General features: G+C 44.3%; 4 protein-coding genes across 11 annotated transcripts; all 4 read right to left on the bottom strand.

Annotated features, from left to right (window-relative positions):
* Positions 1-13238: 13238 nt before the first annotated feature.
* On the bottom strand, positions 13239-17722 carry LOC141961771 (acyl-coenzyme A thioesterase 1-like). Its single transcript, XM_074909087.1, has 3 exons — positions 17182-17722; positions 15750-15952; positions 13239-14431 (listed from the first exon to the last, which is right to left on the bottom strand). The coding sequence occupies exons 1-3, from the start codon at positions 17633-17635 to the stop codon at positions 13829-13831; spliced, it is 1260 nt and encodes a 419-aa protein (XP_074765188.1). The 5' UTR covers positions 17636-17722; the 3' UTR covers positions 13239-13828.
* Positions 17723-18857: 1135 nt separating this feature from the next.
* On the bottom strand, positions 18858-27788 carry JMJD7 (jumonji domain containing 7). The gene is made up of 8 exons (XM_074909574.1): positions 27711-27788; positions 26834-26987; positions 25635-25888; positions 24761-24817; positions 24254-24349; positions 22384-22460; positions 21126-21285; positions 18858-19452 (listed from the first exon to the last, which is right to left on the bottom strand). Exons 1-8 carry the CDS (start codon positions 27775-27777, stop codon positions 19364-19366), a joined length of 954 nt encoding a protein of 317 aa, XP_074765675.1. The 5' UTR covers positions 27778-27788; the 3' UTR covers positions 18858-19363.
* Positions 27789-27885: 97 nt separating this feature from the next.
* On the bottom strand, positions 27886-131255 carry MAPKBP1 (mitogen-activated protein kinase binding protein 1). 5 transcript variants are annotated; one of them, XR_012633855.1, is made up of 33 exons: positions 131141-131255; positions 129961-130304; positions 101373-101464; positions 77600-77662; positions 76942-76999; positions 73765-73935; positions 70859-70996; positions 69853-70035; positions 69222-69239; positions 68526-68686; positions 66062-66251; positions 64920-65066; positions 63818-64002; positions 63615-63706; positions 63106-63231; positions 61306-61376; positions 60734-60855; positions 59602-59677; positions 56927-57038; positions 56280-56343; positions 53208-53333; positions 46852-47000; positions 46097-46146; positions 45340-45576; positions 44325-44494; positions 42546-42691; positions 41898-42065; positions 40942-41020; positions 39082-39392; positions 37405-38316; positions 37255-37313; positions 33905-33990; positions 32865-32905 (listed from the first exon to the last, which is right to left on the bottom strand). XR_012633855.1 is itself a non-coding variant. In XM_074909569.1 (32 exons), exons 2-32 carry the CDS (start codon positions 130075-130077, stop codon positions 32612-32614), a joined length of 5064 nt encoding a protein of 1687 aa, XP_074765670.1. In that variant the 5' UTR covers positions 130078-130304; positions 131141-131255; the 3' UTR covers positions 27886-32611. The 5 variants fall into 5 exon arrangements, 4 of the variants coding, with proteins under 4 accessions (XP_074765670.1, XP_074765673.1, XP_074765671.1 ...); XM_074909569.1 differs by having other exon boundaries at positions 27886-32905; positions 37255-38316; XM_074909572.1 differs by lacking the exon at positions 37255-37313 and having other exon boundaries at positions 27886-32905.
* An 18440-nt stretch (positions 131256-149695) lies between these two features.
* On the bottom strand, positions 149696-212112 carry MGA (MAX dimerization protein MGA). Of its 4 annotated transcripts, none has more exons than XM_074909565.1 (25): positions 211936-212105; positions 198162-199303; positions 191924-192854; positions 191469-191556; positions 191248-191343; positions 186490-186618; positions 184989-185087; positions 183571-184220; positions 182574-182925; positions 181388-181611; positions 180309-180455; positions 179803-179875; positions 177862-178382; positions 176053-176350; positions 173708-174337; positions 172821-173120; positions 169661-171363; positions 161157-161281; positions 159716-159767; positions 157846-158031; positions 157024-157135; positions 155219-155449; positions 153978-154154; positions 153429-153581; positions 149696-152388 (listed from the first exon to the last, which is right to left on the bottom strand). In XM_074909565.1, the coding sequence occupies exons 2-25, from the start codon at positions 199223-199225 to the stop codon at positions 151085-151087; spliced, it is 9645 nt and encodes a 3214-aa protein (XP_074765666.1). In that variant the 5' UTR covers positions 199226-199303; positions 211936-212105; the 3' UTR covers positions 149696-151084. The 4 variants fall into 4 exon arrangements, 3 of the variants coding, with proteins under 3 accessions (XP_074765666.1, XP_074765667.1, XP_074765668.1); XM_074909566.1 differs by having other exon boundaries at positions 179803-179872; XM_074909567.1 differs by lacking the exons at positions 176053-176350; positions 177862-178382.
* Between the last annotated feature and the right edge of the window lie 9259 nt (positions 212113-221371).

The raw sequence follows: 221371 nt of genomic DNA, 5'->3' as shown, positions 1-221371 counted from the left end.
TCAGGTCAAATTAAATTAAACAGCTGTATGTCAAAGTGGTTATGCTGTTCCCTTGAAACAATACAGACTTCAGATGCAGTGACTGCTTAATAGTATTTTGGAATACCTGGAAAAAGCTTAGTATGGCTGCAATCAGATTGGAAATCAAGACAGGAACCCCTTTGCTAGTGACCCCATCCCTTCCTTATACCTCTACTATATGTGCTTCCACCAGCATTCACTCCCAAGACACTTCAGAAGTGAAAACCTAGAACCCCATCCCTGTAGGTGTTTAAGAGTCAGGTTGACATAGCACTTAAGGATCTGGTGTAGTTGAGAACTGTCAATGTTAGGTTGATGGTTGGACTAGGTGATCTTCAAGGTCTTTTCCAACCTTGATGATGCTGTGATACTGTGAACCAAACCTTGAAATGCTGACAACCTGAAATACATGTGCAAGGAAGGAACCCAGACATACCAGCTACAAGGAGGCTTGAGAGCTCTGAGCTCCAAGATAGCTGCTCTGAGCTCAGACACGTGCTTGGGAGAGCCCACACAAGGCACGCACAACTAGGAGGTTCCCACAACACATCTGACTGGAGACAAATCATCGGACCTTCTGTTTCCCCACCAAAGCCTCAACCACCATTATACACCCAAATCACTGAAGTATTTTCTCTCTAATTCTTGTATGCCAAAGTAAACAAAGCATCTTGCATTTAGACTCAGATTAGAGTTTCCAGGACATGCTGTATTTTTTTCAGAGTATGACATAGCAGAATGAAGGTTTCCAGCCAGCAAGTGAAGGTTAGGTTTGCCTGTCCCCTGTTTTTGAGGAGGCTAATTGCATTGCAATGATTGTCCAAGTGGAACCTCAAACCTTGTGACAATAGGGACTTTATACTTTCTTATAATAATAAAATATTCAGTCAACTACACAGCCAGCTGAATCATTTCTGTGACAGCAGTATATTTCAACAATCATAATAATAACTGTTACTGCTGTGGCAGTGCAAAGCTCTGGGCAGACTTACAGCTAATCCCTTTGCAAAGTCATGTGGTTAGAGTCCTTCAGTGAGTCCGTGATGACAGGCATAGACCTTCCTTAACATCAACATTTGTTCCTTAAGAGAACAAGGTGTATGTCTCAAGTTTCTTTCTCTCCAGCATTCTGGACAGCAAAGCAATTTGTCAGGGCAGACATTTGGTACAGTCACATCAGGAGGAGAGTCCTCGACACTGTTCTTCAAGTTAGCAGCGACCCATCTGACACGGCACAGCATGGGGCAGGATCGACGCTGCAGCTTGCACAGCTGATGTGCCCGAGATCCAGGAGAATGTTAGGGAAAGGGCCAGTCGCAGAAGTCTAAACCTGCCACGTGAGATCCAACTGGGATAGCTGAGCCTTCTGGAAAGGCTTAGAAAGGATGTGTATGCTATTGTTTCTGCAACTGTAAATGCTTTTTACTCTGGAGAGCCACTTTCCAATCCCCTCCTCAGCGCTGGAAGCAAATTCCGGTTCTCATGACTAACTGCTACACCTCCTTTGCAAAACCACAATGTACTGTTTAAGCAAGTGGTAGAAGAACTCAATTGTTTCACATCAAAGATTATCTTTAATATGCTGTATCCAAGTGAGAGAATGGAGTTCATTCTTTCCCCTTCCTTTCCAGCAAGCACTAACTGATATAATGAAATATGCAGCATCAACCGGACATTATTTCAAGTCTGCTGGAGCTAAAAGCAGATCTTGATGACTATCTGGGGAACAAATATTCCTTTCAGCAGCACATACCCAGGGTTGATATACTCCTATAAATATAAATACTCTTCCACTGATCTTTGCCTGAGCCCTTATCTTTCATTACTGTCTCTTTCCACAGCCAAGAAAGTATTTAATCTTTCTGCTGGGTTCAGATGAAGTGTGTGAAAATGCAGAGCAGCCTTCAGACTACAATTGGAATGGGGTTTCAATGGCAAACAATTATTACACCTAATCTCTGCAGAGAGAAATGCTCTAGCACCAGTCCATAAGTCCCCACTGCTCCATTACTGACTTCATACTTATCCAGTAAATCGTGATTCTAGAATATGGAAAGAGGAAAAATGAATCTCTACACTCACTCAGCATTCATTTCTGCAAGATGCTGATCACTCTGGCACCGATATAATACTTGTGGATGTGTAAAATCCCATTGATTTCAATTGGAAGCCTTGCAGGATGTGTGACATCTGGTCTCATAGTAGTCTCATAGTCAAAAATCCTGGAGACAGTGTTCAGGACTCCACCTGGTGAGCTGAAACATGAAGTCTTTAGAGCAGACAGATACTGCTAAAAAGACCCTTCCCTTCCTCTGAAAGGGGTAGAAAGACCCACTTATGAAAGCAGAATATATTCTGTTGTCAGAAAACCTCTACGAATCTGACTGATGTTCAGGGATTGCTGGTGTTCTTTGTGGGATGGTAGTAAACCAAGGATACATTGGGCATACACAACTGGCAAGGACACATCCTCTCTCTCAGGCCAACGATACACATAAGGAAATAGATAGTCATGTGTTAATGATAAAGGTAAGAAAGGGTCTTACTTCCCTGCAGGAAATCCTTGCCATGGCAGCATTTGCATCTCCATATTCTTAAAGCCCAGTTCCAGATATACAGATACTTTATTTTCAGATAAAATCCACCTCTGCAACAAGATTTTGTGCTGGGCCTGCCATTTCTATCTCATTTTACAAGGAGGGCTTAAGAGGTACCATAAGCACTGAGTGACCCCCTCTGCCCTGGAGCAAGTATCATCTTTGTATCTTTCTAATACATACAATTTCTAATAATACAATTTCCTCTCTGTTACAGGCTCATCCTTCTCTGATACTGTCTGCTCCCAGAATGGATACAGGTTGTAGGAGCAGTTCAGACAGCCAGTGGACTCACACGGATATAAGTCCATACCAGTGTTAATGGAAGTATGCACTAGTTTGAGAGCCTGCTAACTGAACTAAAGCCTGAAACCCAATAATACCGTCCTTTCAACCTAGTTCACCACAATAATCTGATCATCTGTACTATGAGATACAGAACTCATTTTACAAACTTTGTCAACAATGAGAGCTCAGAATAAAGCTTGGCATTCTTCTGATGAACGACATGAGGAAAGAAATAAAAGCAGAATTCGGAAAACCTAGCAGAGTGAAACAGGCTAAAATAGGAGGAGAATAAAACAAAGGACCAAGGACAAAGGAGGGATAAACAGCAGAAGCTTCAGCCTCCTGCTGCCTTGGGGGCAACAGCAGAAGACAATGGTGGTCTGGTCCGTGGCTCTCTCCTGAAAGTGGAGGTAGGTGCACGCTGTGCCTGCTGTTTCTGCTGTGCCTGCAGGAAGTCAGAGCTGAGGGTGCTGCAGAAATGCCAGCCAAGCAAACAGTGTCATGAGAGCTAAGCTCATCAAAGCATCTCTTGTTTCAGGGAAGCATTATTTAGATGATGAATGGCTTTTGAGAAAACAGAGCTTTTTCTTTTTTCTCTTTTTGTGCTGAAAAGTCAGTTTGGAGGCACATGACCCGATACCATCAGACGCATGCAAAGATTGAAAACACGCTTAAACATGCTTTCAGTTTTTATGCTTCTTTAATGAAAACCTAAAACACATGAAAAAAATCTCACAGAGATAAAAGCATTCTGGATTGTCTCCACATGGAACCTTGCACTAGAGAACTGGGGACTCCAGCAAGGAGGAACCATTCCTTACAGGCCACAGACACTCATCTACTCCCAGAAGAACTAAATTTCTTACACTAAATCACCCTCCAACCCGAGTCTCCTTGACTCTGTGATCATCTGTGCACGCAGTGACCCACAGAAAAATTATTTTTTATGTGTAGCAGGAGGCTCTGTCTTCCAGGAACACCACCTCATAAGGACAATTTTGCACCACTCTACAGACAGAACAGGAAAGCAGCTGAGACATGCACAGGCATTAGTCAAGTCGTGACTGTATGTACAATGATTTAGCCTGAACAGCTGGCTTGGAGGTCATAAAAGAAATGTGTTTTACTACATGAGTGCTAGGTGAAATGACCCTGTTGCCAGACTTGACTAAGAGCTGGAACAGCCACAGAGCATACATGGGATTTATGAGATTAACCTCTGGATCCCTTCCTGAGCCCAGGAAATTGCATTCCTTTGAGGTCTGGACTGATGTTCATTGATAATGCAAAATTATGCCTTCTGCAAGGAGAAGAAAAGCAAAGCAGAAGCACTGGAGAGCCAAATAGCCTTATGTGGAGAACTGAAAAGGATGAAGGAGGATAATAAATCACTCTCAAAAAATTCTACTCTCCTCTCAAGCCAGAAGGGAGAACTTGCACATGTAAAGGACAGGGAGCAAATGACTCCTCCGTGTTCTTAAAAATTCAAGTTATTTTTCTAAAATTTGTGAATGGAAAGATAGAGTGGTATTACCCACCTCAGCCCATTATCATTCTGTGTGTGGTGTCTGTTACACGGCTAACCAGGCAAACACAAATTCTGAAAATAACCAGAAAACAAGTGGAACCAGCAGAAAACAAAGTGGAGAGAGAAGACTGCCCTGGCCTGAGTATGACTGAACTCTCTCTAATGAAGAGCTACTAGGCACTAGCACCTTCCATGACCAAAGCCTTCTCTCAGGCCTCAGAAGATGAAGAGTCCAAGTAGGGAGGTGAACGGGGTTGGCTTTTTCCAAGCAGTTCTTTTGCTAGTGAACAGTAGTTCTTGGACTATGCAAAATACACTTAGTAGCCAGAGACAACTAAAACAAAAAGAAAAAAGTTACTGTTTATGTCTAGTCTTCCTTCCCCCTCTTCTGAGCCTAATATTTCAGATGAATCAAGGGAAACAGGAAGGGCACAGCATGAGCCATATCTCCTAAGGAAGCTAAATTACCAAAAGACTAACTTCTCTTTACATGAGGTGTAAGGTAATGGTAGATAAAAGAAAGCTTTCACCTCATGAGAAAATACCAAGATTTCAAAACTTATTGGTCTCATGTGGAATAAAAATCAAAGGCTTTCTTCTGAACCCACCAAAACCACCCATGTACCAATAATCCACAACCTGCTGATCAGAACGCTAGTCTGGGAAGAGGGAGAACCTAATCAAGCACAGCCAAAGCATGAGTCTCAGTCTCCTAATCCCCATGGAGAGCCTCAACTTTAACAGCTATTTCAAGGAGACTTTTACCACCTTTCCTTAAGAGGATAAAACAGAGTTATGCAACTAAGTGCTAATCTTTTTCCCAGTGGGAGAAAAAATAATTTTTTTAGAAAAACCTTTCTTACCTCAGGACTCTCTAGCAGTTAGAGAACAAAGGACAATGTTATTTTCACATCTCATTAGTGACTGAAAAATCTGAGTGGAATCAACAAGAAATGAAGTAAGCAGAATTTGTTCCTTGGTTTCTACATTGACCTCAAAGTGAGAGATCTTGAGAAAATTTCTCTAGCCTGTCACTAGAGCTTCAGTGATGGAAAGCAGTTATTACCTCTTCATAAAAGCATTTAGTTGTCAGCATCCCAAGACTGTACTAATAATAACTGATTGCAAAACCACTTAGTTATGAAAGCACACAAAATACAGATTTCAGTGACTTGTTTCTACGTAGATATTGTGTCCTGTGGTAGCTGGTGATACTGTCATTCATTGTCTTACAGAGAAAAACGGATTCACCTTGTGGCTGAGCAATTGGCATCTTGTAACCATGCTTACTCTACTAGTCCAGGAGCAGGCAGTGGTTACCGGACACTCACCTCTGGCACCGCGCAGTGAAACCGACCGTCTGGTTGGGACCTGAGCCATCTTGCTTTCACTTCCATATGCATCATCTGACAGGAGGAGATTTCTGCTGGGGATCCTGCATTCGACAAAAACCATGCAAGTATCTATAAAACGGATTTTTTTAATCTTCTGTTTTTCTTTTTCTCTCCACTCTCCATTCCTCCCCTCCTTTCCAACACACGTTTATATACACACATACCACCCCCCCCACACACACACTCTCATAGTTCCTTTTATGAAGGGGGGAAATTTGAGAATTTTTACTCCTTGAATGCACTTCTTTTCTTTCTTTTTCTTAGAAATGTGCAATTTATACCTCCATTTTAGCTGATTTTTGATTTTGCTTGGCTGGGCTATGATTTTGATTTTGTGTATTGCACATACTGAAATTCCACTGCATGTACTGGACTAGAGTGAAATATCCCTACATATTTTCCAATCATAAAGTAGAAAGTAGTAAAAAAACCACTTGTGAGACAGTAGCAGGCAACAGGGCTTGTAATAGATCACTTCTAAAAAGTCACCATGTTTGAGCTGCACAGTATTTTGCTCCACAGAACTGAAGGATGATGATGAAATGTTGATGATAAATATTGGAAATCATTTTCAAGAGTGTAAGACACAATAAATCAGTGATGCTGAAGGCATCAGCCTTTCACTGATCACAAGAACTATGAACAAACCTCTGAAGTAACTGACATTGAGGAGGACAATAAGTCTTACAGGAGCTGTGACAGGAATATTATAGTGGCAATCATAATCAAATTTTTTATGGTCACATTTTAACAAAATGGCTTTCATGGTGAGTTTGGATTTAAAAAGCAAAACCCCCATCCCAAATAAAACATAAGCATGTTTGAAACAACTACTTCCCTTTTTCTCTGGGGATGTCCCTGACATGCTCCTGACAAATCAAATGCACAGATTCTTCTGCAGGATACTCTCTTGCCCTTTCTCCTTCCATTTTTTGTATGAGGCAATGGGAGTCATTTATAGGGAGCCCTGGACTGTAATATCTAGTCTGATGAGAAGGGCAGAAATAAGCTGGTACACAAAATGAAGCATCAGTCAGAAATCAGCCTCATATCCACTTTTCTCAAGCATCACCTTTTTGCACTGTCCCTGTACAAGCCAAGTAAAACTGCCCTATGACAGGGTTTCATGCAGCTGTTAAAAATCTCTCATCACTTCAAAGCAAGGGTTGGGTTTTGTGCTGTAGCAATATACCTGCGCTCTGCTAGTGTGCAATCTTTTATTCCTCCTCAGTCACAACAGTTGGTCTGTTTAGCCAGTACTTGGCTCTGTACTCAGTCTTGCTGTTCTCTGACCTACCAGCTCCCTTACCAGTCAAAGCACCACGGTTCCTCACTGCCAGTGTTATCATATGGCCTTCTGGCTTTGGCCTTGCATATTGCTGAGAGTGCTCCCCCTCCACCAGCAGATTGACCCGGAATTGGAATGGCCTGGGTCATGGCCAGTGGGACAGGAGCAAGACTGTACAAAAGTTAGAGAAAAAAGAGAAAGCAGACCTTCAGGTGAGGGCACAGGTGGCCATAGAGAGAACAAGATTTCTAGGACGCATGCAAGAGAAGAGTTGCCCCTGCACATTGCTGATGTAAATGGAGTCTAGGAGATCTCAGCTTTACGGGGAGTGGGGTGCAGGCTGATAGGAAAGCAGTAAGTGCTGGGCTGTTCCAGCAACTGGACGTGATATTTCTACTGAAAAGTACAGACCACTGACCTCTTCTCCTTCCACTAACGACAGCAGTGATGTCAGGTATCAAAGCAGTCTTCCTGCATCAAGAAGACAAGTATCTCTGATCCAAAATGATCCAAAGATGAGAGGATGGCTGGAGCCAAAGCACTGTGCAGCCAAAGCCTAGGCTAGAAAAACTAACCCATTTTGAGTTAGTGCTTGATGTTTGAAAACATCACACACACACTGACACTATTCAGGGACAGACTCCTGCAGATGGCACAGTCTTATTGATTCAAAACTGTCTTACTGAATTCATAGCATATGAAAATGATGTTGGTGCATTTGAACTTTCTCTTCTAGCTGAAGGCAAAGATATGCACATGCTCTGTTCCTGTGCAGGACATCTCCTTTGAACCATCTATCCAGCTTGTCTCCTATCTGATACTCCTATTTCACAGTTTTCTCTCCACTACTGAAAACCTTAGAAAGAAAACTCTTTCAGAACCAGATCCACTGTAAACAGGGGCAGCACACAGTAGGACATCAAGCATTCACTTCACTGTATACAGAAACAGATCATAATTTAGAATCAGCTAGACTAGTTATTCCAATATAATCAAAACTCTGCTAGAGTTGCTCAGTTATCTTGGTTTGGCATGAGGCCACGCTGACCCTGACAGGCACAGTATCCCTCACCCCTGCTTCTCCTGATAACCCCATGCATGTTCCTGCTACTTCCTTCTCTGATCCAGCTGAATATTTTAATCTTTTGGGTTGTTTTTTTTTTTTTCCCACAGGTTTACCTCTCAGATAAATCAGCAAGCAGGAAAAAGGCATGACCGTCCCTTTGGGCAGCAAGGTACTCTTAGAAAAGTTAAAACTACACCTTTCACTGAAGTGACTAAGGCAGACATAAATTTACACTCTAAATGCAAGATGTTAATGTTTAGTGGCTTAGGTCACTGAAAAGATACAAGCCTAAATTAGTAGAATGTAACTCATTTAATTATTTTTTCTAGCTGTTATCTAGAGTCAGGGCCTAGGCATTTTTAGGTTTAATGTAATTTTTGCACGGACAATTTTTTAAGACTGAAAACCAGTGACTTTTAGCATTTCTGGGTTTTGTCATGGACAATGACAAATGGCAGTGATATTTTGCAGTAAATGCTGCAAGGAGCATTAGTTCATCGGAAACATTAATTTTCCTTCTAGCCAAACTTCAAACAAAGTGTCACTTTCTCTGCACTTAATACTACATTTGGCTCATATTCCATTTCTGAATGAGATGTATGGAGCATTAAGAAGTGCAGGATAGTAATTTTTTCTGAAATGTTAGAATTATAAATTTCTTAGCAAAATACAAATATAGCAAAATTTTTTTCCTATTTTTGTTTTCTCAATTGTTGGTCTTATCCCATAGCTTAATAACAAATGATCTGGTAATGTTGTCAAGAGCAGTGTGGCCAGCAGGTCAAGGGAGGTGGCTCTCCCCCTCTACCCTGCTCTTGTGAGACCCCCCCCTGCAGTGCTGTGTCCAGCTCTGAGGGCACCAACATCACAAAGACACGGATCTGCTTGAGCAGGTCCAGAGGAGGCCACGAAGATGCTCAGGGGGCTGGAGCACCTCCCCTGTGAGGACAGGCTGAGAGAGTTGGGGGGGTTCAGCCTGGAGAAGAGAAGGCTCCGGGGAGACCTTACAGCAGCCTCCCAGTGCTGAAAGGGGCTACAGGAAAGGTGGGGAGGGACTCCTGATCAGGGGGTGTAGGGATAGGACAAAGGGTAGTGGTTTTAAGCTGAAAGAGGGCAGCTTTAGATTAGATCTAAGGAAGAAATTCTTCCTGTGAGGGTGGTGAGACACTGGCACAGGTTGCCCAGAGCAGCTGTGGCTGCCCCCTCCCTGGCAGTGTTCAAGGCCAGGTTGGACGGGGCTTTGGGCAACCTGGGCTAGTGGAAGGTGTCCCTGCCTGTGGCAGGGGGCTGGAACTAGATGATCTCTAAGATCTCTTCCAACCCAAACCATTTTATGATTCTATGATAATGTATTAGAGAACTCTGCAAGTTTTGAATTTTTTTTTAAAGAAAAATGTCCCTGATCATCTTTAGATTTCCAAATACACACAGGAAACAGAAACAGGGAATGGAGAAAGGTCATGTCTAAATTACACCACACAACATATATTCTCATCTTTCACTTCATTCTTTCTGTCTGGTGGCCGTGTAACAACCTTGCTTGCAGAAACCATCCAGAGACACTGCTTCTCCTGGGTAAGAAGCTACTAGTGTTACAGGAGCACATTTGCACTGAAATCTCCTTGTTCAGCACAGTCCCTAGAAAAATTCCACTGAAGCCTCAAATACCCATGACCTCTGCAGAGGCATAATGCTCGAAGCATAGCTACTTTCTCAAAGATGCTTCACCTCTTCTATACCTGTGGTTCACTTATTTCTAATAAAGGCATTTTGACTACTTTCATTCTGTAGTTTCCTCCAAGTTACACTGTACTTGTACCAAAATGCTTCAGGATCAGCTTTAGCTTGTGTTCAAATACCTGAATGGACCTGGTACATTTACCTCTCCAGTAAAGAACAGCAAGAACTTCTTTCTTCCTGAGCTATACACAGCCTAACAACACATATGGCAAAGTATTGGGGAAAAACCCCGTAAAGTTTTTGAAGAAGCCTTGACAAGTACAGAGGACATTGCTTCATGCAGTGCCCAAATGTTTCCACACTGTCAGGAGTCCCTGGAGCTTTTTATGAAGGGTTACTGAGTAGATAAGACAGCAGAGCGGAGCTATGTAAAGAAAATATCTGCATAGTAACACAGAAAGCCCACAATGAAAAGGACAAGCTGTGTCCCAAGGTCTCACAGCGTGCAAACAGCCTGTGGCCTGCTGCAGGGACACTTAATTTAAAATAAGCAGCTATATGCTTCATAAGATTCAGATTGCATTCACCCAGATTATTTTAGATCCATGGGATCTGGGCAGTAAGGCTAAAGTAGAGTTTAGAGATGTTTAACTTAAGGACATACTTTTTCACACCAGCTCTCTTCTTTTTGGGGTAGTCTCCTTTCTATGTAGAGTGAGCCCAAGTTGAACCAGAGAAAGAAGGATAATTTTAAGAATGCATTGGCAAATCAGCAATCTCTACTGTTGCCTGATTCCAAATTAGCTATGGAGATCATCCTGCACCGAAAGAGCCCTGCAACACGTACTGTTCCCTTTTAATAAAATTGCTCATAGCAGCTTACATGTGAGGAGATTTCTTCTCAGTTTCTTATGAGACTTGTCACAAGCCTTCCTCATTCTCATTATAGATATGTAGTGCAAAGTGCTAAACAAAGGGATGATTGATGTAAGCATCAAGCCAAGATCTTTCGGTTCAAGCTAGTCCTTTGATGCTCTATTTTATCTGAAGCACTTTTCAATTACAAGTGGATTACAAGAATAGCTTTCCCCATCCAATTTTTATTAGTTTTATCACTTGTACTTGGCGTAGGCTCTCTTTTGCAGCTAAAGGTCATTATCTTTAATTAAATAATAACTTTCACATTGTTCTTGAGTAATGTTGTCTGTACTTTGTAAGCCTGGAGAAATTATATAAATTATATAAAGCACCCTGACTCTACAGGCTGCAATTAGTAGAATTTTTGCCACTAACTTGAAATCTTAGTGATTTCTTGAAACTTGTGATCTTAGCCCCGTTTGTCTAAATCATCTCTTCAGCAGAAGAGTAGTTAAGTAGTCTTCAGCAAAACACCAAAGAACATGCTCAAGAACAAGCATAAGCATTTTACTGAAGTTAGGCCATTTTCAGTTATTTGATATTAGTTTCCCTTCAGTTTCCAGTTTTTATTTCCTGAAGATGTTTCAAACTTGAGTTTAATTTTAAAAGGCCAGCTGATTTAAAAAGAATTCCCAGTGCGACTGGGTTGGCTGGCATATTTTCCTGTTTGTATGTGGCACAGAGCTGCTCAGTTAAATCAGCTTTTTCAGTCTTTCTTGCCAGCTGCCATTGACGTGATAGGTAAAGGGCTTTTAAGTGGGTAGTGAAGTTTTCATTAAAGAGCAAAAAACCAAAGAGGTCCTATGTGCTATTGTCATTGATGGAGTCACCAGTCAGCTCCCTTCCTCCTCTAGTTTCAACGTGTTTTCCTTGAACCTGATCGCTGAATGTGACAACAGACTGTATGAAAGCATCACTGACCACATTGCTGATTCACTGATGGGAAGGATTTTTCTTTTAATGGTAGTTTCCTATAAATAAAGAAAATGTATTTTCTCAGAATCTCACAATTTTGTAGTTCAAAGTATAGATCTGTAAACTGCTCACTGAAGGCTGAGAAAGTTTGTCTTCCTCTCAGAAGGGATTAAAACAGATCTGAGTTATCCCACAGGCTGGAGAACAAAGTGTACTGCATAAGTCTCACTGTGTTCAGTAAAAAAAGAACAAAATTACTCATACCACAGCCTTGTGCCCTGGGTCTGAAGCAAATGTTGATGGACAATCCAGGGTTTTTTTGACTGCTTCAATAAAATGAGAGAAAATAAAATATCCCTTATTCAGATTGAACTGTTTAAATGTGTTTGATTTCCCTTGTTGCTACACGTTGCTCTTCTGCCAGGTCCTACCCACTCACTAAACATCTGGAAGAACCACAGTCACTACAGGTCATAGACACACAGGGGAAAAACAAAAATGAAGAGGTAGTAGCAGAAGACTTGATGGATGACCAGTACAGGTGAGCAGGAGTGAGATCTCCCCACTCTAACTGCTCACACCTTGAGCTAAGTGGTACCTACCTACCATTCTGAGGAAGGGCTGGGGCGGGAAAATCAGAATTAACTGAAGGGGCACACTCTGCATTGGAAGTATTGCATAAGAGTCTACAGCCCTGAGGACCAACACGCTCATTTTCAGTAGCCACTGATCCCTGAAGCAAGAAAACCAAGGGCATGGTTCTGCCTCCAGCAGGGTCCAGGTCCTGCAGGGCTCATGTCTCAGCAGGAATTGGAAACAAGGGCAAGGTTTTGCTGCCTCAGCAAAGACAGAGAACCCCTGCCAGCTCCTGCCGGCTTCTGTGGTCAGAACAGAAGCCTTGACTGCTCCAGGAAGCAAACTTTGCTCAGTTGCTATCTAGAAAATGCCAGCAAGCTGCTGCATGCCACTGTCCCACAGATAGTAGATCAAGGTCGTCCTTGGCAGGTTTGGACCTGTAAAAGCAAAAGGGCAAGAAAATGCACATTCTCCCCAAAAGGCAAGCTCAGTCCTCTCTGAAGAGTGGCACTTCCTTGCTGTCCCCAAGCCCACAGCTGTCTGTTACAGCAGCAAGAGCGCAGGGACATCCCACTCCACAGGGCTCTGGGGAATCCGCCACCAGCAGCGGCTTTATTCTTCCTCCCCAAAATGGGGATAAACTGACTTCCTACATTCCAAAACAGCTACTTAGCACATCTATATCACCCCCATCTTGAGCACTGTGCAGACCCCTACGACAAACTCCACAACTCCTCTTACTGACAGTGGGTGAGGACTCCTGTATATAAACTCTTCAGCAAGGCGAAGCGAAGCAGCGTCTTGTGACTACACCAGGACTGCTGCCTATGTATTTATAGGCATAGAGACAGTCAAAGGCTTCATTCAGATAATTTCAAGTAAACTGTGCATACACACATACACATTGTATTTATTGAATAGTGCAGGGGAAACTTTACCCTGATATGTAACTTATCTGGAGGAGATACAGCCAGTGTAACCTGGGTAAGATTAATTTCTGTCTTTTGAGGTACCAGAAAAAAAAAAAATGTTATCACTGCACTTCAGAGTAAATCAGAAGAGTGCCTCTTTACTCAGTCGAGATCAGAACTGTCGCAACATTTTTACTGAGAAAATTATACAGCAAGAGGAAAGATGAATGTACTGGTGTGCTGTCTCAAGAAACTGCTGTTTACATGTAGGTTAGTTAAAGATGCAAGACTAAACAATTCAGTGGAAAACTCCACCTATGAGAGTATTCCCTGTTACCAAAGGAGATGTTTGGAAATTAAGGGCAAAGACAGGTCAGTACAAATGCAATCTGCACGATGGGATGCTGGGCTTTTCTCAGATGACTGCAGCACACAGGTAGATCAGATGGTGCCAAAGTACAGGGCAGCTGGGGCCAGAAGACAACTAAAATTAAATTTTAAAATGGAAAATTATTTGGGGAATTAAAATAAACCACTATGCAACAGTGGACTTTAGAGGAAGGCAGACCAGGAAACTTTCAGTGAGTTTCCAAGACTCACTGAGAGCTGAAATACCAACCCTGGTCAGCATTTTTGACAGCTTCCACTACAGTTTGCTCTTAGGGATGTCCGAGTCCACCAAGTGTTGCCAGAAAAAGGCCTGTATCCTGTGCCATGCATCTTCTTGGGCTTTGGCATGCTCCCTCCATTGCCCTCCCCAAAGTACAAACGCCCCAATCGCCCTGTGGATCGAAGCCTGGCACAAAGGCAAGTATGGTGGCTCCAAGAGGTGCCCTGCTCCAGGATAGGAACAAAACTCCACTTCCTGCCCGTGCTGCTGAAGGCGCTGAACAGCATCCTGGCAATAGAGGTCACTTTTCCAGTTCTTGTCATCCAGTCCCGAGAGGAAGAGGAACTTGGCCAAGGACCTCTCCACGGGAATGCGACAACCCCAAGTTGCTGGGTCCCTGTGATCATCCAGGACATCTGAAAAATCTATTAGGCCAGACTCTTCACTGGTCTTCATCCTCCCCAAATCATATGGGTGGGCAGGAAGAGTGAAGCCATCCCCCTGCAGGGGAATGAAAGAATTAAAACTACTTCCAGATATGCTGACTGCTGCCTTGATGCCAGGTAGAAACGTGGCCATGGAAAGGGCTAGATCAGCTCCTTTAGACAAGCCCAAAACGCCAATCCCAGTGTCTCTCACCTGAAACACAGTTATGAAAACAACCATTACCAACAACTCCTCATTTCCTGGGCTAACATAACGTCTCCAGTTCTGCTTCCTCACTGCTCATCCAACTAAGACTACCCATTTTTTAGCCCTTCCCTCTCTCTGTTCAGGTTATATCACTCCCTTATCTATACCTTTGCTGAGCCTCCACAAGAGTGACTTTGAATTCTATAGCTCCTCAACACTTCTCCTCCTGTAACACTTTTTCTTCCCGGTGACCTCTGTAGACAAAGCCTCTTTGCTCCCTCCACATCCTGGTTAGACACTTGCTCTCAGTATTGTATCTTTTACTGTTCCAGTCTTCAAACCCCCACAATATTCTCTCCTCAGGTTCCCTTTGGAAACCCACTTTTTCATGGGTTTACTTGCATTGATTTTCTTTGAAGCCATTGGTTTTTGATACTCCCCTACAGCTGACCGGTTATCTTCTGTTTTGTCTCAGGATACATAAGGTTCATTACACCTGAGGCTGAGTAAGCTCAATAACTGTTTAAATCAACTAACCTATAGTGAAGGCTCTTCACACCAAATTAATTTTGTAATGAGTCTTGTAAGATACTCTGGAAGTTTCAGAGTTCTATGAGGAGCAAGACAAACTAGCAAGGCTGAATTCTGCTCTCACACTGGCTACATGTCCACGTGCTAGAAAAAAAAAAACTTTGTGAAATGAATACCACATTAAGTAGCATTCCATTCAAAGTTTAAATGCTGCTTGACTTCTTTTGGTCTCTTTTGGTTTAAGTATGATGATATATTGCTATAAAGTGTCTTTCCCATCCCACACACTTGTGCAAATACAGTCCCAGCTTCTTAAGACATGGCACACTCTCCAGTCCTACAACTGTAAGGGATTCTGTTAGTGTTTTATTACCGTTTTGTGAAACTTACTCAGAATCAAAAGCCCGTAACATCTCAAAAATTTAAAAAGTCATTGGATTTTTTCCCTTCTAAAATCTTGCAAGATGCAAAAGTAGGGAAAAAAAAAATTATATTTCTTGCTTAAGCAGTTTTGTGCTTCTAGTCCAGGAACTGCTTTGATTTAATCTTACACAAGTACTGGTTTGCAAAACAGTCTATGGACTGTTGTAAGATACTGTACAAAACCAGCTATCCAACTACTTGCAAAATTCAAGTTGAGGCACATGCTCTTCCATCTCTCAGATCATGTTGTCTTTCAGACAATGCTGTCTAACATCTCAGAAACTTAGTTGCATTCAGTGACATATAGAATTCCAATTAGAAAACAGGAAAATAGTTTCCAACAGAAAGAGCACCATCATTTGTCTCTTACCTGCTGCTGCTTCCGCAAAAAGTTCACAGCTTCCTCAAAATAGCCCAGTTCAAGAATCTCTGGCATAGTAGGGAGATCTTCAAAGGCCATGTAAGCAAGAGCCAGAGTCACGAAGCCTCTGCTAGCCAGGAGACTTGCTCTGTATTCAATAAGACCTCCTCCAGATCCATACAAATCGATAAGTCCAGGAAAGGGACCAGGTCCTGCAATGAAATATATATGTATATATATACTCAAGAAGAAAAGTTTCTACAGTTGTCCTTTCAGTAGTGCCCCTTCAGCACACATCAGGACAAGTAGATATCAGAAGAAAATCATCCTCTGAAGCTTTCCACAGAGGCTGTCATTCTCAGGCACACACACAGTCACTGTAAGGACACCAATTTGGATATTTCCTCTCTGTCTTAGGAAACCATTATAGGAAGTTTACATGTCAGGCATCCTTCTCCCACCATGAATTTCAACTGACATTGGCCTAGATGTTCTCAGGCCGTTGGGGATTGATGAACAAACAACATCTCTGCATGAGCTGTGCTTCTTTAGGAACTGTGCTAGCAGGTGCTAGCAGGTTTTCCAGGAAGCTGGGTTGTGAAATGCACCCACAAAGGCCAGCACTGACCTATGCCAATTCAGGCTTCAGTATGATCTGTGTAACTACCCCTGGGCTTCTCGGCTCTCCTCAGAACAGCACCTGCAAGGGACTTTTTATTCATTACAGAGCAAGATTTTAAGTACTGCTCAAGGAACATGAACAGTTCAGGGCTCAGAGCAGCTTTACACAGGATCCGGTCTCAGCACTGTCTCTGTGCAGGGCTGAGGAATATGACACCTGTTTAATTAAAGACCTTGCTCTTCTCATTTGTCTGTCATCTTCCTAAGTACACTGTGCAGTTGAGCTGCTTAACCAGGTAGGGACTTTCCTTAGCCAACGAGAGACACAGAGAAAGTCCAGAGCCTGTAGGAAGACGTGTGGCACCTGCTGGAACTGCCTAAGCTGGCTGCAGCCCACATCCAGCGGTCCCACCGCGCCTCCTCACTCCGCACTCCACGAACAGAGCCGTCACGCCTCACAGCTCCGCCAAAGACCAGGGGCCTCGTTGTCCTGTCAGACAGAGCTAAGAAATAAACACAGTTTTCCCCAGAGCTCTCACTGCAGGAGAGGTCCTGGCCCCCTTCAGCTACGAGACACCTCGTGTTACCTACCGCTGCTGCCCTCCCGCACCCCCCGGCCTTGCCACTTGACCCGCCCGGGCAAAGCCTGCTCCTCCCTGCTCTGGTGTGGGGACCCAAGTAGCTGGGCCAAGCACAGGCCGAGGGAACCATGAGCTGAGCCTGAGGCTCTGGACTGGCTTGCCGAGTGCATTCAGGGGCCAGGGGGCACAACACGTGGTGTAAGTCACACCTGGCAAGCCAGAAGGGAATTAAAACTCACCAGGAGGGAGGAAGAGGGTTGCTTTCAGACGACCTTCTCTGACTGAAATCCTCTTCACTCCCTCTCCTAAAAACCATCGTTCATTGGTGCATTTTCCCAGCAAGCGGCTCATGTCCCCATGGCCCTCGTACACTTCAAAGTCCACAGAGAAAGGGGTCAGGACGTTCCTCTTTGCCAGCCGCTTATAGGGCGCCTTAGACTGCAGAGACCAGAGCAGCCCCATCGGCTCCACGCCCGAATAGCTGCCGCCCAGCGCCGGGCAGCGGCTCAGGTCCAGCTCCCCGCTGCTCCCCGCTCTGTACCGAGCGTGGGCTTGGAAAAGCTCCCCGCTCTCGTCCAGCAGGCTGGCTCGGAGGGTGACCGCCTGCCGCGGCAGGAGACCGGCCACACGGATCTGCACGGGGTCGTCGAACAGACAGCGGGGCGAAGGCAGAACCGCCACCTGCACCGCCATCCCGGCTCTGCCGGCGGGGACACGACCTGCCCTTTTTGGGGTGAGACACGGGCTAAGTGCGACAGGACCGCCAGCAGCCCGCCTCTTCCCCAGCTTAAAATCTCAGCCCAAAGTCCGGGAGGAACCACCGTGACTGTTTCCTTTACTGGGCAAGCACGGGCTGCTGGGAGACGTAGTTCAGAGCATGCCTCCAGCCAGAGGCTCCGGCCCGCGGGTGGGACAGACACACGTCCGCTGGCACTGACACAAGCTGCCATGGGGCCCTGGCCTGCGGTCCTGCTCTGGGTTATAGAGAGAGACTAAATCAAAAACCCCAGAGTCACAAAAAGAGACGTCCCAATCGTCTTTCCCCCCGACTGTGGGAAAGTCCTGATTCGACTGCAGAACTGGCTGGGGTGCCTTCGCCAAGGCACACTGAACACAAACAAGCTGGAAAGCCTGAAGGAATGTGACATCTTAATCAAGCCATGAAACAAAGCCTGCCCTTGAGTTTTCAGCAATTTTTAGACAAGCGTCACACGTAAGATGATGCTTTAACTATGTTTCTTTAAAAACCAAAAGAAACAAAGTAAAAGCATTATCTTTTTCTTCAACGATAATCAACCTCGTTTAAAGGGTATCTGCATTTTTCTAATACAGAGAAAATAAATTTCACGCCATAACGCTAATTTTCTAAGGAGCTATTTGAAGATTTGACAATAAATACCAACTTTTGGGTTTCATAAACAATACTACATGTTTGCAGAATTCAAGGATTTAATAGCCTTCTAATCCTACCCTGCAGGTCTCAGACATGTGAGTAGTCTCATCCCATTCTCTGGAAATACACATGGAAATTCAGGCTGCAGAAAGAGGCTCCTGGTTCACACAACTCACCTGACCATGTGTTAGGCAACAATTAATGGCAAAGGAATGAAAAATTCAATGAGCCTGCAAGCTGTATAATCACCCATCATGCCACGAGACCACAGGTGATTTGCAGATTGACCGTGGATCTGTCAAAGCAACCCTAAAATCCCAGCCCAAGAAGTAAGGGAATGCAGCTACATTTAAATACAATAGTGGAAAGAAATAAAAACCATCAATAAAAACATGTAGCTTAAGATGAAAAATAGCCATCATTGACTTTTGCATGTCCTCCTAGATGTCCTCCACCCATCACATCATTTGAAAAAAATTTAAGAAATCAGTACAGAAATAAGCTTTTAAACTGACCATTTATTGCAGAAGTTGTAATTTCTCACCATTAAACACCACAGCCACTGAACTTAGTGAATTACACCCGGACAGGACTTCTGCCTGAAGCAGAACGCAGGTGTCGGACTGACGCAGCCTGATGCACAGCTGGGTGGCACAGCAGATTCTTCCTTGACCGCTTGGATTGTTATGAAAACAATCTGTAGATCTGAACAATCGTGGCTTCTGGTTTGGGATTTCCAAAACCTGGATTGCCTCTCTTCCAATTTTATTTTGCTCACCGTCACTGAGGCAACATGCAAAGACCTAAAAATGGTATTATCGAACCTTCTGATTACAAGCCAAAAAATCTGGCTGGTTGATCTAGACTCCAAAATCAAGCAAAATAGCCACGATCTGTTGACAGACATTGTTGAGGATAATTTAACGTTCAGTTCTTTTCACTTGCATCATGTTTGTACTCCAGTCACAGATGCTGATGACTGTATCCCGTCAGAGAGAGGGATCACAAGCTTGAGTCTTCCACCTCTGCTATAACACTTTCATGGCCTTTGTGAGACAATCTAGGAGCTGGTAATAGCTGTACTTAAGGTCATATTCCATGTCATACCAATAATTCACTGAGGAGACAAGAAAAAGGAAGAACATTTCTAAGGCTAGCATGTAATGATTTACAAACGTGTTCACAGACTGGTTTACACAGTTCAGCTAGTACAAGCTTTTCCTTACTAAAGAGTGAACTTTGGAATGAGCAAATTTTTGTCTACAGTCAAAAAAATCATAAGTAAACATTAGAGTTCTTTAATAGCGCTGCCAATGCAACTCTGTCTTAACCTAAACCAACTCCTCTTCAGACTCTACACTGGGGATTCCCTGAAGCAGAAGCTGGCAAAATGTTTAGAAACAGAAAATGTATGCTTCTATTTAGACCAAAAATACCAAATACACTACAAAGTAAGTTTAATATCTGGATAGGAACCTTTCTTCCTCTGAGTGTGTAAAGGATGGCAAATTCACCACTACTTCACAATGGTCATCAATTAGACAGTGCTTTAATTCTGCGTGTCATTTTAATTTTGGTGTAAATCTCCTGGAAAAAATAAACCAAGCAGTATAATATTGTACCAATGGTCCCTGGAGGAGGATATACCCTAGCTTCAGACATCCACTGGACCAGACCCAGAGAAAGTTGATTTTTCAAGTGTATACAGACTGTAGGGCAGTTAGCAGACTAAACGCGAAATAAACTCATTGACTCTTTAGCACTCCTGATAGAGGAAAAGGAGAGTGGCTGGGGCCTTGCAACAGGAAACAGCTCTACTTCTTCTAAAAAATCTTTAAGGACTGATGCAGCAGTACTGGGAAAAGAGAATCAGAAATACTGCTTTACTGCTAGCTTGTCTTGTTATCACAGTATCATAAGTACTAAAAAAAAAAGGGCTTGCAATATTTGCAGTGTTACACAAATACTAATGTTATGTTGTTCAAAATACTGTATTTACTCTTCCTGGGCAGACAGGAATAATTCCAGGTAAAGTCAGCAAAAAGCTCTTCCTCAAACCTTACAAAACTTACACAACATAAAAATAATACTTTGCACCATCCCCACCCCTCCACCTCCACCAAATGAGCAATGCTTGACATTCTGGAACTCTCATGGGGAAGGGAAAAAAAGAGATAGAGATGGTAAATCCTACAAAGAATGAGATGACAAGACTTGATAAGTGCAGGGGAACAGTAACACAAGCATAGGCTTATCAGCAAGGTAGGAGACTGGGTTGGAGGAGATCCTAGCTCACACGACAACAGAGTGACTTCCACGTTTTGTGTACATCCATGCCTAAAACTCATATACTTTCTGGTTTCCTTTTCTTCCCTCAGATCCTTTTTTGCTGATGTGATAATGGCACACACAACATGCAGATTCTTTGTGAAAGGTATGTAGGTGACCAATTTGCAGTTAGCAGGTTAGGCAGACAAACTGCTTAGGCTCCATGTCATGAACAGCAGCTGGATCATGATCACTGAATTAGCTATCCTCCTCCAGACTTGACAACTAGACAGACTTTTCCTTCAACTACATCCCTAGCACTTGTCAATAATGCTATCAATTATAAGCAAAACAGACTGCAAGAAGGCAGCCCCATGGCATCTGCCAAGATTATTATTTCCTCCTGAGGAGAGGTAGATGATCTTGAAGGGACCTTTGGTCCCAGTTATGCTTTGCTGTGAGATATCTAGCTGCACACCCACCACAGTTCAAAAACACATCTGGAAATACTGTGTATTTTACCTGCTATACAGCCATGTGATTGCTGAACATGGTGGAACCAGAGAGAAGGCAGGTATAACATCTCACCAGCTCTCACTGTACACTGCAAAGGTTTTGCCTGAGCATACTCTGGATACTGTTCCAGATTTGGGTTCAAGGGGTCCAGGGGGATCCAGGGCACCTAAAAGCAAAAGAGTGTATATATATGGTACTGACTCTAGCAAAAAATTACAGCAAGCTTCCAGAAAAACAACTGATAACCAAACTTAATAGGTTACAAAACACATATTTTTCCTAGCAAAACAAGTACAGGTACACAGCTTTCCACACTCAACTGGGAATAGGTCAAGGATGCAAAAATTTGCCTCCTTCAGTGAAGCATCTCTAATTAGGGAAAAGATGTTAAATGTCAGCCATGAAATTTCAGTCTCGTGGCATACTTTCACAACACCTCTGGCCTCTTAAAGTCACTTGTTCCTCCTACATTCAGTACTTGAGTATTTTATCTACACCACTCTTTTTAGAAACTCCTTTCTTCTTCTAAAGCTCTCTCGTCTATTTTTATTCCCAGCAGCTAAAACCTCACTTCCTACTGGGAAATCCCTCTTGACTGCATTCAATTCTTCTACGCCCTACAGAGTTACAAACTTCAGCACTCCACCTCACTGTGTTACAGGAATGCTTCTGTGAGATTCCATGAGCACTACTCTGGAAACAGAGAAAAAGCCCCAGCTCAAGTTCAAGTGTAGCATTAGTCACACATTGCAGAGGCAAACTGAGGAGAGATTAGGTACAAAAGGCTGCTGAGATTTTGTAAAGTGCCTCCAGATCTATACCTTTTAATCAAATAAATATTGCTACTATGAAGAAAACACAATTTATTCATTGAGACAGATATGTTTAATTGCACTGGGTGATACTGCTGCAGAGCAAAATGTAGCCTGAGGCGTGGAAAGAAAATGAATGCAGAGGAGTCTATTTCAGCCTTAATGAAATCAATGCCTTTATAGTTGATTCATTTAAAAGCCCTTTACTGGATCTATTTAAGTTTGGTGCAAGGAAGACCATTTATGATATCAATGGTTTCAGGTGAGCTGTAAAAATCTTTTCTGGAAGCTGGGTATCCTTGATGAATAGTAAAATACAAGTGAAATATCTGGGCATTCTCTTTACAGTAACAAAGGATTTCTAAATATCAAAAAATATGCTGAGTTTGAGGGCTCAGCAATGCCCAACACTATCTTTATTGTATTGATTGTGTTCTTCATACACTTTTTACCTTATCAGTACTCTTCTCATCCACAATTTTAAATGAGCCATCTTCTGATACCTGGTAGGTTGCTGGCTGATAGAGCTCTGGAACCACAGAAAGAATTAAATGACACAACTGCAAGTAGTACTCAGAGAAACTAATGGCAGAGCATGTCACACTTTCACCAAGTAAAAGAAAAATTAAGACAAAACCATTTTCAACTTACTGTCCTCACTCTCCTTCCCTTTGGTCTTTTCATATTTTATCCAGTTTCTTAAGTTTATTTTAATTTTTAAGTCAGTCTAAATATTGAACTGCCATCCTATTTGGAATTCCAACCTTCTTTCTTCACAGGAATTATTTATGTTCAAACCCCATTTTACTCCTGGTTCTATTTTGTTCCAGTAACTGTCTTGTTTCCCTTTTGCAAGACATTCATGCATCCCTGACTTACACACCATCCTATATTCTGGCATTTCTTCTTAGGTCAGTCTAGCAAGATAGGACTCACAAGAGTTATGAGTGACTTGTGGCCAGCGTTTCACTTCTAATTTTATCTGATGGAGCTCATCAACTGTTTCAGATACTACGGGTTGCTTTTCTTTCACTGCTTCACCACTCAAGCCCTCCCTTGAGAGAGTTTCTCTCCATTAACCTGATGTTCAAAAAGAAGGAGTCGTCTTTTTACTACACACTACAAAATGTAAGCATCATTTCTGTTCAATGCTTTAACAGCAGCTTGTTTTACAAAGTGTGACTCCTATGACATACATGTCTTTCATACATTCACATACATATGACATCACCTCTCTGTGAAGAAAAGCTGAGATAGATAGGGGTGTTCAACCTGGATAAGAGAAGGCTCTGGGGAAATCTTACTGTGGCCTTTCAATATATAAAGGGGGCTGATAAGAAAGACAAAGACGTTTTACCAAGGCCTGTAATGACAGGACAAGGGGCAACAGTTTAAATAGAGGGTAGATTTAGATTGAATATAAGGAAGAAATTTTTTATGATGAGGGTCATGAGACACTGGAACAGGTTCTCCGGAGAGGCTGTGGATGCCCCATCACTGGAAGTGTTCAAGTTACGGAGCTTTGAGCGACCTGATCTAGTGACTGGCACGGAGGATGGACTAGATGATCTTAGAGGTCCCCTCCAACCCAAATCATTCTATGATTCTATTCAAGGTTGTAAACAAAATAAAACCAGTATAAATAAAATATTGTATCAACGCACATATCGAGGCAAAATTATATTAGTGTCCTATAGCACTCAGCATTCACTTAATCTGAAGGTTTGAAAGTTAGAGAATGGGAAAATAAAGTCTTATTTTAGGAGGCATAAAGTTAAGCTGTCCATCTTCTAGATGACACTGCAATATAACAATCTATTACTGTGCACATAGGAAAGCAACATAAACAGAAAAAGGGGCAATGCAAAATAATGCTGCCATAAGAATCTCTTTTTTCATTTCTCGAGTTTTCAGAGATTCAGTTTGTAACTTGAATATTTCATTAAATTACAACTTATTTTTCAGCTTCCTGGCTTTTTTTCTAGAGAAAAGAACAAGCAGGCAGAATCCAAACCTGTTAAACATCAAAGAAGACATGCTGCAATACTGACAAGATACTTAAATAATTCAAATATTTTAAAGCTGAAGAAACTTCTGTGAGTATCAGTGAACCTATTCAGAGGACTGGAAAACCTGACCTCAGAATAATGTTTGTATCACAAACTACCTGCAGCACAAAATAGAAGAGATTTCCGTTCACACTGGAAAGCATAACACTGCATAAACATCAAAATGTTATCTCTGCTTCCTTTTCTGTATCTTTCAATATTTTGGTCTCTCCTCCTTCCAACCTCCGGACATACTGCGTAGTAAATTATGTACCATATGGGATGAAGGGACGGTCACTCGGTGGATGCAGTAGGAAATGTTTCTCTCCTGATATCACACAGTACAAGTTCTCATAATGATCTTTATGTACTAGGATTGAGGAAAAAAATGTGAAGAAAGAGAGAAAATCAGTGTTATTTCCTTCTCTACATCAGAAACTATAGTAAGCTAAAAGTGTCAGCTTTGTCCTCTTATTATCAGGCTGCTTCCTCCTCTCGCAGCCCGTGGGAGTGGAAAGTAACAATATAATGTTGGAGCAAACATATTCAAGGAAGGAAAAGCCATCAGTGCCTTGCCTGACACAATGCCAGGTAGATGCACCCAGAGACACAGCAGCAAGAGACTGCAGAAGTGCAGGAGAAAGAACGCAAAAAGTACGTTCGAGTAGAACTGCCTTGTCGGAGAAAATACACCATTCTACTGAGCCACTAACTCACAATGTGCCCGCCTAAACCTCTGCTGAAAGCACACAGAAAGCAAATGGGGCCATTTGATACATACAGGATGTCACAGCAGCTGCTTCCCCGAGCCAGAAATTCACAGCATCAGGCTTCTTCCCTGTATGGTTAGGGAACAGAGAAACGTTGTCAACAAAAAACAGAACCCGAAATGCCATGTTTAAAAGCATTTCGAATAATTTTCTGCCAACTTCTGCCCTAACTTCCTTCATAACTATGACAGGTTTCATTGCAAATAGCACTCTCTCAGCAACAGCAACCTCCTCCTACATTGCAGTGCCCATCAGACTTCATGACGTAGCCTTATTCATCCCCAAATCGATGATTACAACCCTTTGTTTCCACATTCCTAATCCCTAAGAGTTAACTCACAGAGAAACCGCAGCACATCTACATATGACTGCAAAAAGAAGGGGAGATCACAGGAAGTAATTTTCATTGACATTTTAAGGAAAGACATGCTGTAAAAATAGAAAATAACTAAAACAGAACAGCGTTTAACAAGAAACATCTGTAATTTTACCAAAGGGGCTGTGGGCTCTGTGTTGTTTCACTTGTTTGTTATGCTAGCTTTGCTAGCAACAGCATGAATCCCAGTCAAAACATGACTCTAAATCAGAGAAAAGCCACCATATGGAAAGCAGTGCTAGATGGCACTGTCACCATATTGCTTCAGTTGTGATGGTCCCAATACACACCTGAGATACTGATTCTGGAGTAATCCAAACCCGAAACTTGGACTACTGTATTATTAAGTATTTTACCACTCCTACTTTCTAAGAGGATGAAGCCAAACTGAGCTGTGTCATCCAGAAACAGAACAAACATTCACTATGTACTTACTATATACATACTATGCATGATCATTTTAAAGCTCCTTACAAAATATTTACTAAATATAGGAGAAATAGGTTTACCAAGTGCCTCACTCATCCATGGTATGTCAGGCTGCACATCACAGACAAGTTCAGGGAACTCCTCAGTGAGGTTTGAACACTGCTTCTGCACATAGAATACGTTGGGAGAGGTCACTTTCTTCTCCACAATGTCCAAAAAGTCCATGAAAGCCATTTGGCGCTCCTCTGGCATGACAAAACGGTCCTGAAACACCGCATCTGCATAACCATTTGGTGTTACTGCCACACTCACTACCTTGGGACCCACTACCTCCCTGCAAAATAAATCAAAGGTTTATAGCCAGACCTGCAACTGGCCCACATACTGGACACTGGTTACTTCAAAAACAACATGTTTCACGGGCAGGAAAAACAATAAGCCTGGCTTTCCATGGATGGGTGTCTCTGGACTAGATTTTCTACTGTCTGGTAAGCACTCTTGCTCTGATTGCTCCCTGCTGTCAAGGCAACCGCAGTATCTTTTGCCTCTCTCACTTCTGTCCAACACGCAAGCTCACACAGGAGCTCCTTCCTCCCCCATGCAGGCAGAGAGTCCTCTTCAGCCACTTCTTTTCACAAAACATGGCAGAGCTTGATATTCTCATGGCCACTCAACCCAGGCCCATTCGGGTGGCCACACGTTCAAAAGCAATAGAGGAGGGAGAAGGAGTGGACAGAGACTGACAGATACACCCACCACGAGGCTCTTTGTTCCCTAAGAAATTTGGCTTTAAACCCACAGATTTAGGTCTAATCCACAGATTTTAGGTCTAACCATAAATCCCTTCTTAAAGCACTTTTCTTTAAAAATCCAGTCATTAACATGCTCATTAAAAAACCAACAAACAAACAAACAAAACAAACCCAAGGTGTACTCAGTCACAAACAAGTCAGTCTGTTTTTACAGCCCTACAGCCCCACTCCAACTGGGAGGCTACAGGGTGGAGCAGTGGCCAGAGCACTCGGACTGGGTTTTGATAGCCTGAGCTTGCTGGCTGCACCCAGCCAGAACACGCACCCCTCCGACTGCATCACAACCAGACTGGACAGTATGTTTGCAGGAAAAAAAATCTACATACGTGTTTTAGACATGGTGGCAGGACTGAACACCTACATACAGAAGCATGGAGGAATAATTTTATGGATAAAAGCAAAGATTAATAAAGGCCTTTGACTCAACTGAAACTGGCCACCCGCCCTGCTCCAAAGCTCGTTCATACCTGAGGTACGCTGAAGTCCATTTCTTCAGAGCCGGCCAGTGGGTGATGGCATTCTGAATTATACAAGGTTTGTTCGGACTCACCCATTCTCGATAAAACTCCAGCGGGGACGGAGGCCTGTCAAGATAGGGTACGGACTCCGTCCACCCCAGCTCTGTCCGGGCAAAGGAGAAACAGCTTTATTCCGTGTCCTGAGAGAAGGGCCCTCTGCTCCCGCAACAACTGGCTCCCGACCCCACACACCGGCGCTGCACTGACAGCGAGGGGCGTCACCGCGGCTCCACAAATTGTCCTGTCAGAACCCGAAGGCTGTCAGGGAGGTTTTCCGTGCCTGAGGGCACCTCGGCCCTCGCTCTGCTACTCTGTGCTGTGAGCCGCCTCTCCCACGGGTGGCCACGCTGTGGGCCCGCAGGAGAGCCGGCACAAAGGCCACACCTTGCCGGAGATGTACCTCCGATGCGGAGGTGATACCACAGGAAGATTTTTTGGAAGCTGGAGCAGTGCTTTGTTTTGCTGGTTTATACCAAGGAAAATAACCGGAAAGGGCTGTTTACTCCAGCTTCGTTTTCTTTTCGCAGCAGCCTTTCTGCTGCCGCTTCGCCAGGGAACCATTTGGCTGAAAACAAGAGCAGGAGCGTGGCTGCTCCGCTTCAACCCCCGCGGCCGCCATTTGCGGCCCAGCCGGGGCGCCGAGGCAGCCGGACACGCGCGTTTCCTTCCCGTACGGGGCCTCTGGAGAACGCCGGGCCCGGGCCCAGGCCGCGGCGCCCGCCGCCGCCCCACGGCCGTCAGCGGCGGGGCCGTCCCCGCGGCTCCCCCCCGCTCCCCGCCGGGCCGCGTTTGCCCCCTCCCCGGCCGCCCCGTGCCCGGCGCTCACCGCGGGCCTCCCGCGGGAAGGCGGCCAGGCAGCCCCTGAGGGCCCGCAGCGCCGCGCCCTCCGCCATGCCCCGCCGCCGCCGCCTCCCCTTCCGCCCCACGCACCCCGACACCCCACGCACCCCCCGGGCGCTGGCCGCGAGTGGGGCGCGCAGCTCAGCCGCGGCTCGGTAACAAATGGTCACATTTTTATTGAAACGGTTTAAGACACGGAGTACAAATGAATACAGAGTTAAAAACAGCTCCCGGGGGAGGGTGGGGGAGCCTCACAGTGCAAAAAAACCCAACAAACGCGCTTTTTTTTTTTTTTTTCAAATAATTAAAAAAAAAAAAGACATTTTAAAGGATTACTTTACCTAAAGCCAAAAGTATAAAAACACACATTTATAAATAAAGGAGGAGGGATATTTTTTTTTTTTTTTAAACAGCTGAAGGAAAAGGGTAGTGTTGGAGAAGAGGGGTGAAGAGGTGCCTGCCTGGTGCCTAGGGCGCACAAAGACACGCGGAGTGGACATGGCTTATTCCTAACGCTGCTGCTGCCCCTCCGTGCTCCACAGCGGGTGACCCAGGCAAATACAGCCCCAGCTGCCCCCGTGTTACACACACCCAGGGTCTGCAATCTGGGACATGCCGGGTTTACCTGCAGAAGGAAGCACCTGCTCGCTCAGGGGCTGCTAATCTAGTGTTTTAATGAGGTTTTTGTCATTCAGTATCCAACGGGGTGGGGTGGGGGGAGACACCGTATACATGCATGAAATTACCAATGGTGTTTAAATACCTGTAGTTCATTTCTTCTTATATATAACTATGTACATATTCTTTCTCTTTAAAAAATTAAGTTTGTATGTTTCTACTCCCCGCAAACGTCCCAATTCCTCTGAGTCACAACGAAGTCTGCAAAAACAGGGGACTGGGGAGGGGGCTGCTGTAAGGCCTGCCCCAACCATCGCCTGGGAGGTCCCATGGAAAGGAGAGGACAACCTGAGAGAGGAGGTGGGAGAAACACGGACTCCTATACGCACAACTGCTCCCTGCTACTGAGGGATGGGGAGGAGGAAAGGGTTACCTGCCTGCAGCAGGAAATAAAACAGAAAGAGTTTGCAGCCCTCTGAGGTTGCAGCCCTTCCTACCTCACCAGTTCAAGAGAGCCCAAGAATGAACCTGGGGGTCCCACAGGCAAAGTAATACTATTTACAAGATGAGGGATGGGGAGGGGGGGGGGAACAAACAAAAAAACCCCTAAAAGAAACAAAACAAAAAAACCCACACAACAAAACCAACAACTATTCTCATTTTGACCAGGAATGTTGGGTTGGAGGGGACAAAATGTATGTAAAGAGAATAGGTAGGTCCAAATTATTTTTTCAGGCTTTATCTTAAACAAATAACTTGTCTTAATCTGGTTGTGCCTATGCTAACACCCACACAAACCAGTAAGAGGGAAAGACCCAAGTTTTATTACCTCCTCCCACAAGCCTCTTCACTTCCCAGGCAGTTACCATTCCGTACATCTCTACATGGCCCAATGGACAGCCTGTGGTAAAACATATTCACAAGGTGCAACAAAACGTAACACATTTACGCTCTCTTTGTTCTGTAAACTAGAATTTTTAGGAATATTTCCTACTGCCAGCAATAGGAAGTTAGCAGGGAAGAATCAGTTGGATCAGTCTCAAATTATAAGGAGCAACACTATCTCCTCACCCTTCTCAGCAACAAACTTGTAGAACCAGCACCTCCTCTACTGCGCTTCTACTACTCAGTTCGCAACATTCAAGCCTTGGGCAAACAGCTCACAACTTTGCTGTTTAAGAAATAGCTACTTAGAGGACAGCAAGCAAAGAAACAAGAGGCCCTACAGGACATTTTTTTTTTTTTTTTTCAGAAAAAACCCTTCCAATTCATTCTTCAATTACAGACCACCACCTCAGTCCTAAATCTACTTTCCTGAAGCCTTTCTGTACTTACCTTTCACAGGTATTGGCCCAACAGTGTTCCTCAGGCCAAGACCACATCTACCTCTACTCTGTTTTCCTAAGTGTCCTACATAAACTATTCTAATTTATTTGAAACTACACAACCATCCTCCAGCTGATCTACTTTCCCGACACTTCTCTTACCATCATTCTGATCAGATTTTACCTCTGGTTTCCCCTATGCAGCCCTGACCCAAAGCAAAATTCATTCCAGGAAGCAAAACCCACTCTGATCAGCTTAAAAATCAGATTTGCTTCACATGACTCGTTTCCGAGGAGCTCTGTTTCATATCTCTATGCCAGCTTCACTGGTTGTTGCTCTTTACCTTAATGGATATTTCATTCTTGCCACTGGCTCTTCTGTATCATCTCTGACCCTTTTTGTCACTACCTCAAAGTTTAAATAATAAAATGGAATAAAATTGCACAGGGAAGTAATATAAAGGACCCTCAAACCCTTATCAACAGTACCAAAAGATACCTGGGTTGAAGGGACTGCTATTTTACCTGAGTGTCTTGTGGTCCCAGTACAGCAAGAAATTTCCTGTATACTAGGACATATGTTCACAGTCTGAAAGTGGAGGAACTAATCACCTCAAAAGCAAGCTTGACTGACACCAACTCCATCAAAGACCCAACACGACTGCCATCATACGTTCCACCCGCAGCATCTCCGGCACACCTTTTCACTCAAGAAAACTGTCAGAAATTTCCTTTCTGGTTTTCAACTTGCCTTCCTTTGCAAACCCTGCCTGTGCAAGAGAAGCTGCCCATGGGACCGAGCTGATTCAGCACAGTGCAATGCCAAGACAGGACTACAAAATAACACTTTTAAAGTTTCAGTACAAGCCCCGGGAAGGAAAGGTTAGCAAGGACACCTGAAATGTGACTGGGCAGACTTAAATTACAGGCAGAAGCAGCTGGAAAGCTCCTGAAGTGCTCCCCATACTGCCAAGCCCTGAAGCACTCGGCAGTGGTGATCGGCCAGCTGACCTCTTAAGGGGAGAGCGAGAACTGCAGATTACTCAGCCCCGGAGTTATCTGGAAGAAATAGGTCATCCTACACCAGTCTAGTCAGCCCAGTAGAAAAAAGGCTGCACTGCAGATCTCCAGTCACAGAAAGACAGAGAAGTCAACAGACCACACTTCGGAGTGCCACAGGGTTTCAGAGAGATGACAGCCAGGACAGTAAAATGAAAGAAAATTGCTTCAAGCCTGTAACCTACGAAACCAAGTGATGTAGTATGGCTGCTTCTGAGTGACTTCCACAGATGCTAGCAGTCTCTCTCCCGCCAAAAGCTTGTTGCTTGCATTAGTTTCATAAACTGGGATTATACTGCTCTGCCTTAAAATAAATACAAGACAGACTGGAGATGGAGGAAGCAACAAAGCATTTTGTGTATCTGTCCCTGTTGTGGATAGGAGTGGGGGTACAGGGGAAGGTGCTAAAGAATGTCATTGGTTTGAAATTTTTTTTTTCTTAGCTTATCATTGACCAAAAAAACATCACTGGACAGTTTTAAGCCACAACAAACACAAGTTAGCATGGGCTTAGAGAAGCTCCACAGGGCGAGAAGAGTATTGCACACACAAATGCAAGAAGGGAAGATTTTCTGTTTCTCAGACCGGGAACTCATGAAAAGCAAAGAGTCTGGGGAAAAGGGAAATGGTCGTAATTGTATCCCAAAATATCTTGTCCAAAATTCTTGGGAAACCATTTTCTGTGGGTAGCTGAAACAGCTTTACAAAAGGTAAGAGAATCCCAGCTTTCTTGGGATGTAAATATTCTGTTTTTTCTGAAAAAGCAAGAAGAAAACATTTTCCTATCACAGTGAAATGAACAAATGACATGGATGAGCCATTGCACCAGAAGACCTCCCAAACCCAGAGTTACACTGTAAGAGATGGAAAACAGCTTTTCCATGTTCACTTCTCAACAAACAAGTCATCATCCCAAGTTCCCCAGTTATAACATCAAAGACAATCCAACTCCTAATCATGAAAGGTGGCTGAAACAAACTTTCAGATTTGTATCTAAATCCCATTTATAAAATGTCTGCAGAAAACCCAGTCTGAATATCAGTATAACGTCAAATTTCAGATTAAAAATACCACTGCTTAATTCATTAAGTGACCTCCAAAACATGGTCCAAGGGTTGCAGAGCCTTCCCTTGGAGGTCAATGCAGATAAAATACAGTGTGGGACTGTCTTGAAACAAGAGAAAAGCAGACAGGGTCGTCATGACAACAGTAGAATTACTCCAGGTAACAAAACTAAGGCAGGAAAAGAAAGAACAGCAAGACAAGATTTAAGCAGAAAACAGTTCATTAATTGCACAGATACTCCAGCCTGTCTCCCTGTTGGGGGTTTATAATACAGAGATTGTTTCTCGCTGGGATATGGCAAAGGGATTAACAGTTTTTGTTAAAGGACAAAGATAATAGCCACAAATGTGACATAGAGCAACAGTCAGAAAAATAAATTAATAAATAAACCCATAAAAAGTCTGCTTCTTGATTCCCATGAAGCCTTGGAGAAGAAGGGATAGGTTTCACTTGAACATTGTTTTTAGTCAGCAGTTCAGAATTTCTTGGATAAACCGGATTTTCGTTGTTTCTTTAGGTGCCAAACACTCTGACCTCCTTGGCTATGAAGAAATTTCAAGGCAATTTCTCCAAACTCCTCTTTCCAGACTTTGTCTAGAGACAGGAAGTTGAAGACCACTGGGGAAAAAATATTAAAACTGTGGCCAGCACATTGCTAAGAATTAGAGCAAGTCAGTTGTAGGGGCCTGAGGAAATAAATTTATAAAGGTCTCCCCACCAGCCCTAGACCAGTGCGATGATAGCATCAGTCTGAAGCTCTCTGTGGTCCTCTTCTTGGGATTATTTCCGTGTATTCACAAACACCTGAAAGCCACCCCTCTTAGAGTTTTTTGTCCATGCGTCGTTCCACAGCTTGTAGCAACAGCTCTGAGTACTGTTCCAGCAAAGCTAGTGTCTGCTCATCTCCCAGACTCTTGGGACTCGGTAGATTGGCACCACATCCCTCATTCAGTGGGCTAGTGGTATCTTGTGGCTTTGCCAGTTCCTCTTTAACCGCTGGAAGCTCTTCCTCATCCTTCAGCGAGTCCAATTCTTTCTTCATTGAGGAGAAAGTTTCTGTCAAGAGGCCTGCTATTTTATCTTTGTCAGTAGAAGACTCTCTATCATTTAACACCTGAAAATAGAGAGGGAAAAATAAAAAGAATGCATTGGGGTTTAGGTAGAGCACCAATTAAGCCGTTTCAGCCCTTCGGGGAAGTGAAGCCATGAAGACATGCAGACCATTCAAGTGTTCTTTTCTTCAACATTCAAGACTGCCAATTTAATCCTATAGCAGGGCATGCATCCAATACTGCCAGTCACACAAAATCCAGAGGCACTGCTCCAATAGGATAGAGATGAGAAGCACATTTTTGGGTAGTGTTCCCCTTACACTGAGCCTAAGGAGGGGCTGTTTCCAAGCTGCAAGCACAGGGTCACAGTTTCCTTTTCTTCCTGTCTGCCCCATGCAGCTGGTCCCAGGAACAGAGCACAATCAGCGAGCTAATGCAAGCGCTAAGGCCAGAGCTGCAGAGGACCACATGGCAGCAGCTCACTGTGGAAGCTTCACGCTCATTGCAGGAGGCTGACAGATCAGTGCTAAGCAAAGCAGCAAAGAGCTGTTATACTGCTCTGCATGGAACTCTGGTCTGGCAGAGAGAGGGACAGGTGAGTGGTTGCATGTTCCCTCTCACAGCCAGATTCCTCTGGTATCTCACATTTGATAATCCTTTTCCCCAGCATCAAAGACAGAGAACAGATGGGGATAATAAAACTAAAGCTCCTATAATATTTCTGATCTCTGAAGCACTGTATAAATATTAACGAATTCCCTAATACCCCTTTGAAAGAGAGCACACTGTTATCTTCAGTTTACAGATAAGCTAAACAGACTGAAAAGCGAACTGATTTGCTCAGAGAGCCGGAGAAAGCCACTGGAAAATGAAAAAGTTTGAAATCAGGAGCTCTTGCCTCCCCAGTTCAAGCTTAAGGTGCAGTCAAGTGGTCAACAGGCAGCTTATGTCAGTGAACACCCAGTCAAGAGACCAGCCTGAGCCAGTAAGCACATACACTGGACGCTCGCGGGCTGCCAAGCCAACCTGCTGTGGCAGAGCCCGTGTCTGAGGTCACTCACCATGCGGTAAAGATGAATGGCTTTGCGCATGCTGTCCTGGAGCTCGGATACCACGTGCTCACACTGCTCTACACTGATGCACGATTCTGAAGGGGAGGAAAAAATAAAAACAAAAACTAAGGCACAGACACACTCCAATATTCACGATCTCACAGTTGGGTAAGAGAACATAAATTTTTTTTAAATATATATATGAAAGACCACGTGCACACCCTTCTCATTCAATTTTTAGGGCTCGTTTGAGCCACTCATTAAACCAGCAAGTTCTACATGAGCTTTCCTTCATACTACCTAGAGATGCTGCTTGCTTCAAACATTCCTATTTCTCCAGTCTGTAGCCTCTCCAAAGTCAGCAATGGTTTTTCTCAGATCACTCATTTTTGTTACAGTCAAGAATAGCCACAGATTACCCACGCCATTCACAATCAGAATTAAAGACAAGTTCAAATGAAGGCTTCCAGTAGCATAAGGGACTGATCTGAAAAGCCTCTAATTTAGCCTCCACCTAGTCAGAAATCTACACGCTCCCCCTCATGTATCCTTCTGCATAGTGTACAACTAAGCGCTGAGGATGAAGGATTATACTGAATTATTACAGCGTTCTCTAGTCAGGACTGAGGCCCAGAGAAGTGCTGACAAACAAATTCAATCAAAACAGAATCACATTTCTGAGCAATCCAGGATATGCACTGCTGATACACCGTAATTTGAAAATGAAAAATAAAAGCAACTGAAGGACACCATTTGCTGCCTACTCCCACCAGATATTATCTCCAAAGCATCGATGCGAGTTGAAAGCCTGCAATGTTTTAATAAAATAAACACTTTCATGAGTTAGACATAAACCATGAACAAAGACATAGATGCACACACAATCTGCAGTTATCTTCAATTTGCAAAGGCCTGGACAAAGGCCATTTGATTTCCTTTAATTACCTGAAAACAAAACTTGGTCACATTAATGCTATTATTTCTTGCAATTCTAAGGACATCATCTCTGAACAGGCTGGAGGGAACCTTAGCTAATTTTATGAATACATCTAGATGATGTATAAGCAAATACTGCTATAAAAACATCTATTTATACATAAACAAACACATCTACAAGAACAAAGGGGCATGAGCAAATACTTCCATCTGCATTCTTTGTTCCCAAAACACCCAGCCTTGTGGAGTTTGAACAGAGTGGGCTTCAGTGCAGTCCAAGATTCTTGTCTTTTTTTTTTTTTTTTTTCCTCCCCCCCTCCTCCCCTCTTTTTGTTTTAAACCCAGCTGTTTCTTCTCATGGTCATTTCTGGATTTCTCATCTGATCATGCTTCTTACGCTGGTCTCCAGCTCTGTGAGCTGCCAGTCTGGATAAAGGTCACAAACATAACATAAATGCTTGAGTAACAGGCATTTTCTGCCTCTCGGGTGTGCAGAGCAGAGCTCTTCAGAAACCAGCAGAGAATATTAAACACAGCAACAGTATTAAGCGCATCTACAGCATTTTAGCTGTAGATGTCAAAATGCTTTAAACAAAACAATTAAGTCTCTTCTTCTGCAGCTGTTATACAGGCAGGAAAATGGAAGGACAGAAAAATTCAGTGGAAACCCAAAGTCACAGTGCAAGGCAGAAGCAGAACAGGTCCCTGTCAGCCCTTCTAATCTAGACTGCCACACTATGATCTACAGAAGCCACAGTAAATTGTTCATAGCAATATCCAGCTTGGATCTAAACAGCTTTTCCAACATCTACCACTAAAAATCTGAGGAACATGGTCTGCGGGAGGCTGATGGCTGACAGCTGTCTGTTGAGAAAAAAAAAAAAAAGAAACTGGGGATCCACTGTTCTAAATCATTCTAACTCACTAAAGGGTGCTGCTAAATATTCTGTCAGGGTGTGCTGTTCTGTGTTGGGAGGTGCTTTAAAAAAACCCAAACCAAAATAAAACAAAAACCACTGCTGCAAAAAACCTGCTCTTTTCTGCAAACAGAATCCTAGCAACTGGCCAAAAGTCATGTGACATGGAGCTTGATTCCCAAGTCTGGAAGAGGAAACTCAGCCTAAAGAGTCCAGACAGCTGGACTGTTACTTCTCTGCTGTAGAATGTAATTCCACAGCTCCAGGCAGCATCTGCTGTTGGAAGAAACCTCACCCCTGTGGGGGTAGGGTCTGAAAGCTTCAGACACACTTGCTGTTCTACAGAGAGTTACCCCATGCTGTAAGAACAGCAGGTCCCTCAGACAAACCACCACATTTCCTGAGTGGTTTAGTCTTAAAGCGATACACTTAGCAGTGTATCAAAACCAGATTATCCCTCTGCAGTGCTTCAGTGCAGAAATATTGCACTCAACCATTGTGGCGAATGGTGGAGCAGCCTGGCGCCACAGAAGGGAACTGATCAGAGCATTACAGAGGTGTCCCTTCTCAGATAAGAACAATGTTGCAACAGGGATTAAAAACCATTCACTGTGTAGCCCCCTGAAGGTACAAGGTATCAGTGCAGTGGTTTACATCCAGCTTCCTACTGCAAGACTCAGCTAAGTACTTCAGAAAGACGTATTTCCTTCCAGGTTGTGACACAGAAGAAAAACCTCAGGACATTTTAAATTGTGTCTTCTCTGCCACGGGAGGTTTTCCTGCCTTGGAGGGCAGGATTTTTGCTTCAGTTGTAGATTACCTCCTAGTTTTCATCTGATTGAAGTACCTTAAACCAGGGCCTGTAACACATTCAAGAGCTGTTTTCAGCAGGTAAAGTAGTTTCCCACCTCACACCTTTTTCTCTGGACTGGAGATAACTCAAAAATGAATCCATGTTCTTTATGCTCAAACCCAAAGGCTAGGCCTGCATGTGCATTGCATACCCAGTTGGCAGACATGTCCTCAAAGCAAAGCGATAGCGGCACAGAGACTTCCTCCCTCTCACAGTTGGCTACTGCAAGGAACTCACCCTGGTCAAGTCTTATCTCATGTAAGAAAACTGTATGCAAACCGTTCTGGACCCTGCACACCTGCACACTAACAAAATGCTAGGCAGCTCAGGCTTTATAACTTCACCATCACTATTATTTGTGCTTGCTAGGTTCAGCTAGCACATGCTGGCCTGCACCTTCATCTGCTGGTCAGACATGCTCCAAGATGGGCACTGGGAAAGTAACCTACACCCTCATGGGGGATTCCCAGCACGTCAGCTTTTAGCATTGACCAGAGAGAGGTTTGAGCCCCTGCAGGTAACTGTACAACTGAAAACACAGGAGCGCGGAGCTCTACAAAACATTCAACTAAAAGGGACCTTCAGACATAAGACCCATAGGAAATGGAAATTAAAGACTGAGAAAAAGATGTCAGGTTGGAGAAGTGTCTCACCATTGAGGGGATGGCTTATGGAACGAGACAGGTGCAGACAGGACGAGACAGGCCAGAAGCTGGACGTAAAGAAATGTGATGGAATCGTGAGGCGGTTCACAAAGACAGGAGACAGAAGGGGGAAGATAAGAGATGGGTATCCATGCACACCTGAGACCTGTGCCGAGGCAGTTATGGATGTAGGAGACCTTGGCCTGATGGGCTCTAGTGGGCAAAGTCCGGGTGGGTTGTCTAGCACACAGGCGATGCCGGTGATCTTCTCCCTGCTCCTGGGCAGTGTCCCCTCAGGAGACCTTAGCTGCCGGCCCTCTGACCACTCCCTCGGCTTCGGATTAGTGACCCCTGGCTCACCCTGGCAACCTGTCCTTGAGACTGGACTCTCCACTGGGCTCTCCTTAGCAAGTCCTGTTGGGATCTCTCTACCAGGAACCAGAGACCCAGCAGTTTGATTCTCCCTCTTGGAGGCTCGGGCCTCAGGAAAGGAGGGTTTCTTTTTACAGGCCACAGCAGGTGACTGTGGAGACTGTGGCTCAAGCAGGGTTTTTGTTTTGGTAGTGGGTGAGAAGGAGGCCAGTGTGGGTCTATCAGGCAATGGCTTGGGAATGTCAAGAATCAGATGTGCTCGGTTTGATGATGCCAACTTGCTGTGGAAGGACTTGGGAGATGAGCAGTTTACAACTGGCTGAAGTGCTGGCTTCACTGGAACATTTTCTTTCACTGGTAGCTTAATCTTCTCAGCATCTGCTGTGGAACTAAACTGTGTCTTCTCTGCCACTGGAGGGCTAGTCCTCCCATCAGTCAACATTTCAGTGGAGTAACCAAGGTACAGATTTTCCCCCACAGATATGCTTCTTGACATTTTAGCCCGGAAGCTGGTTGTGGGGTTCATGTAGGACTTTGGTTTTGCAGCCCTGACATCTTTGGCCAGCAGAGCACCAGATCCATCCATCTTCAATGTACTGGCTGATAACACCCTGCAATTGTTAGGTCTGGGATCCTTCTCAACCACCAAAAGAGTCTGAGGACGCTGCTTGGCAGAGGATATCACTCCGGGACCCTTATCTGTGAAAATTAAACAGACAAACATACCAAAAATAGACAAGAGCCTGCAGTGAATTCCAAAACTGGAAAGTAATAGAGCTGCTCCAGCCTATGTGCCTCAGCTCAACCCCTGGGAGAGGTGTTGAGAACCACTAGGTCCAGTTAATATCACCAAGCCTCAGCAGCTTTCATTTTTGCCCATCCCTCACCCTGCTCACACACTGCTGCTTACCTGAGAGACTTGTTCTTAAAGTGTACGGCCAGAAGACCTCAGACCACTGTTAACTGAGAGGCCAGATGAAGCAGGCAAAAACTTACATATGCTGTTGCGGTGATAAGGGTTATTTTTTTTTTAAACAAACTGACACTTATTGATGGTTCACGAGCTGATTGTTTCAAAGACAGAGTTCTCTCACACAGAAGGCATGGACACAGTAAGCTCCCTCTTACTGTCTCCACCTTCCCTCTTTCTCTCTTCCCTACCCTGGGGACCCTTCAGTCTTGGCCTGGAGCAACCACCCACAGCAACAGATCACTTCTTTGCAAATAGTTCATTTCACCCTTGGCACTGCTTCTCTCACAGCTGCCAGACAAATATCAGGGACTGATAATTAGGAGACCAGCATCTGCATTACAAATTAAAAATACTTTCCCTTGGCAGGCTAAGAGTTAGAAGACACACAAAGCCTGCAGCTCAGCCATAAGCTTAATTTAAATCTCTACTCAAGTTCAAATCTCCCCATTTCATTCTTGGGTTTATACCACCATTCCAACCTGTGTCCTTACCCTCATGAACAAGGTCGTGAACTGACTGTGCCTTTCTCATCGCTGCATTGACAGGGCCTTCTGGAAAGGATGCAATAACCCGTCCAGGAGCCATACCGACTTTGCTGGCCTCCAAAGCTGATCTGTGTTTTTTCAGGGCATAAACGGCCCGATTTGAATTTACACTCTCCAGGACCTGGCTGTTCTCCAATACATCACCAGGATGGCTGCTGTCATTCTTCAACAGGTCTGGTGTAAACCCATTGGTCTGGGCGAGTGGCTCGATGGGCTTTGAATCCAGTATCAGATTTGAAGAAGAGAGTGACAATCGTCTAGAGAACACGATAAAGAAATCCTAGTTAAAACAAGTATGTTGCCCTGGACAAACAGGCACATGAATTAAGCCAGTTTCTCTGGGAAAAAGAGCCCTTCCCTGTCCGGAGGTTTTTAAGCCAAAAATGTCCTAGGATGTTACCACTTCATTCTACTCATCCTTGAAAGCACTCGTCTTCGGGCATTTGACCTCAGGCTGCACAATCACAAAAAGCATTGGGTCACTGTTTCCAGGAAGGATGATGTGAAAGGTGAAGGGAAAAGAGAAGGAAAAATTCCAGGCAGAGGGAAGACTGGGCAAAGTCAGGTCAGGTCTCTTAGCATATTACTAACAATGAAATCTTTTCAATTCTAAGATACCCTAACAGAAAGTAATTATACTTTCCTAACACTATGTAAGCATAATTATTAGAAAACATGGTCAGTATCTTCAAGAGCAAAGCCTAATTTCCTCTTCTTCTCCACTTCAGACAAGCACAGTGGGCTTACTTCAGAAAGGATGCAACTTCTGCCAACATCTGGCATGTTTAAACAGCTGAACAGATTAAAAGCCCAGAGGTATTCATAACCTAAAACCACCTCTCTTGTTACATCTCTAGAGCACCAGTAACTTCCTTCACTCACCATTGCAGCTCTCCAGAAGTTTAAACAATAGCTAACCACTGGCTTTCTTCCCAAACATACAGTCCCAACGTGAGACAGACTAAGAGGCTCTCCTGACAGCAGCAGCTGAATACAGCAATGACAAAAAAAAAATTCCCTAACATGGTGAATCTAGAGGCAGCTGGTGAACTATAGAAGATGTACCCAGATCTGCTCAATCCTATACAATTAAATTAATAAGCTGTGATTTCAGGTTGTCATTTTAGAGGCATACAGGAGTATTCATTTGTTTTAAACATTTATAAACCCAAATCAACAAAAGTATTTATCCCGTTTTTTGTTTGGGTTTTTTTGTGTCTTTGTTTTGTTGGAATTTTTTAAACAACAGGGAAACAGCTTGGAGAGGCCTTTTGGGGTGCTTCAGGGTTGAGGGTTTTTTTTGGAAGGATAATATCCCCATGGGGCTTTGTATGAGACACCAGAGCACCCTGTGAAGGCATAGGACTGAGGAACAAAGCTGAGTAAGAAAGGACTGTAAAACAAAGGAAAAGTTGACAAGCCTACTTTCATTGTCCAAGCTGAATGAAATGCAAAAGAATAAACAGAGCATAAACAGCGAAGAGTAAATTAGATGTTTAGCGATTCCTCAATCAAGGCATTAATTGTGAAACAAATAAGCACATTGCTGAAAGAGAAAAAAGAACAAACCAACAGTGTTGCTTTAGGGAGAAATAGAACAGCTAGTGTGACACAGGACAGCCTGTCCGAATCATAAGGGTCTGCAAGCAGCAGCAGCCTGCCAGGTGCTACGCTAACACTTTGCTGTGCCTAGGCACACCAAGGCCACAAGTTTGCTCAACTATTTTGACCTGGGGCCTAGCACAAAACCTACTCACACTAGTAAAAATAGACAAACAGAAACACTCAAAACAAGTAGAGCCATACCTGAGAGCCGGGGACTGGGAAAGAAAGCGAGAGGAAATGCTGAGGTTTTCAGTTCTTTCCAGATTCCTACATGAGCCACCTAAAAATTTTGGTTAAAGGAGAGAGAAAAAGGGAGCAGTTTAGTTACAGAACAAACATTCTGACACATGCATTTTCTTATCACAGACACTATCAAATGTTCCACTATATCCGAGGGGATTTTTTAAGCTAAAACCACACAGAATGAAATTATTTCATTGCCTCTGCCTTTTCTGTTCTACTTAGATTACTCTGCCTTAAACTGCTACTCTCCCTAAGGGTATGCCTCCTCCTTTTTTGCTTCCCTTTGTGTCCTATCCTGCCTGTAGGACTGTGAAACACTGGCATCAAGAAGAAAACAAACCCATCAAAGGAGAAAAAAAACCCAAAACCAAACAAAAAACAGACAACTCACATAGATATTTCTGCCTGCAACCATTATCAATTCTAAAAAGATATGTTCTGTTCTGGAGTTTGTCGATAAAGGCTAACCAGCTCCTTTGCCACTCTGATGTCTTCTCTTATTCTCTCCCTCCACCCAGCATTTCAGTCTTTTCTTTTGTGGCATTTGTTATGCCTTAATATACCACTAGAGGCCACTACACGTCACCAACGGGGGGGTGAACATACAGCTAGTACCTTCATATACAACAGGAAAAACTAGTCTGGGAACAAGAGAACGGGCTCTTCAGGATTCCAGAGACAATACTTAACGCAAACTGACACAGAACCTGATCTAATCCACACAAATTTACACACAGACCAATGGAGTTAACAGATGTTGCTCTTTAGGCCTCTCTACACTGGTTCCCCATTCTTGCCCCCTTGTACTCACACACCCATGAAAGCCTAGGAGAACTTGTAGCCTGGTTTGAGTTATACAGGGGACAAATCTGGAGTAACCTTACAAAGTCCCCCCACCAAGCAGAGAACTTTACCTTTTCCATCAGTGCTGCCCAGGGTCCCAAAATGCTGCTTGAGGAACTTTTCCCGATCAGGTGTCTGGGGGATTTCTCCCTCTGGCATGCTAGTACCCACATCCTCCTCTCCCTCTCCCTCCAGGTCTGAGATGCCATCCACACTTAGGGGCTCAGTGCTTTCAGAATCTGAGAAGAGGCGAAAAACCCCACTGTTGTAATAGCATAATCACAATAATGTTAATGAGGTTAAAAACCAATATTCAGCAAATTGAACCTAGAAATGTGAAAGCAAAAGTCAGACAGCATTAAGTGTAATTCTCTAATCTTCCATACCCCACAAACAGCATGGCCTATGGGATATTCAGTACTAAACCTGCCTCCTTAGCTAGCAAGGTAAAAGAAAGCCAAAGGTGCACAAGGAAAGTGCACTTTAACCAACTCCTGCTTCTACAGCGCTTTCACTGAAGTGCCTGTTCAAATGCACCTGCACCTTTATAGCAATACTAGCGAGACCAATAGGAGTGTGACCTCAGTTCAGCTCATGAAGAGGATCAAGTATTAGAGATCAGGATAGCAACGGATAAACACAGCAAAGAACCACACCAGCAAGTTTTTGCCATGTTCCACAGCACATGTAGACACATTTATAAGGCCTTCATATCTTACCTTCATTTGGATGGTCTGGGCTGGACAGGCGACTGCTGCTGTAATCTACAGAGCAGGCGCTGTCGGGACTGTGTTTGTCTGGGCATCCATTACTGTGGTAGCCTCTACTTAGCTTCCCATGGGGCAATGCTTTTACCTGGAACTCACTACAAGAGAGACAGGAAAGATACAGCACTAGAAGAGATATTTGTTTTACACATAAAGAAGCGCATTCTAACTTTAATAAGGCCTTACCTGTGTTAGTAACACCTTTGATTACAAAAGTAAAGCTTTAAAGAGAAAAAGAAGTTGATTTCTCTCATCATTATACAGTATATTTTTTGCATTTCATTAAGCTTGGACAGTGAAGTCTCAAGGGGACTGTCTGACTTTCTGGGTGTTGTCGGTTTCCCGTGATTACCAGGCACCAGCACAGCACTGCCCTGGCTTGATTTCCAGCACAGCTGAGGAACAAGTGTAGAGGTCTACAAAACGAAAAAGGGACTAAAACAAGGCCTATACCTGCATGGTAGAAAAACTCCAGTTTGCCATAGATTTGAGCCCTAATATACTATTTTTCCAGGTTTATGACCTCCTACTTTGGGCAACTTACGTTGCAAAATAGAGAAGATTCTGGGTTTGAGCAAGACTAATTTACTGAAGAATGTCATACAACATTGGAGGACGGGGTTCCTGATTTCTGTTGTGATTTCACAGGTCTTAGTTTGTCAAACGACACCAACACCATTCCTCTGCCTGACGCCTGAGGACTTAGGTTTTCCACCTTATGGAATACTTTAGTTTCAGATGTACTCCAATGGAAGGTAGGATGCAGAAGTCACTCAATGGAACCGAATGGCAATTACCCCTGGCAGCTTGCAAACTTTGCAAACTTTTTGCAATACTTTGAGATGTATCCACACTGTATCCACATCACCAGGGGGCCTCCCATTCTTACATGATGGAGCAGCACATCGGTCTGCTCGGTCCAAATGTTATCACAATAAAATTAAAAATATAAATAAAGAGAAACTAGAAGAAACCTAGCAGCTTCAACTGCAAAATCTTGGCGTGCACTCTTGCATAAAAGCCCGTCTAAAGCTATCAGTCCACTCTTTGTGGCAGAGCAAGAAGAGGCAGACGAAATCAAACAGCTATTAGTATCAGGTTAAGAGAAGAAGGAAGAATAAAATTCAGGGAAGGAAAAAAAATGGAGCATAAAATGAAACAGAAAATTAAGTGAGGTAAAACAGAAGAAACAGCAGAGGAAGAAAAAAGGTCTCCACTGTCTCCAGTGTCCTTTTCAATTCCATCTATCTCATGCAAGCTATTGTATTGCCCACAAAAGGGTCATCACATACTACACTTGTTAAATTCTTGCCCAATTAGGTTTGAAATTGTCATAAATAATAGCATCCTGTCATTTCTTCTGGGCAGCCATTTCACTGCCACATATACATCATTGTTGGGTGGTTTTCCAGCTTCCAAGTTTTCTCTTGCTTATTTCAAACCAGATAAGGGAGAAAGCAAAAAGGCTGCTCCCAAGTTGTTTATACAAAAAAAAAAAACCCAAACCCTTGGAGGAGACTGCTAATGTGCAGTTTCCTCAGAGGAAAGATTATTTTAATGGTGCCTTCTTAGTTTCAGATTCCTTTAGCATCAAGCTGGCATAAAACTCTCAACTAAACATGCCTGGCATCAATCAGGCACTAAGTCAACTCACCCAAGTTACCACACAAGCTGCAAGCAAACTAAACCAGAAACATCTAAGCCATGCAGAGCAGAGAGCTTATTTTTAACCTGCTAGGGTCTGTGGGATGGATTTCATCTTGCTCAGGGTAGATTACACACTCCTCACTCTCAGAAGGTTCCAGTTCCTGAGAGAAAATCCCCTCTTCGCAAGACACAAGCCGAATCACTTGAGGTCGCACACAGGACCGGTTATCTTGGGGAGGTATTGAGCTGCCAACCTGGTTTAAAAATAGAGAAAACTAGGTATTACCAATGTTTTTCCTCAAGTCAGCAAGTGCTGTGCAGAGCTAGAAAGTATGCATTACAGCACAGAATATGATCAGAAATCTGAGATCAGAAAACACAGCATTCCTATGTCTTTACTGTTCCTAACTTACTAAACTTGACAGACTACTGCTGTGGTTTCTTATTTTGTTTCCTGTTTACAATCCCCTAAAATTCTCTGGTAAAGTACTGGACCCCATATCCCTCTTTGACCACACATCAGGAGTGTAAGCCATGTGGCAGCAAGTTCTTCCATTACCTTTTATAGACTGATCAGACATAGTTCAGAGAAGTCTGTGAGCCACAGCTGAAAAACACTGACTTACTGCATGCAACCACTTCTCAGTCATGCAGTTATAAAAGAAGGAAAAACTCTAAGGAAGTTAGGCAACATGACAGACTGCTACTGGAAAACAAGCATTAGCTTTCTGAGGTGTGAGCACACATTACTTGCTGTGACCCATCAATATAAAGATTAAGAGAACTTAACAATCTAGCACAGTCCAACTAAGGGCATCATATGAGCCACATTTCAGTGGAAGGAAACATTTTTTCCCTGTCATTGGAAAGAAACCTTGATCCCACATGGGCTCTGCTATAAGATGGCAGTCACATGTTGCAGGAATACTAAGTCTTATACAAAAGAGTCATCTAAACAAGTTTCTCAGAAGGCGTTTAGAGCCACCTCTAAAGATATAAGGAATGGCATCGCATAGTAATAAATGTAGGTAATAATAAACAGAGGCAGGACAGATGCACTCAGAATAGATTCACCTCCTTGGAGTAGTACTGCCCTTACTTTGTTGATGTGCACAGGAAGATCTGCCTGCTCTTCTCTGTCATCCCCATTGCTGTTTTGAGACAGAGAGTCTCGACTTGGAGAACGGGAAACAGAGAAAGACTCCAACTGTCGCAAGTCAAGCATGGATTTCACAGTCATCTCTATGTTGCTGGTTGGCTGGGACCATCGCCCACGTTGCCGGGGCATCTTGCTCATTGGTGCCTCCGAGCGCTGGATTGCTGCTATCTCTTTGGCCTGAGGGAAATTGGAAGAAAAACACTTTTAGAGACTGAGTTCTGCTGATGGAAAAACAGGAAAGAGTACACAAGACCCACAGAAAAACTCAATTATGTCCATTTCCATAAAAGCCCCAAAGCTGTCTGTGAGACAGCTTGAAATTCCTCCCTTAATCATAAAGCATCAAGTAAAGACGATACTTTTGTCGCTGCTTCTTGCATAACTGAACATTTAAATGCCTCACTTGAATCCAAGTATATGGTCAGCTTCAGCACCACATGAGATTTAGGCCAGATATGAAGGGGCAAAAGCATAACATCTGATGGAAAGATACTGATATAAAAATCCCAAGCGAAACTGTGTCTTAAACTAGGCTCTATTTTGCCATCCCCACATTGTTCTTCACAGTGAGGCTTCTCAATGGTTTCCCCCCACAGTTACACCTTTCCCACTAGTGCAAATGAAGTTTGTAATCTCCATGGGAATTTCTTTTCCAGTTTCCCTACAACAAATACAATTTGAAGGTTTAGCAACTCACCCTCCTCATTTCCCAATGGGAAAGGCTTCTTGAAAGGGTAAGGTCTGGATCTGAAAAGGGAAATAGATACCAAATTGACATCCTTGGCCAGCAGTCCAGAGTTTTAAACACCTTTTATCTCACCTTTCCTCAAAGGCAGCATTCCTACACCTGTTGAACCAGCAAACCACTGCCAACACGTTTTCCCATTAGACTACTGAATCATTATATCAAAATTTTAATGGAGATGTACTATTTTATAGAAGATTTTCACTGACTCAGCAGACACATTGCAGAACACTTGCCACAGTGTAGTGGCCCACCAAAGGCCTGGAAAACCCCCTCCTCCAATACACTGTAGCATCTGTGGTAAAAATACCTCAAATTAGTAAGGGTAATCTCTACTGTAAGTTTTATCAGATATCTCTAGAATCCTCTGTGAGATCTCTTTTGGCTTCTGTGGACTTCTAATAGCTTGTAGACCCAAGCCCAGGACACTAATTCAAAATTTGTTTGGCCAGCTGGAACTAGCAACAAAGTTGGCAATTAAAAACCTGAATTTCTTATCGGAGAACTCTGAAATGTAGCCCCCTCTTCAGATGCAGGAATGCGCAACTCCGCATTACCCATTGGTGTCAATCCATCTGTTTCTGTCTTGGTTCTTTCTCTTTCTGCCCGTACTTTGCTATCCCTAAGCCAGTGTCTCACATCTTCTCCCCACTTCACATTCATGACATTTTTCTCCATCTCTGCCCGTGGCCCTCTCCCATTTATACCTGAGTCTCTCTCAGTGTTGCAGTTGGACTGAATATGGAAAGACTGCAGCCCACGTAACTCATCTTCCTCATTCCCTTCATCTTCACCATCCTTGTCGCTGTCTGATGAGAGTGCAGGCACAGAGGACAGGGCAGAGATGGATTCACGCCTGGGAGGCAGGAATTGGAAGGAGTATTATGATCTGTCTCAAGAACTTCCCAGCACCATTTCAATCCTTACACTAGGCAGTTCTCCACCTTATCTCCATCCACACTCAGCAGGCTGCCTCAACTCGCCCGAACAGCCCTCACTCTAGCAAAACCCATCTCTGAGAAACACAGCAAGTTAAACCCTGCACAAAGGTGTGGAGAGTCTGCCACAGCAATCGTCTCGTATGTGTGGAAGGATGACAGAAATCAGAACAGAACTAAATGAGTCTGAGAAAGTCAAGTGGAATGGAACTTGGCCTTCCATTTCAGACCTCATTAATTGATAAGGTCAGGATGGTAGAGCATATATAAAAGGCAAATATTTTTCCCACCCTTAAACATTTCCTCTCTGGAACTATTTTACACATCAAAAATGTCACAGATACTCCCTGTATGACAGCAATTGGGTATATGGCAAATTATCACATAAGAGATGGGTTCACATCAAGGACTGCACCATGTAGAACCTGAAGGCACAGCCCACACACCATAAGAGCACCATGCTGTCTTTCTTAGCCTTCAGGCACAAGGAATAATGTAAAACATATTCTGGGCAGATCTTTAATCAAAGTGGATCAGACAAGTGTTCCCACACAGACCTCAGAGGCACTCCCAGAACAGAATTCCCCAATACCAATCAAGGACACTTACCAACACCAAACTATCTTCTATTTTTCTTCTTCTCTTCCCCTCCCTCCCCTTCCCCCTGCTTCAGCCAACAGAACCAAATGAACTAAACCACTCTGGACAATAATTAAACAAATTAAGAATCTCTAAAAAATAAATTTGACTAGCACCCACCCCATGGCCCCGAGTTAGAGTGCCAAACTCATCATTAGTGACATTTATAGGATATCACTGGTGGGTGTTGAGTGCCAAAGATTATTCATGAAATAAAAATAGCTCATCCACCAAGTACAGAGCAGACTGGCGAGGGACCAACTTTGCCTGCAGCTGACAGATAACAGGCAATATTGAAACATGATAAGAAGTAGTTAAGGTATTTTAATCTTTTCTCTTCCCATGTAGTGGCAGAACATTAATTTCCTTTTTATTAGGAGTGGCTGAGCAAGAATTACCCAACCCTTTCAGATGAGGTTTGAGGTGTTCTGGCAAAAAGAAGAGTGAAACTGACTGTAGTTTGCAGAGTCCTCCAGTGAAACAGCTTCATGTCAGCTGTCTTCAACTACTTTTGACATTTGAGTCTGTCAGTCTCTTCATCTTTTCTACTGTCTCCTTGTCTGTCTATCTTGTCATTCTCAGGTTCTTGTGTCTAAGCAGGGGAATCCCAACAAAGTTCAAGCACCACAGTACGTTTGAGGTTACGCCATGTTTCATCCTATGAGGTATATTACATTTATATATGGAGGGAATATTAACTTTGGATCAGTAACTTTGATAGCATCCTTCTGCTTGTATTCATTATGGCTGAGGAGTGAATTGTGGAAGAAGGGTTGGATTATTAAGTATTTTAACATCTAACTGGTTGAATATCTCACTATGATGAGGTGATATGGCAAGGCAAGGTTATGTGTTTGCTAAACTCCTGCATGTACTGTCATCGGTGCAAACGGAGAAGGGAGGATTGTTATCAATGTGTTTTATGTTATAAATAGAAAGATGGCCTCTATCCATCAGAAGGTGACAGACAAAATTAGTCAGGGGGGAAAAAGTATGTTCCGATATCCTCGGAAGCATTTGAGTAAGAGAATGAAAAACATATTCTGGAAGTCGGATGAGCATTTTTTCATACCTCACAGGAAGTGCCAACCAAATTATGAAGTCACATGTGTTTGATACAAATGCAAGGTTACCTTGTATTATCCCAGCAAAAATTCATGCCCCCCCTTCCACATACTTCTTTTTACAGCTCAAAGATGCTTTTCAAACTCAGTCCTGTGACTTGAAGGGAGATAAATGAATGAGGTTTTCAAAAGGATCTTAGGCCCACTGACTTGAAACTGAGATACTGCTGAAAATGAAACCTAGGTTCACAAGGTCTTGAGTATTTTAACTATTGTGATTGTCCAAGTCAGTCCTTCAGTTCGGATTTCATTACCTTTTCCTGCCTTCTTCTATGTACTTTGGATTTTCATCTAAGACCCTCTTTGCAGACATCTCCTCAACACTCTTCCTCTGTTCTTGCTCATGCTTAGATGAAAGTCAGAGTAATGCAGGATGAGGTTTCAAGCACGGGAGCTGCTTCCAAGTAAGCATCACATGAGAGCATTTTGAAAGTGAAGGAGTAAGACTTCTGGGTTTTGCTGAATTCCTGCAGAAAGCAGGTTCGGCCAAACTCCAACAAAGCGTCATTATACCAGAATAAATGTTTCATAGTAGCTATCCCAGAATAGCATCTACAGACATGTCTAATTCTCATGATACATGGGACTCACTTAGAGCAAGGATTTTAATTGTCTTTGCTCTTGTCTTCTTCCTTTGCTGAGGAACTATCCCATTCTCGTACCATGCCTGGATCTTGTTCCGTACACATGGGCAGGGTCAACTGCACTTCAGCTCCTAGTTCTGATGGGTCTGCCAGTACGGGGTCAATGGTAGGGAAGGCCCTTCAGTTAGAAAGTATTCAGGACACATATATAGACTTAGAAGTGCCACATGTCTTTATGGAGTTCTAGTATTAAGACATCTGATATTAGGTACTCTCTATTCTTTTGCATGTCCTGAATTCAACCCTTCTTTCTTTTCTTAAAACAAAACAGACAAGATTGACAACTATCCATTTAAAGAGGTATGTCATCAGCATTCCTACTCTGATCTTGTGCTACTTAAATCCTCAGCTTTAGGGGCATATTTATGAAACTCTAACATCCTATGTGGTAGGGATCACTAGCAGATTGCCCCCACCCAAGTGCCTAAGGGTTTTTACAAGAAAGTTACCCTGCTTCTCCCCACAAAAAGATCACAGTGCTGCTGACTTTAGAGTTTCCCTGATGTTGTAATTGCAGTAGTTCAGCAGAGACTCAGGCACCACTTCTGATCTGGCATCAAAAGCCTGCCCCATTCTGAGCCCTGGAAACTGCACAGCTTTCCTGGACTGGACCAAAGCCTCACTGAGAATTTGATAAGGAGCACTTCTTTCCAAATATATCTGGCAGCACACAGTACTTCTTCAGCATACATATATAAGCTTTAGACAATTTGATTTGGATAACATTTCTATCTCCTGCTATTTATACTAGAGCTTCAATGAAAGTCACAGGAAAAGTGACTTTTAAAAATAAAAAAAAAAAAAATCTCAGCTAAAACATGACTATAAGCCCTGCAAACATTCCACAGTAAAATCGATTTAAAACTTCCCTTCCAAAAATTTGAGACAAGCTTTTCTAAGCAATAAATGCATACTTGGATCAAAATCAAAACCCTATTAAAAGGCCTTTACATGGTTCTTTCTCTGAAAATACAAATGCCTCAAAATCAAAAGGTACCAGCAATATCAGCTGAGTACAAGTTCTATTATTCCATACAATCAAAGCTCCTCATGTTCAGCAGATGAGAGAAAAGCACACATCTGCAATTATCGCAACCAGAGGCAGAACTGAAAAGCTCTCAGGGGCACTATGGAGAATTGTGGGTCATACAGGTCAGATTAGTTCCAAAATAATCCAATGTCCTATAGAGGCGAGTCAGAGAAATCCTTCAGAGGAGAAACTTTAGTCTTTCTAGAAGTTTTTGGAGGGAGTGAAAAGGCTGGGACTCTTTCAGTTTGGAAAGAAGGTTGGATGGAGAGAAGTTATAATAAAGATTTACAAAACCATGGGGACTACAGATAGCTGGATGCAGAACGGTAGTTCACCAAAGCTCACAATATTCAGAAGCAGGGAGCTTTCAACAAACCTAGCAGGAGTGTGGTTTAACAAAGAAAGCCCTTCTTTCCACAAAGAGCAGTGAACTCCAGGAACTTGTCACTAAAGGAGGTTGCAGAGGCAGACAACATTACAAAGTTCAAAAAGGATTTCTAAAAATTCAGTGGACAATGGGTCCATGACCAAATACTAAAGGGAACAGGTGGAGATGTACCTCCAAACATCCCTGATGAGCATAAAACAAATGGACCACAAAGGTTCATACAGCAAGGCTCACAGCGTTCACTAAATAGCATCCTCCACTGTCACAGGCAGAATACTGTGCTTCATGGAGCACTGGTTTGACCCAGAAAGGCATCTTCTGTGTGTTTGCACTCCAAATGTTATTCACCTGGGCCAGTCCCTGCCCTGCCAGTTGCAGCTGGATAGAGACAGCACTGTTCTGAACTGGAAACCTTCGGCTCTCCACTGCCTCCTCAGATCAGTTTTGTTTCCCCAGTATTATTTTGATTATTCATGCTGTCATACACTCATACTACAGAACTAGCAGCTTGCATTATTTCCCCCATGGAATTCTAGCAATACTCTTCTCGAGAAAATCGAGTAGAACAAATGACACATCACCAGGCAGGGAGCCACCTTACACTACCGAGAGTCCTTCTGAAACAACAGTTTTACACCACAAGGTGCAACCCAATTCTCCACTGCAACCTACACAGACAGACTTTGGAAACACAACCAGAACAGGAACAGGGCATCTAGAAAACCCATCTTACTCAAGTTCATTAGTTTTCCTTCTCCCACCTCAGTAATGCTGGTCCAATAGGCTCTTCCTCCATATTCAGTCTCAATCCAAAATGCTCTGGAGTTATGTCTTTGCTGATCTCCAGTGACCACAGCGGTCGATCAAAACTGAAAACAAGCTTTCAAAGCTGACCAAAGAAGTAGATAGATTCCAGGCTTGCAAAAAGGTTACCAAACAAGTTTAATAAAGTTCTGGGCTTGGCGTGGCGCAAACACCGCCCTTCAGCAAGCGTCTGTGACGGAAACAAGTATCACCTAATGCGGAAGAGGACTGGGATTATCTGTCACAGGCTGAGCTTTGGTAGGGTAAGGCTGCAGCTGCTCGAATAATGGAGAGTCTGCTATAAAAAGCACATTGCTTGACAGTTCCAGAATTCTGGCTAGAAAAAAGGTTTCCCGAGTTCTCCCAGCATCATTACCAAAAGCACTTATTAGACTTGTTTCAGGAGTGAGCAGATCAAGACTTTCCCAAATGAAACTATGCAGACAGACTTGTTTCAACATTACTTGCTCCCAAAGGGAGTGGGAAGGTCTTTGCGATACTCAACACAACAACAAGTGTGGTAAGTCCTCCAATGCTTTGGCACTTCTATATCCAGAACTCAGTTTGTAGTCATTTGGAGGAGAAAAATGGTGGGACATAGCATAAAAAAAAATCTGTTTATCCTTTTTTCCCCACTTTGATCCCGTATCAGTTCAGTCAGGACTCTCTCCTGCATTGTTTACAGCCAAATTAGTCTCAGCTACTTACTCACTACAGAGAAACCAAATACATTACACTAATAATCCACAATCCCTGTCACTCTTGTTCTGTTTAAAAACAGGGTCTGTGTTTAAGCACCACTTTTTAAAGAAAGGTCACCAGATAAATTTAGATCTATTCAGTCTGTAAGCTGTGGTAGTCTGTTTTTAGATATGTTGTTTACCAAGCAAAAAAAGAATAATATGATTTAGCTGCCAAGAACTTTTCCCATGGAAATTATTTTTATATTTATTATTTATATTATTTTTAGGTGACCTTTTTCAAAGCCTCAGGAAAATAGTTAACAAAGAAACAGCAAAACTGTAGGGACTCCTTCAGGATTATGATCAACATGGCAAAGTCACACAGCTCACAGGTATATTTCAGTACTGACACTGCAGAAAACAACCTTTAAACTGCATTCAGCCTAGATCCGAAGAACTTTATTCATAAAGAAGCAAATTCCTTCCTGGTGGGATGCTGTGTACCAGCCTCAGTATTGCTAGGTTAACTGCTTATCAAAGTTTCTGATCACATCATTAAACCAAATTAAGATCCAAGGGGCATTGCATACACGTTGTAACCAGTGAAGCAACAGTAAGTCTGGCTGGAAGCACACAGTCAGGCTTCTATAACCAAAGAAGGGGGGCAAAAACCATGGCAAATCCAATAGAAAAGAACTTTTGGAAGACACTATCAGTGAAGACAGCAGAAACCTTGCAGTTGAGAACCCAGAGCCACACTTTTCACCTTAAACTCTACAAAGTCAGTCACCTTTCTCAGTCTACTCTACTCACCTCATGAGTCCAGCTGTCTTGTGTGGAGGAGACTTTTCAGCCTGCTTCCCTCTCTGCTTCATGTCAGACAGTCGCTGACGCATGTTGATGGTCATCTCTGAGCTCAGACGCCAGATGAAGATACAGCTGAAAAAAAGAAAAGATGAGGCTGGGGTCAAGTCTCAGTTCAGTTTATTATCAATTCCCACTGCAGAAGCAAACAAGAGCCCTTCTGTCTGTGCCAGACACTTGCAGAAAGAGCTTCACAGAAACTCAATCCCATCACAAGCCTCATGACAAAAGGGTGAAACCTGCCTGGCAAAGACTCCCTAAGGGTGAGAGCAACTGCAGAGGTATTTGCAGACTCATCTCTGATCCTATACCTTGATTTGACTATCTGACCAGCTACTGAAGGAAATGCTGTAACAAGTTCCTCCGTGGTCAGCAGGGTAAGCAGAGCCTACAGATATCCTCTGCATCCTCTAACAGTGGCTAAGCTGCAGCCTGTGCTTGCAGCTACCCCACAGGCAAGGCCTTCCTAATGTCCACTATCCCATGCAGTCTCTGTGGTGAAATAATGGTTAAGCTTATGTGGCAGTACTTTCCTGCAGTCAGGGTGCTCCTAATATTTTACTTGTACTCCCTCCAGGAAACTTGTAAGGAATTCAGTTGAATTTGGTCAATGGATTCAAAAGTGTTTGAGAGAGGGAAACAAACAGTGTGACTTCATTGGTCTCACTTTCTTCAGAAAAATGACTAAAAAAAATTTTTTTTTAAAATTCTTCATTACATTAGAGAATACTGTATCTCATCTTCAGCTATCAGAAAGTAAAATAAACGGTGCTTTTTCTTTTTAAATTTAACCTCAGTGCTAACTAATTCTTTTAATCTCACCCATCTTTCTTGTCTAGCTGGGCATATTTACACTGATGTAGAAACAGAGGTGGTGCTTTTGCTATCACTTACAAAATCCTGCCTCCTCCTTTGGAATCCAAAGAGGATTTAATCCAGTTCTTCAAGACCCATCAGTGCCACCATAATCATGGGTTACTCCAATTCACAATGAAGTTTTCAATAAGAGGCTTTCCCCTCTTCCTTGCTAGTCTTTAAAAATTCATTTGCTCCGCCATTTTGAATAATGAGCATGAACTTTGGTATCCCTGACCTGAAGCAAATGCTGAAAGAGCCAGGGTCCTGAATGCCTGCATCTTCTTCATTTTTTTCATCTCATGAGAAGACATTTTAAAAGGTTTTTATTTCCATACCACATAGATAGAAAACAGAAATCCCACTTTGCAGATTGTGATGATTTTAATGAAAAACTTAAAAGTTTCCTTCTTGCCCCCTGTGCCACTCCTTTTGTGACAAAGCTCAGGAGCATCACTCCCAGCTACTGAAGTCACACACAGACGCTTCCCATCAAGAGTGAACATGCTGTCATCCTCCCGCCCCAGCTTTTCAGCCAGGAGAAAGTGGTGAGGCACTGCATCTGGAAACTATGGCAACCCAGGGCAGCCAGCTGCTTCCCCTCAAGCAGCAGCTCTCCAATGTAACAGCAACCATGATCTGCTGCTGAGAAAATACCGACAAGCAGGAAACAAAATTCAGAAAGCAAATCTGGCTTGTTCTCTTATCCCACCCTCACAGCTATCAAACCTAGAGATATGCAGCAAACACTATGAACTTGTAAATATATTTGCATTCAACAAAAAGCTCTACAGAAGCATGCTCCCACATACCCCTTTTGCTGCTTTTTTTTCCCCCTTTGCAGTACTTTTCTCACATTGGTCTCCCAGTCCTCATGCCCTTCCTCATCTCTGTTTTTCTTTCTATTCTCAGTTTCATTCTTTTCACATGCTGCCGTGTGTGAACAGACTATTTTCCCTGTTCTCCTTTGAAAAACATGCTTTCTTATCTCCTTACAGCAAAGTTCTTCATTAATCTTTTCCTCACTTCTCATTCACCTTCTCCACATCCTTAGTGAAAAAAATTATCCTTTTGCTCATGGAATTGGTCAACAAAGGAACATTGCACTAAATCACAAGGATCACTGCAGACCTCAAACCTTCCATTTTTCTGGAATTTATCAGAAATCCACAACAAAAGGCTCTCTTCTGCAACTTTTCCCCTCATCTATTTACACACATGAAAGGCAAAGTAAGAGGAAAACTAAATTATTTTCTTTTTACTGAAAGACATAAATAATCAACTGATGCAATTTAAGGTGATATATTGTATGTTCTGTAACAACTCACCATCTAAAACTCCTCTTCTAGTTCAATTGTGTTATATTAATAGAAAAGAGAAAGAAAGAGAGAATCTGGGTTGCTCTATTCTTGAAATAGCACTCCAGAAACCATCTTTCTCAAAGTAAAAATTGTATTTGGTTCAGCTGATTTAAGCATTCACTGATTCCAGAAGTAGGGTGTCCACTTACCTCTACAACCATCATATTAGGCATATATTCTCCTTTTCCCCTTGGCCTCAGCCTGGTAATTACTTAAGTTTTTGGTGGGATGATCTTGCTCACTAAATCAGCAGAAAACTCAGCCGGGGGCAAGGGTGCTGATGTAGTGACCCGAATCAGCTTAATGAGGCGGCAGCCACACCACAGCTGACTTAGGTGCGTGGGCAAGATAATCATATGGACAGGAGCAAAAAGTGGGGACAAGCCTGTCCCTTTTGCTGCTAGACAGGCTCATTCAACTGGTGAAACCTCACCAGCAGGAGTACTGTAGGACAAAGTTTTGGCAACGCTAGTCAGAATATCACAAGCTGTCTTACATTATAGACCTGAAAGGCTGGTAAGGAAACAGGCCACATCCCTGTCTCCTTTCCAGCAGGGAACAGTACCTACACTCAGAAAACCACAAGGGAAGTACTTCACATAGGCGTCTGATTCCATGGAAGGATAATATAAGCTCTGTGAGCTTTGCCAACAGCACACACTTAGGATTCAGAAAGCTGTGAGGTTTATTTGGAATTCATAAAACATCCCTCATTAAAAAAAATAGCTACCTTCCTTCAGGACACACATTAAATCCAGTGTGAGATAGCATGAGCTGATATCACAAACAAGAAAATCCCTCTTACCTGTCACCAGAAACAGAGATCAGATGCTTGCAGTCATTACTGAATTTCATCCCAGTTACAATCTCTGTATGAAATAAAGCACAAGAAAAAAAAAAGCCTTCCCTGAATTATTCCAGTGGGATCATTAGCCAGACAGCATATCTGTGCTCAGTAACTCAAATTCTGATTAAAGCCAACACACTTTACAGATCAATATGCCCCAATTACCCTAACCATTTATTTATCAGAGAATCTAGGCTTAACATGAAAGGGTATCCCCTGGCAAAATAAGCACTAAAACTGAAGTGTCTTTTTGCCTGTACAATAGCCCCTGCATGGTAGGAACTGAGGGTATATCATAATGGAACTTAATATATGCTGAAAAAACACAGACTACTTTATAGGCTATTAGAAGAATTGTGTAAACAAATACATGGCCTGACAGGCGTGTGTGTGCTTATGTTGTACAATACAAAATGCAGTCTGAAAAAAGTTGAACTTGCAATGAAATAAGCTATTACAACTTCATCCAACTGCAACCTACTTCAAAATACCCAATGGGTAAACTTTGGTGGGGAGAAACCTTCAAGAAAGCTTTGACTAGTATCAGACCCTACTATACAGTCATCAGCAGAAAAAATGCATTTCCAGAAGCTTACATGCCTTACCTGAGTGTCCATACATGGTTGCAACACACTCGCCAGAATAGAAATCAAAGATGGAGAGGTTCTTGTCAGAACAACTGGTTGCAATATAAAGACCAGAGGGATCCGTTTGCACCTGGTTTAGGAGATAAGAGAAGTGCAAAGATCAGGTGAGAAAGTGTCTCCAAACTCCATGAAAATGGTCCAGAATACCCAAGACGGTTGTAGTCAGCAGAATAAAATGCAAGTAGCTCCCACAGAACTCCATCTGAGTACCAGAGTAACCAACATGCCAGGACAAATCTCCAACCCAACTAAACTGTTAAAACTATCTCCACCATAATCAGAGAATAAAGGCACTTAATGTAAGTGCCTTCATGACTGAAGGGACCACCACCAATGTACAGACTTATATCTCTCTCTCCTACCTCCTTTTAACTACTGGGGTCTTACTTCCTTCTATCTTAAGATCAAACCAAACCAAACCACCACTGCTCCCTCAAAAAAAAAAAAAAAAACAAAACCCAGAAATTACAGAGTTAAATGAAATACTAAAAGACTCCAATCTTGAGGAGAAAAAGCAAAAAAGAACTCAACACTGCCAAGAAATTGTCTTTGATAATGATGCTGTTAAATCCTCAGCATTTGCAACTCCCATTTGGGGGTTTTGGTTGATGCTTTTTCTTCATATACACGCACTTTTTGCTTTATCTAGGATCAATATAAAACCCTCTCCAAACTCCTCACTAGGTCTACAGCAGCACTACACAGCAAACACACCTGCTGTCACCAAATGTCCTGCTTTGTCCTTTGCAGAACATTAAGGAACTGAGAATGAAAACATCTGGGTTTTGAAGGAGACATGGTATTTAAACAACGATAACTTTTTTTTTTGCTTTGTTGCTGTATCTTTTGGTTCCAGTGTCAATCTTTGGGTTCTACTTGTTAAACTGCAATGCACATTATGATCTCAGAACAACATGCCAAGAGAGTTTAAATTCCAGAGACAACCATAATCCCTTGGCTACATAATGGTTCTAGAAATGAACAAAGCAACATTAAAAATAATTGAGATTCCCCACTTGAGCTACACAGGGGGAAAAAACCAAAAACAAAACAAAAAACAGAATAATAATAAAGGATATTAAAAAAAAGAAATCCAACTCCCAGCAACATTTCATGGCTTGTGGTCTGAGAAAGATATAAACAAGCACCTGAGCTTACCAGCAATTAAAGCATGGCATCAATTTTTCATTTTCATTACTCAGGCTTATAAAAACCTTTGTAGGAATTATAATAGGCAAAGAGAAAGAAAAGTTGTCTTTCTCTGTCAAACAGAAGAGGTGACACTGAACAAAGCTCATTGATTTCCTCTCTCCTTTACCCAGTTGTTTACAACCATCAATCATAGACTAGACTATTTCAGTTGGAAGAGACTTACAACAATCATCTAGTCCAACTGCCTGACCAATTCAGGGCTGACCAAGTTAAAGCACGGTATTAAGGGCATTGTCCAAACGCCTCTTAAATGCTGACAGGCTTGAGGCATCGAACACTTCTCTAGGAAGCCTGTTCCAGTGTTTGGCCATCCTTTTGGTAAAGAAATGCTTCCTCATGTCCAGTCTAAATCTCCTCTGGTGCAGCTTAGAACCACTTCCATGTGTCCTATCGCTGGACCCCAGGGAGAAGAGCTCAGCACCTCCCTCTCCACTTCCCCTCCTCAGGAGGCTGTAGAGAGCCGTGAGGTCGCCCCTCAGCCTCCTTTTCTCCCAGGTAGACAAGCCCAATGTCCTTAGCGGCTCCTCACAGGACGTTCCTTCCAGCCCTTAATAACATTGCTGGCCTGTGCACCTGAACAGAAATATTTGGTTTAAAAAGTAGAAAAATTATCAGTGAAAACAAATACAATGAAGAAGCTTGCTTGGCGACTTAACTTGAGAGATATTTTGATTGTGTCAGTTGGTCTACATCCTTTAAAGACAAGAAAGAAATGCTTCCACATCCCAATGTGCTGGCATCACTCTTAACACTGAATCTCGAACACACCTGGTTTACCAGGGGAACCCCAAGAGAGTATGGCTCAGAAGCAGGTATGCTGCCCTACCCCAAGGCCTGGATGCACTCAGCAGGTGGGAAACATGAACAGACACTCTCTAAGCAGTACCAGGCTTGTCCAGCACTCCAAGACCCAAAGAATATGGGCTTTTCAGGGCAGATGTTACTTAATTTCATCAACTCATAGAGAGTTTCACTTGTATTTGTCCTCTGGAAACCATGAATTTCTCAAACATTGATCAACAGGCAGCTCCACCTTAAAAATCCTAACAAGAACAGTCAAGAAAGCCAGAACTCTCTGGAGCAGAAAGTAAAGGATTAAAGTAAATGGACTAAATCATCTCCTGAAAGAAACTGGTGCAGTTCTATCTCTTTTAACTCATGGGCCTCTGCCTCACTTCAAAAACAGGACAGAGAGAGAAGCTATACATCAACTTCAGCATTCATTGACTCTTTTCCTGTTTTAGCCTGATGGAACCCAAATACATTATCAGCCCTTAAGGGTGGAGGTAGGAAGAAGCAGCAGCAGGATAAGGGACAAAGTATGGAGCAAGAAAAAAATGTAACTACTGTGTTCAGATTTGTATTTGATTTTCTTAGCCCTGAGCTGGAAGAAAATGGAAGAAAAAAAGAAAACAGCTTACTTTAATGAGGGTGCCATCTTCACCTTGGGATCCCTTGTAAAGCTTCTTCTGCTTCCCACTGCTTATGTTGAAAACCCTGAGGGGGATGACATAAGGCAACATCACTCATTTTGCCCAGGTACTGCTCTGTGGCTCTTGTCACCAGAATCCTTTTCTCTTTCTGTTCCTCATTCCTTCTATCTCACAAGGAACAGGTCCAAGTCACAGGAAATAGAGAAAGGATCTCTCTGATCCATAACCACCAACCATTTCAATGGTTCAAGAAACAACCTCAAAAGTAACGTACAGGCCCAAGACTGAATGGTATGATATTAAGCAGGTTATCCAAATTAAAAATGAGGCTTGATTTTCAAGCCAATAATCAAAAACAAGTATAGCATCATAGCACTGAAGGAGAGATCAAATAGGAGAGAGAAAACCTTGCCATGCCTTGTAATGGCTAAAGGTTATGGAGTGGGAAAGCCTCTTACTAAGCTTCAGTCAGCCTGTCCTGCTATAAAAATACCTGTGGCTCCCTCATACTAAAGGAAAGGATTAAGAGAGTGAGACCCTTTATTTACATTAGAATATAAAACCAAATGACATTCAGTAGTGGCATTTAGCTATAACCAAAAGTAAGCATTTCACCCAGATAGAACAGGAGGAGATACTACAGAAAGTCTCCCTTGCTTTGAAGGTAAAAGCAGACAGGTTGGAAAATGGATAAAAAGGGAGCAGAGAACAGATTCCACTTGTCCAAAGACAGTCATGCCTAGCTCAGTTTTAGGTTCCTACAGTCCCAAATAACCCACAGGTCCTCATAGCTTCTCACTAGACACACCTTTGAAAGCAAAAATTACCACAGTGCAGAAGTTCTTGCCCCACAGCTCAGTGATGTGCCAAGGAAGGCACACTTGCTCTCCCAGTAGAAAGGCTCTGCTCTGCAGAGCAACCAGTGAGAAGCCAAGAGTCCCACAGGCATTTGCATATAGCCAGAGCTTTTTATCAGCAAGGGGAAAGGCAGAGTTCAACCTCAGAGAGTGTCTGAAAATGCTATATCAAAGAACCTAGAGGAACAATGATGGAGATGGGGCTGCCTTGGCCAACTCACTTACGATGGCAAAAATATTTTCAAGACAAGAAGTAAACAAACCTGATGTTGCGATCCTGGCATCCAATAGCCGCGTATTTCCAGCTGGGGTCCACATCCATGTCATACAGAGTGGTCTTTCGAACAATGTGATGTGTTCGGGTAAACTGAACCCCTTCTCCTGTCTAAGAATGTGGGTAAAAACTGCATCAAAATCAAGTAGTCAACCCATCATTAGCAATTCTAAATATGGATGAGTCTTCTCACACAGCCAGCACAAACCAGCCCTTTCCACTAACCAGGTCTGCCAGGAGCAGCTGGGACTGGAGGCACAATGAACTCTTCCCTCCAGCCCATACTCTTTCACCACTCCTCACAACAGCCCTAGCAGCAGAAGAAAAGCAGATCTCTTAACAGTTCTCTACTTTGCATCTTGCTAAGAGGTCAGGCTGGGAGCATCTGCATGCTCCACAGAAATAGTTCTCCAAATGTAATCTCTTGCATTGAGCCAGTGGGAGACACTGAGGCTGAAATAGCAACAAGCTCATATAGAAACTCTGATATCATTCTTTAAAGTAGTTTCTTTGTGGAGAGATTATTAAAAAAAAGGGCACAAAATGCTGTAATAAGGTTACCTTCTGTGCAGTGCGGAAATAGATGCTCTTGTCTGCCCCACAGCTTATCATTCGCACTTTCCCATCATTGGCTGGAACAGAAAGGCAGAAGCAGATCAAAAGATAAACACAGACACAAGGTAGAGGAAATGTTTCAATTTATACCACTGCTCATTTATTCCAGTCCGGATCAGCTAAGACTGACTCCTACCGAAGGATGTTGCAGCAAAACAGAAGCCCCTCCCGGGACAGCATTTAATAATGCTCAGAGTGCATGAGGCCTTAATACAGAGGCTTTACACAACAGATTAGGATGTAATGCTGTCTTCTCCCTCAACAGTACACTCATGTGCTTATTGTCTATGCGTTACAACACTCTGTGGCAACATGACAAGTTCACACTCAGTATGAGCTGGAAACAGGCAACAGGCACTTTTCAGTCCTCAGTCAGCCACATGTTTCTTACTGCCCTTTCTTACTGCAGGGTCCTTCTTACTCCTTCCCTTAGCACCCTTTTGTGACCAAACTGCTCCTTCAGCAAAGCAACACCTGATATAACTCCAGGTAATGAAAATGGATCAAATATCACACAAGTCCACTTGAACTACTTCCACTTTGAGCATGACTGCACTTAGCTCACAAAGTAGCACAAAGGCCTTTGCTGCCAGACCTTGAGTGCGGTTCCCTCACCTCCCTAGGAGTTCAGCTGGCTGCATTCAAGGCCAGCTCACTGATAAGACAGATCTGTCAGAGAAACTTTCGCCAGCATTGGAGCTCCTTGAGAAAAACCCTGAAAAAGCCCCACAGCACCTTCAGGGAGCTTCTGCTATGAAGCTTCAGCAAGGTCCCTTCACTTAGGGGGTACATTCAAGCTGAGGTTCTCATCCTTGATCCCCAACTGAGCTACACTGCAGCAATATTGCATCCACACTTAGCCCTGGCCACGTACCCTACTGATCTGAATTCTGACCCTGACCCATGGACTCAGCTTCCTGATGTGAACTTGAACCTGCCTTGCTGCTCTGAGCTTGCCTGGCAGGCATGAACTGTGGCTGACCCTGCTCACCGTCTCCAGGCTGATTCTGTCCTTCAATTCCTGACTTGTCTTATCACTGTGGATTTCTCTGGTGATCTGGGCTACTGGCTGGATCTAGTTACTGTCACTGGACTTGATCTGTTCCACCTTGTTCAGGTACTGTGGAACTTTCCCATCGCCACCTTTGCCTGCCTTCCTGTCACCTTTGGCTACTGGCTTCCCCGGCAGAGCAGCCAGCTCTTGCTCCCTGACAACAGGACAACACACCGCACTGATGTCTGACCATCTGATGGTCATCATCTGACCACTGAGTGCCCGGGATGCAATGTGCTCCATTACCATGAATGTAAAGTCTTACACTGGTTTGCAATGACAAATTTACTTGTGACTAATTAATCCCAAAATATTTTTTGTGGGTTTGAGGATTTTTTTAGAGGCCGACTGTTCTACAGTTCTCATTAAGAACAGTGTTTAGCCATCTGACATCAGTTAAAGAGAGTAAATCATTACAGAAACCAACTTTCCAAAGAAGTGCTGAGGACTTCAATCAAGAGGGGTTTTCTGAGTGGGAAGGAAGGAGAGTTGAAAAAAAATAAAAGGGAAAAGAAGGCAAGTATCATTAAATATCACCTTCTGTTAGGACTGCAGCTACAAAAAGACAAAAAAACAGCTGCAGCTTCAGCCTGGCCTAACCCAGTGTTTAAGCAGTTAAAATTACTTTACAGCCACAATGGGACAACAGCAGTGCTCAAATTCAAGTTTGGAAGGAGGACATGATTCTCTACCTGCAAACTTCACAGCAGTGATGGAAGAAGAATGTTCATCCAGGGTCTGCTGCAGGCTGTAGTCCTTTCCGGCATCCAAGACATGAATCAATCTATCCCGACTGGCTGAGGCTAAGAGCTTTAAGCCTGTCAGAAAGTTAAAAAGAGTGCAAGACCATTACTAAAGAGTCATTTGTTCTTCCAGTCACTATTTTAAAACAGTTTCTCAAGTCATCTTAGGGGCAAAATATTATACCGTAGCTAACTGCATGGATGGACATAAAGGAACAGCCCTGGATTTCACACTATAGTAACAGACAGAACAAGTTTCAATCTGAACCTACAGTATTCCAATGAAAAGCACAAGACAGCTTTTTTTGAAGTCTGTCTCTACTGGCCCAACGCTACATGCCTGCTCTGAAATCCAGGAGTAGCTCACCACTGAAAGTTCTGACATACCATGGCTGGACGTTCTGACTTGCTCAACACAACATTCCTATGTGAAAGGGAAGAAGCTCACTTCCATTTACCTGTGTCAGGTTTGGAGTACTCCAGACATAGGATCTCAGAGTCATGGGCTTCCACCTTCAGCATTTCCCTCAGAGACTGCAACTCATATATCCTAAGACACAACATGACTGATTTCAGTGTGTTCAATCAAATTAGCAAGATTTGGTTTTGATTCTCACAGCTGCCCCACTCACAAGCCGCACAAGAAGTGCTATGAGATTACCTGAGAGTGCCTATCCTGTCCCCTGAGGCCAGGTGCTCCCCACTGGGACTCACACAGACAGTTCGTATCCCCACCTTCGTATCGATCACTTGTGCATCAGCTTTGTCTGCACCTCCTGCTGAGTTGTAATCAGTGTCCAGAAGTACCTGAGTGTTGTCATCTACATAGATGATTTTCATCAAGTCCTGGAGATACAATACACCCAGAAATAGTAACTAGTTACAAAATATTAAAGTGAAGCATCTGCCTTAGAAACTGGGCTCCTGGCCAACATATACACTTCATTGGCAGTACTGCTGTAATTGGTGGGATCCTTTAGCTAGGAGCAAGCACTCAGCCCCTTCATATTGTAGGATGAAAGCTTCACAGCTGTGTCTCATGATCTCCCTTTGCAAAAGATTCCCCTTCAAGCTAGAAACTAACAGCATCCCACACACGCAGACAAGCTCTGGGATAAGTGATGACAATGTAGTAGGAGGAATCTGAAAGACTTCTAGGAATCATCCAACTCAGACCATGCCTTTTGAGAACTGACAGAAAAAGCAAGAGCTTTTTCCACCACAAGCAGATTGCTGAGAACAGGCAGGTCAGGGCTGCTGTGCCCATGGATCTTCCAACACAACTGAGAACAGAAGCAAATACCCATAGTAATCACTGTTCCGTATGAGTATCCTCTCTCTTATAGAGATGAAGTGAGTGTAAACTGTTTCTCATTCAATTCTCCCAAAGCTCTGCCTCATTTAATGCACCCTTTCCAAACAAGTCTTAAAGTGGTTACAGGTTACAAGATGGTGAAAAAGAGAAACAGCTCTCCTAAAGCATATGGCATGAGCCATTTTGGAAGAGACTGAGCTTGATGAATTCTTGGGTAGTTTATGGAAAAAGCAATAGTCCCCAGGACCATCTCAGACAAACTGTCTTCCCACCTGATACTCCCTTCACATTTCTTCAGGTTCATACGTTTTACCAGACTTGAGCTCTGTTACAGAGAGGCTTGTGTTGTCTCAGCAGTTCAAAGAAGTTTGGGCCTTAACTTGGGAATACCTGTGCGCGAGGAAGACAACTCCCAGGGCAAGGAGGTGATCAAAACCTAGGATCTTACATTGCTGAGGATGTTGCGGTGCAGGGCTGTGCCGTGAATGTTGGAGCTCTCGGTGTTCCACAGACGAATGGTGTTGTCAGAGGAGCAGGTGATGAAGGAACCAGGGGGAAGACATGACTGATTGTTGTCCTTCACCTCCGGATACATCTAAGGGCAGGTAAAATCAATCCCTGAATGAGAAAGCCTGGCACCTGACATCCTAGACACTGATAGCAAGTTTCAAAACAAACTGGGATAAAAGAGCTGTCCTCTCTGTTTTGTAAAGGCAAGAGCCAGGCAGTTCTCCTAATGAAAACATGTTTGCAGACCAGAATTTCATATTCACTTCAAACAAATGCTCACTGAGCTTTCCTGAAAATAGAACATCTCCTTAAGAAGCATGCAACAAGCCAGCATTCTTTGGTTTTAAGAGTTCAAAGAGAGCACCTCAAAGTCCACGCAACAACAGCCTTGCACTGTTGTTTGCAGCTTTCAACTTCTACTGTTGATTTATAATCCAGAAGGAAAGGGTGAGATACAATTAAATAACAACAAAGAGTCCTCGAGCTCTTCTCACTTTCCTTCCACTTCCTCCTTTCCTGACCACTGTCAGACATATTTCAACATATTAACAATTACATTGGTTTTTATATCTCCTTCCCTTCCCTCTGAGGGAAAGCCAGCTAGACAGACTAGAAGATGACAGCCACTTGAGAGGCTAATTCCGGATGTACTGGTAAATAGGTTAAGAAGGATCAGAGTTGAGATCTTATCACTTGTTTCATTCTTTTGGAGCACTTGCTCACCACAGACCTCAATTTCTTTTGAGGTCAGCAGTAAACTCTTGTGCATTTTGTGAAAGGAGCTCTTGCATTCAGCTTTCTCCAGTTCTGCTCCTTCTCCCACCTCTCACCTTTTAATGGTGAAATTTTTTTTTCCAGTAACACACTTCATCTAACCCACTGGGTCAGCCATTGCAGTGCAGCCAAAGAACTGTTTTCAGCTCCAACTCAAGCCCCGTAGCAACCACACTAACCACAGAAGGAAATCTGAGTCAATTCTTTCTCTCTGCAGTAAGTGTTTGCATTCAAATCTGGCAGCTCTTCAGATGACTTCCTCAGCTGCAACTCGCAATCCAATACTTGTGTCTGCAGACAACATACCTCAATGTTCCACACGCAGGAAGAGTGGTACAAAGCGGAGTACACCTTGCCCACTTTCTTCGGGTCTTTGACATCCCACACGTACAGGCTGTGGTCATTGTAGACACAGGAAAGCCACTGGTTGGTGGGGTCAAAGGTCAAGGCAATCGTGTCTGGATACTTCGCATCAGCCATACCAGAGAAAAGACGACTGCACAAAGAGAGAACAACAGCCTGGTTAAGTTGCACTCTCTTAGACTCAGAGAGAGGAGATTGAAGCATGAGAGCTCAGATTCTCCACAGGGCACTGGTGAGGTGAACGATACACTGTGGCGTATATAGGTAGAGAGAGTTGCTGTCTGGGAAGACTTTTGTCTCCTGAATAACCAGAGGCCCAAAAGAAGCCTGAAAGTCACATGGCAAAAGTCATTCTCCTTGCCATTCAACTCAGAGTCCCACCAAAGACAGGCAACTGATTTTCCTTGAAGAAGGACCAAACAGGACACTTGGTCATCACTGGAGATCATCGTCATTTACCCCTGCATAACCAGGTGGGTGGTAAAACCCAAGTCAAATAATCTCAAAACAAAGGGGAGGAGGATGATCATATTTTGGGGGGTACTATATTTTGTTTACTGATTGCAGGAACTGCTCTTGTGTGGGACCAAGCAGAAGAGTATTGCACTCAAAAGACAGGAGCACACCAGCACAAGGAACAAAGGAATGATTCATTTCAGGGGCTGCTTGGCTGATGTGCTTCCCTTCCACCCGCGCCCCACACACAGGCCAGCTTGGTGCTGCTTCCAGCAGCTCAAGAGATGGGCAACTGCAGATAGGTACAGTCCTTTCTAGATAGGCAAGCTTTCTGATGCAAACTTAAAACTGGAGGAATTCTGCAGAACAAGGAAACACCTTTCTCCAGGTTAGACCAAGATCACACCATGTGAACCCTACATCTCCTCTGCAGGGAGCCTCTGTTAAGTCCTACTGCTGTGCACATGAAGAAGGAGCTCCTCTCCTGACCTCAGGTAAAAGCAGCCATCCCACAATGCTGCTAATGATATCAAATAAGGTAATTATAGCCAGAGTGCCAGGTGCTGAGAGCAGGTAATTTCAAAGGACTGATGGAGATGCAGGGATGAGGGCCAAAGTGCACATAGCGCACCAGACAACTGGAGCCCCACTTCAGCATGCACAAGCTTTGAGGGCTAGAAGAGCGCAGCCCCAATCCTATTGAGAAATCAAGTCATTGATACAGCTGTGGGCAGCTCATTACGGGCAGCTGGCATCCCACAGAGAGGCTCTAGCATGCATGGGAATATAAGGAGGCCTGTGTTTTCAAGCCTCTTTGGAAATAATTTTTAAAAAAGAATTGTTGTTAAGACTGTAATCAGCACTACCAATGCATGTTTAAGAATCACATGAATATTTCTGCTTGACTGATGCATGACACTAGCAGAGAGTATTTTTAAAGGGTCCATGTAAACAATTGCTTGACTTTAGTACTACCAGAAACTGGTAACATTTTAAATTGAGAGAGCTCCTTTTCCAGCTCCCTTACTGGAATATCATTATCTCCCACTGATCCTCTGGAGGAATATACAGTGCACTGTTTGAACCTTTACCTCAAGTTCCCAAAAAAAGTTTAGAGAAGACCTGTTAAGATAAAAGAAAAAAACAAATAAGGAAAAAAGTATATATCTGTAGACATGGGAACTACAGATATCCAGTGGAATAATGGCTGGTGTATTCATACACTTTTGTATTTCTTTCCCTACTAGTTAAAGAAGGGAAAGAGAGCAACAGAGGAAGATTGGGAAAGTCTTCAACCAGGATTGGCAAACAGCAAGACATGAAGGGTTTTCTCTAGCATAAGCCTCTGCAAGCTGACAGACAGAACTGTATGGAAAAAACATTACCCATCTCAGCAGGTGAGAAATAGAGAGCCAAGGCAGAAGATACTGGAATGAGGTAGGAAAACAAGACAACAGAATACACAAGATTGAGGGAGAAGACAGACTACAGACAACAGTAGATTTGTGTCTGTAAATGGTTGCAAGGGAACCCTTGAAAAAAATGCCCCACAAGAGCCTGGCAGCTCTTAGCAACATCATTATATTGCTACAGAGGAGAGTCTTCAGCCAGCACCAGTGATAAACAAAGGACGTGCCATGGTAAAGGAACAACTGAGGTGTGCCAGAGCATCCTGTGCCCTCTGCCTGCTTGCTCATAGCAACCAATGTCAAAAGGCCACCAGATCTGAGCAATCCCAGAGAGATGAGGAACAAGATACGCTGCATAGTCCAGCAACCAGGTTTGTGCTGAAGCCCAGCCACGCAAGGCAGAGCTGCAACAACTCAGGGAGATCTGCAACAGGCTGCCAATTTTAATCCATAAAAAGAGCATGCTGCAGACGGCAAAGGTCTGGGGAACAGTTGTAACCCCCCCAAGCCTTCCTTGCTCCCTTCCACCCTCTCCACAGTACCTGGCCTCAGTCACACTCGCGATGTCTGTTCCCAGGAAGTGCGGCTTTGGCAGGGTAGTGACAAAGTGAAGGTTCAGAGGGTTAAAAATCCGCACGGTGCCATCAGCGCAGCCACAGAAGATGTAGTCATGATTCACAGAGATGCAGTTTGCCACAGTGGTCTGAGGAGGACACAGCACACAAGAAGGCAAATAAGCAACGCGCTCTCATTTCAAAGGTCACCAGACACACGACAGGGAGAATAGCAAATCGACAGACAAAGGAGTCATGGTCAGAAGAGCTGAAGTGAAGTCAAGCCCTGGGAGTAAGGAAAAGCCTAAAAAAAATCCATTTTTCCTTTCTGAGGAGCTTCCCAGCCAAGGTCCATTGCAGATTCCAAGTGGTTAAGGAAAAAGACCAGTTCCTCTGCCACCCACTGTGGTCGGAGGTCAGCAGAGCTACACATTTGCTCCTGCTGAGACTTACTCTGAACATTGTTTTTTGTTCCTCTGTGACATTCAGCACCACTGGCAGGCAAGCAGCACCTCACCCTGTACTAGCACAGCAATACATTACCTGTCACAAGGGGATAATAAAAGAAAAAAAAATGGATTTTCTTCCCCTCCCATTGGGATCTGTACAAATGGCAGAAAATGGTACAAAATGGAGCGTGGTGATAAGGGGATGAGTTCAATGCAAAACTTTTTTCCGACTTACTGTGAAGCTGTCTGTATTCTGAGCGAGAGTGAAAGGCAGATTTTAGAGAGGAAAGGAAAGAAAAGAAAAGGCATTTCACTTGAGTGAAAGCGTGGAAAGTTTTTTTCCCTTGATTTTAATACACTGGATCCTTTCAGGTGGGCACCTTACATCCAATTGAAGGAAAATAAGCACAATCAAATTCTTAACTATGGGCCAACCTCATGGTTTACAATAGCCAAACCAGGCTACTGGTTCAGGAACTACTTCAGGAACCTGCATTTGAGATGCATGAGCCAAGTAAGACACTGCAGAGTGGGTAGAAATCAGAATCCTTCTAAAACTCCTACTTGTCCAGGCCAAGCCAGGAGGGACAACACAGGGGTTGCCAAAGCCACAGAAGGACACTGCTTTGCCAGAAGAGCAGGACCTGTAATGCTGAGACTTGAGAATGAAAGAGCCTTAATGATTAATAAAATCCCTTTGCCAAGAAGCAACACTATTTTTGCCTGGCCTTCTGGGGTAAATCACAAAGTGGCAGTGGCCCAAATGACTTTCACTGCTGGTGGTCAGCTTGCACTCCAAGAGCCCTTATTATCTGTTGTTCCTGCTCTGCTTCAAATACTGCAGGACAGGAGGATGTAAAACTCACCCTCAGCTCCACCCACTTGTCTAGCAACCTCTTTTCATTGAATTCACAGAGCAAGCCTGAGGATGTGATACAGAAGGTGCTGTCAGCTTTTTTGCCCCTTCCACAAGCCACGTCTGAAAAGAAGTTGTTCCTCAGTTCTCCAAGCAATCCTGAGCGACCTAGCAAGGGGACTGTGGCATTGACCTATCAATAAAAAACAGTTTGTTAGAAATAGAGCAAGGTACTCCAGGCAGACATGCATTTTTTAGAACATCAAGCCTTGAGTGCTGAAGTGCCTCAAAGAAGAGAGCTGCAAACAGCCTGCAAGGAGAGGTAGTGACATATTTTACTTGCTGCAGACCCACTGGTTGCACAGTGTATTGGGATCACCAGTAACAGCACATCAGTGGAAAACAACATTATTAGTGCCACCAAAACTGTGCATCCAAACATATGACCCAGAGACAGCAGATCGATCACTGGAAGAACAACCCTTCCATGGCCAATCTGTGATTTATACCAAACGCCAAAGCATGCCTCAGCATAAAGTAGGAACATCTGTCCATGAGCATACAGAAAAATTATATGTGAATTCTGTCCCCCAGAGAAGAACAGAACAGCTAAAAATTTAAACACTTTAGTTGATGCTTCAAAATAACACAATATTTTCAGATGCTCATATCAACATCAAACAGCTCTCTCCACCCCTGTGCTCCAAGGAGTTTAATGACTGCAGCTCTTTTCTAATTTTTTTCCTCTTTCAGTATATGCAACTACTAAAGAACAAGCATGCAGCTATACAACTCCAGGAGCCATGCCCCTACCTCAGTGCAGGCTAAGAAAAGCTTTTGGCACCTTTTGGTGCTACCAGCCCACGGGGAGACTGTGACTTGAGAGCCGGGGGTGGAGGGCTATCCCTGAATCCCAGAAAAATCAAAGAGTTGCCATAGCTAACTGGGGCAAAATCCACCATGTCGTAAGATGGAAATGCCTGTTCACAGCCTGGCCTTGATGCGCCTACTCTCACCTTGGAGGTTTTGCTGTCATCCAGGTACCAGAACTTGATGTGTCGATTTCCAGCAGTGACAAAGTAACTGCAGTCCTCTGAGAATGACACAGCTGTCACTTTACTTGAGACTTTGTTGGCTGCCACAACAATGTTTTTCTGGAAGCATAATTGTTAAGATAGCTTAATTTCTTTGCTCAGAAGCAAAGGAAACTCATTTCAATTACAGGCACATATCCAGTACAAGCGCTGCAGCAGGGAAGTGATGAGGGCCAAACTATTCCCCATTCACCCCTTAATACAGCCTCCCCAACATTAGCTGGGAGCATTGATTTGGCAGATAGTAGAATTCACATCCACATTCAATTCCACTTCCACATCGACTGGGATCGAGAACAAGTCAGCAGGCACTAGTGCCTGCAGGAACGTGCTGTCTGAGCCATGACAAACATGTTGGTTTCACAATCACCAGGAGCTCAGAGCAAACCCATTTCCCTTTCCAAACAGCAAAAGCATATGTAGGCCAGCACAAGGAGGAGCTCTCCCAGCCTCCAGGCAGCAATGAGGGCAAGGCACTCAAGATGGGGAACAGGTATTTTCTGCAGGGAAAAGAGTACTGGTTCCTCTATAAATTTTCTCCTCTCTTCAAAGACATGATGCTTTATTGAAAGACCCAAAATACAAAAAGACCAGCCTGTATTGGAAGGGACAAAGCAAAATCTGCTACACCTCAAATGTGCACCTCAAAAAAATCAAAGAGTTTGGGGAAGGAGAAAGAACACAGCAGGAACAGAAAATGGAAACAGACACTGCCCAAGCAGAATGGTCAGATGGCAGGAGCTCCCTGCCTACCATACCAGTGCTCAGTTTTCCTCCTCTGTCTTTCCCCAGGGGTTGGTAGAAGTGAGAATTTTTTATTCCACTCTGCTGTGGTGGGTTTTCAACCATACAGCACATGCCCTCAGCACACAAACCACATCACTCCCCCATCGGACTGCGTGCTGATGGAACTGAAGAAACCAGCAACAGAGAAGTCCAGGCTGCTGCACCATCACCATAGACGACACCCCATCCAGACTGGGGGAAAAGCAAGGGGGACAGCCATTAACAGAACTTCTTTCAAGACAGCACACAGAGAAAGAAGCCCTTGCAGACCTCAACATCTAGATCACTGCTGTGGCCTTTCTTAAGAGAAGCAAGAGGACCCTACAGATCCCAACAAGGATTTTCTTTTCCATCGCAATCAAATGACAGAGTAAGTTTCCCAGCCAGACAAAACAGAGAAAGTGAAGCAGCAGCACAGTGGATAGAAGAAGGGTTGTGGTTAAAAGTGCAGGAAAGTGCTTCAGGAGGTCTGTTTTCACATCTTGGTCTCTTACTCTCCTTTGACTTTGGTCATGTAAAGTTTCACTAGTTCTGGGATCCAGCCTGCAAAATAAAGGCTAGCTGGACCTCCCGATAGTCACAGACTGGAGCACATGATTACAGTGCGTGTTCCTCAGCACAGAAGAGCAAGATAGTCCTGACCTCACAAGCTCTCATGCACATAAACAGCATCACAGTGAACAGGAAAACATGCATAAGTGCAGGAAAACAAAGCTACCTGTACTGTCCCACACGTGCCATGCATTATGACAATCTCCAAGTCACTACTATTATCTGTAGAACTAGAAAGAACCAAAAGGCTGAGCACTTCTGTTTTATCACTACACAGTTCAGCTATACCAAAAAATAGCAAGGTCAAACTTCAGCTCATGCAGGAGAGAACTAACAGCAAGATTTTAAACTACAGCACAGGAAATGTGATGAAAAGAGTAACATACTAAATGAGCGCAGACTTATAAGCTGCAAGAGAAATGAAGACTCTGGGGAGACCTTATAGCAGCCTTCCAGTACTTAAAGGGGCTACGGGAAAGATGGGGAGGGACTCTTGATCAGGGAGTGTAGGGATAGGATGGGGGTAACGGTTTTAAACTGAAAGAGGGTGCATTTAGATTAGATAGAAGGCAGAAATTCTTCCCTGTGAGGGTGGTGAGACACTGGCACAGGTTGCCCAGAGAAGCTGTGGCTGCCCCTTCCCTGGCAGTGTTCCAGGCCAGGTTGGATGGGGCTGTGAGCAACCTGGGCTAGTGGAAGGTGTCCCTGCCCATGGCAGGGATTGGAACTAGATGGTCTTTAAGGTCCTTTCCAAACCAAGCCATTCTATGATCATGTGAGATGTAAAAAATGCAGTTTTTAATCACATCTCTCTTAGAGAGGGTTACAGCACCTGAAAAGGTAGCAGGAGCTGCATAAGTGAGCATTTATTAATACAGAAGACTTCAAGCCTTCTGACAGTAAATGTTTCTTATATACAAACAGCACACACCTAAATGTTTTCTAGATGATAAGGCATGGGCTTTGTTTCCACAGAGTGCTGCCTCAACCAAGTGGCAGGCAGTGACCTACATCAGCTTTCACTCACTGTGATTATGTTACCTTTCTCAAACAAGGATGGGATTCAGAGTAGCACAAACCCTGACACAACAAAACCAAAATAAACCAAGAGCATCTACCACAGCACGAAAGAAATCCCTGGTTGATGAGGACTTCCTTCCTCAATCTCATAAATTAATTTTTAATAAGCCTCTAAAAAAGCACAAGGCTTTGACAAGAAATCCAGGCTTTTCTGGCTGGACAGCGAGATGTCACACGTCTCCAAGTACAAACAATATTCTTTCGCTGAAGTGACTTAGACCTTCCCTAAGGGACCATAGCATGCTCTCATGTCCAAACCTGTCTGTGTCTGTGAATGTCCAAAACCAAACAACAATGGAATTAAAAAAACCCCAGAACACAAGATGGAACTGAAATAGTTTATAGTCAGACTGTGCACTCTTTAATTTAGCAGTACCTCATGGTCCACCCAAACCTCCTAGAGAACTTACCTTCCACGACCACACATTGACAATCATGTCATGCTGGTACCCCACTGAAACAATGTACTTGGAGCTGGGGGAGAAGGCCACACAGGCCACGCCATACTTGTGCTCCTGGAGCTCAGCCACCTGGGTTCGCTCGGCCACGTCCCATACCCGAACTGCTGGCATGTGTCCGCTCTGGAGGAGACAAGAACACACACAGAACAGGACGCGTAACCCTCAAGGTCAGTTCTGACAGATTCGAGCACATAAATGTGTGTGGGATTGGAAAAAGATATCTCAATGGTGCATTCACAATAGGGTTAGAGGTTCCTTCGATCCTTTAAAGCCCGGGTTGAGACTGACAACCTAAGGAGTATATGCATTTCAACGGGTATCTGAAAGAATTAATACAACCTTCCTGCTTTAATAATTTTCTTACACTACTCACAAAACAGCCAGAGACTAGAACAGTATTTTTGATGCCCATCCCTAATCTTTGCAATGGGAACTCAGCCAGCTCATGAAAGGGATTATAATAAACTGTATCTCTGGACTCAGTGAACCAAAAGACCCTCACATCCCCTGCTCCTAACACAGTGTGGACACGCAGGATCTCAAGTCAGGTCACGCCATACAAAAACATGACATAACTCGTGTGATAACTATCACACACCATTTGAAGGAAGCCTCTGGGAGATTATCATCATCATTTCTGTCACAAAGGTAACAGACAAACACATGCTGCCTGAATGAGTACAGCAGGGTAGTGTCAGAGGAAAAGACATTGAGAGAACAGAGCCTCTGATTTTATGCTTGTTCTCCAGAGAAACAGAAGGTCATAGATTTCAGAAATATCAATTCAGCACCTTCTGCCATACAATTGTATTCTTTTGTTTAACTGCATGTTAATAAACCGAAATAAACCAAGGCGTACAAGATGAGCTGAGATGCTGGCCAAAAATGTGCCTGATGGGCAAATCCTACTCAGAAGCCTGCTCATGATTTCTCACTGGTCTGTCAAAACAGTAGCTTGCAAGATAACATATCCATGGCAACATGGCAAAATGGTACCTTTTCTGATCAGTTTTAAGTAAGTGATTTGATTGTGTGGGAGAGGCAAGTCTGATCCCCAGGAGAAGTCAAAGCTTTAAAAACTCAGAACTGCGCATGTTTTAACTGTCTTGTTCAAAAGCTTCGCCAGGCAACTGTTCATGGCCTGGAAAAACACTGTGGTCAGATTTTGCTGCAGTTGGTACAGTTCTCCCTCCTGCAAGGCAGAGCTCAGGTCTCAAGATGGCTGGCAAGATGTTACAATCAGCTGAATCAGCTGTTCTTCAAAGCAATTGCTGTACTTAAACACATACACAAATACATATGTACATACATGCATATATATATATATTTCCTAGCATCTTAGCATACTCCTCAAGACCTTAACAAATTGAACGTGTAATTCATAATTTAAAAAATGCTCACCAGAAGTGAGCTCTGTGTGATCCCCATGGATGAGGAATCTATGCCTCCATGGGGAGAAAGAAAAAAAAAATTTAAAATAAAGAAAAAAAATTTTCTGGATTTGAAATATATACCAGAAATTTAATATGTATGGTGGCCAAGGACTAACCTCCATGGTCTCCTTCCTGAAAACCCAGCCATGCAGAAAACAAAGGTGTTACCAGGCAGAATTAGCATGAGGGTACTAAAAGTGAGCTTGACAAAGTGGACTCAGAAAGCATTCCCCTATGGGACAGAGGTTGAACTAAGTCGAGACTGCTGACACCGGCAGGGGACACTACTACACTAAGTAATAACTCAAATTTCAGACACGTGGGAGGATAACGAAAAGAGAAATGGTTTTACAACAGGGCAAGAGGAGACATGTTTTGCAACAAGGCAAAAAAAAAAGGATCTGTACTTGCCATTTACCCCAGAGTTGTTAGTAAAAAAAATACTCATTTCATTTTTCACCAGTTTTCCTATCCCACATGAAAAGAATAGAGCACCAGATATTTAAAAAAAAAAAAAAAAAAAAAGAAAAAAGAAAAAAAAAGGAAAAGGAAGGCACCAGAATCATCAGAACTGAAAACCAGGGAGGAACAAAAAAAAAAAAAAAAAAAAAAAAAATTAATATAAAGACATTTTCTTACATTAAGACTAAGGAGGCATTAAAATAAATTACAGCTATAAACCTCATGCTTTCACTAAAAAACTAATAACATCAACCACTTCTGATGCTCTGATAGAAAATTTGTTCTTACTTTTTCTGTGTCAAGGCAGCCTCCATCCCAAATCACTGTTGTTTCTATCCCTGGCCTGATCTATGCAGGATCCAGGCCCAGCTTGGGAGCCACCCAGCAACATGACAGCTGCCATCATGGTGGCTGCAGTAGGGGCCTCTGGAGCCAACAGCCTCCGCCTTGACAGCTCTGACACAAGGCTGCGACATACTTCTCTGTGGCTGAGGCTCAGGAGGGGACCTGTTTCACACATGCTCCCTGCCCACGTCTTACAGAGGCACAGAGATTAGTGGTAAATTAACATTAATCATAGACAAGAGCAAACTGAGCCCAACTATACAGGGGACAGTCAGCATTTCTGCGGATTTCTAACATCCAGCAGTTCCAGCCTCATGACACAGCCCATGTCTTGAACTTCTAATGCAGAACAGACACACAGTGCACTTCCTTATTCTCCCCCTTGGGCATGTTAGGAAGCAATTGTCACCCCCAGCCAAACTTACAATGCCAAACCACAGGCACCAGCATCTTCTGTCACTATTCCTAAAACTCCATTCAACGTGCACTTTTCACTTTTTTCCACAACACTGTTACTGGCTTCAGTTACTTCCTGAAATCCTAGAGACAATGCTAAACCCACACTACGATTAAGGACCATCTAAGTACTCTTCACTGATGCTAGAGTAGAGCTGTGCCGTGTGCCCTTACACTTATTTTCACTCTACCTTCAGCCCACTGATGCCACCCCAGAAGATCCATTCCCCAAGCTGATGAGACCACAGACTGAAAAACTGCCAGCAGGAGCACCCACAGCCACTCATAAACCGGTAGGTCTGCCCACAGATGCAACACTGAAATAGATTTGTCTGTGTCAACGCAGCTCACTGGCTTGTTTCTTCTAACACCCCCTGCCCTGCTTCCAAAGACAATGGACAAGGTGTGCCCTCTCTCCTCTCAGACTTACCTCTCCTGTAACCAAATATTTTCCATCTGGAGAGAAAGCAAGTGCTGTAATTGTTTTCCTAAAACAGAGAAAATGACACTGAGAAACATTTCCAACATGTGATTTCATTTCAATATGTCATGACTGGGGAGTAGGTTGGGACAAACTGGAAAGAGGCTAAAATCACGCATAATAGCCTGACACAATGGTTTTGCTTTACCAGAGATCTAACACTTGCCATGGGAACTCCCTGCTGCCCAAGTCTCAAAACAGCATGCCTACAGCACTGGAAAAGCTCCAAAAGTCAAGATTCATCCTTGTGCCTTTAATTCCAGATGCAGGACCATGTCCCAGTCCTGGCTTCAATAATGAGGTCATAGTTTTAGGGAGAGGAAAAAAAGTCGGATACCATGGAGTTCTAGTAAGATCTCCTCCATGTCATGCTTATTAGCAGTTCCTCATGGGACCACAATGTTTATGAGGTGGTACCTCCTCAGCAGTAACGCTTCACATTAGAAGGAGCTGGAGTCAAACCGGCAGGCAGGCAGGCTCTCCCCGAGGCAGCTCTAGCTGAGAGGATTTAGCCTGGAGCAACAGCAGCTCCCGCACTTCACTCAAGCAAGAAAAACCTTGAATTCACCTCCCACGAAACGCAAGTCCATCTTAAAGCTTCACTCACCTGGAACTGTTTAGAATATGGTGTTGCTTGTTTTTTCTAGGGTTGAACAGCACAACAACACACCTAGATGGAGGAAACACAAGAACAAAGAGTTGACATGACCATGAGTATAAAGAAAAAAGAGTTATCCTTGTTGGCAGAGCAGCACCAAAAGCAGCCCCAAAAAGGTGTTTCATCCCCTAATTTTACAGACTGAGCTGGGATTAACCAGAAATCACAAAGAAAAAGAGCAGCTCAGAGAAGAATCACAAGTCTCTCCCATGTTGAGGTGTATCATGTGCTAGTACCATAAATAATTACCTTTCTAGCATCTGGGAGCCCCGGGTCTCTGATTGCTCAAGCTGGACAGAAAGGCTAAGCATTAAAGTTTATGCAATGGCCCTCATGGATTATGTCTCCTGCCATAAAAGTGACCCTATGTACTGGGCACCAAACCAGCATGTTTAGAACAGAGTAAGGAGGTCAAGAAGAAGGAAAAAGGGCATCTTTCAGAAAAGCTCTTGGAGGCAGAAGAAGGGGAGGTAGGGGGGCTAAATTTCTGTGCCTGACCATAACACTAGACAGGACAGAAACTGTTGAGCATAGCACAGGGAGTGGCTGGCCAGATGATAAATTGGACACATGATGTCAAAAACCACTGACCCAAGGGACGTATGTGAATAAACAACTTGCTCAGGGGCCTTGCAGAAATCTCTCAGCGAGGTAAACTGCAAAAGCAAGCAGAAGTAAACTCCTGATAAGCAATATAATCACCTCCACTGGGAGTAAAACTGTCACTGACCGGGAGGAGAGGGAAGGAGAAGAGGTTCCACTTCCTCACTAATCTTGCCCATAGCCCACTGCCTTGATGCCTCAAGCCCACCACAAGCAGCCTGGGGCAGTCCCGGGTACTGGAGCCTTCCCCACTCTCCACAAATACCCTACATAGAATTTTTAAATCCTCATATAACAGCATTTGTCTCGCAGCAGAGCAGTAGCAACCAGTAACAGAAAACCCATGACCCTTACTGCCCCCTCCCAAAAGCACAGCTGTTAAGTGAATAAAAGGAGGTAGAACACCAATTGCTCTGATGACCTTGTGCCCTATCTCACACTTCACCTCTAAAATAGAAATTGTGGGTTTTGTCTGTCCCTCTGCTAGTACCCGCTGTCAGAGCTTAGCAAGTCCCAGCTCCTTCTGTGCTGTGGTGCCAGGAGAGCACTCCAGGATGCCCCTGCTCCACTACCAGCAGCCTTCCACGCTGGGGACTGCACTCACGTCACCATCGCTCTGGGGCTTGCCTGCAACACCTGCCAGGCTACAGGTGCCAGCCAGGGGGAGAAACACAAAGGACAGAAGTAGAGGATTTGGCCTGAAGCAGCCAAGCTGAAAAGCAAAAGCCGAGGCATCGCAGAAACTATTGCAGCACCAAACCTACAGACCTCACTAACATTTCAAGACAGGCAGTGCACACTCATGCACAGAACTAAGCACACTTTGGCACTGTGCTGCCCAGGACAAGAGTCATGTCCTTCCAGGCCCCTCTCTATGTCCCCTGCAGCAGGCAGAGCTAGCAGTGCTGCAGGCACGGCTCAGAGTTGACAGAGATGTCTCTGGCATCTCCTCGCCTAGCCTGGGCAGCTGACCTTTCCCTTGGTCTGACCGGGCTACTCTGCCAGAAGCAGTGTAAATTTTGAAATGGAAAAGAGAGCAGGAAGGAGGACTGACACACCAAGACCTTGAGCTCAGAGTCCTTGGCTGAAGCTGTCACACTCCATGAACATCGCTAACTCAAAGTGGACACCGTGAGAGGGTGCCAAAGCTTTAACCTCCAAAGCATCAACCTTTCACAAGATATCACACACACACACACGCACTGCCCCTTTGGACTGCTCTACTCCTCTCCACCCATGCCATTCTACCTACTCTTCTCCGCCCATGGCCCACCCTGAATGCCAAGGCAATAAAGGTGCCAAACTTTCTTCATAGTTAAGGCAGACAGCCTTGGTTGGAGAGGTAATTTTGTGGAGGAGCAGAGAAAGCGTAAATAAGCAGTTTGTTCAGACCGGGATTGATCCTTCTGCACTTTTTACCCTGGGGAACCAATCTGGAGAGTTTCAAGTCAAAGCTATGCTATAGATTTCTGAGGGATTAGTGTAAAGAAGCAGGTGGTTTGTGATCCATTAACAAGTCAGGGGAGGTTAAGCCTCGCAAATCACGAGATATGAAATAGGAAGTTAGCAGATGTGAAAATCTATCTAATCCCAAGCCTCCGGCTAATCAGAAAAGCAAGGCAAAACCCCATTATGTGGAGTCGGATAGGGTTAATGGACCAAAATCCTGATGAGTTATGACAGGGATGAATTGTGCTCAAAATAAGCTTCAAAAAACCAGAAAGAATAAAGGAAAGACATAAAGTCCTGGCAAAGACTTTCTTGTACAGCTCTTAGATTTAAATTTTTGTTTTATTGATGAGGAACTGCAGAAAAACAGGACTTCATAAAAGTTAACACAGTCTAAAAAACACAGGAAAGATGCAAAATACAAATCACGGTCTTCAAACCAGGCAAGCAAACAAACCACTTCCTAGAATAGTATAGTGAACCATGAAGGTCCAGGGCTTTGCCATTATTGACTTACACAACAGCGCCTTTGGCCACTTACAATCATGAATTTTAGCTCAGTTATACTCTGCAGCGGGCTGTCTGCCAGCAGGCTTCCTCCCCCTTTCCCAGCCCTCGGCCAAGTCCAGAGCCCACAGTGAAGGTAAGAGCCACCCAGCTCACACACCAAGGCAAATCAGCAAACTCTTCCAAGAGCCACATGGCTTCTAGTGCCAGAGCAGCTGTAACAAACACATATATTTTCACTTTGTCTTAAGACAACACTATGCTCTATTCACTGAGTTTGACCTGTAATTAATAAAGTCTATCTGGAGGGGGCAGATAATAAATCACAGTATCTTCATACTGGCCAGCAAGCATTGATTTATGCCATGAAAAGGTAATTTTAACTCACAGACTCAGTGAAACAAGACTGTATGTCATTGAGTTGTAAGCTAGTAACTAACTTGCTAATTGGTTATACCTTCTATGCCAGTAAAGTAATTTAGCCAGGATAAACTAGTCTTCTAAACTTGCTTTCTTAAATTAGCTGCTATCCAATAAAAACTACCGCACTGCTATGCTGTCTCATGCAGATTTTCCACCATCACTCTCCTGTCTGCTACGCACATGGGCAATGAAGACTCCACCCAACCCAAAGACACCTTATTCAGCAAGATGGCAGGCCACAAGCTGCCAGTCTTACAGAGGGACCCAGATACTGTGCTGGGAGGCAGGAGCACCTGACTTTGACAACTGGCTCCCTCTCAAAATGCTTGGAAAGGTTTCTAGTCCACTCCATCCTAGAGGGCACATGTCCTCAACAAGCAGAAATTCACCATTTCTAGCACTTTAATCTCTTCTGGGTGCTCAGGGCAGCCTCAATTGCCTGCTCAGATGCTCACAGCTCAGCTCAGTGTGGCCCCAGAGCAGCTCCTCCACCCCACACAGCCAGCAAGTCATTCTCCAGCAGAACCTGCAGCCACTCCCCAAACAAGGTAGCTCAGAGCTCATCAGTACTCTGGGTGAGCTCCGTTTCAGTAAATGAAATTGGTCTAACTAAATAAAGGGAATGGAGACACTGAATGGTCAGATTGTTGACCCGCCTACTCCACACTGTCTTCAAGTCCAGCAAGGCTACCAAGCCCTCAGGAGACTCAAAGTATCTACTCCTTTCCATTCATGCTGGCTTTAATCTTACGGCAGTTAAAATAATAAAAATAATTACCATGGAAAATTAATTGCATACAAGAGCATACACCCATCTATCCATCCTCCACTTCTGTCTGCTCCTTTTATAAGACCGCATTCAGTATTTTGCAGCCAGAGGGATGGAAATGACACAAGGGAAGAGAGCACTGATCTTTTTGTTCCTAGCTTCCAATTGTGGATGTAGAACAAGCGAAGAAAGTACTTCAAACCTGCACTTCTATAATGGTCACATCACCTCTTCCACCTGCCCCACCCCTTTCCCAAACTGAAGATTTCAAAACAAATTCAAGTTCTCAAGACACCTTTGTCTGAAGAGACCTTTTTAAATGCTAGTGCCAACATGCAAACTAAAACTAGCTCCACAAGCACTTCACATAGGACCTACAGAGAGAAAACCTGACCCTGACTCACACTAGCTGTTAGAAGGTCAACACTGATAGCACCCTTGTTTCGGTACAAACCCTACCTCCTCTGCAGTTGCAGGCAGGGCTTGATGACCACAGCACCTTCTTAATCCATAAGTGTATTCTGATTTCCAAGACATTTATAGAAACTATTCACTGCTGTATGGATTACTGCTGTACAAACTACCTACTAGCCAACTGAGATCGAGTGTCCTGTTTGTTCGCATGCTGGTTCCTGCAGAGGCTGTTGGCAATGAGATACATATTTAAAGGTATTATTTCTAGGTCTATGATGCCACTCCACAACCTTTAAGTACACCTTCCTGATGCAAGCAGGTTTTAAAAACAACTTGGCTGTGGAATCTCTCCCAGTTCTCTTTCTTGTGGGACGTTCAGGGAACCTCAAACACAAGGAAAGGACAGAATCAGCTCTCACAGAGATGTTGAAGGTTTTTGCAGACAACCTGAGCTCTCTCCACCAGGGAGCCTGTTTGGGTCAGCCAACAAGAAAGTAGTGAAAGGTTCCATGCAGAGCTTTCCAAACCTCCATGCTCCATGAAGGCACAGCCCTATCTTACACATGCACAAGCATGCACCATATATGCAGATAAAAAGCAAGCGTTGTTTCAAAGGGAGGGAGGACTGGGGGGAGAAGGGAGTGTCACAAGCATTTTCCATTGGCTGCAGCAAAAGGAAAAAACCCAAAATATAAAAAAGAAGCAATTTCCCTAAGCTAAATATAGGAGGAGGAATGGAGAGAAATCGGACGTCAGTATCACATTTACATGAAGTATCTGACTGACTAAGCAGCAGTGGATCATTCCAGGCAGCTCCCCCCACCTTTACTTCTGCCTTTTCTCCTACTGGCTCCAATCCCACTCTTCTCAAAATCCTAGTTCCTGGGCATTTTACTATTCTTAGTGTCTTCTTGTTTCCCCACACATACCTCTAGTCTCAGCCGCCTTCCCCCAGCCGCCTCCTTCCTCACTCTTCTTCAGTATGCTAATAAAAAAGAGATTTCTGTAGAAGTCAATTTTCCTCTTTCCTTCCCCTGCAGGCCACATTCCCCTCCAGGGGGCTTGGGAAAGTTAAAAACCCATGATAACATTCCTTTCCAAGTTATCCATCAACTCAGTGTTGCCCTATCTTGTGGGACACATAACTGGAGGCAGAGTTCATGGGTCAAGTCCTCCTCTCCAAAATGCATGCAGCCTATGCTATAAAGAGGATGCTGTATGGAGGAAAGAAAACTCCATTAAGACATCAAAACAAACGTTGGCTTTCTTTTTTTCCCACAATATATTCCTTTCATGCTGCTGCAAGAATAAATGAAAAGAGCAAACAGTCCCATCCCTTGAAAAAATTGGTGCATTTCTCAATTTCTGGCTCATACTCTGCTCTCTTACCCCCACCCAAAGCTATTCAAATGAGAGCACAATAGCTTCCTACGCACTAAATGCATGAAAAAGAAAAAAGACATTGATAAGAACAAAATCTTTTTTACACTGCACTGGTTGCCAAGGGAAGCTTGATCAGAGTGAAGCAGTGTCTACAAAAGCTGGTGTTAATTTTCTCTGTGGCAACTCTTCCTGCCAAAAGGCTTCTTTAATTCACAGCCAGTACTGGGAGTGGGTTAACAGTGATGAGGGAGGATGTGCATACTGACTGTATAACTGAATAGGTATTTTCATGTAAGCTATATTAATTAAATTCATGCTGAGAAGAAAGATGTATCTGTTGAGAGGTTAAGACTTGGGTGTCGCTGCCTGAGCGGAAAAGCCCTTGGAGCTCCCCGCACCACTCCATGACCAAGAAGACTTGAAGGGTGGGAATCTGATATATGCAGCTAAATTCACACTTCAGAAACCAGCACAGGCTAACGAAAACCTGTAATGCTGAACAAGAAACCCACTGTGAAAAAGAAAGCGCAAGAAGACTGGCCACACCAGGCCAAACTAAAGTCCAATATCTTGCCTCCAGAAGCCCAGACCTAGGGAAGAACAGGGCAGATTTTAAGAGATACTTGTCCAGACTATTCTCCCAGCTTCCAGAAATTTGACATTCAGAGATTTCTTAGGCCAATGGGCACCCACACACAAGAAGAGGGAGAGCAGCACAGTAAATTGAGTCTGTAAGAAGGCAGAGCAGAACTGACAAGAAGGATTTGTAGGGATAATCCCCAAAGGGACAACAGCACCCTCTGCTCCCCCCACCATTTCAGCCTGTTGAATTCATATTGTCCATTGCATTGACTGGTAGCACAGAGGTGTCCAGGATGAGGGAACACAAGATGAAGGAGCAAAATAGCCTCTCTCTCTGTCTCTGCCCAGTGTCATTTGCTTTGCATAACCACAGGACAGTGCTCCAATTACTCTCCTCAGCTGAGGCAGGGTAACACCAGTGACAACTCCCTTCCCATTCAACCTTCAGCAGACTGAGACAGAAGAGCAAACCATGCAAGAGCACAAATACTACATCCCCAAATATGGGAGCCTCAAAATGCCCATCCCCACACACCCAGCAAACCCACCAGTGCCTGTGTGATCTGATGACATGCAGAAAAACAGGGAACTGCTCTTCCCACCACCTGGTGAGGATGCTGTCATCCTCATGATCTTCTGCTGCCAGCATGGTTTGTGCCTGCTGACACGTAGAGGCTCTGCTGTGGATGAGGGGACAGGGCCCAAGAAGCTCCTATGCAGCTCCTGCCCTTCATACAGGGCCAATGCAAACTCCTGCCGTGCATGGCCGACAGCTTCCCCTGGCAGTTCTCAACAGCCCTGTTACACCTGCCAGACTATAACTTTAAACCAACCAGCCATGTATCCCGACCTCAGGCTGCAGATGGCAAAGAACAGATGCACAGATCTGAAGAGACATCCAAAACACTTTAAAAAGACTTTCAAAAACCTGATGCATAAATGGATTAGAAGATCCAATAAGGAGCACAGATTGTGACTGTACACTGACCAGTCCAGGCCTCTCTTCTTGCACACTCACAGGCACCACTGAAGTTTCAGCTTTACCAGGAACACAGAGGAGAAACTCTGCAGGACTGGCTACAGTCATTACTAGCATGTTCAGCTGATCTTACTGCAACGTATCCTCACCCCCCTGGAACTACCACACATGGAAAACTCCATCTTAGCACGGAAACCTCCAACACTAGGCTATTTCAAGGTCTCTTTTTAAAGGGGCAGAGCAGAAGAGGGAGGAGGATTCTTAAAACCAGCAACCCTTCTGACACTGGGCAAACACAAGGCAGAGTGATAATTCAGGAAAACAAACTCAGACTCCACGCTTCGCACGAAATGGATGCGGCAACAAAAGACAGCCCAGGTCCTGTCTCCCTCCGGGAAAGTTGTAGAGAACTCCACAGCAGCCACGCTGGAGCCAGAGACGCAGCGGTAGTGCCCTCAGGAGAGCAATGGTTTTTCGCAGAGTTGCACAATAAGGAGCCACCTTTTCTGGGAGGCAAAGAGCTAAGCCAGACGGAGATTGTGAAAGACTTGGGCAAGAAGAGCGTGTGGGGAAAGCAGAGGGGAGAAACGGGCTCAGAGGAAAACCATGGAATTTAAACCAGCTTACCAACTGGGAGTCATTACAGTTGCAAGGAAGATGAAAATGATTCCAATTAATTGTTATGGCTCACGGCTGCCTAGTCACCAGTGATTCAGCAGGAACTTCACCTTCAAAATATTCTGGTTCCCTTTGACACTTCAAAGCCAAGAAAAGAAAAAAAACCTCATGGATGAGAAACGAGGGATAAAACCCTGCCCTAGCAGAACTGGTGACAGGCCATCTCCCCCGCCTTGTAGAATATCCCATCTCTCCTTCAGCCTGCAGCAAAGGTAGGTAGAACAGCAAAGCCATGCAAAGCAATAGCTGTGCATACACGCAGCGAGTTCCCTGGCAGCTTGCATGTCTGACAAGCTTCAAAGGACAGAAGGCACTGATGACAGCGGCATGTGTGCACACACACACACGTACGTGTGTATGTAGGAATATATGTATGCACACATGCATACATACAGCTCATGGATGACTGTAACACACAAACACACATACCTCCCTCCCTCCATAACCACCCCCTTTCCCGGGGGCAGGGAAGCAATGCCAGCAATACACCTACATGAAACATTAAATCAACTGGGCTGGGAGTAGGAGTTGCAGAGCTGCGTTTTATTTCAGCACTCTTGGCAAACACCCACTGAACGCTGCAAATGAGCAGCAGCCCCAGGGGCTAGAGCAATGGGCAACTGATGATAGGAAGGCTAGAGGAATAAAAGGATCACTGAGACACTTCATGACAAGAAAATGTGCTGATCAGTCAGACAGGAGAGACTGAGAAGCAGTAGAAAATGGAGCCTTGAGCACAATGTGGCTGGTCCCAGGTGTGACCAAGAGGGATGAAACAAACAGCTAGAACATGGCTGAAAACCTAATGAGCTATGTACAAGGCAGGGAATGTAACTTTTTCCAGGATGGTTGCTACAAAATCACAGCACACTGTGTTAATTCTTGAGAAAGGACTTGTCTCCATACACTGAGGTCTCCTCCCAAAGTTACAGCTGTCACAGGCACATCAACAAGTAGAAGAGAACAACTCTCCATCCTGACAGACCAGCCAAGACACCTGCTTTGGGGATCTCTTGCTCCCCAGTAGTGCTCCACCCCTCCACTTGATCTCAAAAGCCAGTCCCTCTTCGATCAGCATCTGGCTGACGGCCCCAGATTTGCCATTCTCACCAAGAGGCCATAAGCTTCATACTGAGTCTGAAAGGCCTCAGGCTTCCTGGGCTTGCTCACTCTGAACTTTTCTTGACCTGTTTGTAACTGTTTTACTTGGTCGAGCTGCTACAGCAATTTCTCTGACCAGGTGTCTATGGCTAATTTGTTTTACTTCTGTTTATCTTTGTGTAATACAACCATAGTTTTATATAAATAACAGTAACAAGCAGTTATTTTATGTAGACTGAAATATTTACAACACAATGATGTAGTAGAGGGAAATGCGGGCACTGTACGATAGCAGAGGCCTTGAGAAGTGGAGATGAGGGATGCAGTGCAGAGAAGTGCAGGCACGAGATGATAAGAAATGAGGCACATGCTTGGCAGCAGAGAAGCCACAGCTGTGAAAAACTCACCCATGGTTCATTAAAGAAAAACAGACCTGGAGCTGAACAAAACAGGTTTTAGGGGTAATAAAGAAACCAAAGAAATAATATACAACACGCATGAGAGACACCATACATAGTGAATTCAGAAGCATCATGGAGTTGAAACCAACTAAGAGAAAGGTGTGCAAGTATGTTAGGAAACATATACAAAAATGACCCAGGTGGACCCTGGAGTGATGAACATCATCCACATCATATTCCTCCCAGTGAAGGGCTACAAAGGCTGAAGATTTACAGTGCTACCCTCCAATAGCTGACTTTACGATCCAGAGGAGCAACACAAGGGTGAGCATTAACACCGGGAAAAACAAACAGAAACAAAGAAATGTGCTACAGTTTCAGTTGTGTTATCACAATTATTGAAAATTTTTCTACGTAGAAGTATTCTAACGCACTGTTATTCTCTTTCTGTAATAATTAGTGGTAGAGTAAAGTGATTCTTGAATTAGAGTGTTAAGAATTCAGGTATACTAACAATAAATTCTTGCTTTTTAAAAAATTTTTACACACATACACAGCCTGTATGCATAAGGTGTGCTTCCTCTCTGCCCATAAACAACACTGAGTGTAACAAAGCCCAAGGGGAGTGCCTCAAAGAAAAGAAAATGCACAGAGTTAGGGGAAGAGGATGCTATGAAAGACAGGTGGAAGGAAGAAAAAAAACAAAAAAAAAAAAAAACAAAAAAAAAAAAACAAAAAAAAAAAAAAAAAAAACAAACAAGAAAAGAGATTTTAAAACCCCAGGCAAATAGCAGTACAGCAGGAAAGGCAAGACAGAGATAAAGAGAAGCAAAGTATACAATAACTTTCCTGCAGAATAATCAAATCAGCCATCAAGCGCTGAGGAAATTCAGCTCTCCAGCCCAACAGTATAACGAGAGAAGATAGAAGCTCTCTCTGAAGGCACCCTTCTGGGAGCAAGCAGCTCCCTGCAGAGATTCACAGACCCAGCTGGGCTTACACGGAAACATCTGGCTCACTTCAGGTCTGTACCGACTTCGCTGCAAGAGCAGTTCCCACCACACCACTCAAAAGCTGAATATGTGTCTTCCTTTAAAATCAAGTCTCAAAGGAAAAACATATCCCACTGGCAAGCAATTGGGCAACACTTCTGTTTCCAGCATCAAGTACAGCCAGAGTATACCCTCACCGTGCCTGAGCAGCTCAGGAGCATGGAGAAAGATCTATAAATCAAGCTTATCATCTGGGGCAGACAAACACGACAGCTCACTGCAGATGCCTCAGGGCTTTAATTGTTTCACCATGAGGAAGCAGTGTAGTCAATATTAAAGTGGCATCAATCAAAGGAGAAAAAAAAAAAAAGAAAGTAATACAGTTTACCTCTCTCCCCATTCTCCTCTAATTAACCGTCAGAAAGAAGCAGACTGAGGCAGGTCTGCCTCGAGCCCTCTCCCCATCACCATCTCCTTGTGGAGGACAGCCACACTGGGGGTAAGGCACTGGGGAGGCCCCTCCAGTGCCCACTGACCCATCATTGATCTCTCCTGCATTCCAGAGCAGACAGCAAAAGCCCCCACTGCGGCAAAGAAACTGGAGCAGCTTTTCCCCTTGAATGCTTCAGTAAGCATCATCCTTGCTGTATCTCTGTAAGAGTGTCAGAGACAAAAAAAAAAAAAACAAACTCGCTTCTTCGAAAGCATGGAGCTAAAGAATCACCTGCTCAAATGGTCAGTTGTTTTCAGGTCCTCTAGGTGGGCACAAAGCTCACAGCTGCCTCGGGCAGCAGGCTGCTAGGGCAAGCAAAGAGGCAGTAAAAGCCTCCTGCCAGCCCTGCCTGTTCTGAGCCCCACGAGGTCAGGCTGGCGGATGCTGAAAGAGGGGGCAGGGGGGAGCCTGCTTCTCCCCACAGCTGCTGTGGGTGTCACAACCCACAGGAAGCCTGCTGCGGCTCCCGGGCCCAAATGCCCAGAGTTCTTGCTGGCTCCCTGCCCCAGCCCCACTGCTTCTCAGCACAGGAGCAGCTCAGATGTTACCAGATTGGCAAAATTCAATTCTGCCTAAGTTATCATTTTAGAAGCCTTGTGACAGCTCTGGCTTTAATGGAGGGTGAACATCTACCTCTGCTTTGCCTGTATCGCAGAATTTTAAATGCACTAAAATTTTTCTTCAGAGTAGCTAATGAGCATCAGTTGTCAGGAGATCTGAAAAGACAGCTCTCCTGGAAGGAGAGGCAATCATGACAAAACTCAGTTTTGCTTTCTCATATAGCTACACCTCTTGACACAGAGAAACACGGCCAAGTTAGAGCCCAGGACTAAGACACATCAGGTCAGCACTGCGGATGCATAGCAACCGACACCGAAGGCCAGGAAGTGGCTGGTATCAGCTCTGCTGGTCCTTCACTGCCAGCCCAAACAACTAGCTTCAGGTGCACAACAGGCCAACGTGTTGCAGGGCACGACTTCCAGCCCAGGGCACGGCTTCCAGCCCAGTGCACGGCTTCCAGCACTAGCCCAGTGGGGAAGGTCAAGTCCTACATCTCTGGTTCCTGAGCAATAGTTGGGGCACTTCTGGGCATGCTTACAATAAACAAAATACACCCCTTCTTGGCCCTTCTTAGCTAGCCTCACATGATGCTCTTTAACTTGTTGCCTTTCTGACACCGAGTGAAACCCGAGACCATCTACAGTGCCAGATCTTCCAGGAAGAGGAAAAGGACTGACTCTCTGTTCTTCACACCTGGTGATGGGATATGTCCTTTGGACTGTATGTACTTCTTTTAAGTTAAACTCTGTGATTTGTGTCAAGGTTGCCAGGAGACACAGCGTCTGTTTTGAGATTCTTAGAAAGGGTGGAGCTCAGCTGAGGCGGCTGGTATCTCATTTTCATCCCAGACTTTGCTATTCAGTCCCCATTCCCCCCCCTCGCTCTTATGCAAGCTCAGGACTTGGCTCACAAGCAAGTCGTGTTGCCGCACCAAGGCACTGGTTGCTAGGAGGTATAACTGCTGGAAAGATACACAGCAGGTAGAGAAGAGAGCAGGTTGCTACCTGCAGGTACGCAGGCTTTCGGGCACTCCTGCTCTACGCTATCCCCCTCTCATCTCAGGCAGTGGGCAAACCCCAGGGGGTTGCAGAGCCTCAAGCTGAGAAAAGGCCTACATGTTCCAAAACAGCCAAGGCAGCGTGAGCTTTGCAACCACTCCTCTTCCCTATTTCACTAGCATGCAATAGCTTTCCAAACCTGTCAAAGCTTCCCACTTCCAGAGCTCTACCAGAGTGTTTAGCTCTGTTATTAAATAAAACAGACACGCTTATTCTCTCCCTTCAGTTTCTTTGCACATAAACTCCAAGTGACCCTCACCACAGGGCTGCCTTTTTTTTTTTTTGCCTTTTGTATTTTTTTGTTAAATAGTGACCTCCCTTTATTTCACATGCTGTTAATGAGATCAGAGCACAAAGTAACAAACTAACCATCTGCATGGGATCATTTCTAGCTCACCTCCTAATTTAAAAAATCGAATTGGTACAATTGGCACAGTAAAAGTTTGAGGACAATCAGCATTTCTCTTAATAAACGGGTTAAAGTCAGATACTACCAATATAATAATTAAAACAGCAACTGTTGTATCTGTTCTGACAGGCTTGACAACACACTCAAGTTGAAGGAACTGGAATATTTGCCCTGGAACTAGGATGGAAGCAGTAACAAGCATGTACTATATAGTTCTCCTTCATATGGTCTGTCAGGCAACCCAAACAGCAGCAAACTTGCAGGACTCCTCTAAAAAGCCCCACCTTTCCCTGCTCACAGCCTCAGGAATCCAGCACAGGGAAGCTTCAAGGACAGTGAAGTGCTTTTTCTTTGTCACGAGAATTTTCACTGCAGCCTTGCAAAGATAAAAGCATTCCCATTTCCCTGCTCTCACCTTCTTCACCACTAACATTTTTGGCAACAGCAAGAATCCACACGCTAACATAAACTTTCTTGAGGACTCAGCAAATACTTCTGGCCCCCCAACACACACTGCACGGAGGCAGTGCCTGGACCTGCCACACCAGTTGTGTGAGGCAGTGCAGGACTGAAGCTACCTAACTAGACTTGCCCTACCCTCACTACTAAATTTTTTTTATGGTTCACTCACACTGCCACAGCATCACACATAGAAAGTAACCTCCTCTCCAGGATTTCCATCACTAGAGGTGAGAGCACATTTACACTGCCTGCACACACACTGCAGGCAAGGAGCCTTCCTTGGCCCAGAATAAGGGTCCTGCAACTCATTCTCACACTAAAAACCATCCTCAACTTCATTCTCAGTTAAGTACAAAAGCTGCTTATAGTTAACACAACCGTGTGACATGCTGCGGTACTGAAGGGTCAGAGGTCAAATGTATATAGTATGGAAGAGGAGAGGGGTGGAACAAGAAAAGCTTTTTGTTTTTTCTTTGAAGTAACCAAAGAAATAGCATGTAAAAATGCTCTGATGTTCAAAAAAAACCCACAAAGTGCACCACTGAGGAGATACCTTTGCAACCTCCATCCAATTTCCTTCTAAAAAGCCATTCTGAGAACATTTCTAGCCACCACTACCCCACATTCTGCTCTCCTCTCTGTCAAGAACTGGGCTTGCTCAGTGCTGGAATGAGGTACAAAGGAGGACACAGCAGCAGTGGAGTTAGAAGTATCTGGTGTTCTTTGCCTTAATCACATGCCTAATTTTCTGTGCATGTACCTACCACATCATCATCTGAGCTCATGTCCCACACGTGAAACCAGCTGTGGGACATTCAGCAGAAGCAGCACACTGCAGAGGCTCTTCAGAAGCACAGCCTGTCTTTGTGGACTCTACCACCTTGAGGGTTGGCTAGTGTGTGATGTTGGGAGAAGAATGTCCAAACTAGCAAGGGTAAGGATTGCTGTACAAAAGAGCACTTTTTAAGTAGTCTTTTTTTTTTTTTTTTTTTTTTTAAGTCATCAGTTTAATACCCAGCTCCTATTATATACAGCTCTATGGGGGAGAAAATAGAAAACTGTTACTCTTATTTTTAGAAAAAGGTGCAAGCTGGGAGATGCAAAGTGATTTTTCTCTATCACCCAGTCCCATGGCAGACCAAAAATAGAGAAAAAAGTCTCAGTTCTCCATGCCCTATAACACATTGCCTCTTCCCCATTGCTGGCTTTTTTCAGGAAAGTCTTCCTGTCCTTCGGACAGACTCTCGCTATCATCCCAAATACAGAACATCACATTTCTGGTGACACCCCACCTGGAGTACTGCATCCAGCTCTGGAGTCCTCAGCACTGGAAAGACTTGGACTTGTTGAAGCGTGTCCAGAGGAGGCCACAAAAAGGATCAGAGGGATGGAACATTTCTCCTCTGGGACAGGCTGAGAGAGTTGGGGGTGTTCAGCCTGGAGAAGAGAAGGCTCCAGGGAGAACTTACAGCAGCCTCCCAGTACTTAAACGGGTCTATAGGAAAGATGGGGACAAACATTTTAGCAGGGCCTGTTGTAATAAGACAAGGGATAATGGTTTTAAACTAAAAGAGGATAGATTTAGGCTAGATAAAAGGAAAAAAATTTTTATAATGAGGGTGGTAAAACACTGGAACAGGCTACCCAGAGAGGTGGTAGATGCTCCATCCCTGGAAACATTCAAGGTCAGGCTGCACAGGGCTCTGAGCAACCTCGTCTAGTCAAAGATGTCCCTGCTGAGTGCAGGGCGGGTGGAATAGATGACCTTTAAAGGTCCCTTCCAACTCAAACTGTTACACAGTTCTCTTGCCCCCAACCCTGTAATTTTGATGGTGGGGAGAGGAAGGAGGAATAGAGTTACCAGCTCATCTCTGAACTGAAGCCAGTTTTCTGCTCAATAAAAAGCAGGACTGCCCACATCCCACTGAGGTGTTCTCAGGCAGTTTCTTCTGAGAAAAGGCACCTGCTCCTTCTCATACACTTCCTCTCTCCACAGAATTCCTGGTGAACAAATCTGTGAAATGTTTCCCAGAATGTTTCATTGCAATTGTACCATTCCCTTGAAAAATTCTCAATTCAATCTCATTGTCACAAACCATCTGGCAATCTAAACAGGCCAAGGCTTCCTGTTGTGGCTTTCAGGGGTTTGTTTGAGGTGGTTTTGGTTGGTTGGTTGTTTGCATTGTGGGGTTTTTTTATTAAACAGCAGCAAACTCTGCTACCAAGGATCACCAGACTTGAACTTGGATTCATCCCTGAGCCTAGAGAGAAGGTACTGCCTGTCAACAGGGCGGGCCCTCCCACTGGAGGGGCTCCGAGAGTCAGTACAAGTTGCTGCTCCTCACTTGGGGGGTTTCTACAGCGACACCAGCATGCAGCAGCACACCTCTAGGCTGAGCAAAGCTGTAGAGTCCAGCCCTTTACAAGTACCTGACAGAAAGGAGGAAGCACAGAAGCACGGATGAGCACAGGCTCACCCCAGACAGGATGAGGTGTACAGAGGAAGCATTTGGGGAGAATGGGCTCATATCATGTGGTTTCTGTGGAAAGACACGATAAACAGGCACATTGGTACCTGGAGGCTTGAGGGAGGATGCCGTATCAGATATATTGTTGCTGTCAGATCCTCAAATAGTAACTGTGAGGACAAAGCGTCACATTTCATCTCTATTTGTCCCGAGGCTGTAGCAGCTGGCTACAGAACAGTGACACACCCCCTTGTAACTTGAAGGCCGGATTAGTGTATGGCACTCTGAAGAAGTAACCAGAAGCTCCACGTACAGCAAAACAGCAGCTTGTCTCAAAGGGAGCTGACAAAGCCAAACATCAGCACTGCCCCGACTAGTTTTTCAATACCAACTGTGACACAAGGTACAAAGTCACACAGGGGCTGAAGTCAAGCATCCCACAAGATTTCCACTGTCCACCACAAGATCTTCAGCCTACTCCAGTGCTGGTGAAGATGGTATTAACCACCTCCCCAGCCAGCAGTTGAGCTCTCAGCTTGTGCTCCCAACACCACCTCTCCAGCAGTCTGACAGCACCCAATCCTGCAGTCTTCAGCACATGCAGCACACACAGAAGCACTCTGGGCAGAGACTTGACACAGTCTCCCTCTGGTTTAGTACGAAGCTTTTCTGCCCAGCTATTTTGAGGTTTTATCCTATTTTTCTCTCTTTTTTGCTGGGTGGCAGGTTTGCTGCAGGTCTTTAGCTTTGCTCATTATTTAAGATTCTATCAAATGTTACATCCTCAGTTGTTTGTCACAGGTAAATACTTTAAATTAAATAGACATGACAACAAGAGCCGCCCCCCCACACACACCATGCCCTGGGGCCTGGCTGACGGCAACTGCCTAGAAGTCAGTTTGAGAGGCTTGACTCCATTCTGCTAAGGACTTAAATGAGAGGAGTTTGCCCACCGCTCTAGGTGATCACTAGTACTGCTTTGTTTGCTTCATCTCCTCTCCTGCCAAACCAAGTGAGATCACAGCTGTAATGGATCAATACACAACCAGTCAACAACTGTACTTTTTAGGTGCAGTTTTATTAGAAAGACATGGATTCAATGTGGAAGAGTCTCCAGCACTCACAAAAAGGGAGACCAAGCAAAAACCAATGTAGAAATTCTTGTCTAGCATGTGGAAACAGCTCAGATGAGTAAGACCGCACCTACTCCATCAGGCAGGGTCTCCTCTGTCTAAAGTGCAATGATGGGGATTCAGGACTGGACTCAGCTGATACCTAGATGGGAAGAGGACAAGTGTTCCAGGACTGCATGATTGTTACCTGTGAATCTCACAGGCCAACAGCAAAGGAGCAGGGGAGAGGCCATAGCCCCCTTAAATCCGTCTCTGCAAATTAAAACATCGAAGTTATGATTCTTTGGCCTGAGAATAAAGCACTGTTGCAAAGGGGATCTCCATTCTCTTGTCCCAAGTGCAAAGAGTTTACTCACTTGCCAGAAACTAAGACTGCATTAGCCTTCCTCAGACCACCCTCCATGTCTAATCTACATTAATAAAAACAAGGAGTAAAAGCAGTATTTTACACTTCAGGCCTTCATGTCTCAGTGGAGATACTCGCTGGAGAGAAAAGAGCGTATTTAAAACAGGGCGATTTAAGAGTTAAACAAAGTATCCTTGCTTCTGTCTGAGAAATATACTGTTGCTGGGGAAGGAAAGAGAGGGAAGGATTTGGCTACTTTTCATCATCTTTTTGGACACTTTCAGGACACTGAAACCTGGTGGTGTTCCCTCTTGGCACAGAAAAAAGTGCTTGGTTTGGTTGTTAACAGCCCAGCTCAAACCCAGTTGCAGTCACAGCTCTTCAGTTCAAACTGTGTTTAATAATCTCTGTGAAGGGGATTTTCTTATCTTTGTCTCCGGGTCCACCACCACAATTGTGCCAGCTGGAAAAATCTCTCTAGATGGCATGTACAAGCACAGTGGCCTCACAGAAGAAATGCATTAACAACAGTCCAGATTCCTGGGAGATAAGAAGGGGAATGAGATCTAACCCTTGAAAGGCAACTGTTGCATTTTAAAGAGGGCAAAGCAAGCTGCCTCTGGTGTGGCCAAAGATGTGGAAATTTGCTTTGAATCACAGATGAGAACGTCTCTTCATTTTAGGGTAGGTTGCTACAGTCTTTACAACACTGCAGGATTCTCCTTTAGAAAACAAAGTACAAAGAAGGCCCAGAAATTCTTCTTCAAAGGTTTGGGTAAAGTAAACTTGAAGGAGCCAGCAGCATCAGAATTGGATTTATCTACTGGCAGCCAGCAGTTTGAGTATTTCAATGTACCCATTCAAGCTGCATTTGGGATATAGCCCAATAGCATTAGTGTTTATGCTCGGGAAAAATTAGTGAAGAACTGTACCTGCATAGAGCAGTAGAGCTTTGCACAAACTGCACATATACCAAAAGGTACACTGGGTCTATCAAGAAGTTGGTTCCTTCTGTGTACCTACAGTTTTCTAAAGGCAACTACCATTGCGGCGTCCAAGCAAAATTATCTAGTTCAGAAAAATATGCTCTGAAATAAGGCCAGAATACTTGTCATCTTACAAATTAGGATTTCACTGTCCATGTAGACACCAATTCTAACCTGGGCACAGTGATCATAAGTCTTAAAAAGATCCCAGTTCAGAACAGCATTTTGCCTCATTCACCAGCAGTCATCTACTAGATCTGTCTCTCACATTTCACTCCTGTACCCCACTAACCAAAACCTTCCACTTTAAAGAGGAAAGAAAGAGCAAGACAACATCATGCCTGGTAAAGTTACGCAACGTTTATCCTAAATGTTATTCTTCCATTGTGGGTTATATGCACCTTAAGGTAAAGGGAGATTGTTCTAAACTGATAATTTATTATGTTGTGCAGTAATCTATCTATATAATGATGGAAAATTATGATTAAAACTTTCCAAGAGACTCCACATGTGGATGGGCTGGAAACCACTTAGCCTAACAGCCTATCTACCGGAACTGGAAAGAGGTATTTGGGAACAAGCCAACAGCCACTTCTGGAAAAGAAAAATCCTCACTCTTTCAGCTTCCAGCGGGATTTACCACTCAATTATGTCAGACAGCTCCACACGTGCTGAGCAGACTCCTGGCTGGATTAAAACCAATTTCACTCATTTCCTGCTGTGCTCATCCCCTTCCTCCTGTTGCTGTGACACAGACCATGGTCACTGCCCTGACAGTGCCAGACCTGACACTTACCTCCCTGGATCAGTAGGCAGGGAGTCAGGAGGGGTATGACTCAAAAGGGCTGACAGTTAAGAGGCTTCAACTCAGTACTGCAAATCAGCCAAGGATGAGGAGTGGTACAATGGGAGACACCGTGAAAGGAGAAGAGGAGACCGTTGCTCAATTCTGCTGCAGCGCAGGTCGGCACACGAGAGGCTGCTGCACTGTCATCCAATGTGCACGGCACAGTAGCAGTAAAATAAAATCTGAGCCAGACAGCTGTGCAGTTTTCTGGATTTGAACACATCATACCACTATTCATTTCTGAATATTAGTTGACCTATCTCAAAAAAACCTCAAGATGATAAAGCTGAAGCAAGAACAAGCCTAGCTCTTCAGTAAGATCTTGCAGCAAAAAGCAGCAGGAGAAAAGACTTAATATATTTATCTTAACTGTAATCATATAGCTCCTCCTTTTGTTGTCCCTCCCTTCCTATGTACAAACAAGGATGATTCATTCTGAAATGGTACAGAATAGGGGGGCATCCAAATCATTTATTCAGCAAACATACTGCACACACACAGAGCTAGCCAGGGGGCTGTGTCTTTACTAGCTACGGTAATTTCTGAAAGAAACCCTAAGAAATTCATTACACTAGGTCTCAAAGAGGATTCACTATATTAAATCCATGCCTGCCATTAGCAGAAGTTGCTGTATGTAAAGAGCTATGCTCGAGAGCTGAAGGGAGGGAATAATATGCAGGTCAAGACTGATCAACTCATCACACACGCTATGTATCAAATACCAATTTCCCCAGCAAGGAACGCTAATGTGAAAAATCCCTGACTTCTGTCAGGCTGTCTGGGAATTGATGAGCAGAGCTAGAAAGAGGCTTAAGCTATCCAGAACATACCAGAAGGGTGTTTAAAAGACACTGCACACCGAACAGCATGAAGCACTACTTTCCTGCTCCTACAGAAGAAAAAGCACAGGCTGTTCCCTCAAGCAGGCTAGTGCCTCACATGAAGACCAGGTTCACAACCAGCTATCATGACCAACTGAGAGCCAAGGAAAGAAGAATAAAGAGAAGCAAAATAAATCAGCCAGTCACACCAACCTACAAGGCTTAAAAACAACAGCAAACACAACCCCAAAGCCAAAAAACAGATAAGCTGACTCAAGCTATCTGAGCAGCTGGTCTAGCATTTACATGGATAGACATTTCCTCCTCCCCCCCCCCCTCCCCCCCCTTTTTTTTTCCCCCCTTTTTTAAGCTAGTCATCCCCAGAGGATTTTCTTAGCTTTGTTTCCCTTCTTGTTTCTAGGAAACAAAACCTCAACTAGCTACTAAAAAAAAAATCACCAATAAAACAAAATGAGAGAAGGGCAAGGAAAAAGCAAAGGGGAAAAAAAAATCTGAAAGAAAAAGAGGACAGAGCATCGGTCCTGCCACAAGAAGTAAAAAGTTCAGTACATTTCCATCCCACTCACTCCTCCCACAAAATTGACTTTGTTACTCACTGCATATAACCCTAACAGATCAAATTAAGCAACTTCCAGTTTATTTCACTGCCAAGGTAAGAAAAGGCAAGTGCAGGCAGCCAATCTAAGACTTTCAGAGAGGATGTAATTTGCTCTCCTATGTTGTCTTATCTCCCAAGACAACAGCCTTATATGAAAGTGGTGCCTAGAACATCTGCAGCACTTGGTGTCTTTAGCCTTTATGGCAGACATGAAGAAAAAGCCTCCTGTAACACAAGCATCCCCACCAAAACAGCATCAGGGTCAGCAAAGCTGCTGTCACACACTGCCAGAGAGAAAGTCTCATTAGGGTCATAGAAAAGAAAGGATAAAAGGCTCAAAAGCCAGTGAGAAGAAAAAAAAATAATAATCTAACAGTCAGTTCTTTGGCACCACTGTGGAGTTCGAATGAGCTTGGGGTGCATTGTGAACTGCTTCTTTCAGGAGATTCAGACACTTCTCTGGAGATTCAGAAACTCCAGGAAAGAGAAAATTCAGAAAAACAATTGTATTGTGGGGTTTTTTTTTAAATTATTTGAGGCAAACCAGAGAACAGAGTTAAGATTCTGCTCAAAGAACACCAGAGATTCTCATGCAGGAGTCCTCATTCACATAGTTGATCGTATGCCTGGTATGGATGAAGTCAGGATGCCTGGGGCAACTGTTTTGATCTCAACCAAATGAATCTAGGTATGTTGAAAGTGTTCTTAGGAAAATACAGAGTTGTTACATAAATTCAGCTTTTAGGAGTAGGACAGACTGGAGGAGCAAAGCATCTGCATGTCAGGATTGCAAAACCTCAGTACATGAACAGAGGGCTGAGGAAATCACTGGAATACCTGGAGCACAGTTGAAGATGACTAAGTTGTATGGACAGGTCATGAACCAACTGTGCATGAGCCATACCCATTCTGCTACATCAGCCTCATGTAAGAAGCTTCTGTGTCAAGTAAATTCAAAGAAACAGAAACAAAAATAAACAAAATAAAGCCAATGTACCAGAAATGCCAGGATTCTTGCAAATCAAGATAAATTCACTGGGGAAAAAAAAACAACAAAAAAACCAACAACAAACTGAAGTTGCATCAACTTAGGAAGGTCTACACCAGTACCCCTCTCATGTTTTGATTCCTAAACTAATGCTAGTTAGTCCTGACTGCAGAAAATCACAACAGCATCACAACACAGGCCAGCCGGGGCACAAAAGCAGCAGGTCATACAGGCCATTAAACTATTACAACAGACACCTGAGATACTCCATAGGTTTCCTGCCCAGGCCATGAGATGCTACCACGAGCAAGTAAGAACAGGAATTCCCCTGTAAAGCCCTAAGGAACCACATAACCTTTTAATTACCTGAAAGAATCCCCAGGTGTCCTCAAGCTTGATTAAATCGATGTTAGGCATGCACAAGCTCATCAGAGGACATTGCTATTAACAAAACAAATCTATCTATAGCTATGCAAGTGTCCAAAACATCTGTTTACTGCACTTGCTTTCTTCTCTCTCTCCCTGCTCTCTTTAAGTGTGAACATACTCAGTGTCATTTGGGGGAAGAGGCAACACACACTGGAATATATTTACCTGGCTCCAAAGAGCTCAAGTATAAAGGATGCTGTCAAGGACAGATGTGGATCTTGAGTTGTCTGCAGTTTAACAGACTGCCCACTGACAGAAAAAGAGGCAGTCAAGCGAAATTAAAACACATGAAATTCCATTTGAACACAAAAGAAAAACTAAAAAATCCAAACACCGCACTTCTTTTTTTGTTACCATGAGAGTAGTCAAACACTGGAACATACTGCCCAGAAAGGTTGTAGAGTCTCCACCTTTGGACATATTCAGAAGTTGCCTGGCCATGGCCCTGGGCAACCTGCTCGAGCATGGGGGTTGGTCCAGATGATCTCAAGAGGTTCCTCCTAGTGATAACAATTCTGTGATTCTGTGAACTACGATACCACCAGGATGGGCAAAAATTTCTAGTCAGTTTTACTGACTCCATCTCTCTTTTTGGCCACAGAATCCTTAAGTGCTGCTACCCTGTTTCTTGTATGCCTGAAAACATCATCTATAATTGTTGTGGAAGTTCCTTTCTGCTAATTCCAGCTTTCACGTCTTAAGACTATGTCTATGAAACGCCACTTGGGGATACTGCCCTTCTCCTTTAGCTTGCTGACCAGCAGAATAAACAAGCTCAGAGGAAGAGCCAAGCTCATATGGACTTCTGCAACCCAGCCAGCTGGAGTATCCCCACGTATTCCCAAACAATAGGCACTGAAGGCTTTTCCTGAAGAGTCACTCTTCTGTCTTCCCAATCTATTGGCACTACAGTATAATATATTTTCATCTAAGTCATAGATATACCCCATTTCAACAGCTACACTCCCACTGGCAAGGTAAAATGTTTTTCCTCCCCAGCTTTTTCAAAATGCCGTCCATTATGAAACCTTTACCTTCATTTCTCACAGTCCCTTTACAATTTTTCAGGGGTTACGTTCTTTCAGACAAGTCCCATCCCACAGACCAGCAACTCTGACGTGCTCTGCTCCTCCACAGACATGTACCCTTTGGGTGAGCTCTACCTTCAGCAAGATCAGGATCTGGCCCCAGATGGCTATGATTTTGCTAAACCTGCAACTCACAAAGCCACCTCTCCAGCCCTCAGCTGTTTCCCTCTAAGTAGCTCTTTTGCTGTTCAACAGTCTCCTTTAGAGTATCTCTGTTTGGACTTAGACTGCAGTTGATCAATGTGTTGCACTCCAGAGGACCCACACACAAGGGGCTGTCAGGCTGAAATCTTTCTCCACATTTGGATGACGAACATCAGAAGTCATAAATTACAGGGCACATACAAGATGGCTTTTGTAAAGTCATTGAAAGCATCACCTGCTCTATTAGGTACTCATGGACCGGAAAATCACATTGAGTTACGTATAAGGTCACCACACTAAAGAGCATAGTTAGAGACCACAAGGTATTTAACTCCCAGCTTAGAGCAAGAGGAAGGAGAGGGGTTCCATTAAAAGGGCTCCCGTTAAAACTTAACAGGTAAAATGCAATCCCTCTCCCTTGCCAGTTACACTAACAGTGCTGAGTCTCATCATTCTCTGATGTTTAAAGACTAAAGAACAGTAAATACCATCCCTATAGAAGACGATAGGGGAAACGCCCTGAATATTTATGTTGATGTATCAGTTCCTTGGTTTTTTTTAACTTTGAAGAACGTGGTTAGTAACTCACCCTGCTGGATAAGCAACGAGGCCAGTTCTGGGGTCGCAGGCTAATCCTCTGCCTCCCGACACAGTTATCCCCAACACCTTCTCCAAAGTCACCTAGTGCATACGAAAAAGAAAACAAGAAGTATCATGAAACACAAGAGAAGTTCAAAAGGACCCATGCACAGATGCTGATGGTCTGGTTCACACTGGCACTGAGAAGAATCACAGCTCCTGGGAATTCACTGGCAAGCACCCAGGTACAGAAGCAACTCAACGCAGTTTTTAACATAGGCACAGTAAAAACTGCTGGGGTACAGAGAAGGGAGTTACAATCTGCTGATTACTCTGTCTATGTCAGAGCATTGCAAAGCATTGTGAAGACAGAGGATTGCGAGCAGCAGATAGTACTGGTGAGCAGCTGGAATACACATTTACTGCCCCCTGATTCCCACCCTCCCAGCAAGAGTAGCAATCCACTTTCTCCAAAGCTCTTTCCCCAAAAATCATTTCCAGGTTGACCCGTTCTCTTTATCTCCTCCATTCAGCCTGGTCCCAGACCCATATTCCTAGGAACTGAATAGTCCATTTTTCCCCACAGTGCCTGAATTGGAAACTACACCCAGTGGACCAGGGCATCCCCCCCCCCCCCCCCCCCCCCAGGAATCTCAAGAGACAGAATAGCTTACATGACTGGGTTCACAAACCCACATACCCATGCAGGAGACAGTAATCCAAATGCTCACTTTCCCCCCCTGAGTAAACCCCTGAGTAAAGATCTCAACTATTTTTAGGAAAGAAAAGAAATGCGACTGGGAAGAGCTACTTGGAAGATACAAAGATTCATAGCCAGGCTTCTGTGGCAAGAAGCTGGGAAAAGCAAAAGCAAAATGGGAGGGGACAGGGACAGACGGACATGACACAATATTTTGGGGAGCACTCCCTGGCAGAGAAAGCATCAGAATTTAGCAACTACCCCAAAGCAAAAGGTTGCAGTGGGATTACATGGCAGAAAATCTGGTCTGTGGCATGAAAGGATTCAATCTCTGAGCACAAACCAGTTCTCAGCCCTGGGGTTGTTTTGACCGACACAAAATTATTCTCTTTCCTTTACATTTGCACAGCTTGATTTTATTTATTATATATTTGATGCATACATTCCTCCTCAGCACTGCTGTCCCTGCCAAACTCAAGGATTTTACTGGGTCACAGTCTTCTGTTTTTAATTATCATCATCTAAGTTATATTTGGTTAAGGCCTAAAGGGCATGGACTCGGCATAAGAAGTTACTAATGTAATAATTATTACTATCTTTAATAGCTGCCCTGAAGATGAACATCTTGTATTTACACCAACATGGTGCACAAAAGGCAGGTTCACCATGCCACCCTGACCACCCAGCTTACCAGACCTAAGGAATTCAGCTGTAGGGTGAAGAAACAAGGTCTCACTGAGCTCATGGCTCAGGTTGCTAGAGAAGGTGACAGAAGTAACCCCACACAGAGAACTACCTTGTTTCAACACATTAAAGAAGGGCTGACGTGCCACCACTTAAAGTGAGCCATCCATGCTTCAGCTAGTTCAAATTTGGCCTGCCTTCAAAGCAGTGACATGGAAAGTGGAAGATTTCATATCCCAGTCTCTGGAACAATTTGTCTTTTTTTTTCCTTTTAGTAATAATAAACCCCAGATACTCTGAGACAGTATGAGAGAACACCAAATTGCCCCTTTCCTTGTAAAATGAGTATCTCTGGAAATGTGGCTTTTGCAAAACTCCACTGGATTTTTGTTAAATATAAGAAAGTACAATTAAAAATGCATTTACAAATCCACCAGTAAAGAAAGGAAATAGTTTTGTTCCAACTTAATGTTGGAACAAAAATGGGGTGGGGGGGGTGGAGTGCTAGGAGGCTAGGAGGATAGCTACTCTTCCAGGCTTGTTAATACTTCAAAACACATTTATTTTTAAAGCAGCCTCACAAATGCACAGAAAGAAGAACTCAATGCTTCTACTGCTGAGATTCCAGCTCGTATCAGCAGTTCCCAACCCATCAAACTAAGAGAGATTTAAATTCCTATAGAAACGGCATTCTTGACAGCAAAGGAGGAAGTGGAAGAGACGTGCCATTCAAGTGCTCCCATCTAGATAAGACACCAATTACTTGACGCTGTCAGCAAACATCAATTTAGCAACACCATGCTTACTCTGCTCAGCACAGGCTTTAGCTCAGGCTGGTTGTAATTGCAACTATCCTAAAAGGCACTACTTGACCTTGGCTGTGCAGCTATTCAGCAGCAATTCAGCAACCTACTTTCACCAACAGGTACATTTTTTGCTCTTCAAAGTTGTCTGTCGAGCCTCTCAGTGTGCAGTCTGACGGCACAGCTGAGCCAATCTTACAGCTGCCAGCTCTGGAGGGGACAGTTTCTTCCTCCCACATCCCACTCAGCCCAATGACACCCCCCACCACTTCCCTTGCGCCAGCACTGGCATGGCAACTGCCTGGCCAGCAGGCCAAACCAGCAGAAAACCATGCTGTAGTTTTTGTTTTCTGTTTGCTAGCCTGGGGAAGCCACAGGGATCTCAAAGCCAGGAAGCAAAAAATTGTCCCCTTTTACTGGCAACTAGATCAACCCAGCTGCACCTCCAAAACCTACCCTGTACTGCAGTGGGGAAAAATCTGCCCCCTCCTAGCTTTTAAGAGGGAGAGAAACCAAACAAGAGCAACAACTTACTTATCTTGGCACTCTCACCCCATCAACAGCAAAAGGTTGCACTTGCTCCAGCTTATTCTCTCACTCTAGGGTCTGTGGAGGCCTCGTGCCATCTGCCAATAGACTATTTGTGGCAATGATAGGAGGTGGAAAGTCTACCTTTCTCCTATGGTCAGCATACAGTAGCTTGACACAAAAGGAGTAGCTCAGTCTTTGCGTCCAATTATTCTACTGCCAGCGAGCATCTTCTGACCTCCAACACATCACTTGTTCCATTAGAAAAAGACCTAGTGCCACAGCAACAGATACCTGGGTCCAGGGACTCATAACTAACTTTCTGAAAAAGACTCCTCCTCTTTGGCTCCTAGTCTTATCTTCAGAACCTTCCTAATGTAAAGAATCTGAAAGGCAACCCCATGAGCCTATCCAATGGACACTCTTACCACATCTCCACATGATAATTCTTGAGTATTAAAACCAACTTGCTTTGAAAAGGAGTACACGCAAATTTAAAATCTGGTCTTATGACACTTGTGAGCTCCACTCCCATAACCCTGCCCACAATATACCACAGCTTTATCCCCATGACCAACCTCCAGACTAGGTGACATAAGGGCATGAGATAGTCAGTTGTCACAAAACTTGACAGAAGAATGAAAAACATTTCAGAGAGGAAAAAACAATAGGCAACAACACAGTATAAACTGGATTCCTCTCAACTTGCCAACTAAAACGAAGAAATTATTAAATATAGTTAATCGGGGCAGAAGTACACCAACTTTAACTTCCTTATCTGGAATTAAGATTTGTCAGCAAAAGGCAAACTTGTTGATACATGTCTGCCATTATCCCACTTTTGAAGTTACAATTTACAAGGTGGGAACCCACTTTGTCACGTGGCAAGTGACTCCCAGTCCTACACAGCCATAACCACTGCCATTCATACAAGCCTCCCAGCACATCCCAATCAGGAACAAATTCCCTGATAGACCTTTCCAAGTCTGCTATGAGCTAACCACAGAACCTCGAGAGTTGCCCTGCAGATCTGAGACACTGTGTTGGTTATCAATACCTCCCACGTTGGTCCAGTTCGCTTCCCACAATCGTCAGACATGTCACTGCTTGCTCAGACCTTCACAGGCAAGCAATGGGCCACCTCACCACCTTCATTTCAGTCTGGAAACAACTGCAAGATTAAACCTGTCATTTTGTGCGCCTAAATTAGAGGCACAGAGAAGAAGCTGGCTATCCACACTTGTTGCTTCATCTCAAGGCTTCTATTAATAGTATTTGGCACTTTCAGTCAAGGTTCTCTGTGTGATTTGCAAGTGTTATTGAATCAATCCACACACAACATGCTTCTGCAGTTTGCTTTGCATTGCCACTATGCTACCTGTAACCACTTCACCTCCATTCTTTAAAGTCAACTTTTTTTCAAATTTCAAGGCTCAATACACATTCTTAGGTATCAAAAACAGAATCAGCTGTGCAGCTTACATCTGTCTTGCAAAACCTGATATTCACCCATTTTACAGGCTTAAATCTAAACTTGGCTGCTCAGAGTTGCACAAACATGTAAAGAAATTTTAGTGCCTAAGCAGATCACTCACCCTGTTCCTTCCACATCAGATCCCAAGATCATTAGACAGTTCCCACACCTGGTAGGACCAGACCAGCAGAGTCCTGAATTGCAGGACTTGAGGTACTGACAGGTATTCATGGCAGCCAGGCCCTCCCAGGGAGAAGGCCTTGCTGCAGCCCAATCCCACCTGGAAGTCAAAGGACACATCTGAGACGACAGCAGCTCTTGCTTCCCCCGGGCATGGTCCCACAAAGCACAAGGGGAAAGCCCACGCTTTTGTGACAAAGCCATGCCACCTCTGCTTTACCACTGAGGTACAGACAATCCTTTTGGAAAGGCTGCTCTAAAACAGCACCCACCAGCTTTGTTTATCTTTTCAGGAAACCAGATGCACAACCAGCTGCTCCCAGCTCTTACAGAGGGAGGTTCATACTTGCAGGAGCTCTTTCTGTTTTTTTGAGGAAGTTACCACAAGCAATTGTTTCCACGTGCTAAAAGGACAACACAGAAATCCCTGAAGGATTAGCCCAACATCACCCCCCTGCACACACTCTCCTCCTTCCCATGGTCTGCATCCCTTTGGGATCACCTACACTGCAAACCCACACAGGAGGTACAGGAGGCAAACTGTGGCCTGCACATCTAGGCAGCATGCTGCTAGAAAGCAGTAGTAAACACACCCAGTACAGTAATAATTTCCACCAAAGTTGGTGTCAAAGGGGGCAACCTAGTCACAGTGCCACTCCTGCCTGACCTGAGCTCACAGGTGCTCTCCCTACACCTGCACTAAAACGGTGCTGAGCTGCTGGGTAGGAGCTCCCACGTCTGTGCCTGCCTGCCCATCAGCAGACTTCTGCAGTCTGGCTTCATCTTAAAGAAAGAGAGGAAAAGGAGAATTCAGGAGAATGCTGTTTTTAACACCAGGCATCTCCCAAAGAGTTTCAGCTGTAGGTTGAATGATGCTGCTACTCACCCCACCACCCTCCCCAGGTCAGCAAAAGACTAGGTAGGAGTTCAGAATTATTTCAGCCCCTCTTCCCCATACTCATATGCTCAAGAAATTAAAGAGTTTTCTGACTCAATCACCTCACTTTCTGCCTTCTAATACTATTCACATTTTCTTCTGGGCCCCAAAAAAAGATAATTCTCTAAAAACGCAATTTATTTAAGCATGAAAATAAAGCAGTAAAGCATTTGAGAGGACACATCCAACTCTCCAATGCTCAAAAAGACCACTGAGGGGAGAAAACTAGTGTTACTGTACAGGATTGCCCAAATGTCCCAGTACATGTGGCAGGAGGCTACAGCCTGGGAAAACCATGTCCACCAAGCAAGGTGTCTGTTCCAGACTTCATGAGATTGGCCATCTTGGATCAAACACCAGTATTGAGCCCTGGTTCCCATTTCCATTTGCGGCCGTAAGAGAAGGAGAAAAGTCAGGAAGAACAGTATCATAAACGTATGGATAAAATTTAAGAGCAGGGAAAGCAAATTTGAGTCTTTCTCACCTCCTGTCAATCTCCCAGTCTCAAAATAGATACTCTCAGTTTTTAACCTATTTCAGTAGAGTTCTCTACTATGATCTTATCCACTATGTCTATAAAAGCTTGGTATTCACAACATCTTTTGACAAGGAATTTCACCAGTCTGGTACAAGAAGAACCATCTTTCATTGCTTGTTTTAAACCTCACTTCTACTAGCTTCATTTGATGTGCCCTAGTTCTTGTACAGGAAGAGAGTGAATAGTCAGTCCCCACCTACCATCATCAGGTGGCTCATGATTTTGTAAGGAGCTATGCTATCACCCCGAGTCATCTGTGTTCCAAGCATAGGAGTCTTCACTTACTCAGTTTATGGCTCTCCTGAAAGCCATTTCATATCTTTGATCAGCTCTGATGCTTTTCTGTGAACCACCTTCCAGGTCCACTATATCCCCTCACAGATGAAGAGGAAACACCAAGTCTACATACAGTTTTCAAGGTGTGATCACAGCAAGTGTTTACAGAGCAGAATAATACAGCCTTCTCTTTTGTTCTCCATTCTTTTTTCCCATTAATGTATTACATTCAACCTGTCTTTTTGACATCTAAGATCATTTACAGGCAGCAGCAAAGAGGTCACCCTGCTCAACAAAGCCATGAATAAGAACTCCTGCTGCTTTGCACCTGGAAACTTATTCCCCATTCTCCTCTCTCTGCTCCCCTACGGAAAGGGAAATCCTATTCTTGAATCAACAGTTTTGATTTCAACTTTCCCCTTCCTCCCCATGCCTTTGTGAAAACGTATTCATGAACAAGAGCAACCTCAGAGGGAGTTCTTGCAGCACAATTATTCCATTCTACTCCATAATGGCTACTCCAATAAATGTCCACATGCAGACAAGTTCTATTTTAAAAACCTTCCCATGGGCCTGTGTATAACACAGTTAAGGTTTGAATCCATTTAATTAACTAGCAGCATCGAGTCAGCATGAAAAGACAACATCCATCAGAGTTCATCTATCATCCACTGCACAACGGACCTGCCCCCATCCCTCTCCTGCCTGAATGTAGTCATATTAATAATGTATGTGCAAAGGCATGCACTCCTGAGAAAGCAGTGGACACAGAAATCCTGGAGATATGTAACCCACGAGGGTTACCTTGGAAAGCCTCCCTAGAACATCAAATAAGTAGTCACCATCTTGTCTGAGGAGTGGCTACATAATAATCTCAAAAAAAAAAAAAAAAAAAGCTTTTACAGTTCGACTTGAGACCCCAGTACTCTTTGGTCCTGGCAATACACTGACACAGGGAGCTCCAATATCAGGCCTGAGTTTTACAACAGCACTGTGGGTTTCACATCCATCTGCCTATATTCTGCTCCCAGAGTTTTCAGCACTGCTGCACATGAGTTCAGGACATGCTGCAACACAGCAAAGTCCTATCAACACACTCTGGCATTCAATACGTGAAAATGCATCATAGCTGTACATGTCAACATCAGCATTTAAGAAAAACTATTTCTTACATCAGTGAAATTTGATACAGAGCACCAAATCTTACAGCTGACCTTGTTTGTACATCCCTCCTGCTGCCCCTGAGCCCCACTGCAAAAAAGCAGCACGTTCAGGCTCCAGGGACCAACGCACACATTGTAGGCTCTAATCCACCACCTGAACACGTTGTCTGATCTCCTGTTACTGCTGCAGAAAAACAAAGGCTTGAAGTTTTACATTTAGCTCTGCTGTGCTTCGTTTGGCACATTAAATGCAGAACACTAATTACAGTATACTATTGTACTTGAGAGGCTGTCAGCATTTCCACTGCAAAGCCTTCATCTCAGGGCTTTATAACACAGCTGTGAAATATTCACTTTGCACTTGAGCATGACAGGCAAAGGTCTGGCTTTGGCCCAGGTTCCTCTGCCTGTTTGTTTTTCCGGGAGTTGGGGTTTTTGTTGTTGGTCTGGCAGGGGGAGGGCTGAAGACTGGTGGATGGAATTAACGTCGGGGGATGTTTGACTTACAAACGCACACAAACAACGAAACCACTCCGCTTCACAGCTGGTATCTGTCCCTCACCTACCTAATGCCTCCCCCTGTTTTTGTACGTGCACAAGGAATATGCACTTTTAAAATCTTTTTTTAATCATTCTTATTTTAAAAGAAGCTTTTCTATCCTCTCCCTCTTCTCCAGCCTGAGCCTTCTGGCCCTCAGCATTCAGTGCTAGCAAAGAGTACTCTCTTGACAAGCCTGGAGACTGAAAATACTCCACCTGGAAAAACACCAGTTGTAAGCCAAGCTCCCACACATAAGCAACTCAGAACATCTCTGTCTTGACAGAGAAGTCTCCACATCTCTTGCAGCAAGTTTTACAAGCCTTGCTCACTGCCGCTATTGCAAACTCATACCAATTGCCTAACTGACCCTCTAGGAACTACTCCGAGACCATCAAACTGGTTTCATGAAATGCACCACACAAACTGGTTGCAACATTTTAAGGTGTTTCCAGTCAATGCTCAATCTGAAGCAGCTTTCATGGGGTAAAAGTATTCAAAGCTATGCCTGACCACTGAACAAGCCCTCACATTTTAACCAATTAGAAAAAAAAAAAAACAACAAAACAACCAAACACACACCTGACCAGAACATCATAGTCTGCAATAAGCAGTTCCCAATTCTAGGCAATTTGATTTCAAGATAACCACCTAAGGAACATCAGGGAACAATCTCCCACAACACAAATTATGCATGACACACCTTGGCATGAGTGGCAAGGATAAAAACCGACTTGCCCAAAGGTTTTGAATGCCTGAGTTATGGGAATCATTACATTACATTTATAAACCTGCACAAAAGCAGAGGTGGGATGGAGAGGTGTTTTGATGGAAATGCTGAGCCTCAGCAGTAATGGCTCTGCCAGGTGTCACTGCAATGGTTGCACAGGGGTGGTGTGCGCACATTTATTAAACATGACCCAGGCAGTTGAGAGAACAGGGAGCAGAACAGGGACAGAGGTGGAAGAAAGGGAATGCAAACAACCCAGGGTCCCTGCAGGCTGTCTTTACACGTGCGCCGGCACACAGCATGCACGCGTGCATTCATCCATCCCTCCACACAGTCTCTCCTGCCGGCTCTCCCCTCCTGGCCGCCCCACCGTGCTGGCTGCTTTCAGTGTGATTCCAGCTGTCAGGACTGCATTCCTGACCCGTCAGCCCCAGCTGTCGGGGGCTACGTGCTGAATCTGCACTCTGCCGTCTTCTCCATGCACCTGGAGTAAGGCAGTCCCAGGGAGGCCATAAATACCGTTGCACAGCCCCGGGGAAGTGGGTGGGAGGCTATTAAAAGCACCTCTACCAGGAACCATAGTGAGGGAACTCAGAACTGACAGGAGCACACATCTGCAAGTGCCCCTGTGGCCTGCAAAAGAGGATATATAGAGGGTTAATTTCCTACCAGCTTCTGTAGCGTGACCTGCATTAAATAATTACCTTCTGTTTCTTCACTTAATGCTAGCCTGATCCCCCAATTTTCTCTTCCCCACCCCCACCCCAAGGTCCAATTTCTTCTAAAATACTGCAGGGATGAGGAGAGGCACATGTAACCTTATCAACCCTGGCTAAAGACATGGCAAGCAGCAACTTCTCCTCCTTCTCCCCATTCAGCCATCATTCTCAACGTAAAAGCAGCCCCAACTCAGATTTTCATTAGATTTCACAAAACCTTCAGAATATCTGAGCTTCAGAGATACAAATGTGGTGAAGGGACAATGGAGTGTGTAAACTGTCCAGCTTTGTCAGTGTTGTCGTGATGCTATTTTGATTTGGTGTGGGGAATTCTTTTCGTGATGTAAACGAAGTTTGTGAAGATTATGTGATGAATGTACATTTTAAAAAAGAAAAAGCAACATCAAACAAGCTATAGGTTTGCTGGCACATAAAGAGTCAATTCTGATTTATTCCAGCCTAAGCATCTGCACATGGAGTCAATCGGACCAGCTCCACAGGCAGGCGAGCCCTATGGGACACAGCAGAGACACGCATCCTGTGTGGGCAGGCTTCAAAGAAGTCATTCCTTGAGCTCTCAGGACCTGGAATTGTGCAGGATCACTTCTTCACAAGGAACAGATTTTTCCAATTTGCAGATGTGCATTACTTTTTCATAAGGAAAGAAAGCAGGCAAGATATCAGACTTTTACACAGGGGGGGCTTTTGCCCTCCCACACAGGCAATTTGTCCAGTGATATTTTTCTTCATAGTAGAGAAAGAAACCAATTCACCTAGCCCTGCACAGAGAACTATCTGCAAGAGGATTAGGTACAAGAGAGGACTTGCAATGCTCCCCCATCAATCTGTCCCAACAGTGGAGATCAAAGGAAGCAACTTCTGACTTTCTGGCAGTGTTATATATTGGTCTTCTCCAAATCTATGCACCGGGCTTGAATATAGGCAAAGAAAGTGCTTCAGTGAGTAGAAGTACTATTAAAAAAAAAGTAAATACAGCTCCCTTGGGCAGCGTTTCAGTTCCTCATATAAGGGTTTGAAATCAAGTAGGAACAAACGATTCTCTCGGCATAAGGGTCACTGTTCATCACCATTAATCATCACTTCCCAGATAGGAAAGGCTCTTTCCCCTCTGTTTCGCACAGGCTTTAGCACTCACAAGAAGCAAGAGACAAGAACAAGAGCCAAACAGGGATGAGGGCATGGGCTGGCAAGGCTGCTCTCTTTGCAGCCATGCCAAGCTCCCTCCCCACAGCCCCAGCCCCAAGTTGGGCCCGCTCCCTAATACAAACAGTCAACAGTTAAAAGTCCACAGCTTTGTGTCAGAGACGGGTATCCCCTCCAATGAAACTGCAGCAGCTCTGCATAACTCCTGACTCCAGAGAAGTCAAACACACAGGCCATAACACTGTGTTTCTAATACCGATAACTGCCGTAGCAAGGAGCTCCATCCTAAATCACCTCCTGCTGAACTCTATAAACAACGCATATGTTCAAACTAAACTTGGACACAGGGAAGACAGACTGAAAGAGAGGGTGCAGAAAGCCTTCCCCGCAGTTAACCCTGCCAAGAGGAACCAGAGAAGGAAAGCCACGCCTCAGTGCTTCAAGAAACTCACCACGCTACAATCCCCTTCCCTTCATTTCTTCTCACTGGGGCTTTTTTTGGTATAAGTGCACTGTTTGACAAGGCTTGGAGGGTGAACCTGGTGTCAACCTTGAGTCCAAGAGTAGAAACACACAAGGTAGAGCTATGCAGGATGAAGAAAAGCCTTCTGATCAGCCTGCCTAAGGTTACACTCATTATTCATCTGTGATTTCTTTATTCGCATGTAATGCCCCATGCCAAATCAATCTATTTTTATCCTTCACCACTGATTTGCACAGCAGTTCTGTCCTAAAAGTCATCGACTGCTACTTCTAAACTGTGTGTCTAGATCTCATCCCTACCTAACCAGCCCTCATTGCCATGAAAGCAACCACACAGGTCTTCTGGAAAGAGGAACAGCTGTAAGCAGTGCATTTAAGTCCCCAGGGAAGATTTAAAGAGCCTCTCTGTATGTAAAAGCCTCACCTTTTCATGCCCAGATTCCTTATACAGAGCAGGTATCTGTCCCCTCCACAGGAGGTCAGAGAGCTCACCTCTCCCAGTGCCTGAAGGCTCCTGTCTAACACCTGAACCACTCCAGGACTAGACACCTTGTCCTCCTACACATGCATCTCCTAAGACTGCAGTGATGCTATGGGGGAAAGTACTTACTCACATCCTCAGGGGACTAGAAAATGGTTTTGGCTTAAGCCAATTTAAATTATATTAAAAAAAAACATCAACAATTTAAAAGATGCTAAGACTGGAATAAATACAACAGAAGGGACAGAGCGAGTACACAACATTTATCACACAGACAACATCCCTATGGAAAGAAGCAAGCAGTAAAGAGGTTAGTATTCAGTCTTTCTCTAAATGTTGTCTGGACTATTTCATATTTGTTTCAGAGTACTTGCAAGAAGTCCCAATGAACATGAAGGCCTCCTGTGCTTACAGCAGGTAAGCAACATGTACTCACACACAGCTTGCAATCTATAACCAGATATAAGAGGACTAGATGGCAAAAAAACAGAAACACTGAGGTAAAATGTCTTGATCGCAGTCATGCAACAAATTAGCAGCAGAGCTGGGATAACCTCACCTCCCTCCCAAATTCCAGCAGCTGTCTACTATGTGGACAATACTGTACCAATGCTATATCTCATTCCTGCTTGAGGCTAAGGACAGTATTTTGAGAGAATACTTAAAAATGAATCAAAGGAAAGCATGAGAGATTTCTTTTTTACCCCAAACCAATCAGGATATACAGAAGGAGCCACCCAAGCTTCCTGCCCAGCCCCAGCCACCGCTCACTGCCTAGCTCTTGGCAATCCCTTCCTGCACTTCTCCCCGCCCTCTGTCCTGAGGAATAAGCTTCTTACAGAACAGCCTTTATCATCATCTGCCCTTTGTGCATCCTAGAATTAAGAAGCTCTTCGCATCTGTCAGTCAACATGCATACAGAACACCCAGGAGATTTCTTCATGTCCTGCAGGAGACGTGATACACAGGAATGAGGGTCAAAGATTGAGAGAGCAAACTTAAGAGAACAGCTCAAGATTTCCCTTGTCTTCTCAACAACTCTGCTGCCACCTTCTCTTGTTCAAGTACAGCTGGAAAGTCCTTCATGGGTAACACAGTGTCCCCATCACTGCACCTACTGCTCAGCCACTGGCACGGACAACTCCATCAAACCCACACATGCTCACTCAGGTACACATCGCCAGACCATCTTCCTGCTTCAGAGATACAAACTGGTACTACAGGAGAGGCAACCATTGTTCACAGGCACCGCTATCTGAGATGCAGAACTTGGTTTAGTCTTTTCCAAACAGTTAAAATTTATTGCAAGTTTTATGGCCTAGACCCAGCACCCCAAAGCCCTGAGTAACTCCCCCCTGCAAGTCAGCAGCAAGAAACACCACTGAGCCTCTATCCCTTACGCGCGCACACACACACACACAGAGGAAACCACCACTAGACAATAAACCACAGAGAGACAAAAGGTTGTAAAGATAACTACAAAGCAATCCTAAATAAACTCATTAAATCATTCATTCAAACCACTTTCCTTCTTCACATATTTTGCCCTGAAATCACTTCTTCCGGTGATTCTTCCCAAGAACCTTTTCAGGTTTTTTTCCTGAAGGAAACAAAATCTGTAATTGAGAGGTACAATAGACCAACATAAGCTGAGTTATTTGAGGATTTCGTTAAAGGTGACTTAACAAAAAGGGAAAAGGCTGCCATCTAAGTGACTTAAAACCCTGAAACGGGAGAATAACTAAAAAAGCAGGTCTCCTTTAGCCTACATTTAGGCTCAGGGGTGTGGGTAACTGGTAGAATTACAAAATGTGAGAACTGAAGAAGTAAAGCCACTCAGAGAAAGCAATATTTATCCACAGGCTTAAAAACCCCTTTGTTTTTGTTACCGCCTAGCTCCTGCCATACTTCAAGAAAGCAAAGCTTTATGACCACCATTTCTTTACTCCCCTTGTTTAGAAATTCAGAAAGACCTAGATCCAGCCACACAACCAACTCCTGTTCCTTCAACACTTCACAAAGTACTTCTGTTTTCACATGTTTAGTTCCCAGCAAAAATTGCTGCTGCAAAAAACAGAACAAAAAAACCAAATAGATAATGGAACTCCAGTCTTCAGCAAAGAGTCAATGCTCCCAATAAATGATTTTCTGGTCAATAGTTTTAGATGCATTCACCTACTCAGAGGCATTTAGCAGAATCCCCCTTGGTAAGAAATAACTTTGAGTGACATGTATAGTTCAGAAAGACCTGAATGATGAGTCCTAAGTACATTTCTGCAGTTTAAACAAAAGATATACAAAGTAGACAGACACTTGAAGGGCAAGCAATAAGACTGAACAGCAAAGGAACACTTAGAACATCTGTGTTGACTGTCATTTGTACCGAACCACTATGCTAACCCTGCTCAAACTGTGTTTTATGTCCTCCAGCAAAAAGATAGCTATAAAGCTTCTATGCAGTGGGCAACTGCTGGATACAAACTTCAGTGTCACCCCTGCACGGGAACTGGCCCCTGAGCAAAGGCAGGCTGCGATTCCCAACACCAACCAGAGAAGAGGCGTTGGATGAAATGAACCTGTCTGTCAGAGTTGTAAGAATGCAACTGATGATTCAGACTCTTAAAAAAAAAAAAAAAAAAAAAAAAATGAAATTACAGACAGAAATGATTGAAGATAATTGTTCATGGAGCACTGAACCCTGAAAATGCTCTCACATGCCCACAATCTTGCTTTTTTCAATTGTATCAGTCTGTTTAAGAAAAGACATTATTTCTATCTTCAAACTTTGCCTCTCTTATGTCCTTAGAACACCACAGGTTGATACCAGCAATAAAGCACTTAGGAAATGGTACTGTGGAAGGATCTGTTTACAAATTAGCCAACAACAAACAAGCACTTAAGAGTTTAAAGATTAAATTAACATCAGCCACAAGACAAGACTAAAACTGGCTGCTCAGTGTTTCTCGGCACTTTCTGCTCTTTCTATAGAGGTCACTTCCTCCATTTCTTTTGGATGAGAAAAAAATAATCTATTAGTGAAAGAAAGAACCACAGAAATTGGCACAATCTGCTATAGAGGCCAAGCTGACTGAGCAAAGTCTTGCACTAAACAATCTCATACAAAGAGCCAGTAAGGTACTTAAAAACTGCAAAGTCATTTTGCTTTCAAGCACTACCTGGGAGAAGTCCTGTGCATGCTTCACATGATTCAAAAGATGACAGCAGCATCCCAATACATCTGTGAAGCCACACAATGATGTCACTTCAAAATACTGCATCCTACAGTATGTCACAACATGATGACCAAGGCAATTAGAAGCTCCACAAGTACCCAGACTAATATTGTCTAATAGCTTGAGCATGGAAACGTCTGCCAGAAGGAGTTTCAAGAAAACGCAGCAAGTTTTGGAGTCACAAGAAACCAAGAGACTGTCACAAACCAGACTCCGTGGCTCTGGGGGAACCCTGTCACTGCAAACTGAACCCTGTGGGTTTTCTGACAGATATTCCACCACAAAAGAACTGAGCAACTGCCAAGAAGGAAGCCAGTGCTCCAGACCCAAGTATCTCATACTTCATGCTCTTCCCTGAAGGTTAGCTGTATAGCATTTTGCTGTTGCTTTCAGCCACCTTCCCCAGCCTTTTCCACTGAAGATAGGGCACTGGGAAGTCTTCCTAAATCAGCTCTAAGGAAGGGAAGCCCTGGTGCTACCCCTGTCTCCTATTTATACCAACAACATTACTGCAACAGTTCAAACGTATTTTATATATAGCTTTGTGGCTTACTTCCAGGCAGAAGTAACTCAATGCTGGTGTACATATGTTTAGACCACAGCAATTGGAAAGAATGTCCCATAAACACTATTAACTCTGCTGCTCCACTGTGACCAGAACAGGCTCTACCACTGCAGAAATACAAGCTGTATTAGGAAAAAAAAAAAAAGTCATAGCTAAGCAAGCCACTCACCACCTGCACAGCACTGACAGACTTCCACCATAGCCCTGACAGATTTATAACTGCAAGTTAACAGCCAGCTCTTGTCACATCAAGATAAAATGTCTGACTGCCAAGAGACCACATAGAGGTGACCAGGGTGTGGGCCAGCATAAGGGCAGATATGAACTACACAGAGCATCTGCCAGTACCTGCTTGCATTTTAAAGTAACCTTCTAAACTCAAAGACTGGACAAACAGAAGATGGCCAGATTTGCACAGCTCTATTTGCACTCAAAAGAAACAAGGAGGACAAGGTGCAGGTGCCACAGACCAACATCCAAAATGTACTTCCCTCGGCACTGGTTACAGGGACCTCTGTGACAGGTAGATGAGAGAGGTGCCTGCTATAATCCCACAGGATACTAGTAGATCCCAGTGCTAGGCCTAGGTTTTAACATGACCCGAGGGGAGCCAAACCCCAGGCAGCGGCCCACAGGGAGGCACAGTCTCTGCTATATTCCCTCTCCTAAAGGAGGATGTTCCCACTACCACATCTAGACGACTACATACCAGGTGATAACTACTGTGCCTTTCACCAGATTGTCCCCCTCATGGGCTGCAAAGACAGCTCTGCCAGTCTTCCCAGAATACATTAAAACAACCTTTCATCACATTTTTCTCTGTAACACCTAAATAGTGGGGGGTGGGGGGTTGTTAATGTGTTTTTAAAAAGAAAAACTCTTGCCTTTTCTCATGTCTGAATCCAATGGGACTGGACTTCAAAAAAGGAGGAAAGTATAATGAACACTTCAGAAGTATCTAAAAAAGGCTCTGCATCTTTGGTTATGTGATGTGGAAAAGTTAATGACCACCATCTGAGACCTCTGCAGAGCTGGGTGTCTCTTGTTGTGTGGTATAAATAATATAGCTTTATCCTTGCATAAACCTCTTTGTAACTTCAGGAATGAAACTTTCCTTCCTGAATATGTCAGGTCAGCATTCTGCTTGGATGAGTGGAGGCTCTAGCTGGGGAGAAAAGGGGAAACCAAGTCCACATTTTGGGGATGATGATGGGGGTACAAAAGAAAATGGAATTTCTCTGGTTCATTGTTTATATGCGGGATGGGAAACAGGGAAGGAGAAACAGTCTTTGTTCCAGGCTTCACAGGACTGGTTAGCAACATGCCCAGGGAATATGGATTAATAGACAAAGTGCATCTGAGCTGGTCAAAACAACACAAAAAAGACAACTGTGTGATATACATGTAAGGTGTGCACACACATACAATTAATGTGCATGAAGTGCATCATACACAGACTGATCTTGCAAGAAGCCACAGAGGCACTTACCTTTACATCCATTGGGTGAAACAGAATACTCATGCTCACACTACCTCACACAAAATTAAGCACATGCTTAAGTATCCCCAGGAATGGTGCCAGAGTTTGCATTTAGTTTTCTTCTAAACCCTTCAAGGTCATCATGACTGTAAATATGTTACACGAAGAGTTGTGCAAGACTTTGTGTACATTACAGCTGTAACACAATACCAGCGTCACTTTAGAAGTAGGCAAAAGGAGTGGGTTGTAAACTGTACTAACAGGCACACTAAGAAAAGTAACATACACTCAACTAGAACAGAATATGTTCTTCCTATTAAACACACACATGCAGAAAAATAGAAACATACTCATACCATCATCCAAGCAGGCCCCAGCATTTAAGTGTGCTCTACAACACAAAACCCTGCTTGGCAGCTGTTTACAGTACTTTCCTTTCTGGGGATCTGAGAAAAGCATCCAAATTAAATGACTACAGTGAGAGGGCAGGACGTGGGACAGAACCCAGGCAGCAGACCTGGAAGTAAATCCCTTTTCCAGAGGGATAGCCACAACACATAGGCAGCGTTCCCTGTGCTGCCCAGAAACAAGACCCCCCTCCAGCAAGGGAAACTACCCACTTTGACATTTCGTAATGGATTTTGCTTCTAAGCCCTTCCTTCTGCCCCAAGTGCTTCCGCAGCTGATGTAGATCACAGATGATTTACAGTTCTGCCATCTCCTCAGCACGAGAGCTCCCAGACTCAACTAATCCCAAACGCTACACAAACATGCTTCGGGCCCACAAGTCCCTTCCCCACAGCCCAGGGCAGGACTAGCAGCTCCTCTCTGCCCGGAGAGTTAACAGTACTCTTTCCACAACCTCCTCCCCTCCTCAGCCAGGGCTGCTGGCTAAGGCGGGCCGCGTTGCTCCTCCCACTACAACAGGCCCTAAGTGCCAGAAAAAACTACCAGCAGAAGGAGTTTCTGTTGCTTGCCAACAAACCTTTAGGCAGTAGGTGATGAGTGTTCCCAACTGTTTTAAACCTCTGGAAAGCAGCAACAGCAAAACTAAATGCCTATTGCAGCAAGCACTCTCCTCTTCCCACTGGGTCATCACAAGACTCTCCACGGTGAGCAGAGCTGGTGCTCTGACCACCCCTGGTGCTCTCAGAGTTCCCCAGGTGCCCTGGAAAACGTTTTTCTTTCACAAAAAAAAAAAAAAAAAAAAAGGCAGATTTTCCAGAACTAACAAAACAATGCAGTTCCCTCAGCAGAGACGCAGAGCTGGAAGCTGCCCAGCACATCTCATGCCACCACATCCTCTACCACTGAGGACAGTGGTTATTAGCCAGGGCAACCTGGTGCTCTCTTCCAGCCTTGCTGGTCAGCCTGGAGCCCTGGTCACCGGAGCTCCACCACGAAGGACCAGACACCGCAGACCGCGCTGACTCTGAGCATATTATATAGGGTTTGTCTAGACTGGAAGCTCGATTTCACCGTTTTTTCCAAAGCCTGTGTTTAAATTAACGAGCACGGGCTCACCCGAGGGTACAGTCCCCGGGAGCGCGGCACCGGCGGGGAGCACATGGCGCGCCGCCACCGCCCAGGGGCGGGGCCAGGGCGGCCCCCGGCCCCCATTGGCCAAGCGGCGTCTCCATGGCGGCAGGCACCGCCCCTCCCGCCGCGCCGGCAGCCGGCCGGGCCCAGACCGACCCCCGGGAGGCGCCTTGGGCAGAGGGAGCCCACCCGGCCCGGGAAGCCGCCGGCAAGCAGCGAGCGGGCCAGGCGGTGCAACTGCAGCCCTGGTGCTGCGTCGCCCACCGGCTGCGGCCTCCGCTCCGGCACGCCTCGCGTTAGGCCGTCCATCGCCCGCTGGCCATTTTATTAACGGTCGTTTTTTAAGTCCAGACACTCCCAAGATGTTCATTCCAAGGACTTGGAGTGTCCCTGATGCACGGCAGAGATAGTCCAGGCGCTGCATCTTCTCCCTCACCACAACGCTCTGTCTTCCACTGATGGCTCCATCAAAAAAGTATTTATCACGGGGCTCGGGCAGCAGAAAGCTCATTTGCAGCCCCGCTACAGAAAGTGGGCCAAGAATTTCGCAAAGCCAGCGTCTATAAGCCACCCACCACAACGGTGATGCAGAAGACCCGCTCTTCCAGAAGTTCCAGCCAAAAACACGGCCACAGCAGTCAGCAGCAAGAAAGCTGAAGGAAGCTCCTTCCAGCCCAGAGCTCCCTCCCCTCATCCTCCCCAGCGCCAGCTACTCGCACTGCTGATGGCGTGTAAAATGCATCTCAGCAGCTTAGCTGGGGAAGCCTGCAGAGCCATGCAGTGCAAACCGTGGATTATCAAGGCAGGAAGATTATCCTCCCGGCGCAGGAGGTGGCGGAATCCCAGTTCCAGCCTCGAAAGCAGCTCAGGCTTTTAGAAACAACTACATTCATTGAGGGCCGCCACACGCTCATCAGAAATATCTGTTAATGCGTTTCATTAAGGGCATTTTATGTCATCTTGTCTCCATTCCCCTTCACTACCACTCCTGTAGCAGGGGTCAGGCTGAGCAAACACCCTCCAGCTAGCCCTCGTGGTTGGGCAAGATACACTGAACCATTTTCGAAGCCCGTCTGGCCATGACTCAGTCCAAGAACGCCAGCTGAGCTGGGACCAGATGGGCTTAAACAAACAAAGCAGATCCCAAATTTGTCAGTTCCAGTTTACAGTCAGCAATGCTGTTGGACCCAGCTGCTCAAGAAGGATGACACCCCAAAGCAGGTTTGAAACAACTGCGCTCGGGACCACTACTATATCTAGTTGAAAACTGGGAGATAAGCCAAAAGCGAGGAATTACACAGCTGTTTTAAAGCCCTGGATGCTGGGACACTTGGAGTAAGTGGGTAAGTATCCTGTCTGTCTTATATTGAGGGAAAAAAGAGGCTCAGAGACAGTCTGAAGAGCGGAGCACAGAACCCACGACCATTAACTGCATTTTAAAGAATACAGAACTCTGCTTCGAGGTTCACTCTACCTTTACACATTTCAGCAGCACAGAAGCATTGGTTAGGAGCATGAAAAACATCACTCTCAGCCCAGACAAAGCTCTTGCAGAAAAGACACTAATACTGATGCAATGTAACTGGCAAAAAGAAGTCCTTTTACTGGTATAGCCTGTTTCTTTGAGGGACAGGATCATTCAGCAGACTCTTTGGATGCTGTGCCACCATTAAGAGAGCTTGTAGTGGAAGCTCAGCTTGCAGATTGTTTCTAGCACAGGCAAGTGTTTGGCCAAGCACACCCTTACGCTCATGCCAACTCTGGATACCTCTGACACCACCCCCATCCCCTTACAGTCCAGGTCACGGCCCTGTGGCAGGGCCATGGCTGAAGCACAGAGTACAGCAAGTTCTGAGCACCACGAGCAGTCACCAAATAAGGAGGCAGGTCTTGCACACACTCCTCTCACCCTCAGTCCTATTCAGTGTTCCAGCAACTCCAGCATCTAGATCGCGTTAGGGACTGTGTCATGAACTCAATCTCCTGTGGTGCAAAGTCCTGCACTGAGCAATGGTGCATTTTTAATTTTTTTCCCCCAAAATGAAAGAATCCCTAGTACAAACAAGACTTCAAAGGCAAGCAGCCCCTTATGTGCTACTCAAAAGGTAAGCAACCAATTTCAAAGCCCTTGGGAGCGCTCAAAGGCTACCACTGTTGAGCGCAGGAGACATAGCTAACACTTCAGTACTGGCACTTGAAACTTGCCCTGTGCTGGGCCTGTCTGTCGATAGGGAAGGGCTTCTGAACAAGCAGCACTGTTCATAGTGCCTTCTTGGAAGAAAAACAGGAACAGAGCATTTTACAAGTCTGTATCCTTGAATCCGTTGATACTGCCATGAAGTTGCTTTCTCCTTCTTTCAGAAACTCCTCCATCTGCCTGCTCTCAAGCCATTTGTTATACACTATGACTCTCTACTCCTATACAACCTCCAATAATCTACTTTCTTCCAGAGAAAGGAGTCTCTGGATGAATGATGGGGGAAATTTCAGCCTAACTATGCAAAGTGTTTGGGAGGTGCAGAAATAAAAGAACCATCACTGTGAGGAAGAAATGTCATTGTTCAAATTCCACCAGGTAAGGAATTGTTAAATCACATAGCCTTCTTGACCAGTTATGAATTTTAATACTGTATTTGGGAGAACAAGCAGGACTGGCTTTTATTGCTATTGGCTTGGAAACACTGAATACACCAGCAGTTCATAGACACTGCTATAGTACTATTTTCAATCAGAGTTTCCCCACAGTAACTAACAACAGTACTGGTCTCCTGGGACACTAGCAAAATTACAAAGCTTACTGGGGTTTCCACAACTCTTAATTCATATGGTGCTTAATCTGCTTGAGCCTGTTGGAAAGTCATCATCACCAGAGCTACTGAAATCATTAGTGACAGTGGAACCAAGTCAGCATTTACTATAACACAGTTTGGGGACTTTTAAGCAAATAATCCTAAGTGAACGCACAGTCCTCACAGAGGAGAGATGAGAAACATCCCTGATAATCTGCAAGAGGCTGGACTTTGTGGCTAAGGCTAACATTTGGCCTCAGATGACCAGGATTCAATTTCTAGGTCTGCCTCAGACTTCCTGCGGAAGTTTGGAGCCACATCTGTATAGGAAAAGCATGTCCCATTCCCCCCCACACCTTTTGGGGTTTTCTTTAAGCCTGAAGCTTTTCTGGGCTGGGTCTACTTTATCCTATGTCTGTCCAATGCTCACCAAAGCAAGGTAGAGATAGGATGCTCCAGCAGTCTATGGTCATACAAATCCTAGCAGCAACTCACCTTTACACTCATATTTTTGAAGACAGACCACACAGCACAGATACACTGCCGGTTACAACAGCCGCAGGCCTCAGCTGGATTTTCCTTGTATGACATGCAGACATGCTCAGGACAAGGCTAAGCAGCACTGTGGTAAAAGGAAATAGCGGGAGGTTTTTCTGAATTGCAGCATCCACCTTTTGGTGCATACAGCCTTGGCAGAGCCCACAGAGTTTCAAACACAGGGACCAGCCCACATCTGGAGCTGGAAACCAGAGCAGAGAGCACACTGCAACTCTGCTACGCATGTACAGGAGCCCTCAGAAACTTCCAGCTCTGCAGAGGCAGGTACATCAGACACAAACAGAAGCCCGAAGTGACTGAAACTAGGCTTGGTGCTAGTTAATTATTCAGACCTTAGCTGGGATCACTCAGCACTAATATCAGGGCTTCATTCTGCTAAGCACTGTCTGAGCACCATGTAAGTGCCACTCCCTGCCCCAAGCATCAAGACAAGGTACTTTTTTTAAAAAGCCAAAGACTAGCTAGTACATGGTGTTTGCTTTCCCAGAGAAAAATTGTACCAAGGCTAATCAAGCAACTTCTCCCTAAGACCTGATAAACAGGAAGCAAAATATCTACTCAAATTTCCCAGGGCAACAAAATGCTGACCGCCACTTTCTCAGCTGGAAATGGAGGTGATGCCCTGCAGTTGCTTTCCACTAGACATGGAGAAGAGTGAAATAATATACAAGTCATTTTACAGGCACTTGCAGACCCTTGATGATACAGAAGCAGACAGTGGTCCAACCTGGCCCAACTCCCAACCATCACTTCAACTATTCTACCCTCCTGAAACAAATGAGGTGATAGACCCCAGGTAGTACCAAGCACACAGCTAGTGAAACAGATGGTACACTTTGGAGGAGGTGTCTTCCCATGGTGTCTGCGTATGCCTCTCTCCACCAGCCCTCCCTGTACCACAGTGAACAACAGCTCTGACCAGCAAGCAGCAAATGTACCATCTGCAACACCTCTGACCAGGTCTGACCTCCACCATCTTACCATCCCAGCCAGGCCTTTGGCAAAACACTACATGCTTCACAGCCCCCTGTAGAACAACACCCCACAAGCAAAAGGGGGTCGTCAGTCTATATGTGTACAGCTTATCCAGCACAGCAGGGACAGAGTAAAACCTGCTTACAAGTCTCTGCAGCCAGGTTAGCTAAATCCCACATGCCTTCTCAGAATACCCAGCTCCTCTGAAGGAGGTGAAGAACAACATGCAAGGCAAGACCTCAGCAGCTCTAAAAGACCACCCAGGTAAGCAGTGTATGACCACCCAGGGGAAGCAAGAACCATTTAAACCCACTAGGCAAATAACCTGGTTCGTGTTATTTATGCCAACTGCACCCCAGCTGTTGGCACAACATTGCTCCCCCCATGCCAAGGAGAGGTCTTCCTGCTGTCTTTCATGGTAAAGACAGCACATTATTTAGGGGTGAATAGAAGGGTGGATCTTTCCAGCAATCTGGTCTCAAGATTGCCAAGAAAGATCACAGTGGTTCATGGATACAGTTGCAGGCTACAAAACCAAACGTGGAATTGCTGTATGCTTTTATACCCACCGTCCTTCAAGAACCAAAAGCAATTGGTGCTGCAGTCCCACCAGCAGAAAAAACTTTGGCTTTGATATCCCCTGTGGCTATAAGTCACATTTAACACTCATGTTTGGCTCCAGTTCAGGCCAGGAGAGCCAGCCAGATCACCCTGTAATTTCAGGACAAGGCATAATACTCAGAGTGAAGAATGGAATGAGGAAAACCTGTGTATGGAATTGTTAACAAACACAGGGTCATCTTGAGCACCATGTATTGGAGAATGGAGCAGAGGGGATCAGAGCAGCCCAGCAGGGAAGGATTCAGCCCCTGAGCTATGACACTCTCAGTTGTTCCACAGATACAGACATGCCACTGAAATGCAGGGTCTGGCTATGGAGAAGCTAACCAGCCTTTGGCCCCTGCTTTAAGGGACAGTTATAAGCTTGAACCGAGACAGACATGCCATCTCTTCTATCTCTGGACAGCAGCCCCTAAGCTGTTGAAGCAATTGTGTGTGTTTAGACTGAGCAGTGCAAAGCTGTGAGAGATCCCGAGCTATCAACCGGGGCCAAGCAACATTCATGGGTGTTGAAGCAGAACAGGCCCAGCAGCAGAAGGCCAGACCAGGATGAGATGCGTCCTCTCAGCTGTGCCACTGGCTGCACTGTCCCCAAGGCTGATGGGCTGAGCACTGCTCAGGTTCCAGCAGGGCGGAGAAAGGAAATCAAGCAATACTGTGCTGAACAGCTCCTCAAAAGCACCATCATTACGTAAAAGACCCTTCCAAAACCTGGCAAAACAGAAACTTGACAGCATCAGACAGGCTGCTCTCTACCTCACCCACACAGTCAGGCTGTTCAGCCCCGCATCCAGCTCCCTGGGAAATGCTGCCCACGAGGAGCCCAGCAGGCTCTGCTGCTGCAGGACCAAGTTTTTCCCAAAGACTTTGAAAGAATCCCACTCCACAACAAGCCGCAGCTGCACCTGAAATAATTTAATAAGAGGTGATGATTTTTGAAGCATTTATATCAGTGAATCAAATTTGTGTGGTTTTTGGTTCTGTTCCAGTTCAGGTTCAGCAGTTCTCAGCTGATCCGGTTAAGACCAGTAGCGGTCAAAACTGATTCATGTTGGAAGTTACAATATTTTCAAACAAAAAGGACTGTGTTCTGAAGGCAGAAAGCTACAGCCAGGCCAGAAACATGACTCCACTCTCCTGTGTCCAGGACAGCTTGTAGTCCTAGCAGAGTCCTGCAGCTTCTCAGGGGATTGAAGAGCTGGAGAACTGCATTGGGAATGCAAGGGGGATGACAAGGCACGAGGGATCTCAACCTTCCATGGATCTGCTTCCCTCTTAAATCTGTGCCTGCTCACCAGCAGGGCACAGAGGTACACATACGTGCTTCTGCTGCCCTAACCAGAGAGCTTCCATCAGGCTGGTGGGAGCCCAGAGGCTTGCAGTAAGATCAGACCACACCTCATCGAAGGAAAGGAAACACTCCCACTAGGAGCCACTTAGTCAGGGCTCATTTTCAGAACAAAATTTCAGAACAATTTCAGAACAAAACCTCTCAAAAAGGTTTTGCATAGCCACCCAGTCCAACTCAGCATCATGGAGCGGGAACAGGCGCTCCAGCTGCATGTGCTCACATGACACTTGGGAGCGGGGAGACCACAGTACAACAGTCCCTAGGCTGAATAACTTCCTGCTGGGGACGTCAGGTGTTAGTCACAGAGCTCTTTTCAGCTGGCAACTTCAAATATTTCTGGCTTAGAAAAAACAGAAAAGATCAAAGAAACAAGCAGCAACTTCCAAATGTGTTTCTTTGACTCACAGGCTTACTGTTTTAGGGAAAAGCCTGTAGCAGGTTTTGTAGCAATTTGTTTCTACATTGACATTCATAATCTGGTCTGACTGAGGATACACCCCCACACACACCCCCTAGAAAAGGCACAGCTACATCAGTTAAAAAGATGCTTATATTTACAAGAGTAGAGCTTAACAATACAAACAGCCCCTGCAGGAACTGTACCTGCTCAGGCGCATTACTGCTGTGAGCAGAGAGAGATTTGTGTAGCCGGGTTGCAGGCTACTACAGCAGCCAGGACATTTTAGCAATGGGAGATGGCTCAACCCGTGGCTTCCCAGCTGTCCTGCTAGCGCCGCTCATTCAGGGTGATCGATGCTGCTTCAAAGGCACTCGGTGCCCAGTTTTTAACTCTGTGTCTCTGCTGGAATCACAAGCATGGTGACCAGAAGCACAGCTGGGTTTCTGGTAGGGCTAGTAATCCTCTAGAAATTGAATGCAGGCCATCTAACCTGTCTGAAAAAATTTTAGCTTCCAGCCACCATACTGACAGGTTACAATCCCAACAATCAACAGGGCTAGGCTTAAGTCACTGTACTCTAGGTCTATATTGGTTAAACACTACAATGGAGATCTGGAGAGGACAGAAAAAATGGATTTGAGCCATGAACAGTGGAAGACAGAAAAAAAAAAAAGTCTACACATAGAGCTAGTCAGGCAGCGACAAAAATCAAGACTCCCACAAAACAAAAGCTGCTTTCAAAAAGCAGAAAAAACCTGACCACTACATCCAATCTGTCAACAAGCGTTACTTAGAGAGCTCCTGTTCCTTATCTTCCTTTCCCTTCTTTATTATTTTTTTAAATAGCCATGATTATGTATTGGCTCCTTAGTTTTACTCCTGTAGAGATCTCCTGGAGCTGTACAGTAAAATCATGCATTAATTACAGGCAAGAAATAAGTCCTAATAAAAGTCACAAAACAAGTTCTCTCTTGTACAGCTCCCAAGTAACACACTGCATGTCCTGCATAACCATCATGCAAAATATCTCCACTTACCCACACTCCCCCTTCCAGAGCAATGCACAAACAGGTCTCTGCGGAGCCAGCCTCCCACAGCCTGCCCACATCCAGCCCAGCGTCACAGGGCTGCTTCACTGAAAGGAGCCAATTTTCACAGGGCTTCTCTTCAGCACGACAAACTGCCCAAGGGGTCTGTCCCTAATTGCTGAGGCAGCCTGGCAGGCTGCACACAACCAAAGGGTTGTTTAGGAAAGAGCAGGGACACTGGGGATGCTTTCCACTGGAGGGGAAAAAAAAAATAAATCACAGCTCGTGGAAGTCAAGGCAGTGCCACTGAGGGTTCTGGGCCATCTTAAATTGAGCAGCTGGTTGCAATAAAAGCTTGAGGGACTCAGAGAAACCGCAGGGTTGTTGAGGGCTTGGCTCTTCACCTACATCTGCACACACAAAGCACAGTATCACCTTTCAGGCATTAATCTAGGGCCACAGTCCTGCTCCATCCTGTGTAACCAAGCAGAATGCAGCAAAGATGACCAGCCAAAGCTACCAGCTTCATAGGTCCTTCCATATTTCCATGTGACTAGAGTCACACGTGTCTCTTGGAGCAGTCATTTCTCAAACAGTCCAAGAGACAAAGATGCCTGAAAAAACCCTCCCTGCAGGTCAGCAAAGATCCTTCAGGAGCGACGTGTATGATGCTCAATTTCAGTCTCAAGAGATTTACGCTCACACCAAATAGCAGACTGAGAAGGATCTGTTTCCTGCTATTTTAGAAAAGCAGAGCTGCTTCTCACCCTGGAAGGCAGAGGAGTGCACACACAGCAGAGAATCTCCACAGATATCCAACATATGTCGGACCTTTGGCAAGAGGCCCTCTCCTTTTCACCTTGCCTGCTCCAGCTGCCCTACTGAGGGCAGGCCATAACTCATTTGAGGGAAATTCAGAGCAGATCGTTTTAGGAAACCAAGACCAGCACCTAACTCCTCATCATGACAAATTGCTTCTACCAGCAAACTCCCCAGCAGTTCCTCTGCATCTCACTGATTAACTGATCTGAATAATAAAATACACAAAATCCAGCCCTCAAATCCCAATTTCATGGTGTGGAATGAATCCACAGTATGTATCTCCAAGGGATCACACAGCCCTGGCTGCACACTGGAGAGATAGCAGAAGGGGTACAACAGAGCTCTTCCAAAAGGCAAGTACAAAGAAAACAAAATGGGTACCAGAGAATACCCGGGGTACATAGTAGCAGGTCCCAGCTCCGAAAAGGAGCGCGCAGACCTCTGCTCCTATTCACAGAGCCAGAACCCAGTGCCCGCTGTATGTGGTGGTACAGGTGGCTTTTGGCTCTTTCGACAGAGGTCTCTACAGAAAACAGATCAAACTGCTCTTCAGCAAAAGCTACAAAGCATGTTCCACTGGCAGTCCACAGCCCACGTTAAATGTGGCACATGCATGCACATGCACACACCAAGGTCACGCACAAACACCACGGCCTCTCCTCTAGACAACTTCAAGGAAGCCAAGCAGGTTTTTCTCTTGCTTGGTGAGAAAAGAATATTGTGCTCCTTAGTATTAAACAGCCATCTCAGGGAAACGCTGACCTGAGCCAGAGTTCAGAGGATTTCATGCTGAGGACAGGCCATTTGGCTAAGGTATCACTTATTTCCCCTGCAGTTTTACACGCACTCTTCACTCCAAGAGATAAATTTTGAAGCACTACTGTTTTGAGACAAATGAATGCACTTTGCAGTCATGGATTACAAGCATTTCTTATTTATTCACTGAGTCTTCACAATGGGGGAGGGATTAAGCTTTCTAAGTATGGAGAGAGCTATGCAAAGGATGAGTGACGTGCCCAGGGTTACAAGTGAATCAGTGGCAGGGACAGAGCGAGGTGCCCTGACTCAGAAGCACCTGCTGCCAGCACAAGGCAATGCCACCCACCTCCTGTTCTCCCTGCACATTAAGTCATCATCCTCTCCTCATGACACCAGGTAATTCCCAGTGAGTGACTGCCTGTAAGGAATTCTCCACAACGCCAAGAAGAATCAACGCCAAAAAGAATGATGGATTTTTCAGGTAGAAGCAATTATACCCCAAGACAAGAGATCCCAAGAGAAGGGGGTCAGGCACACAGAGAAGGAACACAGAGGAAAGCGCATCCAGGTCTGTGGAACCCAGACACCATCTGAACAGTCATCTCTAAGACATGTCTCGCATCTTCCATCTTTCAGACCACACTACCCTTCCCCCCCATACACTCACAGAAGACTCCTTTGCGAGGCCTAGAGCAATTGCTTACGCAGAAGAACGGATCTTTGTGTATCATTAGTTGCCAGTAATGCAGGACACCAGTTAGAAACATGGAGGAAGAGGAAGCATTGTATTTCTCCTGTCAGTCATCTGTAACAACTTCACACACCACAGCGTGGGAAATCCCAAAAGCTTTCTGATACAGACTGGGTACGTACCACACAACCAGAAAGAGTGTGTTTCAGAAGAGGGACCCAAGCTTCAGCAAGGATCTGCAGCACAGTAAAGATCCCGACTAAAAGACAGACTACAGTCATGTATCAGTTGCTCTGCATCACTCTACATTTATATCAGCTCTCCCAAAGCACCGATGGGACCTTAGGCAACAAAGTTAAAGCACGCTGGTCGCACCACACAGCACTCACCTTGCTGCCTATATCTTCACGCTTGTTCCCAGGCTTGCTTCTCCTCAGCTTAATGGAAGGGGAGCGAAGTAGATTTTTGATCCGGCTTGTTATTGTAGACCCTTCGACCGACATCATCTCCAGGTGCCAAGAGGGTATTCACCCCACACACAGACTGTGCCTGGGGAACAAGCCCAGGTCTGAGGCAGAAATACCGATGTGCTCAGCTTTGCTCACACTCGTTCACATATCTCTCAGCGATTCTGCTCAGGAACTCCACTCCTGTTACACTGCAAAGCTATTCACAGAGGCTGGCAGACTTTTCTTTTGCAGATTCCAGAGGTTCAAATCAGCAGTAATCTAAACTGAAAGATGCACCCGTTGGTCAATACGATATTTGCAATAAATTCTAGCCTCATTCTTTGCAAGAGATGCCAAATGCAAGAGTTTATGATAAGGATGGGGGCCATACTACTTACTCTCAGAGGCTTCCACAAAAATTATCATTTTAGTATCAATTAGCACATCTAAACCAACTCCCCCATCCAAAATTTCGACTTTTTACACTTCAGTATCACCTTATGACCAAGACAAAAATTCCCACCGTTGGGGTCCATTAACGGGGTCCCTCCAGCCCCTTGCTTTTGCTCTATACACATCCCTTCCACATTCGGCTTCACAGCCTGGAGAGCACGACGCTGTACTTGATTATTAAACGCCAAGTCGTAGCAGCACACCGAGAATAAACACTAGGGAGTTTTTAACTCTCACAAATTTAGCTCTGCTTTAAGTGCACACAGACACGCAGCGGGTGATATCTGATAATAAAGGCGTATAATATTTCACGTCCCCACAGCCCCTATTTATAAAGGGGATCGGGGAGGAACCGTAACTGCTGCCAGCGCTTACAGACCCCCGGCCAAAGCTGTCACCTTTTTCCCGAAGCCCCGGCGGTGGCCGGGGGGAAAGAGGGATCCAGTCAAAGCCTGCAGTAAATTATCCTCCCGGCTTCCGCGCAAAATGGGGGCGGGGGGAAGAGAGAGAGAGAAAGAGAGCAGGGGGGAGAGAGAGGAGAGGAAGGGAGAAACATCCAAGTCAGCACAACCGCCAGCCCCTCTCCCGGCGGCGGCAGCACCGCCGGCTGAGGGGACGCGTCTCCCCCCCCGCCCCAGCCTAACCCGCCGGCTTAAACCTCGCCTACCTGGTGCCCAGGAGCGGCGAGGCCGGCGCCCACGGTACCCCGCCGCGCCTGCCCATGCAGCCGGCCTCCCCCGAGGAGGGGCCGCGGCGCGGGCCGCCCCCGCGGGCGGGGCGGGGGCCGCTCCCTCGGCGGCGGCGGCGGGAGCGAGGGGGCGGCTCCGCGGCCTCAGGTCTCGGCCAGAGGCGGGGGGCCCAGGCCGCCCGCCGAGCCCCGCGCCGGCCCCGGGAGCCCAGGGGCGAGCGCCCGCCCAGCCGCTCCCCCCGGCGGCCGCAGCGCCGCCCGCATCCCCGGGCCGCCCGCCCGCGCTACGGCGGCCCGCGCGGCTCAAAACGCGGCGCGACGCGGAGCCGGGGGGCGGCGGCGGCGGCGGCGGCGGCGGCGGCGGGGGCCGGGGCGGCGCGGGGGGCCGGCGGCGGGATGGCGGCGGAGGGGGGCTGCGGGCAGGGGTTGGCGCGGGGCGGGCTCCGGCGCTCGGTAACGGGGGAGACTGGAAGTGCCTCCCCACCCAAGAGGCAGGCGGGGCCCCGCGCTGGCGGTGTCCCCGCCACCGTCCCGCCGCCGCGGGGGGGTTGCTCTCGCTGGGGATGCCCCTCTGGCCGGTCGGCCCCACACACCTGGGCGGCCATTTCTGGCTCGGCGCCACAGCCGCCGGTGCTGGCGGGCCCCCTGTGGGGAAGGCGCGGGGCAGCGGCCGTGGGGCGCCGTGGCCCTGCCACCCTGGGGCGGGAGGGGGGACGGGGACTCTCCGCTTGTGCTCCCGTGCCGTGGGACGGCCGGGCGGGCCTTGCCACCCACAGCATTGCTGTGACACTCGAGGGCAGCAGTGCTGCAGAGACACGGGTCCTGCGTTTCATTGCGGAGGTGAAAACGTTGTTGAGTGGCCGTCTTATCGCAGGGCAGCCTGACTTGGATGATGCACACCTGCTAACGCTGGACACCGGGCCTTTGGGTCCTTTACCGGCACTATACCGTGCTCACACAGCTAGCTGGTGAGGAGGCTGCGGGCAAAGCCAGACCCACAGCAGCTGGGCTGGGTGTTACTGGGTGACCATGGGACTCCACGGCGGCACGGTAGGACTCCGCTGCGTATGTTCCCTTAGGTTCCCACCTACGATGGGGTCCTGGCGCTCCTTCTCCCCTCACTTCTCCAAAGGTTTTTGCTAGAAGTCTGAGAGCCCACTGTCACATCAAGATGCAGGGATGGAGCCCAGGGAGTCAGGATTTGGACGCTTGTATGCCAGCAGTGAAAGCCTAGAAGCAAACATACACCGGGCCAGCAAGAAAGTTTTGCCCTGGAGCTGCCTAATAGCTGTTCCCCATGGAAGAGCTCGGAAGCCGCTACGCTAATTCCTGTGCTTCTCAAAAGGGGACAGACAGCTGCCCCACCATGCCATGGCAGGTACTAACCCTGTGAGAGGAGGTGGGGAGACAGATCTTACAGGCTACCAAGCCTGAATTGCTATCAAAGGCCGTACATTTAGGATTCACTCTAAAGAGTTCAAAGGGACTGTGCATGTCCACACTGGCCTAACGTACATCTCCGCCACAAAGCCCCAAAGGGGAGAAAGGAAACCAGCATTTCTTAGGGTGGAAAAGTCCTGCTAGCACCCGCTTCCTTAACACAGTCTGCCATTAATTGCCATCTATCATCTGTCCTGGAGTATCTTTCTGGCTCCTATTTCCTCTTGTGGATACCCTCTCTCCTTTCCTATCTTCAGTGACTAATTCAAACCCAGAGTATTCATAGCAGTTGGAGACGATCATTCCAAAAATACAGTCCATAAAAATTTGCTGAAGTTCAGGCACAGTTTTAACATGACAGATGGCCCACATGGGCTATGGTCTTCCTGTTAATGGTGCCCACTGTGGGCAGCGCACTGCCACCATCACAGCTTGCGACTATATGAAGCTGCACCACCTGAATTTCAGGAAAAGGTTGTTTACTTTCAAAGTGGGATTCTGAGCAGGCACAAGGGTTTGCAGGACTAGGATCTTAAGGCTCGACTGGTCAGAAACCTGCATGTATTGAAGGCATAACACAGAACATCTTTCTAATCTGTCAGCTCCAGTCATGTCATAGAAACCTGCAGGAAGTGAATTTAAAATGTCATTTTCCAACCTTTGTTAGGCTTTAGTTTTGATACACAGAGAAATCCATGCTTGTTGCTGTGTCAAAAAGTCACAAGGTTTCAGGAAGCAGGGCATTCCGAAAGATACCAAATTTTGTCAGATTTACAATAAAATTGCAAGAGTTGGTAATGTTGCAATTGTTTTTAAAAGTAATTGAAGTCCATGGGACCTAGGAATATAAGTATAGAATCACAAAATCATTTAGGTATCTTAGCTTTCAGCCCCAGACATGGCCTGCAATCCCAGAAGTGGCATGTAAGAAAGGATTCTTCTAGAAAATGTGAATGTTGTCCATTCCTACCAACTCTATTGTCCTATTGCTGAATAACAGCACCCCGTTGCTAAGGGTGAGGAGCAATTCATGAAGGAAACCAGAGCTGCTGCTGCAAAAATAAAACCCCTCTTCGGTGAAGATTTACACGTGTGCTTAATTTTATCCAGACTATCAATTATAGTGAGTGGAACTACTCACGCTGGACATGGAGTTAAAAACATGCACCAGACTGTACGGGACTGGGACCTGGCACTGTGCAGGGGAAAAAAAAAATACAGTCGATAGTTCTTAAATTTCTGCTGTTCAACAGTAAAACATCAGAGTCATCAAATTTGGGAGAAACATGCATACATTTGAGAAAGAACTGAGGGATGTCTTTGAAAACAAGGGACAGCTGAGATGTTTGCTTGGGAGACGCTGTTTAAATGCAACTAGCATTGTTCCTCTTTTGTTGAAAGCTGAGCACAGCATAATGTGATTTGTGATTACAATTCTTTGTGTCTGTGAAGCGACTGAAGAGACAGGCTAACTCTGAAACATCAGTGGACTTCTAAATTCAGTGAAAAGGAACTGGGACAGGGAACGGATGTTTCTGATTTTCTGACTAAAGCGTACTACCTTTCTAGTTATTTTCTAAGCAGGATGAAATGTCACAGTTTCTTCAGTTCATCCTAAAGAGAAGGATCTTAGCAGTGGTTTTTAAAGAAACTTTTCCTATAGTTTTATTAATACAAACACTCTTTTTTTCTTTGATCCTACTAATACAAATAGAAAAGAAGCAGGAATCACCAGCTTCCTCTAGGTATTGCAGTGCGACACACCTATTTCATCATTAGAAGGGTCCAATTTTCCAATTGTAATATCAAATTTATGAAAGGTTGATGCAAAACCCTTGCACTGAGCCTACAACTACTAGAGCTTTAGCTTGTGTGAAACTGGACTAGATGATACTAACCCACACAGCTTCTGTTCTCCCAGTCTATCCTCCGATAAGTGCCAAATAACTTGAAATGAAGAGAAACAAGCTTCTACTTTCATTCAGAGGCATTTCTAGAAGCAGTCAGTAAACCTCCTGCTCCGTGAGGTGCCTCCTGGTGTTGCTCTTGCTCACGGTGTCCAAAATAAGCTCTCCCACAGCAGCAGTTCAGCTGGTAATCTGCTGGCCAGGCCTTCGCTGCTGCTTCTGTCGCAGCTCATTAAAGCTATGCATGTGGGGCTTCTGACGGTGCGTGTGCTCCTTGCTGTGCTCACCCCCCTCCACCGGATTACTGCTGTTCCTTTTGTCGTACTGCTATTTTCTCACCGTTTCTCGCCATTTTGTAGATTGCCTTTACTTCAGAACAAGGCTTGTCTTTTACAGTGCGTTCCTGTAGCACCCGTCTCCACAGGGCAGCACCTTGACTGAGATCGGTTAATGATCACCAAAGGCAACAGGATTTTCAGCTTCACTCTAGAGGTCATGAGTTCTTCCTCGCCAGAAAGGACAATGTTCCATGAATAAATTATATCACTTTTCTTTGGCATCTGCAGCATTTGGTCTTGAATTAAATAGTCTTCTGAGGGATGCCATAAATAATGAGGGAGAACAGATGCCTCAATAGGTTAAATGCCATATTTTTAAGCATTAGGTAATGAAGTATCTGAAAAAGTTTTTCTCTGTTGCAGAAATCCTCTGTGCTTTTCTAAGAAATAACATCTTGCAAATAACCCCATAATCCTCCTGTAGGGCTCCAAGCAAAAGGAACAATTTAGGAGTGATTTTAAACAAAATTATTTTCCTATTCAAAAATATCTTGATAAAAAAGAGCATGTAATAGAAGACACAAAGCAACAGAGCAGAAGCACTACACGAGCCCTCTCAGTGTGACGTTAAAACCTTTCCTTGAACTTGTTCTCCTTAGAGACAAAGCTCTCCTCACCACCTGCAGCCAGGCAGGGACGGTGAGGTGACTCTCCAGCCAGCTGTGCTGACACAGTGAGGGCAGCCATGCTCCCATCACCAGATCTGCTGAGCACTGCCCAAGCACTGGGTGACAGGGGCAGCAAGGTGCTCCGTGTCTCTGAAACCCTGACACGTTGACACCACAGTGCAGGCACGACCCAGGATGGTTGCTTGATCAGCTTGGTTTTGCCATTTTTTAATTAATTTCTTAATTAGAGAAACAGATCTGAGAAAGGATTTCTTTTTTTCAGACACCGACGTGCTGGAGCTCACCTACTCTCTTGGTGCTAGAGGGAGCTCCAAAGTGGAAGTTGTGGCAGCCAGCATGAGCAATTGAGGCCAGCTTAGGGAGCGGGTAAGTTAGTCAGGGATCAGCGTCACGCTCATGCAGATTCATAGCTTCCAGACAGCTTAGAACATGGGTTGAACTTGCTCAAGTCTATCTGCAAGAATAGTGGGGACAGACATTTTGCTCCACATCCTCATTGCCACTTTTCTGAGTGGCTTTCAGGACAAGTGAAAAGCAGAAAACGCATTTTTCTTCCCAAACTTTAACATCCTGTGGAAGAAGAGCATTCAGACTTCTGTACCTACACTTCTACCTCCGAAGGACCACGTCACTGCCTTCCAGTTAGGCTAACGGCTGTCATTTTAGCCTCACAGGATGTTGATTCGGCAGGGTCATAACGCCTTTTTCCACCTGTTGACTTGTTAGAACAGTGAACAGCAGGCACCCAGATGAGGAGAGAGGGTGGAGGAGGAAAAATAAACAGCTTTGGTCTAGTTCAGAAGAAAAATAACTATATGAGAAAATAGAGAGCAAGAGAAAAGCAGCTACCATGCAGTATATAGAGGGCATTTTACATTTAACTTTTCTCCAACTATGAAGATGAGTGCAAGCTTAATAATTTCATTATTAACCTCTTAATCAGGTATGAGTTTGCCTTGGCAAAATGCACTGAGGATTCTTTGCAGGTCACACAAAGGTGTCCACAGCATGTCAGGTGATAAAGCCCAACCAGAGTTAGTTGGTTTTGTTGCTTTGTTTTCCTTCAGTGAGCTTTGTCCCTTCCTCTCTCTCCTTTACTGCCATAGCTACAAGGGATAAGCAGAATGAGTTTCTGGCTGGAAATGTTTCCAGTCATAGCCTGGGTCTTTTTATCAGGCTCCTGCTACCTGACTTGAAATGTTTAGATTCCAGACAGCAGTAACACAGGATCTTTTCTTCATGTATTCCCATGGAAAAGTCATATAGATACCTCTAGTTCATAATGCATCTAGGGAGAATATGCTTTTATCACTGAGCCCAGCTGAGCTTTAAAAAAGCAAAACATACATGCATGAATGCCATTCAGCTGGCTGCCAGGAAATTGTGCTGATAAAGTGAAACCATGGGCAAAATGTGTAGTATAGAAAGCCCGATTGGATACAGGAAGATGCTGCTTAGAAAAGGCTTGTATTCACCAAGGATGGGTAATTTCTGTGGTAAGACAAAAGGTTCACAGATGTACTCAGAAATCACAAGCACAGCTACACTCATCCTTTTTCTGAATTAGAAGAATGTGCCCTAAACTGAAGGAAAAAATTACAAATCCATTTAAGCTGTGGCCCTGCTATTATAACAGAACTAGTCCACTTATGTCTCACCCTGTATTTCAAGGGATCAGCAAAATCCATGCCCTCGTTTAAAACTCTTTTAATTAGCAAAGTGCGTACCTGTGTCCGTTCAGCTGTCAGGCTGAGGCCGTGTTCTGACTCACCTGGTGCCCGAGGAATGTGCACATCCGGTGTGCAAGGTGCACGTCCGAGCTTGCGGTGAGGTGGCAGATGTGATTGATTGATTAAAAACAATCTGGGCTGGGTGATTTAAATCTGGAAGAATGGCTGGAGGACCTCCCACAGCCACCTCAGGCAGCACGTGCTGTGGAGGGTCCTCACGAGAGCCTCATCAGCACTTGGATGCCGTGGGGATGGAAGAGCCTGCCAGGGCACTGCAGGGGCCAGCGGCTCCCCGAAGGCGATGCCGCAGCCCCAGCTACTGCTGTTCCAGCTTTTCAGCTAGTACATCACTACATGTGAATGGTTATTCCCACTAGCTGTGGCCTGGCCCACACATACGTGCGTTAGCCAGCTTGTGAAGGGAGATAAATTATGACACAACCCCATTAACTTTTCACCAGAAGTGGGACCCGTGTTATTCATTTTCCAGTGGCAGGGGATCAGAATACTGGGTGGTAGCTGCTGAATGTAAACATGTTGTGCTTCCTGCTGTCTGCATGGAGGCTATGAGAGAGGGCACACAGCAAGTACTAAGGTAAAACTCAGCCTGGACACTGTCTGGGTCCTGTGAAGTCCCCACTATCACAGCTTTGGCTGGTCAGATAAGCCATGACATGCTACCCAGGCCAATCCACAGGGGTTTCTTTAAGCTTAGATCTCAGTCTGGTCCTATTTACACATAGGACCAAATGTTTGACAGTCTCAAAAGCCCACAGTGGAACTGAGTCTTGCCTTTTTTAGAGGGCAGTTATCTGGGACCTTAGATATGGGCAGAGACAAGCCCAGCAGCGTGCAGATAGGAGAGAGCTGTCTCCCATTGACTGGCCAGGTGCCAGGGCTGGTAGGCACACCGAGACTGGGTGTTGGATACAGAGGTCCCTACTTGCAAGGGGAGTCCAGAGCTGAAAACCACATGATAAGAAAGCATTTGACTGAGCTGGCACTTAAATAAGGGATGCCAAATCCTTGTTCCCTTTTGTAGGAGTTACTTGTGTTCCATTGTTCTCCTTAATTACTGCTCTCTGGAAATACGAAGCACAGGATGAACTGACCATTGAACTCTGCGAGGAATGGTAAAGGTTTCCCTTAGAGAGGTCACTTCATACTTTTCCCGGTTTTGGACCCATAAACATTTTGCAGTGAGTGAAGGTGTAGACACCTACATGCTTCAGCCTGTTGGCAGTGAGTTTAGGGGGGTTTGTGAAAGGTAGTTGGGAACACCTACCTTTCACAAACATCTTAAAAGTACTCGCAAGGGCTCACTGAGGGGACGTTGAAATCTGCTGCCTTACTGCTCTGAGATCACCCCAAGGGCCTGTTTCTTGTAGAACGGTTGGGTTGGGTTTGGTTAGGTTAGGGAGAGCTCCTTACCGTTACAGGCACAGAAAGGGATCACAAGATACATTTTCCAGCGTGTGTCTAAGCAACTGAGTGTCCTTCACTTGTCCTCCCCCTGGCAGCATAAGCAGGAGTGTACAGACTACACCATCGTCACTCCAGGACTGTTCTGCATGGAAAGCAGGGGGCTGTTATTTTCCCGGTCTGCCCTGAGGCTCAGAGAAGAGGTCTTGCAGCTTCCTGCGGGGCTAAACGTCATGTGGGAACTATGCCTCTGCATCACTTGGCTGATGCCTCCCTGGATGTTCTTACGTGTTTAGGCCAGCTCTGCGCAGACCGCACGGACGGCACTCGGCACGCAGGCTGGCCCTGGCCCAGGGACCTGAAAGGAGAGAAGCATGCAAACCCCTCTCGTGCTGAGCTATGCGTTCCCCGCCGCCTGCTGCCTAACCTCCCCCTCCCTCCCTGAGAGTATGTAGGTCACTGTTGACACTGTTTTCCTCTGAGCCCCGTCTGCTCCTGTTTTACCACTTTGTTCGCAATTAGCCCTTACATTTGTAATTGACCTAAATAAGCCTCTTTGTTTCATTCTCCTTCATCCCATGCCTTGTGTTTCCAGAGAGCGGTAATTAAGGAGAACAATGTAGCACGAATATCAAAGCAGACAGTGCCATGACTTGGAGTTAGTCTTGCTCCTGGTGATCCTCTGCAAGCTGACAGTGTAAACCAGAACTCAGCCAGCTTTGGGCTTTGCCCCGAGAAGAAGACAGCATGACAGATCTTACAGCTTAAATGTGCTGTATGGCTCTCTGGTCTCCACAGATGCCTTTTATTACTACTACTGTTAGCAAAATTAAAGACTTACAGCAAAACTGTAAGTGAGCAAGTAAAAATGGAAGTCCCTCTGATGACAAGCGATATCAAAGCGTTATATTGCAAGCCATGAAATCCACCCGTTTGTATCAGTTTTCGCAGCTGCTCGCTATGTCTCCTGCAATCACACTCAGCACGGTGGTGGTGTTCTAAATTGCCTCTCATGTCATGACCCTGCCCTCCCCATTAGGGCTCAGCTATGAAGGCTGGAAAATCAAATGCAATGGAGCGTGCAAGTTATCTCTCCCTCTCTCTCGTTCCTTCCTGTTGTTGAGCAACACTCAGGTAGCCAGGTTTCAAGCACTGCCTTTTGCCTCAGTCTCCCCATCCGTTCTCATGAAGTCCTGCCTGTAGGGTGACATCTCATGACTGTTCCTTTTACTTGCTCTGCTTTTGCCTTTCACATCCTTAAAAAGCAAACATCGAATCAAAACCTTGCAAGAGAGCTTTTTCCAAAACTTCCTGCTGTGTCCCAGGCCTTCACACAGAGATGTTCTGCTGTTTCCCACTGGGGTGCCCACCTCTGTGTCCCCCTCCTGCAGGCAGGGCTGCATCGGGGTCTGTATGCCGGGCTGGTACAGAGGTCAGTAGGAGGCCCCCAGGGGTTGGCATGGAGCCCGTAGGGGAGGGCTTAGCACTGTGTCATCCCTGAGCTCTAAGCTCCATCTTCCTCTCACCTCAGAGATGCTGAAATGAGGCACTGGGGCTGAAATACAAACCACATTCCATGCTGTTTGGAAACCAAATACCAGAAAAGCTGGCACTGCATTATTTGTTGCCAGCACCCTGCTCAGCCCTACCTAGAAATACACAGTTTACGTCAGTCCCTTCGCTTGTGCTTGGTTCTCTAGAGAGACTCTCTGAAAGGACTGTGGTAGATGTCTGAGGCAAAGCACAACTCTGTCCCAGAGGAGACTGTGGCCAGAAAGCAGAGAGACGGCATGGAGATAGGCACAGAAAAAGCTGTGGCACTTGGCTGCACAGCTGGGGTTTTCCAATAAGCCTAGATTTGGTACCCAACTGCAAGTGCATTTCCTTGGGAAGCAGGGCAACAAATTACCATAAACCTCTTTTAAAACCCCCATCAGTTGAACCCCTGGCTCCTTGACACAGACTATGAGACCCAGGTTTCCCTCTTCCTCTGTAACGTACCTTGACTTGTAGAATTCATCATGCAGAATGAATTTGACCTTTCCACTACCCATGGCAACCATAATTCTATTAAACAGGACAAACCTTGCACAGCAGTTGCCCTCAGGACATGGTATACTAAATACGATACAAGCAGGAGAAGAGTGAAACACAAAACTCATGAAACAATCCTGTCAAAAGAAAGTTGGCAAGTGGGTGCCCTTCGGGACAAGGGCACACACAAACACACCGCTCTCTCCTTTCTTTAGGCCAGTGCACTTTACATAGATGACAACAAATAGAAAGGACTGGGTTTATGGGCAACATTTGCCTGCTCATAAGTCTGTGTGAAGAGCAGTCAAGCGCACATTTAACTTGTATGTATGGATGCATTTGTTCTGACTAGGAATGCTTTCCTAAAGCCAATGCGGACAGAAAACAAATGTCAAATACAAGAAAACACACGCAGTTGGTCAGGTGGCAAGATGACTGACCGAAAGAGAGGGAAATACAAAAGTATAACCAGATCTTAAGTTCGTGGGAGAAACTCTTCAGGTGTCGTGGTGATGAGCATGGCATCAAAACCCTCAGCAGATAAGAGAATGCAAGAGAGCGGCGTGGCCTGCGCCAGTATGTTCATGAGCAATGAAGCAAGGTGTAACAACCCTGCAGACAGAGAAAGAAATCAAAGAGGAAGGGAGATTCCTGTTCTGGATAGACTTAGGGCAGTGAAAAAGAGAACAGTGAATAAATGTCAAAGACACAGCAAACTCAAAATACTATTCCCAGACTGACTGAAATTGGGAGGGCTAGAAGGCTGGTAGAAATAGCTTAGAAATGTTGCCCAGGGAGGTGGCACCATCTCTATCCCTTGAGGTTATTAAGTCATGGCTGGAGAAAGCCCTGAGCAACCTGGTTTGATCTCATGGCAGACTCTGCCCTGAGCAGGAGGCAGGACTTACAGATCTCCAGAGGTCCCTTCCCACCCGAATTTCCCTATGATCCTACGAGTGCCGATGAGTTGGCATACAGAGAAGGTGACTACTGACATTGCCATGACAACAAACTGGGTTTTTGATGGCGTTGCAGCTTCATGTGAAGAGTGCACGCTTCCTTGAGAGAAATGTTCACAAAAAAGCAGCGAGATTCATAGCACTAGACTCATTTGAGCTTTGCTTTCCAGCTGATGAAAGAATTAATAGGTTATCAGCTTGTTACACAGTTAATTTCTGCTTCTGTTTTGGTGGGGTTTTTTTTAAGATAGAGGGGAGAAAATTACATGCAATCTTGAAAAAAAAAAAAAAAAAGATAATTACATCCTCCCCTCTTGGGGACACAACCAAAATGGCTTCAGATAATAGTCCCAGTGCTGGGGGGAAGGCAGCCAGTCAGCAGCCTGGGCCGGCTGCATGTGGTTCATCACAGCCAACCCAGGGCTGTAAAACATATTCCTTCACCGTTCGCCCCGTCGTCCTCCTAAGTAAAACCACATGAAGCAAAACACTGCCAACGCTTTGCTTAAACACTGCAAATAAAATGGCGACCGCAGTAATTGGGAGTTTGTAGGCAGCGGCACACCGGTGGCAGCGCGTCACCCACCCTGCGAGCGGCGTCGGGGAGCCCGCGGCCTGCTGCGCTGACCTGCTCTGGCGCGCCCGCAGGCTCCTGAGTGGGCAGGAGAGGACGGGGCCATGCAAGCCTGCCACCACAGCTTCTGCCCTGGCAAACGCCCCCTGGGGAGCCTGGAGACGAGAGGGCATCGGGGCCCAAGCAGGAGGCGGCTGCAGCGAGGGCTCTGTGTCCAGCCATGGCGAGGGCTCTGCCGGCTGCCCGCCTCGCGTCCGGGTGCCAGCTGCGCACGGAGCAGCTCCAGAGGAGGAGGAGCGCTTGGTTTCCCGCACACTTTCCCCTTGCCCTGCCTGCCTCCCAGCCAGAGCCAAGGATCCAGCCCCCCGGGACCCACCTTCAGCCAGGAATAACTTCTGACTTGAGGCAATTTTAGTAGGTCACCAGAGCCACCGGTTTTTCCCTTTGGCAGTTGTGCCTCTCTTCCTCACCCTATGAAAACCAAGTTTTCTTTCAAACATGAATGTGTCCCTTGTAAGCTGATCTGCAATATAATTATTTTCTCCCTTGCTCAGCAAAGTTTGTGAAACTGGACATTTTCCCCGTCAAAGCCAGACAATGAGGCCTTGTCTATGCTGAAGCACAGTAGTAAACAATTCCCACTGTGGCTGCTATCAGTTCAGCTCGCCTGGTGGGAGCTGTTTATTAAAATTTCTTCCTGGAGACTAAGCCCGCTGGTTCAAGTTGATTGCCCCATATGTCAGAGCTGCAAAACATTTGTGGGGTGAGATTCTGCAGGACGACTTATGTGAAGTTTTTGCCATGGACTTTCAAAAGCTGAGGAAGCAAATTTAAAGCTTTGCAAAGTGATCCTGAGCTGAAAGTCTGCTTGAGCCACTTTTTGAAACCAAAGAGTCATTGTAACCTAGAAGTGAGAGCACTGGTTGAGGAGCAGGAGTTAATCATTAGCATTGCAAAAGATCTGCAGGCACCTCCTTTTTCTGTCATGCTTTTTGCCACCCGTCACAAGTTATAACACAACCACATCAGACCTACAACATTAAAAAAATGTATCAAGATAACAAGAGCAGGAAAATCCTATCTGTGCTGTTATCCATCTTGTACATGGAAACGTTCACATGTGTTTGAACTTTGCTGAAGCTTTGGCCTGTCCTAATTTATCCAGGCCTCAGAGGGCCTCACCACCGCCTCCCACATGCCCCAAACTCAGCCAAGCCCAGCCAAGCCAGCAGCTGCCCCTCACCCTGCTCCCGGGGGCACCTCCTGCGGGGGCTCCCCGCCAGCCTCCCATCCGCCCCAGTGTCTTGCTCCCACGTGGGGCTGCCTGGGCAGGGGGGACCTCGTTCTGGGCCCTGCTGCCATTACAAGGCTGAGCACACAAAATGTGGCTCCAGCCAGGCCCCAAAGGGACACTCATGGTTTATCAAATCACGTTTTACTCCAGCTGCATAACACTGTTTTATAGGAAAGTCCAGGCCCAGCACGTCTCAGAAATAACGCATAACATTAGCTCACACATGTTCAAAGCTCAGTGCTGCCAGCGCCTCAGGCTTAGGCAGGGCTGGACGAGGCTGTCTAACAGAGTGCTGTGCCCCCATACAGAAAGGGCCAAGGGCTCATGGCTGAGGACAGCGCAGCTTCATCCATGCCAAGCCACAAGCAGCTCCTGCAGGAAGAGGAATCTTCAGCTGCTTTTAACAGCTCGGGCTTCATTTGATACCGAAAGAAACCAGACACCTGGTCACCATTGGGTTTTTTCCTTAACTGCTCAGCAAGGAATCACAGGATCCCCTCAAAAATTTTATCGTTGTTTCAGGACACCTCAGGGTGGAAAATCTTGAATGAATAAAAGAGTGCAACTGGTGAGCCCTCAGTCACACAGATGGCAGGGCGAGCCGGAGAGAAGCAGAAGGGAGCAGAGGGCTCACCACCATACTGCTGCCTGGCTGAGCTCTGACTGCACAGACATAGCCAGAGGGGTGCAAGATGGGCGTTTGCTGGCTGCAGGACAAGGTATGATAGACAGCACCTGAAGGAAACCAGGATAGGTAAATACAGAGTACGTAGGAGGCTGGTGCTGTGGATCTGGTGTTTGCAACTTACTGGATAACTGAAACTCTACTCACTGGGACTAGCAGGGCTCTGCTGGAGCACTCTCAGGCTGGGAGGTTGCCCCAGCCTTGCTCTCAGAAAAAGAGAAAACCCAGGATTTGCTCAGCAGTTGACTGAGCCAGAAGGTGAGTGTTGCCACAGGCCTGAGCTGTGAGGCGCTGTGTGTGTGTGTGACGGCAGGCCAGGGCGGAGTGGGGGAAGCAGCAGGGGCTGAGCCTCTTTCCCTGATGCAGAGGATGGGGACTCGGAGGTCCAGGCCCAAGCAGGCAGAGGGACTGGTGGAAGAAGGGGAGAAAGAGGAGCTCCTGCCCCTCAGGTGAAAAGCAGCTCCTACACACAGGGCGCCGTGGAGGCAGCAAGGGACGGGTGGCACAAGAGCTGGCAGCAACTTCTCCAGTGGCTTCTGCCAAACTACCCAGTCCCCTCCAGCACAGACCCACCCTCCTCCTCCTACTGCTGCAGGAAATCCTGGCCAGGCCTTCAACTGGAGGCTGCAGCAGCATGTGCTGCTGCAACAGCCTTTCTCAGTCCTCCGGAGGAACAATGGTGTGCTGTCCTAAAACACCTGTGAAGCTCTTACTGTCCTGCTCATGGATGACTTGTTAATCAGAACAATCCAGTAGCTACAAATCAAACAAGTGTTGATCATATTTTCATGCTGTGGAAGGTCCAGAGGAGATTTAGACACCCAGTCCCCATGGGCTGAAAAGACACTGTGCTGCTCCAGAAACCAGTGAGCTTTTGTCACAGGTTCATCCTCCTCCCATTTAGCTTTTATGTAGACTGGATCCAGCACAGCTTTTTCAAAGCTGATTGGTGGTAACACTGGGGTTATTTTACTTTTTTTTTTTCTAATAACAATCACAGATGACTGGATCCCAAAAGCCAGGGATCCAAAATCCATTTCCCAGGTCTTTTGGTACCTCAGTGGTGTGAAGTATTTCATATCCTTGGAGGGCTCAGGAGCCTCAGCTGCAACTGGAGCCCGTTGCTAACGTAAGCTGTGCAGACCCACGCCAGCCCACAGACCGTGCCCAGAAGCTTTGCGCCCGTACGGCCCCGTGCACTGGACAAATGGGGGCAGAGCCACAGGCCTCGGGGTCGGCACTGCATGGTCACGGCCACAGCCCTGTGCCAGCAGTCCCAGCTCCGGCCAGAGAGGAACAGCTCAGGAAGAGCCGAGGAGCCAGGCAAGTTGTTTCACAGAGCCGTTGTCTAAGGAGTTAATCACAACTGAAAGCCACTAAAAATGGCATACGGCTTATGGTCGCGTATCTTTTTTTAGCTGCTATTTAATTGCCTGGTTTTAGCCCACAAGGCGCAGCACGCCGCGGTGCTTGCGAGGGGCACCCCTCCGTGTCAGACGGGGGTACTACAGGGACCCTGAGGCCAGCAGGGAGGCAGGAGCCCTGCCACCCCTGGAGAGAAGAAAGGAAGCCAAAAAACTTTCAGAAAAGCCCATCTCCTCCTCCTGGGAGCTGGTCCCGGGAAGCTGGCACAGGAGGGAGTGAGCCCTGCCCTTGCAGCACCACAGTCCTCCTGCTTGCACCCGTGCAGCCTGTGAACACGGCCAGGTATGGCTGCCCTTACTGCCCCCCCTCTGACAGGGGGGTCCGCACACCCCACTTCACCTCCACACCTCACCCAGGCAGGCATCCCGGCCCGGCTGGCTGCTCCCCTCATGCCGAGGTGTGCAGGCTGCAGGGACAGCTTGTTATAAAGGCACCTCGATTTCCAGCATCCGCTTTTCACCAGAGGAGAGGCAAGGCTGAGAGCTGTAACCTCAAGGTACACAGCCCGGTGCACAGTCCTCCAAAAACCAGGGCATGCTCCCGAGGGCAAGATGAACCAGGTATGTGAACACTGTGGAAGCGAGGCAAGGGTCTTCGTTTGTGTTTTGCCTCACAGGACCCTTCTGCCAGCGAGGGGCGGTTGGTGAGGGGCCTGGCGGAGGGCTGGGACACGCATTGACGTGCACGCCGAGGCCGGCCGGGCGCTCCGGGGCGGCCGTGTAAGGGGATTGCTCACAGGCACGGGTCCGGCGGCCTGGCGGGCGCGGGGAGGTGCTGGTGCTGGTGAGCAAGCTGCAGGCCATGAAGCATCGGGCCTGGGGCAGAGGCCTTCCCAGGTGCTTGAAATGCTGCTTGCGCCGGCAGCCTGTGAGGCACAGGTGGCCAGCAAGGACAGACCGTGGCTTTGCCCTGTGTCAGGAAAGACTCTCAGAGAAGTAGAGACCCCAAACCTTTCTAGGGGTAGAATCCTGTTTCAGAATGAAGAGAGGGGACCTCCAAAATGAACCTGTGACCCGTCACAGGCCTCCGACTCCCAAGAGACCCAAGACAGACAAAGGTGGGGGCTGAGGCAACACGAAATTCAAATGCCCAGGACTAACCAAGTATACAGTGGTGTAACCACTGTAGCAGCAGTTAAAAGGGCAAACATATAATGCCCTGAGCTTAACTGATCACAGACAGCACCACAGTTCCTCCACTACCATGATCCCAAATGACAGTAATTTATTTAGATTTGTTTCTAATTATGGACGAACTGGTCCTCTGCACATTTTTGGGTTGCATTTATGGATGCAATCTGGCCTTAAATCAGTTATTGCAAAGGCTCCCTGTAACTTTTCATACTGAGTTTTATTTGTACCATGATCTCTGTTTCCAAGAACACCATGAATATGCTGGAAAACAAAGGCCCCCAGCCCAGATCACCATGCGATTCTACTGGTAAGTTCTTTCTCTTGCAAGCCTGACTGGATAGACCTTACGTTTATGTTCCTTTCTATTCCAAGAAATAACTTTACCCTTTAAAATAAGGAGTCTCATGAGATGAGGCCTTGCTGAAGGGCTTCATCAGATGTTTTCAAAAATACACTACCTGGCTCTATCACCTATTTTTAGTCAGTCTCTCCTGTGAGATATGATCTTCCACTTAAAAAAAAAAATAATTCTGCAACTTCTCTTCTCCAGCCAATCACTTACCCTCATGCATAATTGTTCTCTTCATTGTGTTTTCTCTTCCCGGGCCTCTAAGTCAAACCTGTTCATTTGAAGACATTTAGTACTTTCTTTAAAAACAAACAAACAAAAAAACATTTAGCAAGTGTGTTATCTTCCATTTAATGGATATGGAAGCGATAGACAGTGACTTATTACAGGCATTTTATCTATTTCTTCTAAAAAACTGTCTCCTCTGACACGTCACTTGAAGACAGAGCTACAGACTTGTTTCCATAAAGGCAGCCGTGTTGTAAAACTTCTCTAAAGGAAACAGATACAAAGAATTAACCTAAGTTTGGGCTTGGGGGAAGGAGACTGGAAGAGTGATTTTACATGGACTTAAATCTTCAGCAGGGTTGAAGTTTTGTTTTTTTTTTTTTTCTTTTTATGCCATGATCAAATGTTAACCCCACTGGCTTCCTGCTTAAGATGCATTTTGGTGAAAATACTGGCCCTTCAATACCTTTTCTGCATTTAGCAAGTCAAAATCCTTTTTTACAACCAGTAGTAACATTTCCTGCATATTACTTAAGTCTAAAGGGAGAAATCTCCCCTGAGTTGTCCGATTACTTGAACCAAAAATCCAGATGTTTGCGTTGCCAAAATCTCTTCCTCAGAGCATACGTGTGTCATTTGATCAGGTCCAACGCCACGTGTCACCAACAGCACACTGCCACGTCATTTCTGTTCCCTCTCCCTCCCTGGAATAAACTTTCAAAGCCAGTTTCTAGTTGACCTCGATTGGTTTATTTTAGTTTTACAGTTTGTCCCTCACATACAGTTATTTAAGAGTCCTGTACTGTTAGATTTCTACAAAAATATCAATTTTTCAAAAGCAGAAAAGAGGGAAAGATATATTTTAATATATAAAAGGAAAAAAGCTAAATCTGACATTTCATTATATTCTTAAAAACATTCCAGTCTATTTACAGGTGTGTAAAAAACAAAGAAAATCTCCAGGTCTCGTGAGAACGTGCGCCTTGCAGGGGTTTCCTTTGTTGTCCTGATTCTAAAATCTTTCCATTACATGTCCTATGCTTGCATTATTGCCTCAAAAGACAGCATATAAAATTTCTAAAAGGTTTTGTTCCAACCAATGGGAGCTTGAGGGAAGAGCGGAATAAATAAATAATTTTTTTAAAAAAGAGTCAGCATTTAAATTCATGGTAAAATATTAAGCTGTGGGCATGAGACAGTGGAACAAGGAGAGCAAAAACTAAGAGCATTTCAAACATGCTTTGTTGCCTGGTAGAGCCCATCATAGATCCTTCTCAGAACTGCACCAACTAGCATTTTTTGCAGCCAAATTTGGGGTCTGATCTTAGTTAATTTACTAACCATGTTCAGGAACCCCAAATTTTTGCTGTCATCTTCACATAGTACATTTTTATTGCAGTAAAATTCCTTACTGCCCAGTGCCAAACAGCAAATGCATCCAGGCATTTTCCATTACCTTGTTAATGGACAAAACATCCTCAGAAGTACAGCATTTCTTTTAGATAATATCCGAATGGTTTTCATGTTACAGCTTTCTCTGTCCCACAGCAGTGTGCAAAGCACACATACTTCAGGTATGATGAGCACACAACTCTAATTCATATGAAGACATTTAGAACCATAAAATGATGAGGTGCAGAAAGAAAGGTCAGTGATTAGGGATTTGAAAGGAGTCACAGCACAGTTCTGGTTGTTGTTCCACACACAGGAAGAATGAAATCTACTGGCGAAACAAACTGCCACAGTTAACAAAAGAAGCAACTTCAGCCTATTAGAAATGCTCAGAAGCAGATTCCCAGGTAAATAAATTTAAGTCTGATGTAGCGCTACTAAACTAATTCAGTTACTCCACATTTCCACTGTTTTAAAATAATAATAAACAACATACATCTAAATACTTATGCATATTGTAAATTCCCTTTTCTAAGGCATTCAGTGACAACTGTAAGACCCCGCATGGCTCTCCTGCTGACCTCTCTTTTCCAAATCACGAATACAGGACTTGTCCTAGGCGCAGATCCAGAAGCTGCAGCTTGCTGAACAGAGTGAACGGTTGCACTGTGTACAAACACTGCTCCCTAACTGTGGAAGAACATCACTCAACACCTGCACAACCGCTGTGCTGGAAAGATGAAATTCCTGCATTACTGCATCACCAAAGATGGGGAATTTCGGGGCGGGGTGAAATCCCAGCTGCTGTTGCTGGAACAGTAAGACGGGATTAAATTCCTAAACATAAAGCAAAATGCACCATCCAATTCTGCATAATTTTCATGGCAACATTTTTCATCTTTTTGGAGCAGTTAAGAAGCCCCTCAAGCGCACCATAACTCATGTTTACAAACTCGATAGGAAAAGATTGTGTATACACTCATTAACAAATCATCTCTCCTAGGCTGAAAATTTAATCTGTCAAGAAAACTATGAAAACAAAAACTGTGTACAAAAATATAAATATCTTTACAGCCTGCAGGCCCTTCACATCCAACAGCTGAACAGTGAAGAGTATCTACAGGTTTATTGAGTAAGCAGTGGCAGAGAAGAATAAAAAATACATCTTGTGATTCAATACTGCCCTATTTCCCTGGTAATGAGCATTTTTGTTGACTTTTTTTTGCTATACACAGCTTGTGCAAATGCAGTGAGAAACCTCTGAGTACCTTTCCTGAATTTATAAAGAAATCAAAGGTTTGGAAAGATATACACATATTTTCATATATACATTCACATATACACCTTGCTCATTTATGCTAGGCTACAACAGTCCTGAAAGCTTTCTGAATTTTTATGAAGCAACACTTCCTATTAACATTCCTAGCCACCAAATACATCTTAAAGAATGACAAGAGGGAGAAAACAAGAACTGGGAAAACACTCAAGCTACTTCGGCAATGTATTTTAAGACATAGCTATAGGGTGCCCAAATTTCTTTCTACTCTCTGTAATTTTTCCCTCCAGATGCCCTAAGCATCAGAGGAGGGAGTATATTTGTATAGGGGCAGGAGGCGAAAGTGAGGGTTCTCATTTAGTAGTTTTATTAAAATTAACATACTGTCCTACTCCTAATTACACTGGGAAATATAATTTTCTTCCCCATGTAGTGAGAACTACAGATGTTTATTAATTTAACCTGTGCATAAACTCCTAAAAAGAGTCTGCGAGAGAACTATCTAGCACCAAAGAACAAAAACTTTTCATGTCAGCCCTCTGCACAGTCTCAGATTTCCCTTCTGCTGCTCTAGGTAACAAGTTTGAGAGGAACCGCAATCTCATTTCTGCACATTCAGTCTATTCCGCAAACACTAAAACCAGCAAATGTGAACAATCCCATTTCTGCATAGATAATTTGCCTGGTACAAAAACAAGTAATCCCGATTTTTTTCCCCCAACAAGACAGCTGCCTCCTTACTGGGGGTGAGGGGTGGGAAATCAAATCTCTTTCAATAGCCTAGATTTCTCAGTCCTTTGACAAACTCTTTCTGTGAAGGACCCCATTTTGGAAGGATACCATGTGCCCAGCAATGGTTATTGATCATCTTCCTCGATTTGTGAAGGGGAAGGAGAACACCCAGAATACAACAGTGAGGTAAAAATATGTCAACGTGCTTAAAGTTTCATAGCACTTATTTCTCAATTTGGGGCCTGCCCTCAGACAAACAAGAGTGCTGATGCCATACAGAAAACAAGTGTTGCAGACGAGGGAGGTTGCTGAACCCCAACACTGGTTCACGCTGCTCCAGATCTCCATTCCAGTCTCTGTTAAAAAATATATGCATTTATTTGCCTGCTGAATTTGAAGGCAAGGTCCCAGTAGTATTCAACTTCATAACCACAGGTGCTAAAGTGGGCATCACTTTGTTATCCTGTCCTTCCTGAACAGTTGCAGGTAATGAAGTTTTTACCCCACTGGGCGCCAGTTTTGCAACAACCGGTGCCAATAAGGGCATCACTTTATTACTGCTCTGCCCTTCTGAGTCTGCTGGCAGACTTGCCACTTTCAAGCCAAGCGGTGCCAGCTTGGGCATGGGCCTCCACAAAGTGTCAGCATTACTAGCTTCTGGATTCGTTTTCATCTGCAAAACCGGCGGGGTCACACCAGTGGTCTCTGCCAAGGTTGTTACGGTTTTGCCATTCCCACCACTGGTTACAGACAAATTGTGAAGTGGATCCTTCATTTCAGCACCTATTACTATCTTTAAAACATCTCCTTCAGATGAAGGCTCCCCAGAGTTCTTGTCACCATCAGCAAGGTCATCATCTTCCAGGTGCAGCAGTAGAGGGCTTATAGAGCCACTGCCCTCTGGAACTTCAGAAAGGTCCTTAAAACTGCCTCCCAAATGGCCAAACTGGAAGGAGGACCCATCTGCAGTGGTGAGATCACTGGCTGTTCCCCGACGACCTTCTGCCCCTTCACGAGAGAAATCCGAGTTGAGCGTGCTGGGCAGCTCTGACATGGCTGAAGCATCATCGTTCAGCTGCTGGTTGAGGAAGGCGATCTCATTGAGCAGCGACGTGAGGGTTTCATCGGTGTCATCGCTGTCCTCGATGCTGCTCAGTAACTCACTCGCGTCCAGTTCTGCTTCCTCCATTGCGGATGCTACTTTCCTCAATTCCATTTCTATCCTGGAATCTTTAATCTGCAGCTTGCGGAATGGCAGTTCTTTAGATTTTAATCTTTCCCCTCCGGGATCACTGACTGTCCTCCTAGCTTGGCTGCCTACAAACTCACCAATGCAGAGCTTTTTGCTAAAGGACTCTGGAGGTTCCTTTGTACACGCCACATTCCGGAGCTGTGGAAAGCCATCTTTATTTTCAAAGAAAACTTTTGCAGGACCTGTGGTATTTCTTCCATCTCTGCCACTGTCTCCAGGACATGGTTTGCCTTTTTCTTCTGGAAGGATGCTATTGCTCTTCCTACTTTCAAGGGGTGCTACAACCAAGGACTTCTCAGAAGCCTGAGTACCTGCAGCTGCTGTCACATTAGAGTTTTTGTTTCTGTTCGGGTTTAGACTCACACTTCCCTCAGCAGCCAGTGATGTTACATTAACAATCTTTGGCATCATGAATGAATCTTCACTTTCTGCAAAACCAAACAAAGCAGCATCCATGAGGATCCATACTAACTGTAAGATAATTCCTAATTAAACATAATTTGCTCACTTTCAGATAGTCCTCAATTAAGCTGCTATTCACAATTTACACTGCTTACACAGTTTTGGTCAAGTTATTAAAAGACTAATGGCTTAACTTTTAACTTGTAGAACAAGAGCAAGCTCCACATCTATAATCCCAGAAGCACTTGCCCAGTGCCTTCCTTCAGCAGCCTGGCACAAATGCAAGTAACTGTAACGCTGACAACTGTGATGGTGATGCACAAGGAAAACAGAATGACAATTTTCTCCCTTACTGTTCTTTCAGGGTTTACTCTTAAGCTCACATTTTGCAATCCTGGTTTTGTGCACAATACTACAGAGGTATTTCAGGGAATACACGATTACTTTTTGCCTCCAAGCAGCTTCCTGGTTATTTATAGCCCTCAGATATTTCCCAGCCCCAAATCCAAAGTGAACTTTCCTTTTTCATTATGACCAAATGACTACGATGAAGCAGAAAGCGAACGGCTTGCTTTTAACACAACAGATGGCCAGCAGCACGCTCTTGGCAGGAACCACCCCATGCCTAGACCCAATGTACAGCACTTGGTCTTGAAAAAGCATCTCTCCAACAGGCAGCAGAGCTGGTGGGGTATGTAAAGGGCTTGTGCCAGAGTAAGAGCCTAGATGTAAGAGGCAAAGATTTTCAACAGCCCCACCACAGCTTTGCACTGCGGCTTCCCCAGTAGGACACATTACACCACAGACACATTCGAGTCCTCACTTACTCTGATTTTGCTAAGGGCCAGGAGGCTCAGTGAGGTGAAGGGAAGTTAAAAAGCTATCATCTATAATACCTTAGAGGCCCCTCTAAACTGTTCAAAACATGTAATAGTAATTTTCTTTGAATACCCAGACAATAATACTTCTCATTACTTCCTAGTGAGAAAACAATTTACCTTCATTTTTGCAAGGATAATGTTCCCTGCATGCAAGCAAAAAGATCCATAAAAACCAAAGAGCCTACCTGGATGGGGCTCTGTAGCTGATACTACTGTTGAGGGCAGCAGGTTTCCAGCAACAGCTGACAGCGTAATGGGAATGGTAGAGTTAGTCAGGATTCCTTTTACTTGGACAGGAACCGTTGATCCTGGCAGCTGAATCATCACAGAAGCAATACCTTATCCAAGAAAAGGGGGAAGGTAGAAACAAGTCTTTCAGATACTCAGTTAAGCCCAGAAAATAGGAGTATTGCACTTCTAGGCAAGACTTTACACTGTAATACCACCTGAAAGTGTTAAAAAATAGAAATATAGATTGGTTAGGTGATTAAGAAATCTTCCCTGTTTCCCTAATTTGGGAACAACAAAAATTTAACAGTTTGTACTTAGCTGCTGATAAACTGAAATAATTATATCAAATCTCCCTTACCACAGTCGGGTTATACCTCAGTTGGTTAAGTTGTAAAAAAAAACCCCCAACAAATTAAAGCAAAAGTCAAATAACACATTACTTTGTAAACTGCTATGCACATCTATGAACAGCATTTCATTACCGTGTTCTCACATGATCATACCTGGTTGTGCTGTCATGGTGGTACTGACAGTTCGAGGCTTTAATTCAGCTTGCAAGAGTGTGGAAGGAACAGCTGTGACCTGCCCTGGTACCAGCGGGCTCTTCAGTGTAAGCACCTGCCCCTGCGGAGTCATCACTAGGCTCGCAGCAGTTAGTGTGAGAGAGGATGAGGTGTCCTCTGTAAAAAAGGAAATATGTAAATCACTAATTTATTCTGGCACAGCTCCCTTGATGGCAAATGATATCCTGCAAAAGGAACTCCAGCTAGAAGGTTTACAAGCACTAGATGAGAAAGCTGCTACAGAAGCTGCCCAGGCTCCAGGAACCTCACCTACACAGCCAGAGCCAGTCTGCTCTTTGTGCAGTGTAACAGCCCTAACTCTCCAGAGCAGCATCCTCATCAAGTATCAGAGCAGTCCTGCTGAAATTACAAAGAGGACTTGTTCAGTCCAAAGAAAGGAAGAAAGCAAATTCTTTTACCACATCCAAATTCTGACGCCAACCTTCCCCAGGACTGGACAAAAATGAGGCTTGGGAAACCAGAATGATCGTTTGTTTATAAAAGCCCAAGACCACTTCGAGTAAGGTCTATTATTCCCAAAATAAGAAACATCATCAGATCCTTAGAGTGGTACTAACACAAAAGTTTGTATTTCTGCCACTCTTTCGTTCCTTCCTACATTTATGGTATGAAAGTCTCCATCAACGCTGAATACTTCTCCACAAACACCGAATACTTGTCCACAAGTTCTCAGCTCCAAAAAAATTCTCAAGTGTCTCACAATTCTATTATTTAATTTAAGAGTAAGTCTTCCACCACCTTGGTAGCTAGCTTGCTTGGGGAGGGATGTTTTAAAGACTGAATCTATTCCAGCAGCTCCAGTATTCTGGGGGTTGAGCTTCAGGTTTTGAGTCAGCAGAAATCACCTTTGACTCTCAGAAATTCCCACAGGATTGCAGTGAAACTCCATGAGACCAAAGGACAACTTAATAGGAATTTACGCCCCATCATTCTGAAACTCACAAGTCACGTTGATCTCAAGATCTCACTAGTGGTGGTCTCACCCTTCCTGAAAACAAGCTGTTCCCACACCTATCCGATGGACACTTCCTGGTCCTGTACTCCATTCTGCTTCAAGAACAAAGTTCCCTGCACAAGCTGGCGAGCCTTTTGCCCTCCTAGGGGTGCTGCTTCTATGTCCCTCTTCCTTTTATGTGAAACCTGCATCTATTTTAGCCCACCTGTAGCACGGACTCCTTTTCTGGCGAGTATCAGTGGCTTGCCTCTCCTATTTGTCATAGCCACTTGGGTCAGCTCTTTGGAGGGAGCAGAAGATCCTTCTTGTGTGCTAGCAGTCGAGGTTGCAACAGGTTCCTCTGGCTCAGCTTGTTTCTTCTTTTTTTGTGCTTCTACTGCTTTTTGTTTGGCATAAATATATTCTAGTTTCTTCAGGACAACCTCTTCTGTCTTCCCTACAGAAAAATTACCAGAGAGACAACCCATCTTTAAACTCTCTTTTCAAAACTAAAGAGCTGAAGACAGAGTTAAAAATCTATTGACACCATTCAACCACTATTAAATAGATAACCACCACCCCCACTAAGTAAACAGCATACCTAATAATAGAGGAAAGTAAGTACCTATTTATTCAAAAATATATTTTTTTTTCCCTTCAGAAACTTCCATATATTTTAGAATTTATCTACAACTTTGATGACCAGAAATCAGCTTGAACAATCACTCACTCTTGCTGAACAAGTACCATTTGGAAAATATCCACAGCTGTGAATAAAAACTCACATCTCTCCTAATTATAAAAGTATGACTAGAAGACAAAACGTTACATTTACCTGGTATTAAGTTTCTTGGACTAATGGACCCTGTTACTCAAACAACATTTAGAGGTAAACTCACATACAGTTAACCATTGACATGAACATTCTAACCTTGAACAAACACAAAGGTTTCATACATAATGTGTTTTCTGCAGATACACACAATTTAATATGATCAAAGTTGAAATAACTACATTGGCTTGTTTCTCGCTTAGTATTTATGTTACTACATCATGATCTATCTTTAATTAAGTCTATATTTAACTAACTCTCCTGAGAGAGGATCTTTTCCTCATCAGTTTTGAGGTACTTCAGTAGGAATGCGAAACATCGGAAAACTACTTTGTGAAGTTACTTGGTTTCATTCCCTGCCCATAAGACCTATCATACATTTCTGGGTTCGCTCCTCACTAAGATGAGGGTTCACTAAAACACTACTTTTTTTTTTTTTTTTTTTTTTTTTTAAACCAAGTACCTCAAATATACACGAACTGATTCACACAAATACACAAGATTTAAGTATCTCGCATTTCTAATTTACAGGTAGTGTCCTGGTTTTATTCCCAGACAGTAAGAAGATTACAAGAATAATTTCACATCTTGCTTGCTCATACACATTTTGGCACTGGCTGAACACGTCACAGCTTTCCTACACCTCCAAATGAGAGAGGACACAATAATTACAACACAGTTTTGTCCTGAAACACCCAGATGAGCAGCAACTCAGAATATGCTACAATTCTGTTCCATAGACAGCAGTGCTGCCTTCTAGACACTACAACCACTAGCCCTCAGGAAAGCAGCACAAGGATCATTATTTGCAAAGCTGACCAAAGTTGTCAGAGGTTTTGGTACTGATCAAAGGCAGCTGTGTATACCTGTGAAGCACTGAGCAGAAATGCTGTTTCAGGAAGTGACCAATGACAGAATGAAGTGACTTTTTTTTCCGCCCACTAATGCACAGGAACACACCCTGTGGCTTGCAACAGAGATCATTCTACATTTCCTTGAGGCATAAAGGGAAGCAAAAGCAGTTCTTAACAGCATGAGGAGTGTATCACTGAGTCAGAGCTTAACAGGTCTTAGTTTGGCGTCAAGAGTCTGAATTTTAGGTGAACTAGTGATCCACAGAGGATGACTCCCCTCACTCCCACTCTTAAAAGCCTTTTCTTTCATTATTCCAGCTAGTCTGTACCCAAAACCAGTCTCACCTGAAAGCGTGGATACTTTCCGAATCAAAACATCTTGTTTGCGTGTCAGTAAGTTCTTCTGTCCAATAAGTTTATCTGCCTGATCAGTCAGTCCTTGTATTTCTTCATAGGCCTTTAGAGAAGTATCAGGAAATCGATTTATAAACCAAGAATACACAAAATAATGAAGTATTTTCCCTGCCCAGAAACTTTTAGACATTTTCATTATCTTGAGAAATTAGAACTCAGAGGAAGCATACGAAGTACCATCTAATGCCAGCCTTCCCTACATGCAAGCTGAAATGTGATAAACATCTTGTTCGTCCTTCCTCCAAAGTTCAGCTATTTTAAAGAAAAAGATAAAAACAACTTTTATCCCACAATTTCAAGATACATCAGATAACCGTAATTATCTATCTTTGAGTTATGTTTTGTTTCCTGTCATTTATGTCTTTACAATTAAGTCTTTAATGTCAGTATAATGTTTAATTAAGTGCTACCTTCTCCAGCATTAAATAAAAAGCAAGTCTTCAAGTTATTATTTCAAAATTGCCTGATGAACACTGTAAAATGCTAAGGAATTAAGACATAACCTTCCATGGTTAAATTCACAAAGAATGCAACAAGGAGAGGGTTAATCTGAAAACTTGCGTCTGTGTCATCAAGATAAAGCTTTTAGGAATACAGATTCCTTCAGATATTGTTTTATTCTAGAGAGTCCTATAAAGGTGACAGAAGTTCTCTATTCACAGTATCACTGAGACTCACCCAGAGAGTTCATACTAGCTTAACTACTCTGTCCAGATTAAATGATTCTCCTCACTTAAGCTTCAAAATACTTACTTGCTTGAGAATGTAGGATTTGGAGACCTTGGGAAGGTTGTGTAAGCCCAGAGTTTTCTTCAGCTTTTCAAAGAGATCTCTCATTTCATTACGTCGCCGGCGTTCATTTGCCGTGTGTGTCTGGCGGTAATGAGCAAAGGCTTCTGCCTCAGTTTTCAGCCTCCTGTTCCGGAATTGACGCTTCAGCTGGAGAAGTAACCGTATTGACCAGTTTAAATAAAAAAGGTAATGTAACGGCAAACCATGTTCAAAAGCATGCCCGATTTACAAGGTTATTCTACAGACACCTGAAGATTTCATGTCATGCTATTCTGTTATTATGTCTTCATGAAAGTTCAGTGTCAGAAGCACACGCAATAAGCATGAAATGCTGACCAACAAAAAATGACCAACATAATCACATCAACCCTAAAGGAAAAGATCATGAGCAGTCCCTTCTATTCATAAGCTTCTATAGTTTGCAATACAAGACTACTTAAGTAAACCACAGGATTACAACAAAATCGCGCATGTTTGAGCCAATTTTTTTTGTTGTTTGCTTGTCAAAAAAGTTTACTAATGAATGAAACAATCACATGAAATATAGGACGCTTGAATTTTTCCCCAGAGTTAAACTAGTTTGATTTCTATTTTGTTTCATGGGTACATATGGGCTGGGGCCAAGAGACATTGTAGGTAAGAATGGGAAAGACGGCATTGGAACTTATCACCCCAGACATCTACCATGAAACAGAGAGTTTCAAAGACAGGCTCTGATTTTGAATTTGCTTATGTTTCCAAAAAGGTTGACAGACAATAAGCATAATATTTGAAAGTTTGCTATTTCATCATTACTCCTACAGGTTTTGTACAATTACACTATTTGTTTAATGATGAAGCAATACTTAAGAAATAGCATTAACACGTTTTTTACATCATTTTAGGTCTGCTCCGAACCCCAGTAAATCAGTGGAAAGACTCCTCAGGTCCAGTGATACTATTTCTGAGCATGCTGGCCTTCGGAGGAATCTGAAATACTGTCTCCTGAAACCTGGCTCTTGACTTCCATTTTGCCCTCAGAGGCAGACTGAGCACAGTAAGGCTGCAACTGCATCTGCGTTTGTGCTGGGCATTCGGTTCCTTTCAGGGAAGGGCCTCATGCCGTAACTTCAAGGGCAGAGAAGAATCCATGGAGAAGGCGAGGCAGGCAGAGCACCCTGGAACCCCTCTCCATCTCAGGCAAGATCACACATACCAGTCTGCTCTCATGTACAAGACATACGCCAGGCTCACACCCCGCCCCAAAGCCCCACCCCACCCCTGCAGGCAGCTCTAGATCTGACATCAAGAACAGCACAGATAGTTATCATGGACAGTTAGTGAAACTGGCTTCAAAGCCACCCCAAAATACAGTATAAGCTTCAGAAGGATTGCAGTAAGTTTTGGTTTGAAAGGCTTCTGTGTTATCTTTAACTTGCCTAAATATGCATTATTTAAACTATTGTTTTCAGAAATCCTTCGCCCAGTGCTATGCCTATATAATCCTACACAGTCTTCCTCAGTGTATGAAAATGTTTCTCAGTTGTTCATTATTTTATGTTGTTGTAAAAAATACTTATGCCAAGAACACAAAACCTAAGCAAATGTGCCAGTAAGAGGCAGATATTCCTTCCATACATAGTCAAATCTGAAACCCACTGATGCCTGTAGCAGTCCTTTAATGAGATTTGGACTGAGCCCCGTTCCCCGCTATATACACAGTTGGTTTCTTGCATTTAATCATAAATATATGAAAGGTAGATAAATCGCATTAAGAGTTGCACTTGAGATGAAAGTTTATCTTTAAAATGGAGGTGTGATACCAAAAGGAAAGAGGAGAGCAAACATATACCTTCGTAGATTTTTCTGATAATTTTTCATCCGAAGAATTACGAGCATGGTATCTGGAAGAAAGGTAAAAAGTTTTTCCCAACACTACTCATCTCATGCACTCTATCCTCATTAACGACATTCCAACAGCCTAGAACTGCTCATTTTTATCCGTGAAATTAACTCTTCCTTGTAAAACTACATGAAAGTAGGATACTATTGAGCTTTCCAAAGAAAGTGAACTCTATCTCCAATGCCATCATCTTGGAAAAATTTGAGCTGTTCTGTAAGCTGTAGAATTAACCCACAGTGTAAAAGAAACTATTTCACTATATACCAAAGAGAATAAATTCAGCCTGTGACCGTTAGCTGCAGAAAGTATTTTTTTAAAATTACATTTTGGTTCTTTTTTTAAAAAGCACAGATTAAATACAGATGGCAGAGCAACCCCTCCCCCACCAAGAACCACCAACCAAAATCCTCACATTTATTACTATCCTGATATATAATAACAGCTTCCTTGTCTCTCAGGAGCTTCAAGAAAACAAAGAACAATACACATTTGAAAGAATTATTTTTTACAAAACATTCCACCTATTTTTCTCTCTCACTGAAAGACCTTCACAATTTACAGCAAAGTCACCATATAAGGATAAAAGTTGAGCTGTATCTCTGAAGGAAAATAAATAAATAAATTTGGAACTATCTGGGAAGTATACAATATTGCCAAACAGATTTTTCAAAGTTTCTGAAAAAAAATATCTTTAAACAAAAACAACTAAGGATGCAAGGTCCATATTACTTTGTTTGGTGCAACTGAGAAATAGCTATGACCATCTTTAACTACCTCAAGTAAGCCATGTTTTTACTTTGCATTTTGTCATTATAAATTCAAGGGCAGCAACAAAAACAAGCAAACAAATATATCAGAACAATTAAAAAAAAAAAAAAAAAAAAAAAAAAAGGCCAAGCTATCCAACCATGGCAGGCTATATGTAAATAAGAAAATACTTTCTTCACTGGGGCAATGGTCCCAAAGCCAAAGCTCTCATTTACAGGATCAGGGATATCAGGGATTAAGCCAATGACTGCTCCTGCCTAAAAATAACAAGTCCACCAGCAAGAATAAACAAAGCTTGCAAAATTATATTTAAAACAAAGATGACCCTGCTCATACTCAGCTTGCAGGAAGGGAGGCGATTCACTAATAATAATTTTATAAGATATTTATCCCCATAAACAAATTAATTAGAGGGGAGAGGAAAAAAAGGCTAAGGAACCTCAAAATCTACTTAGCTCTGACAGCCCCGTCCTCGCAGACACTGGAAGCACCAGTGCTCAGGAAGACCTGACACAAGCCTTGCTTTATCTTACCATCACATTAAACCTGTTGTTTAATGGTTTCATTCAACGCCAGCTCATCAGTAAAACACAAATCTGTAGTGCTCTCCAAGGATGCTTACTTCTGTTTGGAAGGTTGGATATTAGCAGCTGTGGCCTTCAGACGGGCAATGTTAATCTTCTCTGAAAGCTCCTCCACGGTCTCAATGTCCACCTGCTCGTCATCCTCACTGTATGCACACGCATCCTGGAACAGTTTTTGTTTTGTTTTTTAAAATGAGTATCTACTTAGCAATAGAGCTCAGGCCAAAACAGTTTCACTTGTCTCAAAAGAGATTACATTACAACATTAAGAACCATTAAAGAATCAACATCTCCGGCTACACTGGCCAATAAACAGTGCTAAGCAGGTGGTTATTTTAACTGTCACCTCTAGGAATTCCTCCCACTAGCAACTCAGCAAAATTAATTTTGGTAAGGGCAAAGCCCACCTCTGTCATTTATGCATTTACTATGGCTGAAATAAAAAATTATCACAGGGCAGAGCTTTCCTGCCTCCATTTTCAAATAAGATTAAACTGCCTTTACAACCTACTACTGTAGACTCTTGCTAATTAGCATTTTTTGGACATGAGTTGAGATAGTTATCATCTTGGTAATGGTCTCTCACACCTAAGACAGCAACAGTCAGAACATCATACAACCAGGCTTCTTTGTAAATAATGTACAGTACGCTGCTTACATGATGAAGAGTATGATTTTGGCTCTTCCAAAACGCTGCCCAATAATTATTTTAAATATTTATGATATTTTGAAGAGTACTTTTTATCCATGACTGCCTAACCAACAAAACTTGCTACCATCTGTGAAGACAGAGATAGAGAACAACTGCAGTGCTGTAGCAACTACAACAGTTAAATATCAATTTTGTGGCCATTTGTAGTATCAGGTGATTCTCCACCCCACCCCCTCGCCCCCAACAAAACAAGCCTTATTCAACGTATTCAATGTAAATTTTTTGTATTACAGTTTTTACTGAAGTGTTTTGTATTATAGTCTTTGGTTTGCTTACAAAATGCAGTACTCTTTCTTCTCCTTAAGTAAAAAAATGTAATTATACTTCCTTACTGTACTGTTTAACCCAGTTCCCTGAACTAATCCAATCTTGCCTTCCCTTCCTATTCTTCTCTTCTGTCTTTCCTTCATTTTCTTTGTCCTTTTCCACAAGCTGCAATCTCTTCCTTCTCTTAACTGAATACTTACCTGAAATTGATGCAAACAGTTAATCACAAAAAACGCTACGTGCAGAACAGGGAAAAAAAAAAGGCAATGTGCAATACTGGATCAGCAAGTGACCTCCAATAAATGCTTTTCACGGTACTGATTATTTAAAGTTATCTGCAACTCACACTGCTGTTTTAAGAAACTCTGATTAAAAAGGAGAAAATGTTGCACTCAGCTGACCACAAATTAGACTATATACAGCACTATAATGAAAACAAACAAGAGCAGCCTAAATTACCACACGAGCATAACTAACAAGTGGTTAAGGACACACATTTCTAATCATCAGTCATGAACATTACACCTGTGAAATTTACAGCTATGTTAGCTTAAATGGACTCAATTTATAACCAGACAGGAAATCTTAGCTGATAATTTCCTTTTTGACAGAGAAACAGGATATCTAATAACCTAATGTTTGATACAGTACCTTTTCTAAATGAAAAAAGAAGTAAAAACACAACTCTGGAACCCACAACTCACAGCAGAGCCATGTAAAATTCAAAGAACATCAAAATTGCTACCGTAATTACTGATACCACAGAGTAACTAACCACCACTGTGAATCATGCTGTCACATAAAATTATCAGTATTTTTTAAACTTTGGGTAATACATCATCTCCCATGGCTGTGTGATCAAGGCTACACAAAACTGAAAACAGAATCAATATTAAAATCTCAGCAAGTTTGCTCACCTTTAATGAAGGCTACACTGGGGATATAACCTTTCAAAGCATAGCAATGCATACTTTGCAGCAACGTAGGCTTTTGTAAAGTGCAGACTGAGTGTGTATGCATGTGCATATATATATATATGGAATAGGACATATATATGTATAAAAAAGTGTGAATATTATACGTATATTTTAGTGTCTACATACGCACAGACATGTACGCAACACTGTCTGTAGAATCGTCCAGTCTTTTAAGAATGAAACCATGCAGCATCCTCCTCCCCCCCCCTCCATAAAACCACTCTCAAATCTTCCCAAGTCTTCCATAACCTTCCGTTCACATCATGAGGGGACCTACAAAGTGTTGGTAGTATTCTGTCTAGAAAGAGGTACAAACTTCTACTCACTGGCAGAGAAGCTTACACCTCTTCATGTACTATGAAGTATTGAGATATTACTGCTGAAACTAAGAAAAGTGATGCTCAAGTTTTCAAGATATAGCTGCTAGATCCAAATAGAAAAGCATCTGTACTTCTGCAAGTTGCTACGCACACTCACATGCTACCTACTACCTATGCTTGTAAAGACATCTTTTGAAAGAGAAAAGCAAGGAGAGTGATCTTAGATGAGAAATTACTAGCCTTAGAGAACAATCTCTTTCAAAGATATCTGTAACCCACTGTCCTGGTTTCAGCTGTAATGAAGTTTATATTTTCCTCCTAGTAGCCAGTATAGTGCTGTGGTTTTGATTTTGGATGAGAATAATGATGATAACACATCCATTTTTCAGTTGTTGCTAAGCAGCATTTATACTAAGACAAAGACTCTTCAGTTTCTCATACTGCCCTGCCAGCAGAGGTTAGGAGGGGACACAGCCAGGACAGCTGACCCAAACCAAAGGGGTATTCCATGCCATATGACATCATGCCCAGTATATGAACTGGGGGAGTTGTCTGGGGGACACCACGGCTCAGGGATTGGCTGAGTGTTGGTCAGCAGGTGGTGAGTAACTGTACTGTGCATCACTTGTTCTGTATATTCTATTATTCTTTTCCCTTCCTTTTCTGTCCTATTAAACTGCCCCCCCAATTCTGTCCCACATCTCACTGGGGGCCAAGGAGGAGTGATCAAGCAGCTGCGTGGTGTGCCAGCTGGGGTTAAACCACAACCCACGTGCTGACTTTAATGACACCCTTCTCTGCCCAGGGCAGCAGCTCTGATCTCTGGTGAGTTCTGTATTTGGAAAGAGATAAACAAGTTATTTTGCTGCTACTAACTTCAGGGGTTTCTTGCAGCTTTCCTTGAGAGCAGCTATGAATCTGTGTTATGCCATGACAGCTCTTGTTATGTGTATAAGGAGCAGCATGAAAGTAAAACAAATTTGCATCTGACTTTGTATGGTACTGGCAGGAACTTGCAGAAGTACTTTCTCTCTGTGCATGAAAGCTCATAAAACGCTTATTTGTTCCATCTTGTAAAATATTCTCCCACAAAGCAAGACTCATTAGCACTGGGACCAAGTAGAGCACAGAGAAAATGAACTGTCTTTACCAAGGAAGCAGTGCATCATTTTGAACTTGACAGGCTGGTCAGGAGCTCCATGTTACCACTACTCCCCAGGACAGCAAGAGAAAGAAAGTCAAGAGACACCAACTCCCTGGGACCTTGGTGAGGTCCCACCAAATACTGCTTGGAATCTAGATGCAGAACACATATGCAGGGGCTACCAAAACCGTGACCAAGTGAAGACTACAATGCACTTCAGCATAAGTATTTCAACAACTTCTAAATGCTGTCTGAACAGTATGCAGCTTTGGTTTTGCTCTATATGCTTACAGAAACTTAAGAAATCTAAGTTCTGCTGTATAAAATCTCACTTGAAGAATATCACTTATGCAAACAGACAGCAATTTTTCAACAGTTCTTTCTTCCTTCCTCACACTTGCTTTACCTGTTACAGACTTTGTCAAGATCATTTTAATGAACAGGAGCAACTTTCTGGATGCATTTTTTTTATCGTTATGTTCTCAAGACAGCAGACGCAGCCATGGTGCCTTCAAGTCAATTCTGTTGCTTCCCCACTGCAAAGCAGACACTGACCTATTTGCACAAGGTCACAGAAAGGCAGGAAAATCAAAAACACAACTGAAGATTTCCAAATTCTCCAGAAGTCCTTAATTGCTATGCTGTGGTTCAGAGAGTCAACTAGGGGATGTACTAGAGGACCCAGAGTGCTGAAATTCCAAGAATTCCTCAGCTGACAAGAACACAAACTTGAATCTGAAATTCAAGTCTATTAACTGATAACAGAGGAGGGAAGGGAAAGCAAAATAAAAGTTGGAAGGTATCAAAACTGCACCGTCTCTCCAGACACAGACCTTCTGTTGAGCTACAACAGGTGATGTAAACATGTAGCATAACTGCTTCCACAGGCTTTTTTTAACCCTCCCCAGGGCCTGACAAGAGAAGGAAAAGCATTATAAAGCTAGAGGAAAAAAAACCCTGGTTGAACAAAAATTATTCAAACAAAGATACTATTTAAATAACATAACTACTGAAGAGATACATGCCGTTCTGTTAAAAGTATTACATGCGCAAGAGGTACAGCACTATATAATTTCAACAGGTCACGTTTTATGACAACACAGTTGTATTTCATTATACACAGAGCATTTCTCACTCTTGTCTGCTCTCCTGGGTCATCCATAAAGCCCCCCTGATGCTGACAGCTTCTGGTATTTTCTCTAGCATTTCCATTTTATACAGTATCATCGCTGTGATTCTACATGCAAGAGATGCATACTGGTTTTCTTCAGTGGGCAGGACTACTCTGTCTGAACTACATCTGGCATCACCACACTGCAGGGAAGGGGGACGTTGCGGGGTAGTTCAAAAGATGCTACAATCCAGAGTGAGGGGAAAAAACCACCAGGATATTAACTTGCTGTAGAAACACTATCATAGTAAAGGTTTTGAGTACTGACAAGTTACACCAGGCTAACCAAAGGGTTGATAGTAATTATCCAGCTAGAGCTTGGTGTTATCTACATGCTATTATACTAGAAAAATGGTATTCAAAACCTATATCATGGCATCTTTTTCATGAAAGGTTGGGGAAAATAAATAGAAGTAAAAAACTCTCCACTGCCTGCCAAGAACACATCTTTAAATTTACAAATCCTGAATGTGGACATATGTAAAGCAGAAAACATTACTTTTTTCATTTTTACATCTAACAACAAAGGGAAAAATGCTTCAGGCTGGTAAATCTTTCCTCTCTACCTGACTTCCTAACAACAGGAAAAAAATATCACAATTGTGAAGATCATGAGAATTAAGTCTGCCAGAGCTCTACCATAAGAACACCTATTCCTATGTAAGTACTGCCAATCCATCACAGGCTGAACCCTATTCACAGCCTAGCACTTCTTGTTGGGGTGCAAAACTATTAAAAAGCTTGTGGAAGCCCTACCTTTCTAGCATCAGTCTTTCCACAAGTCCTGTAGTTACAAAACTTCTAAATGCCTTTGAGCTTGTAAGCATAAAACATCTTAAGGAATGGACACCCAAGAGGAGCAATCTGTTGCTACAGAAATTTCAGCACTTTTTCCTCTCTGCATTTCAATGCCCGTTTCTAAAGTACTCTCCTCTTCTATCTGCCTGTTCCTGGCAACCTACACCCCACTATTGCTGGTGCCTAGAGAGCAGATTGCCTGACAGCAGAGGGTCCTCAGTGACTGTGCTGAGAAAGAAGGAGGGTAGATGACAATGGATGTTGTTAGAATTACCCAAGCAAATAAATGCCTCATTTCTGGATCTGCCTTCTACACTACGATGTCTGCAGACTTCACACACGGTCTGTACCAAAAGCTCAGAATATGCAAGAGATTGTCAATACTTAAATCGTCCACAAAATATGACTTGCACTTTTTACTAACCTTACAATGTCATAGTAATTCATAACAGTTTCATATAATTTTAATGTTCAGCTCCAAAAAAGACTGATTGAAAAACATGTTGTAACAACATTTAAAATAACTTGCCAGATACAGAAGCTATGTTTAGACTCGTAAGTTAAATGGGAACATGGGATTCAATCTGTAGCAATAAAATACTAGAGCAACCCCTGGCATGGCTTTGGCTTAACACCCAACAAGTACTCATGCGAACAATTCACAGACACAGTCTGTGACTTAGTCCAGGCCAAGCAGGCACTCTCAACAGGAACTGTGTGTGCAATCATCGTGCCTTGGAGAGCAAGAATTTAACATCACGTCCCAGACCATCGCACTTGAATTTGTTCAGACAACAGGCCCTGATATTGATGTTTCCTCATATATTCCTGTAAGGTTTTACTCGTATCACCAAACCCAGGATGATCAACCCTCCCTAAGCTTCTCTTGAGGCAATTCAGGGTAGGAAATGCAAAAAAGGCAAAGATACCATCTCAGGAAGCTTCTGTCTTTTTGTTGAGTAGAGGAAGAGTCTACAAGAGTCTCATAAGTCAAGTACACAAAGTTAGCACAAGGTAAGAAGGCAATCTGAAGAGCATCGATATGCAAAATTAAGAGCAATGAAGTCATTACTGTAACAAGAACCAGTGTGGGGAAACGTACTAAAAAAGAAACAGTAATAGCTACTACAGGGAGGTAGCAATCATCCTGAGCCTCACTGGAGTTTTATAGGGTTTTTAATGGCTATTTTCTGAGCAACAAAAACCAGTCCATATTCCAAACTAGTAGTGAAAGAGCTGTCATGACTATTTCCACTAAAAAAAAGTATGAGTGGACATGTGTCTACACTTTGCTTGTATGTTTCCACCAGCTTAATGAAATAGATAAACATCCTCTAGCAGCCTGTTTACATGATCTGACTTCATCCAGTCTGACAAGCAATACCAGTACAGCCTGTCCTATAAGCACTATGCTGATAAGAGTACACCCCAGTGAAAAATAACAGAGACTTACATATTTAGATTTAAAACTGAATTGTCCATTAGACACTGACATGCTAATTTAACTTGCAGGCAGCACAGATTAACAAACCAAAAACTCACCCAAATTCCAGACAGATTTTTACAGTCCCCTGAGATCTCATTCCTCAGCTTTACTGCTCTAGAAGCAAAGCTAGCTTACTCATGTTTGTGTGAGCTTCTGGTGAAGACATACCCTCACATGGCTTACCAAACCCTGTTAGTCAAAACCTGCACAGTAACTTTCTTCCAAAACAAACATTTCTTATAATGTCTAACAATTATTTTTTTGTTTCATCATCCTTTTGCAGGACAAAAGAAAATACATCTTTAAAACATCAACCTTGATAAGGGGATACTCTGTGACCTAGGCATTTATTACCTGTTGGCTTACCAACAGATTCCTAAAACTACCTTGTTTGGCAAGTTTATCTGGCTTCAGGCATGAATTAACCGTGGTTCTCAAAACCTGATGATAACTCTGCTGAGGTTACTGAAGAATACAGGAGTTATCAAACTGTCACCGTCCAAATCAAGACAAGACAGCAACAGCTCAGTTCTTGGCTTGAAAGAACTTCCAGAAATCACATCTGCTTTCAGTTTCCTCACCTTCCTGCAACTGAGATGCTACCATCTTGCCTAAGAATAGTTACCTGGAATATGAACCGATCAGTCAGTTTTTCTGGAGGTTAGATTTTCTAAAAGCCAGAGTTGCTGACTTAACTGAGTTACTCTGAATATGGTTAGAAGAAAAAGGTGTCTAATTTGGTTTTCAACTGCAAGATGACTACATTAACACAAAAGGGCTTTAAGAACTATATACTTTCAAATTCCTGAAGACACTAACATAATCTCCTATTTTTAATTTGTTTGTTCTTCAATTCTTCTCCAGTTTAACCTTTCTCTTTTCATTTTATCTTATCCCAAGAAAAGGCTACCTTATTTCTTACGTCCGTTTGACTGGCAAAACCACAACTTCATAAATTTTAACTAAAAATGCACTGTTTCTTAAGTCACATAACTGATATAGAAAAAGCACATCAAGGAGTTACATGTGGGATGGTTTTATTTTTTGGGTGAAATTTGATGGAAATTCTATGAACATTAAAATTTAAACACAACTACACTAACCACAATGTTTTACCTTTATTCTGTGACTTCCGGAGCAATTTGTTTTCTACTGAATATGGAATGACAGCTTTCACACAATACTTAAATGTGTTGCCAAATTTTAAAAGAAATTTAAGGAGAGATTCAAACATTCCTTCCAGAAGTAAATGTTAACTAAGGGTTACAAAAATTAAGTAGGAAACAGCTTAAAATGAAAATCTCAGAAATAAGAGATTGGCTACTACATTTCAGGATCGTAAGTCATATTACAAGGAACCAAGCTGCTTAAGTAAATACTGAAGGAAGACAACGTGCAATGGTTCTAATACAGTTTGCTCATGTAACTCCTGTTATCTGAAAAATGGACAATTTCTAAAGGGCCACTACAATGCTACCTATAAAAAAGCATGCAACTAAGAAGAAATAAAAGACATTTCCACGTGGAACCCTGATCTAGACTTTCTATAGAAACTGAAGTCTAGAACACAAACTTCATACTGCGTCTTTCAAATCCATAGATTATGACATGTTATTTGACCAATTTATTTAAAAAAAAAAAATATCCATAAATAGTTAAATGCTTACCACTTTTTCAATATCTACTTCCTCTTCACTTGGGAAGTCAGAAGCACCATCCACCATCTCATCAGCGGAATCATCGGTTTTTTCATCCTCTTCATCCTCATCATCATCATCGTCGTCCTCTTCTTCCTCTTCTGTGTCATCAGCAGTTATATCAACAGTGGGCATGTAACCTGTTTTGTGATGCCCGGGTTCCCGTGCCCTCTGTTCTGGTGTTGGGAAGTCACTCTCCTCAGATTTATCAGCTCTGTTATCCACCTCATTTTTATTTTCTAAAGTGGGTACAATGCTAGATATTTTGCTCCAAGAACTGTTGACATGTGTTACAATATCATGACCTGGTTTAATTTCTTCCTGAGAATTAAAAGCATCTTGTTCTTTGTTGTTACTGCCTTCCTGCCTAGCTATGTTTTCTTTGCCTTCCTCAGTATTGACTGTATGCTCTTCTCCTGAACCGTTATCCTGCTCTTTTGCAGAACTGATTTCAGACTTACTTCCTTCTTCCTCTCTTTCTGATTCCACAGAACCCTCATACTCCTTCCTTTCCATATCTGGCTGCTCGGCATCACCCTGGTGGTGTTGTTTGTTCTGAGACAATTCATTCCCTCTCTGTTCCTTCTCGTTCTTCAGCTGTGTATCTTGCTCTTGCTGATGCTGTGACTGCCCAGAACTTGCATTGTTTTCCTCCATCATCTGTGTCTGTGCATCTCCTTTGTGTTCCTCTACTGGTTTCTCTTCCCGTTCACCATGTATTTGTTCCTTCCCATGGTTCTTCAACTGTGCAGTCTCCCGCTTCTCAAGACTCTGTGGATATACATTATCCAGAGGAGCAACCAGAGACTGACCTGATGACCCACAAACCGTTTCAGAGTTGGTTGAAACAGCCTCCACTACAGTTCCAGAACCGAGAGAATGCTCTTTCTCCTCAGAAGCCCCTTTTTGTTCCTCATCATTTGGCTTCTCACTGATGTATGAATGATCAGATGATATGACATCTGTGGAAACATCATGCTGAGAAGACCTATCATCACAAGAACTCTCTAGCACCTTTGAGTCCTTCTCCACCATCTCTAAGGTAGTGGAATTTCTATCAGGTGCGATTGTGCCAGATGCTGATGCTTCAACATTATTTGACTGGTTAACCAACAATTCATTTACTTCTTGTTTCCTATCTGATACTGTGACCTCGGACTCTGTAACTTCAGTGTCATCTGAGCTTGAAGCCTTCCCATTTTCTTTCTGCTGAGCAGCACCCGAGTCCTCTTTCTTGCATATTTTCCTGTAATCCTTCTTCATCTGAAGAGATGCAAAATGGTGAAGAATGGAGTTTGGCACCGTCTTCTGTCCTGGGAGCTGCAGTAAAGCAAAACTACCAGACTGTAAAGGTATGAGATTAGCAGTGGTAGCTGGCAGACTACTGGAGCTGCAGGTTATTTTAGACTCGGAGGCTGTTTGATTTGTCACGTTGCTAGCTGCAGGAGGTGGGATCCTCAAAGTTAGAGTGCCTGCCTGTGACACAAAACTTGCTACTGAAGAAAGCAGAGAAGATGCTTGAGTGTTTAGGTTAGATGTAGGGGATAACTTGGGTACTGCAGTTTGTACAGATGAATTTGTTGCAGGAGAAGTGGAAGACACAGAAGAAGTGGGAGACACGGGTGACTCGGGAGGCTTAGAAGGTGCAGGCAAACGGATTCCTACAATAGATCCTGTGAAGAAAATGAAACATCAACTAATACTTCCTCAAAGCGCTTTTCAGTTTTAGTGTTTCATGCTGTACTAGAAGTAGTCAGCATTCTCAAGAATCACAGTGTATTCATGTATCTGACTACAAGTTCTCAGTGAAAGAACTGGTGCTGCACGAAGACATATAAACTGTTGAATTTTTATATGGAACAGCCCAATAAAATACATGAGGTGGCTACTCTAAAATTAACAGGTTTAATGGTAAGTTCTACCATAAAGCTTTTTAATCAAACCAGCACTGAATTTAGAGTCATCTGCATTTTACTTCTCCATTTATTGGAAAACAGGAAAATTGGGATTTGGGGGGAAAAAAGAAAAACGAAAACATTTATTTAAAAATTCCTTTCCCCCTCAGAAAAAGACTTCCACAGAAAAAAAGATGACAGGATTACACAATTATACCACAATCTTTTTCATGTTAACAATTCTGCAGTGTTTCAGAACTCTGTAAAACGGGGAGGAAAAATACCACCACTAGCAACTAGTTTCTCTTGGACAGCAAAAGCCCCAAACCAGAAAGAAATTCGATGAACTTTGTGACTGAATCTTTACTACATCCCATGCTCAAACCATAACTAAAGCATGTGATTATTTTCTCCCCTCCCCACATTTTCTCATCTACTGTGCTTGCTCTTGCCTCTCATTTCAACACCACTCTGCCTCCCTCTCCTCACAATGCTTCTTTATAAAGGAAGAAGAAAAAAATCCTACTGGAAAGTCAAACATGCATTTAAAATTATTTCGTTTATAAACATGGGTCAGGTTTTTTTCAAAAATATACAATGGTATGCTCAACAAGCATCCTTCCTATTTCCCATCAGATACCTGTCATTTCTAATTCTTCTAACCCTGTCTTCAACTATGCACTAGAGAAGGAACAGCTGAACATCAAACTTATTTTTCTTCTCACGTTCTAGGGAGGAAAAAACCCAGCAATTTCACACTGTAGTGTAACATTTGATCTGAGTATCTGCTGTAAGAGCGCTAACAAACCTTCAAACCAAACAAAACCAAAGCAGCAGATCCAATGAGACACAGATAACAGCTCATTCTTTCTAAGAGAATCTCCAACAAGAATTATTTTTGAATTGCCACATCAACAGATTTTCTTTTAAGTTATGACAATACAGCAGACATGTCTCCACTGCCAAACACACAGAGGCCCTTTTACTCGATGCACAGAACTCCCAAATTGTGGAGACTTAGCTATTAACTGCAGTTTCTGTATTTTAAACATGTGGTATTTAAGTTGTATTATATCTGAATAACCATACTATGTTCTTCAACTACTCACAAAGAACCAAATTAGACTGTTCAATTACTTCCAGCACAGGAAAGGAGCATCACAGAGACATTTATGACATTGTTAATTTCTGAGTAACACATCGGTCAGTAAGTGAAGAAACACTGGACTTTGTACCTGGATTGCGGAACATCACTGGCTGCACACTGGGCTGCGCACCTGCAGCTCGAACCTGATGCAGAGGGACAAGCTGAATGATCTGCCCATTAGGATGTCTGAAGAGGTTCACAGCACCAGGGCTCCTGAGGGGCTGAAGAACCATCCTCTGCCTCTGAGCAAGCTGCGTGTTGTTCAGTGGTCGCAAAGCAGGAGATGTCTGATGCACGGGAATCAGCAGCAATCGAGGTCCTATACGTTTCTCTGTTCCAGGAGACATCTTCTGGGGATTCTTACTTATAGCTTGTGGAGTAGTATCTTCTGAAACATTTAAAAAGTTACATAAAGTCATCTTAAGAGAACAGCCTACAAACCAGGCATAATGAAAACAAGCACAAATATTTTTGAAACAACTGGATCTCTTTAAACTTACTCGAAAGCATTTTCTTCTCTTTTTATTCACAGAACACACACAGAACCAACCAGGCCAGAACAGTGTTTTTCATGCATCATCAACATTTCTCAACCATGACTCAGAAGACTTCCATGTTAACAAGACAGTAATTCCATACCTATTTCTTGGACTCTATGCCAACCATGAAATTCTAGCAGTCATATTTGTGCTATACTTTTCTATGGGCCAAGAAAAGATGTGAGACTTCCAGCTCATTTCATAGCAGTCACTGACCAGATAGCTACACTTTTTTCCTCCTCTACTGGCTCAGGCTGGAATAAAACAAGCAATTTAAGAGATTACATTTCTTATCCTATTTTGGAAAGAAGGGTGAGGCAAATGAATCTATATTTAAACTGTGTTCTACAGTTGCAGACTGTATTCCAGCTACAAAGGAGGCAGAACAAAAAAAAGGACGTGTTTGCAGTAACAGCCCAAAGCACCTAAGCCTTACCTCTTTGTTGATTCAGTGAAGGACTGGAATTAATTCCTGACAGTATAATCGGAACAGAGCCAGCAGTTGGTGTGGTCACTACAGATGTGGCTGCTGCAGCTGTTGTTAGTACAACTGTAGAAGTGGGTGTTGTGACAACAGGACAAGTAACAGTTGGTGTTGTTACTACAGTTTGAGGGAGTGACATGGTTGCTACTGGTGCAACTATCTCTGTTGCTTGTGTTATGGTCACAGTGGCAGTAGGAGTGGTGGATGAGGGAGCAATACAGGTGTTGATTCCAGGTGTTGCAGGAGCAGCTGTGATTGTAACTGCAGGAGGAGAGCAGGCAGGTTCATCAGCTCTTGTTTGGCCAGGAGTGGTCACAGCAGGTGCTGCCACACTGGTAAATTCCACAGTAACTGGAGAAGTGGTGGTGGCTGTAGTGACCCCAGGAGAGACTGTGCACTGAGCGGGAGATGGCCTTGAGGGAACCATGGGAGCAACAACCATTATCGGTGTAGGCTTGATACTGAACTTCTGTGGGCTTGACAGAGGCTGCCGTGTGTTCGCTCCAGGAATCTTCTGCTGTAGAGCTCCGGCTTTGTTCATCACAAACTGTGTGAACACACCACCAGGTGAGGGGCGGGCAGCTGCAAATAAAAACTTGCAGGTCAAAATTTTAATAGATTTCCTCTTTGCCTTTCATGAGGTGCTACAACTGTAATTTCATCACGAAGTTGAGCCTCAATTTTCTTTGTACCTTGTAATTAAAGTGAAACCTTTATGGCAGTCCTGAACACGCCCTACATATTAGTCATATGTGTGCTTTATTCCACTTCTATAGCTTTTTGTTGCATTTCTTCCTGGCCACACAAAAAAATCAGGTCTTGAGAGGTTGTTCTTTATCGTGAAACTATGAACAGACAATTCTAATTACAGTACAGGAAAACAGACACCTAAGTGAAACAATGGGCTCAAACTATTTTCTAAACCTCAAATTCTTCCTCTAACAGTTTGTGTGATCTTCCTCTTTTCACTGCTTCTTGGTTTTCATCCCCCTTCTACCGTATCCACATCTTACAGGGCCATGGGGGAAAGGGGTGGGAGGAAGGTAAGAGTTTGCCATGTCCCCTTCTCATTGCAGTGATATTTGTGCAACTGAGGACTGGATGTCACAAATCTAGCCAATAGGAAGTAGTCATTATTAGGAAGATCCTCTCCCTCATCCCTTGCTCTCCAAGGGATCAGAATACTGCATCTACATCACTCCAGATGCTACAGATGAGTACAACAGCACAGAATATGGAGTAAACCCAATTTAAATATTGTAGTTATTTATGCATCTAGCATTTTTAACCCAGAAGATGCCAGAACACTGAAATCATATATGCAATGATCAGTTCAATGAAATGCAGTCAGCTCTTTAACTTTGCATAAACGCACAAAACAAGAAGTTTTATTACAGGACAAGAAAAACAATACACCCATTTACATGGCAATGAAAATTTAGGCAGGAAGAAACAAAACAAACAATCAGAAATTAAAGTTTTGCCAGGACACAGGTTAACATCCTTTTCTCTTGTGAAGCTTCTTCAGATCTTTAATAAATGTGTGGGCTATGTGGATGGGCACTGAATATTTATTTTTTTTTTAAACTCATGCAAAATGTAATAGTTAAAGCAACTTCCTCTCTTGCCATGCTTGGATAGCCATTTCAGTACTAACTCAGACACAAGTACCACGTGCTTCTTCTGATACCCTTTCCTCCCACCCCCCCCTCAAAGTGCTGACTAAGTCCAACCCTGTTTAGCTTGTGAAATCCAATGAGATTACAGGCTGGTGTGGTTATTGGCTGCACACCCATTGTTTCACTAATCCAGATTTGGACCATCTTGTCTTTCACTGCTGCTTCACACATCTTTGGTGGTCACAAGAATTCCAACTGCAAGTGCAACATCATCAGCAAAAGAACCAGTGAGGAATCACAGATTAGAGTGATCCTTTACTCATTTTAAGTTAAACTGATGTTTGATGAAAAGTAATTAAAAAAATCATAGTAAAGAAACTCTCAAAACAAAAATCAAAGCTTAACATTCAGCGTGTCTCCATCCACTCTTCCTTGTCTCTTGAAAATATGCTCTAGTAGCATTAATAAAATAACTAACAGTCAACATCTGTAATCTTATTCTGAAGTCAAAATAAAACTTTCTGCTTTAAAGAGGTTATTTATTGCAGAGGCAGTTTAGGTAGGCAATGCGGCCAGAGGCAGCATGCACTGTTGTACAGAAATCAACAGCAATGCTGTACACTCACTTTTTACTTCAGCTTCACGCAATTTAAAACACAGTAATAAGTTCCAACCTACCTATCTGTCTCTGTGCTGGGACATGGGTTTTCAGAGTCGTCACAGTGGGGGTTGAAGTAGTGCTGGTGGAAGATGTAGTTTTGGGAGTTGATGTTGTGGGCACCTGGACTGATGGTGTCCCAGAAGCAGCTGTTTTGGCATTGGATGCTACCTTGGAGATCACAGTACTGAGGGTTGAGATATCAAGTACTGTGGGTCGCAGCCTGCCTGTGATATAAGCTGCTAGCCGATTGGCGGGATGTAATGCCCCCATCTGTCCCAAAAGCAGTTTGGCCTGAGGATACCTTTTATCATTAACCTGAAAAAAGTGGAAAAGGGAAATTTTGTGAAAAGAATGCTAATTCACCACCTCTGGAGAGGCGTTTCATTCCATGGGACTTCAAAGTGAGCTTTTCCAAAAACCACTGCAACTCAGAATGGGAATTCTAAGGAATTCTACTTTCCTTACTGCCCAGGAGAACTTCAAACAACTCTGTTATATATTTATAATACAGATTTTAGACGCTACTCAGACTCTCACATAGAACCAGAGTCCAGAGGAGCATGTGAAATCACTGACATTAGATAGAGTGAAGCTAGCACTTGTTTTTCCTGTCCTTTACTTACGCTACAGTCCTGAATAAAAATGGGTTCCCAAATCTGAGGGCAATTTTTGATAAAACTTTCAAACCTAATTAACACCTAGCATCAGAAGCAACAGAAGAAATAATACTTAAATCATATACACTGGGACAACACTCTAAAGAGCTTGTAAAAAGCTTTATCAGCTCTTTTCTTCTCCACTGTCATTTGAGAGTGTAATTAAGGTACACCGAGTTGACTAACTTCAAATTCAGATATGCAGTGATAACTGACTGCATGGGAGAGAAAAAACTGTACGTCCTTCTGAATGGCAGGCTTTATACCTAGTGATCAATGGGAAGTTTTGGTAGTGTTGCATTATACTTTCAGGTTATTTGGTAATACCTTCTAAAAGCCAAATACATTTAACACACCACTAAAGTCTTTACTCTTTTTACTGATCCCTTTTATTAAAAGTAATTTCCCCCTACATTTTTTTCTCTCCACTAGCTTCTCTTTCTCAGGGTGCCATATATGCAAAGTGTCATGAAAATGACATTTTACTCTTATTTTCTGATTCATATGCCTTCCCTGAAAGTGGTATTACTATAATGACAAATACCTCTGACTGGAAAAGATCTTCATCCTAGCGCTACAGTTCCTACCACCAATTCAAATACCAAGTGGGCAGCATGAAACTACAGGGAAAGGACTCACTTTGAACTTAGGATTATGAAGTCTCTTGATGAACAACATATATTCTGCAAAGACAACACAGGCTATTAGTGATGATTAGCAGTAAACTGTAGCAAAAAGCAGTTTAATATTTACAGTTTCATTTTAAAGTTTTGTCCCAGTGTATATTCCTGTATAATTCCTCAGAAAAATATTATTTTTGTGGCCTCTAACAGCCATTCATTTGGAAGCATGATGTGTCAAATGCGTCTACAGGGAGTTTTCCAAAGCACCAAAAATCTTGAGATTTTGTACTTGGGCCACGAAGACCCAAATGGCCAACAGGTCAAGCTAAACCACCTGATTTCAGACTTCCAATCAGATTTCCTGTTACTGAGTCAATCCTGAAAGGGACAAGCTTATGGAGAGGCAGGAATGCCACCAGATACTAAGAATCCTTGTCTGGACAGGCAAAAGACTATGTAGACAAATTAAAGAGTGTTCTCCCCTTCAAGTTCTGGGATACTGGATGAAACAGAATCTAATCTCCACAGTAAAGGCAGAGGGACCCACCTGAATCAAGCCTGAGGGGCTCATATTAGCTTTGCATTTGTAGACGACCAGCTTTCCCGCAGGAGAAACCCCTGCATAAAAAGGCAAGCCTTTGCCCCCATGCAACTTCTCCTGCAGTTCGTCCAATTTTTCTGCCCGCAAGAACTTTAGATTTTCTGGCTTTTTGCATGACGACACTCCGCTATCAGGAGTCTCCAAGACAGGTATCTCAGGCTTCTCATCCTTGTCCTGGTAGGACGGCACTGAAATTTTCATTCTGGAGGAGTAGACAGGAGGGTGGTTCTCATCCTGGGCCTTGTATTCCGAAGCCAATTCAATAATGAAGCTACCCACTTTGAGGCACTGTGGCGCGTTACTGCTGATATGCTGTGGTAAGATGGTCAAGATCTTATTGTGATCCTCCTCCAAGTTGCAGTCAGAGATAATCTCGATAAGTTTGGCTGGTCCACTTGGAGTGGTGTGATGAACGTAGGAGGTGGAGGAAGAGTCCCCCTCACTACGGGAAGACCACCAGCTTTTCTCTGAGAAAGAATTGAAATAGGTTTCTGCAATACTATGGCATTTTTATCACCTGGATATTCAAACAACTTTATTCTGCCCACACCTCCACCCCTGTCTCAACTGCAGGGCAACAACAAGTAAAAGAACTGCTCAAAGCATCATTTCCCCTTGCAGAGCTTCACAAGCAAGCAAAAACTCACTGCAAAACTAACGTGACTGTATCTCATAGTTCATTCTCTGCAGCCATACCATCTCAGGTTGTATCCCATTGCATCACAAGCTAAACAAAGCTGGGTTGTTTTCAGTACATGGATGAAATATCTCCAAGCAACACCAACATGCAGTAGAAAGCATCGCTGGTTATTCAAGAGATGGCACTTTTCTCTTAGAGTCAGAAAAGGACCAGTGTCCTCTAATGGCATGAGGGGCAAACATGTCGCTAGCGGAACTGTCTTTTGCAGAAGATGTGTAACAGAAGCAAGACCTTTTGTTGTCATTAGAGATTCAACGTCACTTTTTACAAAACTGTAAGGATGTTGAGCCCTGTGTCCTGGCCATTTTAATTTCACCTACCAATTCACCAGCATTTTCAACTAGTTGTATTATTTTTCCATTCCCATCCTTAAATGTAGAGTGCGCTGTTGTAAACATTAAACATTGAAAAAATTCAGCTCAAAAAGGCAGCTATATTTCATTAGTGGATGTCACAATGCCTCTAGTATGTTCATTTTAAAGTGCGTAACATGATTTGGGCCACTTCAGACTGAAGGAGAACACAGATGTCTAGCCTACTTCTTTATGAACTAGAAACTCAAAGTCAGTGTATAAAATGTAGCAAACTTCAACCTTTCAACTTGAACTAAGAGAATTCAACATCAAACAACTCCAAATAAAGTATAGACGCTTCCTCATCCCGTACAGTTCTAAGTGGAGAACATGAAGACCCCATCCTCACAGTACCACCTGGACATTTATTAATTCTTCAGTAACTACAAAGTAATAATGAGGAAAAACAAAAACAAAAACCCACCAAACCAAAAAAAGAGGGAAAAACACCACAAAAAACCCACAAACCAAAACCAGTCATCTCCATTCCTTCCCAAGTATTTAATTATCACTCTTGAACGTGTCTGCTGTGCAGTATTATCTTTTATTACTAAACAAACTCCTGTAATGTTGTTATTCTAAGGTTAAAATGACCAGTAAGTACTGGATATTTAGTTTGCTGTAACTCCCACGACACACACACAACTGCTTAAGAAAACAGGAAACTGTAAGCACATCATAAGATTTTTATTGACAACCATAACAACTTCCCCAGCAAATGGACTTTTGTTTCATCAATAGCTGCAACTTTTTAAAAAAATAAAGCCATACAAAATCCCCACAAAAATGGGGAACTACCAAGAGGTCGAATTACACTCAAGACTCAGCTCTTACCTCCTGATTTATCAGTGTCTTTGTCTACCTCACAGGTTGCTTTCTCAGGAGACTGAAGGTCTGCTTTTTGCTCCTGCAGGAACAAAAAAATCCAAGAAAAATTTTCATCCTGTGTATCTCTCTTCCACAGTAAAAATTACATCACAGAATAAAATACTTCATCATACTGTCATCCCGAATCATAAACATATGTTAACTTTGACAACGTTACAATTTTCATCTTACAACAGCTCTTAACAACGAACATTTAAGCCTTACATGATAGTGCACTTGGCAGCCAGGAATTTCCACAGACAAGACATTTTCTATCACAGTAACAGGGTAAGTTTACCAGCACTGCTAGGTGATTTAGGCTCCAGACTCCACAGCCCTATCACCATCAAATATAAGCCAAGCCCTCATGTTCAGTAGGAGTTTCTGGGAAAAAGAATTACTTCACCATTTTCAGTATTTCTGTCTGTTCTGCATGTTCTATGATACATGCTAGTTGCAGTGTGACTTCTTACCTTTATACTAGAACTAGAACTCTGTGAATCACTTTTGTCTTTTTGTTGCTTTTTCTCCTGTCTCCTGTGTTCATATGCTCGGACCCTTGCACATGTCATCATACTTTCAAAGTACAAATAGACAGGATCCTTGTCCTCCTCTCGAATCTACAAAAAACAAAACAAACCACAAAAGAAAACCTCTCCATTCTAGATGCACGTTAAGATTAATGAAACAGTTTTGCTTTCTAACAACACTTCAACATTAATGCTTCAATAGTAAATGTCAAAATAAAGGTCTAGCATTTAAAGCTGAATCTGCCCTCTTAGTATCACATAGCCCAGTCTACATCTTGCTTCCAAATTACTTGAGAGTGGGGGTGTGCAATGGAACACCATCACCAGCCCCAAAAACCCAAACCCACTGAGATACTTTAACTGGGGAAACAAGTCCTAAGTGTCACGCATGGTTTAACATTATCTAGTATACATTAAGTAGCAGCTCTGGTATGCTTTTTCTTCAGACATAACTAGACTTAATTCTACTAGAGTCCTTCCTCTACTGCTGTTGTTGGCTTTTGTTAAGATACTAAGGTGAGAGAAAGGCAAATTCGAATTCTTCCAATATGGGCAGTGTGAGACCTCAGAAAAGAACAACAAAAAAAAAAAAAAAAAAAAGACTCCAGAACCACACTGAACACTGTGTGTCTGTATCCTCTTTTTTTTTTTTTTTTTTTTCCAATTCATTACTTAGATAGGTTACATTATGCAGCTAATAACTTCTGCAAACATTACAGGACCAGCATATACTTTACCAGAAATAGCATGTATTGTTGCATTTCTTAAATGAAGCTATTAGTGAATCATAATCACCTTTCACCATCTGCATATTGCTGCAATAAATTCTCAACAGAAGATGGACATAGTTAAAGATTTAGATACAGTCAATTCAGCCAAGCTTATCAACATATCTACAGGCAGTCCATCTTGGGCTTTCATCTCAAATTTCATCTAAAATGGCCTAGAACAAAAGCTTTTGGCAGTGTTTGTTTTAATTTTCAATACAAAGAAAAACAAACGCATCTTTTTTCCTTTCTTACCACTGGATTGGGTTTAGGAGTATACACTCTGCCTGGTTTCACTCCACTGGAAGATCTATGCTTACTAGGAAGCACGACTTCTGGGTTGGGCAGTGGTGAAGATTTAACTGGTTCAATAACAGATGGTGTTGGGATGTAAATTGGCTCCGGATCTATTTCACCTTCTACTTTCACCCACAATGGACAGTTCTTAACAGGCTGTTCTGGCTCCGAGTCGCAAATAGCTGAAAAAAAAAGAGGAAAAACAAAAACGGTTTATAAATGAAACACCATCTAACACAGCAGTTACAGAATTTTCTGTTTGAGCATGAGGTCTAGCCATGCAGCAATCACTAGTTCATACTACCAAAAAATACTGCTGGTTGTTTTTCTTGTTTCAAATTCTAGCCAGAAGTGACTGGGATCTGTCCATAAGAGGAAATGAAAATAAAAATTATTCTACACTAATCATTGTTTATCATTTGTACTGTGATAGCAGATAAAGAAAGACACTGAAGAATTAGTGATCATCATTGATGCTTTATACTTAAAAATTACAAAACAACCCCCAAAAACCAGACTTTATACCACAGCTACATGGAAGAATTCATTTATTCCAGTAGAATACCAGATAACACTATGTTTGTATTTAGCTATTGCTAGAAGTACTTACTAGCAAGAAACTGAAAGTGTAAATTCAAAGTCAATCTCTAGCAATTTGGATTTCTGTGCATACCTTGTGTCAGATCTGAAACTATCATAAACCACTAGATTTCCACTAAAGTCAGTGAACTATGCAGCTATACACAGCTCTAGATACTCACTTGCTAAGAGTGAAAGAAAACAGCACTGTAACAGTGAAGATTACCAACAGGGACAGCAGTAATTAGCTCATATCCTTACTCTTTTCAAGATACTTGGTGAGTTGGGGAAGAGTTTAAATTATCAAAAAGAAACTCCAGCTATTTGATCACAATAAACTAAGTAGTGCCCAAAATGCTGATCAGATAATTAAGAGTTTTAAAAAAGGGAAGAGGTGTTATTCTAGTCGGCTATATGAAAGCAGATGTTGCAGACACCTCTTGGAATTCACTCTCAATTTCTGGAATTAGAAATGGCATCACTACTATGTCCTAACAAAAATGTCCACCAAGATAGATGCTTTCTTCAAAGCTGTAAGTAATCACTTTTGACCAGCAATACTCACTGTATTCCACCCTTTTCCTCTTCTTCTTATCCTTCTGCTTCAGCTCATCTTCCTCCCCATCACCCTCTTCTTCCACATCTTCTTGCTGTTCTTCCTGTGTTCCATAGGACATAAGATTTCCACGCACACCCTTTTTCATTATTTTCTTATGTTTTGATGCTCCCTTCACCAGCAACACTCTTCTCTTCAAGCAAGTACAACCAAACATGCAGTCTGGCCTGCGGCAGTGGGTAGGCTGACGCTTCTCCAGTGCCAGACTGGCACATATGCAACCCAGTCGACAGAAATCATTATTGCAAGGAGGTGCTCGTCGTCTTATTATTTTGTGGATAGGTTTGGTTTTGAGAGAAGCCTAAGGAAAGTTTTAAAGAAGAATACACTTCAAATTTTAGTACGAGGAAATTTTAGTAAAATTACATCAAGTATATGCAAAATTGCTACTCAAAGTTCATTTAGAACAACCCCTCCTGGCTAACACAATAACCCCCTACATGGTTTTCATATGAAAATTTGTCATCTATGCTGAAAAAAACCCAGAACACAGGAAAGTTTGTATTTGAAGTCTTTTGAAAGGTGATTTGAGACAGCTAAACCATCTTGGCAATAAGTAGGATGTGAAGAAAATAAAAGAGGTTATCATGTGACAACCAAGTTACATGACCAGGATTATTTTTGCAGTTAGTTTCACCAAAAAAAAGGTAACACATAGTAAGGAAATGCAGTTACTGAATAGCAATTGTATTAATCAGTATTTTTAATGGTGAAAATTAGTAATGATTCACATCAACATGCTATTATCACAATTATTTTTTTCACGGACTACTAAGTCAGCACTTCTCAACTTTCACTGCAAAGACTACACCACAAAGGAACATTGTGCTTTGTCAAGCTCCTTAGCAGCTTCAGTTGTGTTTTCTGCATCTATATGCAACATCAGCAAGTGTACAGAGTTGGAAAAACAACAGTACAGAAAGGAAAGAAATTATTACAGATCTACCTGAGCTGTAAGCAGGGTTGCCAGAGAGATGTCTGCTCGTTCTTCTGTAATATAGGTCCTTGGTTTGCCATCCCAGAGAGCACAGTCTTCCAAGTCCATTAACTTCACTTGAGATTTAGACAAACCTGGTGGACGAGCTCCTTGTTGCTGTTGTGGTGCTTGGCGCAAACTAATCTGTTTTGGAAGTATGTTTTCATCCAAAGCTGGCACCAGGAAACTATCTGCCTGGTTATTCAAACTGCTATTTGAGACAGACTTAGCAGCCTTTTCCCCTGACGCTGAAGAGTTCTGTTTCTGCTTTGCGGAAAAAGGTGAAGGCAGTATAGGCTTATAAGATGATTTTCCTCTACTGTTTGTAGATGTTTGTCTGGTTTGAGTCTTTGTCTTCCTAGAGGTAGATGACAGAGGAACAGGCTTGAACGTATAAGATGTTGATGGAATTATGGCGGACTGCTTCTTTAAAACACTGTCAAGTGTTCGCACATAGCTAGTGCTTTTAGTGGGAAGCTGATACACCACAGGAGAAGTGGGAGCGCTAGAAGAGAATCCCATACTCGTTTCCATCAATTTCCCTTCATTTTCCAGGTACTCATCCAGCTTGTCACTGCAGAAAGCTGAACGATTCTTCAGAGAACCTTCTGAACTGCCACCTAAATAAATAAAAAGCCCTTTAACTAGCTCTTGGGAAAACATACTGACAAATCTTACAGTAATTACACAATACAGAAGAGGTAAATAACTGTCTAAAAATATATATACAATTCTCTTTGAAGAGTACAACACAGGCACACCAAATATAATCCACTCTGAAACACAACCAACTGTCTGAACAACTGTTTTTGAGAAGATTTTTCATGTGTATTCATTCATAAAACCAGTAAACCTTCAACAGGCAGCGCTTCAATGTAACTTATCTTGTTTGTCCTGAACATCTAGCCTACTTGGTACACCACAATACATCTGGAATACCCCAACACAACACTGTATGACAGTGCAGAAGGTACAAGTATTTGATATAAATAAAGTAAAAATTGGCCATTTGCCAAATATCCATTTCTCCCTGGGGCAGGGCAAAGTAATCACATATGTAAGGAATACTTGTTCTAACTGGAGTTAAAAATACACCAGTAGAAATGAAAATTGGTCCAGTTTGTTAGGGTTCCTGGGGCAACAGGATTCTGGAATTATCATATTTCCAAGCAAACTCAAACTGACAAACAAAACCAAAACTATTACAGCTTTGATCTTCACTCAAGCCTTCTGTGTAAAACAGAACAGATGCATTTTTATCTTACTTGGAGTATGTTTCTCTCTTCCCTCATAAAGCTCCATTCTGATCATGGAAGCAGTACCAAAGCAGATCAAGAAAAAGGCTGTGCATTGGAAATATGTATACTGATTCTTTTTTTTTTTTTTACCTTCATTTCTAGAAGCACCATGAAGCTTCCCTCGCCAGCCTTTGATTTTTCTGAAATCGTTTGTCTTTCCTGTCCTGGAAACAAAAGGAAATCCAGTATCTGGAAAAGAAGAAATCTAGCCTCAGTTTATGAACCAAGCTTGATTTTATCAATGTCCTCGCAAACTCTGCTTATTCCTTTTCAGGGGTAAATGAATAGTAGTAAACCAAAAGGCTGACTCAAGAGACTTGTTTTTTACCTTTTTTAAAATTAACTGAACACTTAAAGCCAAGTTTCCTGTAGAGTTCTGCTGTATGGCCATGCATCTGCTAAACCCTACAAAAGATGTCTTCTCCTGTATTTTCAATTTTAGTTTCCTTAGCAATGGTGCAAGCAACTGATTCCAAAACTCAAAAGGGTGAATGAGCTAGTTAGTTGGCTAAAATGGAACAGGCAGATTTTGAGCTGATAGTACCACCTCTCACAGCTAGGAAGTAATTTGAGTCTCTCCCCTCCATTGAGTCAGTGACTTTTATATGACCCATAGAAACTCCATTTAATGTTTAGCGTTCTGTCAAGTTATAGCTGAGTATCAATTAGGGGCAGGGAATAATCACAAAAGGCAAAACAGAGACATCTCTGTCAAGTTATCCACCAGCCCTGGGAGCTAAATTGGAATGTAAAAATACTAACATGAATCTGTGTGGCTGTTCTACATATTGCTAGGCTAGAAATAACAGCATTTGATACCAAGTTGACTGAGGTCTCCTGAATTGAATCTGTCTCTTTTGCAGTACAAACAAAGCTGAGATACAATGTCACTCTCTTTAGCAGCATACAAAAGCACCAGGTTAAGGAATACAAAGTAATCACAATATTAAAGTAGGAGAAAGAGGTAAGTAGGAGAAAGACAAGCACCCCTATACTTTGTCCAAACAGTTTATTATCAAAAATAGTATCTACCAACAGTATTAGAATGATAGTCACAGTATAATGAGAAATGCACTTGACTGGATACCAAATGAGCTTAAAAAAGCACAACTGGTCAGCACTTGTAATAAATATCATGAAGATTATAGATTAGTCCCCAAGTGGTGCCTCAAGCTCTTCTAGAAGGTTCTGATACTCAGCTCTGTGAAACAATTTCTTTGTTTTGCATGTGAACAACATCAGAGAAATTAAGATTGCTTAGGCTTTTTCTGAGCAATTTGTGAGTAGCTAATATATATATTTACATCTGGAAACCCAGTTCCAATGCCAGTATAAAATAAACTTGACAGCTACTATTATTGGATCACAATCATCACAAAAAGGGAAGGCTGAAGACAATCTGGCCTGAATTACTCAGGACTCCTTGGCCAGCATAATGATATAAGGAAGTTCTCACGTTTTGTCATTTTAATACTGTTTTAAGCCCTTTAAGAAATCAGAATGGTCATTTAAGAACGGCCATTGCCTCCTCCAGATCACTGATAATAAAATGGTAATACTTGAGATGTCAGCAAATTCATATTCTACCCACCTGGAGAATTGGGATTGGTTCCTGGATAGCTCCACAGAGAGTAATTTGAGTAGGAAAGAGGAAGCTGCACACCCAAGTATTTCAAGTCAATGCTCATTGTTGGGTCCACAGAATTCAACTTCAGTCCCACTATAAGAGGCAAGTATCAGTAAGTGTCTCAATGCAGCAAGATGTTAGGAAAATGAAAGCCAAGATATTTACTACAAGATAAACCACTAAGTTAGATACAGGCTAGAAAAACATTCACCCACTGTTTAAAGAGACCCGAAAAAGAACATTAGCAACTATGACCATTACTTACACCAGATTTGCAGCAGGTATGAGTTAAAGAGCACTTTAGGGAATGGAAAAATCAAGAAAAAAATTGAGTTTTCACAGGTTTTTTTGTTACTACTGAAGCTTCCACAGAAATTTATTAACCCAAATGCCAATGCTGTAATAATTCTCACAATAGAAGTTTTTGTTTATTCATTTTTTGAAGAAGTTAGCACCATTTACATCCTTGAAGGCTAGAGTTACTGCCTGAAGCCAGTTCGGCTGTCTATTTGATATTTCGTATCACTACATAAATTATCAATCCTGCCAGTGGCACCTACACAATTCCCTTCACTACTGAAAGCTATTCTTGTGCAAGAACATAAACCACACACACTTCAGTTTCAACTAGCAATAAAAGACAAGAGCAAACAACATTTTGGTTCTGAAGAGCAGCGTGTGTGTGTGTGTGTTCGGAAATTATGATATAAATAAAGCTGTATTCAGACAGTGCTCTCAAGACTAGTTCATCAAATGATCCAGATCTCAGCAGGTTATTTTTTTTCCAGGCTTGGCACTGTGCAATAAAACACTTTTTTTTTTTTTTTCCATGAAGCAGGGGGGAAAACAGCTATAAAGAAACTAAACAATCTGTATTGTTGATGCTACCATAAATGCTTAACTGCCTATAACATCTTCCTTCATCAACTCCCCCAAAATACTCAAATTGAAAGACTTCACTAGGTCACAAAAGCTATCTTTATCCATGGCAAAACAAATACAGATATAGAAATGCTGAGGAAAAAAAAGGAAGCCAGTAAATTTCACTTAGTACCTTTTTCAGAAAATACTGTTACACTAAATTCAAGAAATTACTGTTGTCAATTAAATTCTGGAGTTGAAAATATCTATTTCGGTTTTTAGCTATAGAAACCTACAAATGCTGTTCCTGTTGCCAACAAGTCTGAAAATTCATCTATTAAACTTGAAACTGAAAATGTATGACTTTACAAGGCTCAGAACAAAGTTGTATTTGCACATACAGCGGAAACCTTGTGTTGGTGGTACACGTTTATTTTCAGAAGTGGGAACACAGTGACCTGATTATTGTCAGCCTGAAAACAATCGACAGGGAACAAATCTGAAACATAGTTGTTTAAATGGATACTGTTATCAAAAACAGTCTAGTGAGATACAATTTTCAAATATACACAGCGAAAATGAGCAGCAAGCAAGTCAATCTAGTATTTTGTGTAAAAAAACATGTCAACTGCAAAATGTCATGATGCCATCCATTTCTTTTCAAACTTTAATACAAAATTGAAAGAGTACAGTTTATTTTGACACTCCATTTGAATTGTTCTGTCATCTTCAAAAACAAGCCAAGCTTTGTTTAACACTCAAAAATACGAACATCACCCATACACAAAATTTATTATTTCAGTAAGAAACACCCAGACAAAAAACAAGATGACGACTCCAACAAGTGCAACCTGAAATGAATGCAGACAGCCTAAAGAGAACAAATGGTAACAGCAAGTATTATGCCAGTACAGACATCACCATACACTGCAGGTGAACTACTACTTCTATTAATTTCTATTGTCCCCAGAGTACTGCTAAATTTCAGTTGCTTTAATTAAATCGTAGTAAATGAAGAGCCTTAAGAGCTTTCTCCTCTCCATCAGATGCAGTTGCTAAATCTGAAATATGATGCATGATAACAGTGCCTTTGATTTTCAGGAATATGATAAGGATTCAAATGAACTAAGACAGAAGAGGTATCCCATAGCACTGCAATACTCCAGCAGGAGCTTTCCTTCTAACATGCTTAAGACAAATTCCCTTCTTTCTGAAGCACCTTCCTGCAGTCCTAGTGTCTCTAAGATCTAGATAGCCTCAATCACCATTTTCTTAACTTCACAAATCAACAGCAATTGTGGGGTTCAGGTACAGCTCCAACACATCATCAGTGAATCTCAAAAGGAAACTTAAGGTTCTCAACTGCTGTCCAAAACCAAAAGAAGAGTTAACATAAAAATTGCTATGTCCATTTCGCATACAGCAGTGAGGACAAGAAAGCCAGCAAGCTTCTACAAAATGGCTGAAAGCACATTTAGAAACCTTCACTTCACATCTTTCAGACAGAAGGAAGCCACGTCTCTTCGCCTGTTCTGTAGTAGGTAACAAGAAGGTATTAGTCATGATCTGTGGCCAAGAAATTTTGGAGAACGAGTATCAGAATCAAGAAGGCTAATGAGGCTGCACCAAACTCCAGGATGCTACCTAGAATCAGTATGTCTGGAAAAAGATAGAGCCCTTAAGTCTGGCCTAGAGGCACTCCCCAGCCACCTTCTTATGTCTTATTGATAATATTGTGGAGAGAAAGGAGGAAAGAAACCCAACAATCCCTCTCTCCATTATCATTGTGTTTCTTCCCCAATCTTAAGCCTGCAATGGAAGGCAATAGATCTGTAACTTTCTGGAAGATGAAAGTAATCCGAATAAAGACTGAGTCCAGTTCACATGCAGCAGCTGAAGTCTAACAAGGAAAAGTATACATATTGCAATTCACTTCACAGCCTGATCAAATATCTATCTTTAGTAATGCTCTTGATGCTAAGTCTTCATATAATCTCCCTCTAAAAATTACGACAGGTGAAAGTCATTCTCTTCGTTGCTGAATTACAACTACACCATTTAACAGGCTCAGCAGATTACCATCCAACCCTGGAAAGATGGTCCCAAACACTCAAGAAAATCAAAATTCTTCAGCTCTCTTTTTCTTAGCCTGAGGCTTGACTTTTCTTGTCCATTTCATAGTATCTGTGAACCGCTCAACACCCTTCAGAACATATCACTCACTCACTTCACCACCACTCACTCAGAAGCCAGAGGAAGAGCACGTGGGTTTTACACATTCCCAGCTGCAGGATCATCTCATGAGTAAAACAGCCCTCACTAGTATTGTGGTTGCCAACATACCATAATTTTATTATATTTTTCTTGGGTAAAGATAACATCTAGGAGGCCCACAATATAATCCTAAAAAGCTTTAACACTGCTGTAACATTTGCTCTACCTAGCACTGCCAGCAGCTGACCACAAAAGGCATTTTACCACCATTTTTGAAATATGACAACATACTCAGACCTGTGAGGGCAGGCTGGACACTGAGGTCATTAGAAAATAAGGCCACCTATTTCTGGAATCACGGGATGGGAAAAGTGCCGTTGTATCATCATGCATGATACAACTGTCAACACTGATGCTATACCCTCGAGGTACAACCTGGCTGGAGATGGGTTATCTTATTTCATTCCCACCACATCCAGGACAGAGCTCTAAGAGTTCTCTACTACCCTTCTTATAACTTCTTCGCAAAGGGGGAAGACTGGAACGTCAGCTCAACACTACCAAGATGCAAAGGCATCCCTTTAAATGGCTGCAAAAAATTACAGCCCAGTTCTCATCATACCCTGTGCATAAACCATTCAAGGTAACCCAGGGTTCTTCACAGCAGAAGCTCTGTGAGGACCCAAAATAACCAGTATTGGAGTCAAGATCTGTACTTGGAGTCTCAATCCCTGCAGCATTACAGTTATATGTTTGAAAAATTCAGGACCAGAACCTCAAGAGCATGAGGTACTATGGTTCCATTCTCATCAATTTCTTCATCATCTGATCTGATGCCTCTGTTAATGCCACTGGTCTCAGGACTACTATTGCTGAAGACTTTCAACATCATCAGTAGTAAGAACATGAAATTCTTCTGTGCTGATCCTTGACTTTCTTCCACCTGACCTCAGGATAATATTGTCTATATAAATGATCACAAGCTAGAAGTACCTTGGGTGGCCTTAATGTGGCTAGTAAACCTGGATCTACAGTGACTCAAAGAAATAGACTCAAACATAGCAAATATCGTCTTAGTGAAGTGTTTCTGTATCTCTAGCTTCTCTACTACCACGAAGCAGCTATTTTCTACAAAGGAGTAAAATCAGCTCCATCCACTCTCTGCAAGGATTAGGTCATTACAAAACAGGCACTACCTGAAGTCTGAAGGCTCAGCACCTTCTGCAAGAGGCATATAACGATGTGCAGCCTCTTGCTCTGCTGTTGGAGACTCAGGATTCACCTTTTGCCTCCTCTACCTCTTCTACTTTGCAACATGAATGTGTGAAAATGAAAGCATCTTTACTGGCTGGCTGAAACTACTTTTAAAACCTCTAAGAAAAAAAACTGAGTCAGACACCACAGATTCACTCTCATTGCCACAAGTTGCAAGAGGGAAAATGACAGTTTCACACTAATTTCCTTTCATCTCACATTTGTACATACACATCTGTACACTTTCCTGCATTTGAAAAAAAAAAATTCACCAAAATCAGATCCCACTGGTACTGGGCATACACAGTATTACATCCAGTAAGAAACTATCAACTCAGTATGATTAAGTATAACATACAGCCAGGTGCAACAATATGTACACAGACCACTTACCTTCCTGAAGGCTAGGATGTATAACTTGCTTATGCCTCAAGGTCTTCAGTTCTTCCATCAATTCCTTTTCAAGTACTTGTATTCTTGCTTCACAATCTACTCAGAAAAATAAAAGTGAGAACACATAAAAAAAAAATACTTAAACGATTAATTTTTCAACATTTTTTTACACATTCCCTCATTGCAGGGAAAAGCCACTTACAAAAAATACAAAAACATACCTGGATCATTTGTAGTCAACAGGGGAGCCTGAAGATTCTGTGACTCTTCTCCTCCAGCTCTATCAACAGTGTGAATGTCAAGAGCTTCCTACGTACATAAAGAGCCTTGAATAAGTATAAGATACTTATATATTAAAACGCTGACTTAAATGCAAGCTAGGTCACATCGAAATACCACCGGAATATTCAAAACATGGAATTGTTTATTAAATGAGTACGTGTTCTTTTATACAGAACTCTAGACTCCACTATTTCCCCCCAAGTTGCTAAGAAGTAAGAAAATGTTAGGATTAACATATGGATGAGATAAGAACAGATTTGGGAAGAGGCCATACACCACACATCTCTAAACTTTGTTTGAAATAAAATATACCTTCAGTTTTGTAAGTACAAAGGGCTTAAAAATGAGACATTATAAAAGGTTTTGAATTCTATTCAAAACAGCAAGGTTTTACCTTTGATGCAAAGGACACAAAGAGGACACCATCAACATCTTCAAGATCCGGCTTAACGTCTGGAAGGATACTCCCAGGCCCCAGAGAGGTGTTCTTGCTCGTTATTACAGTTTTCCCTACACCTTTAGGTGGTCGACCAGCCTTGGAAATTTTCATTTTCCGTGGCCTTCCTCTTTTAGTTGTAACTGAGGATAGGGTGTTTTGATTGCTACCAGATCCTTTCAGGGACATAGCATTCTTCAGTATGCCAGACCTTTTTCTTCCACAGATCTCTTTAGCTGAAAAGTGACAACCTACTGAGCCCCTGAGATTAAAATTAGCTGATTTAGATAGAGCCCACTGGGCCTCTCTGATTGAAGAATATTTCTGTGACATTTTACTCCCAGAAGATTGTTTTTTCATAACTAATTCCTCAGTTACAGTGGCTGTGCCTGAGCAAGAGCCTTTGTGATTTTCAAAACACACAGGAAAGGAGTCCAGAACTGCACTCAAAGGGGATTTATCCCTCTTGCAAGAGGAGAGCATGATCTGTGGCAGCTCAGATATCTTTACTGTGCTCTTTGTAACTGCACAAGGTTCCAAATAGACCACAGGCATCTTCCCACTATCCAGTTTTAACATTTTTGCTTTGGCAACACCTGAAGGACTGGTTAGCATACGCTTCCTAGACCTGAATTCTCCATCAATTCCATCTGTTTCACTGCGTCTCATCAAGTGTTTTTGTAGGACGGGATCATCATCATCAGTGTTGGAATACTCATCAGTTTCTTCATCTGTGTCTTCCTGTTTCACACTTATTCCCTGTGTGCAAATACTTGACTCGTAGTCATAGTCATCTAATGGTTCCTCTTTAACAACTACATTAAATTGTCCATTTGGGTCCAGTGGGGATGCCACACGGGAACTGCTTTTGTAACTGCTAGCAATGGGACTGAGGTGAGAGGGAGGAGACAAAAACAAAACACAAGATCTTTATCAAATCTCTTCCTTTACTGAAATTCCATCATCTCCCATAATCCTTGGTTACATATTGTAAAAAACATCCAAAATGTTCCAAGACACGAGTCTGCTAAATAAGCTGTCATTTACAAGCTTACATTTTTAGAAGCACTCAAAAAAAAAAAAAAAAGCCATCATCAAAAGCAATCCAACTTCTTATCTGAAGGCAGCAGCACAATTTCCTTCCCTAGGAGTATCAGGGTGACGTTTACACTTTTTCCTATTTGAGACTCAGCATGAACTCATGCTAAGCTAGGTTTTAAATGCTCAGAAGTGTCCTTAGTTTGCTGTGTATCTCATTAAGTCACCATACCAAAGGCATTGTGCTTGCAAATAAGCATCCAAGTGAACACTTAATGCACTTCAGTTTACATGACTTAACTAAAACTTTAGTTAATTCATCCTGAGGCCACATACAGACAATTCCTAAATTTAACTCTTGTTCAAACGCTTACAGAATGTTAATATCCTATGGAATTGTACTCCATCTTCCAGTAAGTCTGAGTATTAACCTAACCAGAATTTGACATACCATGCATTAGATACGGAAGACTAACAGTACAGCCAGTTACACTCCAGTGATGGACTCCTTTGAGGGATAGACACATCAGTCAAAAAATTGCAGTCAGCAGTTTTAAGAGCATCAGAAGCTGGCTCCTCATCACAAATTCAAATGTAACTTAAAATAAATTTTAATGTATTATATATAAAGGGGATATTGCTTTACATATCGTCTGTATGTGTGTGTGCATTTTATTATTATTATCCATCTCCCCAGCTTTAAAGAATGATTGAGCCCCCGGCTGGGGTTGAGGGAGGGTAAGATGTAGAGGAAGAGGCTGCTTCCGCCTTGTATAGGCTGAGGACATACTTAAGGGAAAAAAGCTGGGACACAAGAGTCACAACATGGAGCTGGAAGTCTCCACCTCATGAAGAAAAACTGCAGTGTTAAATTAGGGAGCAGACAGTTAAGACACAGATTTATACATTTACATATAAAATTCCTAAGCACAAGACAGAAACTATCTAGAAAACCTGCTGATATTCAGAAGGACACTAAGTAACTAGAATTAAGCTTGAAGGAGAAACCTGCTTTGTGAGGGAATAGCAGGCAGCAGGCAAGTGGCATACCAGTCTTGTTTTGTCTACTGCCTTCTCTGGCCAATGAGTTTCCCATTAGAAACTTTCTAGCTTTCATTTAATTAAGAATGTGAAATGTAAGATTAAAAAGCCTTTCTTCTTCAGTGAGTTTACTGTGAAAGAAATTCTAAGACAGTTCACTTGTAGGTTACGGGGAACTCAAAACCCTGTCACATTACAGCTATTGGTCCTTTCAGTACAGCAGGTCCACAACTACAGTGAATGCTATTAAGAAGATCCAAGTCATCTGCTCCTCTAACTTAAAAGTCTCTAAAACAGAGAGACAAAGAACACTAATAAATTTTCTGGCCATGAATAGATTTCTCATGTGAGTTCTACTGTTTCTAGTTGGAAGCCCAGTAATGCCCGGACTTCTCTAGCCATTTACCTACTGCAAGATGCATACTCAAGCTAAGGATTACCTTTCTGTTAGGGATCTGGACAGTATCCAAACCAAAGAAGTTTTACCTGCTGTAAAAATGATGTTTTCAGACACAAATGCTATTTCACTCTGCATATTGCAACCGTAAGCTAAATGGTGACGTGAGGTATCACCCATGTATGCGTATTTATGAGAAAATCAAGTATTTGCACTAAATGCTGCACAGCATTTTTCTAGATGTTTAAATTCAGATGCAATTATCAACTTTTCAAGCAATAAAAGAGTTGCTTTTTAGCACTGAAGTAATTTCATTTGGCCCTTAGTTTGCGAAGTTATGTGCAACATAAGCAGTCGCAGAAACTTCTCTTCCTGTATTCCATGGGAAGATGAATCATGCAAGTTTGTCCTCTCAAAATCCTTGGCTTAATCCGAGATCAGAGAAATCGTGAAATAATGTCCGGAGTAACTCTTTCTTTGCCTGATACACAACAATGCTCATATTTAAGCAAACTTCTTTATATCTCAAGCAATGTATTTGGTACGCTCACAATAAAGCGGTAAAAGCAGACAAATTGCTTTCTTGGGTTCTGCCAAATGAAAAACTATTTAGCTGCTAATTTTTTGAAAATACTGATATATATATATAGGTTTGGGTTTTTTTAGGTAGATCATTTTAAAATATACCATGGAAGAAAAAAAAATCTGATTTCTTTTAGAATTAATCTAGCAATCTGTGGCTGAGGTTTGAAGGATGATGATCACTTGCTTTCCTCTTCCAAACGGAAGGCAAGGAAGGAAGAAAAGTAAACTGTCAGACTAAACACAGGACAACTAAATTAGAAAAACAAGACAATTGGAGCATTAAAAATCCCACAGTATTTGTATTTTTGAAGCAGGAAGTTCAAAAGATCTTGGTAGTTATTCTACAAGACTTGAGAACCAGTAAAGTTTGCTTGTGGTTCCTTCCATGGCCCCAACATTTGAGTGGTTTCAGGCATAAGTGTTCCTACAAAAGCTCCCACAATGCAAATTAAACATTTATTTTCTTTACAATACACCCAGTGAAACTAAACATATTATCAGGCCACAGAAAAAAAAAAAAAATACTACTTTGTATAAAGGAAATAGTCCTTTATTTCCAAAGCGCACCAATAACTCAAGATTAAAATTCTTCTCAGGTATATGCAACCTTTTACACAGTTCCATTCCCAGAAATGTCAGAAAAACTGGGCACTGGTGGGAAATATGCACTCCAGCACTAGGAATTCCACTTCCTTTAGTGAACGTTATCTAAGAGGAAGCAGTTCCCAACTTCTGACTCTCACCCAAATCTAAACTCAGCAGAAATCACTACCCTGCATAAAAGCAAGATAATGCCTATCAACTACTAGTAATAGCTTGTCTAAGACAAAACAAAAAAAATTGCCCAGTCTTCATTAATAAGCAAGTATTAATGTGTCTAGTTCGATAAAGAAAAATGCCACTCACTCAACCCTGTCCTTGAAAGGCTGACATATTTATGAACAATCTCAACTGCACGACATGAAAATATTGTGGACAGATCAGAAGGAAAAAGAACCGATGTGAAAAAACTAGCACATGAGAAGTCAGTTCTGACATTTCTTGGAGATTTTCTCTTTCCAAGTACAGAATCTGACTTTTTCACCTTACAAAAACATAAACCAAAAGCTGGACAATGCTTCAGAGTAGTTCTAGGACTGTGGTAACATTTATTTATCAAATGATACATGTTTCCAAGCCCAGAATAGACAAAAATTCTTCACAGTCTTTCTCTGTCTGTGCAGCTTTTAGCACATCTCAGAGACAAATTGTCTTGGAGATAAAACCAGGGAAGGTACTGCCAATTTGCATCATCTGTTCTTAAGGAAGGTCCTTGAGTCCTTAAAACAATTAATTTTGTTCCTTGGTAAAGAAGGGAAACAAAATCTCCAAGATGTCCTATTGAAACATTAGTTGAAAGAAATTAATTGAAACAAAGTAATTTGCTTCAATGACCCTCCTCAGGCAAACAAAATCAAACTTTTAACTTTTTCAACTGCAGCTGACCCGAAGGAGAAAAAAGTACCACTTTGAAGACAAAAATCAACCTTTCAGTAATTATTTTTCAGAATTTCACTGTTTTACTTCCAATATGGAAAGTTATCTAACCACTTCTCTGTTCTCTATTCTTAGGAACTAAAGAAAGCCCATCCTCTCTGAAAGAATATTTTCAGTCTTCAAGATGGGTTTCTCTACAATTTACAACAACGTTTTTGGAGAATATAAGTAATCTAGAAGATGTTCTTCTTCCTAATACACTGACACTGGAAAATACTGCAGAAGAAAGGTGAGGGTACTCTAGATCACAAAACAATTCTAGTATTCTTAAGAATTATTACAACTAAACTCAATAGTCTCAAAGAACAGAGAACTCTGTAGTTTGTTTTTTCAGTTACTCAAAAGGCAAGGAGATACTTTCTGCAAGAAAAACAAACAATAGAGCAAACCCCTGTCCGCTCTAAAACACACTGAAGTAGTATAGTAATACCGCTTTGAAATAAACTGCATAATTATGTCATAAATGCAACTTTTTTTCCTCTAAGAACTGACTTCTAATTACACTATTAACATCATCCTAATATCCTGCAGTTAAATAATTTCTTGGTGTGCTATCTACATAATAGATAGCTTTGGTTATAGCTTAGGCTGCTTTGGTCCCTAAATCTTTAGCAGTTAAGTCTGGTATTCACAGACAGACATGAAGAAACATGGCAGGAGAGAAACCTCTTGTTTTTTTAAATCACTTCTTCATGTTCAAAGTGTTTCTAGCACCTCTTGACACAGATTCACTAAATCTGCTCTATTCTATTGCTTCGATTTTGGAAACTAAGTGAAAGTGCAGTAAAATAATTGGTGTTGCCAGGCTTGCTCTACCAACATGAGCACTTACTGGTTAGCCGTTTATGGGTGGGCTCCCAACATACACCAGATTGCTTTACTACGGTTTGCGTGTTATGAATAGAATGGTTCAAAAAGACAATACTGGGTAAGTATGTAGACACAAAATTACCATGGAGTACATTACGGCCTGAACAGTCTAACCGTTAATCTTTAGTACTCCCCTAGGTGCAGATTCTCTCACCTCACAGCAAAGATGAGGCAACTGACAACCAACAGGCAGGCTACCTCATACTACTTTGTGAAATAAAAGAATTCATACAAGCAACTATTGACAAAACAGTGGCATGCTGCCAGTTACAACTGCCTTGTAGCAATCCCTCCACATACCCAACCTAAATACCCATAGATACCACGCATCCTCACCCATACACGAAGGAAAACTGAAGATACAGAGACTTCATGTCACTGTGGTAAGCAACTCTAAAAAGAAAGGTAACGTTCTGACTGCAATGTGCTCTGTTTAAAACTCTGAAAAATTAAACTGAATCTTCTAAAACGCTAAGAGAGTTAAGAGAAATCCCTCAACACTTCTTTGTAAAGGGAGTTAAAGCAACATAGGAAAAAATACTGAACACTTACACTCCTCAGGCACATTAGGAAGGCCAGACTGAGAACGGTTTAAGCAAAGAAAAGCTTTTAATAATGCTAAGTGTTTTGCCATCTCAGGTCAGGCAACCTTTAGTTGTAAATCTGTATACCGATCATTTTATACCCTCCTCAACCAGTACCTGTGCTAAAAATAGAACGTTAACGCACCTTTCAGAGACTTCTTGTTTTAGCTTTGGCATATCACCCGAAGACAGGTCAGTGTCCAGGACACCCAGGAAGTCCCTTTCTGCAGTAAAGGACTCTTTGTCCAGATCAATGTCTGATGGGTTTTGACCAATGAATGAAGAATTTAAAGTTCTCTGACGAAAATCTAACACATCAGCTTCAGCAGGGTGGCCATGAATGCTCGCGGCGCTGAGAACACCACCGCCTTCCAATTCCAAGTTACTGTTTTGTTTCACATCACGCTGAGGTCGACTATTCACCCCATCATCTCTGAATCCTTTAGCAAAAGGATTGTAATCTATTTTCAGACGGGTAATCTGGATGTTCTGGTAGGCTGTAACTGCAAAGAACTCTGTCTGTGGAAAGGTAAACGTGTGGACATCAGGGCCATTGAGCTGAATGATTTCTGTGGCTTTGTCTGCAGGCACCAAGTGAAGTCGTGGCAGATAACGGTGCATGGAATGCAAGATTATATGTCCCTCCTGGTCCAGGGTATTGTTGGTAAGCTTGAGTCTGTAGAAGGATATCGGCTGCTGCATCCAGCAGTAGCCAGTGGAGGGGGATGTTGGATGAATAAACACTCGCCCAAGAACGTGTGGTTCTGCCCTACCACTGGGCTCCCATAAATGACCGTTCCACTTGTATCGGTAATTGTCCACTGGGGATATGTCCATGACTAGGATGTACCTCCGATAGACATCCAGACCTTTAATCCAGTATCGGCAGTAAGGGAACATGCGCCTCCCCTGCTTCGTCAGAATCATTTCTGTGTTGCGATGGTAGAATTCATTCCACATGCTGTTGTTATCTAGGGTGACGGTAATGCCCCCCGAGACACATTCAGCTGGGAGGCAAGTCTTGACTTTGGATTTTACTGGAGTTGATACACTGCTGGCCAGCGCGCAAGCATCGCGGTTTGCTACTAGGATTCCCTGGTCAGCTTTACCGTTTCCCTGCGGCTGTTTCAAGATGACAAAAAAAGCAGGTGCTGCACCAGACACAGTCCCACCATCCCGGCTACCCAAGACAATCTGCTGCTTCTCCATGTTGAGCGCACTTGGAAGCTTTTGGATCAAATGCAAATTCTACACAGTGCTGATAATCTTCTATGTGTGTTCACCATTCTGGAAAAAAGGAAAACCCAGTTAGAATTGTTCAAATACAGTCTAAGAAAGTAACTAAGGCTCATGTGAAATCCTTTCTGTAACAGTTTTCCACATTAAAAGCTTAAAAGATAGTACTGCAAAATTGAGCAAAATCAGGATATATCAAATCATGGTTGCCTGTGTGTATATATTTTAGGCCTTACAGACACAGGGGCTATGACACCTTTAAACTGCATTTTCATATAATGCCTTGCTTGATATGTCAAAGTGCTCTTTGTTCTCATATTGCCTCAACTCTTCAGATCATTTGGTTAACAAACAGCATTTGGTAAAACGTGCAGAAGCTTTAAAAAGAGCAAACGGCACATCTCTGACACAAACACAAAAGCAGAAGTCATTTGTTCCTGCCAGAAAGAAAAGAGATCCCAAAGGTCCAAGACTTTTCAAAAATGGAGAAAAAAAAAAAAAAGTTAAAAACATTTTCCCCAAATTTCTTTATTGAAAAAGACTGTGTGTTGGGATTTCTTTGCCTGCCTGCCCCCCCCCCCCCCCCAACCCAAAAAACTTCTAAACTTGTGTGAAAGGCAGAGACAAAGAATAGGAGGGGGGGAAAAAGTTCAGACGGATAAGCTTTGGAGAAAAACAGACAAACTAACCCCCCCAAAAGGCCATGCAGCTAAGATTAAATGGATGGATGTGAAGCATCAGGCAACCTTAGCTACCTCTATCTTCTAAATTATGGCAATAATTTAAATCCAGTAAGAAAACATTTGTACTGTTGTGACTAGCCTAATCACTGTTTAGGGAACTAAAAAAGTTACCTTTATTTGCATATACAGAATTCTACTTTCGTGTGTCTACCTCACAAGTTCAGCATTATGTCAGCTCTCTAACAAAAGATCATAAACAATTTTTCAAACAGCCTGCAGATTTCTGAATGTGAAAATTTAAAGTAAATGCTTCTGATAACTTGCCAGAATGCCATTCCCACATTCAGATGCTTGTATCTTGATCCTTATTATATATATGGAATACAAAAAAAAAATGATTGATTCTTCTATAGAGTGTCTAGTTGGTGTGAACCAAAGACAAGAGTGAATCACCATCACTGGGAGTTACCTGCTTGAAAATAATCATATTCCTTTCCAGAAAATTAACTCAAATTCACAAATTTTAAGTGAACTAGGTATTCAATAAGAAGTATTTATTTTGTTAGGATTGGGTTACTGCAGGAGGAAACCCTCCTCTGTGCAAACCAGCTGCCACATGCATGTGGGAAATGACCTCAAAGCTCAGGAGGCAGCCAACTTACACTCCATGATAAATGCTCTTGACACCTAGGAAATACAAGACACCTACTTCCACCACCCTTTAAACTTTGCACTTTGAAGCTTCGTGTAAGCTAAACCAGAGGAAAAACACAAAACTGTTCTCCACAGGTTTTGAGATCTGTTAAGGTACAAAATCTGGTTTTCAGTTTTGAGGACTAAACACTTCCCCACAAAGGCACCCACAACCACCCACCCAGGACTACTTAATAAGAGTCTAGAACACAAAATGAATTAGCTGTTCAAAATCAACTTCTTTTTTTTCTATTTTAAGGATGCTGCCCTGCTTTTTCAACAGAGCACATCTGAAGTCCCAGCAACACAAAAGCCTATCCCCCAAAAAAAGCCTTTTCATGTTCATCTATAAAAACACAATAGAAACAGAAATCTATACTAAAAGTCAGATAGATGGAATGGGGAGAAAGAAATCGCATCCTAAATGGCATGTGATTTTCCACCAACTTATCCTCTCTCTCTCTATATATACACACAGCATGTGTATATGTATATTCAATGTGCAATCATCAAGTGACTGCTGGGCAATATACATGAAAACTTTATTAGCTCACCAAGGACATACACTATATCAAAGTGATTTCAAGTCTTGTTTCAAATATGTAGAGAACCTGTAACTTTAAATTTACCTGAGGTAGAACTTACACAGGCCAGAAATAAATTCAAAAAAGCTCAATAACCCTGCAACCAGCAAAAATTCTATTCATACAAAGAGCTACTGAGTCACGGTTTCTGTTTTCCAACACTTAAAAAGTTCTTACACGGTGCTCCTGTAGTTATTTCTACCATAAGCTCCGCTCACAGTATCAAGTCAGTCAGAGATGTGTGGTTACAATGTGATTATATGCAATTACAGTAGCCAAAAGCTACATTATTTCAGCACTAACACGGTCTGTTACGAGAAACATTTCACACGTTTTATTACACTTTGTCAAACACACTAGCCTGTTTTATTATAGCGTGGAGTTTCTAATCCAGTATTTCAAGGAAAATGTGTGTATTTGTGGAAGTTGAAGGTTTAATCAGCTTCGAATACTTCACTTCTCTCCCCATATGTAGATCTTGTATTTGAGAAGCAGCATCGAACTAGACAGCAGTGGCTAAAAATACCGAAAGTTGCACTGAGATGTGCTAAAAGCAGGAAAATAATCAGATGCGAAAAAATCTGTTGTGGGTTTTTTCTTAAAAAAAACCAAACATAAAAAACCAACAAAATAACCCCACCACCAAACCCGAAACAACAAACCCCCAACCTCCCAAGCTGCTTTAAAGGCGAGGAGCGAGGCCCCGGGTGCAGGCTGCTCCCGCCGCGGGCCGGGGAGGACAGCCGTCAGGCGGCGGCCCCGCGGCACAGCCCGCCAACCGCCGCCGAGCTGCCGGCGGGGGCCCGGTGCCGGGTCCAATGGCAGCGAGAGCTGAACGCGCGGCGCTGCCGTTCAACACCGCGGCAGCGGAGCGGGGCTGCCCCGGCCCGGGGAACGGCGCCCGGTGCGGCGAGAGGCGGACGCCCCGCCCGGGGCAGGTGGCGTCACGGCCACGGGCCGAGCGGCGCACTTGTCGCTTTTAATGCCCCTCCCCCCGCCCCCCCCGCCGCGCCGGACGGGCCCCCGGCCGGAAGCCTCGGGACGGGGGCAGGCAGCCGCCGCCGCCACCGGCAGCCGCTCGGGCCTTTCCGGGAGCGGCGGGGGCCGGACCCAGCACGGCCTGCGGGGGCTGGCGGAGGCGGAGGGACCGGCGCACGTGGGGAAGCCGCGCCGCTCTTCGCCGGGACCCGACGCGGCCCTGCCCGGCGCCAGGGGGGCGGCGCGGCGCCGCCGGCGCTCCCGAGGCGGCGCCTCGCGTCGCCACCGGGGAGCGGCCGGCGGGCCCGGGCCCCGTCGCCTCGTGGCTACGCCTGGTGTTAATTTTCGCAGTTCGAGAGGCAGGCGGGAGGCGCGGGGGGAGGCGCGCGGAGCTCGCGCGCGGCGCGGGAGCCGGCGGCGCCACCCTTCCCCCCCTCCGCCGAGGCGGCGCGCCCCCGCTCCCCGGCAGTTACCGTGCGGCGAGGCGAAGCCGGCGGCCTCCCGCTTCCTTTCTCCTCACGCGGACCGTGTGTCCGCCAGCTGGGGACAACGTGCGTGCGCACCGCGGTGACATCACCGCGCCGCAGCGCGCGCAGGCGCGCCGCCAGCTCGCGCCTCCCCTCCCTCCCTCCCGCCTGCCCGTCACGTGCCCGCGCCGAGCGCCGGGGCCCGGCCCCGGCCCCGGCCCGGCCCCGCGCAGCGCCGCGCCGCGAAGCTTCTCGAACGGGCGCGGGGCGCCGCACTCCGCCGCTTTCGAGGGCCTGCGGCGACCCCGAGCGGCAGCGCCGCCGCCCCGCCCGGCGAGCGCGGGCGAGGCGCCCGGCCGCACCGCTCCCCGCCCCCCCCCCCCGCGGCGGAGAGGCCCGGCCCCGCCTCAGCTTCACGGGCCTGGCCCGGGGCCCGCCGGCGGCGGAGCTTCCTCCCGCACTGGCACACGACGGCCGGGGGGCGGCGCCGGCGGGACGCGCGCCCGGCGGCCGCCCGGGCCGGGCAGAGCCGAACCAGCGCCGCGGGGCCGGCCCCGGCACAGCCCCGCCGCTCGCCGGGCCTCTCCGCAGGCTTTGCGCGCCGGAGGCGTTAAGGCAGGCCTCAGCCGCGCCGCCCTCCCCCGAGCGGGAGCTGCCTCCTCCCTCGCCGCTGCCCCGGGAGAGCGCCAGCCTTCCCCTCGGCAAGGGCGAGGGTCACCCGCCTCCACGCCACTCGAGACACGGACATGGGTACCCGCACCTCCCGCCTCCCCGGCCAGAAGCCTCAATCGCGGAGGCAACGCTAAGGCGGGCATCAGCGTTAGTCTCCCTCCTCCGGCGCTAGTCCTCACCCATCCGCCAAAGCTCCAGTCAGAACTGGGGTCTACACCACCAAGCGCCCTGTGGCTCAGGCAGCCAACACGTACCGGTCAAACCGTGCCCTAGGTTATTAACCCCAGGCCTGCTGTCCCTTCCGATGTTAGGCAAACCAGTCAACAAACAAAACCTGGCTTAGCACAGTCTTGGCATAACCATATTTGAGTCTTCCTGCCCTCAGCACCTCACCAAGCACACCACGCCCAGACTGGCAGTCCTTCACATGTCAGGAAAAATCACTTTGTAAACCAGGCACTTCTGAGAATAAGCCCACTAAACCAGAATTCTGAATCTGAAGGGAATTCACACCAATACACAGCATGGCTGCAGGAGAACACCTCCATGAAGCCCCCTGTCCCCCTTTCTTCAGTTAAGGATATTTATCTTACAACACTGCATCCCCTAGTAAAGGGCAGATACTTGCACAGTGGTGCCAGAAAGCCATGGCATCAGAGTTGGTAGGCTGAGACTAAGGCCTACAGCCACCAAACACGAGAATTTTGTACTGACTGCTGCCTACAGCAAGTGGTGACTTCACTAAGGCTGCTCCTCAGCTTGACAGAGTCATGCCTTCACTGTTAGGATGCAGAAAACGGGCAAAACAAGAGCAACATTACGCAGGCCAGCACCCCTTTGAAGGTTTCTTGGCAACAGAAATTTATGCTGTGGGAGATCACCTTAGAAGCATGTAACTAAAGAAAATACACTTTTAAGACACTTAAAAAAAACATCCATCAAAACAGTAACACAAGTAGGAATGCAGGAGATGACTTTTAACTGGGAGAATGAACTCAGGCTGAAAAAACCTGAGGAGTGAACACATTCACTGTACAGAGAAACTACTGAAATACAAAATTCTGCAAATATCAAAGAACGTAAGATTGTGATTTTGCAGTTTATAAAGGAGGTATGGACAGAGGCAGAAGGGAAGCTTTAGCCCCATTGTGTTGGGTTTGGCTGGGATAGAGTTTTCTTCGTAGTACCTGTCATGGGGCTATGTTTTGGATTTGTGCTGAAAACAGTGTTGATATCCCAGGGATGTGCTTACACAGAGCCAAGGCCTTTTCTGCTCCTCACCTCACCTCACCCCACCCGTGAGTGGGCTGGAGGGACACAAGAGGTTGGGAGGGGACACAGCCAGGACAGCTCCCAGGCATGTCCCACACCGTATGACATCGTGCTCAGCACATACAGCCGGGGGAAGGAGGAGGAAGGGGGGGGAGAACGACAACATTCAGCATGATGGCGTTTGTCTTCCCCAGTAACCGTTACACATGATGGAGCCCAGCTTTCCTGGGGATGGCTGAGCACCTGCCTGTGATGGGAAGTGACGAATGAATTCCTGTTTCCTTTGCCTGTGTGCACAGCTTTTGCTTTACCTGTTAAACTGTCTTTATCTCAATCCAGGAGTTTTCTCACTTTTGACCTTCCAATACTCTTTCCTATCCCACCCAGGGTGAGTGAGCGAGCGGCTGGGTGGGGCTCAGCTGCAGCTGGGGTTAAACCACAACATCCACATAGTAAGGTTGGCATGGTGGAAGGGAAACACCCCAAATTCTGGCAACGGCAGATTTGGAGAGGAAAAAAAAAGGTTCTGAGGAATTAGAAGGTAGGAGATACCAAAAAATCAGAGCGATAGTATTCTTTTTGTTAAGGGTCACGTCCAGTCTTTTTCTAAAACAGCTTCACATGACAGTTCTCTCATAAGTTTCTACTTTTTGCACAACAAAAAGTCAAGGCTAACAGCCACGTGCTTTCATGTTTCACATAGCAAATGTGTAGTAAGGGGAAGAAAGGAATCAAGAAAGCATTCTAGTTTAGCTGTAAACCCTGGGGGGGTGTGGGGGCACGTGCAGCGTGACAAAGGACGTGGCTCCTGGGGGAGCAGGGCAGTGCCACCAGCCCTGTGTGTGTATATGCACATCTGTGTCCTCTGAAGGGCAAGGTCAGGTGGGGTAGTGCCAGCCAGCCAAGAGAGAGACAGCACATACCAGCACCCAGAGCGGGGCTGGGCCTCGGGGGCTTACGTGGCTAGAAGCCAGCAACTGGGGAGACTGGGATCCAGGAACCAGTTGCTGGGCAGACAGAGTGTCTAGGCCCAGCTGCTGGAGGGAATCTACCTTGTACTTATATATACACATGTATGTGTCTATAAAAACATACATACACACAACCCTCTCACTAGCAGATCTCCATCCTGCTCAGGCAGGAAGGGGAGCAGGCTAGGGCTGTCGCTGCTGTCCGTGTTCCTGTGAGTATCCATGCATCTGCCTGACTGGTGTGGCCAGACATGTAAACGCGGGCTCTACACGCTCCTGCCTACCAGGAACACATTTTCAGCCTTGCTACTGGTTATACCTGGAGGCACAGAGATGTGACAGCCTCAAGCCTCAAGTCAGATCCAGCACAGGATTTCTCCCTTAATAAATTCAATCAGAAATAATTACACCAATTAAAAAATGAAGCCACATTGTCTGAGTTTGATCGGGAGTAGTCATTCTATACCTACAGCAATCACATATTAGGTACAGTGGTCATTAAGTTTTAGGGTCACAGGATACACTGACGCTCTATTTTGTGTTAAGCAGTATGTTCCTGAACTGTGCCAATACAGAAATAAGTCTTTTTTTCTTCAGCAAGAGGGCCATTTTGTATGACTAAGAGCAGCTGCACAGAACTGAATAGCAGACAGCACCATGTTCACAGCCCACAAGCCACATGTTCCGGTGATGGTAAGAGAAGCAACACCAGAGACTGTTGACATTGCCAGGGATTTTGCTATCATTTTACCTAATGCAGGTGGAAATCCTTGCCTGCAGCAAAAGCAGAACCTCTAATTTATCAAGGGAACAAATTCACCAGTAGAAGTCACAGCAGTACCACAGATTCCCACCAGCTTAAGCAACCCGGTTCTGAGCAGCTTATAGCTGACAAGAAACAGGAGTACTGCAATGAAGAACTACATCCCATTTAGATCAGTACAAACACCAGTTTTAAGGTCATGTTTGCACCAACTGGCAGCATAGAAATGAACTGGTTTGCACCAGCCCTCCATGTCCAGTTACCTTATACTAACCAGTAACGTGATGGTCATTTTTGAAATGCTGAAATTCACTACCAAGAAGTACCCTCTTCCTCAGAATGCTTCTTTCAAATATATTCCATGCTCTGCAGCATCTTGAAAGTATGAACAACAGTCTTTACAAACTGTATTTCAGTATCCAGCAGATCACATTCCTTCTTTCAGCAATGCCTACAAGCATGAAGCGCCAGTTCAAGCCTACACACTACAAGTAACACAGAGGCTGCAACTTTCACCACCCAGTAGCCCAGAGATTGCTAGCTGGAGCTGTAGCAAAAAACCACGTTCTTCAGCTACTCTGATTTCTAACCTGTCTCAAAAAAAAAAAAAAAAAAAAGATTCAGTAACAGATCACAAGCTGGAGAGTCACAAGGCCAGGGCCTTGCTAGAGATGAGATCTGTATATGGGAAAGCAACATGCTGCAGACACAGTTAAGCAGAACGTAACAGTTGCCAACGTGTGGGAAACATAAAAGAGATGTTGATTACATTTTTTGCTAGCAATCCCCTTTCAGTTTGAATACAAAGGCCTCTACTACACAAGTAGATACACGACAGGATATTTCTGTCATCCAGTATACTCTGACAGGCACTACTACTAGAGCATTACTGGAGCATAAAGGAGGCTTTCGGCTCTCAAATTCACCAGCTGAAACTAGACTCACTAGCTGAAAACAACAGCTATCAAAACCAACTGTGCCAATGTAATACACCCACAGCAGCAGTCAGTCAGCAGAGCCTAGTCTACAGGTTTATTACTAACTATGAGCAGGCAGTCCCAACAATCGTAAAAGTCCCGAATTCTGGCCATTAAAAAAAGAAAAGAATTAAATTTCAAACACCTGAAAATCTAGTGATGTTATAGTCAGAAGTGCTGTGCAATGTGCACATTAGAAGGGTTAAAATACAAAACCATACTTTCTTTAGCCAATGTTTTGACACTTTGGACAATGATTAACACAGTAGCACCCTGCAAGAAAATCTGTTAATTCTGAAACTCTGGGCTGGATTAAACTGCCCATAGAAAGGTAATCTAGTCCCACTTTCTATACCATAACTGGCCCCACTGGCCTCCCAAGTGCTTCTCCAGAAGAGTATCAGCCTCCCAGAGCTGAATATTTGCTCTACACAGATGTCTCAAAGAACTTGCAGTACCTACAACAGCTCCAGACCCCTGTCCTCAGGCAACAGAATCTCAGCCCAAATCTACTTTAAAAAAAGTTTACATCATTTTATTTATGATAGAGAAGTATCTTAAATCCTTCTTTTAGCTACAGCAAGGAATCAAAATCCTGTGGCAAGAAGATTAAGGGTGTTAACTAGTGTCAGAATCTAGCTAAAAAGTGTGAGATTAAAAAAAAATGTATTGCAAGAAATGGATTATTGAGGGGGAAAAAAAAAAAGAGGAGCAAGAAATCTGCTTTTTCAGATTTAGGTTTTCTTGATGATGCAAACATGCTAGAACACGTGCTCCAGCTGCACACAGAATGCGCTATCCCCACGGCAAGTATGACACAGCTTGTGCTGTGCAGAGATTTCAGCCCAGAGCATTCCTTTATACTAAAACCGAATTCACTTAATTAGTTTATACTAAAACCAAATTTACTTAACGCTCAGAGCCCTGACTATTGCAGGATGAACAGACGGTAGTTCAGGAAGTGCTTCATCAACTGTCAGCTGCACCCCTGCAAAAGCAGCGGCTTCTGTTGGAGGAACAGAGCAAACACTTGCAGGGGCAGGAGGGAAATACCACTTCACCTCCCCAGTACTAACACTTCGACAAAAGAGTCCAAACTTTCAGTCCCCCAGAAAGTTAGTGCTTTGTTTAACAGCATTAATCCTGCTATGTACAGCGCACAGCAGTCTCCGTCTCCTGAGAGGTACCTGATCCTTGGGGAAATACAAAAATCTTCCCAAACACTGAAGACTGCACAATCCATTTATATACAGTATGAACCACTGGTGAGAGGGCAGGGAGAAAATCCAGTGTTCACTACAAATAACTGCACTTTTTTATCTATATACAATGTTATTATTTCAATATTTAAAATAATGTATTTTACATATTTTATCAGGAAGTCACTGATAAGACCACTACTCATATATTCAATGATTACTGTAATTTTTTCAATATACTATTATTGCAGCTACTGAAAATTAAAAAATAAAAGAATAAAGCAATGTTTTATGTTTTTTGCCACGCAACACTGGCAGAAACAAGCCATAATCAGCAGCAATAGCACCATTTTGATGAATTTCAGTCCCTTTACGACCATCATTGAGGAAAATTTATCACACACACAAATCTTCAGCTGGGGATCTTGTCCACATCATAGGAAAAAAAAAAAGGAGAGCAAAAAGTAAGAAAATTCAACAAAACAAGTCAGGCAAGTAAAAAAGCCCTCATACAAGCTCAGGACTATCATACGCATTGGGCTTCCGTCTTGCAGCAATGCTCATTGCTACAGAATCACCAATGGCTCATCAAGTGCTCACTGGCAGGGAACCTCTATTTCCCTTTTAAGTTATGGTAAAAAGGAGCGTGACACCAATTAAAGTACCAGACTGTGGGTGATGGGTTACAGGTTTATATCTATCTTCATTATTGACTTATTGACTTTACCCTGTGGTCAGGCAGACCGCACCATATTAGCGGAAAGCACAGTACTGCAAGAGTTACCAAAACAGCATAATGCCATCATCACAAGTATTTGTTTAACAGTAATTAGGTTGCTATCTTGCCATTCTCCAAATTGACTTTTCCTGAAGATAGTGACTGTAGCAATGAATGCAAACATTTTTACTGTAGATATGTTTTATCTGGCTCCCACATTTGTTTTCTGTCTTACGCTGTTCACATCCCTTACTGCCTTTCTCTTCTGGGCTTGATTTTAAAAGAAAAAAAAAAAAAAAAAAGACAGACTTTCTTCTGGTTGCTTTCTTCTCACCGATATCATTCTCGGTGCATTCTTCCTTATCCAGTTCAGAAAAAGATACATCGAGGCTTTATCATAAGTACTAAAACCTGCCAGGATCCAACAGTAAAAGCACATTCCACCTTTCTGTGGAGAGAGAAGAGCAACTCCACCACCATCATTTGATTCTTTGTTGTAAAGTCACCCAGTACAAACAAACAAACAACACACACCACAAAAAAACCAAAACACACACCACACCACATTCTTAATTATGGAAGAATCAAGTAAGCTTTGCTGGTGCCACAGCTAATGGCACTGTTTCTTATGTGCACACCATGGCTGAACTTTTTAGATCCTCTGCTGTTTATGAAAAATCAAAGGGCCAACAGCCTCTTAGATGAGAGCTCTTTCTCACTCCTCTAGGCAGAAACCTATTTCATTGTGTTTGTAAAATGAACGTCTTGGACTTCCCATTCCTTAGGAAATTACGTTTTAAAAAGCCAACATACACAACTACGTACTTTATAAGTGATCTAGCTGATTTAACTGTAAATGAAGAAGTGGCATATGCTCAAAGAGAATTTTTTTTTTTTTTTTTTTTCTGGCAGGTGACCAAACAAGTTTATTTGCAAGTGGGACTAACATTGGTTTTCCTCCTACTGCAGCTTTCCCTCCCATGGCAGGCACAACGGCATCTGCACCAACACTGAGCTAACAGCAGGTGAAGTGAATAGTCTGCTGTTGCTAGATGGAACACGTAAGAGAATGAGTGATGCTCATCGCCACCGGATTCAAGAACTAGGTTTTTCTCCCCACAAACACACACACACACACAAAAACGCTCACCCACAGCAACATTTTTCTGGCAGAATCAGCTCCCCGCCCCAGTTCTCATTATGGACTGCCAGGGAACCGTGCCCGAGGGCACTGAAAGGGTGCTGCAGCCGCAGAGCCTGCGGCTCCATCGAGCAAACCACCTTAAAGTGGCAAGAGCAGCTCATCAGCCTTGCCTTCTTCTTTACACACAGCCTTCGGTTTTCAAAGTCTGCGGCAAGTTCACATCTTCAGGGCTTCAGCCCACTCCGTCGAATGCAATTAAAGACAACCCACGAGTCCGGATACTGCTGTGTTAGGAGTCCGGCAGTGAGACTGTGTAAGCTTTGATATCTTAAGAAGCTAGGCAAGAAACTCAAGCCGCACTATTGGAAACCACTCACCTAACCAGGCTGATGAAATAACTGCTAACCCTCATGCCTACCAACTACAGACCGAGCTCACCTTCCCATTTTTAAACCCCCTTTATCAACCAGCGTGGTCCCTAAGGCCACCGACTGCCACTGAACCCAACGCCGGCATCGCACCGCCCTTCCGGGAAGGCGCCGTGGTTCGTTTATTCAGCTCCCTTCGGCGGGACCGGCCCCGCCAGCCCCGGCCGGCCGAGAGCGCAATCCCGCCACACGAAGCCGCCTCCCGCGCCACGCAGGCGCGTCCTCGGCCCGCCGGCGCCCGGCCTCGGCCGAAATCTGGAAGATACCAGAATCGCGGCGGGCGCGGCGCGCAGGGCGGCCGGGAGAGCCGCGGTCCCGGGGCGGTGGCAGGGCCCGGGGCGGGGTGAGGGGGGGTAAGGGCGGGCACTGCCCCCGCCCGCCACCAACGGCCGCCTCACGCGACGTGCCGGGGCGCACGCGCGCCGCCGCGGGCCAGCGGCCGCCCTCGGGCCGCTCCGCCGGGCCGTTACGCTCCGCCCCCGGGCGAGGGGCCCCGGAGCCGCCATTCCCCTCCAACCCCGCTCCACCCCTCAGCCGCCCCTCCGTGGCGCCGAGCGGGCGGAGGGGCGCGCCCGGCCCCCAGCAGCGGCGCGGGTCCCCGGGAGCGGCTGTCCTGCCGGGGCGGGGCGAGGCGCGGCGCCGGCAGCCCAGCCCCGTCTCACGGCTGGCGCCGGCCACGCCCCCGCCGGAGGACGGTTCCCGGGAGCGCGATGGCTCTGGGAGGCGGCAGCTGCTCGGGCCCGGGCCTCACCCGACCCTTCCCGGCCGGAGAGAGCCCGGAGGCGGGGCTGCCCGGGCCCTTTAACCCTCCCCGTCAGGTGACCGGCAGCCATTGCCCAGCCCCCACCGCCCGCCCGCGACCCCGGTCGAAGCGGCGCGGGGGCGGCCGAGGAGAGGGGCCGGGCGGCCGGCCCGCCGCTCCCCGCCACGGCCGCCCCCAGCGCGCCTCAAACGCGGCCGAGGCGGAGGGAGCGCGCACGTGTGATTGGGCCGCCGCCTTCACGTGACGCGCACACCTCACGCCACCTCCTCGAATAAAACTTCAAAACCGGCGCTGGAGAGGGGGGGGGGGGGGGAGGAAGGGGGAGAGGGGTTCGGCGGGCAGCGCCCCGGGGGCGCCCGGCCGGCTCCTACCTGCCTCCCGCCGGCGGCTCCACGCGGCGCGGGGCACCGAGCAACGCCCCGACCCACGCGCCCCGCTCGCGGCTCCTGCGGCCTTCGCCTGCCACGCGCACCCTCCTGCCGTCCTCATTGGCTGCAGCAGCCCGTCACGTGGGCCGCTCCCGTTTCTCCGGCCCCCTTCCCCTCGCCTCCCTGCCCACGACACGCCCGCACACGCCCCCCCGCCCCTCCCGCCGGGCGGGTACCGGAGCGGCCGGCCGGCAGGGAGGCGGGCGGCGGCGGCCGTCCCGCTGCCTCGCGACGCCCGCCAGCGGCGCGCTGCCGATTGGCCGGGGCCGCCCGCCGACGCAGTTCCGCTCCCGCCGCCGGGACACGCCCTTCCTGCCCCTCCCCCGCCCCTGCGCGAGGGAAACACGCCGCGCGCGCGTGGGCCGCACGGGCGCCCCGGCCGCCGTTGGCGGGGCCGCGCCGCCGCTCTCCCCGGGCGAGGGGCGGGCCGGCCGCCGGGCCCGGGCCGCTGCCGGGGAACGGGGCACGGCGGGGAAGCTCGGCCGCCCGGGGCGGCGCCGTCCCCGCCGGCGCCTCCCGTGGGCGCTCTCCTCCCGCCGTTGCGGGCCCCTTCGGGGCGCGGGGGGCCGCTGCCCGCCGCCGCCCGGCCCGGGGAAAAGCGGCGGGGCGCATCCCCCTTCCGCCGCCCGCAGCGCCTTCCCGGGGACTGCTTCGGGCGGGCGGCGCCGCTGCAGCAGCAGCTGAGGGGGCCTCCGGTGCAGCAGCCGGTACCCCCGCGGCCTCGCCTGCCCTCCCTCCTTCCGCCCGGCGGCGGTTGTAAGTCACGGAAAAAGGGGCGCACCGGCACCGGGGAGCGGCGTTCCGATGCCGTTAAACGCGGTTCAGAAACGGTCTCAAGGTTCCTTGTGCAAAACCTCCACACCCCGTGGGACCCCCCCCGGGGCGGGCGTGTTTGCTGAGTGAGCATCCGCGGAACGACCATCGTACCGTTACCGAATTGGCCACAAGCCACCCGCGGTCATTTATGAACAGAAAGGGGTCAGCAAAGGCCATCGAGTCTTCAGCGTGGGGACGTATTCATTAGTTAAATGCAACACCCCTGTGTGGCTTAAGACAAAAGGTGATTCTGGAGATCGCCATCCAGAAAGCGTTTGGTCCAGAGTAAAATAATGGAACAAGTGCTGAAGGAAAAAAAATCCCATAAACAAGCCCCTCTGAGCTATAACGGGCAGCGTGGGCACACACAGAGGGGCGAGGCCGGGTGGACTCTCCAGCGATTGTAACCCAGCTGTGCAGTGACTGTGACCACGAAGAGAGGCATCTACACCATCCTGAAAAATAATTGCAGGTTGCCTTGGGTATAGGCCGATCACATGTCATGGAAACTGATTAAAAATATAAATAAAAGGTGATGGGAAACAGCACCATAAGGCAGGCCTGAGCGGAAAGTTCTGAGATGGAGGTTCTGGCCTCGAAAGGTGCTGAGTTGCAGCAGCGATCAGTCAGCGTTCCCCAGGCACGTCAACCTGACGGAGAATTTGTGACAGTACGGCTTAGGAGTCCACAAGGGATGCAAAAGAGGAGGTGTCTAATTAGGCGTAAATTTATACTTTTACAAAATTGAATTGGTCCTGAATTGAGTGGTTGGTTCCCAGATCATTGAGAAGCTCAAAAATACCTTCCCTTACCTATTAGATAAAGATTTTTGAGGAATCCGTATGCAAAGGTTACAAACATGTTAACCGGTGCGTAAGCTAAACCTCTGATGGGCTTTTGCAGTCTTGCAGCCAAAATTTGGAAGCGTTTGGGTGTCAGGGAGCGGAGTAAGCCCCGGTGAGTCTATGTCCTGTCTTTTTGGAGTTCATGAGCAGACCAAGGGGTGGCCAAGTTTCAACCGCTTCTTTGAAATGCCTGCTGCTGTAAGGGTTGTGGTGCCCAACTCCCAGCTGCAAGATGCGGTTTAGTTAACAGCCCAAGCAGAGGAAACCTCTCGCAAATGAAATTTATCATATGACATTAAACGTAATGATGTTGCAAACCCAGGACAGAATACAGATGTAACGCAAAGGCAATCAAACGTGCCGGGGCTCTGCACAAATGAAAGATAACACATGCAAGGGAAGTAGGTCATTGGTATTTATTTCTCAGGGGAAAAAGGCATTTTGACTGGAGCAGTTTTGAAGGAAACCTGATGGTGTTTGTGAATATCACAGAAATGAGCTAACAGTGTGATATGGCTGAAAAAAAAAAAAAAAAAGTGTTGTTTTGGTCTCTAAGCACAAAAACCATCCTTTATGCAAGAGACAGATCTCATGACTGCTCTGCTGAAGAAGCTCCTGTGCAAGTCAGATTTGGAAATCTTAATTTTGAAAATCTGCATGTAATTTGAAGCAGAGATGCCCAAATTACATGGTGAGTTTTTGCGGAAAAATTCTTTGCTGCTCATTCCCTCTGCTTTTTTTTCACCTACAAACAATCCTCTCTTTGTTGGCTAATCAGGGTTTTTTTGAAAGCTGAGTATTGGGAAGCTAGAGTTCATTAGAGATTCAAGAAGCTTAAATAAGTGCAGAAAACCAATACTCCTTCTCTCCCAGTCTTTTCCTTTCTGAACAAAACCTTTAAAAGGGGAAAATGGGGGAAGAACAGTACCTGTCCTTCCAGGGGCATGTTTGCCCCAGGGACCACACCGCTCTGCCACACCATCAGTTCGCCCAGAGGCTCCCACTCACTAATCCTACTTCTCTCTTGCTTTCCTGTTCGCGGGTCCTCCTCCCTTTAAATCAAACCCCAAGTTTTTCAGCTCTTCCATTCCCACCCATCCCAGTAAGAGTGATAAAACGGGCCTGTAAATCCATTAGGAGAGCTCCCACTGAGGAACATATTTAGGAAATAGAGGCATATGCTTTAGAAAACTGAGCAAAAACAGGCACATCCTTTCATAGGAAGAAATTATACAGGTTTTGAGTGGGCTGAGCTTGTGGGAGGGAGGAAGGAAGTGTGATACAAAGAAAAAGGGTGGTGCTAAATCTGGTTGATGCCTAAGGCTGGCATTTTATTGCCAAACTCATTACCTGGTGTGTTTATTCCAGATGACTGCAGAATTCAAACCCTGATAAACAAATTTCATTCTTACATTAATAATATCCATTTATAATTAGTCATAATGTAAAAATAATTACGTTTAAACAACAATAATTACATCTAACAACAACCACCACCCTTATGTTTGAAGTAAGTTATTTAAATGCTTTAATCAATCATTCAAAGTCTTCAAAATGTCAGAACTAAGGATGCAACTTCCTGGGCACTGAATGAGTCAGGATCATATGAAGGAAATAATGTGTGAATTTTTCATGAAATCAGCATTACGCACAGGGGAGCCAGATAAAGATTGCTGAGATAATTGTGAAGCTGGCATTTACTTGCTTTCTAGTGTCGATTTTGCATCCCAAATAAGGACTTTCTTATCTGAATACATGGAAAGGGTTCATAGATGTTGGTTGCTTTCTAAGAGTTCCTTAATGTTGTTTTTATTGGGCAAAGTTTTAAAAAAGATCAGTTGTCTTGGTTACACTTGGAGCCGCTGCTGTTGTGCATTATCATCATGATTTAAGCCTGAACCTTCTCCTTACCAGAGCTGCAAAGGTAGCAGTGTAACGGTACAGCAAAAAAGGCTCTTCTTTCCAAAGCCTGAGGCCAGGCATCAGCTGCTGGGACTGGAGAGGTAAGGTTAGGAGGGAGGCCTGTCCATATTTTCGGAAATAATTCTGAAAGGAAAAACAGCAGGCAAAGTAGAAGGCCTGCCCCTAGCTTCATTGTTGGTTTTGTTTCACAGATATAATAAAGTCCACCGAGAGCTCACTTGAGGTCTGCAGACTGCTTCCCCTAGTCGCCTTCCTTCTTGCATCTTCCTGACCGGTCGGTGGCCGGTGGTGAAGACACCTCCCTGCCTCTGGACACACATGAGAGTCTGCTTCTCTTTCAGTGACCTCTGACTTCCCAAATTGTTGCCCTCCCCAACCCAAAGAAGTCAGGGCCGAAACAGGACCACACTTCAGCCTCTCAACCTCTTGTCTTTCTACAGAGAGGAGACGTGCCACAGCACCCAAGAGAGGCGAGCTGCTGGCTGCAGCGCATCTCTCTGCAGTTTGCTCCTGGCACCGTGTTTATTTAAGGCAGAAACCTCCTGGGAATGCGTCTGTGGTGAGACACTAGGACTTGGCTTTCTTGCGGTGGGCTAGTTCCTAACAGGCAGAAGCTACCTTTGGGATCTGGCTCAAGATCATCATTCCCTGAGGGAACAGCAAACAACCATCCCAGCGCTGCAATTCCAGACTTACCGTTTCTCCCACTGCTTTATTCACTGGAGATTTGGGTCTTTTGCTGTGCTAAGCCTTGCTGGGCCTGGTCTTTTTTCTTCCTTTTCCCATTTTGAAGGGACTGCAGCCCTACAAACCCTTCCCTGCCCAAAGGGCTAAAAACCACTGGCTCCAGGTTCCTGGCCTTGTGCTGCCCCTTCCCTAATGTGATAGGTGACTCCAAGAGCGGGCAGTTAAACTTTCCTCCCACTAAAGCTGTAGGGAGTGAGGTGCAGGCACAGGTCCCCAAGGGCAAATTGTTATCCCAACAACATAAATCTGAAACCCTTTAATAAATGGGGGCAGAGGGATGGGGGATAAACCTTTCCTGAAATATCCTGTGGAGGACATCCTTGCCCTGCAGCCTCTCCACCCCGGCTTTACGCCGGTGCAAGGAGACATGAAGTGGGCACAGCTCGTCCCTCCTGCAAGGGCCAGAGCTCTGCCCTGGCTGCCACCCGCCAGCATGCTGAGGCCAAGGCTTTGGCCCTTCCAGAGCAGGAGGCCTCCCCCGGGGGTGACAGGGCAGAAGGAAAAGGGAGAGAGAGGAGAAGGGGAAAGGGAAGGGGCAGGCGCCAGGGGCTGGGGCACCGCTCAGAGGGGAAGCACCAGGGACATCAAGTTTGCTGCATGGGTTGGAAACCATCTTCAGACCACTGTGGGCTATCTAGAGGCTCCCACACATTTGCAAAATTTTTGCTCTCCCCAAGGGTGTGTGAGTGGCCAACAGCAGGCGGGGAGAGCCCAAGGCATCAGCTGTCCCACCTGTGTGTGGGGGCACGCTCTCCTCTCCCCTGCCCCATCTCCCAGCCTCAGCAGCACTTGCCCTGGCAGAACTAAGCAGCAGGACAGGCAATTTTGCTACCCGAAGCACCTTGCTGCCCTAAGCACCTGCCTGCTTGGCTGACACCCATGTCCTATCTCAGAGGCTGATGCAAAGGAAAAATAAAGCCCCTGAGGCAGACACATAACCCAGAGACCAGCTCAGACACCTGGCAGCAGAGCAGAGCCCTCTCTGCCTTGCCTGAGGCAAGGACAGTTGCTCAAAACTGGCTGCATCAGTGAACAGCACAGCCAGGGCGTGATCACAGACCAAAACAGTTGGTGCTAGTAACCCACTGCTTGTCCTCTACCCACCTGGGACAGGAATGGGTGCTTCAGTCAAGCTCCTCTCTGGGCCTGGGAACCGGCAGCCCTTGGGCAGCCTGTGAGGGGTAGGTGCACCCCCCCAGCTCATCTCCCAGCAGGGCTTCAGTCAAAACTCCCCAATGCGTGGTGAGGGAGGAACCATCAGGACACTTGCTATGAAAGCAGCATCCTTATCCAAAGCAATGACATGCTAAGGTGTCCACTTAAAGACAGTGTTCGCATGCTTTGTATTTCACTGAAATGCATCCAGAGCAATTACAAAATGGGACAGACCATCAAATACGTGAAGCACTTTCCATAGATGCTGCTGATAAACAGCATAACCACATCACAAAACTGCACAAGCATCCTAGGGAGCAAACATGCCACAAACTCTACACAGACTGAGAGCTGGCACTTGTTGAAGGCATTTCTGCATCTCTCCCAAGCCTGTTTCACTGCTGGCTTCACAGGGGAACTCACCAACTGTACACCCAGAAATCTCATCAGGTTTTGTGTGCTGAATGTCAGTGCAAAGCAAAAATTACTAGTTTGGAGCCGGAATTCTCATTTTGGTTGCTACCTGTAGTTTTGCAGCAGTCAATAGGTGTAACTGAGTAGAAATAAAAGTCTGGCCAAAGAAAATCTCCCAACTCTCAGACTGTGTGGAGCCAGAGACCAGAATTTTCCTTCGCTCAGCAATCTGCTACTCCCTCTTAACAGCTGGATCATGTTAAAATATATATTCAGAAACATAAGCAGGATTACTCTTCACTGTTCACCAGCAAGACCGCTAAGCAGAGTGCCAAGGCTGGCTGGGTAGCCTGCCTGCTGCCTCAGACCCTGAGGACAGTTCAGTGGCATGGCAGCAAAGGTCTTGAATTGGTCAGCAAGGTGAAGGATCCAGCCAGGCACACACACAGCATCCTTGTGGGTGGAAACGCTGCTGGGGCTCAGGGGCTGCCCCAAGCCAGGCAGAATGGCAGCTCTCTACCTGAGTCAGGGCAGGGACATGAAGGAGAGTGTGGCTGAGGGGAGGGATCGAAATTGTGTTTGCAGGATGCAAAATAGGATTTCATGGCCTGGGCCGGCAGGAGGAAAGGCTGGAAGGAGAGCTGTTGGGGAAACGGGACCTTCAGGTGAATGGTGAAGGGTTTCCCCTATAGAACCGCAAGTCATTAAATTTATGTCTTCAGCTTTCTAAAGGGTCCATGTTCAACCACCTTTATGGACATATTTCTGAGGAATGTAAACAATGAAATGTGAGGGACTTTTAAAAACAGGGCAAAGTCTGCTGTCAGCCAAGTCCCTAGAGCAGCTCTGATTCCTTCTGTAGGAGAGGAGGCCAGCATTTCTGAGAGAAACAAACATCGTGCTGCAGAGGACAAAATGTCCCCAATGGGCACATTATCCCACTGCTGCCCTCTCTGAGCTTTCCTGGCTCTTCACTGAAGCAGTCGATGCTGGCTCTCTGGCCAGCCCTCTGCAGCCAACCCTGGGGGGCCAAAACTGAATTTCATCCCCAACATCCTCAGGGTAAAGCCTCGCTCACTTCAGGCTGCCCTGGGGCTTTTCTGTGCACCTCAGGAGGGATCCCACCACCAATGCCTGCACAGCCAGCTCAGCTCTTTCCAGCATCCTCCCTGAAGCAAAAGCTCAAGGGGGAAGAAACTGGACAGTCACCACTGTCTGTGGGATCATCTGCACCCAGGGAAAGGTATATCATGCCCTTCCACCATACCTGGTGAAAACAAGGCAGCGCCTTGCTTATTGCAGGTGGAAGGAAAAGAGAGTTGTGGGGGAAGAGATATATGTCACACTGCTAATGCATGGGAAGACCATGGGAAAACCACAGAAAGCCTTGTCTTTTTTAGGATTTTACCCCCATTTGCACGAATGTTGAGTTAAGAACATCTTTTTCTTTGTTTGCCAAGCTCACTGTCAGCGATGCTCTGTTGCCCAGACCATTTGTAAGATGTTTACTGAGAAAATAAATTCATTAATTTTTTCTCATGAAAGTTTAGAGCCTTCCTGGAACGAAGGCAAGTGCAGATTTCCAACATTCACAGATTTCCGATGCCAGTAGAAATTAGTCTAGAAACAGGCAAGCTGTAAAGCACGATGTTGAACTCTTGCCAGCCTTGTGACGGCATCATCCCATGGACTTCCGCGAGCTGCTGTGCATTGGCCCTGCTGTGGGATCAGCATCAGGGCTCTGTGGTGCTAAATAACGCTTCAGCAGCTGAACAGGCACAGGGAGGAAAACCAACAACATCCCAGCAAATCATCTTCACCCAGGCGAGGTCAGGGCATGGTATAAAGGCAGGCTGGGTGTACTGACAGATTACAGACTACGTCCTTCTCTCAGTTGTGTTGTTTTCATGCCAGGGACCCAACCTCTGATGATCTCAGTGCCTTTCTCACTGATTTACACCAGTATCAGCAATGGGAGACTCGGGCCCATGGTGCAGGAGGCCTCTGGGATAAGGTCTGCTCCACCACAATGACAGTGATTGAATTCAAGAGCATAAATCCCCAAATAAAGACCCTGTGGGCCAACTGTTGTCTTCAGTTAGAGCACTGCAACCCCCTACCTACAGCCTGACAGAGCTCAGCAGACTGGCAGTATTTCCTGAATTAAGAGAGAAAAAGAAGAAATAGCCAGCCATGTTATTTTCTGCTATAAATAGGTTCAGCTTCTCTCATCTGGATCCTTGCCTGATGATGCCTGCAGGAAAAAGTTGGCCCACTGGCAGGGCAGCAGCCCTGAGCAGTTTCAGTGGTGATCCAGAGAGATTTCATCAATAGGTGGAAAAAATGGGAAATATTTCATGTAGCAAGCCCAGTCGTTGCCTCAGGTACAGCCCAGTGTTATCAGCTTCAATGAAAGCGCACTGGCGTAATCGGGAGTGTTGGCAGACAAGCCGGAGTGAATCAGACGGGGGGGAGGGGGTGTGAGAAGTCACCGGCTGTTTGCTCTGCCGGAGATTTCCACCCCCACAGCAGTGCTGGTAGAAACATGTGCCCGTGCTTCATCCTTTTCTGTGCATCGTCTGCTGTCTTCTCTACCTTCAGCAGTGCTGGCACTGCCGGGCCCAGCTGCTGGGAGCCCCAGTTCCAGCAGAGGGGGAGCAAACAAATACTGGGGAGATGGGACTTAAACTGCCCCAGCTGTCTGCTGAGTAAATGCAGAGCCTTGAAGTTGGGGTTTGACAGAGGTTTGGGGTTTTTTTACTACCGGGTGTTCTGGCAACAGCTAAGTGCTTGTTTTGTTCTGGGATGCCGTTTGGGTCCTCTGCATAACCCCCAAGTCTGCATCTTCCTTTGCCCTTACACCCTGCAGCTCAGGTACAAGGTTCACAGGCACCAAAAGGCTGTTAAAGCTCAGTCCCTCCTCATACGCCGAGCCACAAGCCTGCAAAATATTTCTGCTCCTGTTTCTTTTTGCGTGTCTTTGTGCAAGAGGAGGGATAATGTAGACAAATAATACCAGGAAATGTATTAATTATATCTGAACCTTACCTGATGTTAGTGGAGGCATACTGCATTACATTGTCTAGCCATGTGAACCTTGGGTTTTTTAGCTTCTTTTAAGGTAATTTAGTAAGAAGAAACAAGGAGAGGCAGCAGTGAGTGACTAAAGGGCTTGCTTCTCCAGCTAACACCTGCGTCGCACAAACCAAAGCGTCGGTTGCAGAGACATTCATTGGCGGAGCAGAAATAGAGAGGCAGCAGCAGTCTCTCCCGCAGCTTGGGTAATAACAGGGTAGCAGCCAGGATCATTGTCTTATATATTAACTAAGAAAGCAGCGACCTTCTGAATTTGCTGCCCTAATTGCCACGCTGCAGTATACAGAGCGTGTTTCTCTCCAATGCCCTACTGCTTCTCTCAGCTTCCCCTTTTTGTCACCTTTACTGGCACTGTGTTTATCAGCATGTAATGCAATATCTTA

Source organism: Athene noctua, chromosome 6, assembly GCF_965140245.1.
Source record: "Athene noctua chromosome 6, bAthNoc1.hap1.1, whole genome shotgun sequence".
Taxonomy (NCBI): Eukaryota; Metazoa; Chordata; class Aves; order Strigiformes; family Strigidae; genus Athene; species Athene noctua.
Note: the sequence above shows the minus strand (reverse complement) of the source record. Positions and strands in the feature narration are given on the sequence as shown.

What these genes read in the sequence shown, in the direction of transcription:
- LOC141961771 (XM_074909087.1), bottom strand. Translation starts at nt 17,635, where the DNA reads ATGGCGGTGCAGGTGGCGGTTCTGCCTTCGCCCCGCTGTCTGTTCGAC. An exon ending in AACCCTCTTCCTCCCTCCTG is followed by an intron (nt 15,953 to 17,181) that starts GTGAGTTTTAAT and finishes ATTTCATTGCAG; the next exon opens with GACCTGGTCCCTTTCCTGGA. An exon ending in TTTTGCGGAAGCAGCAGCAG is followed by an intron (nt 14,432 to 15,749) that starts GTAAGAGACAAA and finishes ACTGTGTTTCAG; the next exon opens with GTGAGAGACACTGGGATTGG.
- JMJD7 (XM_074909574.1), bottom strand. Translation starts at nt 27,777, where the DNA reads ATGGCGGAGGGCGCGGCGCTGCGGGCCCTCAGGGGCTGCCTGGCCGCC. An exon ending in ATGGATGAGTGAGGCACTTG is followed by an intron (nt 24,818 to 25,634) that starts GTAAACCTATTT and finishes CTAACCATACAG; the next exon opens with GGAAGAAGCCTGATGCTGTG. An exon ending in AGCAGCTGCTGTGACATCCT is followed by an intron (nt 24,350 to 24,760) that starts GTATGTATCAAA and finishes CCTCAATCCTAG; the next exon opens with TACATAAAGATCATTATGAG.
- MAPKBP1 (XM_074909569.1), bottom strand. Translation starts at nt 130,077, where the DNA reads ATGATGTCGGTCGAAGGGTCTACAATAACAAGCCGGATCAAAAATCTA. An exon ending in GACAGGATAGGCACTCTCAG is followed by an intron (nt 63,707 to 63,817) that starts GTAATCTCATAG and finishes GTTGTGTCTTAG; the next exon opens with GATATATGAGTTGCAGTCTC. An exon ending in GTACTCCAAACCTGACACAG is followed by an intron (nt 63,232 to 63,614) that starts GTAAATGGAAGT and finishes ACTTTCTGACAG; the next exon opens with GCTTAAAGCTCTTAGCCTCA.
- MGA (XM_074909565.1), bottom strand. Translation starts at nt 199,225, where the DNA reads ATGGAGAAGCAGCAGATTGTCTTGGGTAGCCGGGATGGTGGGACTGTG. An exon ending in TTGTGTCCTTTGCATCAAAG is followed by an intron (nt 191,557 to 191,923) that starts GTAAAACCTTGC and finishes TTATGTACGTAG; the next exon opens with GAAGCTCTTGACATTCACAC. An exon ending in AATCCTACATTCTCAAGCAA is followed by an intron (nt 157,136 to 157,845) that starts GTAAGTATTTTG and finishes ACTTCTCTAAAG; the next exon opens with GCCTATGAAGAAATACAAGG.